Here is a 288,358-nt window from a genome sequence, read left to right as displayed (position 1 = left end):
TAGGACCACAATGTGGGAAAATTTACTTGAGAGTTAGAAAGTGTAATGCTAAGAGAGTATCCCTATTCATTTTCCATCTGATTCCGGGACGGAATCCTTTTAAGGAGGGGAGACTGTAATAACCCCAATTTTTGGAAAATTTTTGAAACCCTTATGAATAGTGTTTTTGCTGAATGAGAAAACTTTTCATGCCACGCTATGTAGGGGTTCTGTTATTGATCTTCTGGGATATTATTAGTACTCTATGTGGTATATAAGTGTATGTAAAGATCGTCAGAATCCAATTCCGAACACTTTGATTTTTCCCGGAATCCACTAGATACGGAAAGAATTGAGTATAAGGTAACAGGATAAAAAGGATTTAAATTAAAGGATTATAAGAGAGGATCATAAAAGGAATATAATGTATTGAGAAAGGTTAAGGAAACCCAAGTAATAAGATCCCGGGTATGATCCCTAAACGATAAACAAAAACGAAAGTTAAGCAAACCGTATAACAGATCAGCGGTCATTAGGCAAACAATTAGGAAGTTAATCAAAGAGATTAGTGGGGATGAGGTCACCCAACCAATGAGAAGACGACAAGGAGGGAAAGATGACATCATAGCATGACACAAGCATGACATGGGAAGGAAGGAGGTGTGGTTGAATGAGAACCACACAAAGTCCAAGGTTAAATAGGTAATTAACTAAAACAAAAACAAAACCAACCAACCAAGCCAAATAATTCATTCTTCATCAAAACAAAAAAAAAAGAAACCAAGGCATTATTTCTTCATTTGCTCTCGGCTTTTTCACTTTTTAAAGGCAAGAATTTTCAAAATCCAAGATCCAAGCTTCCTAAATTGGTGAGTTAATTCCCTAATCATCCTTATGCATAGTTATGGCTATATCATGAGTTTAAGCCTTCAATTCTTTCTCAATCTTCTTCAATAAATCAATGAAGAAGACAATGAATAGTGTTTTCATGGTTTTAACTTGAATTTTTTCTTGTTTTCCTTTAAGATCCAAGCATCCATAAGACTTCTCAAAGCTTCTTAAGGCTTCCTAGCTACTCCCACCACTTCAAGGAAGGTATATCATCTCCAAACCCTAGATTCCTATGTATAATAAGATGATTTTGATTATTATGGTGATATAGTAGCTTAATGCTTGTGGTTTAGAGTTTGGGTTGGAGTGGTAGTGAAATGGAATGGTAAATCTTGTTGTTTTGGTTAAAAGAACTTAAGTATAGTTAAATTCAAGCTTAGGCATAAGTATAAATGTTAATATTTAGTTGATTGGGGCTGCTATTATGAGATAAGGATGGACTTTGGTTGTATGAATGGGTTGAGGTTGAATTGTGATGGTTTTTGAATGGTTTAAAATTGGGAAATCGCGTAAACATAGCCGTCGTAATGTCCGATTTACTTTAGACTGCTTTTGTTCATAACATTAGGACCCGAGAACCCCCTGCTAGGTTTTGACCGTTGCCATGTTTAGATAGTTCATGTTACGAGCTTCGTTTTGATATGTGGTTCGTTTGATTCCGATGAACGGTTTAGGAGAAACGGCCGTTTTAAGTAACGACGTTTCGCGAACGAAACATTACCCCTCGCCTTACTTTGAAACATAAGTTAAAGACCTTAAAAGACTAATTGAAGTATGAAACATTTATGTAAGGTGTAATAGGCAGTTGGTAAGACACCCGCGAAGGAATTGCCTTAAAACTTATAATGGTTAAATTATTAAAAATGGTGGAGCCGAGGGTACTCGAGTGACTTAAGAGAATTAGTAAGCGCAAAGCGAGCGTTAGAGTCTAAGTTGGTTAATGTATAGATGTACAAGTGACTTTGGTTTAATTCCAACTTACTTGTTGTTTATAGGTTACCAGACTCGTCCCGAGCCATTTGTAACCCCCAGTCGCTCAGGCAAGTTTTCTATCCGTTATACTGTTGTTGTGATATATATATGTATATGCATTATCTTGCGATAGATGCATGTTGGTTAATTAGCAAATGTTGCGATATATTGAAGCATGCTGATATGGTATATATATATATGCATGCCTATTTCATATTCTTGCCAAATATATCTGTTGGTTCAGTTGATAATACATATGCTAGAGATAAGCGGTATTGAGTTTACCCTTAGTATAGGGGATCAAAAGGTGAACATATTTCTAAACCGGGAGTCGATGTTCCCGAGTATAATATATATATTTTTATATATATATGGTTATAGTTTTCAAAACTATTAATCGAATAAGGTTTATTCGATAACTTTATATTATTTATTGAATATTATTTCGAATATTCATCTGAGGACTTATGACTCCTTTATTTTATTATTGAATATTATTTCGAATATTCATCGAAGGACTTATGACTCCTTTATTTTATTATTGAATATTATTTCGAATATTTATCCGAGGACTTATGACTCCTTTATTTTATTATTGAATATTATTTCGAATATTCATTTGAGGGCTTATGACTCAGTTATATTATTAATGATTATTAATTGAATATTCATTTGAGGATGTATGACTCCGTTATTTTATTTAATGAATATTATTTAAAATATTCATTCGAGGTATTATGACTCCGCTTATTATTTAATAATATTCTTTATTTTATTAAAGAATAATGTTTCGATAATCAAACTTATTTTCGATTATTCAAATAAAGATAGTACTTTCGTATAAGTATATTTTTGGTTATTTAATACTCATTTCAAGTATAAGTCTTACAACTTCTACTTCAATTATTTGTATAAAGATTATTCTTTATGGGAATATTATTTAAATAATAATATTCAGACATTTTCTAAATATATTGGGACTGATTTACTTCATTAAATCAGCATTACTCCAAACACTCTTTAAAGTATTTTCGAGTCTTCAAAATGATTTTTAAAAGTTAGAGCGGATCCCAAAACTCATTTTTATATTTAAGATCTTCCTTTTAAAAAGGGGATTTAAATACTCGCTCAAAACCTGAGGGATCTGGCTCTATGGTGTATTTTATATTCGCAACAAGGTTGCAGTTTTGGTAAATGAATTAATTACTTACCCAACGTTCGGGAAGTAAGTCCATCTATCGAGTCGGCATAAGCAACATGGGCTCAGTGGGCGTCCATGATGGTGTAAGTGGCTCAGTGGGAGTCCATCAAATGCATAAGTGGCTGACTGGCAGTCCAGCATAAGGTCCTATTACGACCAGGGTGATGACCAGTGGGGAATTCGTCCATCTACTAGTAGAAAAGGTTACTTATTGGTATCTTTGCCTGATCAGCAAGATATCAGGTTTATGCCAAAATTCTTTCCTTTCCAAATTTATTGGATATTGCAATTCTGTTCATACTTTACATGATAGAGGTTTTCAGGAAACGTATGTATATATATAGGTGTATATATATATCGGGACTTATTGAAGTATATCATAACTTCATTTCCTTCAAAATATTTCAAAGATTGAATCTATTCAAGTCTTATCTTGTAGTCTCATCAATGTGATGAACTTTTGAAACTAATTATAACTTGAACGGTGGTAGTTCAAGTAGTATTTGGAAAAGATATAAGTATATTGGAGTATCTTGTAACTTCATCTTTTAAACTTATATCTAGTAAATGATTATCTTATGCATGACAAAGATTTTCAGAAAAACGTTGAGACAAGGTTAGATATATGAGATCACCTTGCAACGGTATTTTTATACAGTTATACACTGGAACTTTGTGTATATTATGCATGGAAGAGGACTTACCATATTTTGAAAAGTACATATGTATATATACTGAATATTTTGCTACTTCATCGCATTAAGATATCAAACTTGGTTCATTTCTTTTGACCAAGACTTTCGTGAGTACTATGAGAAGGCTCATATATTGTTAATCATTATACATATTATTTTGGTGGGCTTGCTGCTCACCCTTGCTTTCTTCTTTCATCACACAATAACAGATAGAAAAGATGAACATGACCAAGCTCCCGATTCGCGAGCGGATAGGAAACGTTCCGCAGTTTCCTATAGGCGTTGATATCGCTGTAGCTGAGGTAGGAACTACCAATAGGCTAGGCTTTCAACTTTTGATGTATCAGATTATGTATATTTATGAATTGTAATAATGGCAAAGAAAATGTAAATTTATTCAGAAAACCTTTTAAGGTGTATTGGCAGATAATTGTGGAATAAAATGACTTGTGATTATTTTGGATGTTCATCTCTGAGACTATAAGGTGTGGTGTGTGTTTTTATTGTGGGGTCACAGTACAGAGTAGTTGATTAATTATCAAGATTGGGTGTTATTAAGGGAAATGGAACTCGTGACAACCCGGATCCCCGACCCCGGATTTGGGGGTGTTACAATGACCATGGTTAGGTCGACTACCAGAGGTAGGATTGGTCGGTCACTACTGGAGGTTCGTTCAAGTTTGTAAAGATAGTAGCCCCCTTTAACGCGGCTTACTCGTAAGACTGAGAAGTTGAATGGACAGAGAAATACGAGAACAACTTTCAAGAACTGAAGCAAAGATTGGTGACGGCCCCTATGATGGCGTTGCCGGATGGAAAAGGAGATTTTGTGATGTGTAGTGACGCTTCGCATAAGGAATTATGGTGCTTCTTATACAGCACAACAAGGTAATCGCGTACGCGTCAAGACAATTAAGGGAATATAGAATTCGATATCCCCACCCATGAGCTTGGGCTCGTGGCAATAGTTTTGCCCTAAAGATTGGAGGCACTACTTGTATGGAGAGAAGTGCGAGAATTACCTAAGCCATAAGTGTTCTAGTACATTTTCAAGCAGAAAGAGCTCAACATGCGCCAAATGAAGTGGTTAGAGCTAATCAAGGATTACGATTATGAGATTCTTTATCATTCGGGGAAAGCCAATGTGGTGGCTGATACCCTTAGTAAAAAGGAGAGACTCAAAATGATAATGTCTTTGAGAGAGTTTATAAGAGATTTTGAGAAAATGGAAATTGAAGTGAAGGTAACCGGAGCCGGTACCGAAAAGATATTTGAGATTGCAATACAACCTGAATTATTGGAAAAGAACATATTGTGCCAGAGAAAGTAATGAATGAAGGTAGAGAGCCAACAAATAGATAAGAGATTAATACCGAGAAAGATGATAAGGGAATAATGAGGTATTCCTACAGAATTTGGGTTCCAAATGTTCAAGAGCTTAAAGATGAGATCTTAGATGAAAGATAGTTTGAGGAATAAGATTTAGAGCAAACCCTGAATGTGATAGTCAGGGAGGTCGCCATCAAGATAAAAGGAACCCATAACATAATGAAGTGGAAAATGAGGATTTTAACGTATAAGATAACCCCAAGTATGGGAGAAGGATGAAACATTTCATACTAAGGAAACAGAAAGTCGAGTAAGGAAAGGAGACCCGAGACGGTACTCCTATACGGCAATTCATGGACCTGTCTAAAAAGAACTTAGACTATTATCCCCAACCACCACCTTGAGGAAACAATGCGGTAGGAAATTCTTTCATGACCTTTAAGTCGCTAAGCTCTCAGAGTTCCAAGGAACAGGTGACCCAGTCGAGGCAAGAGCATGGCTAAAGGAAATATAGGAATCATTTGAGATTCTAAATGATTGACAAATCACAAAAGACTGTTTTGTCACTTACCCTCCTAAGAGAGAGGCCACCCGCTGGTGAAAGGCCAAGGAAGGCACGGAGCAAGAGATTATAATAAACTGATTTAAGTTCAGTCAATCATTTTCAGGAAAGTACTTCCCAAGATTATGGAGATAGTGTAAAAGCTTTAGAGCCAGAACAAAGGCAGACGAGTATGATGAATTATGAATCTAAGTTATAAAAGTTGTCAAGATTCGTTCTGAGGACACGAATCCAGAATGACGGGATGTTTGAAATCAATGCTTATATTGTGTTGGTTCGTGAAATAATGATAAGAGAAAAAAAAGAAACTGAAATGGAAAGGAATATAAAGGCAATAGAGTTTGAGGTATGATAAGGGAGTTGGGTATGAGGAAACCCTAAAGACTCGTAGCAATAGAAATAGAAAAGTATGCATTCGTCAGGATGAGGGTGATTCACCATGAGTTAAAATTGATGGTTGAAGGCATAAGAGATACATATATTTTATCCCCTGTAAGTTGGGAGGATTCGAGGAAACCTTGAGATAATTCGAAGGATAAATAATGAGACGCGGATAGACTGAGGAGACAAGGAAGTAAGAAATTAGGAAAATTGGATGAAGGAAGTGACCTTCAAGAATGTGAAGTGTAAGACCGGTGGCTCGATACCCAGAAAGGGAGACGCCAGGTATGAAAGATATCCCAACATTGAGGTGACTGTTGAGATAAACAACAAAAGTAAATGTTAGGTCACACACACTGTAGAGGGGGTGAATACAGTGTATAGTACACTCAAATCGAACTTTAAGAACTTAAGTAACAGAAAACAAACTTTATTGAAACAATAAACTCTGTTATAGTATGGAATTGTTACCTCTCAGTGATGAACAAATATCACGAGAGCTGCTAGGGTTACAATGAATAATCTTCTTTAATAATGATAACACTTATAGTGTAAACCCTATATCTGTGTTTATATACTACACAGTTACAAGATAATCGCTAATTGATATGGAATATAATTCTGCTTCCTAAAATATATCAATCAGATATCTTTTCTTCCAAGTATTCCATTCTTTACGGAATTCCTTCTTCATGCATATCTCTTCTTATGTTTATCTTGATCTTCTTTCCTTTAATCAGCTACTGTCCTTATCTGATTGTCCTTCAGCACTTAAGTTCTGATATCTATCTTCTGATGATTATCTCCTGATAACATACATACTGATATCCTTAAGTCCTGACTTCCAGTATAAGTACTGATCAACAGTTAAGTACTGATTTATCCTGTTCAAGTAAGATCTGAAAGCTAAACATAAAACATATTAGCCATGACATTATCAAATATACCTTACAATCTCCCCCAGCTTGTAAATTAACATAATATACAAGTTTAACAGATATTTGATGATGTCAAAAACATTAAGTATAAATGCATGAGAATTAGACTAGATAACTACAACTTACAGTCCTTAAAGCTTTTACCAATTTCAACTTCTGATAGCAACTTCAGTCTGTATAAATATCAGAATTTAAGCAGTTGTAGATCTTCGACTTGGCTTCATCATTTTCTGATCTCTCTGATGTCAGGAGTTGTTCTGAGATAGTTCTTCAACAAACATTTCTCAGCATATCTTAGTTCATCAATCATTCTCCTTTTAACATCTTTAAGCTCTGCAGTATCTTCACCAGTTTGAAAGATTGCAGCTCTGAGATCATTGATCTTTGCTTTTCTCAACTCCTGATCTAGTCTTATGACATACGCTTTGTCAGACTCCAGATTGAATTCAAGTCCCTTAATACCAAGATATGTTCTGATCTGTGCAGTATTAGGCTTCATATCAACAATATCACCATTGTGATCTCTGTACTTTGGAACATATATGCTGTCAGACTTAACAGAATAAAGCCTTTTCTGTCTCTGAATCTGTTCTTTTAAGTAGTTGCAGCAGTCTCTGTTATTCTGTCATCCACTTGAAGTAAGAAAAGTACATGCTCCAATTCTTTAAAATACTTCAATGAAATGGCATTTTGTCTTATATGATAAACCCTACCATCTGTCATGAAATACAACATTATGTATTCTTTCATGTAGGTATGGTAAACCATCTGTACAGATTCCAGTTGATTCAATCTCTCATGAGTTGCTCCAATACCTGGTTCACTCAAGGAAGTTGGATCATTGGTAGTGTTGTGTACTCTTCTTTCATCAGCACTTCCCAATCCAGTTTTATCTCTAGCTTCCTTTCCAGTAACTACTCTTGCTTCAAAACCACTTGCAGTAGTCTTCAAAGATTGAGTCTGTTTTGCTTTAGTGAATCCTGGTAAGAGTGTCTTTGATCTATTTTCTGATATCAAGTTAACTTTAGCTCTGTCAGAGGTTACTTGCTTCTTCTGAATATCAGAACTTACAATTTCTTGACTCTGAACAACTTGAGCCATGTCAGAGGTTGTTTTAAGAACTTTTCTTGAAGTCAGAGCAAGATCATCCTTTTCATCAGTAATTTCTTCTTCCTCAGGAGGTACATAAACCTTGATAGGTTCACCAACCTTTTCTTTACCCTTGGATCTTGGATCTATCTGTGGTTGTGATCTAGCCAACGTTGCTTCAGTATGTGTCCTTTCTTTGATTACAATGCCTTTGAGTTTTGTAAGTGAATTTTTACCAGAAGCTTCAGATTTAGATGTGACTTTCTCTGATTTAAGTCTAGCTTCTTCTTCCTTTAAACTTTCCAAGTCCATTCCTGGATTTTCTTGAAGAAATAACTGTCTTGACATTTCCTCATCAAGATCTAGAAGTTCATCAGAACTTATCCTTTTACCAGCAGCAGAACTTATTCTTTTCCCAGTATCAGAACTTGTCCTGTGACTAGCTTGTCTTGATGTAAACCTTCTACCTTGACTATGACCGCTACCCATTCCAGAGTATCCTTGATCATCATTTCCATCATCCTTTCCTTGCAGTGTCTTGTTAGTGTTGCATTTGGACTTAATTACCTTCTCCCCCTTTTTGGCATCAGCAGGTAGTAAAAGAGAGATAAGTAATTCCACTGAGGATTGGATTTCAGTAAGTTGCGATTGCTGAGAAGCTTGATTTGTCAGAATGTCACCAATCTGAGCTTGTTGTTTCTCTTGAGTTTTCTCAATATAAGCAATACTGTCAATGGTAGGTTGAAAGAACTTTTTCTTATCAATTTTCCAAACTTGTTCTTGTTTGATAAAGTTCTCCTGAATCTTGTGTAGCTCTGCATGAGTAGTTGAATGAAGACCTTGTAGATGTTTAATACTCAATGCAGTGACTCTAAGCTGGGTTTTTAAATCATCAGAATTTAACATGTCATCAGCTTTAGTCAAGTGCTCAGCAAGATGTATTGCAGTTGGAACACATGAAACTGAGTTCCATTCCTTAGTCCACTCCTGACCTGCAGGAGTTTCACTCCAAGGTACTGGTGCATCCCCGGTAACAAACTTCTTTACCAGTTCAGACTTAGGAAGAGTCTGTTGAGGAGTATGTCCTGAAGGACCTGCTTCATCAGCATCTACAGTTGGAGCAGCATCACCAGTATCTCCAGCATTTGCAGCACAGAACTTAAAAAATCAGTATCTTCTGATAAGACAACAGTGTGAGTAGCAATGGAGGCTTCAGCATCCTCTAATTGCTGATCTGATACTAAGTTCTGATCAACAGCCATATCCTGATGCTCACCTAAAGTCTGATCATCAGCATCTTGATGCAGAGAAGGTGTTGTTGATAACTCTGGAGTTTGAACAGCATCAGTAATAGGTGTTGTGGAAGGATTATTTGCTGCTGGAGCTTCTAAGAGAAATACTTCAGACATAACCAAGTGTTGAACATCCATATCAGCACTTGTGCCTGGATCAACAAGAGACACAGATGGTGAGTTAGCCTTATCAGATACAGCTTCCTGAGATGGAGTTGATGGAGAAGAAGTGACTGGAGCAAATTCCTTGTCTTGTGAGATCAGAGATTCCTGATCCCCTTCCTTAGCTGCTTCCTCTTCATCATCTGAAACTGGCCTTTGTGCCCTCTGTTTCTTGTATTTCCTTGTTGATTTGGATTCCTTGGGAGTTTCAGGAACTATCATTCGTCTAAGCCTCTTGAGAAGCATAGAACCCCCAATTTCAGAATCCTTCTGAGAAATCTCTTTCTCAGCTTCAGATACAACAGGTTCTCTAGCAGGAACCGGTTCCTCAGAATCAGATTCATCTCTCAATGCAATCCTCCTTCTCTTTTGAGATGTTTGAGGAATATTCTTTGTCCTCTTTGGCTTGGAAGATGAAGGTTTCACAGTAGGTGCTGAAGATGAAGGTCGAGCAGTCTGTGAAGTTGAGAGATAGGATTTGAGATATGTTCTGAGGGTAGGTTGAGTAGAATGAGAGGTAGCTACTGAGGTTGATGGATTTTGGGTGTTTGGAGTTGGTTGGACATCAGAGTAAACAGATCTATAAGTATCAGGATCAGCATTTACCAGGATCTGTTTTACAGACTTAGGAATCTGTAATGGTCTAACCATTTTTTTCTTAGTATCAGCATTTACCAGGTCATTAAAGTATCGTTTTGTAACCTTAAAAGGTGGGGTTTGAGTGCTGACTAAATGAGGTTCATCATTACAATAAGTGTAAATAAGTTGACAGAATCTAGCAAAATAAACAACATCTCGATCCTCTGTCATCCTATCCCCAATAAAACCAATTAAACCTGTTGCAAAATCAAAATGAGTTTGATGAATAATAGCATACCCTATGTGCTGACTCAGAATTGGGATAGCATCAAAATTTGAACATTTGTTCCCAAAAGCTTTGGTGATGCAATCAAAGAAGAAACTCCATTCTCTTCTGATATTAGCCCGTTTCAACTGTCCAAGTTTCGTCAGACTCTTTTCATATCCCAATTCAACCATTAACTCCCGAAGGGCTGAGTCCTCTGGAATTGAGAAAGTACAATCTTCTGGAAGATGTAAAGCCCTGCGTACTGTACCAGGAGTGACTACAAAGGATGAATCACCCACTTGGAAGATAATACTGGGAGTTCCACATTGACCACCATCATCAAAAAGTCCAGTCCTCCAAAACCTCAGAACTTGTTGGCTTGAAAAGAATTCAGGCTATGTTAATGCATACCCAACCTCACTATGTGCAAGAAGATCTTGCACAAAGTGCAATTCAGATGGAGCTTCAGTGTGATCAAGAACTGCAGCATAGTTGTTGGGGACAAACTTAGCTCCATCAATGATTAAATCCTTTGGTGCCATGTGAAAAAAAATAAGATTCAAGTATGCCTGTTAGGTGTTTGAGATAATGTCTGTATGAAAAACCAACGTGAGAAATAAAGAGAAAGAGAGTAAAAGTAAGGAGAGAGATAAAATATGAAGAAAATAAAAGATTAAAGAAATCTTCTCTCTGTTGTACTTATACTCTGAACAAAAATGTTACCGTTGGACACCTGTCAGACATGCAGTAATAACGGACAGTTACTGGGCTCGAGAAAACAGGAATCATTACTTACCCATTTGCCTAGTTTCAAGGAAAAACCGTTCCATTTATCAAGAGAAACAGTTTTAATTCAAAATTTAAACCGTTATCACTGATTGAATTATTTTTCACTGCATCATTGATATTCTGAAAATACATCACATGAAAATGACCAAGATAAATTAGATAAGTAAGTGCTGAAAATGAATCAGAACTTAATATAGAACAAAATTTATATGGTCATCAGAATATCAATAAGGATTTATCAGCACAAGATAAAATAACTCAGAGACAAAATCTTGAAGTAAAAACAACTTTCATTAATATATCAAGACAATACATTTATGAAATGGAAATTACATCAATACTTATACAAGATTTTCCCTAAGCTTCTAAACCTAACATCAACAGCCCCAGTCCTAGCTAAGAAGCCTGACAAAGCTGATGATGAAGAAAAACAGGAAGAAGACGAGATTAAGTCATCTTCTTCTTCCTACTCTCGACAAACAGAATGGCGAGTCTGATGATTCGCTCTTGCTGGCGGAGAGCTTCCAGCCTTTCCTCCTCCAATCGCTCCAGATGGCGATGGTAGTCCATATAGAAGAACAGAAGGTGTGTCAGTACCTCCTGTGGGACAGAGTCCCATATCTCCTCAGGAATGGCTGTGACATGCCATTCCTGCTGCCACTCGGCACAGCTTAGCTCCATATTGAAGTTTTGGTAGTTCAAAAACATGTTGTATCTGACCATTGTGTTTTTGAAAGAAGAAGAATGAAGATAAGTGTGTGAGAAGAATTTGATGGAAAGACTGATGTGAAGTGGCTGCTTATATAGGCAAGAGAATTCCAGGAGACGCAAAGAAATTGAATGCTGACAGGTAGAATTAATTCTACCTCGTCTCCCTAGACTTTGAAAAAGAATAACATTCATTGAAAAGAGGAATCATGGTTTAAAACGCACAAGAAACAAGAAACAGTGGACTGTTCAAGGACGAATACCATTAATCCTAATCATAGTGACTATTAATCTTCCACTTCAACATATTCTAGTTCGAACTGAGACTGTTATCAAATTTTATTCACAGATAAGCCAAGTAAAGGATTAGACTGAGAAATTAGAACTTAGACCTATACCAGAACTTAACAGTCATCAAAACATAATTTCTTAACTCGAAAAAGGAATGCCCATCTAAGTAAATCCTCATACAAGTTCGGAGTTATAGACTTCAGAACTTAATCATCAGAACGTGTAACTAGAACTTGTCCTCAGAATTTGTGCAATAATGACACAATGACTGTTTATCTAAAATAACATAGACCACCACATAAATTTTCATCATTCAGATGGAGTGATTAGTGTGTGCATTAAGCTAAATAACAGACAAAAAGTAAAGTCTGATTCACTTCAGTACATCTTAGAAATAAGGCATAACTAAAATTTTTGCTAAAGAGTTGTCATTATCCTGAAACCTACTGATGAATGAGTTCATGCTTGAGTCCACCTCAACTATTTTGTGCTAATTTTATGCATCTTTTGAAATTCTATTTTACAGTGGCTTTTCAGTGTAAGTGAGTCACGACTGTTTATCAGAATTTATGCTATTATCAGAGTATTTCTCCAGTAATCATAGAGTGTGAAAAGTCACCAAGAAAATATTTTGCTTTTCTAATGCATATCTACTTAATACCAGCAATGCACTTGGGTCGCCCCTTCCACATTTGTCTCTAGATCTCAAAGGAGTACCTGATTTTATTCTTTGATCTTTTTGCTTTTTCTTTTGATAAGTGAGGTTTATCAGCACTTAGTACATTCAGCAGTTTTACTAGTATCAGAACTTAACAGATGAGTAGCATTATTCTAATTTGTGACTTAGTAATAAGATATACAAAGTAAACTTAACTAAGCTCAATTATCAGAATTTGCTAGTGTCATAGGGTTTCCACTGAAATAATTACTTCTTACATGGAATCATTTGTTTATTGAAGACTACTAGGTTAGTATCTAGCACAGTTATCCTCATAGGATTGAATAGTTACTCGAACAGACATATCACTTATCAGAGTTTAGAAACATATATCAGACAACAGTCAGTACTTAAAGACATTTATCAATTAAGCACAGAATACACAATGAGATTAATTCTGTAAATACTGAGCATAAAGTCTGATAACACAGAACAAGACTAAGCAGATTTAGAGAAAGAACCTGAAACCATTCTAAGTTCATTTACCAATCTTGTAAAAGTAGCTTCACATAGTGGTTTTGTGAAGATATCTGCTAGTTGTTGATCTGTGGGAACAAAATGCAATTCCACTGTACCTTCATCCACATGTTCCCTGATGAAGTGGTACCTGATGCTGATGTGCTTTGTCATTGAGTGTTGAACTGGATTACCTGTCATAGCAATAGCACTTTGATTATCACAGTAAATAGGGATTTTGAAATATGTTAACCCATAATCCAGTAACTGATTCTTCATCCAAAGAATCTGTGCACAACAGCTTCCTACAGCAATATACTCAGCTTCTGCAGTTGATGTGGAAATAGACTTTTGTTTCTTGCTGTACCAAGAAACCAATCTGCCTCCAAGAAATTGGCAGCTTCCACTTGTGCTTTTCCTTTCAATTTTGCAACCTGCAAAATCTGCATCTGAGTAACCTATTAGTTTAAAATCTGATTCTCTAGGATACCATAATCCCAGAGCAGCTGTTCCTTTAAGATACTTAAAGATTCTTTTTACCGCTGTTAAGTGGGGTTCTCTTGGATCTGCTTGAAATCTTGCACAAAGACAGGTAGCATACATGATATCAGGTCTACTAGCAGTTAGATAGAGTAGAGAGCCAATCATACCTCTGTAGTCAGTAATATCTACTGATTTACCGGTATCCTTATCCAGTTTTGTCGCAGTGGCCATTGGAGTGGATGCACTTGAACAATCTTGCATTCCAAATTTCTTCAGCAAGTTTCTGGTGTACTTGGTTTGACAAATAAAAGTGCCTTCCTCATTCTGCTTGACTTGAAGGCCCAGAAAATAGCTAAGTTCCCCCATCATACTCATCTGATATCTTGACTGCATTAGTTTGGCAAACTTCTTGCAAAGTTTGTCATTTGTAGATCCAAAAATGATATCATCAACATAAATCTGGACCAGAAGTAAGTCCTTTCCATGGTTGAGGTAGAAAAGTGTTTTGTCTATTGTCCCTCTATTGAATCCACTTTCCAGAAGAAACTGAGCTAATGTCTCATACCATGCTCTAGGAGCTTGCTTAAGTCCATAAAGTGCTTTATCAAGCCTGTAGACATAATCTGGATGTTTGGTATCTACAAAACCTGGAGGTTGTTCAACATATACCTCCTCCTCCAATTCTCCATTGAGAAAAGCAGTTTTTACATCCATTTGAAAGACAGTAAACTTTTTGTGAGCAGCATAAGCCAAGAATATCCTTATGGCTTCTAACCTAGCAACTGGTGCAAATGTTTCATCATAATCAATTCCCTCCTGTTGAGAATATCCTTTTGCAACCAGCCTTGCCTTATTCCTTGTAATTATGCCATCACTGTCAGTTTTATTTCTGAATACCCACTTTGTACCAACAACAGATCTATTCTTTGGTCTTGGCACTAGGGTCCAGACTTTGTTTCTTTCAAATTCATTCAACTCTTCCTGCATTGCTTGCACCCAATCAGCATCTTGAAGAGCTTCTTCCACTTTCTTTGGCTCAGTCTGAGAGAGAAAAGAATTGTAAAGAAATTCATTTGAAGTACCTGTTCTAGTTCTGACACCTGCATCAAGATTTCCAATTATCAAATCAGGTGTATGTGATTTTGTCCACTTCCTTGCAGATGGAAGATTTTCTCTAGAACTGGATGCTCCCCCATGATCCATGCTATTTTCATTTTCATTTTCTGATGCTCCCCCTGAAACTATGCTCTCTGAGTTGGATTCTTCAGTATTTAGATTTTCAGCACTATCAGAACTTGGCTTATCAGAACTTGACGAATCAGAACTTGAAGAGCCAGATGCATGTTCTGATGTTTCTTGAGATGTGGTAGGATCTTGAGTATGCTCCCCCTGCATAGGTGCATCTTCCTTTGACGTAGTCCCCACAGTTTCAATAACATCAGAGTTTAATCCATCAGAGTTTACAGTATCAGGACTTAGACTATCAGGATTTTCTGTATCAGAATTTGAGTCTTCATTTTCAAATCTCAGCTGATCATGGTCAATGAAATCTGCAAGACCAGTAATCTTTTTGTCATCAAAAGAGACATTGATAGATTCCATGACCACTTTTGTTCTCAAATTATAGACTCTAAAGGCTTTTGTGGAAAGTGGATATCCAACAAAGATTCCTTCATCAGCTTTTAGATCAAACTTTGATAGCTGTTCAGGATGAGTCTTGAGAACAAAACACTTGCATCCAAATACATGAAAATATTTCAGATTTGGCTTCTTTTTCTTCACCATCTCATATGGTGTTTTTCCATGCTTGTTAATGAGTGTTGCATTTTGAGTAAAACAAGCAGTCTGCACAGCTTCAGCCCAGAAATAGGTTGGAAGCTTTGCTTCGTCAAGCATTGTACGTGCAGCTTCAATGAGAGTTCTATTCTTCCTTTCAACAACTCCATTTTGCTGTGGAGTTCCAGGAGCAGAAAATTCCTGCTTTATTCCATGGCTTTTACAGAACTCTTCCATTATCAAATTCTTGAACTCAGTGCCATTATCACTCCTTAAAACTTTCATAGAGTCTTTGACCATTTTATCCAGATGTTTGATATGATCAATCAAGCTTGATGCAGTTTCACTTTTTGTATGCAAGTAATACACCCATGTGTATCTGGTGAACTCATCCACTATGACCAACGCATACTTCTTCTTTGCAATAGACATGACATTTACTGGACCAAATAGATCAACATGTAGTAGATGATAAGGCTCAAGAATTGATGATTCAGTCTTGCTCTTGAATGAAGATTTTCTTTGTTTGGCTTTCTGGCATAAATCACAAAGACCATCAGGAGCAAATACTGTGTTTGGCAATCCTCTCACAAGATCTTTCTTGACCAGTTCATTTATATTGTTGAAATTTAAATGAGAGAGTTTCTTATGCCAATTCCAGCTTTCTTCAATTGATGCTCTACTCATCAGACAGATTGCAGAACCATCAGTACTTGTTGAAAGCTTAGCTTCATAAATGTTACGACGCCTGTATCCTTTTAGAACAACTTTGCCTTTAGATTTACTTACAATTTCACAGTGTTCTTCAAAGAAATCAACATGATAACCTCTGTCACAGATTTGACTTATACTCAGTAGGTTGTGTTTAAGTCCTGAGACTAGAGCTACTTATTTAATTATGACATTTCCAAGATTGATATTGCAATATCCCAATGTTTTTCCAATGTTGCCATCTCCATAAGAAACACTTGGGCCAGCTTTCTCCACAAAGTCTGATAGCAAGGCCTTATTTCCAGTCATATATCCTGAACATCCACTGTCCAGAACTAGAATATTTTTCCTGTTGCCCTTTGTTTCAGCAGCTTCAGAACTGCTCTCAGCACTTTCTTTATCAGCATTTGCCATCAATGCATAGTTTTCCTCACTTTCAGAGTCTGAGGTGTCTGTCCAGCTTTTCTGCTTTGTGACAAGAGCCTTGCCTTTGTCACCCTTTACCTTCTTGCAGTCAGGAGATATGTGTCCTTTCTCACCAAAGTTATAGCATTTAACATTGGTGTAATCTCCTCTGTCAGACTTTCCTCCTCTGCCTTCAGATCTTCTGAAATTCTTTTTATCAGAACTTATGCCTTTCCTGGAAAACTTCATTCCCTTCCTGAACTTCCTGTATGTAATCTTTGTGATTCCTTTCACCATAAGAGCACACAGCTTCATCATCTCCTCATCAGCATCAGTCTCAGGCAAGCTTTCAGAATCTGAGTCATCATCACTCTCATAACTTGATGACTCAGTATCAGACTTTATGAAAAGACCTTACCCTTGTCTTTCTTTGAGGAAGCTGCTTTGGGGAATTCTTCTTCAGCCTCAAGAGCAACTGTCCTTGACTTTCCTCCTTTCCTCTTGCTTCTTTGTTCCATCTCCAGCTCATGAGTCTTGAGCATTCCATAGATTTTGTCAAGAGTTGTTTCATCAAGATTGTAGTTGTCTCTTATTGTCGTTGCCTTCAAATCCCAGCATTCAGGAAGAGCTAACAGGAACTTAATTTTTGAATCTTCAAGATAATACTCTTTATCAACCAATGACAAATCATTCAAAAGTTTGACAAATCTATCATATAAATCATTCAATGACTCATTAGTCTTTGAGTCAAAGTGTTCATACTCTTGAGTGAGTATTGTCTTCCTGTTCTTCTTAATTGTGTCAGTTCCCTGACACCTTGTTTCCAGAGCATCCCATATCTCCTTAGCAGTCTTGCAGTTGATTACCCAGTTTGACATTACATTATCAATGGCACTATGCAGTAAGTGTCGTACCTTAGCAACCTTAGCAATTGATGCTATGTCTTCAGCAGTATAATCACTCTTCTCTTTTGGTACGGTCTTTGCTGCTTCACCTGCAACTGCAACAGCGAGCTTGGTTGGTTTGTGAGGGCCTTCCTTGATTCTATCAAGGTATTCTGGATCTGTTGCTTCCAGGAACATGGTCATCCTTACCTTCCATATGGGATATTCAGATGATCTCAGTATGGGAACTCTGATGGTCTCATAACGACTCTGAATTTGTGTCTTTGGTGATTCCTCAGTTTTGGTAGGCTTAGTTGGAGTTTCTGTGTCCGACATGATTGTGTTTGGATCTTTAACTGTATGTATGTTAACAGATAGGCTCTGATACCAATTGTTAGGTCACACAAACACTATAGAGGGGGTGAATACAGTGTATAGTACACTCAAATCGAACTTTAAGAACTTAAGTAACAGAAAACAAACTTTATTGAAACAATAAACTCTGTTACAGTATGGAACTGTTACCTCTCAGTGATGAACAAATATCACGAGAGCTGCTAGGGTTACAATGAATAATCTTCTTTAATAATGATAACACTTATAGTGTAAACCCTATATCTGTGTTTATATACTACACAGTTACAAGATAATCGCTAATTGATATGGAATATAATTCTGCTTCCTAAAATATATCAATCAGATATCTTTTCTTCCAAGTATTCCATTCTTTACGGAATTCCTTCTTCATGCATATCTCTTCTTATGTTTATCTTGATCTTCTTTCCTTTAATCAGCTACTGTCCTTATCTGATTATCCTTCAGCACTTAAGTTCTGATATCTATCTTCTGATGATTATCTCCTGATAACATACGTACTGATATCCTTAAGTCCTGACTTCCAGTATAAGTACTGATCAACAGTTAAGTACTGATTTATCCTATTCAAGTAAGATCTGAAAGCTAAACATAAAACATATTAGCCATGACATTATCAAATATATCTAACAGTAAATAAGGAATTATTAAGAAGAGGTTCACGTTGAACACGACCCATATCTTCCAGAACATCCTTGTTATCGTTACCAAATTAGGCAAGAAAAGCGGATAACCGTTGTTATCTTTTGGAGGCCATATTGATTGACCTCATTTTGAATACTTATGTTATTATGAAATTAGGCATATACTATCGAGGTGGGAATGATTGAATAAGACACCCTTATCAGGGATATATGACTTGATTTATCCATGGAAGGATGCATGTACCTTTTTAAAGGTGGAATTAAGGATAGAACATCGGTAACTTAAAATGAATCCTAGGGGAATGCATAAAGGTTGGCATTTCACCCTTAATAGGGATAGTATGAGTTTTGACAGTATGAATTGGAAAGGATTAAGGTAATAACAACCTTTAAGAATCAGTGGAGAAATTTTTTCAGAAGTATATAGATAATGATTCTGGTATTAATAAATGGTATCTTGATATGCCCTGTATCTAGGGAATACAGGAGGAACGATTCAAGGATAACCTTAGAGGTTTTACAAGGAGAAAGGTAATATTCAAAATTCTCAAGAATAGAAATGTTGATAAAGGAAATGTGACGTAATTATAATGATGCCAAGTGGGGCACGTGTTAAACCACGAGAAAGTATGGATCGAACCAGTAATGGTCGAAATTGTTCAGGGCAATTAGGACTTAAGATAAAAAATGTTCTAAGTATGATTGAGAGTCAGTCGTGACAGTGATTAACCTCTAAAGACTGAGGCAATAACTTATGGAAAAATGGTGATATTTTTTTTACTCATCAGATTTTAAGGAAAACATCTTCACATAAGCTGTGATTGAAATGAGGTAGAAAATTTATTTGGAGGTGGTTAAAATGACATTGACTGTAAGGAAATTTTACTATCAGGAAAGGCCAAAGAGGTGGCCGACACTGTAAAGGTAAGAGGATAATTATAGGCGCTTGTGCCAAAGGAATACAGTGATGATGGTTAAAGCTATGAAGGTTGTATTATGGTTTGGAAGATTGACATTCCTTCTGATGACTGTGCAATACCCAACCGTAATAGTAGTTGGTAAAGGTTTAATTCGTATAATCGCCATGAGCGGGCTATCTATCTCAGAAGATACTATCTTGAGATAAGCCAGGACCATGTTTCAAAAAGGACTAGACGAACCCTTGAGTTAAGTCTTCTATTTAAGGCATACGATTAAGAATGGTATTAACCTGCTATCGTTGCTTTGACTGAAACTCTTCTGTAATTTTATCTACTTCATGTCATGAAAGTACGTCAGAGTTTGGAGTGTTCTTCATGAATTATGATTGGTGATTATGTTAACTCCTTAGAAGTATTCTATACGACATGTATGGACTCCGTATGGTGAGATATTAAGATTTCATGGAAAGTGAATGACGACAGTAGGTCAGTGGTGGACCATAGTAATGCAGCAATTATTCTGCGAGTAATGAGCTGATTACAACCGTGAGAGTTGTATTGGAATGGATGTTGAGATTGAGTACCACTAATCGGGTCGTGGTAGTGTATAAGTTATCATTGATAGACTAATTAAGTAGAGTATCTGTTGGATTTTAATCGCAGCGGGGGCATGGAAAAACACTTTCGCACATATAAAATCCAAATAAAAGCATATAAATCGTGGTAAAAACATAGGGATCAGATCTAACCTTTTAAATAATTCGGAGATAACGATCAGAGATCCTTAACAGTTGCTCCTCAAGTGTGAAGCACTCCACCGGTATCCACCAAGAAAACGATGTTAAGGAGGAGGAAGGAGGTGGAGAGAATTGGGTTTTCCAAACTTTTTGGGTTTTTGGGGTTCAAATAAAAATAGGGTCTATAATAGTGTATTTATAGGCAAAATTTTCAGCTGAAATTTTCCCATAAATAATATTATTATTATCCCGTTTATTATTCTCATTAATAATTAAAACACCTTTTAATTATTAATCCTTTTTTCTAAACACTTTAGAAATAATTCTCTCTCTTGATTTAATTTCCAAAAATTAAATCCTTAATTAATAATATTAGGAACTTTTCTTAATTAATTTATAATCAATTAAATCTCATTTAATCAATTATTAAATTTGCCAATTAATTATTTATTTCACAAATAAATAATTATTAGCCATTATTAATTAATTCCTCCACCATAAAATCATTCTCTTTTTATTGTGTGACCCTGTAGGTTCAATATTAAGCCGGTAGTAGAAATAAATAATAATAAAACTATTTTATCATTATTTATATAAATTCTCTAATTTATTAAATATGATTAATTAATTAATCACATTTATTCTACATCGTGAGGGATACTTCTGAACATATCGTATAATAAACTCCTTCTACCCTACAATGTCCCGATTAAATACAAGGCATGGATCTCGTGTCAAGCCTATCTAATTCAATCACTTGCTTACCATTTACTATGCGTAGTTCTATGCAAATTAGAAACTACTTTCTAATTTCATTTACTCTGGCCAGAGATTCCTGAACTAGCATAAGTGGATCAGCCTTGAACATTCGCTTCCTTCACTGGAAGGGGTAGATCCTTTATTGAAACCAAAGCATAGTTCAGTGTACACAAGATGACTATTATGACCTCAAGTCTAAGGATACTTGTACAACTATCACTATGTGAACAACTACTGACACGTGAGTGAACTCCATCAGTTGTTCGACTGTGCGAGTCATGTTCAGTGAACTTATTCCATAATAAGCACCTACATACTACCTATAGTGTCACCACACAAATGTCTATGACAGACATCCTTCATAATGAAGCAAACACAGTATGTACCGATCTTTGAGGATTATTAATTACCAGTTAGTAATCCTATGACCAGGAACTATTTAAGTTTAGAGTTATCATCTTTTTAGGTCTCACTATTATGATCTCATCATAATCCTTAAAAAGCTTTACTCTAAACTATGGTATATCTTATTTAAACACTTAAATAGATAGAGCTCGTAATAAAAACAAAACAAGTCTTTTATTAAAATCAATGAAATCAAAACAGATTACATAAAGAGTTATTCCTAAATCCTAATACATGATTGGACTTAGGACATATTCCTTTCAATCTCCCACTTGTACTAAAGCCAATCACTCTGGTATCTAATACCCATCTTGTCTTTATGACGATCAAAGTGACTTTCATAAAGTAGCTTTGTGAGTGGGTCTGCTATGTTGTTATGTGTGTCAACTCTAATTCAATACAATACAAGAAATGTTACCGCGCTCCCACTAACCCTTTTGTAGACGCATGGTTCATATGCGTTTTTGATAAAATTAAACTCTTTGATTGTCTCATCAAAACGGATATTCCATCTACGAGAAGCTTGCTTTAAACCACATATGGTTCGCAGCAGCTTACACACTAGGTTTTCATTTCTCTTGGAAAGAAAACCATCTGGCTATTTTCCAGATCTCATAGTCGTAGTAAGCAGCAATCGCAAGCAAAATCCGAACTGATTATAACAGGGCTACAGGTAAAAGGTTTCATCAAAGTCAATCCATTGCCTTTGTTTGAATCCTTTTGCCACAAGCCTGGCCTTAAAGGTCTCCACCTGGCCATCTGCTATAATCTATCTTTTGTATACCGTATACATAGATTCCATTCTGGATTTCATGGCACTATGCCATTTCTCTGAGTCAACACTACTCATAGCCTCATTATAGGTCACAGGGTCGTCATCATCAATGATAGACAACTCATTGTCATTCCCAATGACAAGGCCATATTACCTCTCAGGTTGGCGAGACACTCTCCCTGATCTATGAATGGGCTGTTCCACAAAAGGTTGTTCAGTCAGAACAGGTGTTTCCACTTGATCCGTAGTAGTTTGTGCTTCTTAAACTTCATCAAGTTCAATTTTGCTCCCACTGTTTCCTTTAAGGATAAACTCCTTTTTCAAAAAGGTAGCATGTCTGGAGACAAACACCCGATGATCAGTGTAAAAGTAATACCCTAAAGTCTCTTTAGGATATCCCACAAAACTACATTTTACAGATCGATATTCCAGCTTATCTGGGTCAACTTACTTGACATAAGCTGGACATCCCCAAATCTTAACGTGTTTAAGACTCGGTTTCCTTTCTTTCCATATCTCATACGAAGTTTGAGGAACAGATTTTGGAAGGCACCATATTCAGTAAATATGCTGAGGTTTCCAATGCATCACCCCATAGGAATACTGGAAGATTTGCATAGCTCATCATGGACCGAACTATGTCTAACAAAGTTCGATTTCTCCTTTCAGATACCAATCTGGAGGAGTCCACTGGGAGACTATACCATTTATTTTGAGATAATCTAGAAACACTCCATTAAAGTATTCACCACCTCGATCTAATCGAAGAATTATAATACTATGTTTGGTTTGTTTCTCCACTTCATACTTATACTCTTTGAACTTTTCAAAGGCTTCAGACTTGTGTTTCATCAAACACATATCCGAATCTAGATCTATTATCCATGAAAGTAATGAAGTATGAAAATCCACCCATGGCTTGCGTAGATATTGGTCCACATACATCTGTGTGTATCATTCCTAGCTAATTTGCAGTCCTCTCTCCATGTCTACTAAATGGAGACTGCAGTGCCACTATAAAGTGAGATTTTCATCATCCCTTTCATTTTATTAATTTGTTCAATCTAAAGTAAATTATGTCACATATATACAGACCATTATTTAAAGCACCACGTCCATAAAGAATATTATCTCTAAGAATAGAACATTCATTATTCTCAATAATAAATGAAAATCCAGCCAAGTCTAACATGGGAATAATATTCCTCACAATCGAGGGAACAAAATAACAATTATTTAAAACAATAGTCTTGCCCGTAGGCATATGTAAATGAAATGATTCTACATCTTCGGCAGCAACTCTTGCTCCATTTCACATCAGTAGAATCACCTCCTCTTCCTCAAGAGTCCTACTTCTCCTTGGTCCCTGCAACGAATTGCAGATGTCAGAACCATAGGCGGTATCTAAAACACAAGTAGAAATTTGATTTAATGACATATTCACTTCTATCATGAACATACCTGAATCAGAAGCGGTAGTCTCACTACCCTTCTTCTTCTTCAATTCTGCAAGGTAAACCTTGTAGTTCCTCTTCCAGTGCCCCACCTTGTTACAGTGAAAGCAAACAACTTTGCTCTCGGGGTCTTCAGCTTTTGGTGGAATCGGCGTTTTCTCACCTACTTTCTTCTTCTTGGAAAAGTTCCTCTTCCTTTTCTTAGGATTGGAACCTTCACCAATTAGAAGAACAGAACTCTTCTTAGGGGGAAAATTCGATTCTGCAGTCTTCAACATGTTGTGGAGTTCAGGCAGGCTGACATCCAACTTATTCATGTGAAAGTTCACAACAAACTGCGAGAACGAACTCGGAAGCGATTGCAAGACCAAGTCTTGGCTCAGCTCCCCATCCATGGCAAAACCAAGTTGTCCAAGACGTTCAATCAAATTGATCATCTTAAGTACATGGTCATTCACAGATGATCCCTTAGACATCCTACAACCGAACAGCTCCTTCAATATCTCATATCGAGCTGTCCTCCCTGCCACATCATACAACTCTTGTAGATGCATTAGGATAGTGTGAGCATCCATATGCTCATGTTGCTTCTGTAGCTCGATGTTCATGGAAGCTAGCATGATGCATTGAGCAACATTTGCATTATCTATCCACTTACGATACACAACATGTTCATCATTATGTGCATCACTAGCAGGTTCAGTAGGCTTAGGTGAGTCAATCACGTATTCCAACTTCTCAATCCTGAGAACAATTCTCAAGTTTCGAAGCCAGTCAGCATAATTAGGACCAGTCAATTTGTGAGCATCCAGTATGCTCCTGAGTGATATAACGTACAAAGTAAATCTGTAAATGATAAACACATAACAACACTTAGCAAATATTCGATTTCATTTCAAAACACTATATGAATCGGGTATTTATTCATAAGTGGCTCCCACTAGTTTACCTAATTTATTCAACCCCCTACGTGAAAAATTAAGCATTCATAATGCTAGTGGGAATAGGGATCCTACATTCCATTACACAACCCCGGCTGTAGCACGAACCGCCATGCAATGTTCAATAGGCAGAAAACTCTTGTCAATTACATCTAATGTTATTCCCTAATCAAACTTTAGTCTCTTGAATAATTGAGTCACGGCTGTGGCACGACAAACTCAATATTCTAAGTGAAGTCTAACCCAACATTCCGTATAGTTGAATCAGTCCCCAAAGGCCCACGGCTGTAGCACGTACCGACCTTTAGATTCTTATTCAATGTACACATCTCTATGTAATAGACAAGTATTTCTTATTTCGAAATCAAAGCCCTCGGCTGTAGCATGAACCGACAATGATTCAAAAATAAGAACTACTTTTCTATCATGTTGGAAGGCTATAACCGACACAAGCTCGTTGTATCATTGGCCAATTACTACTTGATATTATTTAATTTTAGAGGGATTATATTACGTTACAATCATAATCATATTATAAAGAGATTCTTCCTTTTAAATTAAATATTTCAAATCAATAATCAATAATCAGATGATTCCCAGATCGGGTGGAGCATTGTCAAGAGGCGTCACTTAATAACCCTTTCTTACAGATAGAAATCTGTTGTTGACAGAATCATCCTTTCTCTCATATCGAAAATTCATATTCAATTACGTGTTTCATAAACACAAGAATCTCATGATTGTATTCATAATATTGTTATTAAGGTTATGAAACAATTTCACTATACTAGGTTGTCTAATAAACGCCTTATGTTCATTTAAGTTCACCTAAATCTATCATCGCATGATAAACTAAGCATATATCACATATATCAACATGAATAAACATCAAGGTAGGCATGTATATCATCTAGCACATTAGTCTAAGCATTATACATCTCTATGTATCGCATGAAGCATTTAAAAGCAACTAAAACAGTCAAAAACAGCTTTAAAACACTTCATGGAAATATAAACAGTTCAAAACTTTTATATAAACTAAAATTGATCACTCCATTAGATCCGTCTCGGAAAAACGAATCCAACGGTATATTGCACGCCCAAAACGGAGTTACGAAACTCCCAGAAAATCAATTTTAATATGGACAGTCGGGCTGTAACGCATTACAGGAACGCGTTACAAGCCCTGTAACGCATTCTGGTGATGCGTTACAACCCTTTTAAGCCATTAAAAGGTGTAACGCATTCCGTCAATGCGCCACAGGTGTGTAACGCATTCCTGAAATGCGTGACACCCCTATTTTTTTTTTTTTAATTTTGCAGCAGCCGCCGCTTTTCCTCGGAAAACGAGCCGCCTGACATTCTCTTTTGCCGTACCTGTTCCCTCTGTCCTTTCCCCGTGCAGCACAGAAAACACACAGCAGACAATACAAACATATATATATATATACTATATATACATATATTTATACTTATTTAATTACGAATTTTAATTACAAGAACTTCAAAAATTCATAATAAAAAATCTATACATCCTAAAATTATGAAAAAAAATACTCAGACGATCTACAACACTTGTAGAACCCAGATCAACATTCAAAATTATTCTGAGAAACGATTTCTCATCAGAAAAAATTAATCCATGATATAACTTGTAAAAATCATAATTAATTCATACAAGCACATAAAATTCTAAAATTTTTACCACAGATCTATATGCATACAACCTATGCTCTGATACCATTGTTGGATTTTAATCGCAGCGGGGGCATGGAAAAATACTTTCACACATATAAAATCCAAATAAAAGCATATAAATCGTGGTAAAAATATAGGGATCAGATCTAACCTTTAAAATAATTCGGAGACAACGATCAGAGATCCTTAGCAGTTGCTCCTCAAGTGTGAAGCACTCCACCGGTATCCACCAAGAAAACGATGTTAAGGAGGAGGAAGGAGGTGGAGAGAATTGGGTTTTCCAAACTTTTTGGGTTTTTGGGGTTCAAATAAAAATTGGGTCTATAATAGTGTATTTATAGGCAAAATTTTCAGCTGAAATTTTCCCATAAATAATATTATTATTATCCCATTTATTATTCTCATTAATAATTAAAACACCTTTTAATTATTAATCCTTTTTTCTAAACACTTTAGAAATAATTCTCTCTCTTGATTTAATTTCCAAAAATTAAATCCTTAATTAATAATATTAAGAACTTTTCTTAATTAATTTATAATCAATTAAATCTCCTTTAATCAATTATTAAATTTGCCAATTAATTATTTATTTCACAAATAAATAATTATTAGCCATTATTAATTAATTCCTCCACCATAAAATCATTCTCTTTTTATGGTGTGACCCTGTAGGTTCAATATTAAGCCGGTAGTAGAAATAAATAATAATAAAACTATTTTATCATTATTTATATAAATTCTCTAATTTATTAAATATGATTAATTAATTAATCACATTTATTCTATATCGTGAGGGATACTTCTCAGCATATCGCGACTATCCGGATAATATGAATTCACTGCTTAGAATACCAAGAACCTATTCAGTGAATAGTTACCGTACAATAAACTCCTTCTACCCTACAATGTCCCGATTAAATACAAGGCATGGATCTCGTGTCAAGCCTATCTAATTCAATCACTTGCTTACCATTTACTACGCGTAGTTCTATGCAAATTAGAAACTCCTTTCTAATTTCACTTACTCTGGCCAGAGATTCCTGAACTAGCATAAGTGGATCAGCCTTGAACATTCGCTTCCTTCACTGGAAGGGGTAGATCCTTTATTGATCAAACACTATCTTCGTGTACAAATTCCTATACCCAGTAGAGCCCTAATAATTGTCCCTGGAGACTAAGAACTAAACCAAAGCATAGTTCAGTGTACACAAGATGACTATGATGACCTCAAGTCTAAGGATACTTGTACAACTATCACTATGTGAACAACTGCTGACACGTGAGTGAACTCCATCAGTTGTTCAGCTGTGCGAGTCATGTTCAATGAACTTATTCCATAATAAGCACCTACATACTAGCTATAGTGTCACCACACAAATGTCTATGAGAACAGACATCCTTCATAACGAAGCAAGCATAGTATGTACCGATCTTTGCGGATTATTAATTACCAGTTAGTAATCCTATGACCAGGAACTATTTAAGTTTAGAGTTATCATCTTTTTAGGTCTCACTATTATGATCTCATCATAATCCATAAAAAGCTTTACTCTAAACTATGGTATATCTTATTTAAACACTTAAATAGATAGAGCCCGTAATAAAAACAAAACAAGTCTTTTATTAAAATCAATGAAATCAAAACAGATTACATAAAGAGTTATTCCTAAATCCTAATACATGATTGGACTTAGGACATATTCCTTTCAGTATCTACCTATTGAATATTTATTCCCTCTTATGAAAAGAGAGTCGTATTACTATACGAGGAAGGTTGCGGTGCAAACATAGAATTCTAATAACGATGATGTCTAGAATGAAATCCCTTATTCGAGTTTCAATGTCGAGGGAGTTTCAAAAGTGAGTGTTTATGAGCTCGAGCAAGAGCATGGATCCATGGAATGATGGACGAAATAGTAAATATTCTGGCACGTGAAATGTGATGTTATAATACTTGATGTTGATATATATACACATATGTTTTGTTCTCCTATGACAAACCTCTATAGTTCAGAGGTAGATTCCAAGCCAGATATTTTGTGGCAGTATATTTTATATATATACAATTCTCTTCAATTCGTTCTTTTCTCTCCTTTTCATTTCATGTAAGCTGAGAAGAATAACCCTTCCAGAAAGGGGAGGTATTGCCGAATGACTATCTATCTGTGTGATAGAAGCCTAGTAGGATACCATCTATTGTTTAATTGCTTGTCAAGTACTAAAGGCTGGCCACCTTCTGTACTAACTATGCAATATAACAAGTGTTCATGATCATAGTGATCTCTCAATAAATTCTTTTACTTCTATATGAAGGACCAAGCTTTCGAAGATGGAGGCAGCTAGAGATGAAGTGGTACCGTGTATGGTGGTATTCCGATTCTAACACGTTCATGATACTAAGGTTGACGCGATTATTAAAAGGTTATAGAATGCTAACGAGCAAAAGTATAATCAGTATAAATATTAGGAACGGAAGATAGTAGCGATTACGAACTGGAAAAGAGTGGGTATTGAGAAGCAAAAGCTATAACGCTAGAAGCTATGATGAGAGTCTGTGCAATAGACTTGAAAGAAATTTGGAATGATCACTTAACGCGGATTGAGTTTTCTTACGACAATAGATCATATGTCATTATCGAGTTGTCGCCTTATGAGATCCTTGAGGGAAGACAATGTCGATCTCCCTTATGTTAGGATGAAGTTGTAGAGCACAAGATGCTCGGACCCGCAGTAGTCCAAAGGACCAAGGATATAATAGATCTAATCAGAGGACGGCTGGTAGTAGCCCAAGATGGACATAAGAAGTATATTGATTTGACACGAAAGGACAAAGAATAGGAAGTAGGGGACCTAGTACTGTTATAGGTATTCCCTTGGAAATGATGAATGAGGTTCGGAAAGAAAGCAAAGCTAAGCCCACGAATTGTTGGCCCCTTTGAGGTATTAAGACATATTGGGAAGTTAGCATATGAGCGCATAGGCATGCAACCAAATGTAACCTATATGGAGCAACCAGGAAGGGTTATAGATCGAAAAAGAATAAGTGCTTAGGAGAAAGGTTATCGTGCTAGTCAGGGTTTTGTGGCAGAACCACAATGTGGGAAAATTTACTCGAGAGTTAGAAAGTGCAATGTTAAGAGAGTATCCCTATTCATTTTCTATCTGATTCCAGGACGGAATTCTTTGAAACCCTTATGAATAGTGATCTTGCTGAATAAGAAAACTTTTCATGCCACACTATGTAGGGGTTTTTATATGGATATTCTGAGATTTTATTAGTACTCTATATGGTATATAAGTGTATGTAAAGATCGTCAGAATCCAAATCCGAACACTTTGATTTTTCCCGGAAATCCACTAGATACAGAAAGAATTGAGTATAAGGTAACATGATAAAAAGGATTTAAATTAAAGGATTATAAGAGAGGATCATAAAAGGAATATAATGTATTGAGAAAGGTTAAGGAAACCCAAGTAATAAGATCTCGGGTATGATCCCTCAAACGAGAAACGAGAACGAAAGTTAAGCGAACCGTATAACAGATCAGCGGTCATTAGGCAAACAATTAGGAGTTAATCAAGGAGGTTAGGGATGATGAGGTCATCAAACCAATAAGAAGAGGGCAAGTAAGGGGTGATGACATAGCAAAGGTGACATAAGCATGACATAGGGGGGAGGAGTTGTGGTTGGTTTTTAACCACACAATTTTCAAGGTTAATAAGGTAATTAACCAAAATCAAATCAAAAGCAACCAAGCTAAGCTAAAGAAATCACAAACACAAAAATCATTTCCTTTCTTCTTCAAAATTTGCTCTCGACTTTTCTTCATTTCAAGAAGAAGAAATTTCAAAGTTCAAGTTCCAAGCTTCCTTAATTAGTAAGGTAATTATCTAGTACTCCTTATGCATAGATATGGCTATCCTATAAGTTTAAGCCTCCAATTCATTCTCAATCTCTTCCAAGAAATCAATGAAGAAGATAATGAATAGTGATTTCAAGATTTTTAACTTGATTTTTCTTGTTTTTCCTTTAAGATCCAAGCATCCCTAAGACATCTCAAGGCTTCTTAAGGCTTCCTAGCTACTCACATCACTTCAAGGAAGGTATAACATCTCCAAACCATATCTTTACTTTGTATATTAGGATTATTTTGATTGTTATGGTAAAAGAGTAGCTTGATGCTTGCATGTTTAGAGTTTGGGTTGGAGTTGTAGTAAATTGAATGATAAACATGATTCGAGCTTAATTGTTAAGTAGTATTAGTTGAATTTGGAGATCTTATAATATATGATTGGATTGAGATCCTTGAGCTCATTATGACTAAAATCAGTAGCTTTGATGTGTATCTTGAGTTGTTATTGATTGGTAGTTGGATTGATGTGAATTGGAGTGTTTTAAATTTGGGAAATCGCGTAAATATAGCCGTAGTAATGTCCGATTTACTTTAGACTGCTTTTGTTCATAACATTAGGACCCGAGAACTCCCTGTTAGGTGTTGACCATTGCCATGATTAGATAGTTCATGTTACGAGCTTCGTTTTGATATGTGGTTAGTTTGATTCCGATGTACGGTTTAGGAGAAACGGCCGTTTTAAGTAACGACATTTCACGAACGAACCATTACCCCTCGCCTTACTTTGAAACATAGGTTAAAGACCTTAAAGGACTAATTGGAGTATGAAACATTTATGTAAAGTGTAATAGGCAGTTGGTAAGGCACTCGCGAAAGAATCGCCTTAAAACTCGTAATGGTTAATTTATCAAAAATGGTGGAGCCGAAGGTACTCGAGCGACTTAAGTGAATCGTTAAGCGCAAAGCGAGCGTTAGAGTCTAAATTGGTTAAAGTATAGATTTATAAGTGACTTTGGTTTAATTCCAACTTATATGTTGTTTATAGGTTACCAGACTTGTCCCGAGCCATTTGTAACCCCCAGTCGCTCAGGCAAATTTTCTACCCGTATAACTGTTGTTGTGATGTATATGTGTATATGCATGATCTTGTGATAAATGCATATTTGTTATTAGCAAATTCTTGCGATATATTGTAGCATGTGATATGGTATATATGCATGCTTGTTTCGTATTCTTGATTTATATATCTGTTGGTTCAAATGCTTATTAGTTGCATAATACCTATGCTAGAGATAAGCGGTATTTGAGTATACCCTTAGTATAGAGGATCAAAAGGTGAACTTTTTCTAAAACCGGGAGGCGAGGCTCCCGAGTATAATATATATATATATATATGTATGAATAGTTGTTAAAACTATTAATTGAATAAGGTTTATTCGATAACTTTATATTATTTAATGAATATTACTTGAATATTCATTCGAGGACTTATGACTCACTTTATATTATTTAATGAATATTACTTGAATATTCATTCGAGGACTTATGACTCACTTTATATTATTTAATGAATATTACTTGAATATAAATTCGAGGGCTTATGACTCAGTTTATATTATTTAATGAATATTATTTGAATATTCATATGAGGACTTATGACTCCGATTATTTTCTGAGATATATTCTTTATTTTATTAAAGAATAAGGTGTCGATAATCAAACTTATCTTTGATTATTCAAATAAAGATAGTACTTTCGTATAAGTATATCTTTGGTTATTTAATACTCATTTGAAGTATAAGTTTTACAACTTCTACCTCAATTATTTGTATAAAGATTATTCTTTATGGGAATATTATTTAAATAATAATATTCAGATATTTTCTAATATATTGGGACTGATTTGCTTTATTAAATCAGCATTTCTCCAAACACTCTTTAAAGTGTTTTTGAGTCTTTAAAATGATTTTTTTAAAAGTTAGAACGGATCCCAAAACTCATTTTTATATATTTAAGATCTTCCTTTTTAAAGGGGATTTAAATACTCGCTCAAAACCAGAGGGATCCGGCTCTGTGGTGTATTTTATATTCGCAACAAAATTGCGGTTTTGGTAAATGAATTGATTACTTACCCAACGTTCGGGAAGTAAGTCCATCTATCGAGTCGGCATAAGCAACATGGGCTCAGTGGGCGTCCATGATAGTGTAAGTGGCTCAGTGGGAGTCCATCAAATGCTTAAGTGGCTGAGTGGCAGTCCAGCATAAGGTCCTATTACGACCAGGGTGATGACCAGTGGGGAATTCGTCCATCTATTAGTAGAAAAGGTTACTTATTGGTATCTTTGCCTGATCAGCAAGATATCGGGTTTATGCCACAATTCTTTTCCCTTCCAAAAATTTATTGGATGTTACAAACTCTGTTCATACTTTACATGGCAGAGGTTTCCAGGAACTGTGTGACGCCCTCAATCTCGGGGTTAGGAAATGAGGACTCACACACCTCTATTCTAATAATTAAATATGCATAAACTTCGATTAACTACTAACAGGATCAACAGGATAAAGTATGAGACAAGATTACAACTACCAATCAGAAAATATAACTTACAAACCCAAAATATTATTAAATAATCAATATCGATTCCGGCTGGGAACCGACAGATAACCCATTGTATCTTTAAACACCTCTTACTAGGAGCGAGCTCACTCATAACCTGTACTACCTGCTCTGGCAACTGGAAGCCCTCAACACGGTAGGGACCACCAGGTACGCTCTTACGAGCAGTGCGCCTAAGCCTGGCCATCTTCTTGCTTAACTGCCATGGTTAGATTAAGACAAAACAAGTGAGTAGAAAACTCAGCAAGTAACTATATAGCAGTTCTACAATATCAATTCTCAATATACTTTGAAAAACTAGGGCATTCTATTTTAGCTATTCTAGGTGGCAGATTTCCATATATTTATTTTTTGTTTTCTTTGAGATAAGGAAAGGGTATCCGAAGAATAGTTGGGCTTTCAAGAAACAAAGCTCGAAACAGGACGAAAGCCGAAATTCATCACAATTCATTATAGGATCAAAATAGATCTTTTGACAGAGGAAAGCAACAGTATTTCAAGATATAGAATCATTCATATGATCAACAATTTCAGGAATCAGGGTTCTGAGCTTTAAGCTCCACAATATCATAATCAACTCTTTTCAAAACAGTATAAACCATTTTCATTTCCAAAAATCAATTTACTGAATAAAAGTTTCAGTTCCCTTTTTAAATAATCATTTAGAACCCTTGATTGGATCACTTATCTTTCCATTTCATTATATACGGGTGATCAGCCCGTATCGACCTCCATTCCGGTCTTTAAGGTACCATTCGACATAATTTCAGCCTTAAATTGGACTAGTCCCACTAGCCTCTTACCATGACTGGACAAGTCCCACTAACCTCTTACGTTTCAATCCAATCCATCAGGAATTCATTTGGAAAACCTTGAGTTGGAAAAACAAATAGGTTTTCTAAAATTCATTTTATCATTACCAAGCATTTGAAATCATTCGGACTCTTTCAAGTCGAAACTCATTCTTAATTCAGATTTTAGAGAAACAAAGTTCAGGGAGTGAATCAAAGATACGCAAGGAACAATTCTCAAGAATTCTGTATCAAGGATAATAAGGTACTAAATTTGAAGGATCAGTAATAACTTAGGGATCATTAGGGCGATCAAGAGAAACAGGGTATCATTAACAGAGTTATCCAAGATAATTAAAGGTTCAATATGGTTCATGGCATTATAGGAAACTGGAACAGAAAGGCAGATTATCAAAGGGTGAAATCAATAGGATTATCAATAACAGGTTATCAAGAACAAAGGGTACTTCAAATCAATATGAGGGTTTCATAAAGCAAGGGTTTTATACTTTAACAGTTCAATACTCTACATGGTATGAACAACATTTCCTTTATAATCATTTACACAAGTAATCAGAGTTATTTGCCTGAAATTGCTTTCCTGAGGGTTGAACTACTGCCACCTAGTATACTTTTCCCTTTCCTAGCCCGAATGCCCTCACGCTCCGAATCTACAATAAAAACAAAAATCTTAATTAGATTCCCAACTCTCGTTCCCGAAACGATCACTCTATACGATAACTCGATTATATCTTTGACTCGAGCATACGAATATAGCTTATACAAATAAGCACACAGCACATAGCACATAGCACAATCCTTTCTCGAAGTTTTTATATCCTTATATTCCTAGCAATCAAAGCATACTCGCTTGACCTAGGCTACTTCTCAAATCACACTAACACGACTTTTTTACGAGTACTAGACCCATTTATAACCAAATATTTACGTGCATACTATCACTTATATCAATCGACTTCATTCCCTTTTCTTTTATTCCTTAATTCGAACCAAAACAACAATCCAATCAAGCAAAATCAAAGATTTTCACATATAACACTCAATCATTCTTTCAATTACCAAAATCAAGTTTTGACCTTTATTTCTTATGGCCTATTCGGCCTTATTGCAAATACCCACCATAGAATCAATCAAATACTCACTTTAATTCACATAAACACGTATCTCATTCAACAACCTTTAAAGAACCACTCTCCTTTCTTTTAATCATAAAAATCCGAACCATAATCATATATACAATCAAATTTCTCAAAAATCACACCATACAACTTTAGTTCTAGCATGATCCAACATTTAAATTAGCACCATTTTCTTTATTAACAAATTTCGAACATAAACACCACTCAATCATGGCCATGCAATCAAGTTCTCATTAGTCACTAAGATTTTTAGCAAAAATCAACTCAATTCTCTTTTTAAGCCTAAGACCCATTCGGGTTTATCAAGAAAACACACATGCAAAGATCAATCTTGACATGCAAAGTCTTATATCACATTTTCAACTTGTTTTAAGCCTTAACTTAGTCATTAATCTCATTTTCATCAAGATTTCTGAAGCACAAAGCCAAACATCACCTAATGGCTCAACCTTAATCAAATTATTCAATCAACATGCATGCATTCACTTAATCACAAATCAATCTCTTCTAAACCCATTTTCTATTTGGAAAAAATTCAAAATTCACAATCCAAGAACCAAACAAGGACATGCACATCTTGATCCTTTTTAAGACTAACATGAAATCACGTTTAAGCCGCATAAACTTAGTATTCAACAAGATTAACCCGCAAAAACCGATTCCCTCTTCTTTATTAACAAAAGCCGAAACAAAAGTCCACAAAACCCGAAGCAAAGATTCACATGCAACCTCAATTTTTGATTTTTCTAAGCACAATCATATGCACACATTCATTTACAATCAAAGGAATCATTTAATCAAACACCCACTCGATTTTTATCAAAGAAGCCAAAAACCCTTTTCCAAATTTTCAAGAAATCATAACATGCATGCATCATTTCAAGTTTATAAATTACAACTTTTTTATTAACAACTATCCACTATTGATTTCATGGTCAAAAACCAACTTTATCACTTTAAGAACATAAACCCATTCGGTTATATTGAAAAACACCACATGCATCTACTAAAATTAAAGTGTACTTTGTGTAGAGTTCAGTTTTCACATCACAACTCACCACCGGTTCACCGGAGTTCATCACTGGTGGCGGTGGCTTCACGGTGGTGCCCTCATCCGAGGGTGTCCAACCACGAAACTCCCGATTTCGTCAATTACGCAAGATAAACTAACATGCACTTCTTTCTAGCATTCATTATGCAAGGAATCAAGCTTAACAAGATCACATCAATTAACAATCAAGAAGAACCATGGGGTTCTCGGGTGTACACGCACACCGAACACACACAACACACACACCCCGACGTGCAAGCCTAATCACACACATGCACACACTTCTAACCATATATAAGTGCTTAGCAAAAAGAATTAGGGATGATTGGTGTGTTTGATCAAAGAAAAGAGAGGTATACCGAGAGAGATTGAAGAAAGCCGAGAGAGAGTGAGAGAGAGTGTTCGAGAGAGAGAGATGAGAGAAAAAAAAGAGAGAAAAGAGTGAGTGTTCGGCAAGAAGAAGAAAATAAGGAAGGAAGGGAGTATTTATACTCCACCAAGATTAAGGGCAAAATAGTAATCTAATAACTCCCTTTTTAGTTTGCATTTTCTTTCTCTTTTTACTTAATTACAACGAAATTCAAAATAAAAATATTTCTCTCTCGGAAAGTCGAAAATTATTGAAAATGACAATCTTAACACGTAGGTCTCGAAATTAGCTTTTTAACCATTACTCACAATAAGAATTTGAGCGAACGGTTGATTTTATATGAATTTCGCAAACTTGCTTTAATAAATACATTTTCCACATAAAAATCAATTTAAAAATGCAAAGATCAACAATCAAATTCACTTATTATTTTTAAAAAGTCTCTAGGACCTCTATAAAGATAACACAACAAATCCCATGTTTTTATCCATCTCAGATGATTTTATAAAAATGCACGAAGGTTAATTAAACCTTTACTTAAATCACATAATTCCTTTAAAATTCACAAAATTGACACAGAACATATAGTCATGCACACAGTCAAGCAATCACACGCATATAGTCACATAACGACTCAGGTCTGATCATAGAATATATCACTTTTAAATCTTTATCCTCTTTTACGCGTACCGGGTCACGTTCAGCCTGACGGCCCGACGCTCAGCGTTTTGATTACGCTTCTCATTATCTTTGCCAATCAACACGTCTCTTAAGATGAAATACTTTATTCATTCACTTCACATATAATTCACATTTTATATTATTTAATTCCATATTAGGACGGGTTCCGTTCTACTGACGGCCCGACACCACAGCTCGACTTCTAAGCTGACTCTTTAAATTGGAACGTTTTTATCCATGCTCCTTAACTCTAGTATACAGATAAGACAAATAATCACCGCTTAATCATATAATCTCATCACATAACACATACTTTAATTTCTTAATTACGACACAAAATTCTCGGTCGTTACAATCTACCCTCCTTAAAAGGATTCTGTCCCCAGAATCTAATCTAAGCAAATAGATGGGGATACTTTTCTTTCATTTCGCTTTCTAATTCCCAAGTCGATTCCTCGACTAGTGGATTTCTCCACAACACTCTAACTAGAGGTACAACTTTATTTCTAAGCGTCCTTTCTTTTCGATCCAAAATTCGCACTGGTTGTTCCACATAGGACAAATCTGGTTGGATTTCTACTGGTTCCAACTCGATCATATGGCTCACATCGGCATTATACTTTTTCAGGAGAGATACATGAAATACATTGTGCAGATGTTGCATTTACGGCGGCAGCGCCAATTCATACGCCACTTTCCCAACTTGTCGCAATACTTCAAATGGTCCAATGTACCTTGGACTTAGCTTTCCTTTCTTTCCAAATCGAGTTAAACCTTTCCAAGGAGATATCTTCAACAAGACCTTGTCTCCAGTTTCGAATTGCACATCTTTTCGCTCTTGATTCGCGTACTTTACCTGTCGGTCTTGAGCTGCAATTAATCTCTTTCGAATCATTTCAACCTTTTCCTTCATTTGCTGAACTAGCTCTGGGCCAATTAACTTGCGCTCACCAACTTCGTCCCAATAGGTAGGGGATCTACACTTTCTTCCATACAACGCTTCATAAGGCGGCATGCCAATACTTGCGTGATAACTGTTGTTGTAGGAAAACTCAACTAAGGGCAAATGATCGTCCCAATTTCCTTTGAAATCTATTGCGCAGGTTCGCAACATATACTCAATTATCTGAATTGTCCTTTCACTTTGTCCGTCTGTCTGCGGATGATATACCGTACTCATTTTCAATTTCGTTCCCAAATGATCGTGGAATTGTCGCCAAAATCTCGAATTAAACCTTGGATCTCTATCAGACACGATAGATACAGGAACTCCATGACGCATCACGATTTCATCCATATATAATTTGACCAGCTTTTCTAATGAAAACCTTTCGTTTATCGGCAAGAAATATGCTGACTTTGTCAACCGATCAATTACCACCCAAATCGTATCATGATTAGACTTGGTTTTAGGTAATCCCACCACGAAATCCATCGCGATATGTTCCCATTTCCATTCAGGTATGTCCAGTGGCTGAAGTAATCTGCTTGGCCTTTGATGTTCCGCTTTAACTCTTTGGCACGTGTAACATTTACTTATCCATTCTGCAATTTCCTTTTTCATGTTCGGCCACCAAAAATTTTCTTTCAAATCCTGGTACATCTTCGTATTTCCAGGGTGAATTGAAAATCTCGAGTTATGCGCTTCTTGTAAAATCTCGTGCTTTAGTTCCACAACATCAGGTATCCAAATACGTGAGTTAACACGGTATATCCCTTTTCCATCCTTTTGAGCTTTAATTTCTTCTCCCGTTAACTTATTCCTTTCACGATTCATCACTTGCTCTTGACAGCATCTAATCTTTTCCAAAATTTCAGGTTGAAACCGTATTGCATAAATGGCTTTACCTCCACATTCTGGAGTCTGCACCACTATTTCCATCTTTTCAAAGTCCTTGATTAATTCTTCTGATGACGTTAACATATTCAACTTTCCCTTTCGACTTAAAGCATCAGCTACCACATTTGCCTTTCCAGGATGATAGTTTATCATACAATCATAATCTTTGATCAATTCCAACCACCTTCTTTGTCGCATATTCAGTTCTTTCTGAGTAAAGATATACTTTAAGCTCTTATGGTCCGTATAAATCTCGCACTTTTCCCCGTAAAAATAATGCCTCCAAATCTTAAGGGCAAATACAATTGCTGCCAATTCCAAATCGTGCGTTAGATACTTTTGCTCATGCGGCTTGAGTTGCCTTGACGCGTATGCTATTACCTTCCCGTGTTGCATTAACATGCATCCAAGTCCTTTATATGAAGCATCACTGAATATCACAAATTCACCTTTATCATCTGGTAATAGCAACACAGGGGCGGTTACCAACCTCTTCTTTAACTCTTGAAAACTTTCCTCACACTTTTCTGTCCAAACAAACTTCTCATTCTTTCTCGTCAATTTTGTCAATGGAACGGCAATCTTTGAGAAATCTTGCACAAATCTTCTATAGTATCCGGCTAATCCCAGAAAACTTCTGACTTCCGTCGGAGTCTTGGGTCTTTCCCAATTCATTACAGCTTCTATCTTGGCTGGATCCACTTTAATTCCTTCTTTATTAACTACATGACCAAGAAATTACACTTCCTTTAGCCAAAATTCACACTTTGAAAACTTTGCATACAGCTTCTCTTTTTGCAGAATTTCCAAGGAAATCCTCAAATGCTCCTTATGATCTTCTTCCGTCTTGGAATAAATAAGTATATCGTCAATAAACACAATCACGAACTTGTCCAAATACTGCTTGAACACTCTGTTCATAAGATCCATAAATGCAGCTGGCGCATTCGTCAAGCCAAATGTCATCACCAAAAACTCATAATGTCCGTATCTTGTTTGGAACGCTGTCTTGGGTATATCTTTCGCTTTTATTTTTAATTGATGATACCCAGATCTTAAATCAATCTTTGAGAAACACGAAGCTCCTTTCAATTGGTCAAACAAGTCATCGATCCGCGGTAGAGGGTACTTATTCTTGATTGTCAACTTATTCAGCTCACGGTAATCGATACACAATCGCATACTTCCATCCTTTTTCTTTACAAACAACACCGGTGCGCCCCACGGGGATACACTCGGTCGGATTACTCCTTTGTCCAACAACTCTTGCAACTGAGCTGCCAATTCCTTCATTTCAACCGGCGCCATGCGATAGGGAGCTTTCGACACTGGTTCCGTACCAGGAGCCAATTCAATCGTAAACTCAATCTCTCTGTCTGGAGGTAGTCCGGGCAATTCATCAGGAAACACGTCCGGAAAATCTCTTACTATCGGAATATCGTCGATCCTTACAGATTATTTCTCCACGTCCACGACATGAGCCAAATAAACTTCGCATCCTTGACGTATCAATCTTCTCGCCTCAATAACCGACAGAAATTTCTTCTCTTGCCTCTTTCCTTTAAATATTACTTCCTCGCCATCCTTGGTTTTTAACTTCACTTTCTTACTTTTACACTCTATTTGCACCTCATGATTTGATAACCAATCCATTCCTAGTATAACCTCAAATTCTCCTAACTTAAAAGGAATTAAGTCAGCAGAAAAGTGCCAACCTTCTATAGACACATCACAATCAGGACAAATCTTATTAACAACAACTTTCTCTTGATTTGCTACCTCTATAATCAACTTAGGCTCTAGAGGGTACGCAACACAATTTAACTTATCAAGAATGCTTTCAGAAATAAAAGATCTGGTTGCTCCAGAATCCATCAAAACTTTTACTTCTACTGAGTTTATAAAAAGCATACCTGCTACCACGTCCACATCTTGCACCGCATCTTTCATTGACATGTTAAAGGTCCTAGCTCTGGGTTGAGCTGATGGTGCTTGTAGAGACGGCGGTCCAGCAATTCTGAGAACATTAGCCTTCTGCACAGGCTCCTTGCAATTTCTAGCCATATGGCCTACCTTGCCACACTTGAAACAAGCCAAATCAGGCTTCCTTATTTCATTTGAACATTCTGAAGAATAATGCCCCTTCTGGTTGCACTTAAAACATGTTATATCCAGTTTATTACACCTCCCCGGGTGTCTCTTTCCACAGTTCCTGCATTCTTGCATCTGGGGTCTGCTATCCTTTCCCGGTTGTCCAGCTTTCTGGAAACGGTTCTTTTGAGCTCCATTCCCGGGTCTAAACTACTGAAACTTTTTGTTCTTACCTCCATCATTCTTTCCAAACTTTACTCTGAACTTTGAACTTCCTTTCTCTTGCTCAGAGCTTTCAAACTTCCTTTTTCTTCCTTCATTTTCTCTTCGAGCAGCTTCCCGCTCACCTTCCACTATCATTGCTTTCTGAACCAAAGCAACATAGTTCTTGATCTCCAACATCGCTATTTGACTCCTAATCCAAGGCTTAAGTCCCTGCTGGAACCTCTTAGCCTTATTTGCTTCAGTATTCACGTACTCTGGCACGAACCTTGCCAACTCCGAAAACTTCACCTCATATTCTGCTACCGACATTTCCTCCTGTCTAAGATCCAAGAATTTCATCTCCAACTGATCTTGCATATAACTTGGCAAATATTTTTCCAGAACCATCTCAGTAAACTTCTCCCAAGATAAGTCTTTGCCTTCCAACAACGCCTTAGAAGACTCCCACCAGAAACTTGCTTCATCCCTCAAATAATAACTTGCGTACTGAGCTTTCTTATCATCCTTAACTTCGGCTAGCTCAAAGGCTTTTTCCATCTCTCTCAACCACGACTGTGCTTTAATCGGATCTGGAAAACCTAAGAACTCTGGAGGATGAACAGATTGAAAGTGCTTTAAGATTTCCAACTTTTGGGGCCACAGGTTGTTGCAAAAACTGAGCAAGTCTGCTCATCAAAGTAGTTTCTGGGTTTATTTCTGGGTCTTGGGTGGGAATTTCTTCTTTTTGGTGATCTGGTGAGTTGGCCATTTCTTACAAACCTGATTGAGCAATTATTTAGCAATACGATAGCATGGCATATATATATAACAACAATTTTTATGAAATCTCTTTTGTGGGTTTTAGGTTTTACCCAATTTGCACATGCAATCCTATTACTACATAATTCTCATATCAGTCTTGTTTTATCATGGCACGGAATAGGGTTTTACGATCTTTATTGAGAACAGTTTATAAGATAAACAAGGTACACAAAGGAAAGCAAGATAATAGATTTATTTAAATCAAGGGTTACATAGGAAATATTCTGGATTTTAAGGTTCTGGAACAAGGTACAATAAATAGCAGGGTTAAACAGAGGAAAAACTGGAAAACATCTCCCTATCTACCCCTAACTTCCAACTACTACTACTACTACACTGGTCTGAAATACAACAAGATAAATGAAAAAGGGATCCCGACATCTGACCAAGTATCCCAAAGCCTACCGGCGCTGAAAACAACAACAACAATCTACGGGCTCAACCAACAGTCCCGTCTAATCATCTAGGATCTCTCTCAACACAACCAACATCCAACGAATGATCTTATGCAGCCTCCGGGCCTCAGCATCAGCATCACTAGTGGATGGTCCCTCATCCAATCTCCTCCCGGCAACCCGCTCCACCAACTGAATCCTAGCTCTCCACTCCCCCACTACCACTGAAGTCCTCTGCCTAGAGTCTCGAATCAACCTATCTACCAAAGCTCCTAACTCAGGAATGCGGGAGTACACAAAGTCTCGGTCCTGGGCTAACTTGCCACCAATACTTACAGGAATAGTCGTAGGCATCTCTGACTCTGGCTCAGGGGTAGGGGTCTCTGAATCAGGCCTCAAGGGTGAAATCTGCATAGGGATCTCACTACTCTCAGAAGGGTTCTCCTCTGGGTCTGAACTAACATATACAGGCTCCTCTGGAGAGGGTGGAATAGGGTCCACAGGGGAACCAGTCAAGCTAATCTCTGAGTCTGAGTCACTACCACTACTAGGATCCTGAGAGAAAACATAAAACAGCAACCGAGAAACAATGTTAGGGTAAAATAAAGCTTCCAGCTAACTCACACCCTAACTCTAGTTTCTGCTTTACCAATCAACACTTTCCTTAGACTATACCTAATAGTCTAACTCAACTCTACATGAGTCGAACTCTCTCGCGATATAGATATATTCCCAAAATACCCCTTTTTAAAACCTAACTTGTCTCAGGGACTAGATCTTGTAGCTCTGATACCAACTTGTGACGCCCTCAATCTCGGGGTTAGGAAATGAGGACTCACACACCTCTATTCTAATAATTAAATATGCATAAACCCCGATTAACTACTAACAGGATCAACAGGATAAAGTATGAGACAAGATTACAACTACCAATCAGAAAATATAACTTACAAACCCAAAATATTATTAAATAATCAATATCGATTCTGGCTGGGAACCGACAGATAACCCATTGTATCTTTAAACACCTCTTACTAGGCGCAAGCTCACTCATAACCTGTACTACCTGCTCTGGAAACTGGAAGCCCTCAACACGGTAGGGACCACCAGGTACGCTCTTACGAGCAGTGCGCCTAAGCCTGACCATCTTCTTGCTTAACTACCATGGTTAGATTAAGATAAAACAAGTGAGTAGAAAACTCAGCAAGTATCTATATAACAGTTCTACAATATCAATTCTCAATATACTTTGAACAAACTAGGGCATTCTATTTTACCTATTCTAGGTGGCAGATTTCCATATATTTATTTTTTGTTTTCTTTGAGATAAGGAAAGGGTATCCGAAGAATAGTTGGGCTTTCAAGAAACAAAGCTCGAAACAGGACGAAAGCCGACATTCATCACAAATCATTATAGGATCAAAATAGATCTTTCGACAGAGGAAAGCAACAGTATTTCAAGATATAGAATCATTCATATGATCAACAATTTCAGGAATCAGGGTTCTGAGCTTTAAGCTCCACAATATCATAATCAACTCTTTTCAAAACAGTATAAACCATTTTCATTTCCAAAAATCAATTTACTGAATAAAAGTTTCAGTTCCCTTTTTAAATAATCATTTAGAACCCTTGATTGGATCACTTATCTTTCTATTTCATTATATACGGGTGATCAGCTCGTATCGACCTCCATTCCGGTCTTTAAGGTACCATTCGGCATAATTTCAGCCTTAAATTGGACTAGTCCCACTAGCCTCTTACCATGACTGGACTAGTCCCACTAGCCTCTTACGTCTCAATCCAATCCATCAGGAATTCATTTGGAAAACCTTAGGTTGGAAAAACAAATAGGTTTTCTAAAATTCATTTTATCATTACCAAGCATTTGAAATCATTCGGACTCTTTCAAGTCGAAACTCATTCTTAATTCAGATTTTAGAGAAACAAAGTTCAGGGAGTGAATCAAAGATACGCAAGGAACAATTCTCAAGAATTTTGTATCAAGGATAATAAGGTACTAAATTTGAAGGATCAGTAATAACTTAGGGATCATTAGGGCGATCAAGAGAAACAGGGTATCATTAACAGAGTTATCCAAGATAATTAAAGGTTCAATATGATTCATGGCATTATAGGAAACTGGAACAGAAAGGCAGATTATCAAAGGGTGAAATCAATAGGATTATCAATAACAGGTTATCAAGAACAAAGGGTACTTCAAATCAATATCAGGGTTTCATAAAGGATTTTATACTTTAACAGTTCAATACTCTACATGGTATGAACAACATTTCCTTTATAATCATTTACACAACTAATCAGAGTTACTTGCCTGAAATTGCTTTCCTGAGGGTCGAACTACTACCACCTAGTATACTTTTCCCTTTCCTAGCCCGAATGCCCTCACGCTCCGAATCTACAATAAAAACCAAAATCTTAATTAGATTCCCAACTCTCGTTCCCGGAACGATCACTCTATATGATAACTCGATTATATCTTTGACTCGAGCATACGAATATAGCTTATACAAATAAGCACACAGCACATAGCACATAGCACAATCCTTTCTCGTAGTTTTTATATCCTTATATTCCTAGCAATCAAAGCATACTCGCTTGACCTAGGCTACTTCTCAAATCACACTAACACGACTCTTTTACGAGTACTAGACCCATTTATAACCAAATATTTACGTGCATACTATCACTTATATCAATCGACTTCATTCCCTTTTCTTTTATTCCTTAATTCGAACCAAAACAACAATCCAATCAAGCAAAATCAAAGATTTTCACATATAACACTCAATCATTCTTTCAATTACCAAAATCAAGTTTTGACCTTTATTTTTATGGCCTATTCAGTCTTATTGCAAATACCCACCATAGACTCAATCAAATACTCACTTTAATTCACATAAACACGTATCTCATTCAACAACCTTTAAAGAACCACTCTCCTTTCTTTTTATAATAAAAATCCGAACCATAATCATATATACAATCAAATTTCTCAAAAATCACACCATACAACTTTAGTTCTAGCATGATCCAACATTTAAACTAGCACCATTTTCTTTATTAACAAATTTCGAACATAAACACCACTCAATCATGGCCATGCAATCAAGTTCTCATTAGTCACTAAGATTTTTAGCAAAAATCAACTCAATTCTCTTTTTAAGCCTAAGACCCATTCGGGTTTATCAAGAAAACACACATGCAAAGATCAATCTTGACATGCAAAGTCTTATATCACATTTTCAACTTGTTTTAAGCCTTAACTTAGTCATTAATCTCATTTTCATCAAGATTTCTGAAGCACAAAGCCAAACATCACCTAATGACTCAACCTTAATCAAATTATTCAATCAACATGCATGCATTCACTTAATCACAAAAAAATCTCTTCTAAACCCATTTTCTATTTGGCAAAAATTCAAAATTCACAATCCAAGAACCAAACAAGGACATGCACATCTTGATCCTTTTTAAGACTAACATGAAATCACGTTTAAGCCGCATAAACTTAGTATTCAACAAGATTAACCCGCAAAAATCGATTCCCTCTTCTTTATTAACAAAAGCCGAAACAGAAGTCCACAAAACCCGAAGCAAAGATTCACATGCAACCTCAATTTTTGATTTTTCTAAGCACAATCATATGCACACATTCATTTACAATCAAAGGAATCATTTAATCAAACACCCACTCGATTTTTATCAAAGAAGCCAAAAACCCTTTTCCAAATTTTCAAGAAATCATAACATGCATGCATCATTTCAAGTTTATAAATTACAACTTTTTTATTAACAACTATCCACTATTGATTTCATGGTCAAAAACCAACTTTATCACTTTAAGAACATAAACCCATTCGGTTATATAGAAAAACACCACATGCATCTACTAAAATTAAAGTGTACTTTGTGTAGAGTTCAGTTTTCACATCACAACTCACCACCGGTTCACCGGAGTTCATCACCAGTGGCGGTGGCTTCACGGTGGTGCCCTCATCCGAGGGTGTCCAACCACGAAACCCCCGATTTCGTCAATTACGCAAGATAAACTAACATGCACTTCTTTCTAGCATTCATTATGCAAGGAATCAAGCTTAACAAGATGACATCAATCAACAATCAAGAAGAACTATGGGGTTCTCGGGTGTACACGCATACCGAACACACACAACACACACACACCGGCATGCAAGCCTAATCACACACATGCACATACTTCTAACCATATATAAGTGCTTAGCAAAAAGAATTAGGGATGATTGCTGTGTTTGATCAAAGAAAAGAGAGGTATACCGAGAGAGATTGAAGAAAGCCGAGAGAGAGAGAGTGAGAGAGAGTGTTCGAGAGAGAGAGAGGAGAGAAAAAGAAGAGAGAAAAGAGTGAGTGTTCAGCAAGAAGAAGAAAATGAGGAAGGAAGGAAGTAGTTATACTCCACCAAGATTAAGGGCAAAATAGTAATCTAATAACTCCCTTTTTAGTTTGCATTTTTTTTCTCTTTTTACTTAATTGCAACGAAATTCAAAATAAAAATATTTCTCTCTCGGAAAGTCGAAAATTATTGAAAATGACAATCTTAACACGTAGGTCTCGAAATTAGCTTTTTAACCATTACTCACAATAAGAATTTGAGCGAACGGTTGATTTTATATGAATTTCGCAAACTTGCTTTAATAAATACATTTTCCACATAAAAATCAATTTAAAAATGCAAAGATCAACAATCAAATTCACTTATTATTTTTAAAAAGTCTCTAGGACCTCTATGAAGGTAACACAACAAATCCCATGTTTTTATCCATCTCAGATAATTTTATAAAAATACACGAAGGTTAATTAAACCTTTACTTAAATCACATAATTCCTTTAAAATTCACAAAATTGACACAGAACATATAGTCATGCACACAGTCAAGCAATCACACGCATATAGTCACATAACGACTCAGGTCTTATCATAGAATATATCACTTTTAAATCTTTATCCTCTTTTACGCGTACCGGGTCACGTTCAGCCTGACGGCCTAACGCTCAGCGTTTCGATTACGCTTCTCATTATCTTTGTCAATCAACACGTCTCTTAAGATGAAATACTTTATTCATTCACTTCACATATAATTCATATTTTATATTATTTAATTCCATATTAGGACGGGTTCCGTTCTACCTGACGGCCCGACACCACAGCTCGACTTCTAAGCTGACTCTTTAAATTGGAACGTTTTTATCCACGCTCCTTAACTCTAGTATACAGATAAGACAAATAATCACCGCTTAATCACATAATCTCATCACATAACACATACTTTACTTTCTTAATTACGACGCAAAATTCTCGGTCGTTACAAACTGTATAAAGAAGGTATATATGGGGATATATATATCGGAACTTAATGAAGTATATCATAACTTCATTTCCTTCAATAATACTTCAAAGATTTAATCTATTCAAATCTTGTCTTGTAGTCTCATCTATGTGATGAAATGTTGAAAGCTCATTATACTTTGAACAGTGGTAGTTCAAGTAGCTTTATAAATGATATAAATATAGTGAAGTAATTGGTAACTTCATCCCTTGTTTTTACTTATATCCAGTAAGTAATTATCTTGCACTTGATAAAGGATTCTAGTAACTTATCCTTTTAGATACTTGCATTATTGTTTACACTATATATTATCTTGGCATTATTGTTTACAATATATATTATCTTGCGAGCTGTAATGCTCACTCTTGCTTTATTTCTTTATCACACAACAACAGTTAGGAAAGATGGCCAGACTCAAGCAGACCCAGCGCAAGAGCGTGGGAAGCGCCCCGCGCCTTCCCGTTGAGATCATAGCTGCTATAGCTGCAGAGGTAGATCTTTCTGTAGATCAGATCTTCTACTTTTGGGAATCAATTATGTATAATTATAACTTGTGGCAGATAATGGCAATTAATTGTTAACTTATCAAGTAATCATTTTGGGTTGTAATAACTTTTAAATTGTGGATTCAAAGACTTGTACTTATTTCAATTTCATCTCTGAGACTATAACGGATTGTGGTGTGTGTTAGTGTGGGGTCACAGCGTAAGGTTAACTATTATTTAATTAAGTGAATTGATATTATGGAAAGAAAGACCGTGACGACCCGGATCCCTGACCCCGGATCTGGGGGTGTTACAGAAATGGTATCAGAGCGAAGCGTTATAAACCTCAGAGATGATGTGACGTTAAGATAATAAGTTCACTAAGATAATAAGAACTCTTGCCAAGTTCATAGTCGGACTACCTAACGTAGTACTGACAGTTAAAACCCTTATGGGAACCCTTATAAATATCGTGATAGAAGTATAGTTCATTATCGTATATGGTAGCGGGACTCCGAACCCTGAGGTTGAGGAGCAACAACGCGATGATGTTTTATTAGTTATTGGAGATCAGATTGTGGATCCGATAGAGCGTCCTAACACGGGACCGGATGATGTTCATATTGAGGATGTAGCGGTTGAGGATGTTGTCCTAGAAGGGAATTATCGCTAAGAACGATCCTGTGAAGGATCCTGACAAGAATGAATAAAGGACCACTGAGGAATTGATGACCATGGTTAGGTCGACTACCAGAGGTAGGATTGGTCGGTCACTACCAGAGGTTCGTTCAAGTTTGTAAAGATAGTAGCCCCCTTTAACGTGGCTTACTCGTAAGACTGAGAAGTTGAATGGACAGAGAAATACGAGAACAACTTTCAAGAACTGAAGCAAAGATTGGTGACGGCCCCTATGATGGCGTTGCCGGATGGAAAAGGAGATTTTGTGATGTGTAGTGAGGCTTCGCATAAGGAATTAGGGTGCTTCTTATACAGCACAACAAGGTAATCGCGTACGCGTCAAGACAATTAAGGGAATATAGAATTCGATATCCCCACCCATGAGCTTGGGCTCGTGGCAATAGTTTTGCCCTAAAGATTGGAGGCACTACTTGTATGGAGAGAAGTGCGAGAATTACCTAAGCCATAAGTGTTCTAGTACATTTTCACGCAGAAAGAGCTCAACATGCACCAAATGAGGTGGTTAGAGCTAATCAAGGATTACGATTATGAGATTTTTTATCATTAGGGGAAAGCCCATGTGGTGGCTGATACCCTTAGTAAAAAGGAGAGACTCAAAATAGGGTTTATAATAGTATATTTATAGGCAAAATTTTCAGCTGAAAATTTTCCATAAAATATTATTATTATTAACCCTTTAATTGATTATTCTTATTAACCAATTAACTAATAATTAAAACAACTTTTAATCATTAATCCCTTTTCTAAACACTTTAAAAAAATAATTCTCTCACTTGATTTAATTTCCAAAATTAATTCTTAATTAATAATATTAAGAATTAAATAAATCTCATTTAATCAATTATTAAATCTCCTAATTAATTATTTATTTCACAAATAAATAATTATCAGCCATTATTAATTAAATCCTCCAACATTAAATCATTCTCTTTTATGGTGTGACCCTGTAGGTTCAATATTAAGCCGGTAGTAGAAATAAATAATAATAAAACTATTTTATCATTATTTATATAAATTCTCTAATTTATTAAATATGATTAATTAATAAATTAATCATATTTATTCTACATCGTGAGGGATACTTCTCAGCATATCGCAACTATCCGGATAATACGAATTCACTCCTTAGAATACCAAGAACCTATTCAGTGAGTAGTTACCGTACAATCAATTCCTTCTACCCTGCAATGTCACGATTAAATACAAGGCATGGAACTTATGTCAAGCCTATCTTATTTAATCATTTGCTTTCCCATTCACTATGCTTAGTTCTATTTAATGTAAATTAGAAACTCCTTTCTAATTTCATTCACTCTAGCCAGAGATTCCCGAACTAGCATAAGTGGATCAGCATTGAACATTCTCTTCCTTCACTGGAAGGGGCAGATCCTTTATTGATCATACACTATCTTTGTGTACAAATTCCTATACCCAGTAGAGCCCTTATAATTGTCCTTGGAGACTAAGAACTAAACCAAAGCATAGTTCAGTATACACAAAATGACTATGATGACCTCAAGTCTAATGATACTTGTACAACTATCACTATGTAAACAACTGCTGACACGTGAGTGAACTCCATCAGTTGTTCAGCTGTGTGAGTCATGTTCATTGAACTTATTCTATAATAAGCACCTACATACTAACTATAGTGTCACCACACAAATGTCTATGAGAACAGACATCCTTCATAATGAAGCAAACAAAGTATGTACCGATCTTTGCGGATTACTAATTACCAGTTAGTAATCCTATGACCAGGAAATATTTAAGTTTAGAGTTATCATCTTTTAGGTCTCATTATTATGATCTCATCATAATCCATAAAAAGCTTTACTCTAAACTATGGTACATCTTATTTAAACACTTAAATAGATAAAGCCCACAATAAAACCAAAACAAGTCTTTTATTAATATCAATGAAATCAAAACAGATTACATAAAAGTTATTCCTAAATCATCATACATGATTGGACTTAGGACACATCTCTTTCAATAATGACAGCCATTGGAAGCTTAAAACAGGAGTTAATGAGCACACGAAACCTGTAAAAAATTACTATCCATTTACGAGTACCACTAACCCAAATTATGTTGACTGTTAATATCTCACCCAAACATATTCTGATTTTAAATATGACTGTTTCAGATTTAATCACAAATAAGTCAAGTAAGAATCAGGATTTTATATCAGAACTTAGACTTATATCAGAACTTATCAGTTATCTAAACATGATTTCTTAACTCGAAAGGTGAATGCCTATTTCTGTAAATCTTCACACAAATTCTGATTTGTTTCTTCAGAACTTAATCATCAGAACTTCCATCATAACTTGTCCTCAGAATTTATGCAACTGACACTTAAACTGTTCATCTAAAAGAACATTTATCACCACAGTAATTTTCATCATTCATATGGAGTGTATATGTGTGTAGTAAGCCAAATATCAGATACAGATTAAAGTCTGATTCACTTCAGTACATCTTAGAAATAAGGTATAACTAAGAACTTTGCTCAAAATATGTCATGATTCTGAAGTCTACTTTAGAATGAGTTTATGCGTGAGTCCACCTCAACTGTTTTGTGCTCATTTTATGCATCTTTTGAAATTCCATTTTATAGTGGCTTCTCAGTGTAAGTGAGTCACGACTGCTTATCAGAATTTATGCTATTATCATAGTATTTCTCCAGTAATCATAGAGTGTGAAAAGTCACCAAGAAAATATTTATTTGGCTTTTATAATGCATATAACTTAATACCAGCAATGCACTTGGGTCTTCCCCGCCACATTTTTACTCTAGATCTCAAAGGAGTACCTGATTTTCATTCCCTTTTCTTTTCCTTTTTCTTTTGATAAGTGAGGTTTATCAGCACTTAGTACATCCATCAGATTTACTAACATAAGAACTTAACAGATAAGAAGCACTATTCTAGTTTGTGACTTAGTAATAAGATACACAAAGTAAACTTAACTAAGCTCAATATCATAATTTGCTTGTGTTAAAAGATTTCCACATAAATAATTACTTCAAACATGGGACTTTTGTATATTGAAGACTACTAGGTCAGCATCTAGCACAATTATCCTTATTGGATTGAATAGTCACAGATCATTCATATCACTATCAGAGTTTAGAAATTCACATCAGAAAACAATCAACACTTAAGCAATTTTCAATTTAAGTACATAACACACAAATATAGTAATATCTGTAAATACTGATCATAAAATCTGATGTATCAGAACAAAAACTAAGCAGATTTAGAAAAAAAAACCTGAAATCATTCCAAGTTCATTTACCAATCTTATAAAAGTAACTTCACACAGTGGTTTTGTGAAGATATCTGCTAGTTGTTGATCTGTTGGAACAAAGTGCAATTCCACTGTACCTTCATCCACATGTTCCCTTATGAGTAAACTGAGGCTGCTGCTTCAGATTATAGATCTCCCACACGAGCATTCAGGCTACGGAGTTGTTCATTCATGCCCTGGAAGCAAAAGACAATGGCTTCGCCAGTAGCATAATCGTCGTTTAGGCACTCAAGCAGCACAGCGCAGCACCTGGTTCTATCAACCATCTTCTTTATCATTTCGAGGAAAAGGTGCGGAAGGAAAAGGAAACAGCGGAGGGATCCGAATCGGACCTAAATGGGAATGACATGAAAAGTCTTTTTCAAAACCTAGCATTAAGGGTGTCCGAAGCGGTGGCTGCTACAAGAATGGAATATTCCAAAGCATTCGCTTCTGAAAGCGGGTTTTGTTTCTGCGGTTAACTATCTAGGCGCCTTCGTCGGTAAGGCCAAACTTCTGGTTACTGAAACAAGGGGGTTTATCGCATGGGTCTCGAGTTTCCGGAGTCAACGATGAAAGCCGCTGAACTTAAGACTCGAGTTGAGAAAGAGGGCTAGGCCACCGGGAGGGCTTTCAGGGACTGGGGAGGGTGGTGGTACATAATGCTGATGTGCTTTATCATTGAGTGTTGAACTGGATTACATGCCATAGCAATAGCACTTTGATTATCACAGTAAATAGGGATTTTAAAATATGTTAACCCATAATCCAGTAACTGATTCTTCATCTAAAGAATCTGTGCACAACAGCTTCCTGCAGCAATATACTCTGCTTCTGCAGTTGATATGGAAATTGACTTTTATTTCTTTCTAAACCAAGAAACTAATCTGCCTCCAAGAAATTGGCAGCTTCCACTTGTGCTTTTATTGTCAATTTTGCATCCTGTAAAATCTGCATCTGAGTAACCTATAAGCTTAAAGTCTGATTCTCTAGGATACCACAATCCTAGATCAGCTGTACCCTTAAGGTACTTGAAAATTCTTTTCACAGTTGTTAAGTGAGGTTCTCTTGGATCTGCTTGAAATCTTGCACAAAGACAGGTAGCATACATGATATCAGGTCTACTTGCAGTTAGATAGAGTAATGAGCCAATCATACCTCTGTAATCAGTAATATCTACTGATGTACCAGTATCCTTATCCAATTTTGTTGTAGTGGCCATGGGAGTGGATGCACTTGAATAATCTTGCATTCCAAATTTCTTCAGCAAATTTCTGGTGTACTTGGATTGACAAATAAAAGTGCCTTCTTCATTCTGCTTGACTTGAAGGCCCTGAAAATAGCTAAGTTCCCCCATCATATTCATTTGATATCTTGACTGCATCAGTTTGGCAAACTTTTTGCAAAGTCTGTCATTTGTAGAACCAAAAATGATATCATCAACATATATTTGCACCAAAAGTAAGTCCTTTCCATGGTTGAGGTAGAACAGTGTTTTGTCAATAGTTCCTCTGTTAAATCCACTTTCTAGAAGAAACTGAGCTAAAGTCTCATACCATGCTCTTGGAGCGTGCTTAAGGCCATAAAGTGCTTTATCAAGCCTGTAAACATGAGTTGGAATTTTGGAATCTATAAAGCCTGGAGGTTGTTCAACATATACTTCCTCTTCCAAATCTCCATTGAGAAAAGCACTTTTCACATTCATTTGAAAGACAGTAAACTTTTTGTGAACAGTATAAGCCAAAAATATCCTTATGGCTTCCAATCTACCAACTGGTACAAATGTTTCATCATAATCAATTCCCTCCTGTTGAGAATATCCTTTTGCAACGAGCCTTGCTTTATTCCTTGTAATTATGCCATCACTATCAGTTTTGTTTCTGAACACCCACTTTGTACCAATAACAGATCTGTTCTGTGGTCTTGGCACTAGGGTCCAGACTTTGTTTCTTTCAAATTCATTTAATTCTTCCTGTATTGCTTGCACCCAATCAGCATCTTGAAGAGCTTCTTCCACTTTCTTTGGTTCAGACTGAGAAAGAAAAGAATTATAAAGACATTCATTTGATGTAGCTGTTCTAGTTCTGACACCTGCATCAGGATTTCCAATAATTAAGTCAAGTGTATGTGATTTAGTCCACTTCCTTGCAGATGGAAGGTTTTCTCTAGAACTGGATGCTCCCCCATGATTTATGCTGTCTTCATCAACATTTTTTGACGCTCCCCCTGAAATTATGCTCTCTAAGTTGGATCCTTCAGAATTTGATTTTCCAGAATTATCAGAACTTGGCTCATCAGAACTTGATGAATCTGAACTTGAAGAGCCAGTTGTAGGTTCTGATGCTTCTTGAGATGTGGTTGTATCTTCATTATGCTCCCCCTGCACAGGTGCATCTTCCTTTGGCGTAGTCACTGAAAGGAATATGTCCTAAGTCCAATCATGTATTAGGATTTAGGAATAACTTTTTATGTTATCTGTTTTGATTTCATTGATATTAATAAAAGACTTGTTTTGTTTTTATTACGGGCTCTATCTATTTAAGTGTTTAAATAAGATATACCATAGTTTAGAGTAAAGCTTTTTATGGATTATGATGAGATCATAATAGTGAGACCTAAAAGATGATAACTCTAAACTTAAATAGTTCCTGGTCGTAGGATTACTAACTGGTAATTAATAATCCGCAGAGATCGGTACATACTATGCTTGCTTCATTATGAAGGATGTCTGTTCTCATAGATATTGTATGGTGACACTATAGCTAGTATGTAGGTGCTTATTATAGAATAAGTTCACTGAACATGACTCGCCCAGCTGAACAACTGATGGAGTTCACTCACGTGTCAGCAGTTGTTCATATAGTGATAGTTGTACAAGTATCCTTAGACTTGAGGTCATCATAGTCATCTTGTGTACACTGAACTATGCTTTGGTTTAGTTCTTAGTCTCCAGGGACAATTATTAGGGCTCTACTGGGTATAGGAATTTGTAAACGAAGATAATGTATGATCAATAAAGGATATACCCCTTCCAGTGAAGGAAGCGAATGTTCAAGGCTGATCCACTTATGCTAGTTCAGGAATCTCTGGCCAGAGTGAATGAAATTAGAAAGGAGTTTCTAATTTGCATAGAACTAAGTATAGTAAATGGTAAGCAAGTGATTAAATTAGATAGGCTTGACACAAGATCCATGCCTTGTATTTAATCGGGACATTGTAGGGTAGAAGGAGTTTATTGTACGGTAACTATTCACTGAATAGGTTCTTGGTATTCTAAGCAGTGAATTCGTATTATCCGGATAGTCGCGATATGCTGAGAAGTATCCCTCACGATGTAGGATAAATGTGATTAATTAATTAATCATATTTAATAAATTAGAGAATTTATATAAATAATGTTAAAATAGTTTTATTACTATTTATTTCTACTACCGGCTTAATATTGAACCTACAGGGTCACACCATAAAAAGAGAATGATTTAATGGTGGAGGAATTAATTAATAATGGCTAATAATTATTTATTTATGAAATAAATAATTAATTGGCAAATTTAATAATTGATTAAATGTGATTTAATTGATTATAAATTAATTAAGAAAAGTTCTTAATATTATTAATTAAAGGATTTAATTTTTGGAAATTAAATCAAGAGAGAGAATTATTTCTAAAGTGTTTAGAAAAAGGATTAATAATTAAAAGGTGTTTTAATTATTAATAAGAATAATAAATGGGTTAATAATAATAATATTTTATGGAAAATTTCAGCTGAAAATTTTGCCTATAAATATATTATTATAAACCCTATTTTTATTCCAACCCCCAATTTTTAGAAAAATCTAATTCTCTCCACCACCTCCTCCTCCTTAAAGTCGTTTTCTTGGTGGATACCGGTGGAGTGCTTCACGTTTGAGGAGCAGCTGCTAAGGATCTCCGATCGTTGCTTTTGGATCGCATATTAAAGGTTAGTAATCGATCCATATGTTTTTACCACGATTTATATGCTTTTATTTGGATTTTATGTGTAAAAAGTGTTTTACCATGCCTCCGCTGTGATTAAAATACAACAATGGTATCAGAGCTTAGGTTGTATGCATATAGATCTGTGGTAAAAATTTCAGAATTTTATGTGCTTGTATGAATTAATTATGATTTTTACAAGTTATATCATGGATTAATTATGACTGATGAGAAATCGTTTCTCAGAATAATTTTGAATGTTGATCTGGGTTCTACAAGTGTTGTAGATCGTCTGGGTATTTTTCTTATAATTTTATGATGTATAGATTATTTATTAAGAATTTTTGAAGTTGTATCATTAATAATTCATAATTTGATAAGTATATATATATATTCAATTATGTATATATATTTGTGTTGTTTATGCTGCTGTTGAAAATAAAGGCATATGTGATGTGCTGCTGTGTTAAGTACGGTGGCACGGAAAGAGAGAAGAACAACACGGCAATCGAGACGATGTCAGGCGGCGGCGAATCGCAGAAAGGGGGAGGACCGCGCGTCGACCACGCGCGTGTGGGGCTCACGCGCTGGCGTGCCACGCGCGGCGCGTGGTAGACACGCGTTGGTGACGTCATGCTGACGTCATCAGCTGACGTCATGCTGACATTAGCGTAGGGTTCTGGGCGCGTGAAGCGCGTGGGCGCGTGGGCGGAGTTCTGACACGCGCCTGACGGCGCGTGTGCGCGTGACCGCGCGTGGGGGACCTTGTTTCGGCGTGTGAGGGCGCGTGCTAGCTCAGATTTGGGCGATTTTGGTGCCGTTGGATTCGTCTTTTTGAGACGCTTCTAATGGTATATTATATGATATTTTATGAAATTGTTTCGAACTATTTATAGCTAACAGAAGTGTTTTTAAGCTATTTTTAACTGTATTAATTGCTTTTAAATGCTTCATGTGATACATAGAGATGTATAATGCTTAGAATAATGTGCTAGATGATATAACATGCCTACCTTGATGTTTATTCATGTTTATATATGTGATATATGCTTAGTTTATCATGCGATGATAGATTTAGGTGAACTTAAATGAACATAAGGCGTTTGTTAGACAACCTAGTATAGTGAAATTGTTTCATAACCTTAATAATAATATTATGAATACAATCATGAGATTCTTGTGTTTATGAAACACGTAATTGAATATGAATTTTCGATATGAGATAAAGGATGATTCTGTCAACAACAGATTTCTATCTGTAAGAAAGGGTTATTAAGTGATGCCTCTTGACAATGCTCCACCCGATCTGGGAATCATCTGATTATTGATTATTGATTTGTAATATTTAATTTAAAAGGAAGAATCTCTTTATAATATGATTATGATTGTAACGTAATATAATCCCTCTAAAATTAAATAATATCAAGTAGTAATTGGCCAATGACACAACGGGCTTGTGTCGGTCATAGCCTTCCAACATGATTGAGAAGTAGTTCTTATTTTTGAATCATTGTCGGTTCGTGCTACAGCCATGGGCTTTGATTTCGAAATACGAAATACTTGTCTATTACATAGAGATGTGTACGTTGAATTAGAATCTAAAGGTCGGTACGTGCCACAGCCATGGGCCGTTGGAGACTGATTCAATTGTACGGAATGTTGGGTTAGACTTGACTTAAAATATTGAGTTTGTCGTGCCACAGCCGTGACTCAATTATTCAAGAGGCTAAAGTTTAATTAGGGAATAACATAAGATGTAATTGACAAGAGTTGTCTGCCTATTGAACATTACATGGCGGTTCGTGCTACAGCCGAGGTTGTGTAATGGAATGTAGGATCCCTATTCCCACTAGCATTATGAATGCTTAATTTTTCACGTAGGGGGTTGAATAAATTAGATAAACTAGTGGGAGCCACTTATGAATAAAGACCCGATTCATATAGTGTTTTAAAATGAAATCGAATATTTGCTAAGTGTTGTTATGTGTTTATCATTTACAGATTTACTTTGTACGTCATGTCTTCTGCACTATCACTCAGGAGCATACTAGATGCTCACAAGTTGACTGGTCCTAATTATGCTGACTGGCTTCGAAACTTGGGAATTATTCTCAGGATTGAGAAGCAGGAATACGTGATTGACTCACCTTAAGCCCACTGAACCTGCTAGCGATGCGCATAATGATGAACATGTTGTGTATCGTAAGTGGGTAGATGATGCAAATGTTGCTCAATGCATCATGCTAGCTTTCATGAACATTGATCTACAGAAGCAACATGAGCATATGGATGCTCACACTATCCTCATGCATCTACAAGAGTTGTATGATGTGGCAGGGAGGACAGCTCGATATGAGATATCGAAGGAGTTGTTCGGTTGTAGGATGTCTGAGGGATCATCTGTGAATGACCATGTACTTAAGATGATCAATTTGATTGAACGTCTTGGACAACTTGGTTTTGCCATGGATGGGGAGCTGAGCCAAGACTTGGTCTTGCAATCGCTTCCGAGTTCGTTCTCGCAGTTTGTTGTGAACTTTCACATGAATAAGTTGGATGTCAGCCTGCCTGAACTCCACAACACGTTGAAGACTGCGGAATCGAATTTTCCCCTAAGAAGAGTTCTGTTCTTCTAATTGGTGAATGTTCCAATCCTAAGAAAAGGAAGAGGAACTCTTCCAAGAAGAAGAAAGTAGGTGAAGAAAAGCCGGTTCCACCAAAAGCTGAAGACCCCAAGAGCAAAGTTGTTTGCTTTCACTGTAACAAGGTGGGGCAATGAAAGAGGAACTGCAAGGTTTACCTTGCAGAATTGAAGAAGAAGAAGGGTAGTGAGACTACCGCTTCTAATTCAGGTATGTTCATGATAGAAGTGAATATGTCATTAAATCAAATTTCTACTTGGGTATTAGATACCGCCTGTGGTTCTCATATCTGTAATTTATTGCAGGGACTAAGGAGAAGTAGGACTCTTGAGGAAGAGGAGGTGATTCTACTGATGGGAAATGGAGCAAGAGTTGCTGCTGAAGATGTAGGATCATTTCATTTACATATGCCTACGGGGAAGACTATTGTTTGAAATAATTGTTATTTTGATCCCTCGATTGTGAGGAATATTATTTCTATTCCCATGTTAGACTTGGCTGGATTTTCATTTATTATTGAGAATAATGAATGTTCTATTCTTAGAGATAATATTCTTTATGGACGTGGTGCTTTAAATAATGGTCTGTATATATATGACATAATTTACTTTAGATTGAACAAACTAATAAAAGAAAAGGGATGATGAAAATCTCACTTTATAGTGGCCATTTAGTAGACATGGAGAGAGGGCTGCAAATTTGCTAGGAATGGTACACACAGATGTATGTGGACCAATGTCTACGCAAGCCATGGGTGGATTTTCATACTTCATTACTTTCATGGATAATAGATCTAGATTCGGATATGTGTTTGATGAAACACAAGTCTGAAGCCTTTGAAAAGTTCAAAGAGTATAAGTATGAAGTGGAGAAACAAACCAAACATAGTATTATAATTCTTCGATTAGATCGAGGTGGTGAATACTTGAATGGAGAGTTTCTGGATTATCTCAAAGTAATTGGTATAGTCTCCCAGTGGACGCCTCCAGATTGGTATCTGAAAGGAGAAATCGAACTTTGTTAGACATAGTTCGGTCCATGATGAGCTATGCAAATCTTCCAGTATTCCTATGGGGTTACGCATTGGAAACCTCAGCATATTTACTGAATAAGGTGCCTTCCAAATATGTTCCTCAAACTCCGTATGAGATATGGAAAGAAAGGAAACCGAGTCTTAAACACGTTAAGATTTGGGGATGTCCAGCTTATGTCAAGTAAGTTGACCCAGATAAGCTGGAATATCGATCCGTAAAATGTAGTTTTGTGGGATATCCTAAAGAGACTTTAGGGTATTACTTTTACACCGATCATCGGGTGTTTGTCTCCAGACATGCTACCTTCTTGGAAAAGGAGTTTATCCTTGAAGGAAACAGTGGGAGCAAAATTGAACTTGATGAAGTTCAAGAAGCACAAACTACTACGGATCAAGTGGAAACACCTGGTCCGACTGAACAACCTTCTGTGGAACAGCCCATTCGTAGGTCAGGGAGAGTGTCTTGCCAACCTGAGAGGTAATATGGCCTTGTCATTGAGAATGACAATGAGTTGTCGATCATTGATGATGAGGACCCTGTGACCTATAATGAGGCTATGAGTAGTGTTGACTCAGAGAAATGGCATAGTGCCATGAAATCCGGAATGAAATCTATGTATACGGGATACAAAAGAATGATTAGAGCAGATGGCCAGGTGGAGCCCTTCAAGGCCAGGCTTTTGGGAAAAGGATTCAAATAAAGGCAATGGATTGACTTTGATGAAACCTTTTACCTGTAGCCCTGTTAAAATCAGTTCGGATTTTGCTTGCGATTGCTGCTTACTACGACTATGAGATCTGGCAATTAGCCAGATGGTTTTCTTTCCAAGAGGAAAGAAAACCTAGTGTGTAAGTTGCTGCGAACTATATGTGGTTTAAAGCAAGCTTCTCGTAGATGGAACATCCGTTTTGATGAGACAATCAAAGAGTTTGGTTTTATGAAAAACGTAGATGAACCATGTGTCTACAAAAGGGTTAGTGGGAGCGCGATAACATTTCTTGTGTTGTATTGAATTAGAGTTGACACACATAACAACATAGCAGACCCACTCACAAAGCTACTTTATGAAAGTCACTTTGATCGTCATAAAGACAAGATGGGTATTAGATACCAGAATGATTGGCTTTAGTACAAGTGGGAGATTGAAAGGAATATGTCCTAAGTCCAATCATGTATTAGGATTTAGGAATAACTTTTTATGTAATCTGTTTTGATTTCATTGATATTAATAAAAGACTTGTTTGTTTTTATTACGGGCTCTATCTATTTAAGTATTTAAATAAGATATACCATAGTTTAAAGTAAAGCTTTTTATGGATTATGATGAGATCATAATAATGAGACCTAAAAGATGATAACTCTAAACTTAAATAGTTCCTGGTCGTAGGATTACTAACTGGTAATTAATAATCTGCAGAGATCGGTACATACTATGCTTGCTTCATTATGAAGGATGTCTGTTCTCATAGACATTTGTGTGGTGACACTATAGCTAGTATGTAGGTGCTTATTATAGAATAAGTTCTGTAACACCCCCAAATCCGGGGTCGGGGATCCGGGTTGTCACGAGTTCCATTTCCCTTAATAACACCCAATCTTAATAATTAATCAACTACTCTATACTGTGACCCCACAATAAACACACCACACGTTATAGTCTCAGAGATGAACATCCAAAAATAATCACAAGTCATTTTATTCCACAATTATCTGCCAATACACCTTAAAAGGTTTTCTGAATAAATTTACATTTTCTTTGCCATTATTACAATTCATAAATATACATAAATCTGGTACATCACAAGTTGAAGCCTAGCCTATTGGTAGTTCCTACCTCAGCTACAGCGACATCAATGCCTATAGGAAGCTGCGGAACGTTTCCTATCCGCTCGCGAATTGGGAGCTTGGTCCTGTCCATCTTGTCTATCTGATGTTGTGTGATAAAAGAAGAAAGCAAGGGTGAGCAGCAAGCCCACCAAAATAATTTGTATAATGATTAACAATATATGAGCCTTCTCATAGTACTCATGAAAGTCTTGGTCAAAAGAAATGAACCAAGTTGATATCTTAATGCGATGAAGTCGCAAAATACTCAGCATATATATATACATATATACTTTTCAAAATATTGGAAGTCCTCTTCCATGCATAATACACACAGAGTTCCAGTGTATAACTGTATAAAAATATCGTTGCAAGGTGATCTCATATATCTAACCTTGTCTCAACGTTTTTCTGAAAATCTTTGTCATGCATAAGATAATCATTTACTAGATATAAGTTTAAAAGATGAAGTTACAAGATACTCCAATATACTTATATCTTTTCCAAATACTACTTGAACTACCACCATTCAAGTTATAATTAGTTTCAAAAGTTCATCACATAGATGAGACTACAAGACCAGATTTGACTAGATTAAATCTTTAAAATATCATCAAAATAAAATGAAGTTACGAGATACTTCATTTGATGCAAACATCATTTTGAAAACTTGACCCTGCCAACACTCAACAATCGCCCAACCGTAGCCTTTCTATCGAAGTGCTCTGGGTAGTGTTGCAGAAATATCCAATTGGATGATGAACTCATTACGGGAGTTTGCCGCGCCAGGAAGACCACTTACGATGATCAGTCATAGTAGTGCAACCCCACCATTTTCTACATGTAGAGGAGAACCTGTCGGATTTACTTGTCAACCGAACACTGAACTCCTAAGGAATGGACCGCCTTAGCGGAACTTCCAGGCCATTTTGGGCCAATATAATAAGGCTGGGCCGGCGTCACTCGACCACTTACGCCACTCCTAGTTCAGATGAAATCCATGACTCTGAAACGTAAAGCTCGTTCCCACTTTCCCCAAGTAGAAACTTGTTGATACGGCTCCACCAAGAAGTCGTATCTAGTTGGAAAGGAAAACTCACCGATATTTCCCAGGCGATGCCTGTTAATGGATTAACTTGTTCCAAGAATTTTATTTCCCGAGTGTTGGGTAAGTAATCAAAAACTCTTTTATCAAGACAACAACCTTGTTGCGAATATAAAATACACCACAGAGCCGGATCCCTCAGGTTTTGAGCGAGTATTTAAATCCCCTTCGAAAGGAGGATCTTAAATATAAAAATGAGTTTTGGGATCCGCTCTAACTTTTAAAAATCATTTTGAAGACTCGCAAAACATTTTTAAGAATGTTCGGAGTGATGTTGATTTAGTAAAATAAATCAGTCCCAATATATTAGAAAATATCTGAATATTATTATTTAAATAATATTCCTATAAAGAATAATCTTTATAAAAATAATTGAAGTAGAAGTTGTAAAACTTATACTTGAAATGAATAGTAAATAATCAAAGATATACTTATACGAAAGTAATATCTTTATTTGAATATCAAAAGTAAGTTTGATTATCGAACATTATTCTTTAATAAAATAAAGAATATTAATAAATAATAAGCGGAGTCATAATACCTCGAATGAATATTATAAATAATATTCATTAAATAAAATAAAGGAGTCATACACCCTCAAATGAATATCCAAGTAATATTCAATAAATAATATAAAGGAGTCATAAGTCCTCGAATGAATATTCAAGATAATATTCATTAATAAAATAAAGTTATCGAATAAACCTTATTCGATTAATAGTTTTGAAAACTATAACCATATATATATATATAAATATATATATATATATATATATAAAATCTACTCGGGATCCTCGACTCCCGGTTTTAGAAAATGTTTTCACCTTTGGGTCCCTATACTAAGGGTATATGTAAATTACCGCTATTCTCTAGCATGGGTATTATCAACTGAACCAACAGATATATATGGCAAGAAGACGAAACAGGCATGCATATGTACCATATCACATGCTACAATATATCGCAAGAATTTGTTAATATAACCATCATGCATCTATTACAAGATAATGCATATACAAGAGTATACATCACAACAACAGTATAACGGGTAGAAAACTTGCCTGAGCGACTGGGGGTTACGAATGGCTCGGGACGAGTCTGGTAACCTATAAACAACAAGTAAGTTGGAATTAAACCAAAGTCACTTGTAAATCTATACATTAACCAACTTAGACTCTAACGCTCGTTTTGCGCTTACTGATTCTCTTAAGTCACTCGAGTACCCTCGGCTCCACCATTTTTCATAATTTAACCATTACGAGTTTTAAGGCGATTCCTTCGCGAGTGTCTTACAAACTTCCTAACACTCTTACCATAATTTTTTCATACATTAATTAACCCTTTTTGGTCTTTAACCTATGTTTCAAAGTAAGGCGAGGGGAAATGTTTTATTCGCGAAACGCCGTTACTTAAAACGGTCGTTTCTCCTAAACCGTACATCGGAATCAAATGAACTACATATCAAAATGAAGCTCGTAACATGAACTATCTAAACATGGAAATGGTCAAAATCTAGCAGGGAGTTCTCGGGTTCTAATGTTATGAACAAAAGCAGTCTAAAGTAAATCGGACATTACGACGGCTATGTTTACGCGATTTCCCAAATTTAAACCATTCCAAATCCACCACAATTCAACCCCAATTCACAACCCAATCAAAACTCCATCCAAAATACATTACAACAGCCCCAAATCAACTCATTATAATCAATTTACTAAATCTTAAAACTTGAATTTAAACTATACTACATTCTTTAACCAAATCATAAGATTTCAACAATCCATTCACTACCATTCCAACCCAACTCTAAACCAACAATCACTAAGCTACTCTAATACCATTTCAACCAAAATCATCCTAATATACAAAGTAAAGCTAGGGTTTGGAGATGTTATACCTTCCTTGAAGCTTCTTAATCACTGAAAGATCCTTGGAATGCCCATGGAAGCCTTGATCTATGCTTAAGCTACCTTGAACTTTCATAAAAATAAAGAAAACCAAAGTTATTTCTTGAAGGTTACTATTCACCATCTTCTTCCTTGATTTATAAAAAAAGATTGGCTTGGAATTAGAAGCTTAAACTTATAGGAACTATGTAACTATCCATGGGGAAGCTTAGATAAATACATTGCTAAATAGTAAGTGGTGGAGCTTGGATATTCATTTTGCTAAGAAAGAAGCCGAGAGCTTCATGAAGAAATGGAGGGTTTTGTGTTTTGTTTGATGAAAAATGAAATGTTTTGCTTGGTTGGTTGAATTTTGATTTGTTTTAGGTTAATTACCTAATTAACCTTGACTTTGTGTGGTTATCATTCAACCACACTTCCTTCCATCCTAGTCATGCTTACATCACATTGCTATGTCATCATCCCTTTCTTGCCCTCTTCTCATTGGTTGGATGATATCATCCCCTCTAATCTCTTTGATTAGCTTCTAATTGTTTGCCTAATGATCGCTGATCTGTTATACGGTTCGCTTAACTTTCGTTCTCATTTCTCGTTTGAGGGATCATACCCGTGATCTTATTACTTGGGTTTCCTTAACCTTTCTCAATACATTATAATCCTTTTATGATCCTTTCTTATAATCCTTTTATTTAAATCCTTTTTATCCTGTTACCTTATACTCAATTCTTTCCGTATCTAGTGGATTTCCGGGAAAAATCAAAGTATTCGGAATTGGATTCTGACGATCTTTACATACACTTATATACCATATAGAGTACTAATAAAATCTCAGAATATCCAACAGAATCCCTACATAGTGGGGCATGAAAAGTTTTCTCATTCAGCAAAAACACTATACATAAGGGTTTCAACAATTTCCAAAAATTGGGGTTATTACAGTCTCCCCTCCTTAAAAGGATTCCGTCCCGGAATCAGATAGAAAATGAATAGGGATACTCTCTTAGCATTGCACTTTCTAACTCTCGAGTAAATTTTCCCACATTGTGGTCCTACCACCAACTCTTCCTAGTTTAATAACCCTTCTCCTAAGCACTTGTTCCTTTTCACTCTCTAACCCTTCCTGGTTGCTCCATATAGGTTACGTCGGGTTGCGTGTCTATGTGCTCATATGCCCCTATTTGTCTGGCATCCGAATTACACTTCCTTAACATTGATACTTGAAACACGTTATGACTTGCTACATGTCCTGGGGTAAGGCTAGCTCATATGCTAACTTCCCAATACTTCTTAATATATCCAAGGGTCCAACAATTGGTGGACTTAGCTTTCCTTTCTTTCCGAATCTCATTAACCCCTTCCAAGGGAATACCTATAACAACACTAGGTCCTCTACTTCCCATTCCTTGTCCTTTCGTGTCAAATCAACATACTTCTTATGTCCATCTTGGGCTACTACCAGCCGTCCTCTGATTAAATCTATTAAATCCTTGGTCCTTTGGACCACTGCTGGTCCGAGTATCTTGCGCCCTACAACTTCATCCTAACATAAGGGAGATCGACATTGTCTTCCCTCAAGGATCTCATAAGGCGATATCTCAATACTGACATATGATCTATTATCGTAAGAAAAATCAAATCGTGTTAAGTGATCGCTCAAATTTCTTTCAAGTCTATTGCACAGACCCTCATCGTAGCTTCTAGAATTATAGCTTTTGCTTCTCAATACCCACTCTTTTCCAGTTCGTGATCGCTATTATCTTCCGTTCCTAATATTATACTGGTTACACCTTTGCTCGTTAGCATTTTATAACCTTTTAATACACGCGTCAATCTTAGTATCACGAATGTGTCTCCATTCCGAATACCACCATAACTTTACTACTCCTTTTTCAGCTGTTTCTATTTTCCAAAGTTTGATCAATCATATAGAAGTAAAAGAAATTATTGAGAGATCACTATGATCATGAACACTTGTTATATCGCATAGTTAGTACAGAAGGTGGCCAGCCTTTAGTACTTGATAAGCAATTAAACAATAGATGGTATCCTACTAGGCTTCTATCACACAGATAGATAGTCATTCGGCAATACCTCCCCTTCTGGAAGGGTTGTTCTTCTCAGCTTACATGAAATGAAAAGAAGAGAAAAGAACGAACTGAAGAGAATTGTATATTCATAAAAATTTTATTGCCATAAAATATCTGGCTTGGAATCTACCTCTGAACTATAGAGGTCTGTCATAGGAGAACAAAACATATATATTTATATCAACATCAAGTGTTATAGCATCGTATTTCACATGCCTAAATATTTTCGCTATTCCGTCCATCATTCTATGGACCCAGGCTCTTCCTCGAGCTTATACACAATCACCTTTGAAACTCCCTCGATATCGAAAATCGAATCTGGGATCTCATTCTAGACATCATCGTTACTAGAATTCTATGCTTGCATCGTAACCTTCCTCGTACAGTAATACGACTCTCTGTTGATAAGAAGGAATAAGTATTCAATAGGTAGATAATCTACTTAATTAGTCTATCAATGATAACCTATACACTACCACGACCCGATTAGTGGTACCCAATCTCAACATCCATTCCAATACAACTCTCACGGTTGTAATTAGCTCATTACTCGCAGAATCATTGCTGCATTACTATGGTCCACTACTGACCTACTGTCGTCATTCACGTTCCATGAAATCTTAATGTAACACCCCTAAATCTGGGGTCGGGGATTCGGGTTGTCACGAGTTCCATTTCCCTTAACAATACCCAATCTTAATAAATAATCAACTACTTTGTACTTTGACCCCACCATTAAACACACACACCACAAGTTATAGCCTCAGAGATGAATATCCAAAAATAATCACAAGTCATTTTATTCCACAATTATATGCCAATGCACCTTAAACATGTTTCTGAATAAATTTACATTTCTTTGCCATTATTACAATTCATAATATACTTAAGTCTGGTACATTATTAGTTGAAAACTTAGCCTATTGGTAATTTCTACCTTAGCTACAGCGTCCTCAACGCTTCCAGAAAGCTGCGGAACGTTTCCTAATCGCTTGCGAATCGGGAGCTTGGTCATGTTCATCTTTTCTATCTGATGTTGTGTGATGAAAGAAGAAAGCAAGGGTGAGCAGCAAGCCCACCAAAATAATATGTATAATGATTAATAATATATGAGCCTTCTCATAGTACTCATGAAAGTCTTGGTCAAAAGAAATGAACCAAGTTGATATCTTAATGCGATGAAGTCGCAAAATATTCAGTATATATATATATACATATATACTTTTCAAAAAATGGGAAGTCCTCTTCCATGCATAATACACACAGAGTTCTAGTGTATAACTGTATAAAAATATCGTTGCAAGGTGACCTCATATATCTAACCTTGTCTCAACGTTTTTCTGAAAATCTTTGTCATGCATAAGATAATCATTTACTAGATATAAGTTTAAAAGATGAAGTTACAAGATACTCCAATATACTTATATCTTTTCTGAATACTACTTGAACCACCACCGTTCAAGTTATAATTAGTTTCAAAAGTTCATCACACTGATGAGACTACAAGATAAGACTTGAATAGATTCAATCTTTGAAATATTTTGAAGGAAATGAAGTTATGATATACTTCATTAAGTCCCGATATATATATACACCTATATATATACATACGTTTCCTGAAAACCTCTGTCATGTAAAGTATGAACAGAATTGCAATATCCAATAAGTTTGGAAAGGAAAAGGAATTGTGGCATAAACCCGATATCTTGCTGATTAGGCAAAGATACCAATAAGTAACCTTTTCTACTAGTAGATGGACGAATTCCCCACTGGTCATCATCCTGGTCGCAATAGGACCTTATGCTGGACTGCCACTCAGCCACTTACGCATTTGATGGACTCCCACTGAGCCACTTACACTATCATGGACGCCCACTGAGCCTATGTTGCTTATGCCGACTCGATAGATGGACTTACTTCCCGAACGTTGGGTAAGTAATCAATTCATTTACCAAAACAACAACCTCGTTGCGAATATAAAATACACCACAGAGCCGGATCCCTCAGGTTTTGAGCGAGTATTTAAATCCCCTTTAAAAGGAAGATCTTAAATATAAAAATGAGTTTTGGGATCCGCTCTAACTTTTAAAAATCATTTTGAAGACTCGAAAACACTTTAAAGAGTGTTTGGAGTAATGCTGATTTAATGAAGTAAATCAGTCCCAATATATTTAGAAAATATCTGAATATTATTATTTAAATAATATTCCCATAAAGAATAATCTTTATACAAATAATTGAAGTAGAAGTTGTAAGACTTATACTTGAAATGAGTATTAAATAATCAAAGATATACTTATACGAAAGTACTATCTTTATTTGAATAATCAAAAATAAGTTTGATTATCGAAACATCATTCTTTAATAAAATAAAGAATATTATTAAATAATAAGCGGAGTCATAATACCTCGAATGAATATTATAAATAATATTCATTAAATAAAATAACGGAGTCATACATCCTCAAATGAATATTCAATTAATAATCATTAATAATATAACTGAGTCATAAGACCTCGAATGAATATTCGAAATAATATTCAATAATAAAATAAAGGAGTCATAAGTCCTCGGATGAATATTCGAAATAATATTCAATAATAAAATAAAGTTAAAGTTATCGAATAAACCTTATTCGATTAATAGTTTTGAAAACTATAACCATATATATATAAAAATATATATATTATACTCGGGAACATCGACTCCCGATTTAGAAATATGTTCACCTTTTGATCCCCTATACTAAGGGTAAACTCAATACCGCTTATTTCTAGCATAGGTATTATGCAACTGTAAGCATTTTAACCAACAGATATATAATCCACGAATATGAAACAGGCATGCATATATACCATATCACATGCTACAATATATCGCAAGAACTTGCTAATAACAAATATGCATTTATCGCAAGATCATGCATATACACATATACATCACAACAACAGTATAACGGGTAGAAAACTTGCCTGAGCGACTGGGGGTTACGAATGGCTCGGGATGAGTCTGGTAACCTATAAGCAACAAGTAAGTTGAAATTAAACCAAAGTCACTTGTAAATCTATACTCTAACCAACTCAGACTCTAACGCTCGTTTTGCGCTTACTGATTCTCTTAAGTCACTCGAGTACCCTCGGCTCCACCATTTTTAATAATTTAACCATTACGAGTTTTAAGGCGATTCCTTCGCAAGTATCTTACCAACTGCCTATTACACCTTACATAAATGTTTCATACTTCAATTAGTCCTTTAAGATCTTTAACCTATGTTTCAAAGTAAGGCGAGGGGTAAGGGTTTGTTCGCGAAACGTCGTTACTTAAAACGACCGTTTCTCCTAAACCGTTCATCGGAATCAAACGAACCACATATCAAAATGAAGCTCGTAACATGAACTATCTAAACATGGCAATGGTCAAAACCTAGCAGTGAGTTCATGGGTTCTGATGTTAAGAACAAAAACAGTCTACGGTAAATCGGGCATTACGACGGCTATGTTTACGCGATTTCCCAAATTTAAACCATTCCAAAACAACCCATAATCAAGCCACAATCACATCCCAATCCAAACTCCATCCATACCACATCATAACAGCCCTAATCAATTCAATATTAACATTTATACTTATGCTTAAGCTTGAATTTAACTATACCTAAGTTCTTTTAACCAAAACAACAAGATTCACCATCCATTTCACTACCACTCCAACCCAAATTCTAAACCAACAAGCATTAAGCTACTCTATCACCATAACAACTAAAATCATCCTATTTAACAAAGTAAAGCTAGGGTTTGGAGATGATATACCTTCCTTGAAGTGGTGTGAGTAGCTAGGAAGCCTTAAGAAGCCTTGAGATGACTTAGGGATGCTTGGATCTTAAAGGAAAAACAAGAAAATCAAGTTAAAATTCTTGAAGTCACTATTCATTGTCTTCTTCATTGATTTCTTGAAGAAGATTGTGAATGATTTGGAGGCTTAAACTCATAGAATAGCCATAACTATGCATAAGGAATACTAGGGAATTATCTTACCAATTTAGGAAGCCTTGAACTTGGATTTTGAAAATTCTTTTCTTTGAAATAGTAGAAAGCCGAGAGTAAAGCTTGGAGAAGATGAAATGTTTTGTGTTTTTGTTTTGATTTGTTTTGGTTGGTTGCTTGTTTGATTTGTTTTAGGTTAATTACCAAATTAACCTTCGTTTTGTGTGGTTAATATTCCACCACATTTCCTTCCTTCTTATGCCATGCTTGCATCACTTTGTGATGTCATCATCCCTCATTTGTCCTCTTTCTATTGGTTGGATAACATCATCCCCACTAATCTCTTTGATTAGCTTCTAATTGTTTGCCTAATGACCGCTGATCTGTTATACGGTTCGCTTAACTTTCGTTTTCGTTTATCGTTTGAGGGATCATACCCGGGATCTTATTACTTAGGTTCCCTTAACCTTTCTCAATATATTATATTCCTTTTATGACCCTCTCTTATAATCCTTTAATTTAAATCCTTTTTATCCTGTTACCTTATACTCAATTCTTTCCGTATCCAGTGGATTTCCGGGAAAAATCAAAGTGTTCGGAATTGGATTCTGACGATCTTTACATACATTTATATACCACATAGAGTACTAATAATATCCCAGAAGATCAATAACAGAACCCCTACATAGTGTGGCATGAAAAGTTTTCTCATTCAGCAAAAACACTATTCATAAGGGTTTCAAAAATTTTCCAAAAAATTGGGGTTATTAAAGTCTCCCCTCCTTAAAAGGATTCTGTCCCGGAATCAGATGGAAAATGAATAGGGATACTCTCTTAGCATTACAATTTCTAACTCTCAAGTAAATTTTCCCACATTGTGGTCCTACCACCAAACTCCGCCTAGTTTGATAACTGTAACACCCCCAGATCCGGGGTCGGGGATCCGGGTCGTCACGGTCTTTCTTTCCACAATATCACTTCACTTAATTAATAAATAACCTTATGTTGTGACCCCACACTAACACACACCACAACCCGTTATAGTCTCAGAGATGAAATTTAAATAAGTACAAGTCTTTGAATCCACAATTTAAAAGTTATTACAACCCAAAATGATTACTTGATAAATTTACAGTTAATTGCCATTATCTGCCACAAGTTATAATTATACATAATTGATTCTCAAAAGTAGATGGTCTGATCTACAATAGATCTACCTCTGCAGCTATAGCAGCTACAACATCAACGGGAAGACACAGGACGCTTCCCACGCGCTTGCGCTGGGTCTGCTGGAGTCTGGCCATCTTTCCTAACTGTTGTTGTGTGATGAAGAAATAAAGCAAGGGTGAGCAGCAAGCCCACCAAAATAATATGTATAATGATTTACAATATCTGAGCCTACTCATAATACTCATGAAAGTCTTGGTCAAAAGAAATGAACCAAGTTTGATATCTTAATGCGATGAAGTCGCAAAATATTCAGTATATATACATATATACTTTTCAAAATATTGGAAGTCCTCTTCCATGCATAATACACACAGAATTCCAGTGTATAACTGTATAAAAATATCGTTGCGAGGTGATCTCATATATCTAACCTTGTCTCAACGTTTTTCTGAAAATCTTTGTCATGCATAAGATAATCATTTACTAGATATAAGTTTAAAAGATGAAGTTACAAAATACTCCAATATACTTATATCTTTTCCAAATACTACTTGAACTACCACCATTCAAGTTATAATTAGTTTCCAAAGTTCATCACATAGACGAGACTACAAGATAATACTTGAATAGATTCAACCTTTAAAATATCATCAAAATAAAATGAAGTTATGAGATACTTCATTTGATGCAAACATTATTTTGAAAACTTGACCCTGCCAACACTCAACAATCGCCCAACCGTAGCCTTTCTATCGAAGTGCTTTGGGTAGTGTTGCAGAAATATCCAATTGGATGATGAACTCATTACGGGAGTTTACCGCGCCAGGAAGACCACTTACGATGATCAGTCGTAGTAGTACAACCCCACCATTTTCTACATGTAGAGGAGAACCTGTCGGATTTACTTGTCAACCGAACACTGAACTCCTAAGGAATGGACCGCCTTAGCGGAACTTCCAGGCCATTTGGGCCAATATAATAAGGCTGGGCCGGCGCTACTCGACCACTTACGCCACTCCTAGTTCAGATGAAATCCATGACTCTGAAACGTAAAGCTCGTTTCCCCCTTTCCCCAAGTAGAAACTTGTTGATACGGCTCCACCAAGAAGTCGTACCTAGTTGGAAAGGAAAACTCACCGATATTTCCCAGGCGATGCCTGTTAATGGATTAACTTGTTCCAAGAATTTTACTTCCCGAATATTGGGTAAGTAATCAAAAACTCTTTTACCAAGACAGCCACCTTGTTGCGAATATAAAACACACCACCGAGCCGGATCCCCCAGGTTTTGAGCGAGTATTTAAATCCCCTTTTTAAAGGAAGATCTTAAATATAAAAATAGTTTTGGGATCTGCTCTAACTTTTGAAAATCATTTTAAAGACTCGAAAACACTTTAAAGAGTGTTTGGAGTAAAACTGATTTAATGAAGTAAATCAGTCCCCAGAATATTTAGAAAATGTCTGAATATTATTATTTAAATAATATTCCCATAAAAATAATCTTTATAAAATAATTGAAGTAGAAGTATTAAAACTTATACTTGAAATGAATAGCAAATAATCAAAGATATACTTATACGAAAGTAATATCTTTATTTGAATAATCAAAAATAAGTTTGATTATCGACACCTTATTCTTTAATAAATTAAAGAATATATCTCAGCAAATAATTGGAGTCATAGATCCTCAAATGAATATTCAAATAATATTCAATAAATAAAACAAGCTGAGTCAAAATACCTCGAATGAATATTATAAATAATATTCATTAAATAAAATAAAGGAGTCATACATCCTCAAATGAATATTCAAATAATATTCAAAAAAAATAATGTAAAGGAGTCATACGCCTTCGAATAATATTTGAAATAATATTCAATAATAAAATAAAGTTAAAGTTATCGAATAAACCTTATTTGATTAATAGTTTTAAAAACTATATCCATATATATATATATATAAATAAATATATATATATATATATACTCGGGAACATCGACTCCCGGTTTAGAAATATGTTCACCTTTTATCCCCTATACTAAGGGTATACGCAACTACTTGCTTATTTCTAGCATAGGTATTATGCAACTATAAGCATTGAAATCAACAGATAGATAACCAGATTACGAAACAGACATGCATATATACCATATTAGCATGCTCCAATATATCGCAAAATTTGCTAATAACAATCATGCAATATCACAAGATAATGCATATACATATATTTACATCACAACAACAGTATAACGGGTAGAAAACTTGCCTGAGCGACTGGGGTTACGAATGGCTCGGGACGAGTCTGGTAACCTATAAACAACAAGTAAGTTGGAATTAAACCAAAGTCACTTGTAAATCTATACTTTAACTAACTTAGACTCTAACGCTTGTTTTGCGCTCACTGATTCGCTTAAGCCACTCGGGTACCCTCGGCTCCACCATTTTTAATAATTTAACCTTTACGAGTTTTAAAGCGATTCCTTCGCGAGTGTCTTACCAACTGCCTAACACACTTACCATAAATGTTTCATACATTAATTAACCCTTTTTGGTCTTTAATCTATGTTTCAAAGTAAGGCGAGGGAAAAAGTTTCGTTCGCGAAACGCCGTTACTTGAAACGGTCGTTTCTCCTAAACCGTGCATCGGAATCGAACGAACTACATATCAAAACGAAGCTCGTAACATGAGCTATCTAATCATGGCAGTGGTCACAATCTAGCAGGGGGTTCTCGGGTCCTAATGCTATGCACAAAAACAGTCCAAAGAAAATCGGACGTTACGACGGCTATGTTTACGTGATTTCCAAATTTTAACCCATTCACAAACAACCCAAATCAACCTCAAATCCAACATACAACCATCCTCCATCCTTATCACATCATAACAACCCCAACCAATTCAATTTAATCATTCATACTTATGCCTAAACTTAACTTTAATCATACTTAAGTTCTTTTATTCAAAACCACAACATTTACCATTTATACTTATTCCTCACATGAACTAAAAGCTTTACTTAGGTTCTTTAACTAATTACCAAGATTTACAACTCCAACAATACAACAAAACCAACTAATCTCTACAACTCAACCAAACTTCAACCATTCAAGCATCATGCTTCACATATGCTAAATCAAACACATTCAATCCTAATTACTCAAAACTAAAGCTAGGGTTTGTAGTTTATACCTTCCTTGGAGAGTGGAGAATCAAGAGGATGGCTTGGAATCACCTTTAAAGTCTTTATCCAAGCTTAATCTAAACACAACTTCAAGAACACAAATTTTAGTTCTTGAAAACACTATTCACCATCTTCTTTGATGATTTATAGAAAAAGATTGGCTTGGAATTAGAAGCTTAAACTTATAGGAAGTATGTAACTTAACTAGGAGAAGCTAGGATAATTACCTTGGAAAATAACAAGTGGAGGAGCTTGGACTTTCAAAAATTAAGAAACCCACCCGAGAGCTTCATGAAGAATGGAGAATTTTGTGTTTTGTTTGATGAAAATGAAATGATTTGCTTGGTTGGTTGATTTGGTTTTGTTTTTGCTTTAGTGAATTACCTTCTTGCCCTTGGATTTGTGTGGTTACAAAGCCACCACACCTCCTCCTTCCCATGTCATGCTTATCTCATCCACATGATGTCATCCTTCCTTCCTTGTCTTCTTTCTATTGGTTGGATGACATCATTCCCATTAATCCCTTTGATTAACTTCCTAATCGTTTGCCTAATGACCGCTGATCTGCTATACGGTTCGCTTAACCTTCGTTCTCGTTTTATCGTTTGAAGGATCATACCCGGGATCTTATTACTTAGGTTCCCTTAACCTTTCTCAATATATTATATTCCTTCTATGATCCTCTTTTATAATCCTTTAATTTAAATCCTTTTTATCCTGTTACCTTATACTCAATTCTCTCCGTATATTGTGGATTTCCGGGAAAAACCAAAGTGTTCGGAATTGGATTCTGACGATCTTTACATACACTTATATACTTCATAGAGTACTAATAATATCCCATAAGATCAATAACAGAACCCCTACATAGCGTGGCATGAAAAGTTTTCTCGTTCAGCAAAAACACTATTCATAAGGGTTTCAAAAATTTCCCGAAAATTGGGGTTATTACAGTCTCCCCTCCTTAAAAGGATTCCGTCCCGGAATCAGATAGAAAATGAATAGGGATACTCTCTTAGCATTGCACTTTCTAACTCTCGAGTAAATTTTCCCACATTGTGGTTCTACCATCAAACTCTTACTAGTTTGATAACCCTTCTCCTAAGCACTCGTTCCTTTTTACTCTATACCCTTCCTGGTTGCTCCATATAGGTTACGTCTGGTTGCATGTCTATGCGCTCATATGCCCCTATTTGTCTGGCATCTGAATTACACTTCCTTAACATTGATACGTGAAACACGTTACGACCTGCTACATGTTCCGGGTTAGGGCTAGCTCATATGCTAACTTCCCAAACGTCTTAATATATCCAAGGGTCCAACGAATTATAGACTTAGTTTTCCTTTCTTTCCGAACCTCATCAATCCTTTCCAAGGGATACCTATATCATTACTAGGTCCCCCATTTCATACTCTTTATCCTTTCGTGTCAAATCAACATACTTATCATGTCCATCTTGGGCTACTACCAGCCGTCCTCTGATTCGATCTATCATATCCTTGGTCCTTTGGACTACTGCGGGTCCGAGCATCTTGCGCTCTACAACTTCATCCTAACATAAGGGAGATCGACATTGTCTTCCCTCAATGATCTCATAAGGCGACATCTCGATAATGACATATGATCTATTGTCGTAAGATAACTCAATCCGAATTAAGTGATCATTCCAAATTCTTTCAAGTCTATTGCACAGACTCTCATTATTGCTTTTAACATTAGAGCTTCTGCTTCTCAATACCCATTCTTTTCCAGTTCGTAATCGCTACTACCTTCCGTTCCTAATATTATACTGGTTATACTTTTTCTCGTTAGCGTTCTATAACCTTTTAATAACCACGTCAACTTTAGTATCACGAATGTGTTCCCATTCCGCATACTACCACCACTTTATTACTCCTTTTTCAGTTGCTTCTATTTTCCAAAATTTGATCAATCAAATAGAAGTAAAGGAATTTGTTGAGAGATCACTAAGATCATGAACACTTGTTATATCGCATAGTTAGTACAGAAGGTGGCCAGCCTTTAGTACTTGACAAGCAATTAAACAATAGCTGGTATCCTACTAGGCTTCTATCACACAGATAGATAGTCATTCGGCAATACCTCCCCTTTCTGGAAGGGTTGTTCTTCTCAGCTTACATGAAATGAAAAGAAGAGAAAAGAACGAACTGAAGAGAATTGTATATATGAAAAAAAATATACTGCCACAAAATATCTGGCTTGGAATCTACCTCTGAACTATAGAGGTTTGTCATAGGAGAACAAAACATATACGTATTTATATCAACATCAAGTATTATAGCATCGCATTTCACGTGCCTAAATATTTTCGCTATCCCGTCCATCATTCTATGGACCCATGCCCTTCCTCGAGCTTATACACAATCACCTTTGAAACTCCCTCGACATCGAAAATCGAATCTGGGATCTCATTCTATACATCATCGTTACTAGAATTCTATGCTTGCACCGCAACCTTCCTCGTATAATAATACGACTCTCTATTGATAAGAAAGAATAATAATTCACTAGGTAGATACTCTACTTAATTAGTCTATCAATGATAACTTATACACTACCACGACCCGATTAGTGGTACTCAATCTCAACACCCATTCCAATACAACTCTCACGGTTGTAATCAGCTCATTACTCGCAGAATCATTGCTGCCTTACTATGGTCCACCACTGACCTACTGTCGTCATTCACTTTTCCATAAAATCTTAATATCTAACCATACGGAGTCCATACATGTCGTATCAAATCCTTCTAAGGAGGTAACATAATCACCATTCATGATTCATGGAGTACACTCCTGATCCTGACATACATACATGACATGAAGCAGATAAAATTGCAGAAGAGTTTCAATCAAAGCAATGATAGCAGGTTAATACCATTCTTAATCATATGCCTTAAATAGAAGACTTAACTCAAGGGTTCATCTAGTCCTTTTTGAAACATGGTCCTGGCTTATCTCAAGATAGGACCTTCTAAGATAGATAGCCCGTTCATGGCGATTACACGAATTAAACCTTTACCAACTACTATTACGGTTGGGTATTGCACAGTCATCAGAAGGAATGTCAATCTTCCAAACCATAATTCAACCTTCACATTTTTAACCATCATCACTGTATTCTTTTGGCAAACGCGCCTATAATTATCCACTTACCTTTAAAGTGTCGGCCACCTCTTTGGCCTTTCCTGATAGTAAAATTTCCTTACAGTCAATGTCACATTAACCACCTCCAAATAAATTTTCTACCTTATTTCAATCACAGCTTATGTGAAAATGCTTTCCTTAAAATCTGATGAGTAAAAAAAATATCACCATTTTTCCATAAGTTATTGCCTCAGTCTTTAGAGGTTAATCACTGTCATGACTGACTCTCAATCATAATTAGAACATCTTTTTTTTTTTTTTTAAGTCCTAATTGCCCTGAACAATTTTGACCTTTACTGGTTCGATCCATACTTTCTCGTGGTTTAACACGTGCCCCACTTGGCATCATTATAATTACGTCATATTTCTTTTATCAACATTTTTATTCTTGAGAATTTTGAATATTACCTTTCTCCTTGTAAAACCTCTAAGGTTATCCTTCAATCGTTCCTCCTGTATTCCCTAGATACAGGGCATATCAAAATACCATTCACTATTACTAGAACCATTGTCTATATACATCTTGAAAAATTTCTCCACTAATTCTTAAAGGTTATTGTTACCTTAATCCTTTCCAATTCATACTGTCAAAACTCATACTATCCCTATTAAGGGTGAAATGCCAACCTTTATGCATTCCCCTAGGATTCATTTTAAGTTACCGGTGTTCTATCCTTAATTCCACCTTTAAAAGGTACCTGCATCCTTCCATGGATAAATAAAGTCATATATCCCTGATAAGGGTATCTTGTTCAATCATTTCCACCTCGATAGTCTACACCGAATTTCACAATAGCATCCTTATTCAAGTTAAGGTCAATCCACATGGCCTCCAAAAGATAAAAATGGTTATCCGCTTTTCTTTCCTGATTTGGTAATGATCACATGGATGATCTGGAAGATATTGGTCGTGTTCAACGTGAACTTCTTCTTAATAATTCCTTATTTACTTTTGTTGTTTCTCAACAGTCACCTCAATGTTGGGATATCTCTCATACCTGGTGTCTCCCTTTCTGGGTATCGAGCCACCGGTCTTACATTTCACATTATTGAAGGTCACTTCCTTCATCCAATTTTTCCTGATTTCTTACTTTCTTGTCTCCTCAGTCTATCCGTGTCTCAATATTTATCCTTCGAACTATCTCAAGGTTTCCTTGAATCCTCCCAACTTAAAGGGGATGAAATATATGTATCTCTTATACCTTCAACCATCAATTTAACTCATGGTGAATCACTCTCATCCGGACGATTACCTACTTTTCTATTTCTATTGCTATGAGTCTTTAGGGTTTCCTCATACCCAACTTCCTTATCATTATTTCATGAACTAACACAACATAAGCATTGATTTCAAACATCCCGTCATTCTGGATTCGTATCCTCAGAACGAATCTTGACAACTTTTACAACTTAGATTCATAATTTATCATACTCGTCTGCCTCTGTTCTGACTCTAAAGCTTTTACACTATCTCCTTATCTTTGGGAATTACTTTCCCGAAAACAATTGACTGGACTTAAATCAGTTTATTATAATCTCTTGCTCCGTGCCTTCCTTGGCCTTTCACCAGCAGGTGGTCTCTCTCTTAGGAGGGTGAGTGATAAAAACAGTCTTTTGTGATTCGTCAATCATTTAGAATCTCAAATGATTCCTATATTTCCTTTAGCCAGGCTCTTGCCTCGACTAGGTCAACATGTTCCTTGGAACTCTGAGAGCTTAACGATTTAAAGGTCATGAAAGAATTTCCTGCCGCATTGTCCCCTCAGGGTGGTGGTTGGGGATAATAGTCTAAGTTATGTCTAGACAGGTCCATAAATTGCCATATAGGAGTACCGTCTCGGGTCTCCTTTCCTTACTCGACTTTCTGTTTCCTTAGTATGAAATGTTTCAACCTTCTCCCATAATCGGGGTTATCTTATACATTAAAAACCTTTTTTTTTTTCCACTATATTATGTTATGGGTTCTTTCTTTCTTGATGGCAACCTCCCTGACTATCACACTCTGGGTTTGCTCTAAATCTTATTCCTCAAACTATGGCTCTCATCTAAGTTCTCATCCTTACGCTCTTGAACTTTCGGAACCCAAATTCTATAGGAATACCTCATTATTCCCTTATCATCTTTCTCGATATTAATCTTTTATCTAATTGTTGGCTCTCTGCCTTCACTCATAACTTTTCTGGCACAATATGCTCTTTTCCAATAATTCGGACTGTATTGCAATCTCAAACAGCTTTTCGGTACCGGCTCCGGTTACCTTCATATCTATTTCCATTTTTTTTTTTTTTTTTTTTTTTTTTTTTTTTTTTTTTTTTTTTTTTTTTTCAAAATCTCTTATCAACTTTCCCAAAGACATTAACCTCTTAAGTCTCTCCTTCTTACTAAGGGCATCAGCCACCACATTGGCTTTCCCCGAATGATAAAGAATCTCCCAATCATAATTCTTGATTAGCTCTAACCGCCTCCTCTGGCGTATGTTGAGCTCTTTCTACGTAAGAATGTACTAGAGCACTTATGGCTTAGGTAATTCTCGCACTTCTCTCCATACAAGTAGTGCCTCCAATCTTTAGGGTAAAACTATTGCCACGAGCCCAAGCTCATGGGTGGGGATATCGAATTTTAAATTCCCTTAATTATCTTGACGCAGACGCGATTATCTTGCTGTGCTATATAAGAAGCACCCTAATTCCTTGTGCGAAGCGTCACTACACTTCACAAAATCACCTTTTCCATCCGGCAATGCCAGCATAGGGGCCATCACCAACCTCTGCTTCAGTTCTTGAAAGCTGTTCTCGCATTTCTCTGTCCATTCGAACTTCTCAGTCTTACGAGTAAGCCGCGTTAAAGGGGTTACTATCTTTACAAACTTGAACGAACCTCCGGTAGTGACCGGCCAATCCTACCTCTGGGAGTTGCCCTAACCATGGTCATCAATTCATCAGTGGTCCTTTATCCAATTTTGTCAGGATCCTCCATGGGATCCTCCTCAACAACTATCCCTTCTAGGACAACATCCTCAACCGCTACATCCTCAATATCAACATCATCCGGTCCTGCATTATGTCACTCTATCGGATCCACAATCCGATCTCCAATTAGTAATAAAACATCATCGCGCTGTTGCTCCTCAACCTCAGGGTTCGGAGTCCCGCTACCATATACGATAACGAACTACGCTCCTATCACGATATTTATAAGGGTTCCCATAAGGGTTTTAACTGTCAGTGCTACGTTAGGTAGCCCGACTATGAACTTGGCAAGAGTTCTTATTATCTTAGTTAACTTATTATCTTAACGTCCCATCATCTCTGAGGTTTATAACGCTTAGCTCTGATACCATTTCTGTAACACCCCCAGATCCGGGGTCGGGGATCCGGGTCGTCACGGTCTTTCTTTCCACAATATCACTTCACTTAATTAATAAATAACCTTATGTTGTGACCCCACACTAACACACACCACAACCCGTTATAGTCTCAGAGATGAAATTTAAATAAGTACAAGTCTTTGAATCCACAATTTAAAAGTTATTACAACCCAAAATGATTACTTGATAAATTTACAGTTAATTGCCATTATCTGCCACAAGTTATAATTATACATAATTGATTCTCAAAAGTAGATGGTCTGATCTACAATAGATCTACCTCTGCAGCTATAGCAGCTACAACATCAACGGGAAGACACAGGACGCTTCCCACGCGCTTGCGCTGGGTCTGCTGGAGTCTGGCCATCTTTCCTAACTGTTGTTGTGTGATGAAGAAATAAAGCAAGGGTGAGCAGCAAGCCCACCAAAATAATATGTATAATGATTTACAATATCTGAGCCTACTCATAATACTCATGAAAGTCTTGGTCAAAAGAAATGAACCAAGTTTGATATCTTAATGCGATGAAGTCGCAAAATATTCAGTATATATACATATATACTTTTCAAAATATTGGAAGTCCTCTTCCATGCATAATACACACAGAATTCCAGTGTATAACTGTATAAAAATATCGTTGCGAGGTGATCTCATATATCTAACCTTGTCTCAACGTTTTTCTGAAAATCTTTGTCATGCATAAGATAATCATTTACTAGATATAAGTTTAAAAGATGAAGTTACAAAATACTCCAATATACTTATATCTTTTCCAAATACTACTTGAACTACCACCATTCAAGTTATAATTAGTTTCCAAAGTTCATCACATAGACGAGACTACAAGATAATACTTGAATAGATTCAACCTTTAAAATATCATCAAAATAAAATGAAGTTATGAGATACTTCATTTGATGCAAACATTATTTTGAAAACTTGACCCTGCCAACACTCAACAATCGCCCAACCGTAGCCTTTCTATCGAAGTGCTTTGGGTAGTGTTGCAGAAATATCCAATTGGATGATGAACTCATTACGGGAGTTTACCGCGCCAGGAAGACCACTTACGATGATCAGTCGTAGTAGTACAACCCCACCATTTTCTACATGTAGAGGAGAACCTGTCGGATTTACTTGTCAACCGAACACTGAACTCCTAAGGAATGGACCGCCTTAGCGGAACTTCCAGGCCATTTGGGCCAATATAATAAGGCTGGGCCGGCGCTACTCGACCACTTACGCCACTCCTAGTTCAGATGAAATCCATGACTCTGAAACGTAAAGCTCGTTTCCCCCTTTCCCCAAGTAGAAACTTGTTGATACGGCTCCACCAAGAAGTCGTACCTAGTTGGAAAGGAAAACTCACCGATATTTCCCAGGCGATGCCTGTTAATGGATTAACTTGTTCCAAGAATTTTACTTCCCGAATATTGGGTAAGTAATCAAAAACTCTTTTACCAAGACAGCCACCTTGTTGCGAATATAAAACACACCACCGAGCCGGATCCCCCAGGTTTTGAGCGAGTATTTAAATCCCCTTTTTTAAAGGAAGATCTTAAATATAAAAATAGTTTTGGGATCTGCTCTAACTTTTGAAAATCATTTTAAAGACTCGAAAACACTTTAAAGAGTGTTTGGAGTAAAACTGATTTAATGAAGTAAATCAGTCCCCAGAATATTTAGAAAATGTCTGAATATTATTATTTAAATAATATTCCCATAAAAATAATCTTTATAAAATAATTGAAGTAGAAGTATTAAAACTTATACTTGAAATGAATAGCAAATAATCAAAGATATACTTATACGAAAGTAATATCTTTATTTGAATAATCAAAAATAAGTTTGATTATCGACACCTTATTCTTTAATAAATTAAAGAATATATCTCAGCAAATAATTGGAGTCATAGATCCTCAAATGAATATTCAAATAATATTCAATAAATAAAACAAGCTGAGTCAAAATACCTCGAATGAATATTATAAATAATATTCATTAAATAAAATAAAGGAGTCATACATCCTCAAATGAATATTCAAATAATATTCAAAAAAAATAATGTAAAGGAGTCATACGCCTTCGAATAATATTTGAAATAATATTCAATAATAAAATAAAGTTAAAGTTATCGAATAAACCTTATTTGATTAATAGTTTTAAAAACTATATCCATATATATATATATATAAATAAATATATATATATATATATACTCGGGAACATCGACTCCCGGTTTAGAAATATGTTCACCTTTTATCCCCTATACTAAGGGTATACGCAACTACTTGCTTATTTCTAGCATAGGTATTATGCAACTATAAGCATTGAAATCAACAGATAGATAACCAGATTACGAAACAGACATGCATATATACCATATTAGCATGCTCCAATATATCGCAAAATTTGCTAATAACAATCATGCAATATCACAAGATAATGCATATACATATATTTACATCACAACAACAGTATAACGGGTAGAAAACTTGCCTGAGCGACTGGGGTTACGAATGGCTCGGGACGAGTCTGGTAACCTATAAACAACAAGTAAGTTGGAATTAAACCAAAGTCACTTGTAAATCTATACTTTAACTAACTTAGACTCTAACGCTTGTTTTGCGCTCACTGATTCGCTTAAGCCACTCGGGTACCCTCGGCTCCACCATTTTTAATAATTTAACCTTTACGAGTTTTAAAGCGATTCCTTCGCGAGTGTCTTACCAACTGCCTAACACACTTACCATAAATGTTTCATACATTAATTAACCCTTTTTGGTCTTTAATCTATGTTTCAAAGTAAGGCGAGGGAAAAAGTTTCGTTCGCGAAACGCCGTTACTTGAAACGGTCGTTTCTCCTAAACCGTGCATCGGAATCGAACGAACTACATATCAAAACGAAGCTCGTAACATGAGCTATCTAATCATGGCAGTGGTCACAATCTAGCAGGGGGTTCTCGGGTCCTAATGCTATGCACAAAAACAGTCCAAAGAAAATCGGACGTTACGACGGCTATGTTTACGTGATTTCCAAATTTTAACCCATTCACAAACAACCCAAATCAACCTCAAATCCAACATACAACCATCCTCCATCCTTATCACATCATAACAACCCCAACCAATTCAATTTAATCATTCATACTTATGCCTAAACTTAACTTTAATCATACTTAAGTTCTTTTATTCAAAACCACAACATTTACCATTTATACTTATTCCTCACATGAACTAAAAGCTTTACTTAGGTTCTTTAACTAATTACCAAGATTTACAACTCCAACAATACAACAAAACCAACTAATCTCTACAACTCAACCAAACTTCAACCATTCAAGCATCATGCTTCACATATGCTAAATCAAACACATTCAATCCTAATTACTCAAAACTAAAGCTAGGGTTTGTAGTTTATACCTTCCTTGGAGAGTGGAGAATCAAGAGGATGGCTTGGAATCACCTTTAAAGTCTTTATCCAAGCTTAATCTAAACACAACTTCAAGAACACAAATTTTAGTTCTTGAAAACACTATTCACCATCTTCTTTGATGATTTATAGAAAAAGATTGGCTTGGAATTAGAAGCTTAAACTTATAGGAAGTATGTAACTTAACTAGGAGAAGCTAGGATAATTACCTTGGAAAATAACAAGTGGAGGAGCTTGGACTTTCAAAAATTAAGAAACCCACCCGAGAGCTTCATGAAGAATGGAGAATTTTGTGTTTTGTTTGATGAAAATGAAATGATTTGCTTGGTTGGTTGATTTGGTTTTGTTTTTGCTTTAGTGAATTACCTTCTTGCCCTTGGATTTGTGTGGTTACAAAGCCACCACACCTCCTCCTTCCCATGTCATGCTTATCTCATCCACATGATGTCATCCTTCCTTCCTTGTCTTCTTTCTATTGGTTGGATGACATCATTCCCATTAATCCCTTTGATTAACTTCCTAATCGTTTGCCTAATGACCGCTGATCTGCTATACGGTTCGCTTAACCTTCGTTCTCGTTTTATCGTTTGAAGGATCATACCCGGGATCTTATTACTTAGGTTCCCTTAACCTTTCTCAATATATTATATTCCTTCTATGATCCTCTTTTATAATCCTTTAATTTAAATCCTTTTTATCCTGTTACCTTATACTCAATTCTCTCCGTATATTGTGGATTTCCGGGAAAAACCAAAGTGTTCGGAATTGGATTCTGACGATCTTTACATACACTTATATACTTCATAGAGTACTAATAATATCCCATAAGATCAATAACAGAACCCCTACATAGCGTGGCATGAAAAGTTTTCTCGTTCAGCAAAAACACTATTCATAAGGGTTTCAAAAATTTCCCGAAAATTGGGGTTATTACAATAACCCTTCTCCTAAGCACTTGTTCCTTTTCACTCTATAACCCCTCCTGGTTGCTCCATGTAGGTTACGTCTGGTTGCATGTCTATGCGCTCATATGCCCCTATTTATCTGGCATCCGAATTACACTTCCTTAACATTGATACGTGAAACACGTTATGACTTGCTACATGTTCTGGGGTAAGGCTAGCTCATATGCTAACTTCCCAATACTTCTTAATATATCCAAGGGTCCAACAATTGGTGGACTTAGCTTTCCTTTCTTTCCGAATCTCATTAATTCTTTTCAAGGGAATACTTTTAACAATACAAGGTTCCCTCCTTCCTATTCTTTGTCCTTTCGTGTCAAATCGTCATACTTCTTATGTCCTTCCTGGCTACTACCAGTCGTCCTCTGATTAGATCTATTATATCCCTGGTCCTTTGGACTACTGCGGGTCCGAGCATCTTGCGCTCTACAACTTCATCATAACATAAGGGAGATCGACATTGTCTTCCCTCAAGGATCTCATAAGGCAACATCTCGATACTGACATATGATCTATTGTCGTAAGAAAACTCAACCCGTGTTAAGTGATCATTCCAATTTCTTTCAAGTCTATTGCACAGACTCTCATTATAGCTTTTAGCATTAGAGCTTTTGCTTCTCAATACCCATTCTTTTCGAGTTCGTAATCGCTACTACCTTCCGTTCCTAATATTATACTGGTTATACTTTTGCTCGTTAGCGTTCTATAACCTTTTAATACCCATGTCAACCTTAGTATCACGAATGTGTTTCCATTCCGAATACCACCGCAACTTTATTACTCCTTTTTTTCAGCTGTTTCTATTTCCCAAAGTTTGATCAATCATATAGAAGTAAATGAATTTGTTGAGAGATCACTATGATCATGAACACTTGTTATATCGCATAGTTAGTACAGAAGGTGGCCAGCCTTTAGTACTTGACCAGCAATTAAGCAATAGATGGTATCCTACTAGGCTTCTATCACACAGATAGATAGTCATTCGGCAATACCTCCCCTTCTGGAAGGGTTGTTCTTCTCAACTTACATGAAATGAAAAAAAAGAGAAAAGAACGAACTGAAGAGAATTGTGTATTCATAAAAATTTTATTGCCATAAAATATCTGGCTTGGAATCTACCTCTGAACTATAGAGGTCTGTCATAGGAGAACAAAACATATATATTTATATCAACATCAAGTGTTATAGCATCGTATTTCACATGCCTAAATATTTTCGCTATTCCGTCCATCATTCTATGGACCCAGGCTCTTCCTCGAGCTTATACACAATCACCTTTGAAACTCCCTCGATATCAAAAATCGAATCTGGGATCTCATTCTAGACATCATCGTTACTAGAATTCTATGCTTGTACCGCAACCTTCCTCATATAGTAATACGACTCTCTTTCATAAGAGGGAATAAATATTCAATAGGTAGATACTCTACTTAATTAGTCTATCAATGATAACCTATACACTACCACGACCCGATTAGTGGTACCCAATCTCAACATCCATTCCAATACAACTCTCACGGTTGTAACCAGCTCATTACTCGCAGAATCATTGCTGCATTACTATGGTCCACTAATGACCTACTGTCGTCATTCATTTTCCATGAAATCTTAATATCTAACCATACGGAGTCCATATATGTCGTATCAAATCCTTCTAAGGAGGTAACATAATTACCATTCCTGATTCATGAAGAACACTCCTGATCCTGACATACATACATGATATGAAGCAGATAAAATTGCAGAAGAGTTTCAATCAAAGCAACGATAGCAGGTTAATACCATTCTTAATCATATGCTTTAATTAGAAGACTTAACTCGAAGGTTCATTTAGTCCTTTTTGAAACATGGACCTGGATTATCCTCAGGATAGGACCTTCTAAGATAGATAGCCCGCTCATGGCGATTACACGTATTAAACCTTTACCAACTATTATTACGGTTGGGTATTGCACAGTCATCAGAAGGAATGTCAATCTTTCAAACCATAATACAACCTTTACGGCTTCAACCATTATCACTGTATTCCTCTGGCACGAGTGCCTGTAATTGTCCTCTTACACTTAAAGTGTCGGCCACCTCTTTGGCCTTTCCTGATAGTAAAATTTCCTTACAGTCAATGTCATTTTAACCACCTCCAAATAAATTTTCTACCTCATTTCAATCACTGCTTATGTGAAAATGCTTTTCTTTAATATCTGATGAGTAAAAAAAATATCACCATTTTTCCATAAGTTATTGCCTCAGTCTTTAGAGGTTAATCACTGTCATGACTGACTCTCAATCATACTTAGAACATCTTTTATCTTAGGTCCTAATTGCCCTGAACAATTTCGACCTTTACTGGTTCGATCCCTACTTTCTCGTGGTTTAACACGTGCCCCACTTGGCATCATTATAATTATGTCATATTTCCTTTATCAATATTTTTATTCTTGAGAATTTTGAATATTACCTTTCTCCTTGTAAAACCTCTAGGGTTATCCTTGAATCGTTCCTCCTGTATTCCTTAGATACAGGGCATATCAAAATACCGTTTACTAACACCAGAATCATTGTCTATATACTTCTGAAAAATTTCTCCACTGATCCTTAAAGGTTGTTATTACCTTAATCCTTTCCAATTCATACTGTCAAAACTTATACTATCCCTATTAAGGGTGAAATGCCAACCTGTATGCATTCCCCTAGGATTCGTTTTAAGTTACCGATGTTCTATCCTTAATTTCACCTTTAAAAAGGTACATGCATCCTTCCATGGATAAATCAAGTAATATATCCCTGATAAGGGTGTCTTATTCAATCATTCCCACCTCGATAGTATATGCCTAATTTCACAATAACATCTGTATTCAAAATGAGGTCAATCAATATGGCCTCCAAAAGATAACAACGGTTATCCGCTTTTCTTGCCTAATTTGGTAATGATAACAAGGATGTTCTGGAAGATATTGGTCGTGTTCAACGTGAACCTCTTCTTAATAATTCCTTATTTACTTTTGTTGTTTATCTCAACAGTCACCTCAATATTGGGATATCTTTCATATCTGGCGTCTCCCTTTCTGGGTATCATGCTACCGGTCTTACACTTCACCTTCTTGAAGGTCACTTCCTTCATCCAATTTTCTTAATTTCTTACTTTCTTGTCTCCTCAGTCTATCCGCGTCTCATTATTTATGCTTCGAATTATCTCAAGGTTTCCTCGAATCTTCCCAACTTACAGGGGATAAAATATATGTATCTCTTATGCCCTCAACCATCAATTTTAACTCATGGTGAATCACCCTCATCCTGACGATTACATACTCTTCTATTTCTATTGCTACGAGTCTTTAGGGTTTCCTCATACCCAACTCCCTTATCATTCCTCAAACTTTATTGCCGTTATATTCCTTTCCACTTCAATTTCTTTTTATTTTCCTTTCTCTTATCATTATTTCATGAACCAACACAACATAAGCATTGATTACAAACATCCCGTCATTCTGGATTTGTGTCCTCAGAACGAATCTTGACAACTTTTACAACTTAGATTCATAATTCATCATACTCGTCTGCCTTTGTTCTGGCTCTAAAGCTTTTACACTATCCCCATAACCTTGGGAAGTACTTTCCTGAAAATAATTGACTGAACTTAAATCAGTTTATTATAATCTCTTGCTCCGTGCCTTCCTTGGTCTTTCACCAGCGGGTGGTCTCCCTCTTAGGAGGGTAAGTGACAAAAACAGTCTTTTGTGGTTCGTCAATCATTTAGAATCTCAAATGATTCCTATATTTCCTTTAGCCAGGCTCTGGCCTCAACTGGGTCAACTTGTTCCTTGGAACACTGAGAGCTTAGCGATTTAAAGGTCCTGAAAGAATTTCCCACTACATTGTTTCCCTCAAGGTGGTGGTTGGGAAATAAAGTATAAGTTCTGTTTAGACAGGTCCATGAATTTCCGTATAGGAGTACCGTCTCGGGTCCTCTTACCTCGCTCGACTTCTGATTTCTTAGTCTAAATATTTCTTCCTACTCCCCATAATTGGGGTCATCTTTTAATTTGAAATCCTCATTTTTCACTTTATTATATTCTGGGTTCCTTATATCTTAATTGCGACCTCCCTGATTATCACATTCAAGGTTTGACCCTAATCTTATTCCTTGTGGGGGCATATTACTTGGAAAAATTTTGAGAATCTCTGGATATTTGTCTTACTTACTTTGCTTAAGTCTTTCCCTCGTTTAGTCCTTGCACGATTGCAAATTATGAATTCTTAAGTTCGATAAACTTCATGACACTCTCTTAAGTGTTAATAGAGCAATTAACAATGTGATCTTATCACAACAACTCATCTGAACTGAATTTAACGAATATATACATAACCATTTGTTCGAGGGTACAACAACTGAACATATTAAAGAGAATTACATCATTTGATCTGATCGCTTATAACCCAAAAGTACTACCATAGATAATCATCTAGTCATTAAAATTAATCATTCATAACTTAGGCTAATCCTCCAAAAGCGGTGCTACATGAAACCCTTGTCTGATTGCTCTGGCTCTGCACACTACCATGGATCAAGAAATGCGAGCACACACGACATCCCTAACCTGCTCTATTAAAGCAGTGATGAGGTCTAGGATAGTTGCAAGTAGAGCTGGATCAATCTGACCCTCAAGATGGCCTCTAGCTGTAACACAGGTGGTAGCCTCAATCCTTTCCATGCTATGAGCTAATCCCGCCGGAAGTACCCCGCCCTCAATCCTTGGTGCAGTAAGTCGATCCAACAGATCACTCCTAACATTACGGGCCTCAGACAGGCCACCCAAAGTCATATGATAATTGGCGATAAGAGAAGCCTAAGTGGTAGCATCTAGCAGTCCATGGGGTGCAGGTGGTGCAGACCCAGGAGATCCAAATGGATAACCAAGCACGGTATCAGGTTACAATAGTGCAGGAGATAAAGGTGGCATTTCCTCAGTAGGTGCTGGGCTCTGTACCGGGGATGGAACATGAATTGGTGGAACCTCATGGATGTCTACAGGAACCTCTGGAAGAGGGTCTGATACTGGTATAATTGGGGTCGTGGAAGGCCCCACTCCTTCTGCCCTCATTAACCTTTGTGCCCTTGGTAACTCTTCATCCTCTAGTGCCACCCTCACGGCCATTCTTGCTCTGGTAGTCGCCCTGACTACGGTCATCAATTCCTCAGCGGTCCTCTCTTCATTCTCATCAGGATCCTCCATGAGATCCTCCTCAGCCACAATCCTTTCCGGAATAACATCCTCAACCGCAACATTCTCAATATGAATCTCATCCGGTCCCTCATTAGGGTACTCCATCGGATTCACAATTTGATCTCCAACTTGTAATAAAACATCCTTATGCTGATGCTCCTGAACCTCAGGGTTCAGTGCCCCGCTGCCCTATACGAGAACGAACTATGTTACTATCACGATATTTATAAGGGTTCCCGTAAGGGTTTTAACTGTCAGTACTACGTTAGGTAGCCCGACTATGAACTTGGCAAGAGTTCTTATTATCTTAATGAACTTATTATCTTAACGTCACATCATCTCTGAGGTTTATAACGCTTAGCTCTGATACCACTTCTGTAACACCCCCAAATCCGGGGTCGGGGATCCGGGTTGTCACGAGTTCCATTTCCCTTAACAATACACAATCTTAATAAATAATCAACTAATCTGTACTGTGACCCCACCATTAAACACACACACCACAAGTTATAGCCTCAGAGATGAATATCCAAAATAATCACAAGTCGTTTTATTCCACAATTATATGCCAATGCACCTTAAACAGGTTTCTGAATAAATTTACATTTCTTTGCCATTATTACAATTCATAATATACTTAAGTCTGGTACATTATTAGTTGAAAACTTAGCCTATTGGTAATTTCTACCTCAGCTACAGCATCCTCAACGCTTCCAGAAAGCTGCGGAACGTTTCCTAATCGCTTGCGAATCGGGAGCTTGGTCCTGTTCATCTTTTCTATCTGTTGTTGTGTGATGAAAGAAGAAAGCAAGGGTGAGCAGCAAGCCCACCAAAATAATATGTATAATGATTAACAATATATGAGCCTTCTCATAGTACTCATGAAAGTCTTGGTCAAAAGAAATGAACCAAGTTGATATCTTAATGCGATGAAGTCGTAAAATATTCAGTATATATATATACATATATACTTTTCAAAATATGGGAAGTCCTCTTCCATGCATAATACACACAGAGTTCCAGTGTATAACTGTATAAAAATATCGTAGCAAGGTGACCTCATATATCTAATCCTGTCTCAACGTTTTTCTGAAAATCTTTGTCATGCATAAGATAATCATTTACTAGATATAAGTTTAAAAGATGAAGTTACAAGATACTCCAATATACTTATATCTTTTCCGAATACTACTTGAACCACCACCGTTCAAGTTATAATTAGTTTCAAAAGTTCATCACACTGATGAGACTACAAGATAAGACTTGAATAGATTCAATCTTTGAAATATTTTGAAGGAAATGAAGTTATGATATACTTCATTAAGTCCCGATATATATATACACCTATATATATACATACGTTTCCTGAAAACCTCTGTCATGTAAAGTATGAACAGAATTGCAATATCCAATAAATTTGGAAAGGAAAAAGAATTGTGGCATAAACCCGATATCTTGTTGATCAGACAAAGATACCAATAAGTAACCTTTTCTACTAGTAGATGGACGAATTCCCCACTGGTCATCACCCTGGTCGCAATAGGACCTTATGCTGGACTGCCACTCAGCCACTTACGCATTTGATGGACTCCCACTGAGCCACTTACACTATCATGGACGCCCACTGAGCCCATGTTGCTTATGCCGACTCGATAGATGGACTTACTTCCCGAACGTTGGGTAAGTAATCAATTCATTTACCAAAACAGCAACCTCGTTGCGAATATAAAATACACCACAGAGCCGGATCCCTCAGGTTTTGAGCGAGTATTTAAATCCCCTTTAAAAGGAAAATCTTAAATATAAAAATGAGTTTTGGGATCTGCTCTAACTTTTAAAAATCATTTTGAAGATTCGAAAACACTTTAAAGAGTGTTCGGAGTAATGCTGATTTAATGAAGTAAATCAGTCCCAATATATTTAGAAAATATCTGAATATTATTATTTAAATAATATTCCCATAAAGAATAATCTTTATACAAATAATTGAAGTAGAAGTTGTAAGACTTATACTTGAAATGAGTATTAAATAATCAAAGATATACTTATACGAAAGTACTATCTTTATTTGAATAATCGAAAATTAGTTTGATTATCGAAACATCATTCTTTAATAAAATAAAGAATATTATTAAATAATAAGCGGAGTCATAATACCTCGAATGAATATTATAAATAATATTCATTAAATAAAATAACGGAGTCATACATCCTCAAATGAATATTCAATTAATAATCATTAATAATATAACTGAGTCATAAGCCCTCGAATGAATATTCGAAATATTATTCAATAATAAAATAAAGGAGTCATAAGTCCTCGGATGAATATTCGAAATAATATTCAATAATAAAATAAAGTTAAAGTTATCGAATAAACCTTATTCGATTAATAGTTTTGAAAACTATAACCATATATATAAAATACACCACAGAGCCGGATCCCTCAGGTTTTGAGCGAGTATTTAAATCCCCTTCGAAAGGAGGATCTTAAATATAAAAATGAGTTTTGGGATCCGCTCTAACTTTTAAAAATCATTTTGAAGACTCGCAAAACATTTTTAAGAATGTTCGGAGTGATGTTGATTTAGTAAAATAAATAAGTCCCAATATATTAGAAAATATCTTAATATTATTATTTAAATAATATTCCCATAAAGAATAATCTTTATAAAAATAATTGAAGTAGAAGTTGTAAAACTTATACTTGAAATGAATAGTAAATAATCAAAGATATACTTATACGAAAGTAATATCTTTATTTGAATATCAAAAGTAAGTTTGATTATCGAACATTATTCTTTAATAAAATAAAGAATATTAATAAATAATAAGCGAAGTCATAATACCTCGAATGAATATTATAAATAATATTCATTAAATAAAATAAAGGAGTCATACATCCTCAAATGAATATCCAAGTAATATTCAATAAATAATATAAAGGAGTCATAAGTCCTCGAATGAATATTCAAGATAATATTCATTAATAAAATAAAGTTTTCGAATAAACCTTATTCGATTAATAGTTTTGAAAACTATAACCATATATATATAAATATATATATATATATATATATATAAAATCTACTCGGGATCCTCGACTCCCGGTTTTAGAAAATGTTTTCACCTTTGGGTCCCTATACTAAGGGTATATGCAAATTACCGCTATTCTCTAGCATGGGTATTATCAACTGAACCAACAGATATATATGGCAAGAAGACGAAACAGGCATGCATATGTACCATATCACATGCTACAATATATCGCAAGAATTTGCTAATATAACCATCATGCATCTATTACAAGATAATGCATATACAAGAGTATACATCACAACAACAGTATAACGGGTAGAAAACTTGCCTGAGCGACCGGGGGTTACGAATGGCTCGGGACGAGTCTGGTAACCTATAAACAACAAGTAAGCTGGAATTAAACCAAAGTCACTTGTAAATCTATACATTAACCAACTTAGACTCTAACGCTCGCTTTGCGCTTACTGATTCTCTTAAGTCACTCGAGTACCCTAGGCTCCACCATTTTTAATAATTTAACCATTACGAGTTTTAAGGCGATTCCTTCGCGAGTGTCTTACCAACTGCCTAACACTCTTACCATAATTGTTTCATATATTAATTAACCCTTTTTGGTCTTTAACCTATGTTTCAAAGAAGGCGAGGGGAAATGTTTTGTTCGCGAAACGCCGTTACTTAAAACGGTCGTTTCTCCTAAACCGTACATCGGAATCAAACGAACTACATATCAAAACGAAGCTCGTAACAGGAACTATCTAAACATGGCAATGGTCAAAATATATCAGGGAGTGCTCGGGTCCTAATGTTATGAACAAAAGCAGTCTTAAGTAAATCGGACATTACTGCAGCTATGTTTACGCGATTTCCCAAATTTAAACCATTCCAAATCCACCACAATTCAACCCCAATTCACAACCCAATCAAAACTTCGTCCAAACTACGTTACAACAGCCCCAAATCAACTCATTATAATCAATTTACTAAATCTTAAAACTTGAATTTAAACTATACTACATTCTCTAACCAAATCATAAGATTTCAACAATCCATTCACCACCATTCCAACCCAACTCTAAACCAACAATCACTAAGCTACTCTAATACCATATCAACCAAAATCATCCTAATATACAAAGTAAAGCTAGGGTTTGGAGATGTTATACATTCCTTGAAGCTTCTTAATCAATGAAAGATCCTTGGAATGCCAATGGAAGCCTTGATCTATGCTTAAGCTACCTTGAACTTTCATAAAAATCAAGAAAACCAAAGTTATTTCTTGAAGGTTACTATTCACCATCTTCTTCCTTGATTTATAAAAAAATATTGGCTTGAAATTAGAAGCTTAAACTTATAGGAAGTATGTAACTATCCATGGGGAAGCTTAGATAAATACCTTGCTAAATAGTAAGTGGTGGAGCTTGGATCTTTATTTTGCTAAGAAAGAAGCCGAGAGCTTCATGAAGAAATGGAGGGTTTTGTGTTTTGTTTGATGAAAAATGAAATGTTTTGCTTGGTTGGTTGAATTTTGATTTGTTTTAGGTTAATTACCTAATTAACCTTGACTTTGTGTGGTTATCATTCAACCACACTTCCTTCCCTCCTATGTCATGCTTACATCACATTGCTATGTCATCATCCCTTTCTTGCCCTCTTCTCATTGGTTGGATGAAATCATCCCCTCTAATCTCTTTGATTAGCTTCTAATTGTTTGCCTAATGACCGCTGATCTGTTATACGGTTCGCTTAACTTTCTTTCTCGTTTCTCATTTGAGGGATCATACCCGGGATCTTATTACTTGGGTTTCCTTAACCTTTCTCAATACATTATAATCCTTTTATGATCCTTTCTTATAATCCTTTTATTTAAATCCTTTTTATCCTGTTACCTTATACTCAATTCTTTCCGTATCTAGTGGATTTCCGGGAAAAATCAAAGTATACGGAATTGGATTCTGACGATCTTTACATACACTTATATACCATATAGAGTACTAATAAAATCTCAGAATATCCATAACAGAATCCCTACATAGTGGGGCATGAAAAGTTTTCTCATTCAGCAAAAACACTATACATAAGGGTTTCAAAAATTTCCAAAAATTGGGGTTATTACAAGTTCACTGAACATGACTCGCCCAGCTGAACAACTGATGGAGTTCACTCACGTGTCAACAGTTGTTCACATAGTGATAGTTGTACAAGTATCCTTAGACTTGAGGTCATCATAGTCATCTTGTGTACACTGAACTATGCTTTGGTTTAGTTCTTAGTCTCCAGGGACAATTATTAGGGCTCTACTGGGTATAGGAATTTGTACACGAAGATAATGTATGATCAATAAAGGATCTACCCCTTCCAGTGAAGGAAGCAAATGTTCAAGGCTGATCCACTTATGCTAGTTCAGGAATCTCTGGCCAGAGTGAATGAAATTAGAAAGGAGTTTCTAATTTGCATAGAACTAAGCATAGTAAATGGTAAGCAAGTGATTAAATTAGATAGACTCGACACAAGATCCATGCCTTGTATTTAATCGGGATATTGTAGGGTAGAAGGAGTTTAAATTAGATAAGCAGTGAATTCGTATTATCCGGATAGTCGCGATATGCTGAGAAGTATCCCTCATGATGTAGAATAAATGTGATTAATTAATTAATGATATTTAATAAATTAGAGAATTTATATAAATAATGATAAAATAGTTTTATTATTATTTATTTCTACTATCGGCTGAATATTGAACCAACAGGGTCATACCATAAAAAGAGAATGATTTAATGGTGGAGGAATTAATTAATAATGGCTAATAATTATTTATTTATGAAATAAATAATTAATTGGCAAATTTAATAATTGATTAAATGAGATTTAATTGATTATAAATTAATTAAGAAAAGTTCTTAATATTATTAATTAAAGGATTTAATTTTTGGAAATTAAATCAAGAGAGAGAATTATTTCTAAAGTATTTAGAAAAAGGATTAATAATTAAAAGGTGTTTTAATTATTAATAAGAATAATAAATGGGTTAATAATAATAATATTTTATGGAAAATTTCAGCTGAAAATTTTGCCTATAAATATACTATTATAAACCCTATTTTTATTCCAACCTCCAATTTTTAGAAAAACCTAATTCTCTCCACCTCCTCCTCCTTAACGTCGTTTTCTTGGTGGATACCGGTGGAGTACTTCACGTTTGAAGAGCAGCTGCTAAGGATCTCCGATCGTTGCTTTTGGATCGCATATTAAAGGTTAGTAATCGATCCATATGTTTTTACCACGATTTATATGCTTTTATTTGGATTTTATGTGTAAAAAGTGTTTTACCATGCCTCCGCTGCGATTAAAATCCAACAGTCACCACAGTTTCAATTACATCAGAGTTTAATCCATCAGAGTTTGCAGTATCAGGATTTAGACTGTCAAGATTTAGACTGTCAGGATTTACAGTATCAGAATTTAAATCTTCATTTTCAAATCTCAGCTTATCATGATCATTAAAATCTTCAAGTCCAGTAATCTTCTTATCATCAAAAGACACATTGATAGATTCCATGACAACCCTTGTTCTTAAATTGGAGACTCTGAAAGCTTTTGTGGAAAGTGGATATCCAACAAAAATTCCTTCATCAGCTTTTAGATCAAATTTGGATAGCTATCCAGGATGAGTCATAAGAACAAAACACTTGCATCCAAATACATGAAAATACTTCAAATTTGGCTTCTTTTTCTTCACCATCTCATATGGTGTCTTTCCATGCTTGTTAATGAGTGTTGCATTCTGAGTGAAATAAGCAGTCTGCACAGCTTCAGCCCAAAAATAGGTTGGTAGCTTTGCTTCATCAATCATAGTTCGTGCAGCTTCTATAAGAGTTCTATTTTTTCTTTCAACAACTCCATTTTGTTGTGGAGTTCCAGGAGCAGAATATTCCTGCTTTATTCCATTGTCTTTGCAGAACTCTTCCATGATTAAATTCTTGAACTCGGTGCCAATATCACTTCTTATAATCTTCACAGAATCTTTGAGCAATTTATCCAGTTGCTTGACATGATCAATCAAAATAGATGTAGTTTCACTTTTTGTGTGCAAGAAATACACCCATGTGTATCTGGTGAACTCATCCACTATGACCATAGCATATTTCTTCTTTGCAATAGACATGACATTCACTGGACCAAATAGATCAACATGTAGTAGGTGATAAGGCTTAAGAATTGATGATTCGGTCTTTCTATTGAATGAAGATTTTCTTTGTTTAGCCTTCTGACATGAATCACAAAGGGCAGCAGGAGCAAATACTGATTTTGGCAGTCCTCTCACAAGATCTTTCTTGACTAGTTCATTTATATTATTGAAATTTAAATGAGAGAGTTTCTTGTGCCAATTCCAGCTTTCTTCAATTGATGCTCTACTTAACAGACAGATTGCAGAACCATCAGTACTTGTTGAAAGCTTGGCTTCATAAATATTACCATGCCTATATCCTTTCAGAACAACTTTGCCTATAGATTTGCTTACAACTTCACAGTGTTCTTCAAAGAAATCCACATGATAACCTATGTCACAGATTTGACTAACACTGAGCAGATTGTGTTTAAGTCCTGAGACCAGAGCTACTTTTTTAATAATGACATTCCCCAGATTGATATTGCCATATCCCAAAGTTTTTCCAATGTTGCCATCTCCATAAGAAACACTTGGGCCAGCATTCTCCACAAAGTCTGATAGGAGGGCTTTATTTCTAGTCATATGTCCTAAAACATCCACTGTCTAGAACTAGAATGTTTTTCCTGTTGCCCTGCAATCACAAAGACCATTAATGATTAGTTTTAAGGACCCAGACTTGCTTGGATCCTTTGGCCTTATTAAGTTTGTTAACATTTGCAGCGGATTTAGCATCAGAGTTTATGTTAACATTTTTCTTATCAGCATTTACACTATCAGACTTTGTATCAGTACTTACACTAGAAGGAACAATGCTAACTTTCTTTAAAGAAGGTTTTATTTGATAATAATCATAGTACAAACTATGATATTCCTTATAAGTATAATTGGAATGCCATAAACTACTACAATGAAAACAAGGATTTTGTGGCTTATATCTAACAGACTGACTCTTAACTTCTGACTTTGAAGGTAAGGAGTTTATGTTCTTATTTTTCCTGTAAAAAGAAGCCAGATGGTTAGAATTTTCACAGTTATGACATGTTTTTCTAGGAGCATTAGGAACAGGCTTATAATCATTACTTTTATTCACACCTTCCTTTCCATTCCTATTTTTCCTAGGTGACTTTACCTTGTTTACATTCTTAACATCTTTTAGCTTATGCTTAAGCTGCTTCTTTGTCATTAAGCCTATGTTTACTTCAGTTGGCTTACCCTGTTTTGGTTTGTCAGAAGTTAACTTCTCTTTAACTTCTGATTAATCAGTATCAGACTTTACAGCTACAAACTTAACAGGTTTCAACTTTGTCCTTTGTTTAACAACTATAGGCTCAATTTCTACAGTTCCTTTATCATTCTTATCATCTCCATAACCTAAGCCCTCTTTCCAGTTTCCATTACTTAACAAATTCTGAGTTGTTATGCCAGAGTTAGTCCAAGTTCTGATAATCTCTCTTTCCTTTTCTAACTCAATTTTTAGAGATTCATTCATTTTAAGTACTTCATCCCTAACATAGAAAGCATCATCTCTATCTTTCTGAGTTTGATGGAACATGACTAACTCTTTTTCTAAATAATCATTCCTCTTTTTACAAGCAAGATTTTCAGAAGTTAATCTTTCACATGTTAAAGTTTGATCTCTATAACTAATGAACATGGTTTTAAGATATCTCAACTCATTAATATCATCAGTATGAAAGGCATAAGTAGTTTGAGGTACCTTTAACTCAGCAGCATCAGAACTGCTATCAGCATTTGCCATCAAGGCATAGTTCTCCTCACTTTCGGAAACTAAAGTGTCTGTCCAGCTTTTCTTCTTTGTGACAAGAGCCTTGCCTTTTTCACTTTTCACTTTCTTGCAATCAGGAGATATGTGGCCTTTTTCACCACAGTTGTAATATTTGACATTTGTGTAATCTCCTCTGTCAGACTTCCCTCCTTTGCCTTCAGATTTTCTGAAACTCTTCTTATCAGAACTTGCACCTTTCCTGGAAAACTTCTTTCCCTTCCTAAATTTTCTGTATGCAATCCTTGTGATTCGTTCCACCATAAGAGCACACAGCTTCATCATCTCTTCATCAGCATCCATCTCAGGTAAGCTTTCAGTTTCTGAGTCATCATCACTATCAGAACTTGATGACTCAGTATCAGACTTTGTGATGAGAGCTTTTCCCTTGCCTTTCCTTGAGGTAGCTGCTTTGGGGGATTCCTCCTCAGCCTTAAGAGCAACTGTCCTTGACTTTCCTTCTTTCCTCTTGCTTCTTTGTTCCATCTCAAGTTCATGAGTCTTGAGCATCCCATAAATTTCATCAAGAGTTGTTTCTTCAAGATTATAGTTGTCTCTTATAATTGTGGCCTTTAAATCCCAACTTTCAGGAAGAGCTAACAGGAATTTAAGGTTTGAATCTTCAAGATCATATTCCTTATCAACTTGTGACAAATCATTCAAGAGTTTGACAAATCTGTCATATAAATCAGTCAATGACTCATTAGGCTTTGAGTCAAAGTGTTCATACTCTTGAGTGAGTATAGTCTTCCTGTTCTTCTTAATTGAATCAGTTCCCTGGCATCTTGTCTCCAAGGCATCCCATATCTCCTTTGCAGTCTTGCAGTTAATTACCCTATTTGACATTACATTATCAATGGCACTATGCAGCAAGTGTCGTACCTTAGCATCCTTAGCAATTGATGCGATATCTTCAGCAGTGTAATCACTCTTCTCCTTTGGTACAGACTTTGCTGCTTCACCTGCAACTGCAACTGCGAGTTTGGTTGGCTTGTGTGGTCCTTCATTGATTCTGCCAAGATATTTAGGATCTGTAGCTTCCAAAAACATAGACATCCTCACCTTCCATATGGGATATTTAGATGGTTCCAATATGGGAACTCTAATACTCTCATATCGACTGTGGATTTGAGTCTTTGGAGGTTCTTCAGTTTTGATGGACTTGGTTGGAGTTTCTCCTTCATACATGATTGTTTTTAGATCTTAAACTATTTGTGTGTTAACAGATCTGCTCTGATACCACTTGTTAGGTCACATACACTGTAGAAGGGGGTTGAATACAGTGTTTAGCACAATCAAATCTAATTAAAGAACACAAATAATAGAAAACAGACTTTATTCAATATAATAAACTCTGTTACAATATGAAATTGTCCTCTCTCAGTGATGAACAAATTATCATGAGAGCTGCTAGGGTTACAATGAATATTATTCTTGATAATGATAACACTTGTAGTGTAAACTCTATGTGTGTGTTTATAATATACACAGTTACAAGATAATTGCTAATTGATATGGAATATAATTCTGCTTCCTAAAATATATCAATCAGATATCTTTTCTTCCAAGTATTCTATTCTTCATAGAATTCCTTCTTCATACATATCTCTTCTTGCGTTTGTCTTGATCTTCTTTCCTTTCAATCAGCCGCCTTCCTTATCTGAAAGTCCCCTTAAGTCCTGATATTATCTCCTGATAAATATCTCCTGATAACTTAAGTTCTGACTTCAGTATAAGTGCTGATTTCCAGTTAAGTACTGATTTGTCCTGTTTAAGTAAAATCTGAAAACTAAACACAGATCATATTAGACATGACATTATCAAATATATCTAACAGACACAATCCAGATTATTTGTGATGGTACTGAGCAAGTAAGGGAGACAAGATGCAGATCCTAATTTAGAAATATGAGCATTTCCACTGTGAAGATAATTAGTCACTCACTGCTACTAAATGCTCTAAAGCTGCATGGAAGATTCTATCAAACAAAAGACTCTAACCTCAAGTTCCTTAGATCTCTCCCAAAGGAGTGGAAGCCAATGACAGTCTCATTGAGAAATTCACAAGATTACAAGGAATTCACCTTGGAGAGACTGTATGGCATCCTAAAAACCTATGAGCTTGAAATAGAGCAAGATAAAAGGATGGAGAAAGGAAGGAAGAAAGGAGGGTCCATAGCACTGGTTGCTGAGTTAGAAAAGGAGAAAGAGATGAAGGTAGAAATGGTTGAGTCTACTTCAAAGTCTGTGAAAGCAAGGCTAAAGGGCTGGTAGCTGAAAATGAAGATCGATTGAGCCAAGATGACATGGATGAAATTGATGAACATCTAGCATTCCTATCCAAGAGATTTGCCAAGCTCAAATTCAAGAAGAATTTTTGAGCAGCCAAGCCAAACAGAAACATGGTTGATAAATCAAAATTCAAGTGTTTCAAATGTGGCTTGGCGGGACATTTTGCTAGTGAATGTAGAAAGTCTGATTCCAGTAAAAAGAAGTTTGAGCCTGTTGATTATAAACAGAAATACTTTGAGCTACTCAAACAAAAGGAAAGGGCTTTCATCACACAGGAGAATGACTGGGCTGCAGATGGATTGGACGAAGATGAAGAAACAAGCTATGTCAATCTAGCCCTAATGGCCAAATCTGATAAAACAGAGACAAGTTCTTCAAGAAATCAGGGAAACAGAAAGAATCTTTCGTATCTGGATAGTGGTTTCTCAAGGCACATGACTGGAGATTCTACCCTGCTCACTGAGTTTAAGGAAAAAGATGGACCAAGTATTACTTTTGGAGATGACAGCAAGGGTTATACTGTGGGATATGGCTTGATTTCAAAAGATGATGTCATCATTGAAGAGGTTGCCCTAGTGGATGGACTCAAACATAATCTGTTGAGTATCATTCAACTTTGTGATAAGGGCAATTCAGTCACTTTCAATTCAGAAGCCTGTATTGTGTCAAACAAAAAGAGCAACAAAGTGGTTCTCACTGGAGTGAGAAAAGGAAATGTATACCTAGATGACTTTAACTCATCAAATGCGGAATCAGTCACTTGTCTGCTCAGTAAAACAAGTCAAGATGAAAGTTGGCTATGGCACAAGAAGCTGTCACATCTAAACTTCAAGACCATGAATGAGCTTGTCAAGAAAGAATTGGTTAGAGGTATTCCTCAAGTGGAGTTTACTAAGGATGGATTGTGTGATGCCTACCAGAAAGAAAAGCAGATTAAAACATCATTCAGAAAGAAGCTTGATTCAACTATTGAAGAACCTTTGCAACTGTTACACATGGATTTGTTTGGACCAGTCAATGTGTTATCCATCTCAAGGAAAAGATATTTCCTAGTAATTGTAGATGATTTCTCAAAGTTCTCTTAGACATATTTTCTAAATTCCAAAGATGAAGCTAGTAAAATCATCTACAATCACATAAGGCAAGTCAGCAATCATCCTGACTTCAAAGTAAGAAGAATCAGAAGTGACAATGGAACTGAGTTCAAAAATTCTATGATGAGATAATTTTGTGAAGAGAATGGGATTATGCATGAGTTTTCTACAGCTAGAACTCCACAACAAATTGGAGTGGTGGAAAAGAAAAATAGATCTCTTATTAAAGCTTCAAGAACAATGCTTGAAGAATCAAAGTTACCAACATATTTTTGGGCTGAAGCTGTGAATACTGCATGCTACACTCAGAATATTTCTTTGATTAATCAAGCCAAATGTATGACCCCTTATCAGTTGTTCAAGAATAGGAAGCCAACTTTAAAGTTCCTACATGTCTTTGGCTGTAAATGCTATATCTTAAGGAATCAAACTGATCAACTTGGAAAGTTTGATACCAAAGCTGATGAAGGAATTTTTGTTGGATATGTTATTGGAAAAGCATATAGAGTCTACAATCTAAGAACCAACATTTTTATGGAATCAGTACATGTTGTGTTTGATGATAAAGAGATTAAAGGACTGCAAGATGGAGATTTCCATGTAAGCCTCAAATTTTGATAATGTTGAGATGGTTAGTGATGAGAGTGATGATGAAAGTGATCAAGAAATCGTGACTAAGGATAATGTAGAAAAATCTACAACTAATGAAGCACATAATTCAACATCCGTCGAGTTATAGAATGCTTCATTCGTCCGTAGAAAATCAGCTTCATCTGTCGAGATACAAAGTGCATCATCCGTCGGAACAATGAGAGAAGCTGAGAGTCAGAGCAGATCACCTACAGTTAGCACCTCTTCCTCAAATCAAAGATTAACAAACTCAGGGGGAGTTTCTCATAATCAAAACTCAGTCACACATCAAGACAACAATGATACCTCTTCATCTAGAGCTAATCTACCATAACAGAGAAAATGGACTAAAGATCACCCTTTTGAGTTTATTATTGGTGATGCATCTTCTAGAGTTCAAACAAGGAAAACAACTCAAGAAGAGTGTCTGTATAGCAACTTCCTTTCTAAGGAAGAACCAAAGAAGGTAGAAGAAGCTATGTTGGATCCTGATTGGATTTTAGCTAGGAGGAGCTAAACCAATTTGAAAGAAACAAGGTATGGAAGCTGGTACCCAAACCTAAAGGAAAGAATCCAATTGACACCAAGTGGGTATTCAAAAACAAGATGGATGAAAATGACATAGTAATCAAGAACAAAGCTAGGCTGGTTGCTAAGGGCTATTGTCAACAAGAAAAAATAGATTTTGATGAAACTTTTGCTCCTGTTGCAAGATTTGAAGCCATCAGAATTTTCTTAGCTTATGCAGCCCATGCAATTTCAAAGTCTATCAAATGGATGTCAAAAGTGCCTTTCTGAATGGAGATTTGGAGGAGAAAGTCTATGTCAGTCAGCCTCCTAGTTTTGAAGATCCAAATTTTCCAAAATATGTCTACTATCTTTTGAAAGCACTTTATGGATTGAAGCAAGCACCTAGAGCCTGGTATGACACTTTGTCAAAGTTTCTCTTAGAAAATCACTTCACAAGAGGTACTGTTGATAAAACTTTATTCGTTAGAAATGTTAATGGCTCTAGTATGCTTGTTCAAATATATGTGGATGATATTATATTTGGCTCTACAGATGAAAAAATTTGCAAAAAGTTTGCCAAATTGATGCAAAGTAAGTATGAAATGAGCATGATGAGAGAACTAACTTACTTTCTTGGTTTACAAGTTAAGCAAGTTAGTGATGGTATATTCATTAGTCAAACCAAATACATATATGATCTTTTAAAGAAATTTGATCTAATGGATTACACATCTGCAAAAACTCTCATGGCCACTGCAACTAAACTTGAATTAAACTCTACTGAAAAGTCTGTTGATATTTCAAGCTATAGGGTCATGGTTGGCTCACTTTTGTATTTAACAGCTAGTAGGCCAGATATAATGTTTGCTACCTGTCTTTGTTCTAGATTTCATCCTGATCCTAGAGAATCTCATTTAGTAGCTATTAAGAGAATTTCCAGATATCTGAAGGGAACACCAAAACTTGGCATTTGGTACCCTAGATATTCTGGTTTTGATCTAACTGGTTATTCATATGTAGATTATGTAGGTTGTAAAATAGATAGAAAAAGTACAACATGAACCTATCAATTTTTAGGGAACAAGCTTCTATCTTGGTTCAGTAAAAAGCAGAATTCAGTTTCTACTTCTACAGTTGAAGCTGGATATATTGTTGCGGGCAGTTGCTGTGCACAGATTTTATGGATGAAAAACCAATTGTTGGACTATGGTCTACAAGTGAACATAATTGCTATTTTCTGTGATAACACAAGTGCAATTGCCATCACTGAAAATCCAGTACAACATTCAAGAACAAAGCACATAGACATCAAGTACCACTTCATTAGGGAACATGTGATGAATGGTATTGTGGAACTTCATTTTGTTCCAAGTGAAAAGCAGCTTGCAGATATCTTTACCAAGCCACTTGATGAAACCACCTTTTCCAGGTTGGTAAGTGAGTTAGGTATGCTTAATTGTTCTTGAATCCTTTCTGATATTTTTGCAAGTTGCAATGCAGCCAGAAACTTAATTAATTTTTTTGTTTCAAATGAAATTTTGGCTAAGTCAAAATTTACATCCCGACGGATGCTCATTATCCATCGAGTTTGATCATCCGTCGGAATAAAATATTTTAATAAAAATCAATTACCTTTAAGGATTATTTTATACTCGACGGATAATTATTTTAATCTCATCCGTCGATTTGTCTCAATCTTAGCCGTTGGAAATCTGATCATTATCCATCGGATATACTTACAGTTTGTAAGTATATCACGACAGATAATTGATAGAATTTTAACAGTTTATTTTATTTTAAACGGCTATTTTGGGCTATTTTGATTGGTTACTTTATTTTACTTTATTACTTTTTACAGTTTATTTTTGAGATGGTATAAAAGCAAAATTCATTTTCATTCTTTTCTTTTATCATTCTCAAATCAATTGCTCTAACTCCCCTCTTCTCCAAAGCAAATACTCTCTCTCTTTCAGCACATTTCTTCACTTTAACAATGGCACCAGTAGTCAAAATCATGTTTTAGTCTGGATTTATCTATGAAAAGAACAACTTTGTAGCTCCTGTGAACGAGGAAATTCCAGCGTCTGAAGATTTTCACAAAATGATGGATTTTGTGAAATGTTGCAAACTCAGTTATGATATGCTGGAATCACCCACAATCTACTGTGAAGTTATGGAGGAGATATGGACAACTGCTGTGTATCAGTCTACAGACAAAACCATAACTTTCACACTCAAAGGTAAGCAATTCTGCATTAACAGTGACACAATTTAAGCATGCTTTAAATTCCTAAAAACACTACTACTGTTCCACACACAGATGCTAATTTTGTTACCATGCTTAATTCTATTGGTTATGCACTTCCCACCTCTAAATTAAGTGAGATTAGAAGGCTATGTCATATAAAAAATGGAGTTATTTATGTGATGTAGTTACCAAAGTGTTTTCTGGTAAAGTAAGCAATTTTGATTCTGTCAATACTGCCATGCTTAACATGCTTTATATGCTAGTTAATAATTATCATAATTTCAGTGATATGGTTATGTTTGAATTAGGCTATAAGTTAGGGGAAGTTAATAAGAGAGGTAAAAGTGTCTATTATGCTAGATTCTTTATGATACTTGCTAACCATCTTATTGAGAATATTGCTATTGAGAACCCAACCAACAAACTGGATTGTTGGGTTCAAGAAAGGAGAATAATTGCAGATCTGAACATAGCAAGTCACCACAAAGAGGTTCCCCTCTTCTACTTTCCAATCATGGAGGGCCCTCAGGTAAGTGAGGTAAGCACCACTGTCTCTACTCTTTCAACCTCACAAATTTCTTTGCCTTTAAGTGTAGCTATGGCATTTGTGTCAATGACCCAACAGATTCCTACCCAAGCTACGAAACCAAAAAAATTCAAAATCCAAAATAAAGAAAGCCCCCTCTGGTTTCTCTCAAAAGAAACCAGTTGCAAAATCTACCAAACCTCAAGAGGGGAGTGTGAAGGGTGGTGAGATAGGTGAGGGACAGGGTGAAAATCAAAGAAACCCTAAGGATAAGGTTGGTGAGGTAAGTGTACCCAATCCTAGCCACACCACAGTTTCCCAATAAACTGTGGTAGTTAATAAGGAAATTAGCATAATTCTAGTTTCATCCTCCCAAAAGGATGTTACTATTGAAACAAGCTCCCAACCAGGAGCACATGCCAAAAGGGTAAGGGACACTAGTTCCCCTCAAACCTATGCCATAAAGAAGAGATCTAAAACCCATGGAGATTCACAGGGAACACACACAGTGCAAACTGAAGCTAAAGACTCAGTCACTGCACCATCTCAAAGTCAGTTTGATGTGGCTCCAATAAATATGGAGTCACAGCCAAAATCTTTAGTAATAAAAGCACCACAAACACCAAACTCTCCCACAAATTCTCTGGATGTGGATATGATCAACACATTAATTCCCGATTCCCCTTCTTTAACTCTGTTAGGGAAGCCAAAATCTAGTGCAAGTGAGTATCATCTTTTGGATGATTTGTTGGCTCCCTTGCCAATTATTTTGGGAACTGTTGAAACATCTGTACCCTAATTATCATCAATCTGCACAGAGTCCACAATAGTTTCTACTCCAAACTCATTCATTTCATCTATTCTGATGGATATTGTTCATCCATCGACTAGTGATTGTATCCCGATGGATGTGCCTAATAGCAGTCATCCGTTTACACACACTGAAATTTCAATAATTAATACAAGTGTAGATGAGTTAGTAGTTGTACAATCACTCTTAAGACTGAGGGAAGGGAATGAAATGAGTGAGAGGCTGGGTTGCTCCCAGGAAAAATGAGAGGAAAAGAGTGAACTCATGCAGGATATTTCTTCCAGCCTGGAAAAAGAGAGTGAGAGGAGTCCCACCTTAGAAGGTGAAGGTGAGGGTGTGAGGGTGGTGAGCCAAGGGGAGCCCTTGATGCAACAAAAGAGAGAAAATGAGAGAAATGCAGGTACATGAGTTATAAGGATGGAAACCATTGCTAATGAGTTAATGAATGTCAGTGATGCAGAAAGGAAGAGACTATTTCAGCAAGAATATCAAGCTGTCATAGATTTTATCTCCTTGGATGCTGAGACATTTACTCATCCTGTTCCAGCTTATCAAACTCTAGCTGGACAGGGAAATGAGGATGCTAAATCTAGTGCATACAACTGCTTCTCTACAAAGGGCAAATGATGTAATCACTGTTATGCCATCTACAACTAGTAGTGATCCTGAATTGGCTGAAGACTCTTTTGGGGATGATGGTGAAGATGTGGAGGATGACAGCATGCACATAGGGGGGGATACAGATATTCCTTTCTGAATGCTGACTAAAGAGTGCTCATTTTTACATCTTCAATCCACCTTATTCAAGCTGATTCATGACACCCAAACAGCAATTTAGGCATCCTCAAGTGCCAGCACTAAAAGGTTACTCACAGCACATCTTGAAGCTCTACAACTACACAAGATTCAAGCTCTCCAACAGAGTCAAAGTGTGGATGAAATGAAGTAAGAAATTTCTGAAGTCAAACAAGATTTTGTGGCAAGGTTGGATGCCAGACTTCCAGGAACCACCATGATTGAGATAGCTCAAAAGCTAAGGATAGAAGCTGATCTAAATAGAAAGGTTGAGGCCATGGACTCTAGGATGTCTAATGTGGAGAAGTCAGTGGACAACATACTTGCAAATTAGGAAGCTCAGACTGCTCTGCTCTAACAGTTGTGGCTGCACAACTCCCTTCTTCTCAACAACTTGATGCTAACAAAAAGGGGGAGAAAGGCTCATCAAGTGAGGGGGAGAAACTACTCAAAACTCAAGTCAGCAACGTAATTGTGCCAGCAATTGCTTTCAATAATTCACCAGCTATGGTAGCATTGATCTCATCAATCTAGCAGCAGCAAAACTGGAATCAAATGACAAAATGACAAAGATTGATGTAGTAGCAGCTGAGAAGGAGCTAGATGATAAATGGAAGAAGATTGATGCAGATATTCAAAAGAAATTTGGTCAGATACAAAAACCAGACAAGACCTTTCATCACCACTCACAAGTCAAACAAATCTCAGTGAATGAAATGAGTCTAGGTAGCTTGGAGGAAGGCCAAACCTCATGCATCAAATCTCTAAAAGCTAATCTAATTCTGAAGCCTAAAAGAAACTGTTCAAAGTTCTCAGACAAAAACCCTGTGGATCTTATGTTTGAGACACCTAGGCCAGGTACAAAAGAAGCTATTGGCAAGGTCCATAGAATTCTACAAAGATCCATCTGATTCAGTGCAAAAGAAAAGAATTTATAACGCCCCCAAATCCGGGGTCAAGGGATTTTTGGTCGTCACTATGAAACCTCAATCCAAATTAACCTGTTTAATCAATAAACAAATGCCAGCGGAAGATATTTAGCATCTATGACCCCAAACTAATCCAAGATCTTTTAAGGTTACAGTTCTAGAAATAAGATATCCAAATTCCACAAATAAATTTTTCACTTTCTTTTAAAACTCTTTTCTAAAATTCTCAATCTCAAAACTTAACCCGCTAGTATAACTTCGAAAAGAAGTATACTAGACCCAACTATAAAATACACAACTATAATATAATATAATATAAACAACTTTATACAATAAAACTTACACTAGCCCGCAAACCCTGGACCAATCACCTTCCAAAAGCTTCTTCTTTGCTTCCTCGAATTACGCAGCTAAACAGCGCAAGCTAATCCTCACTGGAGGTTAAATTTAAAAACAAGCAAGTTTGAGTGGAAGAAATGCTCAGCAAGATCATTGTAATATATATGGTCATTTTGATTTAAAACCGACATCTGCAATAGCGTAGATCATTTTAAAATCATAATTGCTGAAACAGAAAATTTTTTAAAGAATCGGATAATTGTTTCTCACTGTATTCAAAACTCTTTTTGATATTTTCGAGCGAAACACTTCAGCAATATTCTGAATCTTGACGAGAGTAACACTCGTAAAATAGTGTTTACGGAAATATCGTAAACAATACTAACAAGAAGCAATAATTATGGAATGAATCATAACTTTATTCAAAATCGAACTCTTGATATTAATACTCATTTTGTTGTCATATCAAATTAGATATCAATATGAACTTTGATGCTCACAATATCCCATACTGAAGTCAGCATCAATCATTTATACTAATACCACCTTTGATATTTAACAACAAAGTAAGTATCAACATAAATCAAAATCTGAATAAAAACTGTATTTCACCTTTAATCCAAAACAGAATCAGTTGATAAATCATTTATTCTATGATTATCAAAACAATAAAGAAATTTAGATATCAATTTAGATTGGAACAAGTTATATTTCATGTTGTTCTCGATGATCAGTCGCGAAACAACACCGGTATCCCGCAGTCATACCGTAAATATAGGTACTACCCGTATCTCGCAGCTATACAGTACCTATAGGGCGCCAGAAAAGGCATATACTCTCCTGGAAAGATATTATAGCTGGACCGATATCTCGATCACCTATGTTGTAATTAGTAACCAGTAACCATTCCAATCTTAAAAACCTTTTTATTAAAAAGGAGCCGACTCAATCGACATCCTAAATAATTTTATTCCCCCATTCACTTGGGCAGGAATACTCGCAATAAAATCATCTTTCTTAAAATCGAAAATATTTATAAATCCAGTAATTTGATAAATAAAATCACTTAATTATTCTAAATATAGAATAGCAGAGAATACTTGCATAATAAGCATTTAACTCAATGATATGTAAAACATTTATTTATTCCTAACTGATAATACGGAAAGCAATACTTGCATAAGAAGATTTAAAATAAATATCACTTGAATAATAAGTGATGATAAGGATACTTGCCATTAGTTTTTAGCAGTTAGTCACACTTGCAACGACGCATCTATTCTTACATTCTGTCTCAAAATATCCCCGCCTTTATTCTACCAATCATTTGGCCTGCTGCTCATGCAGTGCTGCAACCTAATATTCCATACTATTCAACTCTAGCCTTTATCCATTCCATTTGGTCCTGATCTTCTTGAAAGACTCACATCTATAATTAAAAGATACAACTTTAATCGTCTAAACGGTAATTAATCGACGAACTGCGCGTCAAAACCCTATCGTCTACCTATACGATAGCCCACACAAAAAGAAGATAGTCAAACACAAGACTCTTGACCCACGTATATATGTAATTCACATAGCACATACACACATAACTCACATATCACATAATTCACATCATATATGACTCAGTTCGTCAAAAGGTTCGACTCGATACATTTAAAACTGAAATCAATTCAAAATATGATTTTTCAGTCACTACGCTACTCAGAATTAATTTGTAAAACAAGCGATCTTTCGAAACAAAAGGTTTTGGGTCTCGAAAGTATTTTTAATGAAAGCATAATATTTTTCTGAGTCTATACACGTTCATTTTGTATTAAATGGACGAACGGTTTATTTTCTACGAATAAAATACGAATGAATAGGGATAGATCAATCCATAATAATATTAATTGATCTATAAATACCTAATTATGAATTTTAAAAGCTCAAACAGAATTTTTTAGGAATTATTAGGCTTAATTATAAATAATTATATTTTATTTAACTATTTATAATTAAAATTAATTGATTTAATGAATTAATCAATCAATTAAATCTATAAATAATTAACAAAAATAAATTCTAAATAATTAAATCAAAATTTGATTTTTGAAAATAATAAAATAAAATAATTTTTAGGAATTAAAAATAATTCAGTTAATTATTAAAATAATTAACCAAATTAATTTCAGAAATTAAAATGATTTTTAGGAATTAAAACTAAATTTTGATTTGTTTTAAAAAAATAAAAAGCAGAAACAGGTTTGTATTCAGGACTATCTTCTCCAAGAGATCAAATGGTGGTTTGGGGGGGGGGAGTCTCGGCCGGAGCTGCCAAGAACAGCGCCAGATTTCTGGAATTTCCAGACTCCGGTCGCCGCTCCGACAAGCTTCCGGTCGAGATTTATCGACCCAAACGCAGCGATTCAAAGACCGTTTTGATGCTAACACCTTCTAAACCATTCCCAAAATCTCACTATCACCTCCAAATCCAGTACATGTTGCCAGAATCAAATCCCGGCCAAATTCGAACCCAACACCGGCGAGTATGCCGGAAAAACCCAAATCAGACAATCCTAAACGAAAACCAGCATTCTTTAGACGGAAACAAAGCCCAAAACATATGCAATCTATTAATCCTAACCATACTAACCCAGAATAAAATTCAAGAATATAAATTCTAATTAAAAAAACTAAAAAAAAACTAAAAACTCGAACTTCACGAAATCGGAACCAAAATTAACAAAACTATATACCAAATCGATCCTTAGAACTCCAGGAACAACAATCAACCATCAACAACATCCAAAAATTACTCCAGAATCAAAACGAACTTAAAGAAAAAATCTTGAAAAATCAAAATTAATACACAACCCACCTCTGTTGATGATTGTTATACCAAAATAACGGGCTCTTCAAGAGCTTCAAATCGGATATTCAAGCTTCAAAAACGGATTAAAAACACCCTCAAAATCACCAGATTTGTGCTAACAACAAAATCACACCCCCAATATTGTTCTTGATTTTTGTTTTTAATGAAAATAAAAAGAATTAGTAGACTAATTATATCTTCTGAAAAAAATAAATACCCCAAACCAATTAAGGGTGTTTTTATTCTCGTAATTAAAATAATTAGGCCCAAAAATAATTATTACGGGGAATAATTTTTAAAGCAATAAAATATAACATTTATATCAAAATTTCCCAAAAATTGTGAATAATTCAAAAATAAAGGAATCCTGGGTATTTGAAATACGATTGATTTTATAAAAATAAAAACACGTATTTTCTGGGTTTTGACGTCCCGGTGGGGTCGCGGTCCGTTTATTTTTTAAAAACAGAAACGATATTTAAATTAACAGAATACCCCGAAAACACATAAAATACATTTAAACGTACATAAAATGAGATAAAACCAGTACCTCGATAAAGACACTATCAAACACGCATACAAAATACGGATCGATTCATATAAATGCATCTTAAACACGTAACAAGTATCTCATTGGATCATATCGGATCCGAAAATAGATTACTTAGCCGCTAAGTAACTATAAAATGATAAAATTTAATACCAGATTTGGATAATTATCAAAACTAGGCTTCTTCTAAAATACTTTATACAAAAATAATGTAATATTATCCCGTCTTTCGAGAATACGGGTTTTATTGATTTACCGAAATGATTATCGTATCGAAATTTTTGCACCGGGACGCGCACAGATCAAACCGTAATCCGGATCGAAAAAGTCAAAACACGGAAAATGTCCGGAATTACCAGATTCGGTTAGGAAGGAGTTTTCGGAAGAGTTTCGGGTTGTAAAAATGTAAAAATAGTTGAAATTGGACGATTCCCGGCTTTATAAATAGTTTTGTAAATACTCAGAAAATAATTAATAAATCCATAAATCATTATAAAATTATATAATAGTCCAAAATTACTAGAAAAATATCACAATTATCTATATTTTATTCTGCACATATAAATTAAAATACTCAAAGAGTATCATATATAAATATTCAAAGCATCAACTCCAATTACCAGATAATTCATAAAAATTCACATAAAAATCATGTAAATAATTCCAAATTATTGTAATAATAATATCTAAAATAAGGGATATTACATAATTGCCAAAATTTACAGGAATGGAAAAGAGATTTGTGTGGTGGCTGGACACCCTCAGTTTGCAGCAGCAAAGAGGGAAGAAAAAGAAAATATTGAGCAAGAAAAGAGGCAAGCTTCTATAGATGCTAAGAAGCTCAAACAGAAGAAAGAGCAAGCTGCTATAGTAGCCAAGCTTCAAGCTGTGAAAGCTGCAACTGAAATCTCTGAAAAACCAACTGTGGACACTGAAACTCAGGATCAAAAAGTGCAGAATGAACCTCAACAGACAAAGAAACCAAGATACAAGCAAAGAATCAAGAGAAAATTGGACTTCGGTGATGAGGAAATGGAAGACTACATTCCCAAACAGTCTATAACTTCAACTTAAACATCCAAGCCCTCAGTGGAAAATGAGGAATTAAAGGTGGATCCAATAAGGAACTTTCATGGTGAGCCTATTATTCCCAAGGATGAGCCAATAGACTGAGAAAGTCTGCCAATTCCTGAACTAAATTTACCAATCTTCAACAAGACAAAGAAAACAAAGACTAGAGCAATCAAGAAAGTGAAGCCTGTAACTCTTAGATCCAAGACCCTAACCAAATCTCAACCTATAGTCAACAAGGGAGATCTCTTATACATCTGTGACATTAAGGAGTTTTTTGAAATAAACCTCTACTTGGATGAATTGGAAGAAGTAAGAGGTATTGATGCTCATAGACATCTTCCTGAAAGGATGGTGTTCAAGTACAAGGGAGGGAAAGAAATCAATTGGCCACTTCACAGGATTTTTCAAGAAAGCCAATCTGTACTGATAAAGGTTTACTCATCCTTTATGAAGAAATTTGGATTTAATGTAACTGCAAAGAGATTAGTTCTAAAGAAAATAGAAGATCTAAAGAGCAATAGAGCCAAAGATGCACTCCCAAAAACTCTATATATTCCTTTCACAGGAAAAAGAGTCCATTTGAGGCCTTATTGGCTAATGGAATTCATGGATGATAAAAGTGTTAGAAGATTCTTCAGACTGGATGATCAATTGAGTATCTCTAGCCATGAGACTCTATTGGAAATGCAAGAAAAGATGGATCTATCTAAAGCCGATGAACTTGAATTCCACAGACAACTCCAGAATCAAATAGAAGAAAATGACAGGAAGCTTGGGAAAAAATTCAAACAATCAAGGAAATAGAATTATCTGCTCAGACTAGAGGAGCACCTTGATAATAATTGTGAGAACTCGTTGTTCATTTTACTTTGTTCAATTTTCAATAAATTGTAGCACTTATCAGTTTTATCTACTACTTTTTAATTTGTATTTTGGGGTGTTTTGTTGTCATCAAGTTTCTCTTAATTTATGGCTACAATTCTAGTAGACATAAATTGGGGGAAATTGTTATGAATATGTTGTGAACTTGATGATAAGTTAAACAAAACACCTTAGTAGATTTAACTTGGTGAAACTTGTAGCTCTCGACGGATGATTTAATATAGTCCCGACGGATGAACTTTATAGTCCCGACGGATGACAATTTGACATCCATCGAGAGTGTAGCTTATGTATCAAATAAGTACCGTAGCACATTTCTGCAAATAACATGGTTTAGTTTGGTAGATTGTATAGGGTTCTCTAAGTCATGTTGACTCTAGATTGATATACAGACTAGGTTGACTAATTGTAAATATGAGATGTATTGTCTGTATAAATGAAATAGAGTCAAGTGTTAGATAGACTCCCGATGGATGATCTACAAGACTCCTGACGGATGATCAACAAAGCTCCCGACGGATGACAAATATAGTCCCGACGGATGATCAAATTTAAAATAGCTATTGACAGTGACAACACAGTCACATGCATTGGGTGTTTGTAAAAGGAATGTGGCAGCCTGTTAAGTAGGATTTTGAGAACAAAGAAGCATTACCATTTCCATGCAAATGTGAAGATATTCAAAGATGCTAGAATAGAGTAGTGAAGCAGCATGGAGTTAGGGTAGATATGTTTTGTTTTATTATCTTGTCTTACTATCATGTAACTTGGTGATATATAAACCAAGAGTAGCAAGTAAAACATAAGAACTAAGCAAGTTTATTTTCAGAGAAACATATCAAGCTATATTTTGCAAGAATTTATCTATAGTTTGTTTGTTCAACTTGTAAAGCAACTATGAGCTATTCAAAGCTTTATAGAGTTCTCATTCTTATATATCTATATATCTCTTGTGGATACATTCAAATCCACCAGAAAGTTTTAAAGCCTTGTGTTTTATTACTTAGTATTTTAATTTCAATTATCTTTCTATTCCGCACTTCATCAAATCAAACACTGTTATATGTATTAAGTTAAGACATTTTAAAATCAAGAAAAGAAGCCAGAATTACATTCAACCCCCTTCTGTAATTCTTGTTGTATTATTAGGGAATAACAAGTCTGCTGATATTATTAAAGCATGGTATCTGAATATTTGTCAATACTTGTTAGATATTGATTCTTATGCTAAATGTTGATGCCATGATAACATGCAAATTGTGCTAAATGATTCTATGTAAAAATTGCATGTTGAACTACTGAGTTTGTTTACATATACTGTTATTAATTAAACTTGCTTTAACTAATAGTTTATGTCAGTAGTTGATAAGTAATGATAATTATAATTAAAATGCTGATAATGATCAAGATTTGATTGATTGTTATACTTATTTGATTATTTTGAACTTGTTCGAAATATATTGTTAAGCAGTATTTTTAATTATACAGTGAGATAGTGGAATATCTTCTAGTTGCTTAAATGGGTTAGTTTTGATGCAAGTATCTTGTAATACTTGAGAATTTACATTGGGAATAGGAATTTGATGAGAGAGATTACTTTTTGCTTACCTAGATAGGCAGAATCGTGTATTTTCATTATAGTTAATTATTACTTGGTAAATCAAAGAGTTTCTTCAGTTTCTAAACCTTTCTGGTATAAATACAACTCTCCACTGCCTTCTTTTTGATACTCAACTTATCATCTTATCAAAATCTTATTCAAAACCTTACTTATCAAAAATGGCGCAATTCCAATTTTACACACGCGGCGGTGGATGTTATATACCGATCTTTAATCCTAGTGATGAAAAGATGTACTTTGATCCTTACGGACATAAGGTTCGTATTGGTGGTGAAGTTTATCACCCAGCTGAAGTTCCAAATTTAGTCTATGATCATCTCTCTTGGGATGATCAGTTGGAACTACATTTTTTTACCGTAAAAGTTCTTCTTAAAGAAGAACTCCATGCTGAATTGGCGGAATGTGCTTGTCAAGCAGCTCTTGAACTACAAGAGAATATCATCTCTCTTGTAGGAACAATGAGTAAAATTTATCACCATGGAGCCATGAATAAGAAAGAAGCTCTGAAGAAGTTAAAAATGGGATAGTTTCTAGGATTAGTTTCTAGCTTGTGTTAGGACTGTTTTATGATTATGCTTTGTATTCATCTTCTTCATGTTTAATGATAATCTTTAAGTTTCTTTGTTATCTTACTTGATTACTTTCTTGTTTGTGTGTGCTTAAATGCTTTTACATGATATATCCAAATCAGTACTGCATGTTAAACCTTGAATGTTTATAACAGTGCATGTAAATAAACTAATTTCTATTTAAGTTCATGTGATCACTTCAGTACAGATTGAGCACACTGCAGGAGGTAACAATTGTTAAAAGAAGAAATTTATGAAAGATTTAATTCTTAGTCATTAAGGATTATTATCTTTGAGTGTTACATTTTATCCAAAATTTTTGAAACTTTCTTTTTCTCATCAAGAAAGTTGTTCACACTCATTTCTTAACACTAAATATCTTAAAATCTTAAATTTCTTATCATAATTGAAATACTTGAATTCTTTTCTCAAATGTTGCCAAAAATCAAGTGACATAATTCTTGAATTATGCTCACCCCTTAGAAATAACACTAAGTTGGTTCGAGACTACTTGTTGAGGTAGATCTTAATGATACTAACAGAGACACAAAGATTTCATCAGTTTTTATTGAAGACTCTGTGATAGCTTTCAATAAACACATTCAGGTGTTAGTTCTTTGCAAGAAGAACCAAGGTTTGAGATCATGGTACATGACAGTAACCTGATCAAATCCTCTCCAATTCAAATGGAGGTTCTCATAATTGATGAACAATAACTATCATAATCACAGTATCAACTGTGAGCTAAATTTTGGATTCACAAGGTATAAATACTGTTATTACTTTATCAGCATTTATTCTAAATATTGATCTAGTTCTTTCAGCATTTATTACATTTTTTAATATAAATCCTGTTGGTATGATTACATCTAGACCTTATTTACGGACTACCTCTAATTGTATGGCCACATATCACCCTTTTTTATCCACCTCTTATTTCTATAGGAAAATCTTTCTGAGCCTTTTTCTGTGAGATGTGTGAAAATATTGAGAGAAAAAAACAGAATTTAAGAGAGGCGGGATCTTTCCTGGCAAAAGGAGAGGTGGATGATAGATAGGATTTAGTAATCCTTTTGAGGAAGCTCTGACTATTAAAAGTCATGAGATGTGTGGTGTGAGGAGTAGTAAGACTACTTTAAAAGAATAGAGAGATTAAGGTTTATTTTTTATATATTTACAGGTGCTCAGAGTCCTAAAGAAACAGATGTTGAACAACAGTCTGTTGAATATCAAGAACACTCTAATACACCAAAGGCTATTATTCTCCCTACAAGTCTAAGTACTGATACTTTCTTGCAGTCCATACATTCTACTATTCCACCACATAGTACAATCCCTGTTTTTGTTGAAAATAGTCCATTTATTCTACTTTACCATCACCAGAGGAAATCCCTATTATTGCTGAAGATGAAGTAGCACAACAGTCCATTCATAAAGTTTCATTCATTTCAGAATTACCACAGCATGTTATAGGAACTGAGGTTCTGGAAAGTAATTTTGAAGCTCCAATTCATTTATCTACAATACTTGAAGATGTGGAGTTAACTGCTGAAGGTGTGGAAGCTTCTGAAGTAACTGGATTAAAAACTGCACAAAATCCGGTTACTGTTGAAGAATCTAATGATGGTGAAGAAGCTAATGTTTCTAATGTAATTATAGATCCTAAAGATGATCTTTTCTTCCCTGAAGATATGCCTATGTATGTAAGACAACGGAAACTGAAAGAGTTAGATGCTACAAAAGAAAATGATTATTTTGATCATCTCTAGAATGCTCATTAGATAGATAATACATATCCTATTTCTAGAACACAAGTTATTGCACATCTGGAAATACCAGAACAAAAGATTACAAATCTTGATATGCTGAATCATCTGAGAGTATCAACTTTAGTTGTCAGATCCTTACACACAGCTCATAAAGCAACTACTACTCAAATCAATCAGATTAAAGAATCTTTAATTACTTCAAAGCTGACTACTCATCAGGAAATTCAGAAACAAATTTCACCAATAGTTGCCGAAAAAATTTCAATTGAATCCAGTCAAGATAGATTGGAATATAAACAAGATCAAATGTCTTCTCAACTTACAGAAGTACAGAATTCAATGGAGCTGATTCTTTCTCTACTACTTGGTGATAATGCCAAAAAGGGGGAGAATATTATTAAATCTAAATTCAAACAACTGTCATTGACAAGTACTGATACTGAAACTTCTGATAAAGGTAATAAGGGATAGAAGGATAGCAAAAGGAGAAAATAAGAAGATTTGAAAATTTAACTGTTGCTGATAAAGACCAAGGTATTATAGAGATAAAAGCTGGTGTTGAAGCAAGTCAATTTCTTCAATCTTTGGAAGACAACTCTGTTCTACAAGGATCCAAAGATTCAATTATTTGACTCTGAGGAGAGTAGAAGAATATTTACAAAAGAAAATTCTGGAGTTGATCTTGAACATCTAAGGCAAATGAAGAAAGACTTCAAGAATTCCATAAAGACCGCAAATGCTGATATTGCTGTTATTTCTCAAGTACTTTATAAAGATAATCCTTTTAACAAACCAACCAGAGGTGTAGTTATAAGGGAAATCAGTCAAGCAGAAGATCTCATATCACAAGTTACAGTAACTGCTGACTTGAAGCTTAAAGGAAAAGAGAAGATAGGAGAGAAGTCAAAGTTTTCAAAGTCTAAAGCCAAAGTTGTTGTTGAAATGAAGAAGAAGGAAGATTTTTGAAGCATTCTGAGCTGAGGAAGTGGAATTAACCTCTGACATTGCTCAAGTTAAAGAAGCAGTTCAGGATGAAGAGTAAAGTCTGATATTCACTGAAGCAAGATTGAATATGCATACTTGATTCCTGCATTTAGATAGTTTTGACATCATCAATTGGAACTTGTCCATATTTCCATTATGAACAAGTTTGGGGAGATTGTTAGGAGCAATTGATGATATCAAACAAAAACTATCAGAAGCATCGACGGATGATGACTACAAGCATCGATGGATGATGACTACAAGCATCGACGGATGATGACTACAAGCATCGACGAATGATGACTACAAGCATCGACGGATGATGACTACAAGCATCAACGGATGTTGATAATCAACGGATAATGATATCAACAGATTATAATGTCAACGGATGATGAAATTAGTATTTGTCACATCAGTTGATCTTTGAGAAGGAAAAGGAAACAGGAACTCAATGAGGTGAAGGACTTTATCTCCGATGCAATTGTATAGGTTTCCTTGTTAATAGAATAGGATATTTTATGCATTGGTAGATCTGCTCTATATAAAACACAGATTAGGTTTATGCTATAAGTATTGAGACATTGTTATATCTTTCGCATAACCTAGTAGCTCTCAAGGATATTTGTTCATCCTCTTGAGAGAGTACGATTGTAATAAGTTTTTATCAGTTAATATAAAAATCGATGATTATGTTGAAGTTTTGTCGAATTAGTTGTATTAACTGTATTCACCCCCATTTACAGTTAATTAAGGGCCTAACAAGATGCCTTGTTACCACAAACCAAAAATAATAAGAAAGATGATGACTTGGATGATGATGAGAAAAAGAAAGATGAACACAAATCTTTTGGCTCAAATCCAAGTCTATTGAGCAAAAGCAGTGGGAGTCATAAGGAAGCAAAAGGTGGAAAGGATGAGTAGAAGAAAAGGAATGATGGAAGAGATGGCAAAGACACTAAGAAAACATCCATAAGCCAAAAATTCAAGACTCTACAAACTTCAACTCAAGCTCTTAGCCAAATACAAACTCAAAACATCCAAATCTCTAAGTTTAAATACCTCTACAAACCTACATCCAACTCCCTAATCAAAAATACCTATTCAAGCCAACCAAATCTTTGTGAAGAAATTTTCAAAACCTCCATCATTCAAACCTCCAACCAAAACTAACTTCAAGTCTACTGGAAGAAAATTAAAGCAAATAATAGTTGAAACTGGTTCTCTACGAAACTGATTCAATCAAGAAGATTTTCTACCAATTTCAAAAGAGATCTCAGAAGATGACTAAAACAATCAATTAGCTGAAGACATAGTCAAACTATGTGTAGAAGCTTTGAGAGAGGTGAAAATCTACTTTAAAGATGTCACATTCAACTTACTCAACAAATAATTAATTGAAAATTACTCAATAGTAGAGCTTGAAAGAATAAGCAGTTTGATGAATTGAAATGATGCATTTACCAGAATGAGGACGTTTGATTAGCTGGTAGGTTAAAAGAGAAAGATGAAAGGCAAACAAGGGAGAAGCCTGAGAGGAAAGCAACGAAGATGAAATATGCTATGGAAATTGAAATATTTGAGCAGAGGTCAAATGAGTTAAAAGCTAAAGGGTTGAGTAGATTTTCTCCTGATGGTGTGTTTCTAAATGTCAAGACTCATAAATTATCAAGGTACAGGATAAAATATCTTGACAGTTACTCACTAAATGAATGGATCAAACTGGTGGAAGCTCTAAGAGCAACTGAAATAATTAAAGAACTTGAGTGCCTTGTCAAACTCAAGGATTCGATTAGAAAACAACAAGGATATGATAAATTTATATGACCCTGTAAATTTAGTTCTGAATGTAACTGCAAGAATGTATAAAATTTGTACTTTTTCAATCTGTCAGTTTTTGTTTAAATTTTAGCTAAGGCTTAGTCTTTTTATCGGGCATGAATTTGTGACAAGTAATCTTCTCAAAAATCAGGGGAGATTTTTGGTGTAAGACATGCATGTACATAACAAGAGCAAGTCACTTTGACAACCCTAAGAATCAGTATATGATAATCTTATTGTATTTTGTATTTGTATATCTTGAGTCTGTAAAAGTGTTAAGAAGATTAGACTGGATTATTTTTCTATGAAAAACCATCAAGTTAATGAATAAACTTTGGAAGAGGATCAATCCTGATCATGCCTCAGAAAGAAGTGTAGAAGCTTGGAATTGAATAATATTGTTCTTGGAAAAATGTTCTAAGTCGGATATCGACAAGTCATAGATCAAGGAGTATAGAGATGTATGTCGAGAAGTTAAAAATAACTTATAGAGAAGTCCAAAGGATATCGACAAGTCATAATCTACTTGTAGACAACTGGAGATATCGACAAACCAAAAAGTCCATGTAGAGGACTAGAGATATCGACAAGTAATAAGTGGATTTTATATCTATTTGGAATGCTTCATTACAAGATTAAGTTGGTGTTTTGGACTCAAGTTGTTGGTATATTTGTTATGTTATTGTGTTATTGCATTTCAGGCATCAGTTAAATGAAGAAAGGAGCTTTTCAAGGAAATATGCTGAAAAAAGATCAGAATTGGAAGCCTAGCCTATCCTCAAGTTACATGGAATCTCGTTAGCTTCGCATGGGTAGCTGAATCGCCTAATTCTGATGAGCAAAACTCAAGATATGGCCAAAAGAAGAATCTGCAGAAAAATCCAGAAGTCAGGCGCGACCGCCCCAAAACCCAGCGCGTCCGCCCGCCTTTCTGCCAAAAAAACTGCGCGCCCGCGCTGATTTGAGCTGTCACGCCCCCAAATTAAACAGCAAATTAAATATAACTATTACAACATTTTAAAAAGATGTAAACATAACCAACTCCAAGATCTTACAGTTTAGGGTTTGGAACAGCCCAAAACTACCATCTATTACAACTGATTTTAAATAGCGAGTCCTCACACAAAACTACTATCTCTTATTCTACCTGAGCTCGAACATAAGCATCAGCATCACAGGTCTTACGGGTAGTCTGCTTGAATCTAACCATAGCTGTTAGCTGTAATATCACGGTAAAGCAAGGAGTGAGCCAAATGCTCAACAAGTGCTAAACAGTACGATACAAAACATAAATCGAGATATACATTAAAGAATGACAATGGAAAGACATAACCAATGATAACGAGAGATAAAACTATGGGTGATGGCATCATTTTGCTTGTATCAAAACAATTTTAAAATCATATCTTAATCAAAATCATTTTATGACGCTACGGATTACAGCCGGTGATCAGCCGCGAAGTAATCCCGAACCTCGCTGGGTTCTAAAACATTAATGGGATCCCTAGGCAACTTTTAAGCCTACAATATAAGTGTGGAAAGGACTCGTGTCTCAGTCCAGATCCACTATTCAAAGAAAACATTTATCCCCCTTTGGGACTGAAAATCCACATTTTATTTATTTCAAAAACTGATGCCGATTTATGACCAAAAATCTCTTTTAACAGTAAACATTTTTATCAAGGGATTATAGTTCAACTCGAAACACGGGAAATATGGTACTAAATCTCAGGGCCATGATCCACTAAACTTTACTCTATTAGGGTAACTGAAAGGATTTCATATATAAAACCTGGACAAGGAAGTTTAGTGAGGCTATTGGATATTATGAAGGGGTAGTGCCAAACTGGGCTTTAAGCAATGGTTTCTCGTCAAGGTGCAAGTGCTAGATCATCAAGAAGATAAGCTTCATGAATACTAAGGGTGTTAAGGTATGAAGAATGATCTTTAACTCAGGATATATCAGAATTGTTAAGCTTTAAAATAAGAAAGAGGGGTATCAATCAATGAGGAACAACTTTGATAAATATCTAGCTTTTAGGTATCGAGGTGAAGTTTTTATAAGGGTTCAAGCATCAGGGTGAGATATCAGCACTTTAGGAATCATTAGCATGTTAATCAAGAGGATCAATCAAGTATTATAACAACCCTTTATTTTATCATGGCATTCATCTTACTTTAATATACTATCATGATAAGACTACTTTGCAATACGTACTCGAGAGTTCATGGCATTTCTATATGATTCAAACATGAACATAAGATATGTTGATTTAAATATATTAAAATGACTCAGGATAGTTGCGTCAATATATATGAACTATTTGTTACACAATTGCAGTGAATACGAAGATAGGTTGAATCACTTGCCTTGAGAAAAGCTGGTCTGGTCTGACTGGTAGGAGCAACTGGAAGCTTCAATCGACCTTTATGGCAAGTTTACCCTTGTCTCGAGATCCTACATAAATAATAATAATCCTCATTATAATATATTCTCACCAACTTAACCTATTTACAACCCGAATTTAAACACGGATGGCACTGAGGCCTATATGCACTTAATTTATATTCACATTATAAATATAATTGCACACACATAGCCACATATACTCACATATCATATATTAATACCAAATAACACCATATACACCATAATGCAACACTAGGCTTGGATGATCTCGATCCCCCAACTTAAGTCACTTGGTCGCTAAACTAGACAAAGTCTTCTAATTTTGGCTTCCTAACTCGATGTGCCTTTACTAAACTATCCAACACCTATTGACCCTCACTTGGGCCTTTTTCTCTACTGACCTTATACTATCTTACAACTATGGTGGTCAACCTAGATCTCACTCCTAAGTGTTCTAAAACTATGTGTTAAGTGAAAGTGCTCACTGGTGTAAATTTCAGAATGACAACTATGGTTTCTTGAGTGCATTAGACACTCTTAAACTACAAGTTTTCCTTCAAAACTCTTACACAAGACTCTCCTGACCTTAGGGCATCTCCCAAATTTGATGTGGCTCAAGGGCCTAGCTTGGGCCTTCTTGGACCTAAGCTTAAAGTCCAAGGTTCCCCTGTTTTCCTGGGCAGAAAACGCCCTGACTTGAATTAACTTGTGACACATGGTTTTAAATCATATACTATGAGCTATGGCTGGAAAAACTTCTCTGACACTTCCTCTAACTAAGGCCCTACAGGGCCTAATGAGGGCCTACCCATGACATGGTCAAATCTCCCTATTTCTAAGTTGCAACAAAACTGTCCCCTGCTGGACAGATTTTGTGATTCTACTTGTGCACCTAACCAAACGACATGCAAACCTCCAACCAACTCCTAAAACCTTTTATATACTCCCAATAATAACTTTTGGTGGCTTGGGCCTCAAAGTTCACAACAAATGCTCATTCAAAACTTCCCCATAAACTAGTGCATCAAATCTGGAAAAAAAGATGAAAACACCAACTAATCCCTTTCCACCTTAACTCCAACTTAAAAACCAAGCAGCCAACTCTTTCCAAAGCAAATCTAGTGTCTTAATGTCCTAAAATAGGGTCTCAACAGAAGGGGAGATCATCCATGCTCAAAAATTAACAACATGCAACTAAAAATATAACATGCAACTCATGGAAAATACATAACAAGATTTCGGCTAGGAATAAAGTTTTAAATGCTTGCAAAATCGACTTGCACCTATTACTCATCCTTAATAATCATGAAATATAACTTCTTTTAACTATTAATAAGAAATTTATCATGGAAACAATCTATTTTAAGCACACATATTTCGAATTTATAGATTTTTAAACATAACAACATGATTTCGAAAAGAGTAGCATGCAAAACATGGTTGATCATCATTTTAATGTCTTAAAACTAGCATGCATGGCTAAACATAAATATATAATGAAATTTCAGTAGCATGCAAAGGATTTTAAAGCATGATATCTCTAGAAAAGACTTAGTTAGCACATATACATAATATATCTCATAGAGAGCTCTTGAATTCACAAGAATCAAGAGTTTCTCTTTGGAGATCACATAAGAACTACACATACATCCATGGAACTTCAACTTCCAAGTCACAAAACACTTGGAAAGTATATAAGATGAATGTAAGTAGAAGATTTACACTTGGGAAGATGAAGAATGAATTGAAAAATGGAAGGGGGGGTGGGGAAGTAGGCCTTCGGCCGAGAGCAATGGTGGGAGGGGGGAGGAGAAAAATTTGTAGGGTGTTGGAGTGTGGAATGAGTGGAATGACTTCTCCCACTTAAACTTTTGTTTTATGTTTTTTGGTTGACAAATAATGAGTGGAAGTGAGAACTTACAAAAATGTCCTTTAGCTAAAGTTAGGCCATTTTGCATGCAAGGCTAATGTAGTAATTTGGTAATAATCAAATGAGTTAGTGGGGTTGGAAAAGTCTTATTTGCCCTTTGAGAGAATAGAAGGGTGATTTGCATGCAAGGTCTCTTATGTAATTTGATAATTATAACAAATAAAATTTGTAAAGATTTATTTTTATGAAATAAAATACAAGTTCAAAAATTTATAAAATTTATACCATAAAATAACTTGGATTTTTAGAAATTTTATAAAATCACTTTTGAAATTTATGAATAAAATAACTTTTAAAAGAAAATTTCTCCAAGGTTTAGAATATTCCTTATAAATTAAAAATAAGTGAAATAAATAAACTCTCGCTTTGAAAAATTATATACTACATAAAGCAAATTTAAAATACAGAAATTTTTCATTCACACAAGGTACAACCATTAAGTATATTCACTTACGGCTTTAATATCACACAAAATCCACATATAATATTACATAAAATGCCAGTCGTAACATCCTCTCCCCCTTAAGGGATTTTGTCCCCAGAATCTAAGAGAACAGATGAGGATACCGGGAACACATATCAGACCTTAACTCCCAAGTTGATTTTTCGACCTTGGGGTTCCTCCAAAGTACTTTCACTAACTTTACCGACTTATTCCTAAGACTCTTTACTTTCCAGTCGAGTAATTTGACAGGTTGCTCCACAAATGACAGGTCTGCCTGAATTTCTACAGGTTCATATTCTATCACATGGCTAGCGTCAGGATTGTACTTCTTAAGCAACGACACATGGAACACATTATGCACATGCTGATACTGAGGTGGTAAGGCCAACTCGTAGGCCACCTTCCCCACTTGACTCAAAATTTCAAAAGGACCTATATATCTAAGTGCTAACTTCCCTTTCTTGCCAAATCTAAACAACCCTTTTCTAGGTGACACCTTCAGCAAAACAGCTTCACCAACTTGGTATCGAACATCCTTACGCACTGGTTCCGCATACTTCCTCTGTCTATCTTGAGCAGCAAGCAACCTTTTCTAAATTAACTTGACTGTGTCATGCAACTGTTGTACCAATTCCGAGCCGAGAATTCTTCCTTCTCCTACTTCATCCCAACTTGTTGGTGATCTACATTTTCGCCCGTACAAGGCTTCGTATGGTGGCATGCCGATACTGGAATGATAGCTATTGTTGTAAGAGAATTCAATCAACGGCAAGTGGTCGTCCCAACTTCCTGCAAAATCAATTGCACAACTGCGCAACATGTCTTCGATTGTTTGAATTATCCTTTCACTCTGACCATCAGTCTGCGGGTGGTATGCCGTGCTCATATTCAACTTCGTGCCAAGACATTCCTGAAATTGCTTCCAGAATCTCGAGTTAAATCGGGGATCTCTGTCTGAAACTATTGATACGGGTACTCCATACCTTAGTACGATTTCGCGGACATACAGATCAACCAATTTGTCCAATGACGACTTCTCGTTTATTGGAAGGAAATGCGCCGACTTCGTAAGACGATCAACTATAACCCATATAGCGTCATGACCGGATTTCGTTCGTGGTAGTCCCACTATAAAATCTATAGCAATATTTTCCCATTTCCATTCTGGAATCTTTAGGGGCTGAATTAATCCGCTTGGTCATTGATGTTCTGCCTTCACCTTTTGACAAGTATAACACTTCGCAGCCCATTCTGCCACGTCTCGCTTCAAATTTGGCCACCAAAAGTTCTGCTTTAAGTCCCGATACATCTTGGTGCTTCCCAGGTGGATTGAAAATCTTGAATTGTGGGCTTCTTATAGGATCTCATTCTTCAATTCAGGTACATGAGGAATCCAAATTCTTGAGGAAAACCTTAGTATCCCTTGCTCATCACTTTGAGTATTAATCTCCTCTCCAGATAACTGATTCTTCTCTTTCTCCATTACTTCTTCTTGACATTTATTTATCTTTTCCACTAGTGTTGGATGAAAAGTCATTGCACGACAAACTTCTTCAACCATTCCATATTTACAAAGTTCTAATCTGAATTTCTTAATCTCTTCAGACAATTCCTTTGGTGTTGCCATCATATTCAATCTCTCCTTTCTGCTTAGTGCATCGGCCACAACATTCGCCTTTCCGGGATGGTAATTTATCGAGCAATCGTAGTCCTTGATCAATTCCAACCATCTCCTTTGCCTCATATTGAGCTCCTTCTGAGTGAAAATATACTTTAAACTCTTGTGATCTGTGTAGATTTCACACTTCTCTCCGTAGAGATAATGTCTCCAAATCTTAAGTGCGAATACTATGGCGGCTAGTTCCAAGTCATGCGTCGGGTACTTCAACTCATGCGGTTTTAACTGTCTTGACGCATACGCAATCACCTTACTGTATTGCATTAACACACAGCCCAATCTCTTATGTGAAGCATCGCTGAATATCACAAAGTTTCCTTGGTCATCTGGAAGCACTAACACCGGAGCTGTTACCAATCTCTTCTTCAACTCTTGAAAGCTATCCTCACATTCTGCACTCCATTCAAACTTTTGATTCTTTCTGGTTAACTTGGTCAATGGCGTGGCAATTTTCGAAAAATCATTGACAAACCTTCTGTAGTATCCTGCCAATCCTAGAAAACTTCACACTTTCGTAGGAGTCTTTGGCCTCTCCCAACTCATAACTGCCTCAATCTTTGTCAGATCCACTTTAACTCCTTCATTTCCAATGACATGCCCGAAAAATTGAACTTTCTTCAACCAAAACTCACATTTGGTAAACTTGGCATACAACTTCTCTTGACGAAGTATCTCCAATGCTATCCAGAGGTGCTGTTTATGTTCTTCTTCCGACTTAGAATAAATAAGGATGTCATCAATGAATACCACGACAAACTTGTCCAAATACTTCTTAAATACTCGATTCATCAAATCCATAAATGCGGCCGGGGCGTTAGTCAATCCAAACGGCATTACTAGGAATTCATAATGCCCATATCTGGTTCTAAATGCTGTCTTGAGAATATCTTCTTCTTTGATCTTTAATTGATGGTATCCCGATTTCAAGTCAATCTTTGAAAAGCATTTTGCTCCCTTCAACTGGTCAAAAAGGTCATCTATTCTTGGTAGTGGGTAGCGGTTCTTGATCGTTACCTTATTCAACTCTCGATAATCTATGCATAGCCGCATACTCCCATCTTTCTTCTTTACAAACAGAACAGGTGCTCCACATGGCGACGTACTTGGCCGTATCACTCCTTTATCCAACAATTCTTGTAGCTGGCTTGCCAACTCTTTCATTTCTGCTGGTTCCATTCTATATGGGGCCTTTGAAACTGGTTCCGTGCCTGGAGCAAGGTTGATCTCGAACTCGATTTGTCGATCTGGTGGTAAGCCTGGTAGTTCATCTGGAAACACATCGGGAAACTCGTTAACTACAGGGATATCTTCTATGTTGGGGTTGCCCTTTTCTGAATCCACTACATAAGCTAGGAACGACTCACAACCTTTTCTAAGTAGCTTCTTAGCCTGAACAATTGTAAGAAATAGTTGCTCTTGCCTCTGCCCCTTAAATACTACCTTCTCTCCACTCTTCGCCTTTAAATACACTTTCTTGGTCTTACAATTAATCTGGGCGTTATTCTCTCCTAACCAATCCATACCTAGAATTATATCAAACTCTCCCAACTTGAAGAGTATCAAGTCGGCTGAAAACTTATACCCCAAAATATTAATCTCACACTTCGAATAAAATTGATTCACAGGAATCTTCTCTTGGTTCGCAATTACCACATTTACTACCTCGCTCATAATCATTTTATCACATTGAAGCTTATCAACAAAAGATTCTGATATGAAAGATCTTGTTGCTCCCGAATCAATCAATACTTTAGCTTTGACATTATTGAGTAAAAGTGTACCTGCTATCACCTCTGAATTCTGAACAGCATCCTTCATCTTCAGATCAAATGTCCTTGTTGTTGCTTGCGGGGTTGGTGTAGGTGGTGGAGGTAATGCCAATACCTCAGCTGGCACGCTCGCACTGGTACTTGCCACGTTCATCAGAGCTTTGACTGGTCCGGTTGCCTTGCACTCCCTAGCTATGTGTCCAGTTCTCCCACACTTGTAACATGTAACTCCTGGCTTCGGTATCTTGCACTCATTTGCCAAATGTCCCTTCTGATTGCACCTATAACATGTCATGCTCAACTTATTATATACTCCAGGGTGCCTTCTTCCACAGTGCTTGCATTCCGGTCTCTAGAACCTGTTTTCTCCGACTTGCCCTTGGCTTGCCTAATTGTTCCCCTTCGATTCTTGCCTTTTGCCCAAATTTCCTTTCTTTTGAAAATTTCCGCCCTTATGGAATCCAATCCTCTTTACATTCCGATCTTGTGAACTTCGTGCTTCAGACTTTTCTCCATAAAATGGAACCTTCCTCTTCTTGTTATCCCTTTCCTTCCTTGACTGCGTCCCATTATTCTCAAACAGAGCAGCTTTCTGTACTACTCCCGCGTAGGTTTCAAGTTCAAACATAGCCACTCTATCTCTAATCCAAGGCTCCAATACTTGCTGAAATTTTTTTACTTTTTCCTCCTCAGTGCTGGTATACTTTGTCACAAACCTTGACAACTCAGTAAACTTCTTCTCATACTCCAGTATAGTCATGTTCCCTTGCTTCAGCTCAAGAAATTTAAGCTCCATCTGATTCTGCATGTACTTAGGGTAATACTTGTCCAGAAATAACTTCTTAAATCTCTCCCAAGAAACCTGCTGAGTTGCTTCCATAGCTTTTACTGACTTCCACCAATAGATGACTTCGCCCTTCAAGAAGTAAGTAGCATATGGCGTCTTCTGATCGTCTCCTAACTGTACCAACTCAAAAGCCCTTTCCATCTCCTTAATCCATGTGTTAGCTATTACTGGATCAGTGGTATCATGAAATGCAGGTGGATTCACATTCTGAAATGCCTTGAAAGTGACAACTTGTCTAGGTAGTAATGGTGGTTCAGGTGGTTGGTGTGGTTCACGGTTATCTTGGTTTTCAATTCGTTGTTGAAGAGTTAGTTGTTGTTGAGCTATAGCATTGGTTTGCTGTTGTAAAGTTTCCAGTAGTCGAAGAATATTTGGGTCTGTGGTGGATGTGGTTGTTGGGGTTCTTCTTTTTGGGAGGCATGTTCCTGAAATACGAGTTATGTCAAAACAGATATGAATGATAAAATAATTCGAGGGTATCGCATGGCATTCTTATTTACATATGAGGTCAAGTTTCAAATTAAGCAGATATTGTGATGCATATAAAAGCGTAAAATAACAGTTGAGAGAAAATGGAACAATAGTGCATGATTATTGAAATTTAAAGGTCACAATACATCTGGATTAGGACAAAGTCTGATTCTAGAATCTACAGGCTTATTTAAAGGAAACAACGGAAACAACTGGGGATTCTACGGAGTCTGATAGTACAACAACATGAAAGGTAAATGGAAAGAACTAAGGCTCCACTCCATCTGAATGTGGCTTGGTAGTCTTTTCCTCTCGAAGCGTCTTCACAATGCTCTGGAGCTCATCCGCCACCATCTGAATGACATACTGGCTGGTACGGTCCCGGTGCGCTGGCATCTCCTTAAGCTTAGTGTTGACGTACTGAACCAAGGTCTCAAGTCTCGCAGTCATCTGCTCCTTGGGCTTCCCTTCATAGTTTCGGCTATCCGGGTACACGTTCTTCAGTCGGTCTATCAGTCGGTCGTACTTGCCCTGAAGCATGTCGAACTCGCGCCTCAACTCACCATACACGGAGAAAGCAATAGTGTCGTCCGACCCAGAGGATGATGAGGAATGCGCCCTTTGCTGACAAACCAATAAGAGGAGTATTAATAATAAATTTACTTAACCTACTCTCTCGCATATTATCTATAACCTACACATATATCCTATAACCTAATTGGGCTGTCCAGGGACTCTAAACCGTAGCTTTGATACCAAAACCTGTCACGCCCCCAACTTAAACAGCAAATTAAATATAACTATTACAACATTTTAAAAAGAAGTATACATAACCAACTCCAAGATCTTACAGTTTAGGGTTTGGAACATCCCAACACTACCATCTATTACAACTGATTTTAAATAGCGAGTCCTCACACAAAACTACTATCTCTTATTCTACTTGAGCTCGAACATAAGCATCAGCATCACAGGTCTTACGGGCAGTCTTCTTGAATCTAACCATAGCTGTTAGCTGTAATATCAGGGTAAAGCAAGGAGTGAGCCAAATGCTCAACAAGTGCTAAATAGTACGATACAAAACATAAATCGAGATATACATTAAAGAATGACAATGGAAAGACATAACCAATGATAACGAGAGATAAAACTATGGGTGATGGCATCATTTTGCTTGTATCAAAACAATTTTAAAATCATATCTTAATCAAAATCATTTTATGACGCTACGGATTACAGCCGGTGATCAGCCGCGAAGTAATCCCGAACCTCGCTGGGTTCTAAAACATTAATGGGATCCCTAGGCAACTTTTAAGCCTACAATATAAGTGTGGAAAGGACTCGCATCTCAGTCCAGATCCACTATTCAAAGAAAACATTTATCCCCCTTTGGGACTGAAAATCCACATTTTATTTATTTCAAAAACTGATGCCGATTTATGACCAAAAATCTCTTTTAACAGTAAACATTTTTATCAAGGGATTATAGTTCAACTTGAAACACGGGAAATATGGTACTAAATCTCAGGGCCATGATCCACTAAACTTTACTCTATTAGGGTAACTGAAAGGATTTCATATATAAAACCTGGACAAGGAAGTTTAGTGAGGCTATTGGATATTATGAAGGGGTAGTGCCAAACTGGGCTTTAAGCAATGGTTCTCGTCAAGGTGCAAGTGCTAGATCATCAAGAAGATAAGCTTCATGAATACTAAGGGTGTTAAGGTATGAAGAATGATCTTTAACTCAGGATATATCAGAATTGTTAAGCTTTAAAATAAGAAAGAGGGGTATCAATCAATGAGGAACAACTTTGATAAATATCTGGCTTTTAGGTATCGAGGTGAAGTTTCTATAAGGGTTCAAGCATCAAGGTGAGATATCGGCACTTTAGGAATCATTAGCATGTTAATCAAGAGGATCAATCAAGTATTATAACAACCCTTTATTTTATCATGGCATTCATCTTACTTTAATATACTATCATGATAAGACTACTTTGCAATACGTACTCGAGGGTTCATGGCATTTCTATATGATTCAAACATGAACATAAGATATGTTGATTTAAATATATTAAAATGACTCAGGATAGTTGCGTCAATATATATGAACTATTTGTTACACAATTGCAGTGAATACGAAGATAGGTTGAATCACTTGCCTTGAGAAAGGCTGGTCTGGTCTGACTGGTAGGAGCAACTGGAAGCTTCACTCGACCTTTATGGAAAGTTTACCCTCGTCTCGAGATCCTACATAAATAATAATAATCCTCATTATAATATATTCTCACCAACTTAACCTATTTACAACCCGAATTTAAACACGGATGGCAGTTAGGCCTATATGCACTTAATTTATATTCACCTTATAAATATAATTGCACACACATAGCCACATATACTCACATATCATATATTAATACCAAATAACACCATATACACCATAATGCAACACTAGGCTTGGATGATCTCGATCCCCCAACTTAAGTCACTTGGTCGCTAAACTAGACAAAGTCTTCTAATTTTGGCTTCCTAACTCGATGTGCCTTTACTAAACTATCCAAGACCTATTGACCCTCACTTGGGCCTTTTGCTCTACTGACCTTATACTATCTTACAACTATGGTGGTCAACCTAGATCTCACTCCTAAGTGTTCTAAAACTTTGTGTTAAGTGAAAGTGCTCACTGGTGTAAATTTCAGAATGACAACTATGGTTTCTTGAGTGCATTAGACACTCTTAAACTACAAGTTTTCCTTCAAACCTCTTACACAAGACTCTCCTGAACTTAGGGCATCTCCCAAACTTGATGTGGCTCAAGGGCCTAGCTTGGGCCTTCTTAGGCCTAAGCTTAAAGTCCAAGGTTCCCCTGTTTTCCTGGGCAGAAAACGCCCTGACTTGAATTAACTTGTGACACATGGTTTTAACTCATATCCTATGAACTATGGCTGGAAAAACTTCTCTGACACTCCCTCTAACTAAGGCCCAACAGGGCATAATGAGGGCCTACCCATGACATGGTCAAATCTCCCTATTTCTAAGTTGCAACAAAACTGTCCCCTGCTGGACAGATTTTGTGATTCTACTTGTGCACCTAACCAAACGACATGCAAACCTCCAACCAACTCCTAAAACCTTTTATATAATCCCAATACTAACTTCTGGTGGCTTGGGCCTCAAAGTGCACAACAAATGCTCATTCAAAACTTCCCCATAAACTAGTGCATCAAATCTGGAAAAAAAAATGAAAACATCAACTAATCCCTTTCCACCTTAACTCCAACTTAAAAACCAAGCACCCAACTCTTTCCAAAGAAAACCTAGTGTCTTAATGTCCTAAAATAGGGTCTCAACAGAAGGGGGAATCATCCATGCCCAAAAATTAACAACATGCAACTAAAAATATAACATGCAACTCATGGAAAACACATAACAAGATTTCGGCTAGGCATAAAGTTTTAAATGCTTACAAAATCGGCTTGCACCTATTACTCATCCTTAATAATCATGAAATATAACTTCTTTTTACTATTAATAAGAAATTTATAATGGAAACAATCTATTTTAAGCACACATATTTCGAATTTATAGATTTTTAAACATAACAACATGATTTCGAAAAGAGTAGCATGCAAACCATGGTTGATCATCATTTTAATGTCTTAAAACTAGCATGCATGGCTAAACATAAATATATAATGAAATTTCAGTAGCATGCAAAGGATTTTAAAGCATGATATCTCCATAAAACACTTAATTAGCACATAAACATAATATATCTCATAGAGCGCTCTTGAATTCACAAGAATCAAGAGTTTCTCTTTGGAGATCACATAAGAACTACACATGCATCCATGGAACTTCAACTTCCAAGTCACAAAATACTTGGAAAGTATATAAGATGAATGTAAGTAGAAGATTTACACTTGGGAGATGAAGAATGAATTGAAAAATGGAAGGGGGGTGGGGAAATAGGCCTTCGGCCGAGAGCAATGGTGGGAGGGGGGAGGAGAAAAATTTGTGGGGTGTTGGAGTGTGGAATGAGTGGAATGACTTCTCCCACTTAAACTTTTGTTTGATACTTTTTGGTTGACAAATAATGAGTGGAAGTGAGAACTTACAAAAATGTCATTTAGCTAAAGTTAGGCCATTTTGCATGCAAGGCTAATGTAGTAATTTGGTAATAATCAAATGAGTTAGTGGGGTTGGAAAAGTCTTATTTGCCCTTTGAGAGAATAGAAGGGTGATTTGCATGCAAGGTCTCTTATATAATTTGATAATTATAACCAATAAAATTTGTAAAGATTTATTTTTATAAAATAAAATACAAGTTCAAAAATTTATAAAATTTATACCATAAAATAACTTGGATTTTTAGAAATTTTATAAAATCACTTTTGAAATTTGTGAATAAAATAACTTTTAAAAGAAAATTTCTCCAAGGTTTAGAATATTCCTTATAAATTAAAAATAAGGGAAATAAATAAACTCTCGCTTTGAAAAATCATATACTACATAAAGCAAATTTAAAATGCAGAAATTTCTCATTCACACAAGGTACAACCATTAAGTATATTCACTTACGGCTTTAATATCACACAAAATCCACAGATAATATTACATAAAATGCCGATCGTAACATGAGCGTGGCCTCCCCGCCCTTTTTGCCCCAGAATCTTGATTTTAGTATAATTTGATGATTTTGAGGGTCCAGGTCCACTAGGGGTTTATATATACCCATAAAAAGACGTTTTTAACAAGGAGGAGCGAGGGAAGAGCAATAAGAAGACCTAAAGAGCACGAGACGACTACAGAGAAAAAGTCTTTTATTTTCTTTAATATAGTTGGTACTTGGATTCTTATTTTCGATTTGTCTTTGAACCCTAGTACTCTTATATTGTTTATTATCATGCTTTTATTGGAACCCATGGTGTCGATGAGTTCAGTTATGAACTAATCGTTATTGTGGGGTTCTAACAGATTTACTTATCATTTTATATAGTTAATTTGTTTCAATATCTTGGTGTGTGGTGATTGATTGATATCCTAATATTGGTTGTGCTTATTCATCTTATGTGCATAGCTAACATATAAGATAGCGTGTTAATCTCTATTGAAGCGAAAGTGAATATAGAGATTTAGAACTTGTTATGCTAGCATAGGTTCATGTATTTGTTATGCATGATTCGTATGTAATTTTAACCATTTTACTTGCCCTATATAATCACGATAGATAACTTGTTCATTAAACCTTTATGTTGTCAAATTCTATAGATATATAGGGTCTCAACATAATTGGTGTCTATTCATCTTCTATCTCTTTTGTGGATGTCTGGTAGTAGGGTATTCGTACAACGAAAGTTGGCGTTTACTAGTTTCATGTTATCTGATTAGTTGTCATCACTATTAGATGCTAAGGTTAAGAACAATGACTTTGAATGAAGTAGTAATGAAGTTAAAATCACATGTTTGTTTCATATAGTTAATTCAATCACTTTTATTCTTTGTTAATTACATATTAGTTTATTCTCAGTTATAAACATCTCAACTTGTTATTGTCTTAGCATTGCGCGATAGCCATAGCATTGTTGCATAGGTGCATACTCTTAAGTTAACCAAAAAAAGTCTCTAAGGGAATGAATCTGATTTATATCTTATACTACTTGCGAACGCGTATACTTGCGTGTAATTTTAGCGTGTGATTTCGCCTTAACAAGTGTTTGGCGCCGCTGCCGGGGACTCGGTGTTAATTTTTTGTTATGTGCTTGACGTCAGTGGTCGTTAAAGTTCACTGACTCGGATTCCTTTAGTTTCACGGTTTACTTGTTTGTGTTTCAGGTACTCATTACAATGGGAGATCCAGGAGCACCAACAAAAGCGTTGATAGATTTTTCTCAACCCAAGATCAATGACATTCAATCTATATTTGTCAAGCCAGCGATCGCATCCAATACCTTTGAAATCAAGCCCGGAATGATTCAATGAGTATATAATTCAGTCCAGTCTGGGATTTCATAGAGATCTGCGATACCTTCAAGTTCAATGGTGTGTCTGAGGATGCAGTGAAGCTGAGACTGCTCATATTCTCTCTGAGGGACAAGGCTAAGCTGGTTAAACTCTCTACCAGCTGGTTCGATTGCTACTTGAAAGATTTTGCTAGAAATTTTCTCACTAAATTCTTCCCTAGGGCAAAGACAGCTGTAATCAGAAATGCTATTACTCAATTTACGCATCAAATGGGAGAATTTTTGTGTAAAACTTGGGATCGCTACAAGGAGATGCTTAGGAAGTGTCCTCATCATGAAATTCCTGATTGGATGATCATCAATTGCTTCTATAACTGGTTGATAGTACAGTCAAGACCCATGCTCGATGTAGCATCAGGTGGAGCATTATGGGTAAAGAGCTATGAGAAAGCTTATGATCTAATTGAACTGATGGCTGCTAATGAATATCAGTATCCAACCCATAGATTACCACATGGCAAGGTAGCAGGAGTTCTTGAAGTGGATAAAACTACGGCTATCACTACTCAACTAAAGGCGTTGTCTATGAAGATCTATTCTCTGGCTAACTATGGTAGATAACCAGAGTTTGTGAGTTGTGTGTAGGTTCGCATACGGAGGAGCAATGCGTTATATCTAGTGAATCAGCTCGGTTTGTGAGCAACTTTCAGAGATCGCAGTAACAAGTTCTAGACACTTATCATCCTGATAACTGGAATCATCCTAACTTCAGCTGGAGTAAAAATCAGAGTCCGATGTAACAACCTTATCAGCAATATGCAGCAAGGTAATTCAACCCTCCAGGTTTTCAACAACCACAATATGCACCAAGAAAGCAACTCCAACTTCAACAACAAATGCATGGAGGTGTAGGTCTATCTTCGAATGAAAAATATGAATTGGAGGAGTTGCGGCTTATGTGCAAAAACCAGGCTCTTATATGCCAAAGCTAGGCTGTTTTTATCAAGACTCTGGAGAACCAAATAGGGTAAATTACTAACACCTTATTAAATTGACCATCAGGCATGCTTCCTAGTGATACAGAAGCCAATCCAGGCAAGAGGGAAGTTAACGAATAGGTGAACGCCATCACCTTGAGGTCCGGAAAGGTCGCAAGCCCCCAAATTCAGCAAGACGAAGAGTCTAAAAACTCTGTCCAGAATGCAGGTGCATCTGGACCTTTGTGAAATCCAGAAAATAATATTGTAGCTGAAAAAGTGGGGCAAAAGAATGCCAAGGTGGAACCGAAGAAGAAAGCTGTTGACAACAATCCTCCTGAGGGTAATACAGGAGATAAACAGGTCTACCCACCTCCGCCATATCCTCAAAGGCTTAAAAAGCATAAGTTTGATAAGCAATTCGCCAAGTTCTTGGAAGTTTTCAAGAAACTTCACATCAATATACCTTTCGCTGAAGCTCTTGAACAGATGCCTAGCTATGCAAAGTTTATGAAGGGTATTATATCCCGGAAATTGAAGCTCGATGACTTAGACACCATTGCTCGAACGGAGGAGTGCAGTGACGTTCTGTAACAAAAGTTGCCTCTGAAGGTTAAAGATCCTGGAAGTTTCACTATTCCTTGAACTATTGGAAACTTGTCGCTCGACAAATGCTTGTGTGAATTGGGAGCTAGCATCAATTAGATGCCTTTATCTATCTTCAAGAACTTGGGATTACCTGATCCAAAACTTGTGAACATGTTTTTGTAGTTGGCTGATCATTCCATCACTTCTCCGTGATGAGTAGTGGAGGATATCTTGGTTAAGATGGATAAGCTCATCTTTCCTGCTGATTTTGTCATTCTAGACTTTGAGGAGGATAAGAAGGTTCTCATTATCTTGGGAAGACCATTCTTGGCTACATGATTGATGTGCAAAAAGGAGAGCTTATGATGAAGGTTCAAGATCAGAAGGTCACTTTTAGTGTGTTCAAGGCCATAAAGTTACCCACAGATAAAAAGCAGTACTTTAAAGTAGAGTGGGTCGACTCTGTCGTGAATTCGGAGCTTGAGCAATTGCCAAAGTCAGACACCTTAGAGAGAGCCTTAATATGAGAATCAAATATTGAATATCAAGAAGGTGCAGAGCAACTGCAGGTTTTGAATGCAGCTCCATGGAATAGGAAGTTGGAAATGGCATTCGATTCCCTAGGGTTAGCAAAGCTGAAAATTTCTCACGAGTTTCTCGAACCGTCAATTGAAGAAGCTCCCACACTTGAGTTCAACCCACTACCAGATCACTTGAGTTAGGCATTCTTAGGTTCACCCCATGATAAGGGGTTAGGATATATTTTTGATGATATAGAGAGTGGCCGAACAGATCCTCCCGTGCCTACAGAGGGTTTTTCTCGTGTACAGCAGGCAGTTGATAGGACTGGTGTTGGTGATGAGCAGTATAGAAGGTTGATTCAGCGAATTGAGGCCATGCATGACATCCACCGACATTATGCTGAAGATTTGACACTTGCTCTCGGTACTGTTTTCCGAGACACTGGTGTCGAGTTTGATTGGCCACCTGATCCACCACTCGAAGAGGGTGATTCTCCCGCTAACTAGGTATGCCTGAAATCCTTATTATTACTTTCAATGAGGACATTGAAAATTTTAAGTTTGGGTTGATAATGTAATGATTAGTTTGTGTGTGTCCATATAGATTCATACAGATTCATGTTGCATGTTTTGTTGTATTTTATTCGTATTTTTGCATGATTTTTTGTTCATATAGGACATATTTATTTATGTTTTTATGTGAGTTCGTATAGTTGCATGTGCATGCATTTAACATGATCCCTTAGGTTGAGCTATTTCTGATTGATTGGTTGATGTTAATTTGAGTGTAGTGATATCGCATGGAGGGATGTTTAACTCTTAATGAATTGATTTGCATGCCCCGAAAATTTTTTCACAAGTCTTATAGGATTGCTTTTGATCTAGATCATAATCATACATGTTTATTTGTTGAGATTTAATCACTTGGTTATATTTAGAATTTTTCTTATTCTCGTAATGACGTAAGAACACGGATTTTTAAACTGGAGAAAAGCAGGATTTAATTGCTAGTTGTGAATAAGGCTAGGTGTCAAATGGCTAGTAGCCGACTCATATTTTTATGAATAGTCTAGGGTTGAATGAGATGGAGCGAAACACACTCGTTTAGAAATTGTCGAAAAAATAGAAAAAAAATAAAAAAAGTATGTGTTTATGCATAATTGATCAAAAGTGAGCTCTTTAATACTCGAGTTATTAAATTCTAGGGGACTTTGCACCTAGTGACCTAAGGCTTTTATAGTCTGGGATCCGCTGACCTAACGCTCGCTACATGGGTATTATTGTATAAGTTTTTTGGGACCTCACTCATTGCACGGTCAAATAAGCATCTTTGTTATGTGTTCAATAATAATGTGAATCCTTGTATAACTCTAATAGGAAGGAGGTGTTGCTAGTCATTATACGTTTAACATCTATTTGGTTTATAAACTTGTGATTTTTTATGATAGATAAGTTATGGTTAATGATCTAGTATTGAAAGTATATATGTTATGCATTCGCACACGCACGTTCTGGTTTGTGAGTTAGTTTGTGGGATTTATTCGAACTCTGTTTTAAGTCATTGCATTCTTAGAGGCATTAGCTTGTTGGTTGGTTATGGTTATTCTGAGGGGATTGATTGCATTATCATTTAGTTACATTTACGTAGTTACATTCATGTATTAGGTTTATTTTATAGGTTTGAGTCTGTTTATGCTTGGAGATCGTAGTTCTCCAACGAAAGATCCCAATACGCACATTAGGGATGTCATAGAGATCTGCGACATCTTCAGGGTCAATGGTGTGTCTGAGGATGCGGTGAAACTGAGACTGTTCACATTCTCTCTGAGGGACAAGGCTAAGAGCTGGTTACACTCTCTACCAGCTAGTTCAATTGCTACTTGGAAGATCTTGCTCAAAAGTTTCTCACTAAATTCTTCCCTATGGTGAAGACAGCTGCAATCAGAAACGCTATTACTCAATTTATGCAGCAAACGGGAGAATTTTTGTGTGTAGCTTGGGATCGCTACAAGGAGATGCTTAGGAAATGTCCTCATCATGGAATGCCTGATTGGATGATCATCAATTGCTTCTATAATGGGTTGATAGCACAGTCAAGATCCATGCTCGATGCAGAATCAGGTGGAACATTATGGGCAAAGCTATGAGGAAGCTTATGATCTAATTGAACTGATGGCTGCTAATGAATATTAGTATCCAACCCATAGATTACCACAGGGCAAGGTAGTAGGAGTTCTTGAAGTGGATACAACTACGGATATCACTGCTCAACTAAAGGCGTTGTCTATGAAGATCGATTCTCTGGATAACTATGGTGTTAATCAGATAACCAGAGTTTGTGAGCTATATGCAGGTTCGCATATGGCGGAATAATGTGCTGTATCTAGTGAATCATCTCAGTTTGTGAGCAACTTTCAGAGATCGCAGCAACCAGTTCTAGACACTTATCATCCTGACAACTGGAATCATCCTAACTTCAGCTGGAACAAAAATCAGAGTGCGATGCAACAGCCTTATCAGCAGTATGTAGCAAGGTAATTAAACCCTCCTCGTTTTCAACAACCAAAATATGCACCAAGAAAACAACTCTAACTTCAACAACAAACTCATGGAGGTGCAGGTCTATCTTCGAATGAAAAATCTGAATTGGAGGAGTTGCGGCTTATGTGCAAAAACCAGGCTCTTATATGCCAAAGCCAGGCTGTTTCTATCAAGACTCTGGAGAACCAAATAGGATAAATTGCTAACACCTTATTGAATCGACCATCAGGAACGCTTCCTAGTAATACAGAAGCCAATTCAAGCAAGAAGGAAGTTAACGAACAGGTGAACGCCATCACCTTGAGGTCCGGAAAGGTCGCAAGCCCCCAAATTCAGCAAGACGAAGAGTCTGAAAACGTTTTACAGAATGCAGGTGCATCTGCACCTTTGCCAAATCCAGAAAATGAGATTGTAGCTGTAAAAGTGGTGCAGAAGGATGCCAAGATGGAACCGAATAAGAAAGCTGTTGACAGCAATCCTCTCGAGGGTAATACATGAGATAAACAGGTCCACCCACCTCTGCCATATCCTCAAAGGCTTCAAAAGCATATGTTCAATAAGCAATTCACGAAGTTCTTGGAAGTTTTCAAGAAACTTTACATCAACATACCTTTCGCTGAAGATCTTGAACAGATGCCTTGCTATGCGAACTTTATAAAGGGTATTCTATCTCGGAAAGTGAAGCTCGATGACTTAGACACCATTGCTCTAATGGAAGAGTGCAGTGATGTTCTGCAATAAAAGTTGCCTCTGAAGCTTAAAGATCCTGGAAGTTTCACTATTCCTTGCAATATTGGAAACTTGTCGTTCGACAAATGCTTGTGTGATTTGGGAGGTAGAATCAATATGATGCCTTTGTTTATCTTTAAGAAGTTGGGTTTACCTGACCCAAAAACTGTGAACATGTCTTTGTAGTTGGCTGATCGTTCCATCACTTATCCGCGAGGAGTAGTGGAGGATATCTTGGTTAAGATGGATAAGCTCATCTTCTCTGCTGATTTTGTCATTCTAGACTTTGAGGAGGATAAGAAGATTCCCATTATCTTGGGAAGACCGTTCTTGGCTACAGGATTTATGTGCAAAAATGAGAGCTTACGATGAAGGTTCAAGATCAGAAGGTCACTTTTAGTGTGTTCAAGGCCATAAAGTTACCCATAGATAAAGAGTAGTGCTTTAAAGTAGAGTGGGTCGACTCTGTCGTGAATTCGGAGCTTGAGCAATTGCCAAAGTCAGAATCCTTAGAGAGAGCCTTAATATGGGAATCAAATATTGAAGATGAAGAATGAGCAGAGAAACTGCCAGTTTTGAATGCACCTCTATGGAATATGAATTTGGATATGCCATTCGATTCCCTTGGGTTAGCGGAGCTGAAAATTTCTCAGGAGCGTCTCAAACCGCTGATTGAAGAAGCTCCCACACTTGAGTTCAACCCACTACCAGATCACTCGAGTTATGCATTCTTAGGTGCACCCCATGATAAGGGGTTGGGATACATTTTTGATTATGTAGAGAGTGGCCGAACAGATCCTCCCATGACTACAAAGGGTTTGTCTCACGTGCAGCAGGCAGTTGATAGGACTGGTGTTGGTGATGAGTAGTATAGAAGATTGATTCGACATATTGAGGCCATGCATGACATCCACCGACGTTGTGCTGAAGATTTGACACATGGTCTCGGTAATGTTTTCTGAGACACTGGTGTCGAGGTTGATTGGCCACCTGATCCTCCAACTGAAGAGGGTGATTCCCCCACCAACTAGGTATGCCTGAAATCCTTATTATTACCTTCAATGAGGACATTGAAAATTTTAAGTTTGGGGGTGATAATGTAAGGATTAGTTTGTGTGTGTCCATATAGATTCATATAGACTCATGTTGCATGTTTTGTTGTATTCCATTCGTATTTTTGCATGATTTTTTGTTCATATAGGACATATTTATTTATGTTTTTATGTGAGTTCATATAATTGCATGTGCATGCAATTAACATGATCCCTTAGGTTGATCAATTTTTGATTGATTGGTTGATATTAATTTGAGTGTAGTGATGTCGAATAAAGGGATGTTTAAGTCTTAATGAATTGATTTGCATGCCCCGAAAAAAATTTCACAAGTCTTATAGGATAGATTTTGATCTAGATCATGATCATACATGTTTATTTGTTGAGATTTAATCACTTGGTTATATTTATAATTTTTCTTATTCTCGTAATGACGTAAGAACATAGTTTTTTAAACTGGAGAAAAACAGGATTTCATTGCTAGTTGTGAATAAGGCTAGGCGTCAAATGGATAGTAGTCGGCTCATATTTTTATAAGTAGCCTAGGGTTGAATGAGATGGAGCGAAACGCACTCATTCAGAAATTTTTGAAAAAACTAGAAAAAGAAAAAAAAAGAAAAAAAGAAAAAAAGTATGTGTTTATGCATAATTGATCAAGATTGAGCTCTTTAATACTCGAGTTATTAAGTTCTAGGGGACTTTGCACCTAGTGACCTAAGGCTTTTATAACTCATGGAATTCGCGGACCTAACGGTCGCTACATGGGTATTATTCTATAAGTTTTTTGGGACCTCACTCATTGCACGGTCAGATAAGCATCTTTGTTATGTGTTCAATAATAGCGTGAATCCTTGTATAACTCTAGTAGGAAGGAGGTGTTGCGAGTCATTATGCGTTTAACGTCTATTCTGTTTATAAACTTGTGATTTTTCTGATGATAGATATGTTATGGTTATTGATCTAGTATCAAGAGTATATCTATTAAGCATCCGCACATGCACGTTCTGGTTTGTGAGTTGGTTTGTGGGATTTATTCGAACTCTATTTTAAGTCATTGCATTATTAGAGGCATTAGCTTGTTGGTTGGTTATGGTTATTCTGAGGGGATCTATTACAGTATCATTTAGTTGCATTTACGTAGTTGCATTCATGCATTAGGTTTGTTTTATAGGTTTGAGTCTTTTTATGCCCGAGGACAAGCATCGATTCAAGTTTGGGGGTGTGATAAGTGGATTTTTTATCTACTTGGATTGCTTCATTACAAACTTAAGTTGGTGTTTTGGACTCAAGTTGTTGGTATTTTTGATATGTTTTTGTGTCATTACATTTCAGGCATTAGTTAAATGAAGAAAAGTGCTTTCAAGGAAATATACTGAAAAGAGGTCAGAATTGGAAGCCTACCCCATTCTCAAGTTGTAGGGAATCTTGTTAGCTTCGTGTGGGCAGTTGAATCGCCTAATTCTGACGAGCAGAACTCAAGATAAGGCCAAAAGAAGAGTCTGCAGAAAAATCAAGAAGTCAGGCGCGGCCGCCCCCAAACCCAGCGCGGCCGCCACTCCTTTCTGCCAAAAAAACAGTGCGCCCGCCCTTTTTACCCCAGATCTTGATTTTAGTAGAATTTGATGATTTTGAGGGTCCAGGTGCACTAGGGGTTATATATACCAATAAAAAGACGTTTTTAACAAGGAGGAGCGAGGGGAGAGCAATAAGAAGACCTAGAGAGCACGAGACGGCTACGGAGAAGAAGACTGTTATTTTTTTTAATATAGTTGATACTTGGATGCTTGTTTTTGATTTATCTTTGAACCCTAGTACTCTTATGTTGTTTATTATCATGCTTCATTGGAACCCATGGTGACGATGAGTTCGGTTATGAACTAATCATTATCGTGAGGTTCTAACGGATTTACTTATGGATTTTTATACTTAATTTGTTTCAATATATTGGTGTGTGGTGATTGATTGATATCCTAGTATTGGTTGTGCTTATTCGTCTTATCTGCATAGCTAATATATAAGATAGAGTGTTAATCTCTATTGAAGCGATAGTGAATATAGAGATTTAGAACTTATCATGCTAGCATAGGTTCATGTATTTGTTATGCATGATTCGTAGGTAATTTTAACCATCTTACTTGCCCTATGTAATCATGATTGATAACTTGTTCATTAAACCTTTATGTTATCAAATTCTATAGACATATAGGGTCTCAACATAATTGGTGTCTATTCAGCTTCTATCTCTTTTGTGGATGTCTGGTAGTAGGGTATTTGTACAATGAAAGTTGGCGTTTATTAGTTTCGTGTTATCTGATTAGTTGTCATCACCATTACATGCTAAGGTTAAGAAAAATGACTTTCAATGAAGTAATAATGAAGTTAGAATCCCATGTTAATCTTATACAGTTAATTCAATCACTTTTATTCTTAGTTAATTGCATATTAGTTTAAGCTTAGTTATAAACATCTCAACTTATTATTGTCTTAGCATTGAGCGATAGCCATACCATTGTTGCATTGGTGCATACTCTTAAGTTAACCAAAAAGAGTCTCTGTGGGAACGAATCTGATTTATATCATATACTACTTGTGAATGCGCATACTTGCATGTAATTTTAGCACGTGATTTCGCCCTAACAACTAGTCAAAACCTACTTGTAGATTACTGGAGATATCGACAAGTCAATATCTACTTGTAGAGAACTGAAGATATCAACAAGTCAAAATCATATTATAGGACTGGAGATATCGACAAGTCAATCTACTTGTCGAGAACTGGAGTTCTCGACATGTCATAATACTTATAGAGAAGTAGAGATATCGATAAGTCATTTTACTTATCGATATGTGACTTCTCTACACAGTGAAATAGATCTCGACAACAACTTTAGAATTCAAAATACAAACAACTTGAAGATCCGTGATGATCGGTCAACAAAAAATTCTATTATTAAATTGGAAAGTCTACATATACAACTTGAAAAATGCAAGATCAAGGGCCAAGATGAACTGGACAAAGGAGGGTCATAGACCTGTAAGATTGTATGAAGATTTCTTGCACTTAAAGTGAAATAGACAAATACACTTTAAAATATGTGTTAGTCCATTTTAATGTAATCTTTGTAAACTATGCATGTAGTTCTTAAAACATGTCAGGGGTCCTTTGTTTAGAGGTAACAAAACAGATCTAGAAATCTTATATTCTATCAAGAGAAGTGGCTGAGTTCTTATCTTCAAGAACACATATTTATAGCTTAAACAAATTTGATTTAATATGAATCAAGTGAGTTTTGATAAAATATTTGTGTCTTTACATTCAGTCTTTTATCACTACAAATAGTTAACAAAAAGAAATAAATACACCGGATCCAAGATCTTACAGTTTAGGATTTGGAACAGCCCAATACTATTAACTATTACAACATGATTTCAATATCGAGTCCTCACACAAAAGATCACTAATCTACCTGAGCTCGAACATACGAATCAACATCACAAGTCATATGTGTTGTCTGCTTGAATCTAATCATATCTGCTAGCTGAAATATCAGGGTGAAAGCAAGTAGTGAGCCAAATGCTCAACAAGTGCTATAGTATACATAAACAAAAATAAAAAATAACAATAAAAATGTGAGTTTCAACAATATAGTAACAAGAGATAAAATTTCAGGGTGATGGCATCTTTTATTTATTACAAAATAATTAAAAACCATTTCTTTATCAAAACCATTTTATGACGCTACGGATTACAGCCGGTGATCAGCCGCGAAGTAATCCCGAACCTCGTTGGGTTCTATAACATTAATGGGATCCCTAGGCAACCTTTAATCCTATAATTTAAAAGCGGAAAGGACTTGTGTCTTAGTCCAGGTCCACTGTTTAAAAAAACATTCGCCCCCTTTGGGACTGAAAATCCACTTTTAACTTTTCATTTTAAAAACTGATGCCAAGTGACAGTTAATTTCTTAAACAGTAGTCATCTTTATCAAGGGTTCTAGATTAACTTCAAAGCACATGGGATAGGTTCAATCAACTTTAAGGCCATGATCAACTAGAATGATACCTTATCAAATGGAATTGCAAAGTTTCTATTCACAAGGGATTTGGTAATGAGGTTTAACTGGGTTATTGAACAGTATAAAGGAACTAAGTCAAACTAGGTTCAATGTAGTGGTTCCAGATAAGACATAGGTATTAAAATATAAAGGTAAGCATCAGTTCAAAGTATAACAGGGTATCATGGTTTAGCGGTAAGAATAGAGTTATCAAGCAATCATGAACAACTTTAAGGAATAACTGACTTTTAGGTGTCAAGATAAGGTTACTGAGTATAACTTATACAGGGTTCATCATCACAACTACTTTGGTATACTGGCATGGTATGACTTATGAATTACTTGCATAACATTCTTCAAGTAAAGTTAAACTACTTGCAATAGATACTTGAGGGTTCATGGCACTTGTATCTAATGTGAAAGATAGAATTGAAACACTTGGATCATGTATATATATATATATATCAAGGTGAATTAGAATACTCGCATCATTTATAAAAGCTGGGTTAACACACACTTGCAGTGTAAACAAAAAGGTAGGTTGAAACACTTGCCTTCAGAAAGGCTTGACTTGACTGGTAGGTAGGAGCAACTGGGAGCTTTACTCGACTTTAATGGAAAGTTTACTCTCGGCTCGAGAGCCTACATAAAATAATAATAACCTCATTATAATATATTCTCACCAACTTAACCTAATTATAAACCGAAATTACGCACATTGGCACTTAGGCCTATATACACATACATGCTTACAATTACCTTATAGGCATAATAGTTCACATAGCCACATATGCTCACATAACACATTTAAGTACATAACAATACATCAACACGCTATATTGCATCACTAAGCTTGGATGATCTCACTACACTTACTCTAGTCACTTAGTTATGCTAAACTAGTCAAAACTCCTAATATTGACCTCATAACTTGAAGTGCCTTTTCTAAACCATCAAGTTCCTATTGACCATGACCTAGACCCTACACTCTACTGACCTTATAATATCTTAAAACTATGGTGGTCAAACTAGGCCTCACTTATAAGTGTTCTAAAACTAAATGTTAAGTGAATGTGCTAATTATAGTGATTTCAGGATGACATCAATGGGTTTTTGTGTACAATTGACACCCTTATACCTCAAGTTTACCTTCCAAACTTCTACACTAGACTCTTCTAATCAAAAGGTAACTCCCAGACTTGGTGTGACTCAAAGGCCTAGCTTGGGCCTCTCTAGGCCTAAGCTTAAAGTCCAAGGTTCCCCTGTTTTCTAGACATAAAAGTGTCATGTCTTGCACTAACTTGTGACACATGATTCTAACTCAATTCCTACGAACTATGGATGGAAAAACAACTCTGACACTCCCTCTAACTAAGGCCAACCAAGGCCTAGTGAGGGCCTACCCATGACATGGTCAATACTCCTCATTTCTAGGTTGCAATAAAACTGTTCCCTGCTGGACAAATTTAGTGTTTTCACTCGTGCACCTAACCAAATAACCTACAAACCTCTAACAAACATCTATAATCTGAAGTATACCCCTATTACTAGCTTCTGGTGACTTGGGCCTCAAAGTGAATTACAATGATAAGGTCAAATCTCACCTTAAACCTCATGTTACCAAACTGAAAATCTGTACAATTTAATGTACCCTTTTCACCATGATTTCCCACTTGACAAACCAAACCAGACATCAACCAAAACCCAAACTAAACCTCAACCAAGGTAACCTACTGAACTAACACTCCCATACACAATATTTTCTTAGTGGAGATCATCCTTACCTAAAGTGCAATATAGCGAAACAAGAGTCAAAATAATATACTAATTGCAAGTCATCACAATTTTGAAAATAACAACTTAAATCCTCCATATATATACAAATCAAAATCACATAACAAGGAGCACAAATCCTAATTAATATCCTAACTCAACTGAAAATAGAATTTATTAACAAAAATCAATCCAAATAATCGAGAACCTTCGGAAATCATGAGTTGAACCTATACATACATGCTTTCGAACATACAAGCCAAAAACAATATGGTTTCCATATAAATTTCATCATAGAATCAACATGCAAGCCTATCATTAACCATAACTAATATGATCACTTAGCATGCAAAGAGTTTTATCAAGTTTTTATTTACAAACCCAAGCTATTATCACATAAACACACAAAAATCAACAAGGCAACAAAAACACCATCCACTTGGGTCCTAACAAGTCATGGCCGAATGGATTAGGGTGAAAACAACATTTGCACAAGTGTGACACACTCATGCCTAGCCATTCTCAACCCCAAGATAATATATCTCATGGTGAAAGCCGTAGATTCACAAGAATCAAGGGTGTTCACTTTGAGTTTAACAAAACACTACCATGCAAGATTGAAATATAGATTTTTCATCATAAACTTTTTGGATTATAAATGAACAATATATGGGAAGTGAGATTACTTAATGGAGGGTGGATGTTTGAATGAAAAATTAAGGAGAAAGGGGTGTGGGGGCTTCGGCCGAGAGTGAGCCGAGAGAGGGCCGAGAGAGGGAGAAGGGAGGAGAGGAGGGAGAGTGAGTGTGATGTGGTGGTGAGAATGATCACCACTTGTCTTTGGTTTTTGGTTTTAATTTGACTAAAATGTGAGTGGAATTGAGAATTGACAAAAGTGACCTTCTAGCAAGCTTGTGACAATTTGCATGCAAGGATAAAGAAGTAACTTGTTTAGTGAAGCAGTAGTTAGTGGGGTTGGAATTTCCAAGTTTTCCCTTAACTTGAGTTGGGAGCAAAATGCATGCATGGGCAACTAAGTAAATTGCAAATTAAAAATTAACTAATTTATATAAAACAATTTCTATAAATAAAAATGCACTTCCATAAATCACAAAATATATATTATAAAATAGCTTATGATTTTAGAAATTTAATGATATAAGATTTGAAAATTTGTTGTTAAAAAATTTTTAAAACTCGATTTTTCATATAGAATGGAATACTTTTGATTATCATTTAAAAATACTAAATAATAAGATTTTCCTTTCAAAATTTTTTATATATAAAGTAATACATTAAACATTAAATTTATAGGCACTCAACATATAGATCACCCACATTTATAATTACATACAATTTAAATCTCAATTATAAACATACAATGATATATAGATAAGGTTTAGAAATACCGGTCGTAACATCCTCTCCCCCTTAAAAGGATTCTGTCCTCAGAATCTAGGAGAATAAGTGAGGATACCGGCTACGCATATCCGACTCCAGTTCCCACGTTGACTCTTCAACCTTAGGATTTCTCCAAAGTACTCTTACCAACTTGACCAACTTATTTCTAAGACTCTTATCTTTCCAGTCGAGTATTTTGACAGGTTGCTCCACAAATGACAGGTCTGCCTGAATCTCTATAGGTTCATACTCTATCACATGGTTGCCATCAAGATTATACTTCTTAAGCAATGACACATGAAACACATTATGCACATGCTGATACTGAGGTGGCAAAGCTAATTCATAGGCCACCTTCCCTACTTGACTCAAAATTTCAAAATGTCCAATATATCTAGGCACTAACTTCCCTTTCTTGCCAAATCTAGACAATCCTTTCCTCGGTGATACCTTCAGTAATACGGCTTCACCTACTTGGAAACTGATATCCTTACGAGCAGGGTCTGCATACTTTCTTTGCCTATCTTGAGCAGTAAGTAATCTCTTCTGAATCAATTTGACTGTCTCATGCATTTATTGTACCAGTTCTGGGCCAAGAATCTTTCCTTCTCCCACTTCATCCCAACTGGTTGGTGATCTGCACTTCCATCTGTATAAAGCTTTGTATGGTGGCATGCCAATACTGGTGTGATAGCTGTTGTTATTAGAGAATTCTACCAATGGCAAGTGGTCGTCCCAGCTTCCTGCAAAATCAATCGCACAACTACGCAACATGGCTTCAATTATTTGAATTGTCCTTTCGCTTTGACCATCAGTCTGCGGATGATATGCTGTACTCATGTTTAACTTTGTGCCAAGACTTAAGTAAATGAATTGGGCCTTATGGGAAGCAAACTAAAAGGAGTTGGGCAAATATGCTAAACCGGGGGTGACAATTGATATCTCCAAATATGACAAGCATGGTAATGAAAGCACAAAAGCAACATAAACCAAAATAAAAAATCAAGGCAATCTTTAATAGGCAAACTAAGATTTTAGTGGATAGAACTAAAAATGAACCCGGCTACCACTAAAGTAATGACAGAAATATAACTAAATTATTGATAATGAGGCAATAGAACCCAAACACAAATGAAGTTTTGTGCCGAAGCTTGTATCACCAGGGAATAAACGGGTAGACGGAAAACTAAATTAAAAAAAACACGAAGTAGATTTAAGAATAAGAAATTACAATGAGCTCCTTTCATTCCCCAAGTATATAACTTGTTGGATTTGGAAAGATTTCATAGCTCAAACTAAAATGAAGATGACAAATGCTAAAAATATAGAAGTAAAGAGAGAGAAGCAATAAAATTAAAAGATTTGAATAACATTAATTGAGAAAGAGTGTTTACAATAATTGAAAGCTTAAGAATTGGAAACTACAATGGAAATGAAAACTAGATCTAGAAATTGAAAAGAGAGGCTACTACTAAATTTAGGGCAAACTAAGAAATTAGGTAATAAATACAAGGGGAAGGGGGTATTTATAGCTAAAAAGTAGGGTTTAGGGTAGATTTGGGTGAATCTTGGCCACCCAAGTGCCAAGTGAGAGGTGTGTTTTGTTGATCTTGACCCTTGATTTTCACCAACTCTTTCTTTTAACTTTTTCTTCAAGTTGCTTGGTGATATTATATTTCTTCCATTTTTGCCCTTTTCTCATTTTTTTCTTCACATTTCTCATTTTTCCAAATATCTACAAAATGATGAGAATGCAACAAATTAATTTATTTAAAATATGGAAGCAAGCAATAAATAGGTATGAAATTATGCAAAAATATGTGATTATAACTACACAAATGACAGGTCTGCCTGAATCTCTATAGGTTCATACTCTATCACATGGTTGGCATCAGGATTATACTTCTTAAGCAATGACATATGAAACACATTATGCACATGCCAATACTGAGGCGGCAAAGCTATTTCATAGGCCACCTTCCCTACTTGACTCAAAATTTCAAAAGGACCAATATATCTAGGCGCTAACTTCCCTTTCTTGCCAAGTCTAGACAATCCTTTCCTCGGTGATACCTTCAGTAATACGGCTTCACCTACATGGAATCTGATATCTTTACGAGCAGGGTTTGCATACTTTCTTTCCCTATCTTGAGCAGCAAGTAATCTTTTATGAATTAATTTGAATGTCTCATACATTTATTGCACCAGTTCCGGGCCAAGAATTTTTCCTTCTCCCACTTCATCCCAACTGGTTGGTGATCTACACTTTCATCCGTATAAAGCTTCGTATGGTGGCAATCCAATACTGGTGTGATAGCTGTTGTTATTAGAGAATTCTACCAATGGCAAGTGGTCATCCCAGCTTCCTGCAAAATCAATCGCACAACTACGCAACATGTCTTCAATTGTTTGAATTGTCCTTTCGCTTTGACCATCAGTCTGCAGATGATATGTTGTAATCATGTTTAACTTTGTGCCAAGACTTTCTTAAAATTGCTTCCAGAATCTCGAGTTAAATCGTGGATCTTTATCCAAAACTATCGATACAGGTACGCCATGTCGTAATACGATTTCATGCACATACAGATGGACCAATCTGTCCAATAAAGACTTCTCATTAATTGGAAGAAAATGTGCCGACTTCGTAAGGCGATCAACTATAACCCATATAGCATCATGACCGGATTTCGTTCATGGTATTTGTTACGACCGGCATTTTATGTAATATTATGTATGGATTTTGTGTGATATTAAAGCCGTAAGTGAATATACTTAATGGTTGTACCTTGTGTGAATGAAAAATTTCTGCATTTTAATTTTGCTTTATGTAGTATATGATTTTTCAAAGCGAGAGTTTATTTATTTCCCTTATTTTTAATTTATAAGGAATATTCTAAACCTTGGAGAAATTTTCTTTTAAAAGTTATTTTATTCATAAATTTCAAAAGTGATTTTATAAAATTTCTAAAAATCCAAGTTATTTTATGGTATAAATTTTATAAATTTTTGAACTTGTATTTTATTTTATAAAAATAAATCTTTACAAATTTTATTGGTTATAATTATCAAATTACATAAGAGACCTTGCATGCAAATCACCCTTCTATTCTCTCAAAGGGCAAATAAGACTTTTCCAACCCCACTAACTCAATTGATTATTACCAAATTACTATATTAGCCTTGCATGTAAAATGGCCTAACTTTAGCTAAAGGACATTTTTGTAAGTTCTCACTTCCACACATTATTTGTCAACAAAAAAGCATAAAACAAAAGTTTAAGTGGGAGAAGTCATTCCACTCATTCCACACTCCAACACCCCCACAAATTTTTGTCCTCCCCCCTCCCACCATTGCTCTCGGCTGAAGGCCTATTTTCCCACCCCCCCTTCCATTTTTCAATTCATTCTTCATCTTCCCAAGTATAAATCTTCTACTTACATTCATCTTATATACTTTACAAGTGTTTTGTGACTTGGAAGTTGAAATTCCATGGATGCATGTGTAGTTCTTATGTGATCTCCAAAGAGAAACTCTTGATTCTTGTGAATTCAAGAGCTCTCTATGAGATATATTATGTATATGTGCTAACTAAGTGTTTTATGGAGATATCATGCTTTAAAATCCTTTGCATGCTACTGAAATTTTATTATATATTTATGTTTAGCCATGCATGCAAGTTTTAAGACATTAAAATGATGATCAACCATGTTTTGCATGCTACTCTTTTCGAAATCATGTTGTTATATTTAAAAATCTATAAATTCGAAATATGTGTGCTTAAAATAGATTGTTTCCATGATAAATTTCTTATTAATAGTTAAAAGAAGTTATATTTCATGATTATTAAGGAAGAGTAATAGGTGCAAGTCGATTTTGCAAGCATTTAAAACTTTATGCCTAGCCGAAATCTTGTTATGTGTTTTCCATGAGTTGCATGTTATATTTTTAGTTACATGTTGTTAATTTTTGGGCATGGATGATCTCCCCTTCTGTTGAGACCCTATTTTAGGACATTAAGACACTAGGTTTGCTTTGGAAAGAGTTGGGTGCTTGGTTTTTAATTTGGAGTTAAGGTGGAAAGGGATTAGTTGGTGTTTTCATTTTTTTTTCCAGATTTGATGTACTAGTTTATGGGGAAGTTTTGAATGAGTATTTGTTGTGCACTTTGAGGCCCAAGCCACCAGAAGTTAGTATTGGTATTATATAAAAGGTTTTAGGAGTTGGTTGGAGGTTTGCATGTCGTTTGGTTAGGTGCACAAGTAGAATCACAAAATCTGTCCAGCAGGGGACAGTTTTGTTGCAACTTAGAAATAGGGATATTTGACCATGTCATGGGTAGGCCCTCATTAGGCCCTGTTGGGCCTTAGTTAGAGGGAGTGTCAGATAAGTTATTCCAGCCATAGTTCATAGGATATGAGTTAGAACCATGTGTCACAAGTTAATTCAAGTCAGGGCGTTTTCTGCCCAGGAAAACAGGGGAACCTTGGACTTTAAGCTTAGGCCCAAGAAGGCCCAAGCTAGGCCCTTGAGCCACATCAAGTTTGGGAGATGCCCTAAGGTCAGGAGAGTCTTTTTTAAAAGTTTTGAAGGAAAACTTGTAGTTTAAGAGTGTCTAATGCACTCAAGAAACCATAGTTGTCATTCTGAAATTTACACCAGTGAGCACTTTCACTTAACACATAGTTTTAGAACACTTAGGAGTGAGATCTAGGTTTACCACCATAGTTGTAAGATAGTATAAGGTCAGTAGATCAAAAGGCCCAAGTGAGGGTCAATAGTTCTTGGATAGTTTAGTAAAGGCACATCGAGTTAGGAAGCCAAAATTAGAAGACTTTGTCTAGTTTAGCGACCAAGTGACTTCAGTTGGGGGATCGAGATCATCCAAGCCTAGTGTTGCATTATGGTGTATATGGTGTTATGTGGTATTAATATATGATATGTGAGTATATGTGGCTATGTGTGTGCAATTATATTTATAAGGTGAATATAAATTAATTGCTTATAGGCCTAAGTGCCATCCGTGTTTAAATTCGGGTTGTAAATAGGTTAAGTTGGTGAGAATATATTATAATGAGGATTATTATTATTTATATAGGATCTCGAGACGAGGGTAAACTTGCCATAAAGGTTGAGTGAAGCTTCCAGTTGCTCCTACCAGTCAGACCAGACCAGCCTTTCTCAAGGCAAGTGATTCAACCTATCTTCGTATTCACTGCAATTGTGTAACAAATAGTTCATATATATTGACGCAACTATCCTGAGTCATTTTAATATATTTAAATCAACATATCTTATGTTCATCTTTGAATCATATAGAAATACCATGAACCCTCGAGTACGTATTGCAAAGTAGTCTTATCATGATAGTATATTAAAGTAAGATGAATGCCATGATAAAATAAAGGGTTGTTATAATACTTGATTGATCCTCTTGATTAACATGCTAATGATTCCTAAAGTGCTGATATCTCACCCTGATGCTTGAACCCTTATAGAAACTTCACCTCGATACCTAAAAGCCAGATATTTATCAAAGTTGTTCCTCATTGATTGATACCCCTCTTTCTTATTTTAAAGCTTAACAATTCTGATATATCCTGAGTTAAAGATCATTCTTCATACCTTAACACCCTCAGTATTCATGAAGCTTATTTTCTTGATGATCTAGCACTTGCACCTTGACGAGAAACCATTGCTTAAAGCCCAGGTTGGCACTACCCCTTTATAATATCCAATAGCCTCACTAAACTTCCTTGTCCAGGTTTTATATATGAAATCCTTTCAGTTACCCTAATAGAGTAAAGTTTAGTGGATCATGGCCCTGAGATTTAGTACCATATTTCCCGTGTTTCGAGTTGAACTATAATCCCTTGATAAAAATGTTTACTGTTAAAAGAGATTTTTGGTCATAAATCGGCATCAGTTTTTGAAATAAATAAAATGTGGATTTTCAGTCCCAAAGGGGGATAAATGTTTTCTTTGAATAGTGGATCTGGACTGAGACGCTAGTCCTTTCCACACTTATACTGTAGGCTTAAAAGTTGCCTAGGGATCCCATTAATGTTTTAGAACCCAGCGACGTTCGGGATTACTTCGCGGCTGATCACCGGCTGTAATCCGTAGCGTCATAAAATGATTTTGATTAAGATATGATTTTAAAATTGTTTTGATACAAGCAAAATGATGCCATCACCCATAGTTTTATCTCTCGTTATCATTGGTTATGTCTTTCCATTGTGATTCTTTGATGTATATCTCGATTTATGTTTTGTATCGTACTGTTTAGCACTTGTTGAGCATTTGGCTCACTCCTTGCTTTACCCTGATATTACAGCTAACAGCTATGGTTAGATTCAAGCAGACTGCCCGTAAGACCTGTGATGCTGATGCTTATGTTCGAGCTCAGGTAGAATAAGAGATAGTTGTTTTGTGTGAGGACTCGCTATTTAAAATCAGTTGTAATAGATGGTAGTGTTGGGTTGTTCCAAACCCTAAACTGTAAGATCTTGGAGTTGGTTATGTTTACTTCTTTTTAAAATGTTGTAATAGTTATATTTAATTTGCTGTTTAAGTTGGGGGCATGACAGGTTTTGGTATCAGAGCTACGGTTTAGAGTCCCTGGACAGCCCAATTAGGTTATAGGATATATGTGTAGGTTATAGATAATATGCGAGAGAGTAGGTTAAGTAAATTTATTATTAATACTCCTCTTATTGGTTTGTCAGCAAAGGGCGCATTCCTCGTCATCCTCTGGGTCGGACGACACTGTTGCTTTCTCCGTGTATGCTGAGTTGAGGCGCGAGTTCGACATGCTTCAGAGCAAGTACGACCGACTGATAGACCGACTGAAGAACGTGTACCTGGACAGCCGAAACTATGAAGGGAAGCCCAATGAGCAGATGACTGCGAGACTTGAGACCTTGGTTCAGTACGTCAACACTAAGCTTGAGGAGATGTCAGCGCACCGGGACCGTACCAGCCAGTATGTCATTCAGATGGTGGCGGATGAGCTCCAGAGCATTATGAACATGCTTCGAGAGGAAAAGACTACCAAGCCCCATTCAGATGGAGTAGAGCTTTAGTTCTTTCCATTTACCTTTCATGTTGTTGTAGTATCAGACTCTGTAGAATCCCCAGTTGTTTCCGTTGTTTCCCTTAAATAAGCCTGTTGATCCTAGAATCAGACTTTGTCCTAATCCAGATGTATTGTGACCTTTAAATTTCAATAATCATGCACTATTGTTCCATTTGCTCTCAACTGTTATTTTACGCTTTTATATGCATCGCCATATCTGCTTAATTTGAAACTTGACCTCATATGTAAATAAGAATGCCATGCGATACCCTCGAATTATTTTATCATTCATATCTGTTTTGACATAACTCGTATTTCAGGAAAATGCCTCCCAAAAAAAAAGAACCCCAACAACCACATCCACCACAGATCCAAATATTCTTCTACTACTGGAAACTTTACAACAGCAAACCAATGCTATAGCTCAACAACAACTAACTCTTCAACAATAAATTGAAAACCAAGATAATCGTGAACCACACCAACCACCTGAACCACCAGTACCATCTAGACAAGTTGTCACTTTCAAGGCATTTCAGAATGTGAATCCGCCTGCATTTCATGATACCACTGATCCAGTAATAGCTAACACATGGATTAAGGAGATGGAAAGGGCTTTTGAGTTGGTACAGTTAAGAGACGATCAGAAGATACCATATGCTACTTACTTCTTGAAGGGCGAAGTCATCTATTGGTGGGAGTCAGTAAAAGCTATGAAAGCAACTCAGCAGGTTTCTTGGGAGAGATTTAAGAAGTTATTTCTGGACAAGTATTACCCTAAGTACATGCAGAATCAGATGGAGCTTAAATTTCTTGAGTTGAAGCAAGGGAACATGACTGTACTGGAGTATGAGAAGAAGTTTACTGAGTTGTCAAGGTTTGTGACAAAGTATACCAGCACTGAGGAGGAAAAAGCAAAGAAATTTCAGCAAGGATTAGAGCCTTGGATTAGAGATAGAGTGGCTATGTTTGAACTTGAAACCTACGCGGGAGTAGTACAGAAAGCTGCTCTGATTGAGAATAATGGGACGCAGTCAAGGAAGGAAAGGGATAACAAGAAGAGCAAGGTTCCATTTTATGGAGAAAAGTCTGAAGCAGGAAGTTCACAAGATCGGAATATAAAGAGGATTGGATTCCATAAGGGCGGAAATTTTCAAAAGAAAGGAAATTTGGGCAAAAGGCAAGAATCGAAGGGGAACAATCAGGCAAGCCAAGGGCAAGTTGGAGAAAACAGGTTCCAGAGACCGGAATGCAAGCACTGTGGAAGAAGGCACCCTGGAGTATGTAATAAGTTGAGCATGACATGTTATAGGTGCAATCAGAAGGGACATTTGGCAAATGAGTGCAAGATACCGAAGGCAGGAGTTACATGTTACAAGTGTGGGAAAACTGGACACATAGCTAGGGAGTGCAAGGCAACCGGACCAGTCAAAGCTCTGATGAACATGGAAAGTACCAGTGCGAGCGTGCCAGCTGAGGTATTGGCATTACCTCCACCACCTACACCAACCCCGCAAGCAACAACAAGGACATTTGATCTGAAGATGAAGGATGCTGTTCAGAATTCAGAGGTGATAGCAGGTACACTTTTACTCAATAATGTCAAAGCTAAAGTATTGATTGATTCGGGAGCAACAAGATCTTTCATATCAGAAACTTTTGTTGATAAGCTTTAATGTGATAAAATGATTATGAGCGAGGTAGTAAATGTGGTAATTGCGAACCAAGAGAAGATTCATGTGAATCAATTATGTCCGAAGTGTGAGATTGATATTTCGGGGTATAAGTTTTCAGCCGACTTGATACTCTTCAAGTTGGGAGAGTTTGATATAATTTTAGGTATGGATTGGTTAGGAGAGAATAACACCCAGATTAATTGTAAGACCAAGAAAGTGTATTTAAAGGCGAAGAGTGGAGAGAAGGTAGTATTTAAGGGGCAGAGGCAAGAGCAACTATTTCTTACAATTGTTCAGGCTAAGAAGCTACTTAGAAAAGGTTGTGAGTCGTTCCTAGCTTATGTAGTAGATTTAGAAAAGGGCAACCCCAACATAGAAGATATCCCTGTAGTTAACGAGTTTCCCGATGTGTTTCCAGATGAACTACCAGGCTTACAGCCAGATCGACAAATCGAGTTCGAGATCAACCTTGCTCCAGGCACGGAACCAGTTTCAAAGGCCCCATATAGAATGGCACTAGCAGAAATGAAAGAGTTGGAGAGCCAGCTACAAGAATTGTTGGATAAAGGAGTGATACGGCCAAGTACGTCGCCATGGGGAGCACCTGTTTTGTTTGTAAAGAAGAAAGATGGGAGTATGCGGCTATGCATAGATTATCGAGAGTTGAATAAGGTAACGATCAAGAACCGCTACCCGCTACCAAGAATAGATGACCTTTTTGACCAGTTGAAGGGAGCAAAATGCTTTTCAAAGATTGACTTGAAATCGGGATACCATCAATTAAAGATCAAAGAAGAAGATATTCCCAAGACAACATTTAGAACCAGATATGGGCATTATGAATTCCTAGTAATGCCGTTTGGATTGACCAACGCCCCGGCCGCATTTATGGATTTGATGAATCGGGTATTTAAGAAGTATTTGGACAAGTTTATCGTGGTATTCATTGATGACATCCTTATTTATTCTAAGTCGGAAGAAGAACATAAACAACACCTCTGGATAGCATTGGAGATACTTCGTCAAGAGAAGTTGTATGCCAAGTTTACCAAATATGAGTTTTGGTTGAAGGAAGTTCAATTTTTGGGGCATGTCATTGGAAATGAAGGAGTTAAAGTGGATTCGGCAAAGATTGAGGCAGTTATGAGTTGGGAGAGGCCAAAGACTCCTACGGAAGTGCGAAGTTTTCTAGGATTGGCAGGATACTACAAAAGGTTTGTCAAGGATTTTTCGAAAATTGCCACGCCATTGACCAAGTTAACTAGAAAGAATCAAAAGTTTGAATGGAGTGCAGAATGTGAGGATAGCTTTCAAGAGTTGAAGCAGAGATTGGTAACAGCTCCGGTGTTAGTGCTTCCAGATGACCAAGGAAACTTTGTGATATTCAGCGACGCTTCACATAAGGGATTGGGCTGTGTATTAATGCAACACAGTAAGGTGATCGTGTATGCGTCAAGACAGTTAAAACCGCATGAGTTGAAGTACCCGACGCATGACTTGGAACTAGCCGCCATAGTATTCGCACTTAAGATTTGGAGACATCATCTCTACGGAGAGAAGTGTGAAATCTACACAGATCACAAAAGTTTAAAGTACATTTTCACTCAGAAGGAGCTCAATATGAGGCAAAAGAGATGGTTGGAATTGATCAAGGACTACGATTGCTCGATAAATTACCATCCCGGAAAGGCGAATGTTGTGGCCGATACACTAAGCAGAAATGAGAGGTTGAATATGATGGCAACACCAAAGGAATTTTCTGAAGAGACTAAGAAATTCGGATTAGAACTTTGTAAATATGGAATGGTTGAAGAAGTTTGTCGTTCAATGACTTTTCAGCCAACACTAGTGGAAAAGATAAAGAAATGTCAAGAAGAAGTAATGGAGAAAGAGAAGAATCAGTTATCTGGAGAGGAGATTAATACTCAAAGGGATGAGCAAGGGATACTAAGGTTTTCCTCAAGAATTTGGATTCCTCATGTACCTGAATTGAAGAATGAGATCCTACAAGAAGCCCACAATTCAAGATTTTCAATCCACCCGAGAAGCATCAAGATGTATCGGGACTTAAAGCAGAACTTTTGGTGGCCAAATATGAAGCGAGATGTGGCAGAATGGGTTGCGAAGTGTTATACTTGTCAAAAGGTGAAGGCAGAACATCAACGACCAAGCGGATTAATTCAGCCCCTAAAGATTCCATAGAAATGGGAAAATATTACTATGGATTTTATAGTGGGACTACCACGAACGAAATCCGGTCATGACGCTATATGGGTTATAGTTGATCGTCTTACGAAGTCGGCGCATTTCCTTCCAATAAACGAGAAGTCGTCATTGGACAAATTGGTTCATCTGTATGTGTGCAAAATTGTACTAAGGCATGGAGTACCCGTATCAATAGTTTCAGACAGAGATCCCCGATTTAACTCGAGATTCTGGAAGCAATTTCAGGAATGTCTTGGCACAAAGTTGAATATGAGCACGGCATACCACCCGCAGACTGATGGTCAGAGCGAAAGGATAATTCAAACAATCGAAGACATGTTGCGCAGTTGTGCAATCGATTTTGCAGGAAGTTGGGACGACCATTTGCCATTGATTGAATAATCTTACAACAATAGTAATCATTCCAGTATCGGCATGCCACCATACGAAGCTTTGTACAGGCGAAAATGTAGATCACCAACAAGTTGGGATGAAGTAGAAGAAGGAAGAATTCTCGGCTCGGAATTGCTACAACAGTTGCATGACACAGTCAAGTTAATTCAGAAAAGGTTGCTTGCTGCTCAAGATAGACAGAGGAAGTGTGCGGATCCAGCGTGTAAGGATGTTCGATACCAAGTTGGTGAAGCTGTTTTGCTGAAGGTGTCACCTAGAAAAGGGTTGTTTAGATTTGGCAAGAAAGGGAAGTTAGCACCTAGATATATAGGTCCTTTTGAAATTTTGAGTCAAGTGGGGAAGGTGGCCTACGAGTTGGCCTTACCACCTCAGTATCAGCATGTGCATAATGTGTTCCATGTGTCGTTGCTTAAGAAGTACAATCCTGACGCTAGCCATGTGATAGAATATGAACCTGTAGAAATTCAGGCAGACCTGTCATTTGTGGAGCAACCTGTCAAATTACTCGACTGGAAAGTAAAGAGTCTTAGGAATAAGTCGGTAAAGTTAGTGAAAGTACTTTGGAGGAACCCCAAGGTCGAAGAATCAACTTGGGAGTTAGAGTCTGATATGCGTTCCCGATATCCTCATCTGTTCTCTTAGATTCTGGGGACAGAATCCCTTAAGGGGGAGAGGATGTTACGACCGGCATTTTATGTAATATTATCTGTGGATTTTGTGTGATATTAAAGCCGTAAGTGAATATACTTAATGGTTGTACCTTGTGTGAATGAAAAATTTCTGCATTTTAAATTTGCTTTATGTAGTATATGATTTTTCAAAGCGAGAGTTTATCTATTTCCCTTATTTTTAATTTATAAGGAATATTCTAAACCTTGGAGAAATTTTCTTTTAAAAGTTACTTTATTCACAAATTTCAAAAGTGATTTTATAAAATTTCTAAAAATCCAAATTATTTTATGGTATAAATTTTATAAATTTTTGAACTTGTATTTTATTTTATAAAAATAAATCTTTACAAATTTTATTGGATATAATTATCAAATTACATAAGAGACCTTGCATGCAAATCACCCTTCTATTCTCTCAAAGGGCAAATAAGACTTTTCCAACCCCACTAACTCAATTGATTATTACCAAATTACTACATTAGCCTTGCATGCAAAATGGCCTAACTTTAGCTAAAGGACATTTTTGTAAGTTCTCACTTCTACTCATTATTTTTCAACCAAAAAGCATAAAACAAAAGTTTAAGTGGGAGAAGTCATTCCACTCATTCCACACTCCAATACCCCACAAATTTTTCTCCTCCCCCCTCCCACTATTGCTCTCGGCCAAAGGCCTATTTCCCCACCCCCCTTCATCTTCCCAAGTGTAAATCTTCTACTTACATTCATCTTATATACTTTCCAAGTGTTTTGTGACTTGGAAGTTGAAGTTCCATGGATGCATGTGTAGTTCTTATGTGATCTCCAAAGAGAAACTCTTGATTCTTGTGAATTCAAGAGCTCTCTATGAGATATATTATGTATATGTGCTAACTAAGTGTTTTATGGAGATATCATGCTTTAAAATCCTTTGAATGCTACTGAAATTTCATTATATATTTATGTTTAGCCATGCATGCTAGTTTTAAGACATTAAAATGATGATCAACCATATTTTGCATGCTATTCTTTTCGAAATCATGTTGTTATGTTTAAAAATCTATAAATTCGAAATATGTGTGCTTAAAATAGATTGTTTCCATGATAAATTTCTTATTAATAGTTAAAAGAAGTTATATTTCATGATTATTAAGGATGAGTAATAGGTGCAAGTCGATTTTGCAAGCATTTAAAACTTTATGCCTAGCCGAAATCTTGTTATGTATTTTCCATGAGTTGCATGTTATATTTTTAGTTGCATATTGTTAATTTTTGGGCATGAATGATCTCCCCTTCTGTTGAGACCCTATTTTAGAACATTAAGACACTAGGTTTGCTTTGGAAAGAGTTGGGTGCTTGGTTTTTAAGTTGGAGTTAAGGTGGAAAGGGATTAGTTGGTGTTTTCATTTTTTTTCCAGATTTGATGCACTAGTTTATGGGGAAGTTTTGAATGAGCATTTGTTGTGCATTTTGAGGCCCAAGCCACCAGAAGTTGGTATTGGGAGTATATAAAATATTTTAGGAGTTGGTTGGAGGTTTGCATGTCGTTTGGTTAGGTGCACATGTAGAATCACAAAATCTGTCCAGCAGGGGACAGATTTTGAGTGTCATAGAAGTTTTTCCATCCATAGTTCATAGAATATGAGTTAGAACAATGTGTCACAAGTTAATTCAAGTCAGGGCGTTTTCTGTCCAGGAAAACAGGGGAACCTTGGACTTTAAGCTTAGGCCCAAGAAGGCCCAAGCTAGGCCCTTGAGCCACATCAAGTTTGGGAGATTCCCTAAGGTCAGGAGAGTCTTGTGTAAGAGTTTTGAAGGAAAACTTGTAGTTCAAGAATGTCTAATGCACTCAAGAAACCATAGTTGTCATTCTGAAATTTACACCAGTGAGCACTTTCACTTAACACATAGTTTTAGAACACTTAGGAGTGAGATCTAGGTTGACCACCATAGTTGTAAGATATTATAAGGTAAGTAGAGCAAAAGGCCCAAGTGAGGGTCAATAGGACTTGGATAGTTTAGTAAAGGCTCATCGAGTTAGGAAGCCAAAATTAGAAGACTTTGTCTAGTTTAGCGACCAAGTGACTTAAGTTGGGGGATCGAGATCATCCAAGCCTAGTGTTGCATTATGGTGTATATGGTATTATTTGGTATTAATATATGATATGTGAGTATATGTGGCTATGTGTGTGCAATTATATTTATAAGGTGAATATAAATTAAGTGCATATAGGCCTAAGTGTCATCCGTGTTTAAATTCTGGTTGTAAATAGGTTAAGTTGGTGAGAATATATTATAATGAGGATTATTATTATTATTTATGTAGGATCTCGAGACGAGGGTAAACTTGCCATAAAGGTCGAGTGAAGATTCCAGTTGCTCCTACCAGTCAGACCAGACCAGCCTTTCTCAAGGCAAGTGATTCAACCTATCTTCGTATTCACTGCAATTGTATAACAAATAGTTCATATATATTGATGCAACTATCCTGAGTCATTTTAATATATTTAAATCAACATATCTTATGTTCATCTTTGAATCATATAGAAATGCCATGAACCCTCGAGTACGTATTGCAAAGTAGTCTTATCATGATAGTATATTAAAGTAAGATGAATGCCATGATAAAATAAAGGGTTGTTATAATACTTGATTGATCCTCTTGATTAACATGCTAATGATTCCTAAAGTGCTGATATCTCACCCTGATGCTTGAACCCTTATAGAAACTTCACCTCGATACCTAAAATCCAGATATTTATCAAAGTTGTTCCTCATTGATTGATACCCCTCTTTCTTATTTTAAAGCTTAACAATTCTGATATATCCTGAGTTAAAGATCATTCTTCATACCTTAACACCCTTAGTATTAATGAAGCTTATCTTCTTGATGATCTAGCACTTGCACCTTGACGAGAAACCATTGCTTAAAGCCCAGTTTGGCATCACCCCTTCATAATATCCAATAGCCTCGCTAAACTTCCTTGTCCAGGTTTTATATATGAAATCCTTTCAGTTACCCTAATAGAGTAAAGTTTAGTGGATCATGGCCCTGAGATTTAGTACCATATTTCCCGTGTTTCGAGTTGAACTATAATCCCTTGATAAAAATGTTTACTGTTAAAAGAGATTTTTGGTCATAAATCGGCATCAGTTTTTGAAATAAATAAAATGTGGATTTTCAGTCCCAAAGGGGGATAAATGTTTTCTTTGAATAGTGGATCTGGACTGAGACGCGAGTCCTTTCCACACTTATATTGTAGGTTTAAAAGTTGCCTAGGGATCCCATTAATATTTTAGAACCCAGCGAGGTTCGTGATTACTTCACGGCTGATCGCCAGCTGTAATCCGTAGCGTCATAAAATGATTTTGATTAAGATATGATTTTAAAATTGTTTTGATACAAGCAAAATGATGCCATCACCCATAGTTTTATCTCTCGTTATCATTGGTTATGTCTTTCCAATGTGATTCTTTAATGTATATCTCAATTTATGTTTTGTATCGTACTGTTTAGCACTTGTTGAGCATTTGGCTCACTCCTTGCTTTACCCTGATATTACAGCTAACAGCTATGGTTAGATTCAAGCAGACTGCCCGTAAGACCTGTGATGCTGATGCTTATGTTCGAGCTCAGGTAGAATAAGAGATAGTAGTTTTGTGTGAGGACTCGCTATTTAAAATCAGTTGTAATAGATGGTAGTGTTGGGCTGTTCCAAACCCTAAACTGTAAGATCTTGGAGTTGGTTATGTTTACTTCTTTTTAAAATGTTGTAATAGTTATATTTGATTTGCTTTTTAAGTTGGGGGCGTGATAGTATTCCTACTATAAAGTCCATGGTAATGTTTTCCCACTTCCATTCTAGAATCTTTAAGGGCTGAATTAATCTGTTTGGTCTTTAATGTTCTGCTTTCACTATCTGACAAGTATAGCACTTCACAACCCATTATGCTACTTCTCGCTTCATATTTGGCCACCAAAAGTTCTTCTTCAAGTCCTGGTACATCTTGGTGCTTCCCGGATGGATTGAAAATCTAGAATTGTGAGCTTCTTGTAATATCTCATTCTTCAATTCAGTCACATGAGGAATCCAAATTCTTGAGGAAAACCTTAGTATACCTTGTCCATCCCTTTGAGTACAAATCTCTTCTCCGGTCAGTTTCTTATTCACCTGTTTCATCACTTATTCCTGACATTTCTTTATCTTTTCCAACAATGTTGGCTGAAAAGTCATAGTATGACAAATCTCTTCAACTTTTCCGCAACCACAAAGTTCTAATTTAAATCTCTTAATTTCTTTAGATAATACCTTTGGTATTGCTACCATATTCAACCTCTCCTTCAGACTCAAAGCATCAGCTACCACATTCGCCTTTCCCGGATGGTAATTTATCGAGCAATTATAGTCCTTAATCAACTCCAACCATCTCATTTGCCTCATGTTGAGCTCCTTCTGAGTGAAAATATACTTTAAACTCTTGTGATCCGTGTAGATCTCACACTTTTCTCCGTAAAGGTAATGTCTCCAAATCTTAAGTGCAAATACTATAGCTGCTAATTCCAATTCATATGTAGGATACTTCAATTCATGTGGTTTCAGCTGTCTCGATGCATACGCAATCACCTTGTTATGTTGCATTAGCACACAACCCAGACCCTTATGTGAAGCATCACTGAAAATCACAAAATCTCCTTGATTTTTTGGTAATACTAACATCGGGGCTGTAACCAACCTCTGTTTCAATTCTTGAAAACTATCTTCACATCCTGCATTCCATTCAAACTTCTGATTCTTCCTAGTCAACTTAGTCAATGGCGTGGCGATTTTCGAGAAATCTTTAACAAATCTTCTATAGTATCCCGCCAATCCTAGAAAACTTCATACTTCCGTAGGTGTCTTTGGTCTCTCCCAACTCATGATTGCCTCAATCTTTTCCGGATCCACCTTGACTCCTTCACTTCCAATAACATGTCCCAAAAATTGAACTTCCTTTAACCAGAACTCACATTTAAAAAACTTGGCATACAACTTCTCTTTTCGGATTATCTCCAATGCTATCCATAGATGCTGCATATGTTCTTTTTCTGACTTTGAATATATAAGAATATCATCAATGAATACCACTACAAACTAGTCCAAATACTTTTTAAATACCCGGTTCATCAGATCCATAATTGCTGCAAGGGCATTAGTCAACCCAAAATATAACACCCCCAAATCCGGGGTCGAGAATCCGGGTTGTCACGAGTTCCATTTTCCTTAATAACACTTAATCTTAATAAACAACCAACTACTGCGTACTGTGACCCCACAATATACACACACACACCACATGTTATAGTCTCAGAGATGAATACCAAAAATAACACAAGTCATTTTATTCCACAATTATAAACCGTTACACCTTAAAAGGGTTTCTGAATAAATTTACATTTCTTTGCCATTATTATAATTTATATAGATATATAAGTCTGGTACATCAGAAGTTGAAAGCCTAGCCTATTGGTAATTTCTACCTCAGCTACAGCGGCATCAACGCCTACAGGAAACTGCGGAACGTTTCCTATCCGCTCGCAAATTGGGAGCTTGATCTTGTTCATCTTGTCTATCTGTTGTTGTGTGATGAAAGAAGAAAGCAAGGGTGAGCAATAAGCCCACCAAAACAATATGTATAATGATGAACAATATATAAGCATTCTCATAGTATTCATGAAAGTCGTGGTCAAGAAGAATTGAACCAAGTTTGACCTCTTAATGCGACCAAGTCGCAAAATATTTAGTATATATATATATACTTTTCAAAATCTTTGAAATCCTCTGCCATGCATAATATACACAGAGTTCCAGTTTATAACTTTATAAAAATATCATAGGTGATCTCATATATCTAACCTTGTCTCAACGTTTTTCTGAAAATCTTTGTCTAGCATGAGATAATCATTAACTAGATATAAGTTGAAAAGATGAAGTTACAAGATACTCCAATATACTTATATCTTTTCCAAATACTACTTGAACCACCACCGTTCAAGGTATAAACAATTTCGAAAGTTCATCACATAGATGAGACTACAAGATAAGACTTGAATAGATTCAATCTTTGAAATGTTGTTTAAAAGAAATGAAGTTACGAGATACTTCATTTGAGGGAAACATCATTATAACTGTTTGACCCTGTCAATGCTTCAGCAATCACCCATCCGTAGCCTTTCGATCGAATGCTCCGGGTAGTTTTGCAGAAATATCCAAACTGGATGATGAACTCATTACGGGAGTTTGCCGCGCCAGGAAGACCACTCACGATGATCAGTCGCAGTAGTACAACCCCACCATTTTCTACATGTAGAGGAGAACAGTCGGATTTACTTGTCAACCGAACACTGGACTCCTAAGGAATGGACCGTCTTAGAGGAACTTCCGGGCCATTTGGGCCAATATAATAAGGCTGGGCCGGCGCCACTCGACCACTTACGCCACTCCTAGTTCAGATGAAATCCATGACTCTGAAACGTAAAGCTCGTCCCCCCTTTCCCCAAGTAGAAACTTGTTGATACGGCTCCACCAAGAAGTCGTATCTAGTTGGAAAGGAAAACTCACCGATATTTCTCAGGTGATGCCTGTTAATGGATTAACTTGTTCCAAGCATTTTACTTCCCGAGTGTTGGGTAAGTAATCAAAAACTCTTTTATCAAAATAGCAACCTTGTTGCGAATATAAAATACACCACAGAGCCGGATCCCTTAGATTTTTGAGCGAGTATTCAAGTCCCCTTCGAAAGGAAGATCTTAAGTCTGAAAACGAGTTTTGGGATCCGTTCTAACTTTTAAAATCATTTTGAAGACTCGAAAACATTTTTAAGAATGTTTGGAGTAATGCTGATTTAATAAAATAAATCAGTCCCGATATATTAAAAAATATCTGAATATTATTATTTAAATAATATTCCCATAAGGATAATCCTTATAAAAATAGTCGAAGTAGAAGTTTTAAAACTCATACTTGAAATGAATAATAAATAACCAAATATATACTTATACGAAAGTACGATCTTTATTTGAATAATCGAAAATAAGTTTGATTATCGAAACATTATTCTTTAATAAAATAAAGAATATTATTTAATAAATAAGCGGAGTCATAATCCTCAAATGAATATTCAAAATAATATTCATTAAATAAAATAAACGGAGTCTTAAGTCCTCGAATGAATATTCAAAATAATAATCATTAAATAAACTAAAAGGAGTCATAAGTCCTCGAATGAATATTCAAAATAATATTCATTAAATAAAATAAAGTTATCGAATAAACCTTATTCGATTAATAATTTTGAAAACTATATATATATAAATATAAATATATATATATATATATATATATTATACTCGGGAACATCGACTCCCGGTTTAGAAATATGTTCACCTTTTGGTCCCCTATACTAAGGGCATACGCAACTACTGCTTATCTCTAGCATAGGTATTATGCAACTTATAAGCAACTGAATCAACAATTAGATATCAAGATTACGAAACAGACATGCATATATACCATATCAGTATGCTCCAATATATCGCAAGATTTGCTAATAACATTCATGCACTTATCACAAGATAATGCATATACATATATACATCACAACAACAATATAACGGGTAGAAAACTTGCCTGAGTGTTCCCAGATAGACTTAAGCTTAGAGTGGGTCCGATAACCTATGAACAACAACATAAGTCGGAATTAAACCCCGGTCGCTTAAGAAACTAGACTTTAACCAATTGAACCCTAATGTTCGCTTATGGTCATTTCTATGCTTAACAAATCATATAAGTTGTCCGAGTACCCTCGGCTCCACCATTTTTTATAAATTAACCGTTACGAATTTTAAGGCGACGCTTTTGCGAATACCCTACCAACTGCCTACTCCACTTTACATAATTGTTTCATACTCCAATTAGTCATTTAAGGGCCTTAACCAAGGTTTCAAAGTAAGGCGAGGGGTAATGGTTCGTTCGCGAAACGCCGTTACTTAAAACGGTCGTTTCTCCTAAACCGCACATCGGATTCAAGCGAACCACATATCAAAACGAAGCTCGTAACATGAACTATCTAATCATGGTAATGGTCAAAACCTAACAGTGAGTTCACGGGTCCTGATATTAAGAACAAAAGCAGTCTAAGGTAAATCGGGCATTACGACGGCTATGTTTACGCGATTACCAAAGTTTAACTACTCCAATCATCCACAAATCAACCACAATTCAACCCATAACCACCAATACAACCAAACTTCATCCAAACCTTAATACATCAGTCCATATCCTCAAGATTTTCCAATTTATTTAACAACAAACATGAACTACTAACTATACTTAAGTTTCAATAACTATAAACAAGATTCAATCATCCAAATCACTACAAACCCAACCAAACTTTAAACACATAAGCATCATGCTTCTCATGAACTATATTAATCAAAACCACTCCTAAATATTCAAAGTAAAACTAGGGTTTGAAGTTTTATACCTTCCTTGAAGCTTTTAATCCATGAAAGATCCTTGGAATGCCCATGGAAGCCTTTATCTATGCTTAAGCTACCTTGACCTTACAAATAAAATCAAGAATCAAAAATTTGTTCTTGAAAGTTAGTATTCACCCTAAACTAAAATGATTTGTTTGAGATAGAAAACCTTTGATTCAAGCACTCAAACTACTTGCTCTTCTTAGTTATGAAATATAGGATCCAAAGAAACAAACCTCTTGAATTATGATTGAGTGGAGCTTGGGTTTGGAAATTTTTCTTCTTGTTTTTCTTCAAAAAACCGTGAGCAAGGAGATGGGGGGAAAAGAAATGAATGTATTTGCTTGGTTGCTTCCCTTTTGTCACGCCCCCAACTTAAACAGCAAATTAAATATAACTATTACAACATTTTAAAAAGAAGTAAACATAACCAACTTCAAGATCTTACAGTTTAGGGTTTGGAACAGCCCAACACTACCATCTATTACAACTGATTTTAAATAGCGAGTCCTCACAAAAAACTACTATCTCTTATTCTACCTGAGCTCGAACATAAGCATCAGCATCACAAGTCTTATGGGCAGTCTGCTTGAATCTAATCATAGTTGTTAGCTGTAATATCAGGGTAAAGCAAGGAGTGAGCCAAATGCTCAACAAGTGCTAAACAATATGATACAAAACATAAATCGAGATATACATTAAAGAATGACAATGGAAAGACATAACCAATGATAACGATAGATAAAACTATGGGTGATGGCATCATTTTGCTTGTATCAAAACAATTTTAAAATCATATCTTAATCAAAATCATTTTATGACGTTACGGATTACAGCCGGTGATCAGCCGCGAAGTAATCCCGAACCTCGCTGGGTTCTAAAACATTAATGGGATCCATAGGCAACTTTTAAGCCTACAATATAAGTGTGGAAAAGACTCGCATCTCAGTCCAGATCCACTATTCAAAGAAAACATTTATCCCCCTTTGGGACTGAAAATCCACATTTTATTTATTTCAAAAACTGATGCCAATTTATGACCAAAAATCTCTTTTGACAGCAAACATTTTTATCAAGGGATTATAGTTCAACTCGAAACACGGGAAATATGGTACTAAATCTCAGGGCCATGATCCACTAAACTTTACTCTATTAGGGTAACTAAAAGGATTTCATATATAAAACCTGGACAAGGAAGTTTAGTGAGGCTATTGGATATTATGAAGGGGTAGTGCCAAACTGGGCTTTAAGCAATGGTTTCTCGTCAAGGTGCAAGTGCTAGATCATCAAGAAGATAAGCTTCATGAATACTAAGGGTGTTAAGGTATGAAGAATGATCTTTAACTCAGGATATATCAGAATTGTTAAGCTTTAAAATAAGAAAGAGGGGTATCAATCAATGAGGAACAACTTTGATAAATATCTGGCTTTTAGGTATCGAGGTGAAGTTTCTATAAGGGTTCAAGCATCAGGGTGAGATATCAGCACTTTAGGAATCATTAGCATGTTAATCAAGAGGATTAATCAAGTATTATAACAACCCTTTATTTTATCATGGCATTCATCTTACTTTATTATACTATCATGATAAGACTACTTTGCAATACGTACTCGAGGGTTCATGGCATTTCTATATGATTCAAAGATGAACATAAGATATGTTGATTTAAATATATTAAAATGGCTCAGGATAGTTGCGTCAATATATATGAACTATTTGTTACACAATTGCAGTGATTACGAAGATAGGTTGAATCACTTGCCTTGAGAAAGGCTGGTCTGGTCTGACTGGTAGGAGCAACTGGAAGCTTCACTCGACCTTTATGGCAAGTTTACCCTCGTCTCGAGATCCTACATAAATAATAATAATCCTCATTATAATATATTCTCATCAACTTAACCTATTTACAACCCAAAATTAAACACGGATGGTACTTAGGCCTATATGCACTTAATTTATATTCACTTTATAAATATAATCGCACACACATAGCCACATATACTCACATATCATATATTAATACCAAATAACACCATATACACCATAATGCAACACTAGGCTTGGATGATCTCGACTCACAACTTAAGTCACTTGGTCGCTAAACTAGACAAAGTCTTCTAATTTTGGCTTCCTAACTCGATGTGCCTTTACTAAACTATCCAAGACCTATTGACCCTCACTTGGGCATTTTGCTCTACTGACCTTATACTATCTTACAACTATGGTGGTCAACCTAGATCTCACTCCTAAGTGTTCTAAAACTATGTGTAAAGTGAAAGTGCTCACTGGTGTAAATTTCAGAATGACAACTATGGTTTCTTGAGTGCATTAGACACTCTTAAACTATTAGTTTTCCTTCAAAACTCTTACACAGGACTCTCCTGACCTTAGGGCATCTCCCAAACTCGATGTGGCTCAAGGGCCTAGCTTGGGTGTTCTTGGGCCTAAGCTTAAAGTCCAAGGTTCCCCTGTTTTCCTGGGCAGAAAACCCCCTGACTTGAATTAACTTGTGACACATGGTTCTAACTCATATCCTATGAACTATGGCTGGAAAAACTTCTCTGACACTCCCTCTAACTAAGGCCCAACAGGGACTAATGAGGGCCTACCCATGACATGGTCAAATCTCCCTATTTCTAAGTTGCAACAAAACTGTCCCCTGCTGGACAGATTTTGTGATTCTACTTGTGCACCTAACCAAACGACATGCAAACCTCCAACCAACTCCTAAAACCTTTTATATACTCCCAATACTAACTTCTGGTGGCTTGGGCCTCAAAGTGCACAACAAATGCTCATTCAAAACTTCCCCATAAACTAGTGTATCAAATCTGGAAAAAATGAAAACACCAATTAATCCCTTTCCACCTTAACTCCCACTTAAAAACCAAGCACCCAACTCTTTCCAAAGCAAACCTAGTGTCTTAATGTCCTAAAATAGTGTATCAACAGAAGGGGAGATCATCCATGCCCAAAAATTAACAACATGCAACTAAAATATATAACATGCAACTCATGGAAAACACATAACAAGATATCGGCTAGGCATAAAGTTTTAAATACTTGCAAAATCGACTTGCACCTATTACTCATCCTTAATAATTATAAAATATAACTTCTTTTAACTATTAATAAGAAATTTATCATGGAAACAATCTATTTTAAGCACACATATTTCGAATTTATAAATTTTTAAACATAACAACATGATTTCGAAAAGAATAGCATGCAAAACATGGTTGATCATCATTTTAATGTCTTAAAAATAGCATGCATGGCTAAACGTAAATACATAATGAAATTTCAGTAGCATGCAAAGTATTTTAAAGCATGATATCTCCATAAAACACTTAGTTAGCACATATACATAATATATCTCATAGAGAGCTCTTGAATTCACAAGAATCAAGAGTTTCTCTTTGGAGATCACATAAGAACTACACATGCATCCATGGAACTTCAACTTCCAAGTCATAAAACACTTGAAAAGTATATAAGATGAATGTAAGTAGAAGATTTATACTTGGGAAGATGAAGAATGAATTGAAAAATGGAAGGGGGGTGGGGAATTTGGCCTTCGGCCGAGAGCAAGGGTGGGAGGGGGAGGAGAAAAATTTGTGGGGTGTTGGAGTGTGGAATGAGTGGAATGACTTCTCCCACTTAAACTTTTGTTTTATCCTTTTTGGTTGACAAATAATGAGTGGAAGTGAGAACTTACAAAAATGTCCTTTAGCTAAAGTTAGGCCATTTTGCATGCAAGGCTAATGTGGTAATTTGGTAATAATCAAATGAGTTAGTGGGGTTGGAAAAGTCTTATTTGCCCTTTGAGAGAATAGAAGGGTGATTTGCATGCAAGGTCTCTTATGTAATCTGATAATTATAACCAATAAAATTTGTAAAGATTTATTTTTATAAAATAAAATACAAGTTCAAAAATTATAAAATTTATACCATAAAATAACTTGGATTTTTAGAAATTTTATAAAATCACTTTTGAAATTTGTGAATAAAATAACTTATAAAAGAAAATTTCTCCAAGGTTTAGAATATTCCTTATAAATTAAAAATAAGGGAAATAAATAAACTCTCGCTTTGAAAAATCATATACTACATAAAGCAAATTTAAAATGCAGAAATTTTTCATTCACACAAGGTACAACCATTAAGTATATTCACTTACGGCTTTAGGTGACCTATATATCTAGGTGCTAACTTCCCTTTCTTGCCAAATCTAAACAACCCTTTTCTAGGTGACACCTTCAGCAAAACAGCTTCACCAACTTGGTATCGAACATCCTTACGCGCTGGATCCGCATACTTCCTCTGTCTATCTTGAGCAGCAAGCAACCTTTTCTGAATTAACTTGACTGTGTCATGCAACTGTTGTACCAATTCCGAGCTGAGAATTCTTCCTTCTCCTACTTCATCACAACTTGTTGGTGATCTACATTTTCGCCCGTACAAAGCTTCGTATGGTGGTATGCCGATACTGGAATGATAGCTATTATTGTAAGAGAATTCAATCAACGGCAAGTGGTCGTCCCAACTTCCTGCAAAATCGATTGCACAACTGCGTAACATGTCTTCGATTATTTGAATTGTCCTTTCGCTCTGACCATCAGTCTGCGGGTGGTATGCCGTGCTCATATTCAACTTCGTGCCAAGACATTCCTGAAATTGCTTCCAGAATCTCGAGTTAAATCGAGGATCTCTGTCTGAAACTATTGATACGGGTACTCCATGCCTTAGTACGATTTCGCGCACATACAGATGAACCAATTTGTCCAATGACAACTTCTCATTTATTGGAAGGATATGTGCCGACTTCGTAAGACGATCAACTATAACCCATATAGCGTCATGACCGGATTTCGTTCGTGGTAGTCCCACTATAAAATCCATAGCAATATTTTCCCATTTCCATTCTGGAATCTTTAGGGGCTTAATTATTGCGCTTGGTCGTTGATGTTCTGCCTTCACCTTTTGACAAGTATAACACTTCGCAACCCATTCTGCCACGTCTCGCTTCATATTTGGTCACCAAAAGTTCTGCTTTAAGTCCCGATACATCTTGGTGCTTCCCGGGTGGATTGAAAATCTTGAATTGTGGGTTTCTTGTAGGATCTCATTCTTCAATTCAGGTACATGAGGAATCCAAATTCTTGAGGAAAACCTTAGTATCCCTTACTCATCCCTTTGAGTATTAATCTCCTCTCCAGATAACTGATTCTTCTCTTTCTCCATTACTTCTTCTTGACATTTCTTTATCTTTTTCACTAGTGTTGGCTGAAAAGTCATTGCACGACAAACTTCTTCAACCATTCCATATTTACAAAGTTCTAATCCGAATTTCTTAATCTCTTCTGACAATTCCTTTGGTATTGCCATCATATTCAATCTCTCCTTTCTGCTTAGTGCATCAGCCACAACATTCGCCTTTCCGGGATGGTAATTTATCGAGCAATCGTAGTCCTTGATCAATTCCAACCATCTCCTTTGCCTCATATTGAGCTCCTTCTGAGTGAAAATGTACTTTAAACTCTTGTGATCTGTGTAGATTTCACACTTCTCTCCGTAGAGATAATGTCTCCAAATCTTAAGTGCGAATACTATGGCGGCTAGTTCCAAGTCATGCGTCGGGTACTTCAACTTATGCGGTTTTAACTGTCTTGACGCATACGCGATCACCTTACTTTGTTGCATTAACACATAGCCCCATCCCTTATGTGAAGCATCGCTGAATATCACAAAGTTTCCTTGGTCATCTGGAAGCACTAACACCGGAGCTGTTACCAATCTCTGCTTCAACTCTTGAAAGCTATCCTCACATTTTGCACTCCATTCAAACTTTTGATTCTTTATGGTTAACTTGGTCAATGGCGTGGCAATTTTCAAAAAATCCTTGACAAACCTTCTGTAGTATCCTGCCAATCCTAGAAAACTTCGCACTTCCGTAGGAGTCTTTGGCCTCTCCCAACTCATAACTGCCTCAATCTTTGCCAGATCCACTTTAACTCCTTCATTTCCAATGACATGCCCCAAAAATTGAACTTCCTTCAACCAAAACTCACATTTGGTAAACTTGGCATACAACTTCTCTTGACGAAGTATCTACAATGCTATCCAGAGGTGCTGTTTATGTTCTTCTTCCGAATTAGAATAAATAAGGATGTCATCAATGAATACCACGAGAAACTTGTCCAAATACTTCTTAAATACTCGATTCATCAAATCCATAAATGCGGCCGGGGCGTTGGTCAATCCAAACGGCATTACTAGGAATTCATAATGCCCATATCTGGTTCTAAATGCTGTCTTGGGAATATCTTCTTCTTTGATCTTTAATTGATGGTATCCCGATCTCAAGTCAATCTTTGAAAAGCATTTTGCTCCCTTCAACTGGTCAAAAAGGTCATCTATTCTTGGTAGCGGGTAGCGGTTCTTGATCGTTACCTTATTCCACTCCCGATAATCTATGCATAGCCGCATAGTCCCATCTTTCTTCTTTAGAAACAGAACAGGTGCTCCCCATGGTGACGTACTTGGCCGTATCACTCCTCTATCTAACAATTCTTGTAGCTGGCTCGCCAACTCTATCATTTCTGCTGGTGCTATTCTATATGGGGCCTTTGAAACTGGTTCCGTGTCTGGAGCAAGGTTGATCTCGAACTCGATTTGTCGATCTGGTGGTAAGCCTGGTAGTTCATCTGGAAACACATCGGGAAACTCGTTAACTACAGGGATATCTTCTATGTTGGGGTTGCCCTTTTCTGAATCCAGTACATAAGCTAGGAATGACTCACAACCTTTTCTAAGTAGCTTCTTAGCCTTAACAATTGTAAGAAATAGTTGCTCTTGCCTCTGCCCCTTAAATACTACCTTCTCTCCACTCTTCGCCTATAAATACACTTTCTTGGTCTTATAATTAATCTGGGCGTTATTCTCTCCTAACCAATCTATACCTAAAATTATATCAAACTCTCCCAACTTGAAGAGTATCAAGTCGGCTGAAAACTTATACCCCGAAATATCAATCTCACACTTCGGACATAATTGATTCACATGAATCTTCTCTTGGTTCGCAATTACCACATTTACTACCTCGCTCATAATCATTTTATCACATTAAAGCTTATCAACAAAAGTTTCTGATATGAAAGATCTTGTTGCTCCCGAATCAATCAATACTTTAGCTTTGACATTATTGAGTAAAAGTGTACCTGCTATCACCTCTGAATTCTGAACAGCATCCTTCATCTTCAGATCAAATGTCCTTGTTGTTGCTTGCGGGGTTGGTGTAGGTGGTGGAGGTAATGCCAATACCTCAGCTGGCACGCTCGCACTGGTACTTACCACGTTCATCAGAGCTTTGACTGGTCCGGTTGCCTTGCACTCCCTAGCTATGTGTCCAGTTCTCCCACACTTGTAACATGTAACTCCTGGCTTCGGTATCTTGCACTCATTTGCCAAATGTCCCTTCTGATTGCACCTATAACATGTCATGCTCAACTTATTACATACTCCAGGGCGCCTTCTTCCACAGTGCTTGCATTCCGGTCTCTGGAACCTGTTTTCTCCAACTTGCCCTTGGCTTGCCTGATTGTTCCCCTTCGATTCTTGCCTTTTGCCCAAATTTCCTTTCTTTTGAAAATTTCCGCCTTTATGGAATCCAGTCCTCTTTACATTCCAATCTTGTGAACTTCCTGCTTCAAACTTTTCTCCATAAAATGGAACCTTCCTCTTCTTGTTATCCCTTTCCTTCCTTGACTGCGTCCCATTATTCTCAATCAGAGCAGCTTTCTGTACTACTCCCGCGTAGGTTTCAAGTTCAAACATAGCCACTCTATCTCTAATCCAAGGCTCCAATCCTTGCTGAAATTTCTTTGCTTTTTCCTCCTCAGTGCTGGTATACTTTGTCACAAACCTTGACAACTCAGTAAACTTCTTCTCATACTCCAGTACAGTCATGTTCCCTTGCTTCAACTCAAGAAATTTAAGCTCCATCTGATTCTGCATGTACTTAGGGTAATACTTGTCCAGAAATAACTTCTTAAATCTCTCCCAAGAAACCTGCTGAGTTGCTTCCATAGCTTTTACTGACTCCCACCAATAGATGACTTCGCCCTTCAAGAAGTAAGTAGCATATGGCGTCTTCTGATCGTCTCCTAACTATACCAACTCAAAAGCCCTTTCCATCTCCTTAATCCATGTGTTAGCTATTACTGGATCAGTGGTATCATGAAATACAGGTGGATTCACATTCTGAAATGCCTTGAAAGTGACAACTTGTCTAGGTGGTACTGGTGGTTCAGGTGGTTGGTGTGGTTCACAGTTATCTTGGTTTTCAATTCGTTGTTAAAGAGTTAGTTGTTGTTGAGCTATAGCATTTGTTTGCTATTGTAAAGTTTCCAGTAGTCGAAGAATATTTGGGTCTGTGGTGGATGTGGTTGTTGGGTTCTTCTTTTTGGGAGGCATGATCCTAAAATAAGAGTTATGTCAAAACAGATATGAATGATAAAATAATTCGAGGGTATCACATGGCATTCTTATTTACATATGAGGTCAAGTTTCAAATTAAGCAGATATGGCGATGCATATAAAAGCGTAAAATAACAGTTGAGAGCAAATGGAACAATAGTGCATTATTATTAAAATTTAAAGGTCACAATACATCTGGATTAGGACAAAGTCTGATTCTAGGATCAACAGGCTTATCTAGAGGAAACAACGGAAACAACTGGGGATTCTACCTTGACCTTACAAATAAAATCAAGAATCAAAAATTTGTTCTTGAAAGTTACTATTCACCATAAACTAAAATGATTTGTTTGAGATAGAAAACCTTTGATTCAAGCACTCAAACTACTTGCTCTTCTTAGTTATGAAATATAGGATCCAAAGAAATAAACCTCTTGAATTATGATTGAGTGGAGCTTGGGTTTGGAAATTTTTCTTCTTGTTTTTCTTCAAAAAACCGTGAGCAAGGAGATGGGGGGAAGAGAAATGAATGTATTTGCTTGGTTGCTTCCCTTTTGTCACGCCCCCAACTTAAACAGCAAATTAAATATAACTATTACAATATTTTAAAAAGAAGTAAACATAACCAACTCCAAGATCTTATAGTTTAAGGTTTGGAACAGCCCAACACTAACATCTATTACAAATAATTTTAAATAGCGAGTCCTCACACAAAACTACTATCTCTTATTCTACCTGAGCTCGAACATAAGCATCAGAATCACAGGTCTTACGGGAAGTCTGCTTGAATCTAACCATAGCTGTTAGCTGTAATATCAGGGTAAAGCAAGGAGTGAGCCAAATGCTCAAGAAGTGCTAAACAATACGATACAAAACATAAATCGAGATATACATTAAAGAATGACAATGGAAAGACATAACCAATGATAACGAGAGATAAAACTATGGGTGATGGCATCATTTTGCTTGTATCAAAACAATTTTAAAATCATATCTTAATCAAAATCATTTTATGACGCTATGGATTACAGCCGGTGATCAGCTGCGAAGTAATCCCGAACCTCGCTGGGTTCTAAAACATTAATGGGATCCCTAGGCAACTTTTAAGCCTACAATATAAGTGTGGAAAGGACTCGCGACTCAGTCCAGATCCACTATTCAAAGAAAACATTTATCCCCCTTTGGGACTGAAAATCCACATTTTATTTATTTCAAAAAATGATGTCGATTTATGACCAAAAATCTCTTTTGACAACAAACATTTTTATCAAGGGATTATAGTTCAACTCGAAACACGGGAAATATGGTACCAAATCTCAGGGCCATGATCCACTAAACTTTACTTTATTAGGGTAACTGAAAGGATTTCATATATAAAACCTAGAGAAGGAAGTTTAGTGAGGCTATTGGATATTATGAAGGGGTAGTGCCAAACTGGGCTTTAAGCAATGGTTTCTCGTCAAGGTGCAAGTGCTAGATCATCAAGAAGATAAGCTTCATGAATACTAAGGGTGTTAAGGTATGAAGAATGATCTTTAACTCAGGATATATCAGAATTGTTAAGCTTTAAAATAAGAAACAGGGGTATCAATCAATGAGGAACAACTTTGATATATATCTGGCTTTTAGGTATCGAGGTGAAGTTTCTATAAGGGTTCAAGCATCAGGGTGAGATATTAGAACTTTAGGAATCATTAGCATGTTAATCAAGAGGATCAATCAAGTATTATAACAACCCTTTATTTTATCATGGCATTTATCTTACTTTAATATACTATCATGATAAGACTACTTTGCAATACGTACTCGAGGGTTCATGGCATTTCTATATGATTCAAAGATGAACATAAGATATGTTGATTTAAATATATTAAAATGACTTAGGATAGTTGCGTCAATATATATGAACTATTTTTTACACAATTGTAGTGAATACGAAGATAGGTTGAATCACTTGCCTTGAGAAAGGCTGGTCTGGTCTGACTGGTAGGAGCAACTGGAAGCTTCACTCGACCTTTATGGCAAGTTTACCCTCGTCTCGAGATCCTACATAAATAATACTAATCCTCATTATAATATATTCTCACCAACTTAACCTATTTACAACCCAAAATTAAACATGGATGGCACTTAGGCCTATATGCACTTAATTTATATTCACTTTATAAATATAATTGCACACACATAGTCACATATACTCAAATATCATATATTAATACCAAATAACACCATATACACCATAATGCAACACTAGGCTTGGATGATCTCGACTCACAACTTAAGTCACTTGGTCGCTAAACTAGACAAAGTCTTCTAATTTTGGCTTCCTAACTCGATGTGCCTTTACTAAACTATCCAATACCTATTGACCCCCACTTGGGCCTTTTGCTCTAATGACCTTATACTATCTTAAAACTATGGTGGTCAACCTAGATCTCACTCCTAAGTGTTCTAAAACTATGTGTTAAGTGAAAGTGCTCACTGGTGTAAATTTCAGAATGACAACTATGGTTTCTCGAGTGCATTAGACACTCTTAAACTACAAGTTTTCCTTCAAAACTATTACACAAGACTCTCCTGACCTTAGGGCATCTCCCAAACTTGATGTGGCTCAAGGGCCTAGCTTGGGCCTTCTTGGACCTAAGCTTAAAGTCCAAGGTTCCCCTGTTTTCCTGGGCAGAAAACGCCCTGACTTAAATTAACTTGTGACACATGGTTCTAACTCATATCCTATGAACTATGGCTGGAAAAACTTCTCTGACACTCCCTCTAACTAAGGCCCAACAGGTCCTAATGAGGGCCTACCCATGACATGGTCAAATCTCCCTATTTCTAAGTTGCAACAAAATTGTCCCCTGCTGGACAGATTTTATGATTCTACTTGTGCACCTAACCAAACAACATGAAAACCTCCAACCAACTCCTAAAACCTTTTATATACTCCCAATACTAACTTATGGTGGCTTGGGCCTCAAAGTGCACAACAAATGCTCATTCAAAACTTCCCCATAAACTAGTGCATCAAATCTGGAAAAATGAAAACACCAACTAATCCCTTTCCACCTTAACTCCCACTTAAAAACCAAGCAACCAACTCTTTCCAAAGCAAACCTAGTGTCTTAATATCCTAAAATAGTGTCTCAACAGAAGGGGAGATCATCCATGCCCAAAAATTAACAACATGCAACTAAAAATATATAACATGCAACTCATGGAAAACACATAACAAGATTTCGGCTAGGCATAAAGTTTTAAATGCTTGCAAAATCGACTTGCACCTATTACTCATCCTTAATAATTATGAAATATAACTTCTTTTAACTATTATTAAGAAATTTATCATGGAAACAAGCTATTTTAAGCACACATATTTTGAATTTATAGATTTTTAAACATAACAATATGATTTCGAAAAGAGTAGCATGCAAAACATGGTTGATCATCATTTTAATGTCTTAAAACTAGCATGCATGGCTAAACATAAATATATAATGAAATTTCATTAGCATGCAAAGGATTTTAAAGCATGATATCTCCATAAAACACTTAGTTAGCACATATACATAATATATCTCATAGAGAGCTCTTGAATTCACAAGAATCAAGAGTTTCTCTTTGGAGATCACATAAGAACTACACATGCATCCATGGAACTTCAACTTCCAAGTCACAAAACACTTGGAAAGTATATAAGATGAATGTAAGTAGAAGATTTACACTTGGGAAGATGAAGAATGAATTAAAAAATGGAAGGGGGGTGGGGAATTTGGCCTTCGGCCGAGAGCAAGGGTGGGAGGGGGGAGGAGAAAAATTTATGGGGTGTTGGAGTGTGGAATGAGTGGAATGACTTCTCCCACTTAAACTTTTGTTTTATACTTTTTGGTTGACAAATAATGAGTGGAAGTGAGAACTTACAAAAATATCCTTTAGCTAAAGTTAGGCCATTTTGTATGCAAGGCTAATGTAGTAATTTGGTAATAATCAAATGAGTTAGTGGGGTTGGAAAAGTCTTATTTGCCCTTTGAGAGAATAGAAGGGTGATTTGCATGCAAGGTCTCTTATGTAATCTGATAATTATAACCAATAAAATTTGTAAAGATTTATTTTTATAAAATAAAATACAAGTTCAAAAATTATAAAATTTATACCATAAAATAACTTGGATTTTTAGAAATTTTATAAAATCACTTTTAAAATTTGTGAATAAAATAACTTTTAAAAGAAAATTTCTCCAAGGTTTAGAATATTCCTTATAAATTAAAAATAAGGGAAATAAATAAACTCTCGCTTTGAAAAATCATATACTACATAAAGCAAATTTAAAATGCAGAAAATTTTCATTCACACAAGGTACAACCATTAAGTATATTCACTTACGGCTTTAATATCACACAAAATCCACAGATAATATTACATAAAATGTCGGTCGTAACACCTTTTATTTGTTAATTAACCTTTTACCATGGTAAAAATTGTGTGGCTCACAATCAACCAACCAACCCTTCCCATTTGGTCATGCTTATGTCATCTACTTATGTCATCTTGTTACACTTGTCCTCCTCCTGTTGGTGTGATGACATCATCCTCCACTAACCCCTTTGATTAACTCCTAATTACTTGGCTAATGATCGCTGATCTGTTATACAGTTCACTTAAGTTTCGTTCTCGTTTATCGTTTGAGGGATCATACCCGGGATCTTATTAGTTGGGTTCCCCTAAACCTTTCTCAATATTTTATATTCCTTTTATGATCCTCTCTTATAATCCTTGAATTTAAATCCTTTTAATCATGTTACCTTATAATCAATTCGTTCGGTATCTGGTGGATTTTCGGGAAAAATCAAAGTGTTCGAATTTGGATTCTGACGATCTTTACATACACTTATATACCATATAGAGTACTAATAAGATCTCAGAATAACAATAAAAGAACCTCTACAAAGTGTGGCATGAAAAGTTTTCTTATTCAGTATAATCAGCAAAATCACTATTCATAAGGGTTACAAAAAGTTCAAAATTTTTGGGGTTATTACACAAAAAGCATCACTAAGAATTCATAATGTCTGTATCTTGTCCTGAATGCTGTCTTCGGGATGTCGTCTACTTTGATCTTCAATTGATGGTATCCTGATCTTAAATCAATCTTAGAAAAACACTTAGATCCTTTCAGCTGATCAAATAAATCATCTATCCTTGGTAGCGGGTAACGGTTCTTAATCATCATCTTATTCAACTCCCGATAGTCTATGTATAACCTCATGCTTCCATCCTTCTTCTTTACAAATAGAACAGGTGCTCCCCATGGCAATGTACTTGGCCGTATCACTCCCTTGTCCAACAATTCTTGTAGCTGGCTCGCCAACACTTTCATTTCTGCTGGTGCCATTCTATAAGGTGCCTTCGAAACTGGTTTCGTTCCTGCAGCAAGGTTGATCTCAAACTCAATTTGTCGATCGGGCGGTAAACCTGGTAGTTCATCTGGAAACACATCTGGAAATTCGTTGACTACGGGAATATCTTCCATGTTGAGGCTCTCTCTTTCTGAATCTACTACATAGGCTAGGAACGATTCACAACCTTTCCTAAGAAATTTTTTAGCCTGGACGATTGTAAGAAACAGTCGCTCTTGCCTTTAACCCTTAAATACCACTTTCTCTCCACTTTTCGTTTTTAAATACTCTTTCTTAGATTTACAATTTATTTGAGCATTATTCTCTCCTAACCAATCCATGCCTAAGATTATATCAAACTCCCATAACTTGAAAAGTATCAGGTCTGCTAAAAATTTATGTCCCGAAATATTAATCTCACACTTAGGACATAATTGACTCACATGAACCTTCTCTTGGTTTGCAATTACCACATCTATCACCTCGTTCAAGGTCATTTTATCGCATTTAAGTTTATTAACAAAATATTCTGATATAAAAGATCTAGTAGCTCCAGAATCAATCAATACCTTAGCTTCAACATTATTCATTAAAAGTTTACCTGCTATCACCTCGGAATTCTGAACAGCGTCCTTCATCTTTAAATCAAATGTCCTTGTTGTTGCTTGTGGAGTTGCTGTAGATGGTGGAGGTAATGCCAATACCTCAGCTGGCATGTGTGCACTAGTACTTGCCACATTCATCAAAGCCTTGATTGGTCCAGTTGACTTGCATTCCCTAGCTATATGTCCAGTCTTTCCACACTTATAGCATGTAACTCCCAGCTTCGGTACCTTACACTCATTAGCCAAGTGTCCCTTCTGGTTGCATCTATAGCATGTCATGTTCAGCTTATTACACACTCCTGGGTGTCTTTTTCCACAATGCTTGCACTCTGGTCTCTAAAATCTATTTTCTCCAACTTATCCTTGGCTTGACTGGTTGTTCCCCGTAGGATCTTGTCTCTTATTCAAATTTCCCTTCTTTTGAAAACTTCCACCTTTGTGAAATCCAATCCTTTTCACACTCCTTTCTTGTGAGCTTCCGACTTCAGACTTCTCTCCATAAAATAGAACCTTTCTCATTTTGTTATCCTTTTCTTTCTTGGACTGTATCCCATTACTCTCAATCATAGCAGCTTTCTGCACTACTCCAGCATAAGTATCAAGCTCAAACATAGCCACTCTATCTCTGATCCAAGGCTCTAATCCTTGTTGGAATCTCTTTGATTTTTCCTCCTCAGGGTTCATATACTTCGTCACAAACCTTGACAGCTCCGTAAACTTCTTCTCGTACTCAAATACAAATATACTTCCTTTCTTCAATTCAAGAAATTTGAGCTCCATCTGATTCTGCATGTACTTAGGGTAATACTTTTCCAGAAATAACTTTTTAAACCTTTCCCAAGAAACCGGTTGATTTGCGTCCATAGCTTTCACTGAATCCCACCAATGGATGACTTCACCTTTCAGAAAGTAAGTAGCATATGGCGTCTTCTGATCTTCTCCTAGCTGAACCAATTCAAAAGCTCTTTCTATTTCCTTAATCCATGTGTTAGCTATTACTGGATCAGTGGTATCATGAAATGCAGGTGGATTCATATTCTGAAAAGCTTTGAAAGTGATAACTTGTCGAGGTGGTACTGGTGGATCAGGTGGTTGGTGTGGTTCACAGTTATCTTGGTTTTCAAATTGTTGTTTAAAAGTTCTTTGTTGTTGAGCTATAGCATTTATTTGCTGTTGTAAGGTTTCCAGCAATCGAAGAATATTAGGATCTGTGGTAGAAGTTGTTGTTGGGTTCTTCTTTTTATGTGGCATGATCCTGAAATAAAAGTTATATCAAAACAGGTATGAACAATACAGATAATTCAAGGTTAGGGTGTCACAAGTCAAAATAGAGTCTGAATCTAGGGATAACATGCTTTAATTTAAAGGAAAACAACAGGGAATTCTACAAAGTCCAACAACACTACAACATGAAAAGTGGATAATGGAAAGAACTAAGGCTCCACTCCATCAGAACGGGGTCCGGTAGTCTTCTCTTCAAGAACCGTCTTCACGATACTCTGGAGCTCGTCCGCAATCATCTGGATAGTATACTGGCTGGTATGTTCTCGGTGCGGTGGCATTTCATCAAGCTTAGTGTTAACGTACTGAACCAAGGTCTCAAGTCTCGCAATCATCTGCTCCATAGGCTTTCTTCCCTAATTTCGGATGTCCGGATACACATTCTTCAATCGCTCTAACAGTCGATCGTACTTGCCCTGAAGCCTGTCGAACTCACGCCTCAACTCAGCATACACGGAGAAAGCAATTGTGTCAGATGGTTCAACGGATGATGAGGAATACGCCCTTTGCTGCCAAACAGTGCATAGATATATATATATATATATATATATATCTAAGAAAATTATTAGCGGATGACTCGAATATCCTATACTTACACTCTCGCAAAATATTCTATAACCTATGTATATATCCTATAAACTATTTGGGCTATCCAGGGACTCTAAACCGTAGCTCTGATACCAAAACCTGCCACGCCCCAAAATTAACAAAAAGACACTGTACTAATAATCACAATAGTTAATAAAAGGAAATAAATACACCGGGTCCAAGATCTTACAGTTCAGGGTTTGGAACAGCCCAATACTATTAACTATTATAAACTGATTTCAATATCGAGTCCTCACACAAAAGATCACTAATCTAACCGAGCTCGAACATACGAATCGGCATCACAAGTCTTACGTGCTGTCTGCTTGAATCTAACCATATCTGCTAGCTGAAATATCAGGGTGAAAGCAAGTAGTGAGCCAAATGCTCAACAAGTGCTATAGTATACATAAACAAAAATAAAAAATAATAATGGAAATGTGAGTTTCAACAATATAGTAACAAGTGATAAACTTTCAGGGTGATGGAATCTTTTATTTATAACAAAACAATTAAAAACCATTTATTTATCAAAACCATTTTATGACGCTATGAATTACAGCCGGTGATCAGTCGTGAAGTAATCTCGAACCTCGCTGGGTTCTAGAACAACCTTTAAGCCTATAATTTAAAAGCGGAAAGGACTTGCGTCTCAGTCCATGTCCAATATTTAAAAAACATTTGTCCCCCTTTGGGACTGAAAATCCATTTTTAACTTTTCATTTTAAAAATTGATGCTAAGTGAAGGTTAATTTCTTAAACAGTAATCATCTTTATCAAGGGTTCTATATCAACTTCAGAGTACATGGGATAGGTTCAATCAACTTTAAGGCCATGATCAACTAGACTGATACCTTATCAAATGGAATTATAAAGTTTCTATTCACAAGGGATTTGGTAATGAGGTTTAACAGGGTTATTGAACAGTATAAAGGAACTAAGTCAAACTAGGTTCAATGTAGTGGTTCCAGATAAGACATAGGTATTTAAATATAAAGAAGGTAAGCATCAGTTCAAAGTATAACAGGGTATCATGGTTTAGGGGTAAGAATAGAGTTATCAAGCAATCATGAACAACTTTAAGGAATAACTGACTTTTAGGTGTCAAGATAAGGTTACCGAGTATAACTTATACAGGGTTCAACATCACAATTACTTTGGTATACTAGCATGGTATGACTTTTGAATTACTTGCATAGCATTCTTCAAGTAAAGTTAAACTACTTGCAATAGATACTTGAGGGTTCATGACACTTGTATCTAATATGAAAGATAGAATTGAAACACTTGGATCATGTATAAATGTATGTGAAGGTGAATTAAAATACTCGCATCATTTATAAAAGCCGGGTTAACACACACTTGCAGTGTAAACAAAAAGGTAGGTTGAAACACTTGCCTTGAGAAAGGCTTGACTTGACTGGCAGGTAGGAGAAACTGCGAGCTTTACTCGACTTTAATAGAAAGTTTACCCTCGTCTCGAGAACCTACATAAAATAATAATAACCTCATTATAATATATTCTCACCAACTCAACCTAATTATAAACCGAAATTACGCACATTGGCACTTAGGCCTATATACACATACATGCTTACAATTACCTTATAGGCATAATAGTTCACATAGCCACATATGCTCACATAACATATTTAAGTACATAATAATACATCAACACACTATATTGCATCACTAAGCTTGGATGATCTCACTCCACTTACTCCAGTCACTTAGTTATGCTAAACTAGTCAAAACTTCTAATATTGACCTCATAACTCGAAGTGCCTTTTCTAAACCATCAAGTTCCTATTGACCCTGACCTACGCACTATACTCTACTGACCTTATAATATCTTACAACTATGGTGGTCAATATAGGCCTCACTCATAAGTGTTCTAAAACTAAATGTTAAGTGAATGTGCTCATTATATTGATTTCAGGATGACATCAATGGGTTTTTGAGTACAATTGACACCCTTACACCTCAATTTTACCTTCCAAACTACTACACTAGACTCTTCTGATCAAAATTTAACTCCCAGACTTGGTGTGACTCAAAGGCCTAGCTTGGGCCTCCCTAGGCCTAAGCTTAAAGTCCAAGGTTCCCCTGTTTTCTAGACAGAATAGTGTCCTGTCTTGCACTAACTTGTGACACATGATTCTAACTCAATTCCTAAGTAATATGGCTGGAAAAACACCTCTGACACTCCCTCTAACTAAGGCCAACCAATTCCTAGTGAGGGCCTACCCATGACATGGTCAAAACTCCTCATTTCTAGGTTGCAAGAAAACTGTTCCCTGCTGGACAGATTTAGTGTTTTCAATCGTGCGCCTAACCAAACAACCTACAATCCTCTAAAAAACATCTATAATATGAATTATACCCCTAGTAATAGCTTATGGTTACTTGGGCCTCAAAGTGCATTATAATGACAAGGTCAAATCTCACCCTAAACCTCATGTTACCAAACTGAAAATCTGCAGAATTTAATGTACCATTTCCACCATGATTTCCCACCTGACAAACCAAACCTAACATCAACCAAAATCCAAATTAAACCTCAACCAAGGTAACCTACTGAACTAACACTCCCACACACAATATTGGCTTAGTGGAGATCATCCTTACCTAAAGTGCAATATAGCGAAACAAGAGTCAAAATAATATACTAATTGCAAGTCATCACAATTTCAAAAATAACAACTTAAATCCTCCATATATATATGAATCAAAATCACATAACAAGGAGAAAAAATCATAATTAATATCCTAACTCAAATAAAATTAGAGTTTATTAACAAAAATCAATCCAAATAATCTAGAACTTTCAGAAATCATGAGTTGAACCTATACATGCATGCTTTCGAACTTACAAGCCAAAAACAATATGGTTTCCATATAAATTTCATCATGGAATCAACATGCAAGCCTAGAATTAACCATAACTAATATGATCACTTAGCATGCAAAAAGTTTAATCAAGTTTTATTTCCAAAACCAAGCTATTATCACATAAACACATAAAAATCAACAAGGCAACAAAAACACCATCCATTCGGCTCCTAACAAGTCATGGCCGAATGGATTAGGGTGAAAACAACATTTGTACAAGTGTGACACACTCATGCCTAGCCATTCTCAACCCCAAGATAATATATCTCATGGTGAAAGCCTTAGATTCACAAGAATCAAGGGTGTTCACTTTGAGTTTAACAAAACACTACCATGCAAGATTGAAACATAGATTTTTCATTATAAACTCTTTGGATTATAAATCAACAATATATAGGAAGTGAGATTATTAATAGAGGGTGGATGTTTGAATGAAAAATGAAGGAGAAATGGGGGTGGGGGTTTGGGCCGAGAGTGAGCCGAGAGAGGGCCGAAAGAGGGAGAAGGGAGGAGAGGAGGGAGAGTGAGTGTGATGTGGTGGTGAGAATGATCACCACTTGTCTTTTGTTTTTGGTTTTAATTTGACTAAAATGTGAGTTGAATTGAGAATTGACAAAAGTGACCTTCTAGCAAGCTTGTGACAATTTGTATGCAAGGATAAAGAAGTAATTTGGTTAGTGAAGTAGTAGTTAGTGGGGTGGGAATTTCCAAGTTTGCCCTTAACTTGAGTTGGGAGCAAAATGCATGCTTGGGCAACTAAGTGAATTGCAAATTAAAAATTAACTAATCTATATAAAACAATTTCTATAAATATAAATGCACTTCCATAAATCATAAAATATATATTATAAAATAGCTTATTATTTTAGAAATTTAATAATATAAGATTTGAAAATTTATTGTTAAAAGATTTTAAAATTGATTTTTCGTATAGAATGAAATACTTTTGACTATCATTTAAAAATACTAAATAATAAAATTTTCCTTTCAAAATTATTTATATATAAACTAATACATTAAACATTAAATTTATAGGCACTCAACATATAGATCACCCACATTTAGAATTCCATACAATTTAAATCTCAATTATAAACACATAATTATATATAGATAAGGTTTAGAAATACCGGTCGTATCATACACTCTTAAATTGATGCAATATCACCTACAAGTCTCATGGTCTAGATCATCTCACATAAGCTTAGAGCCATAGCTTTTTACTCGATCTTCGCAGTAGAATGAGTAACCCCAACTTGTTTTTTTACTACGCCAAGACACAAGGTTGCCTCCGAAAAATACACAATAACAGAGGTAGACCTTCTATCATCCAAGCTTCTTACCCCAGTCCCCATCATAATATCCCTCAACTTCAGTATTACCATTAGCCCTAAATCATAAACCTTTTCCTGAAGATCATTTTAAGTACGTCAGTATCCTCAGAGTTGCTTCCTAATGATCCATTCTAGGAACATGCATATATTTACTAACAATAATAACAACGTATGTAATGTCAGAACGTGTATGACATAAGTAGATGAGTCGTCAAACTAGCTTTTGGTTATGCTTTTTATCAATAGGATCGCCTGGCTCACTACATAATTTATGATTTTGTTCAATTGGTGTTGGGGCTACTTGACAACCGAAAATCAATATTTCTGTAAGAAAGTCAAGACATACTACATTTGAGAAAGTACAATTCCCTTATCAAATTGAGCAACCTCACAACCAAGAAAATATTGCGAGGAATCCAAATATTTAAATTTAAACTCTATACTGAATTATTTTTTTAGTAGTATTATTTTTTTCGTATTATCCATAGTAATATTAATATGATCTACGTAGATGGCTAAAATAGTAACTCGACCTTTAATGTGCTTGTAGAAGATAGTGTGATCACCATTGCATTGCTTATATCCCATTTTAGGAACGACATCCCAAAATTATCAACCCATTCCCATGCTGATTTTTTAAGCCCATATAGAGATTTGTTCAACTTGCATACCATTCCACTTCACTTCATAGTTTCAAAGCCGGATGGAATCTCCAAATAGACTTCTTCTTGTAAGTTCTTATGTAAAAAGGGAATTCTTAATGTCTAGTTGATACAAAGGCTACTCAAAATTTACATCTCCTGAAATTAACAATCTCATGAAGCTCATTTTAGCCCATAGTACATATATTTTATCATAGTTTATTCCATATATTTGAATATAACCTTTTGCCACCAACCTTGCCTTATACTATTTCACTTTACCTTTGGGGGTTTGCTTTGTTATTCCCAAACAATCTAACACAGAATTACAGAAAGGGGGTTGAATGTAATTCCGGCTACTTTTTAAATTTTAAGAACTGTTCTACTATGAACATATAACAGTGTTTGATTTAGCTAAGGTGCGGAATGAAAGTATTGAAGAAATCAAACACAAAGTGATCAAATACAAGTATTTAAAAACTTTCTGGTGGATTGAATTTATCCACCTGAGATATATATTAAAAGGAGAACTCTGTGATGCAATGACTTTACACACAGCTTCTTACAAGTTGAACTTACAAGAACAGACAAATTCTTTACAGATATGGCTTTTTCTATTTCTCTGGTAATTGCTTACTAACTCATATATTATTCTACTTGCTACACTTGGTTTATATATCACCAAGTTACATGATAAAAAGACAAACAAATAAGATAAAATGTTTCTAGTCTAATTTCATGCCCCTTCATTTCTCAATCCAGCATCTTTGAATATTTGCAGTTTAGCATAGAAATGGAAATGCTTCTTTGTTCTCTAAAACCTGCTCAGTTCCATCACATATAACTTGAATTGTATCCCAGACATCCTTAGCAGTTTTGCAGTTTATGATGTTGTCAAACATGTCACCATCAACACCATTAAATAGAATATTCATGGCCTTTTTATTCTTGTGGACTTGCTGAATATCTGGATCAGACCATTCTGCTCTAGGCTTTGGGATGGATGGCTCATTTCCTGTAGTAGCTCTCATAGGGACATTGTAACACCCCCAAATCCGGGGTCGGGGATCCGGGTTGTCACGAGTTCCATTTCCCTTAGTAACACTCAATCTTTATAAACAACCAACGACTGCGTACTGTGACCCCACAATATACACACACACCACAAGTTATAGCCTAACCTATTGGTAGTTCCTACCTCAGCCACAACGGCATCAACGCCTACAGGAAACTGCAGAACATTTCCTATCCGCTCACGAATTGGGAGCTCGGTCCTGTTCATCTTGTCTATCTGTTGTTGTGTGATGAAAGAAGAAAGCAAGGGTGAGCAACAGGCCCACCAAAATAATATGTATAATGATTAACAATATATGAGCATTCTCATAGCACTCATGAAAGTCTTGGTCAAGAAGAATTTAACCAAGTTTGACCTCTTAATGCGACCAAGTCACAAAATATTTAGTATATATGTATATATACTTTTCAAAATCTTTAAAATCCTCTGCCATGCATAATAAACGCAGAGTTCCAGTTTATAACTGTATAAAAATATCGTTACAAGGTGATCTCATATATCTAACCTTGTCTCAACGTTTTTCTGAAAATCTTTGTCATGTATAAGATAATCATTAACCAGATATAAGTTGAAAAGGTGAAGTTACGAGATACTCCAATATACTTATATCTTTTCCGAATACTACTTGAACTACTACCGTTCAAGGTATAATCCGTTTCAAAAGTTCATCACATAGATGAGACTACAAGATAAGATTTGAATAGATTCAATCCTTGAAATATCATTATAAATAATGAAGTTACGAGATACTTCATTAAGTCTCGATATATATATACACCTATATATATACATTTCATACACTCCTTGAATACCTCTGTTATGAAAATTATAAACAGAGTTGTAATATCCAATGAATTTGGAAAGGAGAAAACCTTGGCATTAACCTGATATCTTGCTGATCAGGCAAAGATCCCAATAAGTAACATTTTCTACTAGTAGATGGATGAATTCCCCACTGGTCATCACCCTGGCCGCATTAGGACCTATGCTGGACTGCCACTCAGCCACTTACGCATTGATGGACTCCCATAGAGCCACTTACACTTTCATGGATGCCCATTGGGCCCATGTTGCTTATGTCGACTCAAATAGATGGACTTACTTCCCGAACATTGGGCAAGTAATCAAAATGTTTTCTCAAAACAGCAACCTTGTTGCGAATATAAAATACCCTCAGAGCCGGATCCCTCAGGTTTTGAGCGAGTATTTAAATCCCCTTTGAAAGGAAGATCTTAAATGTAAAAATGAGTTTTGGGATCCGCTCTAACTTTTAAAATCATTTTGAAGACTCGAAAATATTTTTAAGAATATTTGGAGTAATGGTGATTTAATAAAATAAATCAGTCCCGATATGTTGGAGAATATCTGAATATTATTATTTAAATAATATTTCCATAAAGGATAATCTCTATAAAAATAATTGAAGTAGAAGTTTTAAGACTCATACTTGAAGTGAATAATAAATAACCAAAGATATACTTATACGAAATTACGATCTTTATTTGAATAATCGAAAATAAGTTTGATTATTGAAACATTATTCTTTAATAAAATAAAGAATATTATTTAATAAAAGAAGCGGAGTCATAAGCCCTCGAATGAATATTCAAAATAATATTCATAAAATAAAATAAGCGGAGTCATAAGTCCTTGAATGAATATTCAAAATAATATTCATTAACTAAAATAAAGTTATCGAATAAACCTTATTCGATTAATAGTTTTGAAAACTATATCTATATATATAAATATATATATAATATACTCAAGAACATCGACTCCCGGTTTAGAAAATGTTAACCTCTGGGTCCCCTATACTAAGGGTATACACAACTACTGCTTATCTCTAGCATAGGTATTATGCAATTATAAGCATTTGAATCAATAATTAGATATCAAGATCACGAAACAGGCATGCATATATACCATATCGGCATGCTCCAATATATCGCAAGATTTACTAATAACAATCATGCATTTATCACAAGATAATGCATATACATATATACATCACAACAACAGTATAACGGGTAGAAAACTTGCCTGAGCGACTGGGGGTGGTAAAAGGCTTGGGACGAGTCTGGTAACCTATAAACAACATATAAGTTGGAATTAAACCAAAGTCGCTTAAGAATCTATACTTTAACCAATTAGACCCTAACGTTCGCTTTTGCGCTTAACGATTCACTTAAGTCGCTCGAGTACCCTTGGCTCCACCATTTTTAATAAATTAACCATTAAGAATTTTAAGGAGATTCTTTCGCGAGTACCCTACCAACTGCCTAATCCACTTTACATAATTGTTTCATACTCCAATTCGTTATTTAAGGACCTTAACCAAGGTTTCAAAGTAAGGCGAGGGGTAATGGTTCGTTCGCGAAACGCTGTTACTTAAAACGGTCGTTTCTCCTAAACCGTACATCGGATTCAAGCGAACCACATATCAAAACGAAGCTCGTAACATGAACTATCTAAACATGGCAATGGTCGAAATCTAGCAGTGAGTTCACGGGTCCTGAAGTTAAGAGCAAAAACAGTCTAAGGTAAATCGGGCATTACGACGGCTATATTTACGCGATTACCAAATTTATACCACTCCAATCAATCCACAAATCAACCCACAATCATCACTACAACCAAACTCCATCCATACTTTACTACAACAGCCCCAAAATCTCAATATTTCTAATTTATACTACCCTCAAACATGAACTAAAAGCTATACTTAAGTTCATTAACCAATAATCAAGATTTACAACTTCAAACTCATTACAAATCCAACCACACTCTAAGTATACAAGAATCATGCTTCTCATGAACCATACCAAACATAAAAACTCTAAATATTCAAAAGTAGGGCTAGGGTATGAGATTATACCTTCCTTGGTGAGTAGAAGTAAGTAAGGAGCTTGAAACCACCCTTGAAAATCCTTACAAAAGCTATATCTAAACAAAAACATAAGATCAAAATTTTCAAGATCTTGAAAACACTATTCACCCTCTTCTTCCATGAATTATTGGAAGAGATTGTGAAGGAAATGGAATCTTAGATTCATAGGATAGCTATATCTATGCATAAGGAACCTTGGATAATTACCTCACAAATTGTCAAAGCTTGGATCTTGGAAATTGATTTTCTTTTCTTTGAAAATGTGAAGAAGCCGAGAGCTTCTTGCTTGGAAATGAAAAATCAAGTTTTGTGTTATGATTTGCTTGGCTTGGCTTGGTTGATGTTGTTTTGTTTGTTATTTAACTTTTTACCATGGTAAAAAATGATTGGCTCACAATCAACCAACCAATCCCTCCATTTGACATGCTTAAGTCACCATGCTTATGTCATCTTTCTCATGTCATCTTCATACACTTGTCTTCTTCTTTTTGGTGTGATGCCATCACCATCCACTAACCTCTTTGATTAACTCCTAATTACTTGGCTAATGATCGCTGATCTGTTACACGGTTCGCTTAACTTTCGTTCTCATTTATCATTTCAAGGATCATACCAGGGATCTTATTACTTGGGTTCCCCTAAACCCTCCTCAATATTTTATATTCCTTTTATGATCCCCTCTTAAAATCCTTGAATTTAAATCATTTTTATCCTGTTACCTTATACTCAATTCTTTCTATATCTGGTGGATTTTCGAGAAAAATCAAAGTGTTCGAATTTGAATTCTGATGATCTTTACATACACTTATATACCATATAGAGTACTAATAAGATCTCAGAATATCAATAAAAGAACCCCTACATAGTGTGGCATGAAAAGTTTTTTTATTCAGCATAATCAGCCAAATCACTATTCATAAGGGTTACAAAAAGTCCAAAATTTTTGGGGTTATTATAGACATGAGGATCTTTCTCAATGCAGTCCACATATCCTTCATCTTGAGAAAGAAGATGCAGGTGCATTTTCACCTTCCAGTGGTAATGGCTGTATTTGTCCAGAAATGGAATCTTCACTCCAACATTTTTTCTATTCATCTTGTTAGTTGTTGTGTTCTTTAAACTCTTTGTACTTCAAGAGCTTGCTCTGATACCAATTGTTATTCCCAAATAATCTAACAAAGAATTACAGAAAGGGGGTTGAATATAATTCTGGCTACTTTTTTAATTTTAAGCACTGTTCTACTATGAATATATAACAGTGTTTGATTTAGCTAAAGTGCCGAATAAAATTATTGAAGAAATCAAACACAAAGTGATCAAATACAAGTATTTAAAAACTTTCTGGTAGGTTGAATTTATCCACTAGAGATATATATTAAAATGAGAACTCTGTGATGCAATGTCTTTGAACACAACTACTTACAAGTTGAACTTACAAGAACAGAGAAATTCTTTAAAGATATGGCTTTTTCTATTTCTATGGTAATTGCTTACTAACTCATATATTTTTCTACTTGCTACACTTGGTTTATATATCACCAAATTACATGATAAAAAGAAAAACAAAAAAGACAAAATGTTTCAGTCTAATTTTATGCTCCTTCATTTCTCAATCCAGCATCTTTGAATATCTTCAGTTTATCATGGAAATGGAAATGCTTCTTTGTACTCTAAAACCTGTAAATAGGCTGCTGTTAGGGCGAAAACACGTGCTACAATTACACGCATTATACGTGTTCACAAGTAGTATAAGATATAAATCAAATCCGTACCCACGGAGACTCTTTTTACCTAACTTAAGATTATGCACCTATGCAACAATGGTATGGTTATCGCTCAATGTAACGCCCTGCAGACCCGTGGTATAAGTCTGGGGGTTACTAGCTAATCACCAAACCTGTGCAACCTGAATAACAAATAATAAAGAAATGTATCTAAATTCCTTTAATACTAACCAGGATCTTTTTAGGTTGAAGTATGAAAACAAGAACCACTAACTACTTTATTACAAACCAAATTCAAAATCTTACAAACTCTCTTTATTACAAACCATTGTCTAACCAGTTTTAAACTAATTTCATCTTTTATTCAAACACACACAAGAACTATCTACACTCCACCTGTTCGGGTAACTCAAAGCTTTCTTCCTAGATTGTGATCAACACCTTGGGTATGAGAGGATCCCAAGGCTCGACCTGTTTCTTTACCACTCGAGTCCTGATGGGTTTCATATTCCTTCTTAACTGATAACAATAAGGTGAATAACAACAAAAAGGGGTGAGCCAAAAATTGCTCAACAAGTCCGCAACATATAAACAGTGTTAAAGTAGTTTAAATAAATCGGTAACCTGGGTATATCTGCAAAGATATCACCCCGCGGGATAGGAAGAAGGTCATTGCTGGCGAGTACAAACGAACTAACTGGACACAAGTTCGCATCTATAGCCTGCTGATCAGCCAAGATACAGTGCAGATCTATATCCCACTATATAGATCCAGTCGGGCACCCAGGCACTACGGCCCATCTCAAGGATCCGGTTATGTTCCGGTCCTTAGGATTAAGTAAACTTAATCCCCAAAAATATCACTATACAGTACATGGAGTAGCAACAGGAACAATCGGTATGCTTTGATATATTCCAATAACCAGAATATACCAATGTGTATGCGTAGAAATTGAAATATGAACAATAAATTCAAAGGAAAAGGAGAAATCAAGAATCGAAATGAAATATGAACAAGAGAATAACAAGTGTGTATCAGTGTTTATGAACAAAAATCAAAGAGTGCAAGCGTGATAAGAATCTGAAGACATATCACGATTCTGAAATTAGAATAGGGGAAAAACTTGCATTCTACGCGACTCACTTCAATTATATCACCTTCGTTTATCACCGACACAACCTTCCTTGCTGGCTTAGCTTCTGTTAGAGAAATACACTAGTTTAGTCAATTCGTACTTCAATTACGTCTTGAATCGACTTCACATCACTCCTAATGCCTACCCATGCGCTTATGACTGACTCGTATATTATATATTAACAATTAAGACTCGACTAACCACATAATACACATAAGAACATAAGCACATAATCATTTTTATAGTTAAAATAATTTTTAGAATCTAAATCGACTCACTGATCGCTCAACTGATCATTATCTGACTCATTTCCTATTTTTCGGGATTTATCGGACTCGTCTCGGCACGCGGTCGGGCTGATAATTAAACAAATAACAAAGTCAACTAATTTCTAGAAGAAATTAGGTTCTAATATTATTTTTCATGAAACTATTTCATTTTTCTGAGTCAAAGGGCTTTCATTTTGCTCGAATCGGACTAACGGTCTATTTAATATTAATTAAATACAGATAATTCAATTTATTATTCAATATAAATAATTATTACTAATTTTTAAATCCTAAAATAATTTTTAAATAATTATTTAAGAAAAATCAGAACTGAAAATTATTTTTCTATAATTTTTTGAATTAAAATGAATTTATTATAATTTATTGAAAATTATTTGATTAATTATCAAAATAATTAATCATTTTTAAATAATTATTAAATAATAAATAAATAATAAATAATTGAGAAAATAATTAAATCTGATTTTTAAAAAATATTTCAGAATTATTTATAATATAAATTAATTAATTAAATAATTAATTAATCAATTTATAAAATAAATAAAACTGATTTTTAAAATTAATAAAAATAAAAAGTAAAAATAATTTCCAAAAACATTTGTCAGAACTGAAATTCCTGACAAAACAGATCAAACACGGGTCAACTGGATGGGTCAAACGGGTCAAAATCCGGGTCGTGAAGAACACAGCAGACTTTGCCCGGAATCCGGCCACCGGAGTAACTTCCGGCCAGCCATTTTCAGGCCAAAAACAGGACCATTTGGTTCGTTTTTACGCTGGGAACAATTCCAAATCGTTTTGGCAATCTAATTCTGGCAACAACATCACGGAATAACCCTCAGGTCACATTCTCCGATCAAACCGACTTCATCTCCGGCGAAGCATCGATTTTCTTCATTTGTACATGAAACTTCGATGTTCATAACTTAAATCAAAGCTTGTTAAACACAGAATCAAAGCCCTAATACCCTATATTCCTCAGCTTTCTCGAAATAAAAAATGTATAAATCAAAATTGACTATAAACCCTAGATATCGAACTACCAATTCAAGCAATCGTCGGTCAAATTAATTAGCAGAAATCAGTTAGAAATCATCAGACAAAGCTATTCATAAAATCAATTTCAACAAATAACCCCATAATCAAAAAGTACCAAATCGGGCATAAACCCTAGAAATCGAAAATTAAAAATAACAACTCAAAAGTTGAAATTGATGGAAGAAACAGAAAGAACAGATCGAAACCTGTGATTTGAGTACTCGAACTGCTTCATTTGGTGCAGAAATCAGATCAAAATCAGTGTTTGATTGTTCAACCCGAATTCAAAACCCAACCCCGTTCTTAAGAGAATTTGCAGATTTTTCAGATTTTTAATAATTAATTAATTAAAATTAAATAATAATTAGGCTATTTATAGTAGTGAAATTAATACTCCTAATTAAAATTAAGACCCCAGTTCTACACTTTTTAAAATTAATAGGCCCCTAATTTTATAATTTTTGAGTATTAAATTTTAATTTATAAATATTTTATATATATAATATATATGCCAAAATTTCCCAAAAATTGGGAATAATACAAAAATATAAAGAAATGGTATAAATGAAAGACCTATAATTTTATAAAAATAAAAATGTGATATTTGTGGGGTTTTTAACACCCAATGGGGCCCAGAAAAGTCATTTTTCGCAAAATAAGAAAATTTATAAAATACCTAGATGTTCAGAATATTGCGATGGTAAAAGCCGTTTGATGAAAAATAAGGCTCATTGTTTTATTTGAAATACTTGCTTTAAACTCATGATTTGGGTCGTAAAACGTTTGAAATGGAAGCTATAGATGCAAAATAAAATATCTGAAAAATTGCTTAAAAATACCGGGATGACACAGAATGCACGTAACATCTAGCAATTAGGATTTGACAGTTAATTCCACATAAATGACACATTAACACATATAATTTATTATAAATATGATATAATACAGACGTAAATTTCCCAGATGTTAGATCCTTCCCCCCTTAATAGGATATCGTCCTCAGAATCTTACTATGAAAACAAATGAGGATATTTTTTTAACATTTCACTCTCAAGTTCCCAGGTTGATTCTTTAACCATAGGGTTTCTCCACAATACTCGCACTAGAGATACAGACTTATTTCTCAACACTTTCTCTTGCCGATCTAAAATTCTTATCCGCTATTCTACAAAAGACAAATCAGGTTGGATGTCTATCGGTTCATACTCTATTACATGCCTAGAATCAGGATTATATCGCTTAAGCATCGACACATAAAACACATTGTGAATATGTTGCATATGAGGCGGGAAAGCTAATTCGTACGCAACTTTTCCCACTTTCTTCAAAATTTCATATGGTCCGACGTATCGTGGCTTCAATTGACCCTTGTTACCAAATCTGGTTAATCCTTTCCATGGTGATATTTTGAGTAACACATGTTCCCCTTCTTGATAGTCCATATCCTTCCTGACTCGATCTGCATATTTGCGTTGTCTATTTTAAACTGTATCCAATCATTTTTGAATAAGTTCTATCTTTTCTTTAGTCTGTTGAATTAATTCTGGACCCAAAACCTTGCGTTCTCCAACTTCATCCCAATATACTGGTGATCTGCATTTTCTTCCATACAACGCTTCGTACGGTGGCATTCCAATGCTTACATGATAGCTGTTGTTGTAAGAAAATTCAACCAAAGGTAAATGCTCATCCCAACTTCCTTCGAAGTCAATCGCACAAACTCGTAACATGTCTTCGAATGTTTGGATAGTTCTTTTACTCTGTCCATCGGTTTGCAGATGATAAGCGGTACTCATGTTTAATTTAGTTCCAAGGCATTCTTGAAATTGTCTCCAAAATCTTGAATTGAAACAGGGATCTCGATCAGACACGATAGATATTGGAACTCCATGTCGCATCACAATTTCCTTGAGATACAAGTACACTAGCTTATCGAGCGAAAATCTTTCATTAATTGGTAGAAAATGTGCCGACATTGTTAGTCTGTCAATGATTATCCATATCGCATCATGATTTGCTTTAGTCCTTGGAAGTCCTACTACAAAATCCATCGCTAGATGTTCCCATTTCCATTCCGGAATATCCAATGGTTGCAGTAATCCACTCGGACATTGATGTTCCGCTTTAACTCGCTGGCATGTGTAGCATTTATTTACCCATTCTACTATCTCTTTCTTCATATTCGGCCACCAAAAGTTTTCCTTCAGATCATGGTACATTTTTGTACTTCCTGTGATATATGGAATACTTTGAACTATGCACATCTCATAATATTTCTTCCTTCAGTTCTGCCACATTAGGGATCCAGATCCAGATTCTTGATGCAAAACATAAGATTCCTTCGTTATCTTTCTGGGTTATAATTTCTTCTCCTGTTAAGTCGTCATCTTGACTCATCACTTCTTCTTGACAGCGTCGAATCTTCTCTAGTAATTCCGGTTGAAAAGTCATAGCGTAGATAGCTTCAGTAGATTAATTGGGAACACGAATTTCAATTTCCAACCTGTCAAATTCCTTAGCCAATTCTTCACATGAAGTTAACAGATTCAATCTTTTCTTCCAGCTCAGTGCATCTGCCATAACATTCACTTTCCCTGGATGATAATTGATCGTAACATCGTAATCTTTAATCAATTCCAGTCATCGGCGTTGTCTCATGTTCAGTTCCTTTTGTATAAAGATGTACATCAGACTCTTATGATCTGTGTAGATTTTGCATTTCTCACCGTAGAGATAGTGTCTCCAAAGTTTCAACACAAATACGATCGTTGCTAATTCCAGATCATGCGTGGGATATTTTTGTTCATGAGGTTTTTAGCTGTCTCAAAGCATATGCAATGACACGTTACCTTGTTGCATCAGTACACATCCTAATCCGCGGTATGAAGCATCGCTGTAAATGACAAAATTTCCATGCTCGTCTGGAAATACGAGTACTGGTGCGGTCACTAACCGATTTTTCAGCTCTGGAAACTTTCTTCACATTTGTCATCCCATACGAACTTTTCACCTTTTCGAGTTAACTTGGTTAGTGGCGTTGCTATTTTCGCAAAATCTTTAACAAATCTTCTATAATATCCTGCCAATCCCAAGAAACTTCGAACGTTTGTTGGTGTCTTCGGCTTTCCCAATTCAACACAGCTTCAATCTTCGCTGGATCGACTTGAATGCCTTCTCTACTGATGATGTGCCCTAGAAATTGTACTTCCTTCAACCAGAATTCACATTTTGAGAATTTCGCGTACAGTTGCTCTTTCCTCAAAATTTCCAAAACAATCTTTAAGTGCTCAGCATGCTCTTCTTCCGTCTTTGTATAAATCAAGATGTCATCAATAAATACAATCACGAATTTATCCAAGTACCTTTTGAATACCCTATTCATTAGATCCATGAATGTTGCTGGCGCGTTGGTCAACCCAAATGCCATTACCAAAATTCATAATGTTCATATCTAGCATGGAATGCAGTCTTGGGAATATCTTCAGCTTTAATCTTCAATTGATGATAGCCCGATCGCAAATCTATCTTTGAAAACCATGCGGCTCCTTTTAGCTGAGTGAACAAATCGTTGATTCTCGATAACGGACCTTATTCTTGATAGTCAACTTATTCAATTCCCGATAATCAATACATAATCGCATGATGCCGTCTTTCTTTTTCATGAACAATACCAGTGCACCCCACGGGAATATACTGGGTCTTATAATGCCTCGGTCTAGAAGATCTTGCAATTACGTTGACAACTCTTTCATCTCGACTGGTGTCATTCGATACGGAGCTTTCAAAACTGGTTTTGTACCTGGCGCTAAGTTAATTATAAATTCAATTTCTACATCTGGCGGTAACCCTGGAATCTCGTCTCGAAAGACGTCAGGAAATTCACATACAACTGGAATGCCTTCTATTTTGGGACTTCCCTTCTCGATATCTAACACGTAGGCTATATACACCTCACTTCACTGTCGAAGCAATCGTTTGGTCTGCATTACTGTCAGAAATTTCTTCCGCTGTTTTTCGCCTTTGAACACTACTGTTGCATTTTCCGCAGTCCGCAATTTTACTTTCTTGCTCGCGCAATCGATCTGAGCATTATGAAAAGCTAACCAATCCATTCCCAAAATGACGTCAAACACTCCTAACTTAAAAGGAATCAAGTCTACGGAGAAATGATATCCGGCTATTTCTATATCGTATGCAGGACATACTCGATCTACTAGGACTTGGTCGTCATTCGATAATTTTATAATTAACGTCTCGCCCAACCATTCAATTTTGTAATGTAATTTATCAAGGAGTTCTTCAAAAATAAATGAACGGGTAGCTCCAAAATTAATTAATAGTTTCGAATTTATGGAATTCACCAAAAGCGTACCTGCAATTACACTAGGACTCTGCACTGTTTTTTTCATTGTCATGTTGAAAATTCTTGCTCTGGGTTTATTAGGAGGCGGTGGAGGAGGTAATGCCAACACTTTCGGAATACTAGCTACCATTGTTGGTCCTTTGCAATTCCTAGCGATATTCCCTTTCTTTCCACACTGGTAGCAAGTAATTTCTGCTGTTTTTCCGTTGGACATTCGTTAAAATAGTGCCCTTTCTGCTTACATTTGAAACATGTCACATCTGCTTTGATACATATGTCAGTATGTTTCCGTCCACAAGTTCTGCAGTACTGCACTGGAACTCTGACAATTCTCTACTGGCTGGGGGCTTGGAAACGATTACATATTTTCTGGATACCTTGTCCTATCCTTTTAAAATTCAAATTTGTCCGGGCTTGAAATCTCGGCTTCCTGCTGGAGTGGCTTTGGAAACTTCCTTGTCCTCTTTCCTTTAAAATCTTTCGCTCTCCCCTCAATAATCAAGGCTTTCTAGACTACGGCGGTATACGTCGTTAATTCAAAAACTGCAACATGTGCACGGATCCACGGTCGTAATCTTTCTTGAAACCTTTGGACTCGTTTTTCTTCAGTATCAACTTGTTCTAGGACAAATCTAGACAACTCGGTAAATTTGGCTTCATACTCCGTTACGGACATATTTCCCTGCTTCAGTTCAAAAACTTAATCTGTATTTGATTCTTCACATAGCGAGGAAAATGTTTCTCTAAGAACAGTTCTTTAAACCTATCCCATGCAATAACATCTTCACCTTCTAAAGCCTTCTTAGATTCCCACCAATAATTTGCCTCTCCTTTCAACAAGTAACTAGCAAAGTCAGTTTTTTGGTCTTCACCTATCTTTACTAGCGCAAATGCTTTCTCTATTTCTTTCAACCAAGTGGTAGCCTTAATAGGATCTGCTGTCCCATCAAATTCTGGAGGTTTAACCAACTGAAACTGTTGAAAGTAACAATAGGTATGACTGATGGTATCTGGGGCTCAGGACGCGGTGGATGTTGTAACATTTGCTGTTGAATTTGCTGCTGTTGCTGCATCTGTTGTTGCATCATTACCATCTGTTGTTGCATCAGATGGAACATTTGGTTCATGGTATCATTGGTCTGTTCTTCAGAATTGCTATTGGAGGTCTCAGTCCTAGTCTTTCTCTTGGGTACCATTTGCTGATAATAAAACAAGTGATGTCTTTTTAACAGTTTATTAAACAATTGATAGTAGGAAAGAAAATAATTTATCCTGTATTAACAAAATTTAGGTAATGGTTCGAAGAAAGAAAACAGTTTGCTTAATATAAAAATAGGAAGTATAAATAGTTTATGTTAATATAAAGATAGGAAATGCAAACAGTTAAATAAAAGACTGAAATTTAAATAAAAGTAAAGGTAAATGCTGTAAAAATGTAAAGACTGAAATTTAAATAAAAGAAAATTTGGAAAGTTCATTTTATATATATGTGACACCATGTTAGATATATTTGATAATGTCATGGCTAATATGTTTTATGTTTAGCTTTCAGATCTTACTTGAACAGGATAAATCAGTACTTAACTGTTGATCAGTACTTATACTGTAAGTCAGGACTTAAGGATATCAGTACTTATGTTATCAGGAGATAATCATCAGAAGATAATCATCAGAAGATAGATATCAGAACTTAAGTGCTGAAGGACGATCAGATAAGGACAGTAGCTGATTAAAGGAAAGAAGATCAAGATAAACATAAGAAGAGATATGCATGAAGAAGGAATTCTGTAAAGAATGGAATACTTGGAAGAAAAGATATCTGATTGATGTATTTTAGGAAGCAGAATTATATTCCATATCAATTAGCGATTATCTTGTAACTGTGTAGTATATAAACACAGACATAAGGTTTACACTATAAGTATTATCATTATTCGAGAAGATTATTCATTGTAACCCTAACAGCTCTCGTGATATTGTTCATCACTGAGAGGTAACAGTTCCATACTGTAACAGAGTTTATTGTTTCAATAAAGTTTGTTTTCTGTTACTTAAGTTCTTAAAGTTCGATTTGAGTGTACTATACACTGTATTCACCCCCTCTACAGTGTGTGTGTGACCTAACAAGTGGTATCAGAGCCTATCTGTTAACACACATACAGTTAAAGATCCAAACACAATCATGTCGGACACAGAAACTCCAACTAAGCCTACCAAAACTGAGGAACCACCAAAGACACAAATTCAGAGTCGGTATGAGACCATCAGAGTTCCCATACTGAGACCATCTGAATATCCCATATGGAAGGTAAGGATGACCATGTTCCTGGAAGCAACAGATCCATAATACCTTGATAGAATCAAGGAAGGCCCTCACAAACCAACCAAGCTCGCTGTTGCAGTTGCAGGTGAAGCAGCAAAGACCGTACCAAAGGAGAAGAGTGATTATACTGCTGAAGATATAGTATCAATTGCTAAGGATGCCAAGGTACGATACTTACTGCATAGTGCCATTGATAATGTAATGTCAAACAGGGTAATCAACTGCAAGACTGCTAAGGAGATATGGGATGCTCTGGAAACAAGGTGTCAGGAAACGGAGACAATTAAGAAGAACAGGAAGACAATACTCACTCAAGAGTATGAACACTTTGACTCAAAGACTAATGAGTCTTTGAATGATTTATATGATAGATTTGTCAAACTTTTGAATGATTTGTCATTGATTAATAAAGAGTATGATCTTGAAGATTCAAACCTTAAGTTCCTGTTAGCTCTTCCTGAATGCTGGGATTTGAAGGCAACGACAATAAGAGACAACTATAATCTTGATGAAATAACTCTTGACGAAATCTATGGTATGCTCAAGACTCATGAGCTTGAGATGGAACAAAGAAGCAAGAGGAAAGGAGGAAAGTCAAGGACAGTTGCTCTTAAGGCTGAAGAAGAATCCCCCAAAGCAGCTTCCTCAAAGAAAGACAAGGGTAAAGCTCTTTTCATAAAGTCTGATACTGAGTCATCAAGTTCTGAGAGTGATGATGACTCAGATTCTGAAAGCTTGCCTGAGACTGATGCTGATGAGGAGATGATGAAGCTGTGTGCTCTTATGGTGAAAGGAATCACAAAGATTGCATACAGGAAGTTCAGGAAGGGAAAGAAGTTTTCCAGGAAAGGCATAAGTTCTGATAAGAAGAATTTCAGAAGATCTGAAGGCAGAGGAAGAAAGTCTGACAGAGGAGATTACACCAATGTTAAATGCTATAACTGTGGTGAGAAATGCCACATATCTCCTGATTGCAAGAAGGTAAAGGGTGACAAAGGCAAGGCTCTTGTCACAAAGCAGAAAAGTTGGACAGACACCTCAGACTCTGAAAGTGAGGAAAACTATGTATTGATGGAAAATGCTGATAAAGAAAGTGCTGAGAGCAGTTCTGAAGTTGCTGAAACAAAGGTACCTCAGACTACTTATGCTTTTCATACTGATGATATTAATGAGTTGAGAAGATATCTTAAAACCATGTTTGTTAGTTATAGATATCAAACTTTAACATGTGAAAGATTAACTTCTGAAAATCTTGCATTTAAGAAAAGAAATGATTTCTTAGAAAAAGAGTTAGTCATGTTCCATCAAACTCAGAAGGATAGAGATGATGCTTTTTATGTTAGGGATGAAGTGCTAAAAATGAATGAATCTCTAAAAACTGAGTTAGAAAAGGAAAGAGAGATTATCAGGACTTGGACTAACTCTGGCAAAACAACTCAAAATTTGCTAAGTAGTGGAAACTGGAAAGAGGGCTTAGGTTATGGAGAAGATAAGAATGATAAAGGAACTGAAGAAATTAAGCCTGTTGATAAGCAAAAGCCAAAGTTAAAACCTGTTAAGTTTGTAACTGTAAAGTCTGAAAATGAGAAATCAGAAGTTATAAAGGAATTAACTTCTGACAAACTAAAACAGGAAAAGACAGCTGAAGTGAACATAGGCTTAATGACAAAGAAGCAGCTTAAGCATAAGCTGAAAGATGTTAAGAATGCAAACAAGGTAAAATCACCTAGGAAAAATAGGAATGGAAAGGAAGGTGTGAATAAAAGCAATAATTATAAATCTGTTCCTGATGCTCCTAGGAAAACATGTCATAACTGTGGAAGTTCTAACCATCTGGCTTCTTTTTGCAGGAAGAATAAGAATATTAACTCCTTACCTTCAAAATCAGGAGTTAAGAGTCAGTCTGTTAGATACAAACCATAAAATCCTTGTTTTCATTGTGGTAGTTTATGGCATTCCATTTATACTTGTAAGGAATATCATAGTTTGTACTATGATTATTATCAAATAAAACCTTCTTTGAAGAAAGTTTCCATTGTTCCTTCTAGTGTAAATTCTGATTCAAAGTCTGATAGTGTAAGTTCTGATAAGAAAAATGTTAACATAAACTCTGATGCTAAATCCGCTGCAAATGTTAACAAACTTAATAAGGCCAAAGGATCCAAGCAAGTCTGGGTCCTTAAAACTAATAGTTAGTGGTCTTTGTGATTGCAGGGCAACAGGAAAAATATTCTAGTTCTGGACAGTGGATGTTCAGGACATATGACTGGAAATAAGGCCCTGCTATCAGACTTTATGGAGAAAGCTGGCCCAAGTGTTTCTTATGGAGATGGCAACATTGGAAAAACATTGGGATATGGCAATATCAATCTTGTAAATGTCATAATTAAAGAAGTAGCTCTGGTCTCAGGACTTAAACACAACCTACTGAGTATAAGTCAAATATGTGACAGAGGTTATCATGTTGATTTCTTTGAAAAACACTGTGAAATTGCGAGTAAATCTAAATGCAAAGTTGTTTTGAAAGGATACAGGCGTGGTAACATTTATGAAGCTAAGCTTTCAACAAGTACTGATGGTTCTGCAATCTGTCTGATGAGTAGAGCATCAATTGAAGAAAGCTGGAATTGGCATAAGAAACTCTCTCATCTAAATTTCAACAATATAAATGAACTGGTCAAGAAAAATCTTGTGAGAGGACTGCCAAAGTCAATATTTGCTCCTGATGATCTTTGTGATTCCTGTCAGAAGGCCAAACAAAGAAAATCTTCATTCAAGAGCAAGACTGAATCATCAATTCTTGAGCCTTATCATCTACTACATGTTGATCTATTTGGTCCAGTAAATGTCATGTCTATTGCAAAGAAGAAGTATGTGTTGGTCATAGTGGATGAGTTCACCAGATACACTTGGGTGTATTTCTTGCACACAAAAAGTGAAACTGCATCTATCTTGATTGATCATGTCAAACAGCTGGATAAAATGGTCAAAGATTCTGTGAAAATTTTAAGGAGTGATAATGGCACTGAGTTCAAGAATTTGATAATGGAAGAGTTCTGCAAAAACCATGGAATAAAGCAGGAATTTTCTGCTCCTGGAACTCCACAGCAAAATGGAGTTGTTGAAAGGAAGAATAGAACTCTCATTGAAGCTGCACGTACAATGCTTGAAGAAGCGAAGCTTCCAACCTATTTCTGGGCTGAAGCTGTACAGACTGCTTGTTTTACTCAAAATGCAACACTCATTAACAAGCATGGAAAAACACCATATGAGATGGTGAAGAAAAAGAAGCCAAATCTAAAATACTTTCATGTATTTGGATGCAAGTGTTTTGTTCTAAAGACTCATCCTGAACAGCTATCAAAGTTTGATCTAAAAGCTGATGAAGGAATCTTTGTTGGATATCCACTTTCCACAAAAGCCTTTAGAGTCTATAATTTGAGAACAAAAGTGGTCATGAAATCTATCAATGTCTCTTTTGATGACAAGAAGATTACTGGTCTTGAAGATTTCATGGACCATGATCAGCTGAGATTTGAAAATGAAGACTCAAATTCTGATACTGAAAATCCTGACATTCTAAGTCCTGATACTGTAAACTCTGATGGATTAAACTCTGATGTTATTGAAACTGTGGTAACTACGTCAAAGGAAGATGCACCTATGCAGGGGGAGCATACTCAAGATCCTACCTCATGTCAAGAAACATCAGAACATGCATCTGGCTCTTCAAGTTCTGATTCGTCAAGTTCTGATAAGCCAAGTTCTGATAGTGCTGAAAATCTAAATACTGAAGAATCCAACTCAGAGAGCATAGTTTCAGGGGGAGCATCAGAAAATGAAAATGAAGATAGCATGGATCATGGGGGAGCATCCAGTTCTAGAGACAACCTTCCATCTGCAAGGAAGTGGACAAAATCACATACACCTGATTTGATAATTGGAAATCCTGATGCAGGTGTCAGAACTAGAACAGGTACTTCAAATGAATGTCTCTACAATTCTTTTCTCTCTCAGACTGAGCCAAAGAAAGTTGAAGAAGCTCTTCAAGATGCTGATTGGGTACAAGCAATGCAGGAAGAGTTAAATGAATTTGAAAGAAACAAAGTCTGGACCCTAGTGCCAAGACCAAAGAATAGATCTGTTGTTGGTACAAAATGGGTATTCAGAAACAAAACTGACAGTGATGGCATAATTACAAGGAATAAGGCAAGGCTGGTTGCAAAAGGATATTCTCAACAGGAAGGAATTGATTATGATGAAACATTTGCACCAGTTGCTAGGTTAGAAGCTATAAATATATTTTTGGCTTATGCTGCTCACAAAAAGTTTACTGTCTTTCAAATGGATGTGAAAAGTGCTTTTCTCAATGGAGAATTGGAGGAGGAAGTATATGTTGAACAACCTCCAGGCTTTGTAGATTCCAAACATCCAGATTATGTCTACAGGCTTGATAAAGCACTTTATGGACTTAAGCAAGCTCCTAGAGCATGGTATGAGACTTTAGCTCAGTTTCTTCTGGAAAGTGGATTCAACAGAGGAACAATAAACAAAACACTATTCTACCTCAACCATGGAAAGGACTTACTTCTGGTCCAGATTTATGTTGATGATATCATCTTTGGATCTACAAATGATAGACTTTGCAAGAAGTTTGCCAAACTGATGCAGTCAAGATATCAGATGAGTATGATGGGGGAACTTAGCTACTTTCTGGGCCTTCAAGTCAAGCAGAATGAAGAAGGCACTTTCATTTGTCAATCTAAGTACACCAGAAACTTGCTAAAGAAATTTGGAATGCAAGATTGTTCAAGTGCATCCACTCCCATGGCCACTACAACAAAACTGGATAAGGATACTGGTAAATCAGTAGATATTACTGATTACAGAGGTATGATTGGCTCTCTACTCTATCTAACTGCTAGTAGACCTGATATCATATATGCTACCTGTCTTTGTGCAAGATTTCAAGCAGATCCAAGAGAACCTCACTTAACAGCTGTGAAAAGAATCTTTAAGTATCTTAAAGGAACAGCTGATATGGGATTGTGGTATCCTAGAGAATCAGACTTTAAACTAATAGGTTACTCAGATGCAGATTTTGCAGGCTGTAAAATTGATAGGAAAAGCACAAATGGAAGCTGCCAATTTCTTGGAGGCAGATTGGTTTCTTGGTTCAGCAAGAAACAAAAGTCAATTTCCACATCAACTGCAGAAGCAGAGTATATTGCTGCAGGAAGCTGTTGTGCACAGATTCTTTGGATGAAGAATCAGTTACTGGATTATGGGTTAACATATTTCAAAATCCCTATTTACTGTGATAATCAAAGTGCTATTGCTATGACAGGTAATCCAGTTCAACACTCTATGACAAAGCACATCAGCATCAGGTACCACTTCATCAGGGAACATATGGATGAAGGTACAGTGGAATTGCATTTTGTTCCCACAGATCAACAACTAGCAGATATCTTCACAAAACCACTATGTGAAGCTACTTTTACAAGATTGGTAAATGAACTTGGAATGGTTTCAGGTTCTTTCTCTAAATCTGCTTAGTCTTATTCTGTGTTATCAGACTTTATGCTCAGTATTTACAGAATTAATCTCATTGTGTATTCTGTGCTTAATTGATAAATGTTTTTAAGTACTGACTGTTGTCTGATATATGTTTCTAAACTCTGATAAGTGATATGTCTGTTTAAGTAATTATTATATCCTATGAGGATAACTGTGCTAGATACTAACCTAGTAGTCTTCAATAAACAAATGATTCCATGTAAGAAGTAATTATTTCAGTGGAAATCTTATGACACTAGCAAATTCTGATAATTGAGCTTAGTTGAGTTTACTTTGTATATCTTATTACTAAGTCATAAATTAGAATAATGCTACTCATCTGTTAAGTTCTGATACTAGTAAAACAACTGAATGTACTAAGTGTTGATAAACCTCACTTATCAAAAGAAAAAGCAAAAAGATCAAAGAATAAAATCAGGTACTCCTTTGAGATCTAGAGTAAAAATGTGGAAGGGACGACCCAAGTGCATTGCTGGTATTAAGTAAATATGCATTAGAAAAGCAAAATATTTTCTTGGTGACTTTTCACACTCTATGATTACTGGAGAAATACTCTGATAATAGCATAAATTCTGATAAGCAGTCGTGACTCACTTACACTGAGAAGCCACTGTAAAATAGAATTTCAAAAGATGCATAAAATTAGCACAAAACAGTTGAGGTGGACTCAAGCATGAACTCATTCATCAGTAGGTTTCAGGACAATGACAGCTATTTAGCAAAATTTTAATTATGCCTTATTTCTAAGATGTCCTGAAGTGAATCGGACTTTACTCTTTGTCTGTTATACACACACTAATCACTCCATATGAATGATGAAAATTACTGTGGTGGTCTATGTTATTTTAGATAAACAGTCACTGTGTCACTTTGCACAAATTCTGAGGACAAGTTCTAGTTACACGTTCTGATGATTAAGTCTGAAGTCTATAACTCAGAACTTGTATGAGGATTTACTAAGACGGGCATTCCTTTTTCGAGTTAAGAAATTATGTTCTGATGAATGTTAAGTTCTGGTATAGGTCTAAGTTCTGATTTCTCAGTCTAATCCTTTACTTGGCTTATCTGTGAATAAAATTTGGTAACAGTCTCAGTTCGAACTAGAATATGTTGAAGTGGAAGATTAATAGTCACTATGATTAGGATTAATGGTATTCGTACTTGAACAGTCCACTGTTTCTTGTGCGTTTTAAACCATGATTCCTCTTTCCAATGAATGTTATTCTTTTTCAAAGTCTAGGGAGACGAGGTAGAATTAATTCTACCTGTTAGCATTCAATTTCTTTGCGTCTCCTGGCATTCTCTTGCCTATATAAGCAACCACTTCACATCAGCCTTCCCATCACACTTTTATCACAAACTCACTCTCGTTTTTCATTTATCATCACAAATGGCTGCATTTGGCTGCATCACAAATGGCATTTCATCACACTGAAGCTCCATCTGAATTGCACTTTGTGCAAGATCTTCTTGCATATAGTGAGGTTGGGTAAGCATTAACACAGCCTGAATTCTTTTCAAGCCAACAAGTTCTGAGGTTTTGGAGGACTGGACTTTTTGATGATGGTGGTAAACGTGGAACTCCCAGTATTATCTTCCAAGTAGGTGATTCATCCTTTGTAGTCACTCCTGGTACAGTACGCAGGGCTTTACATCTTCCAGAAGATTGTACTTTCTCAATTCCAGAGGACTCAGCACTTCGGGAGTTAATGGCTGAATTGGGATATGAAAAGAGTCTGACGAAACTTGGACAGTTGAAATGGGCTAATATCAGAAGAGAATGGAGTTTCTTCTTTGATTGCATCACCAAAGCTTTTGGGAACAAATGTTCGAATTTTGATGCTATCCCAATTCTGAGTCAGCACATAGGGTATGCTATTATTCATCAAACTCATTTTGATTTTGCAACTGGAATAATTGGTTTTATTGGGGATAGGATGACAGAGGATAGAGATGTTGTTTATTTTGATAGATTCTGTCAACTTATTTACACTTATTGTACTGATGAACCTCAATTAGTCAGTTCCTCAACCCCACCTTTTAGAGTTACAAAATGATGCTTTAATGATCTGGTAAATGCTGAGACTAAGAAAACAGTGGTTAGCCCATTACAGATTCCTCAGTCTGTAAAACAGATCCTAGTAAATGCTGATCCTAATACTTATAGATCTGTTTACTCTGATGTCCAACCAACCACAAACACCCAACAACCATCATCCTCAGCACCTACCACTCATTCTACTCAACCTACCCTCAGAACATATCTCAAATCCTATCTCTCAACTTCACAGACTGCTCAACCTTCATCTTCAGCACCTACTGTGAAGCCTTCATCTTCCAAGCCAAAGAGGCCAAAGAATGTTCCTCAAACATCTCAAAAGAGAAGGAGGATTGCATTGAGAGATGAATCTGATTCTGAGGAACAGGTTTCTTCTAGAGAACCTGTTGTTTCTGAAGCTGAGAAAGAGATTTCTCAGAAGGATTCTGAAATTGGGGGTTCTAGGCTTCTCAAGAGGCTTAGACGAATGACAGTTCCTGAAACTCCCAAGGAATCCAAATCAACAAAGAAGTACAAGAAACAGAGGGCAAAAAGGCCAGTTTTAGATGATGAAGAGGAAGCAGCTAAGGAAGGGGATCAGGAATCTCTGATCTCACAAGACAAGGAATTTGCTCCAGTCACTTCTTCTCCATCAACTCCATCTCAGGAAGCTGTATCTGACAAGGCTAACTCACCATCTGTGTCTCTTGTTGATCCAGGCACAAGTGCTGATATTGATGTTCAACACTTGGTTGTGTCTGAAGTATTTCTCTTAGAAGCTCCAACAGCACCAAATCCTTCTACAACACCTGTTACTGATGCTGTTCAAACTCCAGAGTTATCAACAACACCTTCTCTGCATCAAGATGCTGATGATCAGAATTTAGGTGAGCATCAGGATATGACTGTTGATCAGAACTTAGAACAAGATCAGCAATTAGAGGATGCTGAAGCCTCCATTGCTACTCACACTGTTGTCTTATCAGAAGATACTGATTCTTTAAGTTCTGATGCTGCAAATGCTGGAGATACTGGTGATGCTGCTCCAACTGTAGATGCTGATGAAGCAGGTCCTTCAGGACATACTCCTCAACAGACTCTTCCTAAGTCTGAACTGGTTAAGAAGTTTGTTACCGGGGAAGCACCAGTACCTTGGTGTGAAACTCGTGCAGGTCAGGAGTGGACTAAGGAATGGAACTCAGTTTCATGTGTTCCAACTGACAAGCATCTTGCTGAGCACTTGACTAAAGCTGATGAAATGTTAAATTCTGATGATTTTAAAACCCAGCTTAGAGTCACTGCATTGAGTACTAAACATTTACAAGGTCTTCATTCAACTACTCATGCAGAGCTACACAAGATTCAGGAGAACTTTATCAAACAGGAACAAGTTTGGAAAATTGATAAGAAAAAGTTCTTTCAACCTACCATTGACAGGATTGCTTATATTGAGAAGACTCAAGATCATCAACAAGCTCAGATTGATGAAATTCTGAAAAATCAAGCTTCTCAGCAATCACAACTAACTGAAATCCAATCCTCAGTGGAATTACTTATCTCTCTTTTACTACCTGCTGATGCCAAAAAGGGGGAGAAGGTAATTAAGTCCAAATGCAAAACTAACAAGACACTGCAAGGAAAGGATGATGGAAATGATGACCAAGGATACTCTGGAATGGGTAGCGGTCATAGTCAAGGTAGAAGGTTAACATCAAGACAAGCTAGTCACAGGACAAGTTCTGATACTGGGAAAAGAATAAGTTCTGCTGCTGGTAAAAAGTTAAGTTCTGATGAACTTTTAGATCTTGATGAGGAAATGTCAAGACGGTTATTTCTTCAAGAAAATCCAGGAATGGACTTGGAAAGTTTAAAGGAAGAAGAAGCCATACTTAAATCAGAGAAAGTCACATCTAAATCTGAAGCTTCTGGTAAAAAGCCACTTCCAAAACACAAAGGCATTGTGATCAAAGAAAGGACACATACTGAAGCAACATTGGCTAGATCACAACCACAGATAGATCCAAGATCCAAGGGTAAAGAAAAGGTTGGTGAACCTATCAAGGTTTATGTACCTCCTGAGGAAGAAGAAATTACTGATGAAAAGGATGATCTTGCTCTGACTTCAAGAAAAGTTCTCAAAACAACCTCTGACATGGCTCAAGTTGTTCAGAGTCAAGAAATTGTAAGTTCTAATATTCAGAAGAAGCAAGTAACCTCTGACACAGCTCAAGTTAACTTGATATCAGAAGATAGACCAAAGACACTCCTACCAGGATTCACTAAAGCAAAACAGACTCAATCTTTGAAGACTACTGCAAGTGGTTTTGAAGCAAGAGTAGTTACTGGAAAGGAAGCAAGAGATAAAACTGGATTGGGAAGTGCTGATGAAAGAAGAGTACACAACACTACCAATGATCCAACTTCCTTGAGTGAACCAGGTATTGGAGCAACTCCTGAGAGATTGAATCAACTGGAATCTGTACAGATGGTTTACCATACCTACTTGAAAGAATACATCATGTTGTATTTCATGACAGATGGTAGGGTTTATCATATAAGACAAAATGCCATTCCATTGAAGTATTTTGAAGAATTGGAGCATGTACTTTTCTTACTTCAAGTGGATGACAGAATAACAGGGACTGCTGCAAACTGCTTAAAAGAACAGATTCAGAGACAGAAAAGGCTTTATTCTGTTAATTCTGACAGCACATATGTTCCAAAGTACATAGATCATAATGGTGATATTGTTGATATGAAGCCTAATACTGCACAGATCAGAACATATCTTGGTATTAAGGGACTTGAATTCAATCTGGAGTCTGACAAAGCTTATGTCATAAGACTAGATCAGGAGTTGAGAAAAGCAAAGATCAATGATCTCAGAGCTGCAATCTTTCAAACTGGTGAAGATACTGCAGAGCTTAAAGATGTCAAAAGGAGAATGATTGATGAACTCAGATATGCTAAGAAATGTTTGTTGAAGAACTATCTCAGAACAACTCCTGACATCAGAGAGATCAGAAGATGATGAGACCAAGTCGAAGATCTACAACTGCTTAAATTCTGATATTTGTACAGACTGAAGTTGTTATCAGAAGTTGAATATTGGTAAAGCTTTAAGGACTGTAAGTTGTAGTTATCTAGTCTAATTCTCATGTATTTGTACTTAATGTTTTTGACATCATCAAATATCTGTTAAACTTGTATATTATGCTAATTTACAAGTTGGGGGAGATTGTTAGATATATTTGATAATGTCATGGCTAATATGTTTTATGTTTAGCTTTCAGATCTTACTTGAACAGGATAAATCAGTACTTAACTGTTGATCAGTACTTATACTGAAAGTCAGGACTTAAGGATATCAGTACTTATGTTATCAGGAGATAATCATCAGAAGATAGATATCAGAACTTAAGTGCTGAAGGACGATCAGATAAGGACAGTAGCTGATTAAAGGAAAGAATATCAAGATAAACATAAGAAGAGATATGCATGAAGAAGGAATTCTGTAAAGAATGGAATACTTGGAAGAAAAGATATCTGATTTATGTATTTTAGGAAGCAGAATTATATTCCATATCAATTAGCGATTATCTTGTAACTGTCACAGACATAGGGTTTACACTATAAGTGTTATCATTATTCGAGAAGATTATTCATTATAACCCTAGCGGCTCTCGTGATATTGTTCATCACTGAGAGGTAACAGTTCCATACTGTAATAGAGTTTATTGTTTCAATAAAGTTTGTTTTCTGTTACTTAAGTTCTTAAAGTTCGATTTGAGTGTACTATACACTGTATTCACCCCCTCTACAGTGTGTGTGTGACCTAACATACCAGCCTCAGGTGTTAGTGCTTGGTACAAAAAGTCTCACTCTTCCGGTCACGGTTACTGCTACTAGTCAGATTACTACTACAAGTCAAGCTGTAACTACACACATACACTACTCACTATGTCATACTAGGCTGTATCTATGTATATCAGTCATCTCTACTACATTAGTCCCCTGGTAGTCGAAATCTCAGAACCCTGGCGGAATACGACTCAGCTCGTCTCGAAGTATCTGAACCAACGTCTGTGCTAAACGGAAAATCCTATAAAACTTCACAAAAGAAGGCGGCCCGTCATGTGTCAAAGCATCTAACTCCCATGTAGCACTCATCAACGCAGACTGTAACCTCTGACTCATCATATAATCTAGTTGTAATGCGGCTAGTGGTCCTCGGTCTCTCTGATCAAACAAATGCATAATCTCTCTACACTGAGCTCTCCAGTACTCAGCGTCATCTCTCATACCACTGTACTTGTGACGCCCTCCAAACTCGGGTCAGAAGTTTGGGGCCCACAACACATACTCACACCATACTTAAACCTGTTTATGAATATTATTATATGCAATGACCCTACTTACCACAATCAAGGATCGCAACAGTTTAAAGTATGTCCACAAGCCACAACCTTATTTATTACAAACGTACCAAATCCCAAATTTATTTATCTTACATTTGAAGTCAAACTTTATTACAAACTTTTAGCTCACACTAAACCACACAACTCCCGCTAGCTGATTCCACTTCAACCTGTAAACCTAGCTGGCACACTCGACTGGGGATCCTCGCAATCACCAAATTTCTTTTTAACTGGAAAAGGACATAAACATATTCGCAAGAGTGAGCTAACGAGCTCAGCAAGTCACCATGATAACACTAAGATTTAATAATGATCAACTGAAATGATATAGGGAATCAAGTTTCCTGATAAACAATGATTTGAATTGGATATTCACTTTTATCTTAAAAACCAAAGTTAGGCTGCTGATCAGTCACGCACTAACCCCGAGCAAGGCTCCCAGCTTTGCTCTATATACTGGATCCAAGGCACCCATTGGCCTAATACGACCACGAATCTGGTCTGACCACGAATCTGGTCCTTTAAAAACAATCAAATTTCATAGTAATAACATGATAAGAAATGTACTTCAATAAACTAAATCATAAATAACATTTATCTTGAAGCATAAGGTGCTTCAAAACACCAGAAAGGTATAACAAGGTCAACAAGAAGCTTGGCTTTCAATTCAAGAAAAGAATCAAAGTGTAGAAGACCAAGGGTGCAAAGGTTACAAGGAATGGTCTTCTGTTATACAAGGCACAAAGGTTCATCTGATAAACAATCTCATATCAAAGATCAGTATGTGGTAGATATGTATTTATGGAGTAGTATCAGATAGGTGTGGTTCGTATTCAAGAATTCAGCAATCAAGGGTTAACAAGAAATCAGGCTCACGACTCAAGATCAATAAAAATCAGGGTTTAGGGTTAAGTACTTCAAAGTACTTGCAATATAGAATAGGAATTACTGGGAATAATTACAACATAATAAAAAGAGTTCAAAAGTGTTCACAAGTATATTACAAGAAAGTTCAGGGACACTTGCCTTATCAATTCGCTTTCACTTCACTAACACTTGTCAATTGGTTCCCACTCACTAACCACTTGCTTTCTCTTTCTACATCTTGTTTCCTCTGTTAGACATCACATATACTCATCAACACTATTTCTCAACTCATTCTATTCGATACAAGCTTCTATCTACCATTCGTTTCACCCAAATCCGACGTACGGATTAAAAGTTACAGCAAAAACAGTCAAACAATGCACAACCAATCATTTTATACAGCAATCAGGTCACATATAACACATAGCACGTAAGATATTCAATCCAAATAATTTTTCAAAGTAGATCCGGGGTCAAAATAATTTCACAGGTATCTAATACGAATTTTGAATATTTTTCAGAATTAAAATTGGACTCCGAATCATTTTATAATTAAATAATAGGGTTCGAACACCCAAATTTGACTTTAAAATAATTTTATAATAATTATCGAGCCTTGAAAATAATTTAAAATAATATTTTAAAGCTCGAAACTATTTTTCAAAATTTTTAAATCAATTTTAAATAATTAAATCCAATTATTAAATTAATTAATAATTAATTAATAATTAACTAAATCAAACAATCAATTAATATTAAATTAATCGATTAATTAAAATAATTAAAAACTAAATAATATTAATTAATAAAATAAATCAGATTTATTTTTGAATTGATAAATAATTAAAAATAATTTTTCTACATTTAAAATAAATAAATAAACAATTTTCTGATTTTTAAAATAATAAAAATATCATTTTAAAATCAAAATAAATAGAAATCCGTAATTTGTAAAGATTTAAATTTCCAGGGACTGAAATATAAATCTGGCCAAACTACAGGGACGGTCTGTAATTTAACCATCCCCGTCGCCGGTTGCCAACGATCGCCAGTAAAGGCGATCCCGAGCTTTTCCGATCCGCTAAACTAAGGTTCTTTAAATCAACTAAAAATTACGAATCGATTCCTGAGAATCTTATGAATGCATTGGTGGTCATAATTTCCACCCAGAATCAATGAAATTAAAACCCCTAATTTCGAATTAAAAATATTCAAGAACACAAACCCTAGTTCTTCATTCAGAGAATCAAACATCAATTTAAGCATGTTATTGAACTCAGTTTTTGACATATAATATACTAAAATGACCAGGAAGAAAAGATTTACAGGATTATGCCATCAAATCACATCAAAAATATCAAAAACAAAAATTCCTAATTTAATCCATAAGTAATTCGAATTTAAATAATTAAATCAGAAAAATACCTTGATTTTTGGGCAAAAATAAATGGTTGATTTAGAAAGAGGATTTTGAGAGCTTCATTTTGATATATTGCACGCCCGAATCGGAGTTCGATAACACCTTCGAATCGCGGTTTAATTATGAAGAACACGAAGAACACTTCCTACTTTCTCTAGATAATTATAAAAAATTTACTGGTGAAATAATTATATGCGCGAAATAAAACTACAGAAAGGGCTATTTATAGAGGAAATTTTGAGAATATTCCTTGAATATACTTTGAAATATTCCTTGAATATACTTTGAAATATTCCTTGAATATACTTTTGGATAGAATATTCCCTGAATATGCTTTGGAATATTCCTTGAATATACTTTTGGATAGAATATTCACTGAATATGTTTTGGAATATTTCTTGAATATACTTTTGGATAGAATATTCCCTGAATATGCTTTGGAATATTCGTTGAATATACTTTTGGATAAACATTATCCTTTTTTTTTATAAACACTATCCTGTTTTGGATAAGCACTATCCTGTTTTGGATAAGTATTATCCTGTTTTGGATAAACGTCATCCTATTTCGGATAATTATCAAAAACCGGGCTTTTATAAAACGATTGTACGGAGATAATATTATCGAAAAGGGTTAGCGTATCGAAAATATCGCGCCGGGCCGCGCATGGGTCAAACCGTAATCCGGATCGAAAAAGTCAAAACATGGAAAGTGTCCGAAATTACCAGATTAGGTTAGGAAGGAGTTTTCGGAAGAGTTTCGGGTTGTAAAAACGTAAAAACGGTTAAGGTTGGACGATTCCCGGCTTTATAAAATAATTTTATAAATATTCAGAAAATAGTTAATAAATTAATAAATTAATATAAAATCATATAATACTCCAAAAATTACCAGAAAATACCTTAATTATCTATATTTTATTTTGGACATGATAAAATTAACATACCTAGACTTTATCACATATGAACATTCAAATAATATCACCAAGCATCATATAATTCACCAAAAATCACATAATAATCATATAATAATCATATAATAATCATTTATTGATAAAAATTATTACACATCATGTCCCGGATATTACATCCTCCCCCACTTAAAAGGATTTTATCCTCAGAATCGCACTAAGTATCAGATAATGATATATTCCAGTATCTCACTTCCCTTTTCTCAGGTTGACCTCTCAACCTTACAATTTTTCATAAAACGTTTACTCGCAGTATTACCCATTACTCAACAGCCTCTCGCTGACCTCATATTCTGTTAGTTGCTCCTATAACTCAACTCAAGTCTCCATTTTATACATAATGGGGCTTAATTACTTTTCGTGATTATAAATATATAAACACCCTATGAACCATGTATACGTGTGCCGGTGAAGCCAACTAACTTACATTTATCTTCTCTACTTTACTGTTTCCAAAAGGACCAGCATATATGCCTCTATTAATTTTCTTTTCTTTCTAATTCCAGAAGTTCGTGCTTATGAACGTTTCCAATAGTGACTGGTCGCTGAATCTCATTCCCACATGTTTCTCTGTTTAATTCAACTAGTTTGTAATCGCTTACAACCGCATTCGAGGCTGTTTAGTCATTCTCTTAATCTTCTCGTCCATCTGCGAATAATGTACTGAAACCAGGGCGTATTCGATTTCTGACGAACTCGAAATTACATTAGAGTAAATTTAACGAGAAAATTACGATTGGATAAGATTGGCGCATAGTTGTAACATCATACCTTAATTTCCTTGAATCACAATCGAGTAAATTTGCCGAGTGAAATTCTCTTACTACTTAGAAGAAAGTATACTAATCTGGAGGCATCACCAGCATATTCTAATTCTTATTATCATTTTTGGTTTTAGGTAGTTCTCATATGAACTGACTGCAATGCTCTTCCTTGACGTCTAGTAACATATATGCTTATTCTTCCTTTGTGCCAATCTATCGGAAAGTCTTTGTAATAACCCCCAAAATTTTGAACTTTTTGTAACCCTTGTGAATAGTGTTTTAGCTGAATGAGAAAACTTTTCATGCCACACTATGTAGGGGTTCTATTATGGATATTCTGAGATTTTATTAGTACTCTACATGGTATATAAGTGTATGTAAAGATCATCAGAATCCAATTCCGAACACTTTGATTTTTCCCGGAAATCCATTAGATACGGAAAGAATTGAGTATAAGGTAACAGGATAAAAAGGATTTAAATTAAAGGATTATAAGAGAGGATCATAAAAGGAATATAATATATTGAGAAAGGTTAAGGAAACCTAAGTAATAAGATCCCGGGTATGATCTCAAACGATAAACGAAAACGAAAGTTAAGCGAACCGTATAACAGATCAGCAGTCATTAGGCAAACAATTAGGAAGTTAATCAAAGAGATTAGTGGGGATGATGTCATCCAACCAATAGAAAGAGGACAAAGGAGGGATGATGACATCATAAAGTGATGCAAGCATGACATAAGAGGGAAGGAAATGTGGTGGAATATTAACCACACAAAAATCAAGGTTAAATTGGTAATTAACCAAAAACAAATCAAATATTCAACCAACCAAGCCAAATAATTCATTTTTCATCAAAACAAGAACACAAGGCATTTTATTTTCTTCATGCTCTCGGCTTTTTACTATTTCAAAGAGAAAGAAAATTCAAAACTCAAGACCAAGGCTTCCTAAATTGGTAAGATAATTCCCTAGTCATCCTTATGCATAGTTATGGCTATCTTATGAGTTTAAGCCTTCAATTCTTTCTCAATCTTCTTCAAGAAATCAATGAATAAGACAATGAATAGTGACTTCAAGAATTTTAACTTGATTTTCTTGTTTTTCCTTTAAGATCCAAGCTTTCCTAAGACTCCTCAAGGCTTCCTAAGGCTTCCTAGCTACTCACACCACTTCAAGGAAGGTATACCATCTTCAAACCCTAGCTTTAATTTGTATATTAGGTTGATTATGGTTGTGAGGGTAAAGAGTAGCTTGAAACTTGTTTGTTTAAGAGTTTGGATTGGAATGGTGGTGATTGATTTGTTGAAATCTTATGATTTGGTTAAAGAATGTAGTATAGTTTAAATTCAAGTTTTTGGATTAAGTAGATTGATTATAATGAGTTGATTTGGGGCTGTTGTAATGTATTTTAGATGGAGGTTTGATTGGGTTTTGAATTGGGGTTGAATTGTGATGGTTTTGGAATGGTTTAAATTTGGGAAATCGCGTAAACATAGCCGTCGTAATGTCCGATTTACTTTAGACTGCTTTTGTTCATAACATTAGGACCCGAGAACCCCCTTATAGATGTTGACCATTGCCATTTTTAGATATTTCATGTTACGAGCTTCGTTTTGATATGTAGTTCATTTGATTCCGATGTACGGTTTAGGAGAAACGACCGTTTTAAGTAACGGCGTTTCGCGAACGAAACTTTTCCCCTCACCTTACTTTGAAACATAGGTTAAAGACCAAAAAGGGTTAATTAGTGTATGAAACAATTATGGTAAGAGTGTTAGGCAGTTGGTAAGACACTCGCGAAGGAATCTCCTTAAAACTCGTAATGGTTAAATTATTAAAAATGGTGGAGCCGAGGGTACTCGAGTGACTTAAGCGAATCAGTAAGCGCAGAACAAGTGTTAGAGTCTAAGTTAGTTAAAGTATAGATTTACAAGTGACTTTGGTTTAATTCCAACTTACTTGTTGTTTATAGGTTACCAGACTCGTCCCGAGCCTTTTATCACCCCCAGTCGCTCAGGCAAGTTTTCTACCCGTTATAACTGTTGTTGTGATGTATATGTATATATGCATGATCTTGCGATAAATGCATATTTGTTATTAGCAAATTCTTGTGATATATTGTAGCATGTGATATGGTACATATGCATGCCTGTTTCGTAATCTTGCCATATATATCTGTTGGTTCAATTGATAATACCTATGCTAGAGAATAGCGGTAATTTGCATATACCCTTAGTATAGGGACCCAAAGGTGAAAGCATTTTCTAAAACCGGGAGTCGAGGATCCCGAGTAGATTATATATATATATATTATATATATATATGGTAATAGTTTTCAAAACTATTAATCGAATAAGGTTTATTCGATAACTTTATTTTATTAATGAATATTATCTTGAATATTCATTCGAGGACTTATGACTCCTTTATATTATTTATTGAATATTACTTGGATATTCATTTGAGGATGTATGACTCCTTTATTTTTTTTTAATGAATATTATTTATAATATTCATTTGAGGTATTATGACTCCGCTTATTATTTATTAATATTCTTTATTTATTAAAGAATAATGTTCGATAATCAAACTTACTTTTGATATTCAAATAAAGATATTACTTTCGTATAAGTATATCTTTGATTATTTACTATTCATTTCAAGTATAAGTTTTCCAACTTCTACCTCAATTACTCTTTATGGGAATATTATTTAAATAATAATATTCAGATATTTCTTTATATTGAGACTGATTTACTTTATTAAATCAGCATTATTCCAAACACTCTTTAAAGTGTTTTCAAGTCTTTAAAATAATTTTCAAAAGTTAGAGCGGATCCCAAAACTCATTTTTATATTTAAGATCTTCCTTTTAAAAAAAAAGGGATTTAAATACTCGCTCAAAACCGGAGGGATCCGGCTCTGTGGTGTATTTTATATTCGCAACAAGGTTGTTGTCTTGATAAAAGAATTTTTGATTACAAACCGAACACTCGGGAAGTAAAATTCTTGGAACAAGTTAATCCATTAACAGGCATCGCCTGGGAAAAATCGATGAGTTTTCCTTTCCAACTAGATATGACTTCTTGGTGGAGCCGTATCAACAAGTTTCTACTTGGGGAAAGGGGGAACGAGCTTTACATTTCAGAGTCATGGATTTCATCTGAACTAGGAGTGGCATAAGTGGTCGAGTGGCGCCGGCCCAGCCTTATTATATTGGCCCAAATGGCCTGGAAGTTCCGCTAAGGCGGTCCATTCCTTAGGAGTTCAGTGTTCGGTTGACAAGTAAATCCGACAGGTTCTCCTCTACATGTAGAAAATGGTGGGGTTGTACTACTACGACTGATCATCGTAAGTGGTCTTCCTGGCGCGGCAAACTCCCGTAATGAGTTCATCATCCATTTGGATAATTCTGCAACACTACCCGTAGCATTTCGATCGAAAGGCTACTAATGGGTGGTTATCGAAGCATTGACAGGGTCAAACAGTTTTATTGGTGTATCCATTGAATGAAGTATCTCGTAACTTCATTTCTTTTCAAAACATTTCAAAGATCAAATATATTCAAGTTTTAATTATGGTCTCATCTATGGGATGACCTCGTGAATCTTATTATACTTTGAACAGTAGTAGTTCAAGTAGATTTCTAAAAATGGTATAAGTATAGTGAAGTAATTGGTAACTTCATCTTCTTTTAAAACTTATATCCAGTAAGTAATTACCTTACACATGATAAAGAATTCTAGTAAGTATCCATTTAGATACTTGTATTATTGTTATCACTATATATTATCTTGCGAGCTGTAAGGCTCACTCTTGCTTTATTTCTTCATCACACAACAACAGTTAGGAAAGATGGCCAGACTCCAGCAGACCCAGCGCAAGCGTGTGGGAAGCGTCCCGCGTCTTCCCGTTGATGTTGTAGCTGCTATAGCTGCAGAGGTAGATCTATTGGTAGATCAGGCATTCTACTTTTGAGAATCAATTATGTATAATTATAACTTGTGGCAGATAATGGCAATTAACTGTAAATTTATCAAGTAATCATTTTGGGTTGTAATAGCTTTTAATTGTGGATTCAAGGACTTGTACTTATTTCAATTTCATCTCTGAGACTATGACGTGTGGTGGTGTGTGTTAGTGTGGGGTCACAGCTTGAGGTTATTTATTATTAATTAAGTGAAGTGATATTGTGGAAAGAAAGACCGTGACGACCCGGATCCCTGACCCCGGATCTGGGGGTGTTACAGAAATGGTATCAGAGCCAAGCGTTATAAACCTCAGAGATGATGCGACGATATAATAATATACTCACAAAGATAATAAGAACTCTTGCCAAGTTCATGGTCGGACTACTTAAAGTAGTGCTGACAGTTAAAACCCTTACGGAAACCCTTATAAGTATCATGATAGTAACTTAGCTCGTTTAATGTGTAGGCGCCTGAGATAGAGGACCCTGAAATGTTCGAGCGTGAGCATGATGAGGCACTGCTAGATGTTGAGGATCAGGAGGAGCCTGAGATGGAGGAGGATGAGGAGGACCCCTCAGAGGAGTCAGAGACGGAGGTCATTGCTATTTCAGATGAGGAGGACCCCTCAGAGGAGTCAGAGACAGAGGTCATTGCTATTCCAGATGAGGAGGACCCGGATGAGGTCCCAGTAGCTGAGGAGCGTGTCGGACCTATGGTAGTGTATGCTGGTACCCCTTTACCCACACTTCCGGTGGTCAGAGCTCCTACCCCTCCACCACTATCTTGGATCCCTTATGATGACAGCTCAGAGACCCATACTTCCGAGCCTAGGCAGACTGAGGAGGCACCCCCAGCGGCTCCGGATTCACCACCTCTTGACCCTGCCCACAGGCAGTCTTCGTTAGCCCACGGCTATGTTCAGGATGTACTGAGGACCCGAGTGGCTATTGCCGAGGCCCGACTGGATGAGGCCAGGAGGGAGTTGGATGCGGAGAGGGCGGGCTGGCGTACCCGAGCTTATGAGACTAGGGCTTCTATACCCCGATCCTTGAGGAGGGAGCTTACGGGGATAGAGCTCACGTCCCGAGCGAGACTCAGATCTCTCCAGGGGGACAGGCATGGTAGGATCTTCAGGCGGCAGGCCGACTATATCTTCCGTCGTGCGATGGAAAGCGTATGGGAGTTGACCCGCTCTGGTGTGTGATTCAGGATTGACGATGGAATAGTCTAGTTGTCTAGTTAGCCGAGGCCTTAGTAAGAGCCAATTTTCCGGGATAGTGACTTGTATATAGCATCCTTTTTTCTGACTAGACAGATAGACTCTTGTGTATCATTTTTGGGACAGATGGCTGTAGCACTGTTGTACTTTTGACCAGATCAAACTATGTATTTCTCGCATTATGTATATATTTGTTTCCTTTCGGTTCAGTTCCTTAGTGACGAGATCACTGTTTTTATCATTATTATTACTGCACTTCGTATTAGAACTGTCATAATGTAATAGAATTGTGAGATACGTTCTCCCCATTATAAGAGCTGTGCAAGGCACAATGTTGTATATGATTGTGACCTAACGTTGAATTTCCCAATAATATTTTTTTATCAGAATCATGCCGCCAAGAAAGATTGGAACTAGGGCAAACCCTGGATCTGAGGAACAGGGAAGCCATAATCAGGACAATAGAAACCAGGAACACAGTGAAGAGGAAGATGAGGATTATGTGGAACAGGATGACTCCCTGTATGAAGAGGAAGAGGAAACAAAGGATGTTGAGGGATTTGAGATAAAGGCTGAAGAAGGAGAAACTGAGGTTGAGCAACCAGTACCAAACCCAGGCATGGATCCCATGGGCCAGTTCATGCAACTCCTAAGGTAGAATTTGGAACGTCAACCCAACCCACCCCCTCAAGGAAATTACAATGATATGGCAAACTCTTTCAGGGCTTTTAAGTCCCTTAAGCCCCCTGAGTTCCACGGATCAGCCGACCCAGTTGAGGCAAGGGCATGGTTAAAGGAAATGGAGAAATCCTTTGAGATTCTGAGTACCGACGAGGCACAGAAGACTGTATTTGCTACCTACCTTCTGAAAGGAGAGGCTAACTACTGGTGGGAGGCCAAGAAAAATATGGAGACAGATGCTATCATAACCTGGGAGAGGTTCAATCAGTTATTTCTGGGAAAGTATTTTCTGAGGTTTATGGAAAACCAGATGGAGCTCAAGTTCTTGGAGCTAAAGCAGAATAACTTGTCTGTAGCAGAGTACGAAGCGAAATTTACTGAGTTATCAAGGTTTGTGCCGGAGTTTGTGAGCACCGAGGAAAAGAAAGCTAGGAGGTTTCAGCAGGGACTGAAACCGTGGATTCAAAATAGGGTGGCAATCCTTGAGCTTACAGATTATGCCACTCTGGTGCAAAAGGCAATGATTGTAGAAGCCGGAAGTGAACAGATGCAGAAGGAAAGGGAGAAGAAGGGAATAAAGAGGAAAAGTATGAGCATGGGTGGAGGTTCCGCAGGAAGGAGCTTCCCAACTAGATTTAATCGAGGAGCAGTGTCCCTACCGGGAAGGAACACTGGGTTTAAGCGGCCAATGAGCATGAATGTGAGCCAGAGCGGCCAGAAGTCAAGAATGTCCTATTCCAACCAGTCCCGACCCCCATTGCTAGCCTGTAACACTTGTGGAAGAATGCATTCTGGGAAATGTAAGGGAAAGCCAGTAACCTGCTTTAAGTGTGGGCAAGTGGGCCACTATTCTCACAAATGCCCTTCGTCAGCCCCTGCCGTCATTCCAACCACCAATTGTCATCAGTGTGGACACCCGGGTCATTGGAAGAGGGAATGCCCAATGAACAAACCAGCAGCTTCAGGAGCCAGCAGGGCTGCCTCCAATAAGCCACCTACTGCAAGGACTTTCAACATGACAGTCCAGGATGCTATGAAAGATTCAGATGTGATAGCAGGTACCCTTTCTCTAAATTCAGTCAGTACAAACGTTTTATTTGATTCGGGAGCAACTAAATCTTTTATATCAAAGGACCTTGCGCGTAAGTTAAGACTTAAGGATGAACACTTGATAGAACCCTTACAAGTAGAAATAGCCAATCATGAGATTATTCCTGTTAACCAGATTCACCCCGCCTGTGAGATAGGCATAGGGGAGCAATCTTTTAGTATTGATCTGATTCCTTTTAAATTAGGGGAGTTTGATGTAATTTTGGGAATGGAGTGGCTATCTAGCAATGATGCTCAGATAGACTGTAAAGGGAAGAAAGTTAAGTTAAATATCCCAGGAAAGAAAGAAGTTATATTTAGAGGAAAAAGGCAGACGCAGAAATTTTTGACTATGGCCCAGGCCAGAAGGATGCTACGAAAAGGAAATGAGGCCTACCTAGCCTATGTGGTGGACACGCAGAAGGAGGTGCCCAACTTACAAGATATTCCGGTAGTCAACAAATTTGAAGATGTATTCCCACAAGACCTTCCGGGATTACCACCTGATAGAGTAATTGAATTTGCTATTGAATTGGCTCCCGGGACGGCGCCAGTTTCAAAAGCACCTTACCGGTTAGCCCCGTTAGAAATGAAGAAATTAGCTATCCAATTGCAGGAACTCTTGGATAAGGGTATGATAAGACCCAGTGTGTCTCCGTGGGGAGCACCAGTTTTATTTGTTAAGAAGAAAGATGGGAGCATGAGGCTGTGCATCGACTATCGAGAGTTGAACAAGCTAACCATAAAGAACATGTACCCATTACCTAGAATAGATGATCTGTTCGACCAGCTAAAGGATGCTGTTTATTTTTCCAAGATTGACCTGAGAACTGGATATCACCAACTAAAGATTAAACCCGAAGATATTTCCAAGACAGCGCTCCGTACCAGGTATGGTCATTATGAGTTCTTGGTAATGTCCTTTGGATTAACCAACGCCCCAGCGGCTTTCATGGATTTAATGAATAGAGTATTTAAGAAGTACTTGGACAAGTGTGTGATAGTTTTTATCGATAATATTTTGATCTACTCCAGGACTGAGGCAGAACATGCAGAGCATTTGAGGATAGCTCTAGGAATACTCAGAGAGGAGCAGTTGTATGCCAAATTCTCGAAGTGTGAATTCTGGCGGAATGAAGTACAGTTTTTAGGACATGTGATCAATAAAGAACGAGTATTGGTCGACCCCTCCAAGATAGAGGTGGTCTCAAATTGGGAAAGGCCAACCACACTCACAGAGGTAAGGAGTTTCATAGGATTGGCCGGCTACTATCGTAGATTTGTACAGGACTTTACGAAGATCGCAGCCCCTTTGACACGACTTACTCGTAAGACAGAGAAGTTTGAATGGACGGAGAAATGCGAGAACAGTTTTCAAGAATTAAAGAAAAGGTTGGTAATGGCCCCGGTGTTGGCATTGCCGGACGGAAAAGGAGATTTTGTGATATATAGTGACGCGTCGCACAAAGGATTAGGGTGTGTGCTTATGCAGCACGGTAAAGTGATTGCGTATGCATCGAGACAACTGAAGGAATACGAGATTAGATATCCTACTCATGACCTTGAGCTCGCGGCAATAGTATTTGCCTTAAAAATTTGGAGGCACTACTTGTATGGAGAGAAGTGCGAGATTTTCACAGACCATAAGAGCCTCAAGTACATATTTACGCAGAAAGAGCTCAACATGCGCCAGAGGAGATGGTTAGAACTAATCAAGGACTATGATTGTGAGAGTCTCTATCATCCGGGGAAAGCCAATGTGGTGGTTGACGCCCTTAGTAGAAAGGAAAGCTTCAGAATGATAACGACTTCGGAAGAATTGATAAGGGATTTTGAGAGAATGGAAATAGAAGTAAAGGTAACCGGAACCGGAACTGAAAAGCTTTTTGAGATCTCAATGCAGCCAGAGTTATTGGAAAAGATCCGATTGTGCCAAGAGAAAATAATGAATGAAAGCAGAAAGTCAATGACTGGAGAGGAGATCCATACTAAGAAAGATTATAAAGGGATAATGAGGTACTCCTACCGGATTTGGGTTCCGAACGTTCAAGAGCTTAAAGATGAGATTTTGGATGAAAGCCATAGTTCAAGGTATTCCATTCACCCGGGAAGTACCAAGATGTATAAGGATTTGAAGGAATATTACTGGTGGCCCAACATGAAGAGGGACGTAGCAGAATGGGTAAACAAATGTTTGACTTGCCAAAGGGTAAAGGCAGAGCACCAGAGACCCAGTGGACTTTTACGACCCCTGGAGATTCCCGAGTGGAAATGGGAACAGATAGCGATGGATTTTGTTGTAGGCTTGCCAAGGACGAAAGTGAATCATGACGCCATATGGGTAATTATCGACCGACTGACAAAGTCAGCCCATTTTATTCCTATCAATGAGAGATACACAGTCGATAGACTGGTGGACATTTACCTTAAGGAAATAGTGACGCGACATGGAGTCCCAGCGTCCATTGTCTCAGACCGAGACCCCAGATTCAACTCCAGATTTTGGAGGAGCTTTCAAGAATGTGCGGGGACCAAGTTAAATATGAGTACCGCGTACCATCCCCAGATGGATGGGCAGAGTGAAAGGACCATCCAGACACTAGAGGATATGTTGAGAGTCTGTGCAATAGACTTTAAAGGAAGTTGGGATGATCACTTGCCGTTGATCGAGTTTTCTTATAACAATAGCTTTCATGCTAGCATCGGAATGCCGCCTTATGAGGCCCTGTACGGAAGAAGGTGTTGATCTCCCTTATACTGGGATGAAGTAGGAGAGCGGAAGATGCTCGGACCCGAAGTGGTCCAAAGGACCAAAGACATAGTGGATCTTATCAGAGGACGGCTTGTAGCAGCCCAAGACAGACAGAAGAAATATGCAGACGTAGCCCGAAAGGACAAGGAATATGAAGTCGGGGACTTAGTACTGCTAAAGGTATCCCCTTGGAAGGGAATAATGAGATTTGGAAAGAAAGGAAAACTAAGCCCAAGATACATTGGACCTTTTGAGATATTAAGACAGATTGGAAAGTTGGCTTATGAGCTAGCCTTACCCCCTAACTTGCAACAAGTTCATAATGTGTTCCATGTGTCAATGCTAAGGAAGTATCATCGGGATGACAGACACATAGTGGAGTACGAGCAGGTGGATATGCAACCAGATCTGACTTACGTGGAGAAGCCAGTAAGGATTATAGATAAGAAGGAGCAGGTGCTTCGGAACAAAGTGATTAAGCTAGTCAGAGTACTATGGCAGAATCATAATGTGGAAGAATCAACCTGGGAACTAGAGAGCGCAATGCTAGAAAAGTACCCCCATTTGTTTTCTATTTGATTCCGGGACGGAATCCTTTTAAGGAGGGGAGACTGTAATAACACCCAAAATTTTGAACTTTTTGTAACCCTTGTGAATAGTGTTTTAGCTAAATGAGAAAACTTTTCATGCCACATTATGTAGGGGTTCTGTTATGGATATTCTGAGATTTTATTAGTACTCTACATGGTATATAAGTGTATGTAAAGATCATCAGAATCCAATTCCGAACACTTTGATTTTTCTCGAAAATCCATTAGATACGGAAAGAATTGAGTATAAGGTAACAGGATAAAAAGGATTTAAATTAAAGGATTATAAGAGAGGATCATAAAAGGAATATAATATATTGAGAAAGGTTAAGGGAACCTAAGTAATAAGATCCCGGGTATGATCCCTCAAACGATAAACGAAAACAAAAGTTAAGCGAACCGTATAACAGATCAGCGGTCATTAGGCAAATAATTAGGAAGTTAATCAAAGAGATTAGTGGGGATGATGTCATCCAACCAATAGAAAGAGGACAAAGGAGGGATGATGACATCATAAAGTGATGCAAGCATGACATAAGAGGGAAGGAAATGTGGTGGAATATTAACCACACAAAAATCAAGGTTAAATTGGTAATTAACCAAAAACAAATCAAATATTCAACCAACCAAGCCAAACAATTCATTTTTCATCAAAACAAGAACACAAGGCATTTTATTTTCTTCATGCTCTCGGCTTTTAACTATTTCAAAGAGAAAGAAAATTCAAAACTCAAGACCAAGGCTTCCTAAATTGGTAAGATAATTCCCTAGTCATCCTTATGCATAGTTATGGCTATCTTATGAGTTTAAGCCTTCAATTCTTTCTCAATCTTCTTCAAGAAATCAATGAAGAAGACAATGAATAGTGACTTGAAGAATTTTAACTTGATTTTCTTATTTTTCCTTTAAGATCCAAGCTTTCCTAAGACTCCTCAAGGATTCCTAAGGCTTCCTAGCTACTCACACCACTTCAAGGAAGGTATACCATCTCCAAACCCTAGCTTTAATTTGTATATTAGGTTGATTATGGTTGTGAGGGTAAAGAGTAGCTTGAAACTTGTTTGTTTAAGAGTTTGGGTTGGAATGGTGGTGATTGATTTGTTGAAATCTTATGATTTGGTTAAAGAATGTAGTATAGTTTAAATTCAAGTTTTTGGATTAAGTAGATTGATTATAATGAGTAAATTTGGGGCTGTTGTCATGTAGTTTAGAAGGAGGTTTTATTGGGTTGTGAATTAGGGTTGAATTGTGATGGTTTTGGAATGGTTTAAATTTGGGAAATCGCGTAAACATACCCGTCGTAATGTTCGATTTACTTTAGACTGCTTTTGTTCATAACATTAGGACCCGAGAACCCCCTGCTAGATGTTGACCAATTCCATTTTTAGATAGTTCATGTTACGAGCTTCGTTTTGATATGTAGTTCGTTTGATTCCGATGTACGGTTTAGGAAAAATGACCGTTTTAAATAACGGCGTTTCGCGAACGAAACTTTTCCCCTCGCCTTACTTTGAAACATAGGTTAAAGACCAAAAAGGGTTAATTAGTGTATGAAACAATTATTGTAAGAGTGTTAGGCAGTTGGTAAGACACTCGCGAAGGAATCGCCTTAAAACTCGTAATGGTTAAATTATTAAAAATGGTGGAGCCGAGGGTACTCGAGTGACTTAAGAGAATCAGTAAGCGCAAAACAAGCGTTAGAGTCTAAGTTAGTTAAAGTATAGATTTACAAGTGACTTTGGTTTAATTCCAACTTGTTGTTTATAGGTTACCAGACTCGTCCCGAGCCTTTTATCAACCCCAGTCGCTCAGGCAAGTTTTTATGCATGATCTTGCGATAAATGCATATTTGTTATTAGCAAATTCTAGCGATATATTGTAGCATGTGATATGGTACATATGCATGCCTGTTTCGTATTCTTTCCATATATATCTGTTGGTTCAGTTGATAATACCTATGCTAGAGAATAGCGGTAATTTGCATATACTCTTAGTATAGGGACCCAAAGGTGAAAGCATTTTCTAAAACCGGGAGTCGAGGATCCCGAGTAGATTTTATATATATATATATATATATTTTATATATATATGGTAATAGTTTTCAAAACTATTAATCGAATAAGGTTTATTCGATAACTTTATTTTATTAATGAATATTATCTTGAATATTCATTCGAGGACTTATGACTCCGTTATATTATTTATTGAATATTACTTGGATATTCATTTGAGGATGTATGACTCCTTTATTTTATTTAATGAATATTATTTATAATATTCATTCGAGGTATTATGACTCCGCTTATTATTTATTAATATTCTTTTTTTATTAAAGAATAATGTTTGATAATCAAACTTACTTTTGATATTCAAATAAAGATATTACTTTCGTATAAGTATATCTTTGATTATTTACTATTCATTTCAAGTATAAGTTTTCCAACTTCTACCTCAATTACTCTTTATGGGAATATTATTTAAATAATAATATTCAGATATTTCTTTATATTGAGACTGATTTACTTTATTAAATCAGCATTATTCCAAACACTCTTTAAAGTGTTTTCAAGTCTTTAAAATAATTTTCAAAAGTTAGAGCGGATCCCAAAACTCATTTTTATATTTAAGATCTTCCTTTTAAAAAAAAGGGGATTTAAATACTCGCTCAAAATCGGAGGGATCCGGCTCTATGGTGTATTTTATATTCGCAACAAGGTTGTTGTCTTGATAAAAGAATTTTTGATTACTTACCCAACACTCGGGAAGTAAAATTCTTGGAACAAGTTAATCCATTAACAGGCATCGCCTGGGAAATATCGGTGAGTTTTCCTTTCCAACTAGATACGACTTCTTGGTGGAGCTGTATCAACAAGTTTCTACTTGGGGAAAGGGGGAACGAGCTTTACGTTTCAGAGTCATGGATTTCATCTGAACTAGGAGTGGCGTAAGTGGTCGAGTGGCGCCGGCCCAGCCTTAATATATTGGCCCAAATGGTCTGGAAGTTCCGCTAAGGCGGTCCATTCCTTAGGAGTTCAGTGTTCGGTTGACAAGTAAATCCGACAGGTTCTCCTCTACATGTAGAAAATGGTGGGGTTGTACTACTACGATTGATCATCGTAAGTGGTCTTCCTGGCGTGGCAAACTCCCGTAATGAGTTCATCATCCATTTGGATAATTCTGCAACACTACCCGTAGCATTTCGATCGAAAGGCTACTAATTGGTGGTTGTTGAAGCATTGACAGGGTCAAATAGTTTTATTGGTGTATCCATTGAATGAAGTATCTCGTAACTTCATTTCTTTTCAAAACATTTCAAAGATCAAATATATTCAAATTTTAATTGTGGTCTCATCTATGGGATGACCTCGTGAATCTTATTATACTTTGAACAGTAGTAGTTCAAGTAGATTTCTAAAAATGGTATAAGTATAGTGAAGTAATTGGTAACTTCATCTTCTTTTAAAACTTATATCCAGTAAGTAATTACCTTACACATGATAAAGAATTCTAGTAAGTATCCATTTAGATACTTGTATTATTGTTATCACTATATATTATCTTGCGAGCTGTAAGGCTCACTCTTGCTTTATTTCTTCATCACACAACAACAGTTAGGAAAGATGGCCAGACTCCAGCAGACCCAGCGCAAGCGCGTGGGAAGCGTCCCGCGTCTTCCCGTTGATATTGTAGTTGCTATAGCTGCAGAGGTAGATCTATTGGTAGATCAGGCATTCTACTTTTGATAAATAATTATGTATATTTATAACTTGCGGCAGATAATGGCAATTAACTGTAAATTTATCAAGTAAACATTTTGGGTTGTAATAACTTTTAATTGTGGATTCAAGGACTTGTACTTATTTCAATTTCATCTCTGAGACTATGACGTGTGGTGGTGTGTGTTAGTGTGGGGTCACAGCTTGAGGTTATTTATTATTAATTAAGTGAAGTGATGTTGTGGAAAGAAAGACCGTGACGACCCGGATCCCTGACTCCGGATCTGGGGGTGTTACAGTCTTCCTTGACATCCATGTCTCATATCATCTTCTCGAAGTAGCTTGAATCCCTTGCATTATCGTAGCTAAATTTCTATCTTTTAGTTCTTCCTTACTTATTGCTCGTTCATCTAGGAGTGGTATATACTATTCCGGTTTGACATAATTCCTTGCATTCTGAATACTCATGTTAGTTCTCAAATCAAATAATATAGATCATTTATAATCAATTTCTGGATCTGATGACGTATCACCCTTTCTTCAAGCAGCGACTATTCCACTTATTAGACAACTTTGGTTCTCAGGCGACTTCACTATGACGTTTCTTGACGAAATGTATCCATCCAGTCTTTGATGTCCTTCCTTAGCTCTTGGGTAGGTCTAACATTAATCTACATGTTTCCTCCCCATTTTATCTTTATGTCTGGTCACTAGATATCTTCTTTAGGCCTCAGTACTTGATCGTGCTCCTGGGATGCATTCTCTATCTCCATTTGCCAATGCTTCCTAAATTTTTCACCGTACTTCTATCCCTCATGATACCTATATCTTACCTATAAATTTTCTTTATCATCCTTTTGATTCCACTTTCTATCCTATTTTCGTCCTTCATTCTCATAGCTCAATCACAACCGAACTCCTGATATTAATACTTATTTTGATGTCACATCAAATTAGATATCAATACGAACTTTGATGCTCATAACATCCCATACTGAAGTAAACATCAATCATCTATATTAATACCACTTTTGATATTTAACCACAACCTAAGTATCAATATCAATCAGAAACTGAACTAAAAATGTAGCTCACCTTTTATTCAAAACAGAAATACTTGATAAATCATTTATTATATGATTATCAAAACAAACAAGACACCCTTTGATAAAACTTTATTGTAGATGATAGAATCTTTTTGATGGGTTAATAAAATCCATATTGGTGTAGGTACAAACCTCTTCTTGATTCCATCTCCCTTCTTCCTTTCCTTCCTTCCTTCTCTTTGCTCTTTGCTCTATTTTAAATTTTTCATTCCTAACAACATCCTTCTCTCCTGTCCATACAAATAACTTTCTATCTCTCTTATTTATTACTAAGGGCATACTCATCCAACTAAAGCCTTGCACACTTGCAGCAACTTCCGAACTCTACTGGTGTCCTTACCTCCCCCCAAATTCCTCATTGCTTTGATTTCGGATTTGAAAGTCACATCAAAGTTTGACTTAATCTAATTGGAATCGATTTCCATCTAACTGACCATTAATTGGTAAAATTAACCAATTAACTCATTTAATTGATCAATTGCACCAAGTGATGACTAGCTAAATTAAATCAAAGACCAATTATATATAGTCGGATTGGCTGTGACAACCTCTTTCAAGAACCGAGATCACAATCATTTGGAGTATTAACATGAATATTGATAACACACGGAAGTATACTTTCCATCGTTAAAAGTAGGGTTTTTTCCGAAAATTTGGGCAGTATCTCCTTTATATTATTGACTACCAGTCGGACTCAAGACGACACCAACAATCAATCAATCAACTCACAAGTAGACCAATCAACTTCCATCTTTTGAACTCACCATTTCACCATCACATATAATACTAGCCAGTACAACTCATATTTTGATTTAACTTAAGATTATAGCGAACAATTCTTATTATATCATATCCTTTCTCATATCCTTTGATTATAAATGAATGTCACTACTGAGTACTATTACAAATTATTTTAAAATTTCTTCCGGTTCATGTTTCTTTTCAAGCTCTCTCTCTAAAAATTCGTTTATCCTCGACAATACTCGTTCTTATTAGTTAACTCGTTCAACTTCTAATAACCAACACATGGTCTCAACCAATATTCTCATAATCTTGTGAATGAATTCCTTTGGCTTAAAAGCATCACTTCTTAAAAATCCTTACAGTTGAATTACCATATCTTCATCTTTCCAATGTATTAATCGATTATCTGGTTATTATTAAGAATTTCTTCAATCGCTTATGCTGTCTAATCAATCATTTGCCTTATCCAATATACACAACTTTACTTTCTTATTCCTCTATTTAATTTTCTCATACGGTTCGCTAACTACTTCAAGTCACGCCCACATCTCATATTTGCAACGTATCATGTATACAGATTTCTGCCTCTAATTTGATGTCCTCGTAACAACCACGTCATTGATATAAGGGTTCTTCTCTACACGCAAATCTCCACCATTTATCGGCTTGCAACTATCCACACTTATCATATAACTTCATCGGCTACATGGTTTTATTTCACTTATTTTTAAAATATTCAAGGAATAGACCTTACGCAAGAAGGAATTTGTGTATATGATTTTGATTGGAAACTTTTTGTAAGGGATAATAGTACAAGAAAATAATCGAAAGGATTCATAAATCAAGAAATCAATATTAAAGAAGAAAGACTGAATGATGATTTAGATATAAGTGAGACAACCATATTTGTACTCAAGATGGCCAGTCTTTGATACTATATCGCATATAACACATGATTAGGTGGCGTCCCACCAGACTCTTTGTCATTTCGACAAAGTGTCACACCATAACACTGCTTGTCTCAATCAGAAAGCAATATTTTGAAGGAGGAATGATTTGAAAGGGATTCAACAATTTTCTGGTCATCTTATAGAGCTGATCATGAAAGAGGTTCATACTTTATTCAAGATTCATAAGAATATATATGGTTTTATAGAAAAATGATATCATTGGTCGTCATCCACATTACCTCTGTTTACAGTTTCAACGCTTGTTCAGCTGATAGGTCTCATTCCGAGTCATATATCAACTTTAAAAAGTTCTCAGAAAGGCTTCCTTAAATCGATTATTAAGATAATTTCCCCTTTTATTAGGTCTTGATTTGTTAGCGTCATACTTCCATGTTCAATATTCCTATAATTTGACCCTATTTGCATTCTTTATGAGATTTACTATCACAACTTCCAAATTTCCGCTTATACTACGGATCATATTTACTTCCTTGCTAATAACATTCTTCCTTTAGAAAGTCTGGAGATTCCCTTAATCTCTTTGCTCGTACTCGACTTCTCATGAATCGACATATTCTTCGAACTCTAATCGTCTCTGAACTTGAATAGACGGCTTCTCCGTACATTGGTCCTGTTGTTAAATTTATCGAACAATATGTTCACTCTTCTACTAGGAATAATCAAATCTTCTCCATAATAGTGGGTCCACTTAGCCTTCTAAATGAACCATACTAACTTCTAGGACAAGTATTCTCCTGGATAATCTGAATCTTATGACAAACGACAACTCAAGTAGTAGTTTGACAACCAAGTTTTAAAATTTATTGTGTTCCAAGGACTTTTAGAAAATTATTGTTATGAAAATCTCTTTTTGAAAACTATTTAAAATTTTGAAAATTATACAACTGATTGTCATTACTATATGAGTTGGTTGTCATCCTTCACTACCAAGTATCAAATTAGGGAAACACTCAGGTAACAGCCCATTCATTTCCATATACCTTCTATCCCTTATTGGGTCCATTTTACCTTCATTGATCGACAAAAACTCCAATTACTGTTGCATATTATCTTATTCATAACTTCACTTCTGGTCTTCCATACTAGTAATATTTCCATCATCATCTCTTACAATTACTAAGTATAACAAATTTATTCAGCGATCATCAGATTTATTTTATAACACAAGGTCGATCACATTACTTCTACACATATCATGCTAAGGCATAACATCATCTAATTCTAAGAAAACTCTCAATCTCCAATCCTCTCAAATTTCTTTAGAAATCCATCTAGCTCACTTCACAGGATAATCATGGGTGGCATACTCATTAGCAGCTCTATATAGCCTTGTAGCAGTTATCATTCAGAATAACTAAATTTTCTCTCTGGGTTTCTTCTTATCCTTCTTAATATCTTGTATATTCACCATATGATGTAGCTCTCAAATTCATCCTCATAGGTGTTATTACTTCATAAGACGGGTTTTAAAACTGATGGTATAGAACAAGGTGTAGGGGAGACAGAAAAGATGCACCCACAGTTAAATATCTGGTAGAACCAGAATCAGCATGTGGGGGACTCTCAAATAGGTAGTCTCGCATCAGAGGATGAGATAAGAACTTGAAAAGGTGCAACCGCCGAAATAGAATGTGATATGGCTAACACCGGTGGATGATCAAGGTGTGGATCAGCTGACGGTCCTCCAACTGACGGCTCAGAGTGATCAGATGGTACCGAAATAAAAGAATCTGATATTGCCGCTATCTGAAAATTGTATCGCTAGATAAGGATCTCGAATCTCATCATGGATCACACTAAAACCTACTATTTAATCACACTCAACCTCTCGATGTTCTATTTTTCTATTTTATAATACTACTCTTAACCCTCTACCCATTCCCGTCAATCTAGGCTTGTGACAGTGACTTTTAACCTTAGCTCTGATGTAAAACCTGTAACGCCCTCCAAACCCGGGTCAGAAGTTTGGGGCCCACAACACATACACACACCATACTTAAACCTGTTTATGAATATTATTATATGCAATGACCCTACTTACCACAATCAAGGATCGCAACAGTTTAAAGTATGTCCACAAGCCACAACCTTATTTATTACAAACGTACCAAATCCCAAATTTATTTATCTTACATTTGAAGTCAAAATTTATTACAAACTTTTAGCTCACACTAAACCACACAACTCCCGCTAGCTGATTCCACTTCAACCTGTAAACCTAGCTGGCACACTCGACTGGGGATCCTCGCAATCACCAAATTTCTTTTTAACTGGAAAATGACATAAACATATTCGCAAGAGTGAGCTAACGAGCTCAGCAAGTCACCATGATAACACTAAGATTTAATAATGATCAACTGAAATGATATAGGGAATCAAGTCTCCTGATAAACAATGATTTGAATTGGATATTCACTTTTACCTTAAAAACCAAAGTTAGGCTGCTGATCAGTCACGCACTAACCCCGAGCAAGGCTCCCAGCTTTGCTCTATATACTGGATCCAAGGCACCCATTGGCCTAATACGACCACGAATCTGGTCCATATTTAAAAATAATCCAATTTCATAGTAATAACATGATAAGAAATATACTTCAATAAACTGAATCATAAATAACATTTATCTTGAAGCATAAGGTGCTTCAGAACACCAGAAAGGTATAACAAGGTCAACAAGAAGCTTGGCTTTCAATTCAAGAAAAGAATCAAAGTGTAGAAGACCAAGGGTGCAAAGGTTACAAGGAATGGTCTTCTGTTATACAAGGCACAAAGGTTCATCTGATAAACAATCTCATATCAAAGATCAGTATGTGGTAGATATGTATTTATGGAATAGTATCAGATAGGTGTGGTTCGTATTCAAGAATTCAGCAATCAAGGGTTAACAAGAAATCAGGCTCACGGCTCAAGATCAATAAAAATCAGGGTTTAGGGTTAAGTACTTCAAAGTACTTGCAATATAGAATAGGAATTACTGGGAATAATTACAACATAATAAAAAGAGTTCAAAAGTGTTCACAAGTATATTACAAGAAAGTTCAGGGACACTTGCCTTATCAATTCGCTTTCACTTCACTAACACTTGTCAATTGGTTCCCACTCACTAACCACTTTATTTCCCTTTCTACATCTTGCTTCCTCTATTAGACATCACATATACTCATCAACACTATTTCTCAACTCATTTTACTCGATACAAGCTTCTATCTACCATTCGTTTCACCCAAATCTGACGTACGGATTAAAAGTTACAGCAGAAACAGTCAAACAATGCACGACCAATCATTTTATACAGCAATCAGATCACATATAACACATAGCACGTAAGATATTCAATCCAAATAATTTTTCAAAGAAGATCCGGGGTCAAAATAATTTTCCATGTATCTAATACGAATTTTTGAATATTTTTCGGAATTAAAATTGGACTCCGAATCATTTTATAATTAAATAATAGGGTTCGAACACCCAAATTTGACTTTAAAATAATTTTATAATAATTATCGAGCCTTGAAAATAATTTAAAATAATATTTTAAAGCTCGAAACTATTTTTCAGAATTTTTAAATCAATTTTAAATAATTAAATCCAATTATTAAATTAATTAATAATTAACTAATTTAATCAATCAATTAATATTAAATTAATTGATTAATTAAAATAATTAAACACTAATTAATATTTATTCATAAAATAAATCAGATTTATTTTTGAATAGATAAATAATTAAAAATATTTTTTCTACATTTAAAATTAATAAATAAACAATTTTTTGATTTTTAAAATAATAAAAATATCATTTTTAAAACCAAAATAAACAGAAATCCATAATTTGTAAAGATTTAAATTTCCAGGGACTGAAATATAAATCTGGCCAAACTACAGGGACGTTTCTATAATTTAACCATCCCCGTCGCCGGTTGCCGGCGATCGCCAGTAAAGGCGATCCCGAGCTTTTTCGATCCGCAAAACTACGGTTCCTTAAATCAATTAAAAAATTACGAATCGATTCCTGAGAATCTCATGAATGCATTGGTGGTCATAATTTCCACCCAGAATCAATGAAATTAAAAACCCTAATTTCGAATTAAAAACATTCAAGAACACAAACCCTAGTTCTTCATTCAGAGAATCAAACATCAATTTAAGCATGTTATTGAACTCAGTTTTTGACATATAATATACTAAAATGACCAGGAAGAAAAGATTTACAGGATTATGCCATCAAATCACATCAAAAATATCAAAAACAAAAATTCCTAATTTAATCCATAAGTAATTTGAATTTAAATAATTAAATCAGAAAAATACCTTGATTTTTGGGCAAAAACAAATGGTTGATTCAGAAAGAGGATTTCGAGAGATTCATTTTGATATATTGCACGCCCGAATCGGAGTTCGATAACACCTTCGAATCGCGGTTTAATTATGAAGAACACGAAGAACACTTACTACTTTCTCTGGATAATTATAAAAAATTTTACTGATGAAATAATTATATGCGTGAAATAAAACTACAGAAAGGGCTATTTATAGAGGAAATTTTGAGAATATTCCTTGAATATGCTTTGGAATATTCCTTGAATATACTTTTGGATAGAATATTCCCTTAATATGCTTTGGAATATTCCTTGAATATACTTTTGGATAGAATATTCCCTAAATATGCTTTGGAATATTCCTTGAATATACTTTTGGATAGAATATTCCCTGAATATGCTGTAAAATATTCCTTGAATATACTTTTGGATAAATATTATCCTTTTTTTTTGGATAAACACTATCCTGTTTTGGATAAGCACTATCCTGTTTTGGATAAACGTCATCCTATTTCGGATAATTATCAAAAACCGGGCTTTTATAAAACGATTGTACGGAGATAATGTTATCGAAAAGGGTTAGTGTATCGAAAATATCGCGCCGGGCCGCGCACGGGTCAAACAATAATCCGGATCGAAAAAGTCAAAACATGGAAAGTGTCCGAAATTACCAAATTAGGCTAGGAAGGAGTTTTCGGAAGAGTTTCGGGTTGTAAAAACATAAAAACGGTTGAGGTTGGACGATTCCCGGCTTTATAAAATAATTTTGTAAATATTCAGAAAATAGTTAATAAATTCATAAATCAATATAAAATCATATAATACTCCAAAAATTACCAGAAAATACCTTAATTATCTATATTTTATTCTGGACATGATAAAATTAACATACCTAGACTTTACCACATATGAACATTCAATTAATATCACCAAGCATCAAATAATTCACCAAAAATCACATAATAATCATATAATAATCATTTATTGATAAAAATTATTACACGTCATGTCCCGGATATTACAGTACTCGTGATATGGTACCATATATGGTTGTGCAATATGTCCTACTGACTCCTGTGACTGAACCCTCGGTATCCCTGCACCCTGCTCTGGAGCTCCCAATTTTAACACTATCTGATGCTCACCCATACCCTCGACTGGAACCATCTGAAATATCTCTGGCTCTGGAGCATGTACTGGTATAGGAGGCAACACTGGTGGTGGTGGAAGCTCTGCCTCAATCCCTGGTATGAACTGATACTCTACTGGCAATGGAGGTGGAAGCATCGGCTCGAAGAACTCTAACGGATCAAACATCTCTACAGGATCATGAACAATCCCTGGCACTAGTGGTGGTGCTGGCTCCTAGGGCAATGGTGGAGGAGGTGGAAGAGGTGGAAACATATACTCTGATACTGGTGGAACCACTGGTGCAACTGGTCCTATCACAGTCCTCTCGGATGAACTTGAATATGTTGATGATGCCATCTGATAAAATACCAAAGAAAGAAGAAGGGTCATTAAACCATTCCTAAAACTAATATCTTCATATCCTAATCTTATCTAAATCCTAACACTACTCTTCCTAGTTGACTATTCCTATCCTATGTGATCTCCCTATCTTATCTTAACCCTTATGTTCTTGTTTTCAGGGACCAAACCTACAGCTCTGATGCCAAACCTGTAACGCCCTCTAGACCCGGGGTATAAGTCTGGGGGTTACTAGCTAATCACCAAACCCGTGCAACCTGAATAACAAATAATAAAGAAATGTATCTAAACCCCTTTAATACTAACCAGGATCTTTTTAGGTTGAAGTATGAAAACAAGAACCACTAACTACTTTATTACAAACCAAATTCAAAATCTTACAAACTCTTTTTATTACAAACCATTGTCTAACCAGTTTTAAACTAATTTCATCTTTTATTCAAACACACACATGAACTATCTACACTCCACCTGTTTGGGCAACTCAAACCTTTATTCCTGGATTGGGATCAACATATTGGGTATGAGAGGATCCCGAGGCTTGACCCGTTTCTTTACCACTCGAGTCCTGATGGGTTTCATATTCCTTTTTAACTGAAAATAATAAGGTGAATAACAACAAAAAGGGGTGAGCCAAAAAATTGTTCAACAAGTCCACAACATATAAATAGTGTTGAAGCAGTTTAAATAAATCGGTAACCTGGGTATATCTGCAAAGATATCACCCTGCAAGAATAGAAAGAAGGCCATTGATGGCGAGTACAAACGAACTAATTGGACACAAGTTTGCATCTATACCCCGCTGATCAGCCAGGATACAGTGCAGATCTATATCCCACTATATAGATCCAGTCGGGCACCCAGGCACTACGACTCATCTCAAGGATCCGGTTATGTTCCGGTCCTTAGGATTAAGTAAACTTAATCCTCAAAAATATCACTATCAAGTCCATGGAGTAGCAATTGGAACAATCAGTATGCTTTGATATATTCCAATCACCAGAATATACCGATGTGTATGCGTAGCAATTGAAATATGAACAATGAATTCAAAGGAAAAGGGGAAATCAAGAATCAAAATGAAATATGAAAAAGAGAATAACAAGTGTGTATCAGTGTTTATGAACAAAAATCAAAAAGTGCAAGCGTGATAAGAATCTGAAGAAATATCACTATTCTGAAATTAGAATAGGGGAAAAACTTGCCTTCTGCGCGACTCACTTCAATTATATCACCTTCGTTTATCACCGACTCAACCTGCCTTGCTGACTTAGCTTCTGTTAGAGAAATAGACTGGTTTAGTCAATTCGTACTTCAATTGCGTCTTGAATCGACTTCACAACGTTCCTATTATCTACCCATGCGCTTATGACTGACTCGTATATTATATATTAACAAGTAAGACTAGACTAACCACATAATACACATTAGTACATAATCATTTTTATCGTTAAAATAATTTTTAGAATCAGAATCGACTCGCTGATCGCTCAACTAATCATTATCTGACTCGTTTCCTATTTTTCAGGATTTATCGGACTCGTCTCGGCACGCGGTCCGGCTGATAATTAAAAAAATAACAAATTCAACTAATTTCTAGAAGAAATTAGGTTCTAATATTATTTTTAATGAAACTATTTCATTTTTCTGAGTCAAAGAGCTGTCGTTTCGCTCGAATCGGGCTAACGGTCTATTTAATATCAATTAAACACAGATAATTAAATTTATTATTCAATATAAATAATTATTACTAATTTTTAAATCCTAATTTTTTTTATTTAATTATTTAAGAAAAATCAGAACTGAAAATGATTTTTCTATAATTTTTGGAATTAAAATAAATTTATTATAATTTATTAAAAATTATTTGATTAATTATCAAAATAATTAATCATTTTTAAATAATTATTAAATAAATAATAAATAATTGAAAAAATAATTAAATCTGATTTTTAGAAAATATTTCAGAATTATTTATAATGTAAATTAATTAAATAATTAATTAATTAATAAATTTATAGAATAAATAAAACTGATTTTTAAAATTAATAAAAATAAAAAGTAAAAATAATTTCCAAAAATAGTTGACAGAACTGAAATTCCTGACAAAACAGATCAAACACGGGTCAACTGGACGGGTCAAACGGGTCAAAATCCGGGTCATGAAGAACACGCCTGACTTTTCCCAGAATCCGGCCATCGGAGTAACTTCCGGCTAGCAATTTTCAGGCAAAAAACAGGACCGTTTTGTTCATTTTTAAGCGGGGAACAATTCCAAATCATTTTGGCAATCTAATTCTGGCAACAACAACACGGAATAATCCTCAGGTCACCTTCTCCGATCAAGCCGACTTCATCTCCGGCGAAGTATCGATTTTCTTCGTTTGTACATGAAACTTCGATGTTAATAGCTTAAATCAAAGCTTGTTAAACACAGAATCAAAGCCCTAACACCCTATATACCTCAGCTTTCTCTAAATCAAAAATGTACAAATCAAAATTGACTATAAACCCTAGATATCGAACTATCGGTTCAAGCAATCGTCAGTCAAATTAATTAGCAGAAATTAGTTAGAAATCATCAGACAAAGCTATTCATAAAATCAATTTCAACAAATAACCCCAGAATCAAAAAGTACCAAATCGGGCATAAACCCTAGAAATCGAAAATCAAAAATAACAACTCAAAACTTGAAATTGATGGAAGAAACAGAAAGAACAGATCGAAACCTGTGATTTGAGTTTTCGAACTGCTTGATTTGGTGCATAAATTAGATCAAAATCAGTGTTTGATTGTTCAACCCTAATTCAAAACCCGACGCGGTTCTTGAGAGAATTTGCAGATTTTTCAGATTTTTAATAATTAATTAATTAAAATTAAATAATAATTAGGCTATTTATAATAGTGAAATTAATACTCCTAATTAAAATTAAGGCCCTTATTCTACACTTTTTAAAATTAATAGGTCCCTAATTTTATAATTTTTGAGTATTAAAATTTAATTTATAAATATTTTATATATACTATATATATGCCAAAATTTCCCAAAAATACAAAGAAATGGTATAAATGAAAGTCCTATAATTTTATAAAAATAAAAATGTAATTCTTGTGGGGTTTTTAACACCCAATGGGGCCCGGAAAAGTCATTTTTCACAAAACGAGAAAATTTATAAAATACCTAAATGTTCAGAATATTGCGATGGTAAAATCTGTTTGATGAAAAATAAGGCCCATTGTTTTATTTGAAATACCTGCTTTAAAATCATGATTCGGGTCGTAAAACGTTTGAAATGGAAGCTATAGATGCAAAATAAAATATCTGAAAAATAGCTTAAAAATACCGGGACGACACAGAATGCACGTAACAAATAGCAATTAGGGTTTGATAGTTAATTCCACATAAATGACACATTAACACATGTAATTTATTACAAATATTATATAATACAGACGTAAATTTCCCAGACGTTGTGCTCAATGCTAGGACAATAACAAGTTGAGATGTTTATAACTAAGATTAAACTAGCATGCAATTAACTAAGAATAAAAGTGATTGAATTAACTATATGAGACAAATATGGGATTCTAACTTCATTAAATACTTCATTCAAAGTCATTGTTCTTAACCTTATCATGAAATGGTGATGACAACTAATCAGATAACACGAAACTAGTAATGCCAACTTTTGTTGTACGAATACCCTACTACCAGACATCCACAAAAGAGATAGAAGCTGAATAGATACCAATTATGTTGAGACCCTATATGTCTATAGAATTTGACAACATAAAGGTTTAATGAACAAGTTATCTATCGTGATTACATAGGGAAAGCAAGATGGTTAAAATTACCTATGAATCATGCATAATAAATACATGAACCTATGCTAGCATGGCAAGTTCTAACCCTCTATATTCACTATCGCTTCAATAGAGATTAACAAACCATCTTATATGTTCACGATGCACATAAGACGAATAAGCACAACCAATACTAGGATATCATACAATCACCACACACTTAGGTATCAAAATAATTAACTATAGAAATGCATAAGTAAATCCGTTAGAACCCCACGACAACGATTAGTTTATAACTGAACCCATCATCACCATGGGTTCCAATGTAAGCATGGTAAATAAACTAAGATAAATTGGATTTTATATCTACTTGGAACGCTTCATTACAAGCTTAAGTTGGTGTTTTGAACTCAAGTTGTTGGTATTTTTTATAGGTTTTTGTGTTATTGCATTTCAGGCATCAATTAATTGAAGAAATGAGCTTTTTAAGAAACTATGCTGAAAAGAACTAAGAATTGGAAGCCTAGGACATTCTCAAGTTGAAGATAATCTCGTTAACTTCACGTGGGTAGTTGAATCGCCTAATTCTGACGAGCAGAACTCAAGATACGGTCAAAAGAAGAATCAGCAGAAAAATCCAGAAACCCTGCACGGCCGCCCCTACAACCTGCGCGCCTGTGTCGCTTTTCTGCCGAAAAGCAGCGCGCCCGCACTGATTTGATCACTGCCGCGCCGCCCTTTTTGCCCCAGAATCCTGATTTTAATAGAATTTGATGATTTTGAGGGTCCAGGTCCACTAGGGGCTGATATAAACCAATAAAAAGATGTTTTTACAACAATGAGACCAGGGAGAGCAATAAGAAGACCTAGAGAACATGAGATGACTACGGAGAAAAAGACTTTTTTTCTTTAGTATAGTTGATACTTGGATGCTTATTTTTGATTTATCTTTGAACCCTAGTACTCTTATATTATTGACTATCATGCTTTCATGAAACCCATGGTGACGATGAGTTCAGTTATGACCTAATCTTTATCGTGGGGTTCTAACGGATTTACTTATGGATTTATATAGTTAATTTGTTTCAATATCTTGGTGTGTGGTGATTGATTAATATCCTAGTATTAGTTGTGCTTATTCATCTTATGTGCGTAGCTAACATATAAGATAGCGTGTTAATCTCTGTTGAAGCGATGGTGAATATAGAGATTTAGAAATTGCCATGCTAGCATAGGTTCATGTCTAATTATTATTCATGATTCGTAGGTAATTTTAACCATCTTACTTGCCCTATGTAATCACGATAGATAACTTGTTCATTAAACCTTTATGTTGTCAAATTCTATAGACATATAGGGTCTCAACATAATTGGTAGCTATTCAGCTTCTATCTCTTTTGTGGATGTCTAGTAGTAGGGTATTCATACAACGAAAGTTGGCGTTTACTGGTTTCGTGTTATCTGATTAGTTGTCATCACCATCGCATGCTAAGGTTAAGAATAATGACTTTGAATGAAGTATTTAATGAAGTTAGAATCCCATATTTATCTCATATAGTTAATTCAATCACTTTTATTCTTAGTTAATTGCATGTTAGTTTCATCTTAGTTATAAACATCTCAACTTGTTATTGTCTTAGCATTGAGCGATAGCCATACCATGATTGCATAGGTGCATAATCTTAAGTTAACTAAAAAGAGTCTCTGTGAGTACGAATCTGATTTATATCTTATACTACTTGCGAATGCGTATACTTGCATGTAATTTTAGCGCGTGTTTTCGCCCAAACAAGTTTTTACGCCGCTGCCGGGGACTCGGTGTTAATTTTTAGTTTATGTGCTTGACATCGGTGGTCGTTAAAGTTCACTGACTCGGACTCTCTTACTTACAAGGTTTACTTTAGTCGTGTGTTTCAGATACTCTAGTTATTATTGCAATGGGAGAACCAATAGCAAATCCGAAAGCTTTGATGGATTATTCTCAACCGAAGATCAATGACATTCAGTCTAGCATTGTCAGACCGTCCATCGTGGCTAATAATTTTTAAATCAAGGCTAGCACGATTCAGATAGTACATAATTCAGTCCAGTTTGGGGGTTCTCCAACGGAAGATCCCAATATGCACATTAGGGATTTCATCGATATATGTGACACCTTCAAGTTCAATAATGTTTCTGAAGATGTTGTGAAACTGAGACTATTTTCATTCTTTCTGAGGGACAAGGCTAAGAGCTGGTTACAATCTCTACCAACTAGTTCTATCACTACTTGGGAGGATCTTGCTCAGAAGTTTCTTACTAAATTCTTCCCTATGGTGAAGACAGCTGCACTGAGGAATGCTCTTACTCAATATGCGCAACAATCTGGAGAAACTCTATGTCAAGCTTGGGAGCGCTACAAGGAGATGCTTAGGAAGTGTCCACATTATGGCATGCCTGATTGGATGATCATCAATTGTTTTTACAATGGTTTGGGAGCACAGTCTAGACCCATGCTTGATATAGCATCAGGTGGAGTATTATGGGCAAAGAGCTATGAGGAAGTATAAGGTCTAATTTAACTGATGGCTGCTAATGAATATCAGTATCCAACCCAGAGAGTGCCACATGTCAAGGTAGCAGGAGTTTTTGAAGTGGATACAACTATGGCTATCACTACTCAACTAAAGGCGTTGTTTATGAAGATCGATTCTCTTTCTAACTATTGTGTTAATCAGATAACCAGTGTTTGTGAGCTGTGTGCAGGTTCCCATGAGATGGAGCAATACGCTATATCTAGTGAATCAGCTCAGTTTGTGAGCAACTTTCAGAGATCACAGCAACCAGTTCCAGACACTTATCATCCTAACAACTGGAATAATCCTAACTTTAGCTAGAGCAACAATCAGAATGCGATACAACAACCATTCCGGCAGTTTGGAAACAAGCAATTCAATCCTCCTGGTTTTCAGCAACAATTTGCACCAAGACAACAACTCCAACTTTAACAACAAACTCATGGAGGTGCAGGTCAATTTTTGAATGAAAAATCTGAATTGGAGGAGTTGAGGCTTATGTGCAAAATCTAGGCTCTTATAAGCCAAAGCTAGGCTATTTCTCTCAAGACTCTGGAGAACCAAATAGGGAAAATTGCTAACGCCTTATTGAATTGACACCCTGGAACGCTTCCTAGTTATACAGAAGCCAATCCAGGGAAGAGGGAAGTTAACGAACAGGTGAACTCCATCACCTTGAGGTCCGGAAAGGTCGTAAGCCCCCAAATTCAGCAAGACGAAGAGTCTGAAAATTCTATCCAGAATGCAGGTGCATCTGCACCTTTTCCAAATCCAGAAAATGAGATTGTAGCTGAAAAGGTGGTGTAGAAGGATGCCGAGGTGGAGCCGAAGAAGAAAGCTGTTGAAAGCAATCCTCATGAGGGTAGTACAGGAGATAAACAAGTCTACCCACCTCCGCCATATCCTAAAAGGCTTTAAAAGCATAAGTTCGACAAGCAATTTGCCAAGTTTTTAGAAGTTTTCAAGAAGCTGCATATCAACATACCTTTTGCTGAAGCTCTAGAACAGATGCCGAGCTATGCTAAGTTCATGAAGGGTATTCTATCTTGGAAGCTAAAACTTGAAGAGTTGGAAATCATTTCTCTAATGGAATAGTGCAGTGATGTGCTGCAACAGAAACTGCCTCCTAAGCTTACAGATCCAGGAAGCTTCACGATACCTTGCACCATTGGCAATCTGTCATTCGACAAGCGTTTGTGTGACTTGGGAGCTCGCATCAATTTGATGCCCTTGTCAGTTTTCAAGAAACTTGGACTATCTGATCCAAAACTCGTGAATATGTCTTTGCAGTCGGCTAATCACACCATCACTTATCCATGAGGAGTAGTGGAGAATATCTTGGTTATGGTGGACAAACTCATCTTCCATGCTGATTTTGTACTTCTGGAGTTTGAGGAAGATAAGAAGATTACCATTATCTTGGGAAGACCATTTTTGGCTACAGGACGAACTATGATTGATGTGCAAAAAGGAGAGCTCACAATGAAGGTTAAAGAACAGAAGGTCACTTTTAGTGTGTTCAAGGCAATAAAGTTACCCACAGATAAAGAGCGGTGCTTTAAAGTAGAGTGGGTAGACTTTGTCGTGAATTCGGAGCTTGAGCAATTACCAAAGTCAGATACCTTAGAGAGGGCCTTAATAGGGAAATCGGTTCTTGAAGATGAAGAAGGAGCAGAGAAACTACAGGTTTTGAATGCACCTCCGTGGAAGAGGAAGTTGGTTATGCCATTTGATTCTCTTGGGTTAGCAGAGCTGAAAATTTCTCAGGAACGTCTCGAACCGTCGATTGAAGAAGCTCCCACACTTGAGTTCAACCCACTGCCAGATCACCTGAGTGATGCATTCTTAGGTGCATTCCTGGACAAGGGGTTGGATTATATCTATGATACTCTAAAGTGACCGGCCGGATCCTCCCGTGCCTACAGAGGGTTCTTCTTATATGCAGCAGGAAGTTAATAGGACTGGTGTTGGTGATGAGCAGTATAGGCGATTGACCAGGCGTATGGAGGCCATGCACGACATTCATAATCATTTTGCTATAGATTTGACACACGCTCTCGGTACTGTTGTCCGAGACACTGGTGTCGAGGTTGATTGGCCACCTGATCCTCCACCCGAAAAGAGTGATCCTCCCTCTAACTAGGTATACCTTGTATCCTTATTATTACCTTCAATGAGGACATTGAAAATTTTAAGTTTGGGGGTGATAATGTAAGGATTAGGTTGTGTTGTGTCCATATAGATTTATGTTACATGTTTAGTTGTAATTCATTCATATTTTTGCATGATTGTTCATTTAGGTCATATTTGTTTGCATATTTGTTCGTGTTATTATGTGAGTTCATTTAGTTGTATGTGCATGCATATAACATGATCCCTTAGGTTGAGTGTTAAGTGGCATTTATGACACTTATTTATGCCATAATAAGCTTTGAGTTGGTGTATTTGTACTCAAGTTATTCGTGTTTTAACGTGTTTTCAAGTGTTTTTGCATTTCAGGCTTTACTTCGTGAATCAGGTGAATTAACATTGTTTTGATGCTAATACAGTGTTTAGGATGTGTTGGCATAAAAACTTGAAAGATTGGCTCGAAGCTGCAAGGAATAAAAAATAAGAAAAAATAAAGTTTTGGCAAAACGCAGGCGCGCCCGCGCTGGTGTTGCGCACGGCCGTGCCGGGGGAACAGAAAGTCAGTGTGCCCGCGCTGGTGAAGTACGCGGCCGCGCTGGATCGGGATAAACAAATCCTGATTCTTTTGCAATTCGAATTCTGGACTCCTGGGATGCATGGACTACTATATAAACATAACTTAGGTCATTTTTCAAGAGGAATTCAAAGATTCATAGTTTTAAAGACATCAAGGAGGGAGAAGACGATAAGAGACCTTTTTGGCATAATTCAACAAGGGCGAAGACGATCTAGTTTATTCTTGTGAATCTTTGTTTTGAGTTGTAATTTGGATGCTTGTTTCTTATTTTGCTGAACCTATATTCTTGTGTGTACTTTGGTTTTATTTATTCGTATAAAGACTACGTTTGCTATATCATGTTTTCATTGGAACCCACGTTGGTGATGAGTTCGATTATGGGCTGATCGTTATCGTGGGGTTCTAGCGGATTTATTTATGGATTCCTTTAGTTAAATTATTCGATACCTTAGTGTGTGGTGATTGTATGATATCCTAGTACTGGTAGTGCATATTCGTCTTATGAGCGTTGCGAACTTATAAAATAGTGTGTTAATTTTTAATGAAGCAAAAGTGAATTTAAGGATTTAGAATTTTCCATGCTAGCATAGGTTCATGTATTGTTATGCATGATTCGTAGGTAATTTTACCCATCTTACTTGCCCTGTGTATTCAAGATAGATAACTTGTGCTTAAACTGTTATGTTGTCAAATTCTATAGACATATAGGTCTCAATATAATTGGTGCCTATTCAGATTCTATCTCTTTTGTGGAATGGTACTCGTGCAACGAAAGTTGGCATTTATCAGTTTCGTGTTGTCTGATTAGTTTCATCATCATTGTATGCTAAGGTTGAGAATAATAAGGCTATTGTATGAAGTACTTAATCAAGTTAGAATCCCATGTTTGTCATATATATTAACTCAGTTTATCTTATTCTCGTAGTTATAATAATTAGCGTAATTCTTAGTTATAAACATTCTCAATTTGTTATAGTCTTAGCATTGAATAATAACCATACATTGTTTCTTAGGTGCGTAATTTAGATAGTTAACCAATACAGTCTCTGTGGGATCGAATCTGATTTATATCTTATACTACTTGCAAACTCGTATACTTGCGTGTAATATTAGCGCGTATTTAGCGACTAACAAGTTTTTGGCACCGCTGCTGGGAACTGCAGTGTTAATTACTAGTTTATGTGCTTTCCATCAGTGGTCGTTAAAGTTCATTGACTCGGACATTGTTACTTATTTGTTTCCTTTTTTTGTTTTCAGGTGATTTAGCGAGGGTGTATGTAGACGCGTTCGCGTACTCGTAAGAGAACACTGGATAAAGCTGAGGAAGAACTTGTGGTAGTTCATACGGAAGTTTTGAGGAAGAAAAGAAGGTAGAAGAAGAAGAGAAAGTTGAAGAGCCAATTGTAGTAGCTATGGGTGATCAAGCAGAAAATCTGAAGGTTTTGATGGACTATTCTAAGCCTAAGGTTAATGACATTCAGTCTAGCATCATTAGACCAGCCATCACGGCTAACACTTTTGAGATCAAGTCAAGCACGATCCAGATGATATAGAACTCAGTTCAGTTTGGGGGTTCTCCTACCGAAGACCCCAACATGCACATTAGGGATTTCATCGAGATTTGCGACACTTTCAAGTTCAATGGTGTGACTGAAGATGCTATCAACCTGCCACTCTTCCCATTCTCTTTGAGGGACAAAGCTAAGTGCTGGTTACACTCTCTACCGGCAGGGTCTATCACAACTTTGGAAGATCTTTCTCAAAAGTTTCTCACTAAATTTTTTCCCATGGTGAAGACTGCAGCAATCAGGAATGCTCCTACCCAATTCGCACATCAAATTGGAAAATCTCTGTGTGAGGCTTGGGATCGATATAAAGAGATACTAAGGAAGTTCCCACACCATGACATGCCTGATTGGATGATTATCAACTATTTCTACAATGGATTGGGTCCTACTTCTAGGCCCATGCTTGATATAGCATCAGGAGGAGCCTTGTGGGCTAAGAGCTACGATGAAGCTTATGAACTTATTAAACTGATGGCTGCTAATGAGTACCAGAATCCTTCCCAGAGACTGACTCAGGGAAAAGTAGCAGGAATTCTAGAGTTGGATGCATCAACTGCTATAGCTGCCCAACTCATAGCTTTGATGATGAAGGTGGACACCTTGGCTAATTATGGAGTTAATCAAAACTCTAGTGTCTGTGAGCTTTATGCTGACGCCCATGAGACTGATCAGTGCACAATTTTTAATGAATCAGCTCAGTTCATGAGCAACTTCCAGCGATCGCAGCAATCTGTGCCAGCCACCTATCATCCAAACAACCGCAATCATCCTAATTTCAGTTGAAGCAATGCTCAGAATGCAGTTCAACAGCCTTATCAGCAGTATCCAGCTAAGCAGTACAACCCCCCTGGTTTTTAGCAACCGCAGTATACACCAAAACAACAACTCCAGCTGCAACCAGCTAATGAAAAATCTGAATTAGAGGAATTGAAGCTCATGTGCAAGAGTCAAGTTGTTTCTATCAAGACCTTGGAAAATCAAATTGGGCGAATTGCCAATGCCTTGCTAAATCGTCAGCCGGGTACTACCTAGTGACACTGAAGTTCCAGGAAAGAAGGAAGCTAAGGAGCAGGTAAAGGCAATCACTTTGAGATCTGGAAAGGTTGCTAACCCCGAACAAACTCAAGAGTTGACTGAAAAAGCTGGAGCTGAGAAAGAAGTAGAGCAGCAGGATGAAGAAGTGGAACCAAGAAAGACTATTGTTGGGCACACTCCTCCTGAGGGTAATACAGGGGAGAAACAGATCTATCCTCCACCGCCTTTTCCTAAGAGACTGTAGAAGAAAAAGTTGGATAAGCAATTCGAGAAGTTACTGGAGGTGTTCAAGAAACTTCATATCAACATAACTTTCGTTGAGGCTCTCGAGCAGATGCCTAGTTATGCAAAGTTTATGAAAAGTATTCTCTCTCAGAAGGTGAAGCTAGATGATCTAGAGACTATCGCTCTCACGGAGGAATGCAGTGCTGTACTGCAGCAGAAGTTGCCTCCGAAGCTTAAAGATCCAGGAAGCTTCACTATTCCATGTACTATTTGAAAAATATCTTTCGACAGATGCTTGTGTGACTTGGGAGCTAGCATCAATCTGATGCCTTTGTCAATTTTCAAACAGCTGGACTTGCCTGATCCCAAACCAACTTACATGACCTTGCAGTTGGCCGATTGTTCTATTACATATCCGAGAGGTATTATGGAGGATGTCTTGGTTAAGTTGGATAAACTCATCTTCCATGATGATTTCATCATTCTTGATTTCGAGGAGGATAAGAAGATTTCCATAATCTTGAGAAGGCCTTTCTTGGCAACTGGCCGAACCTTGATTGATGTGCAGAAGGGTGATCTTACAATGCGAGTGTTGGATCAGGATGTGACTTTCAATGTGTTCAATGCTATGAAATTTCCTACTGATAATGAGGAGTGCTTAAAAGTCGAGTTGGTCGATTCTGTGATCACATCGGAACTTGATCAAATGCTAAGGTCTGATGCCTTAGAAAAAGCCTTGTTGGGAAATTCAGATAGTGAAGATGATGAAGGTGATGAGCAACTGCAGTATTTGAATGCTTCTCCATGGAAAAGGAATATCGATATTCCTTTTGAGTCTCTTGGAATGGAAGAATTGAGCAAGGCTCCTAAATGCCTCAAGCCTTCTATTGAGGAAGCTCCTACTCTTGAGCTTAAGCCTTTACCTGAACATTTGAGGTATGCTTTTTTAGGTGATGCATCTACTCTGCCAGTTATTATTGCATCTGACCTTTCAGGTAGAGATGAGGAAAAGCTTTTAAGAATTCTGAGAGAGTTCAAATCGGCAGATGAATGGACTATAGCAGATATCAAGGGAATCAGCCCTTCTTACTGCATGCATAAAATTCTGCTAGAAGAAGGTAGCAAACCTACAGTCGAGCAGCAAAGAAGACTTAATCCTAACATGGAGGAAGTAGTAAAGAAGGAAATTCTGAAGTGGCTAGATGCAGGGATCATTTATCCCATCTCTGACAGTTCATGGGTAAGCCCGGTTCAATGTGCACCAAAGAAATGTGGTATTACTGTGGTAGCAAATGAGAAGAATGAGCTTATTCCTACACGGACAGTCACGGGGTGGAGAGTCTGTATGGACTACAGGAAGTTAAACAAGGCCACTAAGAAGGATCACTTTCCCTTACCCTTCATTGATCAGATGCTTGACAGGTTGGCTGGTCATGAGTACTATTGTCTTCTGGATGGTTATTCGGGTTATAATCAGATTTGTATCGCTCCAGAAGATCAAGAGAAAAATACCTTCACTTGTCCATTCGGTACATTCACCTTTAGATGAGTTTCTTTTGGTCTGTGTGGTACACCGGCCATATTTCAATGATGTATGATGGCCATCTTTTCTGACATGATTGGGCAGAATGTGGAAGTGTTAATGGACGACTTCTCAGTCTTTGGCGATTCTTTTGATGAATGCTTGCAAAATCTTGGACACGTCCTCAAGAGGTGCGTTGAGACCAATCTGGTTCTAAATTGGGAGAAATGTCACTTCATGGTGCGTCAAGGCATAATTCTCTGGCACAAGGTTTCTAGTAAGGGTCTTGAGGTTGATAAGGCCAAGGTGGGGGTCACTGAGAATCTTCCACCACCCATTTATGTCAAGGGAATTCGCAGTTTTCTTGGTCACACATGTTTCTACAGGCGTTTCATCAAGGATTTCTCGAAAATTTCAAAGCCATTGTGCAGTTTACTAGGGAAAGATGTACCTTTTAAGTTTGATGACGAATGCCTTGTAGCATTTGAGACATTAAAAAAGAGTCTAATCTCGGAACCAATCATAACTACACCTGATTGGAATAAACCTTTTGAGATGATGTGTGATGCAAGTAATTATGCAGTTGGAGCAGTTCTTGAGAAGAGGAAGAACAACATATTTCATGTGGTCTACTATGCTAGTAAGACCCTCAACGATGCTCAACTGAATTATACTACTATGGAGAAAGAACTTTTGGCTATTTTCTACAGTTTTGAGAAATTTCGATCTTATCTACTTTGGACTAAGGTGACAGTGTTCATTGATCATGCTTCAATTCGATATCTCGTCTCGAAGAAGGACTCGAAGCCTAGATTGATTCAATGGATTCTTTTGCTCCAAGAATTTGAACTAGAGATTAAGGACAGAAAAGGAATTGAAAATCAAGTTGCTGATCATCTCTCGCGTTTAGAGAATCCTAATACTACTTCATTGGATAAGACATTGATAAATGAGTCTTTTCCCAATGAGCAGCTGTTTGGAGTGCAAGAAGAAGAGCCATGGTTTGCAGATATTGTGAACTACCTTGTGAGTAACATCATGCCTCCCGACTTATCTTATGCTCAAAGGAAGAAGTTTCTACATGAAGTGAAGTGGTATATATGGGATGAGCCATTTCTTTTTCTCCAGGGAGCTGACCAAATCATCAAGAGATGTATTCCTTACAGGGAAACGGGGGGGATCTTGCGAGATTGTCACTCAACGATTTATGGAGGACATTATGGTGGAGAAAAGACAACAGCTCATGTTCTTCAAGCAGGTTTCTTTTGGCCAACATTATTTAAAGATGCGCATCAGTTCGTTTTGAAATATGATCGATGTCAACGTGTGGGTAATATGACTAAAAAGGATGAGATGCCTCTTAATGTGCTTCTCGAGGTTGAGGTCTTCGATGTTTGGGGAATTGACTTCATGGGGCCATTTGTCTCGTCTTGCAATAATCAGTATATCTTGTTGGCAGTTGATTACGTGTCAAAATGGGTTGAAGTTAAGGCATTGCCAACGAACGATGCGAAAGTCGTGCTTAATTTTCTTCACAAGCAGATATTCACAAGGTTTGGGACTCCAAGAGTCATAATCAGTGATGGGGGTCCCATTTTTGCAACCGCAAGTTCACTGCCATGATGAAAAGGTATAATATGAATCATCGCATTGCTACAGCTTATCATCCTCAGACACATGGTCAAGCTGAGGTATCTAACAGAGAGATAAAGCATATTTTAGATAAAGTGGTATGTCCATCAAGGAAGGATTGGTCTTTGAAGCTTGATGAAGCTGTTTGGGCGTATAGAACAGCATATAAGACTCTATTGGGAATGTCGATGTTTCAGTTGGTTTTGGTAAGGGGTGTCATTTATTGGTGGAGCTCGAGCATAAAGCTTATTGGGCTTTGAAGAAGTTGAATCTGGACTTGGATGCAGCTGGAAAGAAAAGGATGCTTCAATTGAACGAACTTGATGAATTTCAACTTCAAGCTTACGAGAACAATAAAATGTACAAGGAGAAAGTCAAGAGGTGGCACGATCGGGGTCTATTGCTCAAGAAATTTGTGCCAGGGCAACAAGTTCTTTTATCCAACTCTCGTCTCCGTCTTTTTCCTGTAAAGTTGAAGTCAAGATGGTTAGGGCCCTTCATAATCAAAACTGTGTTTCCACATAGAGCGGTGGAAATTTTGAGAATGATCCGGGCCAAGCATTTAAGGTAAATGGTCAGAGATTGAAGCATTATTATGGTGATATGGCAACCCGTGAGGTGGTTAGTGTCATTTTATTGTCCACTTGATCTCGAGATTCTATGTCGAGCTAGCGACGTAATAGAAGTGCTTCTTGGGAGGCAACCCAAGTATGTTGTATATTAGTAGGTAGAGGAAGTAAGAAGAAAAGATAAAACACAAAAATATCAGAAAATGGAAAAAATTCAGGGCCAAGTACAGAAGCTGGGCGCGCCCGCGCTGGCCAAGCGCGCGGCCGCACCGGTTTTCCAGTAACCAAGCGCGCCCGCGCCGGTTTTCCAGAATGTGAGTGCGCCCGCGCAATCCTAGCGCGCGGCCGCGCCGAATCCCTGTTCAGAAAAAAATAGCAGTTTATTAAGAGAAAATCGGGATTTTAATTCCAAAATCAATTCTAACCCGATTTTTACTCTTCCACATCCCATAATTCCCTCTCCTAATCAATTCCATTATTCCCACGATTCCCATAATCAATTCCCACTTCTATTCCTTATCAAATTTACACCCCTCCACCTATAAATACATACACTTACATACATCTTCTCCGCTAATTCACAAACTCTCAAACACATATTCTCTCTAAACACTTAAGCTTTTATTCTCTCTATTTCAATCCAATGGCACCCAAAAGGCAGAGAACTCAAGTTGGAAGCAGCGCCACCGATTCTTCTACTACGAGTGGTGTGAGGCCCAGGTTCTCTACTCCGGAGGCTGAGGAGGAGTACACGAGGCTTCTCTCGAAGCCTATTGCTAAGGAGAGAGGATTTCTGCCATCAGGAAAAGATGGTTGGCTGTTGGAGATGATTTTGGAGATGGGATGGGTTCCTTTTTGTGAGGCTCCCGCTGTTGTGCCCATGAGTGTTGTGCGGGAATTCTACGCCAACGCCAAGGTAGAGAAGAATGGTTTTACGGTGGTGAGGGGGATGACTGTCGAGTACAGTGCTGAGGCTATCAGAACAGTGATTGAGCAGCCTGCGAGGAAGGTGGGCCAGGATACTTGAAACGATAAGACTCCTGAAGACTTCAACTTGGATCTGATCGTTACTACTCTCTGTGTGCCTGAGACTCAATGGAAGTTCAAGAGGGGCACTACTGATTACTCCACATTCCCTGCTTCATGCATGAACAGGTATGCACGGGCTTGGAACTCATTTATTTGTGCTAACATCATGCTATCTTCGTATGTTCATGAGATTACGGTGGAGCGTGCTCATCTGCTTTGGGGTATTCTGCAGGGGATGGTGATCTATCAGGGGATCCTGAGGTTTTTGAGAGGAAGTACTACTGGGGCGATTCCGTATGTGTCCATTGTGATGAAGTTGTGCGTGGCAGTTGGTGTTCATTGGCCCGCACATGAGCAGCTTCAGATTCTCAGTGCTCCTATTAACAGTTCTACGCTGCACAACATGCAAGAGTGGGGAGGAGAAAAGCCTGATCCTAAGCGGCTTGGTTACACGTTTGATCATCTGCCAGGAGGTGTGCCCCGTGATCAGATGTATGCTGGTGGTACGCAGCAGGCAAGCCGAGTAGCTTGGAGAGCTCAGTATGGAGAGGAGGTCGTTCCATCACGGCAGCAGCAGCAGCAGCAAGAGCAAATATGGGAGCTGGTTTGAGTTCGATGCAGTATAGGCGTCTTGCGAGGAGGATGGATGCGATGCACGACATCCACAGTCGGTTTGCACACGATCTCACCCAGGCACTTGGGACTGCATTTAGAGCTACAAGAGTTGACATCCAGTGGCCAGTTTTTGGTGAGGATTCTATGTATCCACCTCCGGATACACCTGACACTCCACCCGTTGAGGGTGATGATTCTGATTCTGAGTAGGTATGCCTGATTCCTTACTATTGCCTTCACTGAGGACAATGAATAATTTTAAGTTTGGGAGTAGTAGTTTAAGGAATATGTTTGTGTGAGTCTCATATAGTTTTCATGTTCATAATAGTTTAGTTCATATAGTTGCATATATTTTGCATATATTTTGCCATGTTTTTTTTAATTTTGGTAGTTTTGTGATAGTTTGTTGATGTAGTTTCATGCATTTGCATTATATTATCATTCCCTTAGATAATTTTTCCGATTAATTGGTGATATTCATGCTAGTGTAGTGATGTCGTATTTAGTAATGTTAAGTCTTATTGGATTGATTTGCATGCTACAGATATTTATATTTCACTAAGCCTTATAGGTTGCTAGAGTGCTAGATCATAGTCATGATTTGTTGGTTTAATCGCTTGTTTATATTTAGAATTTAGGATATTCTCTTAATAATAAAGGACATGGATATGTAAAAATTGGAGGAAATTGGATTTCATTGCTAGTTGTGTGGCTAGGTGTGAATTGGCTAGTAGCCGGCTCATATTTCTATGAGTAGTCTAGGGTTGAATGAGATGGAGCGAAACGCACTCATTCAGAAATTGAAAAAAAAAGAATATAGAAAAAAAGAAAAAAAATAGAATAAGTGTTATGTATAATTGATCACGAGTGGGCTCTTTAGTACTCGAGTTATTAAGTTCTTAGGGGACTTTGTGCCTAGTGACCTAAGGCTTCTATAGTCTGGGATCCGCTAACCTGACGCTCGCTATATGGGTACTATTGTATAAGTCTTTTATGGACCTCACTCATTGCACGATCAAATAAGCACATGTGCTTTGTTTTGTATGAATAAAAGCATGAATCCATGATTAACTTCGATATAAGAATTGAAGTGTTATAAGTTATTTTGAGTATAGCTTTTATTTTGTTTATAAACTTACGATTGTCTTGATAAGTAGTGAGTTATGATTCTCAATCTAGTTGTGATAGTACATCTATAAACATTTGCACTCACGCACGTCTCTGGTGTGTAGATAGATTAGTGAGATTTGACGGATCTTTATATGAATAATTGCATTTGTTGAGGTGTTGCTAGTTTATTGGTTCAGTTATTCTTTGGGGATCATTGCATTCATATTAGTTACATTCATGCATTTTTATTTCTTGTTCTTTGAGTCTATTTATGCTTGAGGACAAGCATCGATTCAAGTTTGGGGGTATGTTAAGTGGCATTTATGACACTTATTTATGCTCTAATAAGCTTTGTGTTTGAGTTGGTATATTTCTACTCAAGTTATTTGTGTTTTAACGTGTTTTCAAGTGTTTATGCATTTCAAGCTTTACTTCATGAATCAGGTAAATTAGCAGTGTTTTGATGTTAATATAGTGTTTAGGATATGTTGGAATAAAAGCTTAAAATATTGGCTCGAAGCTGCAAGGAATAAAGAAGAAAAAAAAAGTTTTGGCAAAAGGCAGGCGCGCCCGCGCTGGTGTTGCGCGCGGTCGCGCCGGGTGAACAGAAAGTCAGCGTGCCCGCGCTGGTGAAGCGCGCGCCCGCACTGGGTCGGGATAAACAAATCCTGATTCTTTTGCAATTCGAATTCTGGACTCCTGGGATGCATGGACTGCTATATAAACATAACTTAGGTCATTTTTCAAGAGGAATTCAGTTATTCAGAGTTTTAAAGACATCAAGGAGGGAGAAGATGGCAAGAAACCTTTTTGGCACAATTCAACAAGGGCGAAGACGATCTAGTTTATTCTTGTGAATCTTTGTTTTGAGTTGTAATTTGGATGCTTGTTTCTTGTTTTGCTGAACCTATATTCTTGTGTGTACTTTGGTTTTATTTATTCGTATAAAGACTACGTTTGATATATCATGTTTTCATTGGAACCCACGTTGGCGATGAGTTCGATTATGGGCTAATCGTTATCGTGGGGTTCTAACGGATTTATTTATGGATTCGTTTAGTTAAATTATTCGATATCTTAGTGTGCGGTGATTGTATGATATCCTAGTATTGGTTATGCGTATTCGTCTTATGAGCGTCGCGAACTTATAAGATAGTGTGTTAATTCTTAATAAAGTGAAAGTGAATTTAAGGACTTAGAACTTGCCATGCTAGCATAGGTTCATGTATTGTTATGCATGATTCGTAGATAATTTTACCCATCTTACTTGCCCTGTGTAATCAAGATAGATAACTTGTATAACGACTCGTGTATTTTTCTTTTTATTTTAATATTTAAAAGTGTAATAAAGGTTTAAAAAATTAAATAAAAGTGTGTATTGGTTTTGGCAGCAGTTACCGATTGTTATTTAATTATTTATGATTTGTTGATATGTGGGATTGAATTGTGTGATTTATTAGTGAGTTATATGATTTTATTTCGCTTGTAAAAGTGATTTTATTGTAGTTTTAATTCCATAAATACTTGGATTATTTCTAGAATTGGTTTTATAATTTTATAATTTTAATAATTATTTTTAGGACTTTATAAAATTGAGAAATCAATATTTTATTAATTATTTATTCTTAAATGATTTTCTGAGTGTGTTTATTTGTAAAATCCATATTTAATTCAGGAATTCTTTAAAATTCATGAAACTTATATCTTATTAAGTTCGTATTATTCATAGAATTTTAACTTTTTTTGGGAATTTTCAGGATTAATTTTACCCATGCGTTGATTCGTTTAATCGATAAAAGCGGGTATAAGTGGTGTTTCAGAAATTATTCTAAAAATATAAAATTTATATTTTTATAAACTTCGGGATATTTGTAACATTTTGAGATTATATTCGTGATTTTCTGAAATTGTTTTAAGTGTAGCTTGGTTCGCTAATTATGAGATGCAGATACGAGTTGTATTTTAAAAATGTTTTAAAAATTATGAAAATTTTATTTTACTAATTTCAGGATTTTTAGAAAATTTTAAAATAATTTTGGTTCTATTTCGACAAGTTATTGTTTACCGCAAATACCGTTATAAGGTTAGATCAAACCAGAAACTCGATGCGGTCCGGATAAAAACTGACACGTGTCCTATTAAAAGACACGAGGCAGCATAAGGAAATAAGGGGAGCTGACTCCTGTTTTTTTATAACAAACATCAATCTCTCTGTTTATCTCTCCGCTTATTTCTCCGCTCATCTCTATCTCCCTCTCTGTTCACTCTCTTCGTTCTCCTGTTTCTTGCTGTTGCTCCTGGTTGCCGCCGTCCTTGTTTTTCCGGCCCGTTTTCGGTGAGCCGCCGCTTGATTTTTCTTTCTTGGCTGGTTCGATTTGTGCTATTCAATTGTGTATATGCATATTGTTATATATATGTGTGTACCTGTGTGTAAGTGTGTGTGAAGGTGTGTGTGCATGTGTGTGTGGCGCGCTGGCGCGTGTGTTTGTGCAGTGTGTGCGGTTGTGCAGTGTGTGTTCGGTTTTGCTTGTGTTCTCTGTTGGGTTGGTTTGGGCTTTACAGTTGGGCCTGGTTGTTTTGGGCCTCTACTATTGGGCCGAGTTTTCAGTTGGGCTTGATTATTATAGCCTTTAATTTGTATTTCCTATTTTCTGCAGGGAAATAAATGAGTATCATTCGTGAAATAAAAAATTTCATTGCGGTAAAAAAAATATTAATCGGTATAATTTATTTGGGAACCCGTATTATATCGGGCGCCAATAAATTGTGCCGCCGTTAACGATGAACTTCGGTGAGTCAACGGTGGACGGTGATGACGATGTTCTGAGTCCTAAATTTTATAAATAAATAAAATGATTACGTAAAATTTTTTCAGACTTAAAAAATTAATTTCGATTGGTGTTGGGTTGTACGTTGTATAAAATGGTGAAGTGATAATGTGGATTGTTGTGATTGTTGACGTAGATTGTAATCGACGGGTAGTCTTATAAACAAAGAAGTTGCTGCCAAAATTTTCTAAAAATATATTTGTAAACGTACGTACTTATACTCTACGTGATTACGTGATTATGTGTATAATAACTATACGAGTCGGGTTATCGAATTGGGTTATTAGGATTTGAGGATATCAAGCATGTCGGTATAACTAATTGGGGTACTCTGTATGTGTAGATCCCAGTCCAGTTTTCCTAGGATCGAAGTCAGCGTGAAAGCTACTTAGGGTTTTGTAAAGCGTTGCAAGGCAAGTACCCCTGACCATTCTTTTATGATTCAGTACATATGAATAGCTAAATGCTTTATTTTCGTAATGGAACATAAACGTTTTGAGTTACGTATCCCTTGTAGTTATAAATCACTGTTTTCAAATTATTTTGGGGAGAAGTAACTTCGAAAGGTACCTATCTCGAATGAAATGATTGCGAAATGGATTTTATATGTGTGATGGTTAAATAAATGATTTTGAAAATGAGATAGGTGCAAGTGTTTTGATAACTGGATAAAACGATCAGATATGGGATACATTGGGGCCAGAGTAGGCCTATTGAGGTGGCGTAAGAAGCTAATTCGGTTGCGCCCAATATAAAACCGATTAGTCCAGCAGGTCAGAGACCTAGCTAGTCTCTGAGTTCCGAAACTGGTAAATGGGATGGCAGTTAGAGCTGTCTGGTGTTGATAGCCTGATCAACTATCTTCACATATCCACTACGTATCTGATTTGGATTTGTGATTTCCGTAAAAGCATGAGTAGTTGATACAACGGTTTTATAAAAGTGATTAGCATGCTAAAATTAAACTCTGGTATTTACACAGCACACTACTATATTGTTTTGATAAAGCATGTTAGTTAGTGATATCCAGTTATCTCTTATTTATATTATAAAATATTGATATCATGATTACAGCTATGTTCCTATTATCGTTACATTACTGCTTTTATTCCGTTATTCATATGTTGGTGCTGCTGAGCGATTATGCTCACCATTGCAAACTGTTATGTATATCTCGTAGATGCCTAGAAGACTAGTCAGACAGACCCATGTTCCCGCCCCCACTGGACCCAGCTCCTCTGAGGTAGTTTGTATCAGGTCATGAGGTCTGATGAGTTGCTAAGTAAAATTAGAGTGTGTTAGATGTTGAATAAGTGAGTTGTAATGATTTGAATCTGAACCATACTTGAACCTGGATCGGATCTTGGTTTGGGGTCAAGTTAGTATATTTTAATAATAATCTTGTTGTTTATATTGTTGGTAATTATGTTTGGTGACGTCAACTCCTGACCTCGGGGTTGAGGCCGTCACAGTTGGTATCAGAGCTACAGGTTCAAGTCCCTGATTCAGGTTAGGGATTGTGTCGGGTAGGTGATAACATGAGTCTTTAGGTATGATTCAGCAACTCATATAGAGGAGCAAACCTTTAGAGTCAGTCGAGGGTTCCGACGACGTTACCCTGGCATCTATTAGATGTTTTGATAGAATTACCTTGACCTAGTTGTGTCTTCCCTGTATATTTATTATGTTGATAGTGGCCTATTACGATTTCGAGTTCTCCATCTCGGGAGAATCCCTCTGATTCGGATAGCTCAGATTCTGAGAGACCCCCGGATGTTGTTACTGAGGAGACCCCTATGCCTCCTCCACCAGTTCCTTCCTCTGTGCCGAGAGACATCCATGGATCTGGTACTCGTCCCCGTTGGGTACGTAGGTCTGTGTCTGCTGTCAGGAATTTCCCTCCCGGCTGTGGTCCCAGTTCTTCCATGATGAGACCTACAGTACCTCCTGTGGCCCCTAGTGGTACTTCTTCACTGATCCCTTACCATGTTCACCGAGCGGTGAATACTTCCTTTATCAGAGATCAGAGTCCGGAGTTTGCTGCTCAGTTTGATCAGGTACCTATTGCACCTTTCCAGGGTATTTCTGCCCCTTCCCCTGAGGTGCAGGCCCGTGTGCGAGCATTGACCCAGATTGCTGTAGAGAGGGCTAGATCTGTTGACCGTTTCATTAGCTCGGAGTTTAGAGCTGTGCAGTATCAGGACCTAGTGAACTGGCTAGTGTTTGAGCTGGGTTCCATTGGTGGCAGTGGTAGTGGCTAGACAGAGTTGTAGCAGAGAGATGCAGAGCTCAGAGTTGACTTCTAGGAGTTCTGTAGTTGTTTACTTTGTATATGTATATATATGTTATGATAGTTTGTAGTAGTCGAGGCTGCTATGACAGCCAATTTTGGTGTGTATTCGGATGGTTTCTTTTCGGTTGGATTTTCAGTTGTACTAGTTGGATTCTGTTGGTTATTGTATTTCAGCTGCTTTATACTATTGTTCAGTTTTTATATATTATGTGTTGCTATTATTGTTGTTATTATTATTGTTATTTCTGTTGCTGGCATCTTTTTTAGATTATAATCATTCACTCAGGATGGATCCAATTAAACGGGGGATGAGAATATTGTCTTAGTGGCAATGCTCTCCTGATGCATAAATATAAACTGCTGGAGCAATCCATTTTCTTACATATGACTGTTATGTTTCAGGAGATGCCACCAAAGAGAAACTCTCAACCCAATAACGGATCTGCTGGGGATTCTTCCATGAGTGAATTGATGAATTTATTGTGTCAGCAGTCTGTACAGCTGGCCCAACAGCAACAACAATTCCAGCAGCAGCAACAATTGCAACAACAACAACAACAATAACAGCTCATACAGCAACAACAGCAACTACAAATCCAGCACCATCATGAGTTGAGGGGGGCAAATTAGGGTGTTGGTTTTAAGTCTTTTCAAGCAGTGAAGCCCCCATAGTTTAAAGGAGAAGTAGATCTTGTTCCTGCCAGGATATGGTTAAAGGAGATGGAAAAGGCGTTTGCGCTCACCAAGGTGAGTGAGGATTTAAAGACTGACTATGCTAGTTATTTTCTAAGCAATGATTCGAATTATTGGTGGGAATCTACGCGAGCCCTAGAAGGAGAAGGTCCAGTTCCCTGGGCCAGATTCACATAGTTGGTTTTAGAGAAATACTTTTCGGACTCTCTCTAGAGTCAAATGGAGATGGAATTTTTGGAATTGAAACAAGGAGATAGGAGTGTCACGGAGTATGAAGCAATGTTTACGGAGTTGGCCCGTATAGCACCGGAATATATGAGTTCAGAAGCTCAATGAGCGAAGCGGTTTCAGCAAGGGTTGAAGCCAGAAATAAGGAGTGGAGTTGTAGCCTTACAACTCAAGACATATACTTCGGTAGTTCAGGCTGCCCTAGTGATAGAGAGTGATCAGAAGTTAGCTGCAAAGGAGCAGGGTTTGAAGAAGAGGAAATTTGAAAGTGGACCCGCTAGGTCAGAATCAGGAATAGCAAGTCGGAAGTCCCAGCGTTGGTTTGGCAAGAATAAGAATAAGAGGTTCAAAAGGCAGAATTTTCCCCAGGCTAAACCCGGTACTACTTCAGTTAACTCTGCCCCGACGAGGATGAGTAAGCCAGTGGTTGACTGTAAGATGTGTGGGAAGAAGCACACTGGATAGTGCCGAGAGAATATCAATTATTTTAAGTGTGGATTGAAAGGTCACTATTCCACGGAGTGTAAGTCTGAGATTCAAGGAGTTACTTGTTTTAGCTGTGACAAAGTGGGGCACATAGCTAGGAATTGCAAGTCAGTGACCCAAGGTAATGTTGGAAGGAGTGTGTCCCAAGGAGCAGCAACCAGTACTGCTAGAGCTAGAACTTTTAAGATGACCCAGAAGTCTCCAGCTCATGACTCCGATGTGGTTGCAGGTACGCTTACTCTTAATTCCGTACCTGTTAATGTTTTGTTTGATTCGGGAGCGTCTAAATCTTTTATATCTGTGAATTATGTGAATAAAATGCAATTGATGTTAGAAGACCTAGACGAACCTTTGACCATAGAAGTGGCTAATAAAGATAAAGTACCTGTAAATCAATTTTGTCCTAGTTGTTCCCTAGAGATTTCAGGGTATATGTTCCCTGTTGACTTAATACCTTTCGAGTTTGGAGACTTTGATGTTATTTTAGGTATGGATTGGTTGTCTTTATATAAGGCGAATATAGACTGTAAGAAAAAGAGAGTTGTTATGTACACCCCCGATAACAAAAGAATCAGTTACCAAGGATAGAGACAAGGTAAAAAGTTCCTTTCAATAAGCAAAGAGACTGTTGCGGCAAGGATGTGAGGCGTACTTGGCTCATGTGGTGGATACGAAGAAAGAGACCCCTATTTTGGATGAGATTCCTATAGTGAGAGAATTCCCTGATGTTTTCCCAGAAGAGTTACCAGGATTGCCACCTGATCGAGAGATAGAGTTCTCTATTGATTTGATTCCTGGAGCTGAACCAGTTTCTAAGGCTCCATACCGGATGGCCCCAATGGAAATGAAAGAATTGGCTAAGCAACTTCAGGAACTATTGGATAAGGGAGTCATTTGACCCGGTGTTTATTCGTGGGGTGCTCCAGTGTTATTTGTGAAGAAAAAGGATGGAAGTATGAGATTGTGTATTGATTACAGAGAGCTGAACAAGTTGACGATAAAGAATAAGTATCATTTGCCATGCATCGATGATTTGTTTGATCAGCTTAAGGGAGCATGCTACTTCTCAAAGATTGACTTAAGATCTGGCTACCACCAACTGAAGATAAGGCTGAAGATATTCCCAAGACTGCATTCAGAACAAGGTATGGCCATTATGAGTTTCTAGTGATGTCATTTGGATTGATGAATGCGCCAGCAGCTTTCATGGATTTGATGAATAGGGTATATAAGGAGTATCTGGATAAGTTTGTTATTGTATTTATTGATGACATCCTCATATATTCGAAGAATCCAGAAGATCACGCAATGCATCTGCAGATTGCCCTTCAGAAGTTAAGAAAAAAGCAATTGTATGCAAAGTTATCGAAGTGTGAGTTTTGGTTGACAGAAGTGCACTTTCTTGGACATGTGGTGAGTAAGGAAGGTATCAAAGTAGACCCAGTAAAGATCGAAGCCGTATCAAAGTGGGATCAACCGAAGACACCAACGGAAATAAGAAGTTTTCTTGGATTAGCAGGATATTATCGAAGGTTTGTGAAAGATTTCTCGAAGATTGCATCCCCATTAACCAAGTTGACCAGGAAGAATGAGATGTTCGTTTGGACGGAAAAGTGTGAAGAGAGTTTCCAGGAATTGAAACGAAGATTAGTGACGGCTCCAGTGTTAGCATTGCCAGATGAGACGGGAAACTTTGTAATCTATAGTGATGCTTCTTTGAAAGGATTAGGTTGTGTGCTAATGCAGCTTGATAAAGTTATTGTTTATGCCTCCAAACAGTTAAAGCCTCACGAACAGAAATATCCAGTTCATGACCTTGAGTTGGCAGCTATAGTGTTTGCTTTAAAGTTATGGTGTCATTACTTGTATGGAGAGAAATACGATATTTATACAGACCATAAGAGCCTGAAGTACATATTCACGCAGAAGGATTTGAACATGAGACAGAGAAGGTGGTTGGAATTGATTAAGGACTACGATTGTTCGATTAACTATCACCCAGGTAAAGCCAATGTGGTGGTTGATGCTTTGAGTAGAAAAGAAAGGCTGAATATGGTTAAGATTGCGGAAGAATTAGCACAAGACTTGGAAAGAATGGAGATTGAGGTCCGAGTACCTAGTGAAAAATAAGAGCAACTATATGAAGTTACTTTCCAGCCGGCATTGATGGAAAAGATCAAAAGGTGTCAAAAAGGAGTTATGGAACAAGAGTCGGACACTTTGACGAGAGAAGAGTTGTGTACTCAAAAAGATAGTCAAGGTTTGTATAGATTTTCATCCAGAGTTTGGATTCCTAACGTAATGGAATTGAAGAACGAGGTATTGCAGGAAGCACATAACTCTAGGCTTTCTATCCATCCTGGTAGTACTAAGATGTATCAAGACTTGAGGAGAAACTTTTGGTGGCCTGGAATGAAGAAGGATATTTCCAATTGGGTAAGTAAGTGTCATGTATGTCAAATGGTGAAAGCAGAGCATCAACGACCGAGTGGATTGTTACAACCTTTGGAGATTCCCCAGTGGAAATGGGAAGAGATTGATATGGATTTTGTAGTGGGATTGCCAAGGACGAGAGCCAATCATGATGCTATTTGGGTAATCATTAATAGGTTGACTAAGTCAGTTCATTTTCTTCCGATCAAGGAAAGGTACTCGTTGGAAAGGCTAGTTAAGTTATGCATGTGTCTATAGTGTCAGACCGAGACCCGAGATTTAATTCCAGGTTTTGGACAAATTCCAAGAGTGCCTAGGAATGAAGTTGAATATGAGCACCGCTTATCATCCTCAGACGGACGGCCAAAGTGAAAGGACGATTCAGACCATAGAGGATATGTTGAGAGTTTGTGTTCTGGATTTTAAGGGTAATTGGGATGAACACCTACCTTTGATTGAGTTCTCGTATAATAATAGTTACCATGCCAGTACCGGGATGCCGCCTTACGAAGCTTTGTATGGACGTAAGTGTAGATCACCGTTGTATTGGGATGAGGTAGGAGAAAAGAAAATGTTAGGTCCCGAGTTGATTCAGCAAACCAGAGATGCCATAGTGTTGATTCGGAAAAGGTTAGAAGCAGCCCAAGATAGACAAAGAAAGTATACAGATTTGCATAGGAAAGATATGGACTTTGAGATAGGAGCTCTGGTGTTACTAAAAGTATCACTTTGGAAAGGGTTAGTACGATTTGGTCAGAAGGGTAAACATAGCCCTAGATTTATAGGACCCTTTGAAGTCTTGAAGAGAGTAGGAAATGTTACCTACGAGATAGGGTTACCACCGCAGTGGCAGCACATTCATAATATGTTCCACGTGTCTATGTTAAAGCCCTATATCCCTAATTCGAATCAAGTTATAGAATATGAACCGATTGAGCTTCAACCAGATTTGTCCTATGTGGAACAACCGATTCAAATCCTAGACCGTAAAGAACGAGTCCTTAGGAATAAGTCGATTCCTATAGTAAAAGTTTTGTGGAGAAATCCTCGAGTAGAAGAGTCTACTTGGTAACTAGAGTCAGACATGCTTGATAAATATCCTCATCTGTTTAGTTAAGCCAGATTATGGGGACAGAATCTTTTTAATGGGGAAAGGATATAACAACTCGTGTATTTTTCTTTTTATTTTAATATTTAAAAGTATAATAAAGGTTTAAATAATTAAATAAAGGTGTGTATTGGTTTTGGCAGCAGTTACTGGTTGTTATTTAATTATTTATAATTTGTTGATATATGGGATTGAATTGTGTGATTTATTAGTGAGTTATATGATTTTATTTTGCTTGTAAAAGTGATTTTGTTGTAGTTTTAATTCCATAAATACTTGAATTATTTCTAGAATTGGTTTTATAATTTTATAATTTTAATAATTATATTTAGGACTTTATAAAATTGAGAAAGTAATATTTTATTAATTATTTATTCTTAAATAATTTTCTAAGTGTATTTATTTGTAAAATCCATATTTAAATCAGGAAATCTTTAAAAATCATGAAACTTAAATCTTATTAAGTTCGTATTATTCTGAGAATTTTAAAATTTTTTTGGGAATTTTCGGGATTAATTTTACATGTGCGTTGATTCGTTTAATCGATAAAAGCGGGTATAAGTGGTGTTTCAGAAATTATTCTAAAAATACAAAATTTATATTTTTATAAACTTCGGGATATTTGTGACATTTTAAAATTATATTCGTGATTTTCTGAAATTATTTTAAGTGTAGCTTGGTTCGCTAATTGTGAGATGCAGATACGAATTGCATTTTAAAAATGTTTTAAAAATTATAAAAATTTTATTTTATTAATTTCAGGATTTTAGGAAAATTTTAAAATCATTTTGGTTCTATTTCGACAAGTTATTTTTTACCGCAAATACCGTTATAAGGTTAGATCAAACCAGAAACTCGATGCGGTTAGGATAAAAACTGACACGTGTCCTATTAAAAGACACGCGGCAGCTAAGGAAATAAGGGGGGTGACTCTTGTTTTTTTATAACAAACATCAATCTCTCTGTTTATCTCTCCGCTCATCTCTATCTCCCTCTCTGTTCTCTCTCTTCGTTCTCCTGTTTCTTGTTGTTGCTCCTGGTTGCCGCCGTCCTTGTTTTTCCGGCCCGTTTCCGGTGAGCCACCGCTTGATTTTTCTTGCTTGGCTGGTTCAATTTGTGTTATTCAATTGTGTATATGCATATTGTTATATATATATGTGTGTGTACCTGTGTGTAAGTGTGTGTGAAGGTGTGTGTGCATGTGTGTGTGGCGCGGTGGCGCATGTGTTTGTGCAGCTGTGTAGTGTGTGCGGCTATGCAGTGTGTTGTGCGATTTTGCTTGTGTTCTCTGTTGGGTTGGTTTGGGCTTTACAACTGGGCCTGGTTGTTTTGGGCCTCTATTGTTGGGCTGAGTTTTCAGTTGGGCTTGATTATTGCAGCCTTTAATTTGTATTTCCTATTTTCTGTAGTGAAATAAATGAGTATCATTCGTGAAATAAAAATTTTCATTGCAGGAAAAATAATATTAATCGGTATAATTTATTTGGGAACCCGTATTATATCGGGCGCCAATAAATTATGCCGTCGTTGACGATGAACTTCGGTGAGTCAACGGTGGACGATGATGACGATGTTCTGAGTCCTAAATTTTATAAATAAATAAAATGATTACGTAAAATATTTTCGGACTTAAATAATTAATTTCGATTGGTGTTGGGATGTACGTTGCGATTGGTGTTGGGATGTACGTTGTATAAAATGGTGAAGTGATAATGGGGATTGTTGTGATTGTTGATGTCGATTGTAATCGACGGATAGTCTTATAAACAAAGAAGTTGCTGCCAAAATTTTCTAAAAATATATTTGTAAACGTACGCACTTATACTCTACGTGATTACGTGATTATGTGTATAATAGCTATACGAGTGGGGTTAATGAATTGGGTTATTAGGATTTGAGGATATTAAGCATGTCGGTATAACTAATTAGGGTACTCTGTATTTGTAGATCCCAGTCGAGTTTTCCCAGGATCGAAGTCAGCGTGAAAGTTACTTAGGGTTTTGTAAAGCGTTGCAAGGCAAGTACCCCTAACCATTCTTTTATGGTTCAGTACATATGAATAGCTAAATGCTTTATTTTCGTAATGGAACAGAAACGTTTTGAGTTACGTATCCCCTATAGTTATAAATCACTCTTTTCAAATTGTTTTGGGGAGAAGTAACTTCGAAAGGTACCTATCTCGAACGAAATGATTGCGAAATGGATTTTATATGTGTGCTGGTTAAATAAATGATTTTGAAAATGAGATAGGTGCAAGTGTTTTGAAAACTGGATAAAACGGTCAGATATGGGATACATTGGGGCCAGAGTAGGCCTATTGAGGTGGCGTAAGAGGCTAATTCAGTTGCGCGCAATATAAAACCGATTAGTCCAGCAGGTCAGAGACCTAGCTAGTCTTTGAGTTCCGGAACAGGTAAATGGGATGGCAGTTAGAGTCGTCTGGTGTTGATAGCCTGATCAACTATCTTCACATATTCGCTACATATCTGATTTGGATTTGTGATTTCCGTAAAAGCATGAGTAGTTGATACAACGGTGTTATAAAAGTGATTAGCATGATAAAATTGAACTCTGGTATTTACAAGCACACTACTATATTGTTTTTATAAAGCATGCCAGTTAGTGATATCCAGTTATCTCTGATTTTTATTATAAAATGTTGATATCATGATTACAGCTCTGTTCCTATTATCGTTACATTACTGCTTTTATTCCGTTATTCATATGTTGGTGCTGTTGAGCGGTTATGCTCACCCATGCAAACTATTATGTATATCTCGCAGATGCCTAGAAGACTAGTCAGACAGACCCATGTTCCCGCCCCCACTGGACCCGGCTCCTCTGAGGTAGTTTGTATCAGGCCATGAGGTCTGATGAGTTGCTGAGTAAAATTAGAGTGTGTTAGATGTTGAATAAGTGAGTTGTAATGATATGAATCTGAACCATACTTGAACCTGGATCGGATCTTGGTTTGGGATCAAGTTAGTATATTTTAATAATAATCTTGTTGTTTATATTGTTGGTAATTGTGTTTGGTGACGTCAACTCCTGACCCCGGGGTTGAGGCCGTCACAACTTGTGCTTAAACCGTTATGTTGTCAAATTCTATAGACATATAGGGTCTCAATATAATTGGTAACTATTCAGCTTCTATCTCTTTTGTGGATGTCTGGTAGAATGGTAGTCGTGCAACAAAAGTTGGCGTTTATCAATTTCGTGTTGTCTGATTAGTGTCATCACCATTGCATGCTAAGGTTGAGAATAATAAAGCTATTATATGATGTACTTAATGAAGTTTGAATCCCTTGTCTGTCATATATATATTAACTCAGTCTATCTTATTCTCTTAGTTATGATAGTCAGCGTAATTCTTAGTTATAAATATTCTCAATTTGTTATAGTCTTAGCATTGAATAATAACCATACATTGTTGCTTAGGTTCGTAATTTAGATTGTTAACCAATACAGTCTCTGTGGGATCGAATCTGATTTATATCTTATACTACTTGCGAACTCATATACTTGCATGTAATATTAGCGCGTGTTTAGTAACTAACATTGAGCTATTTCTGTAACGCCCCCAAATCCGGGGTGAGAGGATTTGGTCGTCACTATAAAACTTCAATCCAAATCAACCTGTTTAATCAATAAACAAATGCCAGCGAAAGATATTTAGCATAAATAACCCCAACTAATCCAAGATCTTTTAAGGTTACAGTTCTAGAAACAAGAAATCAAAATTCCACAAATAATTGTTCTCTTTCTTTTACTTTTAAAACTCTTTTCAACAAATACCAACTCAAAACTAAACCCACTAGTATAACTTCGAAATGAAGTATACTAGGCCCAAATAAAATATACAACTATAATATAATCTAATATAAAAAACTTTATACAATAAAACTTACAATAGTATGCAAACCCTGGACCAACCACCTTCCAAAAGCTTCTTCTTTGCTTCCTCGAATTACGCAGCTAACTAGCGCAAGCTAATCCTCACTGGAGGTTAAATTTGAAAACAGGCAAGTATGAGCGAAAGAAATGCTCAGCAAGATCATTATAGCATATATAGGGTCGTTTTGATATAAAACTGACATCTGTAGCAGCGCAGAACATTTAAAATCATAATTGCTGAATCATAAAATTTTAGTTGAGGAATCCCATAATTGATTCCTTAATTGTATTCAAAACCATTTTCATATTTTTGAGAGAAATGCTTCAGCAATACTTTGAATCTTGGCGAGAATCAAACTCTTAAAACAGTGTTTACGGAAATATCGTAAACAATAATAACAAGAAACAATGATTATGGATTGAATCATAAACTTTACTCAAAACTGAACTCTTAAAATTAATACTTATTTTGCTGTCATATCAAGTTAGATATCAATACGGCCTTTGATGCTCACAACATCCCATGCTGAAGTCAACAGCAATCATCTGTACTAATACCACCTTTGATATTTAACAACAAACTAAGTATCCTCAAAATCAGAAACTGAATCAAAACCTCATTTCATCTTTAATCCAAAACAGAAACAGTTGATAAACCATTTATTCGATGAATATCAAAAACAATATGATAATTTAGATTAGGATCATTCTCCGACGGACGTACTATCACATGTTGATCAGCCCGTGTGATAGCACAAGGTCATGATTCGTAGAAACGTGACCCCAAAAACACGAGTACTCAAATAAAAGGCAATATACCTGCCTGTGGCAAAAATTGTGTCATAATATTCCATATGGCACTTAGAAATAGCCCTCCGCTGGACCGTCCGTCCCCGTCACTTACGCAATTATGATCCAATCTTAAAACCTTTTATTGAAATGGGGTCATAATAATCGACACCCGAAATAATTTTATTCCCCCAATTCTTGGGTAGGAATATTCGCAACCAAATCACTTTTCTCAAAATCCCAAAACATTTATAAATCCGATAATTGGATAAGTAAAATCACTTGCCTATTCTGAACATAGAATAGCATATGAAAACTTGCATAAACAGAATTATTTAATTCAGCGATATGTAAAACATTTATCTATCTTGAACTGAATATGGAAAGCAATACTTGCATGATAAGATTCAAAATAAATATCACTTGAACAATAAGTGATGATAGGAATACTTGCCTTTGGGTTTTAGTAGTTAGTCACACTCGCAACGACACATCTATTCTGACATTCTGTCTCAAAACGTCACCGTCTTTCTTTTCAACACTTCACCGATATGCTGCTCCTCCGATTGCTAGAAGCCAAATATCTAATACCATTCCATTTCATTCTTTATCCAACACCTTGTCCTGATCAAATCGAGAGATCCGCATCTATAATCAAAATATAGAACTTTAATCATCTAATCGATAATCACTCGACGAATTACGCGTCAATACCCTATCGTCTACCCATACGATAGCCCACACAATAATTAAAACAGTCAAACACAAGACTCTTAACCCACGTACGCAAGTAATTCACATAACACATAACCCATAACTCACGTATCACATAATTCATATCACATATGATTCGGTTCATCAAAAGGTTCGACTTGGTATGTTTAAAACTGAAATCGGGTCAAAAATATGATTTATCGATAATTAATCGACTCAGAATAACTTGTAAAACAAGCGACCTTTCGAAACAAAAGGATTTGGGTTTCAAAAGTATTTTTATTGAAAGCGGAATATTTTTCTGAGTCTGGAGGCGTTCGTTTCGTATTAAACGGACGAACAGTTTATTTATTATGAATTTTTGAACATTTTTCGGAATTAAAACGGGTCTTCGAAATCATTTTATAACTAAATAATAGGGCTCGAACACCCGAAAATAATTTTATAAGAATTATCGAGCCTGGAAAATAATTTAAAATAATATTTTAAAGCTCGAATTATTTTTCGGAATTTTTAAATCATAAGAAATAATTAACTCGAATTAAATAATCAATTAAAATTCATTAACTAAATAATTTGGATTTATTTTCAAATAATAATAAAAATAATAATCTTCAGAACTAAAAATAATATTTTCTTGGAAATCGGACATCACCTCCTCTATTTCTCGGACTGCCAGTCGATATCATATCGACACAACCAACAACAATCAACACAATAATTTATATTTACGCGTATAAACACTCCAGAAATGAATAACACGGCCACCTGAACCAAAACTCGGACCAAAAGTGACTTCTCCAACAATTTCTAAAAATTATGAAATAAATATATAAACACTAATATGCTATAATATACACAGGTACGAAGGCGGAATTTCGGAATCGTTACCCAAAATAAATTTTGATCACCCCGAAGAGAATATCTGATGTCCGGAAAATATCTCCAGAAAAATCTGAAATTAATAGCCATAGACATATACACGCTGAGATGCCATGTAGAGTAATCACCACCGTCAAACTCCTTTTCTATGCCCCGAAAATAAATTAAAACGGAAAATATGCTCCGTAAATTATCTCCTCAAAATCTTGCAAAATATATACCTATGCGTAGGTATCGAAGCGCTGATCGTTTATATATATAATAATTGAAATTTGGATAAACGGTTTGTAAGATATGAATTTTTGAAAGTTGAAAAGTATATAAACAGGTAGAGATACTGAGAGACAGAAGAGAAGGAGGGGGAAAGAACCTGGCGGATAAAAGAAAAGGGGGGAGGGGTAATACGCGGGTGGGGTGGGGGTGTGGCTGACAGGTTTCTTTTTTTTTTCTTTTCTCCATTATACTACTTGCAGTACTTATCAACATACAAGCCTAATTTTGTCCCGAAATTTAGAATTTAACGAGCAGACTTACGGGTACAATTAACCCAAAAAATACCAAATAAGTTTTAAAATTCCCGGAATAGTTAAAAACTAATAAAATAAAATTTTCATAATTTTTAAAGTATTTTTGACTCGTGCACTATACCCGCATTATACGATTTAACGAATCCGAGCTGCACTTGAAACAAATTCAGAAAATCACGAAAATAGTTTTAAAAATTACAAATATCCCGAAGTTTATAAAAACATAAATTTCGTAATTTTAAAACAAATTTTGAAACGCAATTTATACCCGCTTTTAGCAATTAAACGATTCAACGCGCGGGTAAACTTAATCCTAAAAATTCCCAAAATAATTTTAAAATTCTCAGAATATTCCAAACTTATATAAATATGAGTTTCGTAATTTCTGAAGAATTTTGGAATTAAATACGGATTTTACAAATAAATGAAATCAGAAAATCATACAGGGCTAAATAATTGATGAAATATTGATTTCTAAATTTTGTAAAATCCCAAAAACACTTATTGTAATTATAAAGTCACAAAAATAATTTTAAAGATAATTTAAATATTTATGAAATTAAATTTTCAATAAAATCACTTTTAAAGATAAAAACAAAACGATACGACTCAGTAATTAATAATACAAATAATCCTCAATCACAATTGAGTCCCACACAATTAATATTACATACAACACATAGCAGACATAATATCCATCCAATCCCGAATATTACTAAACGAACTCAATTTACCGATACCAATAAAATGATCGGTTTTCAAATAAACTTTTGAAAATAATACATTTAAGTAAATATTTTTAGAAATTAACAAGGATCGATATAACACTCAACAATTAGCACATTACCATTTAATAACACAAACTCGTCAAATAAGAGTAAAATATCCACCATTTTATTCCTTCTAAATCATAAAATCACATAAACATATTCAAATATTAATAATAATAATTCTGAAAATACAGGATATCACAATCTACCCCCTTATAAGGATTCCGTCCTCGGAATCAGCAAAAGAAAGCAGTGAGGGTTTTCGAACCAACTCTCCATATCCAAATAACCTCAATTTTCCATAATCTCAAACAAATATTGTATTCCTTGCATAATAAAACTTTTACAGGAGCTTCACTGTGTACCACTGTTCCGTCTACATCTTTCGACCAATTCCTCAATAGAATCACTTTTACTGATCGCGAGAAAGAAGAATAGAGAGAAAGATAGAGAGAAGAAAAGAAAGAAAGATATAGAGAGAGAAATAAAAGAACAGATTGACTTCGCTATATGCCATTGATATTCTAATCGCAGTGCAGTCCACTGTCATCCTTCGTAATTCCATCACATCGCCTTACTTTGACTTGACCAGGATACTCAACTTAACTTGAATGGCATACCTTCGGATATTTTAGATGATAAAATCATGGAATTTCCAAGAGAAAAGAATTTCATGTCATAACAGGACCAAAATCTGAATTTGTAAGAAGGTGTTGTTGAAATGAAAGAATAACTGAGAGATCAATATGATCAAATGAACTTGGTATTGCGTGTCCAAATTAAGACACTATTAAAGGTTATTAACCTTCTTGTAGTCACAACACACACAAGTGATGGCTCCCATCCAACTCCTATCACACAGACAGGTATACCTTGTGTCCCCTATAGGTAGGGTTGTTCATCTCAATCAGAATAAAAGAATATCAAAGGAATCCAGAATCAAATGAATAAAACTGAAAATATTTCAGAGCTGATATTTCTGGAGAAAAATGAAATCCAGAAAACAAGATTCTGTAACAAAATGATTAAACGAGTGTTAGGGAATATATCCTCTAACAGATACCTCTTTTGAGAGAGGTCAAAAGAAATTATAGAAAGAGAAGGTATTGCCAAAGTCTTAATACTTATCTTCTATTTGAACTCTTCTGTTGACTCGTCATCCGATTTTAGATACTTCTTCATGTTCTGAGGATATCGGGAATCTTCGTTATCGTCAAATCGTAGTAGCCTCGAAAGATTCCACAATAGAAGTTTGCAACAGCCAGGAGTTTTGTCCAGCTCAACACAACCATCCCAAATGAATGCGCCTATCTTAACTTACTCATTGGTACTATATCCGATAGTCCAACATGAACTCGATATGAGCTCAATCGTCCTCACATAGCTATACACACTCGTATAGACTCTCGTTTCTAGTTTACTATAACCTCTGCACTGATACCAACCTGTAACGCCCCCAAATCCGGGGTCAGAGGATTTGGTCGTCACTATAAAACTTCAATCCAAATCAACCTGTTTAATCAATAAACAAATGCCAGTGGAAGATATTTAGCATAAATGACCCAAACTAATCCAAGATCTTTTAAGGTTACAGTTCTAGAAACAAGAAATCAAAATTCCACAAATAATTTTTCTCTTTCTTTTACTTTTAAAACTCTTTTCAACAAATACCAACTCAAAACTAAACCCACTAGTATAACTTCGAAATGAAGTATACTAGGCCCAAATAAAATATACAACTATAATTCAATCTAATATAAATAACTTTACACAATAAAACTTACACTAGTCCGCAAACCCTGGACCAACCACCTTCCAAAAGCTTCTTCTTTGCTTCCTCGAATTACGCAGCTAACTAGCGCAAGCTAATCCTCACTAGAGATTAAATTTGAAAATAGGCAAGTATGAGCGAAAGAAATGCTCAGCAAGATCATTATAGCATATATAGGGTCGTTTTGATATAAACCGACATCTGCAGCAGCGCAGAACATTTAAAATCATAATTGCTGAATCATAAAATTTTAGTTGAGGAATCCCAGAATTGATTCCTTAATTGTATTCAAAACCATTTTGATATTTTTGAGCGAAATGATTCAGCAATACTTTGAATCTTGACGAGAATCAAACTCGTAAAACAGTGTTTACAGAAATATCGTAAATAATAATAACAAGAAATAATGATTATGGATTGAATCATAAACTTTACTCAAAACTGAACTCTTGAAATTAATACTTATTTTGTTGTCATATCAAGTTAGATATCAATACGACCTTTGATGCTCACAACATCCCATGCTGAAGTCAACACCAATCATCTGTACTAATACCACCTTTGATATTTAACAATAAACTAAGTATCCTCAAAATCAGAAACTGAATCAAAACCTCATTTCATCTTTAATCCAAAATAGAAACAGTTGATAAACCATTTATTCTATGAATATCAAAAACAATATGATAATTTAGATAAGGATCATTCTCCGACGGACGTACTATCACACGGGCTAATCAGCATGTGACCACCAAATCCTCTGACCCCGGATTTGGGGGCGTTACAATTTCCGATTGATTATTCGATGTTAATTTGAGTATGGAGATGATGAATAGAGGGTTGTTTAAGTCTAGTGAATTGATTGGAAGGCCCATAAAAAAAATTCACAAGTCTTTTAGGATTGCTTTTGAGCTAAATCATGATCATATTTGTTTATTTGTTAAGATTTAATTACTTGTTTATATCTAGAATTTTGGCATTCTCGTAATGGTGTAAGAACACTGAATTTTAAACTGGAGAAAAGCATGGATTTCATTGCTTATTTTGAATAAGGCTAGGCGTCAAATGGCTATTAGGTGGCTCATATTTTTATGAGTAGTATAGGGTTGAATGAGATGGATGAAACACATTCATTCAAGAATCATTGAAAAAAACAAAAAAAAGGAGAAAAAAAGAAAAAAGTATGTGTTTATGCATAATTGATCAAGAGTGAGCTCTTTAATACTCGAGTTATTAAGTTCTAGGGGACTTTGTGCATAGTGACCTAAGGCTTTGATAGTCTGGGATCTACTAACTTAACGCTCGCTACATGGGTATTATTGTATAAGTCTTGTGGGACCTCATTCATTGCACGGTCAAATAAGCATCTTTGTTATGTGTTCAATAATAGCGTGAATCCTTGTATAACTCTAGTAGGAAGGAGGTGTTGTGAGTCATTATGCGTTTAATGTCTATTATGTTTATAAACTTGTGATTGTTTTGATGATAGATAAGTTATGGTTATTGATCTAATATCTAGAGTATATTTGTTAAGCATCCAAACACGCACATTTCTGGTTTGTGAGTTGGTTTTTGGGGTTTATTCGAACTCTGTTTTAAGTAGTTGCATTCTTAGAGGCATTGGCTTATTCAATTGGCTATGGTTATTCTGAGGGAATCGATTGCATTATCATTTAGTTGCATTCACGTAGATGCATTCATGCATTAGGATGTTTTTTAGTTTTGCGTCTATTTATGCTTGAGGACAAGCATTGATTCAAGTTTGAGGATGTGATAAATGAATTTTATATCTACTTGGAACGCTTCATTACAAGCTTAAGTTGGTGTTTTGAACTCAAGTTGTATCAACTGCTCTTTAGAATTTGTTCATCCGTTGGAACTCAGTTAGATCATCCGTTGAAACTCAGTGGGATCATCCTTTTTGACTTTGTTGGATCATTCATTGAGAGTCTGGCTGATCATCCTTTGAGACTTTAGTTGATCATCCGTTGAAGCCTTGTGGAACATCCGTTAAGACTATCTTCATAGCAGTTGACTCCATCTCATTTATACAAGATTACAAGGCATCTAATCTTTACAATTGACCAACCCATCTTGCATATCAATCTAGTAGTCAACATGACTTAAAACATTCTACAACATCTAGTTCTCTAAGGTATTACAATATGCAGAAATATGCTACCAAACTTATTAATACATAAGCTACCCTTTCAACGGATATTGAAGTGATCATCCGTTGAAAGCTACAAAGTCACTAAATAAAATCTACTAAGTATTTTGTTTAATTTATCATCAAGTATACAACATATTCCTAGCATGCTTGACAGAAAAAATCCACTTGCATCCAGCTACCTTTTTTTCTTTTGAACGAAGAACAAACTCTTAATTTTTTTTCCAATGCACTAAGCTATTCATGCATTGCTTCGAGCCAATTTGTGTCATGCTTCACTTCCTACCAATTTCTTGATATAGACACTGATTGTAATGATGCAAAAAGTCTTTTGTATGTTAGTGTGATAAATGTATATGAGACATAATTATATATATCATGCTTAAAGCCATACCTAACTAGAGGTTTTCCAGCATCAGTTCTAGACTCTCTACGAACAATAATTTGAAGAAATTCATTAATAATAGGATATTTATTACCATTTGTTCCGGGAGACAACAATGAAGGGATGAAGGATTTGGAGAGGAACTATCATAGATATTTGGGAAAACTTATTTTCTGGACTATATGGATTTCTAATGCTCTTGTGTCATCTTTGACTTGTGGTGTTGATTGTAATATTTTTCATCCTCCTACTCCAGCTCTTTGTTTTCTGTTAGACACTTTCAAATTCTTATCAACGACCTTCTTTCTTTCTCCTTCTAGCACCTTCTCTCTTTCCCCACTTAGCACATTTCCTTCTTCCATTGAATATGGTATTATTCCTATAATAACTTTATTTGAACCTTGCATCATTCCATCTCGAACACTTTCATGAGAGTTCTCTTCCTTTATACTAATATTTCTAATAACGGGAGATTTTTTGGATGTACAAGAGGTTATGTATTCTCTCAATAAAATGATTCTTACTCCCTAAATGTAACATTTATACTTATAAATACTCGCTTCTTTGATGAATACCAACATCGATAATCATTTTGGGTACTTGAATATCACAAGAAGATGCACTTCAGTGTTGGGGATCAAGCGTTCTTACTGATGGCCGATGATCTCGCACAAAAAAAAACACATCCAAAAATCTTATGGGGAATTAATTACGCATTCTCCCATCAACAACTCGCAAATAGATTTGAATCCAATACTTGTGAAGGCATCATGTTAATAAGATAAGCTACAATCAACATAGCCACGCTCCATAATTTTTTTTAAACATTTATTATAAACATTAGCGACCCGACCACCTCCAATAAATGACAATTTTTTCGCTCAACTACACAATTTTGTGCTGGTGTATTCGTATATGAAATTTGATTCACAATACCTTGAGAAGATAAATATAACATAAATTTTTTATTCATGTATCATGTCCCATTGTTTGTCCTAAAAACATAAAATTTCGCATTAAGCTATTTAATTGCATAAGCTAAAAAATCCTGGAAGCATGCAAGAACTTCATATTTGTTCTTCATTAAATAAACCAGTGTCATTTGAGTAAAACAATCAAAAGAGGTATCAAACCACTTAAAATCGCTGATGGAAGTAACTGGAAAAGGTTCCCAAACATCATAATGCATTGAATGAAAATGTTTTACAGTTTTCAAC

At 36.2% G+C, this 288,358-nt stretch overlaps 4 non-coding genes across 4 annotated transcripts; all 4 read right to left on the bottom strand.

The window, feature by feature from the left end:
• Positions 1-138,101: 138,101 nt before the first annotated feature.
• LOC141663095 (small nucleolar RNA R71) lies at positions 138,102-138,208 on the bottom strand. The gene has a single exon (XR_012551180.1). It is a non-coding gene; the product is annotated as a small nucleolar RNA R71 (small nucleolar RNA).
• A 3,682-nt stretch (positions 138,209-141,890) lies between these two features.
• LOC141663282 (small nucleolar RNA R71) lies at positions 141,891-141,997 on the bottom strand. The gene has a single exon (XR_012551359.1). It is a non-coding gene; the product is annotated as a small nucleolar RNA R71 (small nucleolar RNA).
• Positions 141,998-252,930: 110,933 nt separating this feature from the next.
• Positions 252,931-253,037, bottom strand: LOC141662635 (small nucleolar RNA R71). The gene has a single exon (XR_012550741.1). It is a non-coding gene; the product is annotated as a small nucleolar RNA R71 (small nucleolar RNA).
• A 4,630-nt stretch (positions 253,038-257,667) lies between these two features.
• LOC141662879 (small nucleolar RNA R71) lies at positions 257,668-257,774 on the bottom strand. Its single transcript, XR_012550980.1, has one exon. It is a non-coding gene; the product is annotated as a small nucleolar RNA R71 (small nucleolar RNA).
• Between the last annotated feature and the right edge of the window lie 30,584 nt (positions 257,775-288,358).

The sequence above is a fragment of the Apium graveolens genome, chromosome 5 (assembly GCF_009905375.1).
Source record: "Apium graveolens cultivar Ventura chromosome 5, ASM990537v1, whole genome shotgun sequence".
Taxonomy (NCBI): domain Eukaryota; kingdom Viridiplantae; phylum Streptophyta; class Magnoliopsida; order Apiales; family Apiaceae; genus Apium; species Apium graveolens.
The sequence above is the reverse complement of the archived record's forward strand: the minus strand, read 5'-3'. Positions and strand labels throughout refer to the sequence as shown.